At 36.8% G+C, this 288,247-nt stretch overlaps 2 protein-coding genes and 5 long non-coding RNA genes across 17 annotated transcripts; 3 read left to right on the top strand and 4 right to left on the bottom strand.

The window, feature by feature from the left end:
- The first annotated feature begins 22,127 nt into the window (after positions 1 to 22,127).
- LOC308188340 lies at positions 22,128 to 33,446 on the top strand. The gene is made up of 3 exons (XR_013945419.1): positions 22,128 to 22,557; positions 33,266 to 33,333; positions 33,417 to 33,446. It is a non-coding gene; the product is annotated as an uncharacterized lncRNA (long non-coding RNA).
- Positions 33,447 to 41,927: 8,481 nt separating this feature from the next.
- On the top strand, positions 41,928 to 81,489 carry CD36 (CD36 molecule (CD36 blood group)). 11 transcript variants are annotated; one of them, XM_080577225.1, is made up of 15 exons: positions 42,661 to 42,830; positions 43,911 to 43,954; positions 55,678 to 55,938; positions 64,855 to 65,015; positions 67,240 to 67,384; positions 69,544 to 69,723; positions 69,867 to 69,958; positions 70,394 to 70,440; positions 72,898 to 72,967; positions 74,644 to 74,831; positions 75,538 to 75,656; positions 76,950 to 77,023; positions 77,801 to 77,855; positions 78,049 to 78,217; positions 78,938 to 81,489. In XM_080577225.1, exons 3-14 carry the CDS (start codon positions 55,819 to 55,821, stop codon positions 78,211 to 78,213), a joined length of 1,416 nt encoding a protein of 471 aa, XP_080433351.1. In that variant the 5' UTR covers positions 42,661 to 42,830; positions 43,911 to 43,954; positions 55,678 to 55,818; the 3' UTR covers positions 78,214 to 78,217; positions 78,938 to 81,489. The 11 variants fall into 11 exon arrangements, 10 of the variants coding, with proteins under 10 accessions (XP_080433355.1, XP_080433351.1, XP_080433352.1 ...); XM_080577227.1 differs by lacking the exon at positions 42,661 to 42,830 and adding an exon at positions 48,403 to 48,523 and having other exon boundaries at positions 43,913 to 43,954; XM_080577229.1 differs by lacking the exons at positions 42,661 to 42,830; positions 43,911 to 43,954 and adding an exon at positions 41,928 to 42,061.
- On the bottom strand, positions 71,660 to 74,636 carry LOC308188339. The gene is made up of 2 exons (XR_013945418.1): positions 73,519 to 74,636; positions 71,660 to 72,646 (listed from the first exon to the last, which is right to left on the bottom strand). It is a non-coding gene; the product is annotated as an uncharacterized lncRNA (long non-coding RNA).
- A 20,703-nt stretch (positions 81,490 to 102,192) lies between the features above and the next one.
- SEMA3C (semaphorin 3C) lies at positions 102,193 to 225,430 on the bottom strand. Its single transcript, XM_080577219.1, has 18 exons — positions 225,040 to 225,430; positions 221,828 to 221,968; positions 157,790 to 157,950; positions 155,374 to 155,436; positions 150,395 to 150,514; positions 146,450 to 146,540; positions 142,188 to 142,307; positions 140,835 to 140,977; positions 138,700 to 138,814; positions 136,064 to 136,133; positions 133,091 to 133,235; positions 128,018 to 128,240; positions 118,310 to 118,398; positions 116,081 to 116,122; positions 114,692 to 114,849; positions 111,636 to 111,703; positions 108,343 to 108,473; positions 102,193 to 106,396 (listed from the first exon to the last, which is right to left on the bottom strand). The coding sequence occupies exons 2-18, from the start codon at positions 221,928 to 221,930 to the stop codon at positions 105,983 to 105,985; spliced, it is 2,256 nt and encodes a 751-aa protein (XP_080433345.1). The 5' UTR covers positions 221,931 to 221,968; positions 225,040 to 225,430; the 3' UTR covers positions 102,193 to 105,982.
- LOC308188337 lies at positions 106,403 to 110,926 on the top strand. The gene is made up of 2 exons (XR_013945416.1): positions 106,403 to 106,857; positions 110,280 to 110,926. It is a non-coding gene; the product is annotated as an uncharacterized lncRNA (long non-coding RNA).
- A 15,549-nt stretch (positions 225,431 to 240,979) lies between the features above and the next one.
- Positions 240,980 to 254,143, bottom strand: LOC308178811. The gene is made up of 2 exons (XR_013939975.1): positions 253,780 to 254,143; positions 240,980 to 245,823 (listed from the first exon to the last, which is right to left on the bottom strand). It is a non-coding gene; the product is annotated as an uncharacterized lncRNA (long non-coding RNA).
- Positions 254,144 to 255,988: 1,845 nt separating this feature from the next.
- On the bottom strand, positions 255,989 to 257,526 carry LOC308178815. Its single transcript, XR_013939978.1, has 2 exons — positions 257,416 to 257,526; positions 255,989 to 256,754 (listed from the first exon to the last, which is right to left on the bottom strand). It is a non-coding gene; the product is annotated as an uncharacterized lncRNA (long non-coding RNA).
- Between the last annotated feature and the right edge of the window lie 30,721 nt (positions 257,527 to 288,247).

Genomic DNA, 288,247 nt, shown 5'->3' with positions numbered 1-288,247 from the left:
CTGGGCAGAAAATGGATTGAGAGCAGCCCTGATGAGAAGGACCTGAGGGTGTTCGTTGATGAAAAGCTCAGCATGAGCCAGCAATGTGCACTTGCAGCCCAGAAAGCCAGCCATATCCTGGGCTGCATCAAAAGCAGCATGGCCAGAAGGGCAAGGCAGGTGATTTTCCCCCTCTGCTCTGGTCTTGTGAGACCCCACCTGGAGTACTGTGTTCAGCTCTGCCCCTCTGCCACCCCCCCCCCCACCCCCCCCCCCCCAGCATTAGAAGGACATGTATGTATTAGAAGAATACAGAGGAGGGCCATGAAGATGATCAGAGGGCTGGAGCACCTCTCCTATGAAGACGGGCTGAGGGAGTTGGGGTTGTTCAACATGAAGAAGAGAAGGCTCCACAGAGACCTTATAGTACCTAAGAAGGGCCTACAGAAAAGCTGGGGAGGGACTCTTTTTCAGGAATGTAGTGGTAGGACAAGGGTGAATGGCTTTAAACTGAAAGAGGGGGGATTTAGATTACATGTAAGGAAGAAATTCTTTACTCTGAGAATTCTGTTGATTCATTGGAACAGGTTGCCCAGAGAAGCCCCATCCCTGGAAGTCTTCATGGGGCTTTGAGCAACCTCATCTGGTGGGACGTGCCCTTCCAACCCAAACCATTCTATGATTCTATGATTTTAAGTATGTTCTTATTTTTGACATTTCACTGTAACTAATGTTTTCCCTTTCACCTGATAACATTTGGAGGAGTGACATGGATGGAAAAAGAGGAAGTTTTATTAAGAATAGAATTCTCTAAATATAGAAACTTCCAATACATTTCCTCCAGTATACTCTTAAATAAAGGAAGCCTGAAAAATCTTCAATACAATGCCTGTTACAATCACAGGAAGCCTTTCAGCTCTTTCAGTTGTTCTATTACTCTATTGCACATTGACCATTTCGGTAGGGAAGAAAGTTTCCCTTACACCCAAAATGCTGGCAAGTCAATCTGGACTTTCATAACTACTCTTGTGCTGTACTTCATGAGAAACCCTGCTGAATGATAGATATTACAGATATAACAGAGGAAGTACAGAGTCTCTTTATATGCTCCCAGTCAGCACTGCTATTAGTTTAGACCCATGGCAAGCTGCATTAACGTGACACAAAGCTAGATGTTTTGAAAACTGTTTTGAAATCTGTTAAGAATCAAAGTTCATTACCTTTGGCACTTGGCCATGGTCATGTAGCTTAAGTGTTTATGGATCTGAGGTACTTTCTCCACGTAGGACTGTGTTTCACTATGTGATGTTTACAGTTTGGATTGTCGTCTTCACTGTGCAGCATAGACACACCCATATTGCTTGACTGCAACCAGACATCCCAGGGTATCTTTTCATCTCTCAGACTTGCAAGAACAGGAATGTAAGATAGATCTGGAAGCAGTTAGTACTGTTAACTTCAAAACTGCCAATCCAGCCTAGCAGTAACAGGTAATGGGGGAGAACCTTTGGATAGTAGATTGGCTATGAAAGTCTTCTCAAGCTATCTCCCCTTGCCACTCCAATACCCTTCCAAGATATTGTGACTTAGTCATAAAAGTGAAACTGTTGAAGTTCAAGTGTGATGTGAAGCCCACATAAAACATCCAAATAAGTATCTATGTCCTCTTAGGAATCATCTTCATATATCTCAAGACAAGTAGAAAATATATCAATTTCAAAACCAACTGTAGTATTGCAATGAAATATCTGACATAGAACAAGAAAATGTATCATTTAACTGGTGGCACCTGTCAGCTTCATAATCCTGTGTTTATGGAAATAACATTAGGAGACAGGATTACTTTTGTTATTCATCATTCTGTCTCCATGATAGAAGCAGACCTTTCAGAGTCTCTGGCATCATGTTTTCTGATTTTCCCTAAAGCACTGTTGCCATTGATCCTGCCAGTGCACATACATGATGTATTTAATTGAGTTGACTCAAGTGTAGTCAGAGCTCGGACTTCCTCAGTTTTCGACTGAGGAATCCAGAAATGCTTCTTTGGGCACACTGCTGCTATTACACACCCGTACTCAATTTGCTGTCCAGCATCCAGGTCTTTTTTGCAAAGCCACTTTCAGCTTGGATTGCTGCATCGGGTTATTCTGGTCCAGATACAGGAATTGTCATTTTCCCTTGAACTTTGTGAGGTTCACACTGGTCCATTCCTCTAGCTCATTGAAGTCTGTCCAAAAGGCAGCCTTGCCCCGTAACATACCAATCACTAATAAACACTGTTCAGTTAATGTTAAGTAAGTTAACCCAGAGCAGTACGCAGGCACACTTGCAATTCAGTGTTTGGACAACAGAACTACTTCCTACTGGAAAAAGTTAACAAGTTGATCGAGTGTTTTCAAGCATATTTTTCAGAAATTAAAATATCTCTAACACAACTGTTTTAGTAGAATCGCATGTGTAACAGGACGTAACTGAACATAGTGTTCTAGATACTGTCCTGGATGTTTTCATGATGAGCTGTCATCTGTATTTTCCATGCTATTCAAAACAGCTGTAGTAAAGCAAGGTTAATTAATATCCTGATAACTGGTAAGAAATCATGGATCTGATTAATCTCACTTGAGACCATTATATATCTATTTCTCGAAGCTTCTTTGTGTTTGTTTATTTTTTATACTACCTCCACATTTTTTAAAAGTCAAGAATATTTTGCAGATTTAATATCCATGTTTACAGTAGATACTTGGGAAAAGATATGATTAACAGATCTTCAGCTCTGTGGATTCTGGAACTGGAAAAAAAAAAAAGAAAAAATGTAAGTTTTTCATGATTAATAAAATATTGTTTCTGTGAAAAACATTTAAATGCAAAGAATACATTAATAGATTAAGTTCCCAGTTGAAAATTTTGCATTTTTTTTCCCTTCAAAATATATTAAAAAAATACAGAACTTGGGTGCTTTTCTTTTTATTTGTTCTTGTCCTTCCTAATTTTCTGTTTCCTTTTCTTCTGCACTGAAATATATGTAAGACATAAATAAGTGAATGAAGTCTAACATTTATTCGTTTTTTCTTGTTATCACCTCTCTCTAGGAAGCATTATCACATAGAAGGAAAAAAAGAAAAAACTCATCCCTTAGTTCTATAACAGGATTACAGAAATGAACTGTATCACTTACAAAGCCATTTTGTTACATAAAGAAAGAAAAAGTAATGATATAGACATTCATTTTTATTGATTACAGAGGAGAAAATGAAAAGGAAGTAGAAGAGAGAAAGAAAGAATATTAAAAATGTTAAAAAAATGAAAAAAAAAGTTGTTACATTTTTAATGCTGTCAGATTTTTTTTTTTTAATATATTGACATATTCAATAATTCTTTTACTTTTTTTCTGAAAATCTCAGGCTCACTGTGAGATACATGAAGCGTATTGAAGCTAGTTCAGTTTCTCTAAACTGAAAACTGAACTTCAGTACACTCATTATCCTCAGTTCTATATTTGCCACACATACTGATGCAATGGAATACGTAACGTGTGTGTAGAGATTATTGGGAGCTGGGTGGGGGCTAGCTGGCTGAGTACCAGTCCAGATAAGGCTCACATAATTTTGATGTGTTTACAAATACTTTAGCTGAACATAGGCTGTGTTCTTTCTGAACCTATGTCAATTTTGTGACAGCAGACGTGTGGCTAAGCTATTATGTTCAAGTAAAGAACCAGTCATTCCAAAAATTTTAAACTTGCTACATAATTTTGCCTTACTAGTAAAAAAGAAGCATCTAGTGCAAAGTCATTAAAGAACCCCAAACTCTTCAGTTTCTCCTGAACAAATACTCTGACTACAGACAACACTTATGGAATGGATTTCTCTGATGTATTTGACAGAGCTATGAACTGCACTGAGCACTAGTGTTTTTCCCTGATTTCTTACACGAGGACAGCAAATATCTCAGGGTCTGACCCTTCTCCAAATATTAGTAGATGATCTCTCTGTTATGGTACATTTGTATTTTCTCCTGTCTTGTTGATTTACCTGAGAAAATCAAAAGGACAGTCAGAAAGTAATGCACTGTAATGAATCTGTTATTTTAGGTCTTTGAACTGATTCATATGTATTTCCCACTGGAGTGTCTGGCACTCTCCAGCCGGCTTCTTCAAGAGGTGCATCTCTTATTTCAGAAAAATGTTAGGGAATCTTAGCAAAAAAAGTGGGTGATGCCTGCAATTTCTGCAAAAAGGATTTCATTTCTAGTACAGGATGAACGGTCAACATAGTACATTAAAAAAATCTTAAAACAATGGGGAAATATTTTGCCAACATCTCACTCTGAACATTTCTAATTCCCAGAAGAGCCATATATTAAGATCTGCCAAGTCCCACAGTGCCTTGCACAGTCAGAAGTGAAGAAAGAGCAAACACGATTCTAATTTAACTCCTTGAGTAACAAATATTTTAACCTTTCCTTTTGGAGTCAAACTGGCATGAAGGGGAAAATATTGAAAAGATAAAAAAACACTTTTTTTTTTTTTTCCTGACATCATGGTATTCCTCCTTTTTTGTTGTTGTTGGTGGTGTTTTTATTGTTGTTGTTGTTCATGTGTGACTGCAGTCCCTTTGGCAAGCATGGGACTCCACATAGAACATGAGCAGATCTGTACTGTAACATAGCTGAGTAGTCATTGGCAATGTTTAGCTTCTGAATACTGAAGACGGTGTAAGTAGATAGTTTCAGAGCTTGGAAAAACTTTGCAGACTGGAAAATAAATATATAAATAAATAAATAAATAAATAAATAAAAGCAGTTACAGGCTGCTAACTGAATCAAACCTTGCTGCTTGAAGTGTCTCCACACAATTTCTTTTCTGTAAGAACTGTTGTCATATTGTCATAATCCCTATGGGAAAGACTATAGAAGAGGTTGTTCTGCTGCTGAGGTAATGCATCGCATCTGAAGAGAGATGGTTTATTCTACATGGACTCTTATACTGTATTCTCATGGAAGTTGACTTCTGTGTCTTACTAGTTCTCTCATTCTGACTCCAGATCGCTATATTAAATAAATGAGATTTTTATGTTGGTAGGTTTTTAGAGAGGATGGTGGCATAAGGGAACCATTTTTAAAGGTACATTTCACTGTAACTCTGTGTTAGACCTGATGAATTCAAAGAACAGAACATGGCAACAAAATATGGTAAGGCGAGAGAGAGAGAGTGATTTCCTGGGAAAGTCAGTCTACAATATTCATATTATTCTGTGAAAGCCTGTCTCCTGCTTGGTATAACTTCTGTAAGAAAAATTACGTCTCCAGGGCAGAAAAGCTGTTTCTAATTATCTTTGTGGCTTGCAATCATTTTAGCCTCTGATTGAGCCCTATACATTCTCATTTACTTCTGTGGTCAGATCAGTTTAACTTTCAAACATCTTCAACTAAGATGTCTAAAGTAATTTCAGTTTTGATGGTATCCTGAAATAATGTGCAATAGCATCGTGATGTACCTCATGTTGACACATGTAGCACGTAGAGGAAGTACTAGGATTTTTCACTCTGGGGATTGTAAGAATTATGTTTTATGTATTCTTCTATGCTGCTTGTAAAGTAGCATTATAATTAATGCAGCTTGAGGTGACATTTCCCCTAGAAAAATGTGTATTGTCCTGGGAAGAATTCAAGGGAAAATGGAAATTATCTCATTTTTCTCAGCTCCCACTCCCCTTAAAGAGGAACTTAAGAGCTGAGCATTTCTTCCTGAGCTGGGCCTCCACCCCTGAAATGTTCTGTACTTAGAGAGGGAAGGAAAAACAAAAACAAAATATTTTTACTACTCTCCTGAATGGCAGGAGTACAGCTCAACCTCCCTGGATATTTGGGAAAGAAGATCCTAAGCACATATGTTAAGAACTCTACTCACACACAATAAGTTGATGGGAAAAAAATATAAACCTCTGAATCCTCAGGTCTCGTAAGAAATGAAGTCAGAACTTAGTTGCAAAGGAAATGGAAGAGCCTACAAGACTAGCCAGACATTTTATGAATGTCAATAATGTCTAAGTGTTGTTCTATAACAGATCACAGCTGGGAGTGGGTCTCCATCCTCGATGGCATCCAACTTCAAATGCTGAAAAGGAAGTGCAAAAATCATTTGGTAATTATAAAATAACTTGTTAAGATGGGGAACACCTATTTACTTTCAGGCAGCACATTAATTTATGCTTTCAAGAGTGACGGTTTTGTTATTCAAAACCACATGTTCATTTCCAAAATTAAATATCCTTCCACTTTTATTCTGAAAGCTGTAACTTTAAGTAGAATTGCTTCCTACTCTTCAGGGGACTTGTTCTCTTGGCATCTCCAAATGTTTTGTGCAAAAGTCTCTATTCCCAGCATTTACCTTGTCTCAAGTTTGACTGTCTGAGTCTGTCCGTAACTGAACTGCAGAACAGAATCTGCAGGGTCTCTTCTTCCAGAAGTCATTGTAACACCCATACCTTATCTTAAAGTTAGTGTTGTGCAGCTGGCAAACTGTATTACTGATATTTCACACAACTTTTTCAGGCTACTTATTTATCTGCATGCCCTTGCTGCTGTAGAGTCACCCTGACAGAAAGTCATCTCTGGGTTGAAGTGTTGGCTGGATGCCTTGTGCTGCCCTTTGTGATTCTAGCTTCATGGAAGTGTGTGTGTGTGTGTGTGTGTGTGTGGAGTCACAGTCCTGCTGTCTGAGCAGTCACACCTCATGCTTCAGTGTAGTGCTCTGCTTGGGTCTTAGATATCTTAGATTTCATTTGTGCCTGCTCAGTTTTTAAGTCCCTCTGACCTGCAGACACTGCAGGGCTGGATTCCAACATTTGTGATCAGACTCCTCATACATATTCAGCCCCATATTCTGTTCAGATTTATACTTTGTAATTAAACTACTCACCACATATGTAGATTAGCAATGCCACTAGCCTTTCCAGATGACCAGCTCTGCTGGGTTATTTTGTGACACGTGACAGAAAGAAAGAAGTCTTCCTATTCAGTATTTGCCCCCTATGCTCAGTTATGTGTTTAATTTATAGGCAGCGGCTATATTAGTATATTCAGGAATGCCTGGCAATTATCCTGGAATGGAATTGTTAGAACCATCCTGGTGAAGAATGTAGAGTGTTCGTGACTTTCCCTGGGCAATTCTTGGACTTGGCTTGACAATGAAAATTGGCATGACTAAAGAAAGATTATTCACAACCTGTCTGTTTTGAAGCCTTTGACTGTTTATTAACACAGACTTGAGATGGTCTGTGATATTTATTCTCAGTTACTGTAGGTGTAAGGATATGTTCTGAAGCTGATGATGTAATGGACAAGATGTGTCCAAGCTAGCTCATGGTCAGCCTTTCCTGATTTTGGCTCTCAAAGTCTTATTCTGCATTACACCTTCCTGTGCTTCCTAAATTAGAGTGTGAGAACAGGCTGAGATGGTTTCTATGCCCACAATATGCACAAATCTGTAACACCAGCGACAGAAGTTTTGCTTTCAGTGGGAAGAACCACTTAGATAACAGGTGCGATTCAGACTTTGGAGGAAGTCTTTCCAGTACAAGTTATGTGATACTAACATAATATTATTGTATTGCCTAGCTCATTTATTTCATGATGTTGGCTGCCAGGATATTTTAGCTTCCTGGATTTTTTAACCTTTGATATAGTCAAAATCCCTAGAATTAGTACTTTTAGCATAGCAATAAATTCAGAAAACAAAAGGGCAGGAGATACATTATTTGACTTCCGGCTTCATTAACATCTTCAACCATTAGAGCAAATCAGTCAATAAAAGGCAGACAAGATCTTTCAAGAATGCATTTCTCTTTAGATGACTGCAGAATCCTATTTATTTTACATCACAGTCTGCACTGGTCCACGTATGTATGGAAGCCAGTGTCTATGTCCCATAGGAGCAGAAACACTGTTCAGCAATGTGGTCCTTTCTGTGCTGTCTGTGGAACGTACAGACGCTTTCCACCTCTGCAGCTGCCATAAGCACTATAAAGCAAAAAACAGAGTAATCTATTTTCCTAGTTTGCCCACCAGTTTCATTTCATAATATACCATAACATGTGGGGAATGCTAGAGGTTAACTTCTGGAAAGGTAAGATCTGCCTTCAGATGTGAACAAGTGATGATATGCTTGCAGGTCTCTCTTTGTTCCCAGCTACTCTGTCAAAATTATTATTTTTCGTCTGATCATTGTATCAGTATCTATTTTTAATAGATACTTATATATTTAATTTGCTGATCAGCATCTTGCTCAGCATCTTCCTGGAACATATAATCCTATCACACATTTCAGGAAGGGCAATGTTCCAGGAAGGGAATGTTCCTGGAATGTTCCAGGAAGGGCAATCCTGGAAATGTCTTACCCCTTCCAAGACCCGAGGCTGAAGAGAGTTTTTAGAAAAAGAACAAAAACAACAAAAGAAATCAGATGGTGCATCACTGTGAACAGAGACCTACAGTACAACAGTATGGCAGTTCTTTCATTTTCCTCTTTTTTTTTTCTTTTTTGTTATATTAGAGGAATCACAGTGGCCAAAGGTAAAGATGCAATTAGTTGTGTGAGAACTTTAAAAGTAGGAGGAAGAGTTAAAACTTTTAAAAAATTCCCAAGAGGCATACCCAAAGACAGAAAAGGATATTTCTCCGACATGTGTGTACTTTGGGAAATGCTCATCGCATTCTCCAGAGACATTTCTAATTATGCGACACTATGCAAAAAAAGAACTGAAAAATCCTCTTTATTACCATCTGATACCATGAGATGCTATTTTGATCATCACATTTGTACAACTTTGTATCTATGAAAACAAAATATCGTTTTCATATTATATTACGTTGTTTTAAAAGGGCACATTTATGTAGAGGTATTCAACAATATTTTATTGTTCACTTCAATGTTGTGTATTCTTCATTGATAATTCATCAGAATCATGAATGCTAAGTAAAGCTACATGCTTTTACTGCTATTAAAATGTTGAAATGTATTTGTTGATATTAGTTGCATCTGTCCTCAGATGCCTACAGTGTACAAGTCTAAATTTCAATGAATCACCTTCTATCCTTTTTACAGCCAATGAAAATAATAGGCACTTCCAGATTTTAGTTTTCTCTCACACATACAGCAAATAGCATAGAGGCCTCATCTTCTGCTGCTAAAATCATCACCAAGAATGCTAAAATCTTTTTTTTTATTTCTTCAGTACTTTCAGAACTTTAGTTCTTCAGTACTTTCACTGTCATTCTCACAAAGGCTCTTCTGAACATGGTTCTCAACAGAAGCACGTATTTTGCATCAGAAGCAAAATATTTATTATTATTATTTATTAGTATTATTAATTATTATCATTTATTATTATTGTTATTATTATTGTTATTATTATTGTTATTATTATTATTATACACTGCTCCAAATTCAGCAGTTCTCCAGGGAAAATACAGATAGTGTCCCTCTCTCATGCAAGTGTCTGGTGAAGGATTTCTTTACTACATAAGCTGAGGATGAACTGATTTTCTCAAAGTCATTGGACAAATGGTAATGTCATCAATGTCCAGAGAGACTCCAAGAGTTCCAAAGTTCATTTTTTCATTTAAGAAAACACTGTGTAAGATCTTTATATTAGGAGACTTTCCAGTCTCCAATGCATGAATACTTTTCACTTATTACTAGAGATTTGTTGCAGTGATTAGTGGAAATCATTCTGCAGACATCCTGATAAATTCCAAGGTCTGCTGGACCTGCTGGGAAAAAAGTACACATGAATCTCATGAATGAATCAAAAAATTTTGGAAAAGAGACAAAAATCTGGAAAATGGCCAAAGCTATTGCCAATTTCCAATAAATTGGAATGGGAGCAATGAGATGAAAAAGATTTATTGATAGAAACACATTTCATTAAAAAAGTCTAGTCCTTGATATATAACCATAAAATGAGGAAATAGTAATCAAGAGCAATGGGAGACAGGGACTGTCCCTGTGGGGACAGTCACATGCATCTTTGTGCTGAAAAAAGCTCTTTTGCATGTGTCTTTTTCTACTCTGCATTCAAGATAACACATTTATTTTCACTATAGTAGATTAATTGTGTAGTCTTTCAGGACATCCATCCAGGTCTCACTTTTGAAAGAACATTTCTATGTCAGAGTTTATTTCTAATTAATAACTAAGACTGAAATCTGTCTCTGAAATAATTCTACCTGCTTCATTGGCCTGTGGGTTGAACATTTAAATATTAGTTCAGAAGCCATGGTTTTAAAAATGAAAACAAGTAAACAACAACAAAACAAGCAGTCAAAACAACAGAAGCAAAGGAGAACTGTTTTCTCCAGCAGCAAAAGGACTACAAATAAACTTTATATGCAAACAAAACTGGCTACTGTGTGTCTGACTACACAGGCACAGTCTATTATAGAAAAACATCTGTTTTACTATGGGCCAAGCTCTGTATTTTTTCAGTTCATGTGGTTATGCATGGAAATTACATGGAAAAATGAATAGAGACAAATCTCTGGAGGCGAGAAAATTGTATATACTCAGTTCTCCCTATATACTAAAAGAAGGATGAAAGTGGACATACAGGCATCTAAATATGTTGCCGTTCTTAGAACAGATTTGTCATAACCGACATACCTGAAAGGAACTGTAATATCCAAGTCAACACAGTAAAGGGGAGTTCTTCACAGAGATAACATTATACTGCTTAAATACAAGAGGGGCTTTTATATGAGACTACTTAGAGAAGCCTGTTACAGCCAGGTGTAGAAGCTCTTAATGGAGTCAGAAGTGGAGAAATTGCCTTCTTTCTTGCTGTTACACATTTTCTGATGGAAAATGTAAAGGATATTCTAGTCAAAAAAGGTTATATACATTCACCGCACCACTTTATAAGTAAAAAACAAGTGAATATAACAGGCAAGACAGTTCCACTAGGACCCAGTTTTTACAAGAAATGTATCTGATATTGTGACATTATTCTAATGTATGATAAGGTAGATGTGCTTTTCCATTATTAATAAAAAAAAAAAAAAGTTTTTTTTTAAAGTTTAGAAAATCAACTAACAAACAAATGAGATGTGAAAGTCCCAAAACATGCATTATGAGGATGCTCGTGTCAGGAAATAAAAGGCAATCATAATTTATAATGAAGGTTTCCATTAGGTCTTCTGAAAAAAACTAACTATAATGGTAATTAAGCCCCAGGACAAGCTATAAATGAAAGTTATGGAAACCCCAATAAGCTGGATGAATTTCTACCAGGTACTCTGGTAGCATACTAAATCCAGACACATTTAATGCAGAGAGGCAGAATAGAATCCTTTTGATATCCCATGTAATGCTACATTACCTGTAAGAATAAGGTACCTAAAGACAAATCTGAAGATTTTCTATTTGAACAACATGATTTCTCTACTCATTCACTTGGATCCTGCTGTGCCATTAAACATATTTATGTTGCTCAATGACCTCTTGTTCTTCAGATAGTTTTTTAGCTACTTGCAAAGCTCTTCACTTTCCCTTTCCTTCCTGAAAGTTACAATGAAATGTTGTACCATATGCCTTGAAGGATGTATGCCAGATCAAAATATAGTCATCTACTTTGAAGAAAATGAAAAGGGTTTCAAAAACCTTTTTTAGGTTGAGGATTTTTCCTACATCCTCCAATCATGTGGTAATGAATCCCTTTCAGGAGGACTGCAAGGCTCAAAGAAGAGTCTAGACTGAACAAAGAAAGTATGAAAGAAAATTGTGCATGCAATTAATCCAGAAACAAAATAAAACAAAAAAAAAAACATAAAAACAAACAAACAAACAAACAAACAAAAAAACAACCAGAAGAGTGCCTAGTCACTTTAATATACAGTTGTTGATCTAAACCAGATTCAAAATGTAGACTCTGGTCACCTGAATTAGCTACCTTAGTGTTTGCCTGGCCCAGAGAGGGGAGTCTGAGCACTGAAGGTGGCACGCCAAGGTTTCTGGTACAGTAAGAGGTTGTCACCTCTGTTAGAGATGCTGAGCTCTCCAAAGAGATGCTGAACAGAAACATGAGTGTGAAATTTTGCTTAGACTCCTCTACTGGGAGCACAAAACAGGAGGAGATCATAAAGTAAAATGCCTCTGTAAACTACTGTACTCAGTAGTAAATAAGCCCTGAGGAAAATATTTGTTTATTTATTTATTTACTTATTTAATATATATTTATACATTTATCTTTATCCAGCAGTAACCAATTCATAAAAACAGCAGAAGAAGGGCTTCCCCCCATATTTTTGGAATGCAAACTCAAATTTCCAGGGATAACTTGTGATGAGATTCAGAAGAGAACTTTAGTGTCCACTCTGATAAAGATAATTTGAAGGACTTTATGGCATAAATAATATCACAAAGGCACAAATATCTTTGGAATCTTGCTGTGCTCAGGGTTACATCATGCTGGAGAGCAAATATTCAGATTCTCTTTATTCAGCTCAGGCTTCTTAATTGCTCCTCAGGTTTATTAATGGCACAAAAGTAGGTGATCTGAATCTTATCCTGTGTGTTTTTCAAAATAGGAACAAATGAACTTGTGTAAGCCTTATTACCTACAAATGGAATTTTACTTAAAAAAATCCTAGGATATTTTGCTTTTTAAGGATGTCTATAAGATTTCAAAACAGCTATTAAGGTAAGGAAAATGTTTAGCTAGTTTCTGTCCATTTTCTTCTTTTGTTGAGCCTTTTATAAAAAAATTAGAGCATTGCCTAGATGGTGATATGGAACACAGGTGGTGGTAGGAAACCTCCTTCTGTCGTATAGCGATGTAGTCATTTTATAGTTCCTCATCTTCTCTCCCTCTCTTCTTCATTGTTTTATCAATGTACGACAATTTCTACAAGCCTAGAAACTGAGTTATGTGAGAATGGATCTGTTCAAACTGGAAATCATGGAAATCTTATGTTTTCTGTTATGGAGAGAGTCAGGAAAGTTAATCGTAGTGCAACACTGGCTTTGTCACTTATGGTCTGTTTCTTATGGTATTTTTGCTCAGCTGTAAACAGCAAAATACCCAATACTCACCTGATGCCTTTAAGTGCTATGGTAACATCAGGTATATAATCCTCATTAGTGATGAATAATGGGGTCCCTAACAGTTCACAGAAAATAGAATCTGGATCTTTATGTTGATGATATCTAATTGATTAGAAAGCTATTTATATGCATAATTAAATTATATGCTCTGCTTAAAAAAAAAAGAAAAAGCTAGCAAAAATTCTGTTGACACAGTTTATGAATGATATTGCTGTATGTGTATTCTACCCAGTCTCCTGTGCTGGTTTCATGAACCAGAATATTTTGTTGTTCTTGTTTCTTCACAAGTCTATAGATGTAGTATAAATGCACATGCAATCTTGTTGTTTTATATATTGCCTCCTTTCCAACATCTTTTCCTCTTAATTCATACCATTACACCCAGGAAATGAACAGATCCAAGGCTTAGCCAGGACTGGACAAAGGTTTCCTGGAGTGCAGATGCTAGACTTAAAATGAGGGGCATGTTGCTTCTGAGCATCCAGGTGACACTGAGTGTTGCAACTACCTTGCATGTAGTTCTCTTGGAACCTCTGATGTGGCCAAACAGCAGGGAAAAAGGGAAGATGGAGAATGAATCAGGTTGGTCTCTCTGGACTGTGACTCCCTCAACAGCACTGCTTAAGTGGGATTCCTTTATTATGAAGGGTCAACTGGAAGTATAGCAGAGTTTTGGCCTTCAGTACCCTCCTGTGGCTGACAGAGAGTGCTAACATCCTCTTATTTATCTGTTACCCAAACTGCAGCAGTCCTACCTCAAATCTGTTTGGACCATTAGTGGTGCCCATTTAAATGATTTTAATATTGATGTAAGCAGCAAAAACATAACAGATGGAGAATTCTGAATCTTATTCAAACTTAGTCTTGTCCTATGGGTTTTATGTTTGCTTGTGCCCAGCTAGCACAAATTAAAAATATGAGTAAAATAATTATGCGCTGGTCATCTAGAACATCTAGTTTCTATCCCAGCAGAAACATAGCGTTCTTTGAACCTTACTTTTCTGCTGGATTATGCTGTTGAGAGGTTCATTGGAGTTAGGCTAAGTGCACAATAGACATTGAAAAAGAGGGTGTCGTGGCATATGCCAGCTTTTTCTGTGTATCATTTATCTTCACGTACTCAGAATGACAATCAAGCCCAATATTTTGGTGTGTTTTGTTAGATAGTCAAAATAATATATGCTATTTAGGATTAGATGTCATTGATTCTGACATATTTTTTTTTGCCTGCACAAAGGATTGGATAAATAGGTACCTTTTGTTATCTCGCTTCTTCATAAGTGTATAGATGTAGTAGAAATGCATTTCACCTTTGTTATTTTGCGTATTACCTCTTTTCCTCAGCTCCTCTCTTAAGAAACACAATATAATAGTGTTCTCGGCATAAAGTGATTTAGCCCTGGTGCTTGTTCACTCCTTGGGAATGCCAGAATATAATTGTGTTCTGGAAACTGAGGAACTGAGGTAAATGCATGAGCCTTCAGCTAGAAGGAGGTTGCTCTGCAGCATGTATTCCACTAGAGAGCTCCAATGCAACAGCAGAATTTGGAATGCTATTGTCATCTTGGTTTTGGTCTCCCCACATCCTCCTTGGTGGCTTACTCAGATGAACCTAGCATGGGGCCCCTCCCTGTCAGGGAAAATGATGAGGACAATGGCTATATATTACTAAAATTTTGGGAGGATACATTGTGCAGGTCCTCCTAAGACATCCCAGAGCTTATGTTCTAATAATATAAAGAGTATGTATGACTACGCCTGTACTTCAAGCCCTACAAACCCTTTTTCTTTCCCTATTTTGCATCTGAGGCTTTTGCTGAGTATTCCAACGTCTGCCATTCCTTGGTCATTTTTGACTTGATGGATCACTGTTTACCCAGCGCCACTCTTCTTATACTCCTTGAATGCTGATGGCAGTTTCAGCTGCTGAAGGTTAAAAACATGGATGTCTCACATCAAAAACAAAAAGGATTTTTTTTTGTTAAAAATTAAAAGGAAAAATTAAGTATACCATTGATCTGAAATAAAAAATAGTGTTAAACTGAAAATACATACTTCATAGTAAGAAAGAGAGAGATGGGGAAGCAATTTCATTATACAATCTGAGAAGGAGCTTTTGAAGTCCCTAAGTCTAGTTGTTTCACTTGTTTGAAACAGTGGTGAAAACAGTTAGACACACAAGAATATCTATATTAAATACATTCACAAATAAAGTTTACTGTTATGGTGAATTTTAGAAGTGGTGTTGAAAGGAACATAAGAGCTCTAGTAGAAACATGAAATTAAATGAAAAGTCTGAAGTTACCCTTAGACAGATAAGGATAGGGAAGATTTTAGAGAAATGCAGATTGTACTATATCCCCACATTAAGCTATACTGCATCTTCCCTTTTACACATTAGGTATAATAACGTGTCATAGGAAGAGCTCTGACATTAAATCTCAAATCACAGGATTCATCTTTGTTTGTTCTGGACACACAAATATGTTACTTAAGGTTGTCTTACAGTGACCTCCTGGAACCTAGACTTACCTGGTACAGCAATTCCCCACCTTGAATATATGCAACAGAGACAGCTCAGGCTTTGGAGGAAATAATCAATTTGGTACTCTGAGAAGTGGACCTGGGGGGTGGGGGAGGTTGGTTGGAGCTGAGCAACTCCCACTACCAGGAGGGAAGAGGAAGCTGCCGGGAAAATGTTTGGAGCTGAGTTTGCTTTTTCTGCTGCCTCCTAGGAGACGGAAAGAATAGTGCCTGGGAGGAACTTCTCTTCCTCTTCTCCCCAGCACTACTTGCCAGCCCACTCACCACAGAAAGATAAACCACCTTTACCATCTTTACAAGGCTCCTGTGTCATAAGTAAGAGCTGTGGAGGAGGATTTATTTGTTTATTTTTTTCCTATACCTGCTTTCCAGTGTAACTGCCTACATTGCCCAAGACTAAATCAATCATCTATAGGAGCAAATTAATATTACTCTACATCTTGACTGTATTTGCTAAATCTTCAAGTTAGAGAGAAGAACAAGGCAATCTAGTTTCTCAGAACTGCATTGACAGAAATGTCTGTGGGCAGCTACTCAAGCTACCATTTATTTATCTCAAGTACAATCAATTTCTGGCAAGGCACAGCTCTGTGTGAGCTAACTTACCTTGCTCTAAATTGATAACATGTTTATTGGTATTAGTCCAATCTGATGAGAGTTTCCTTTTGGGAAACTCATCAGGTGTTTCTTTAAAAACTGCAAACCATTGTGTTGCTTCAGTTGGTACATTAAGTACTGTGGAGTGCTTGTCTAGAACCTATTCCTGCTACATGTTTTTCAGTGACTGTCTCCAAAAATGTAAAGCCGTCTCTCATTCCATTTTGGCTGTGTGAATGTTTTTCACCTTCTGGCTTTCAGGTTCAAACTCTGAGTTGAGATTTACATATATTATGAGAAAGAGGTGTAAGGGTTCACAGAGATAAAGTGTCCCTGCTGATGAGCAAACTCCAGTAAACAGGAACACACCTCTGACTGGGTAGTTGGTACCCAGAAATAAATGGTCAGAAGATTCATATTCCATTCCAGTACAATGACCATCTTCTTTATACTTCATTTACCTTAGAGTTATCTGGGGACTGATTCAGTCTTTTTCTTTCTTTTTTCTTTTCTTTTCTTTTCTTTTCTTTTCTTTTCTTTTCTTTTCTTTTCTTTTCTTTTCTTTTCTTTTCTTTTCTTTTCTTTTCTTTTCTTTTCTTTTCTTTTCTTTTCTTTTCTTTTCTTTTCTTTTCTTTTCTTTTCTTTTCTTTTCTTTTCTTTTCTTTTCTTTTCTTTTCTTTTCTTTTCTTTTCTTTTCTTTTCTTTTCTTTTCTTTTCTTTTCTTTTCTTTTCTCTTCTTTTCTCTTCTCTTCTTTTCTCTTCTCTTCTCTTCTCTTCTCTTCTCTTCTCTTCTCTTCTCTTCTCTTCTCTTCTCTTCTCTTCTCTTCTCTTCTCTTCTCTTCTCTTTTCTTTTCTTTTCTTTTCTTTTCTTTTCTTTTCTTTTCTTTTCTTTTCTTTTCTTTTCTTTTCTTTTTTTCTTTTCTTTTTTCTCTTCTCTTCTCTTCTCTTCTCTTCTCTTCTCTTCTCTTCTCTTCTCTTCTCTTCTCTTCTCTTCTCTTCTCTTCTCTTCTCTTCCCTTCCCTTCCCTTCCCTTCCCTTCCCTTCCCTTCCCTTCCCTTCCCTTCCCTTCCCTTCCCTTCCCTTCCCTTCCCTTCCCTTCCCTTCCCTTCCCTTCCCTTCCCTTCCCTTCCCTTCCCTTCCCTTCCCTTCCCTTCCCTTCCCTTCCCTTCCCTTCCCTTCCCTTCCCTTCCCTTCCCTTCCCTTCCCTTCCCTTCCCTTCCCTTCCCTTCCCTTCCCTTCCCTTCCCTTCCCTTCCCTTCCCTTCCCTTCCCTTCCCTTCCCTTCCCTTCCCTTCCCTTCCCTTCCCTTCCCTTCCCTTCCCTTCCCTTCCCTTCCCTTCCCTTCCCTTCCCTTCCCTTCCCTTCCCTTCCCTTCCCTTCCCTTCCCTTCCCTTCCCTTCCCTTCCCTTCCCTTCCCTTCCCTTCCCTTCCCTTCCCTTCCCTTCCCTTCCCTTCCCTTCCCTTCCCTTCCCTTCCCTTCCCTTCCCTTCCCTTCCCTTCCCTTCCCTTCCCTTCCCTTCCCTTCCCTTCCCTTCCCTTCCCTTCCCTTCCCTTCCCTTCCCATTTTTTTTCCCATTACACAGAACTGCTGGAGAGAGCTTTCTAAGGATCACGTCTGGGGAGTTTTCTTTACCAGACTGAACATCTCCTCTGACTATTCTTTCTCATTAGAGTTCTCTCTAGTGAGTAATTTTAGATATTTCCTGAGATGCTTTGAGAAAGTAGTAATTTCAGATACGACTTCTCTGACTACTTCATTGTACTGTTTCTCCTGAGCAGTGGCTACATCTTATATCGGCAACATAATTTCATGGCAAGGTCTCAAACTTCTTGAACTTACCTGGTTTCTTTCCGTTATTATGAACAATATAAAAATGACAAAAAAAATCATGAACTTTGCTGAAAAGGTGTATGTGTTTAATTTTTTGTAAGCTTTAATGGTAGGGTTTCTAGCCATATAGAAACTGTCTATAAACCACAACAGGATAACACTTAGTATTTATTTGCCTATGATTTCTTTGTATAGATATGTACCATGAAAACCAGTGAATTAATCTGAAGTTTCTGGAGAAGTCATGCACTGTGTCAAAAAGAATATTAAAATTTTATTGCATAACAATGTGCTTTTAGGAGCTCTCTTGAATGATGCACATAGTTTTGCGCTTGTCTTCAAAATACATTTTGAACTTTGATCTTGTAATTTCTGAATAAATTGTTAAGAATTATTTTCATTTTAATGTTTCAGATAACTATCCATGAAATTACTCTTTTAATAGTAACTGGTCTAGAGTTTTGAAACATTTCTAACATCTCTAACAGATACTGGAGTGTGTAAGGATATGATTTTCTATCCGTTAAGTTGCCAAGTTTAATTGAAAGAATATTAATTTCTGTGGCTTTGAATTTCTCTTCTGTCACATTATACCTGCACTATTGCCACTGTGATTTGACAAAAATGAAACAAACAAGTAATAAGTAATCAAACAAGCAAAAACTTATTTTCAGTTGTTAAGTGTATGCTCTGAAGTTATGCTTTCCAAGCTTTATTTACTGTTACTGCTGCAGGATGTTGACCTTTCAGTTTACAGAATGGTGCTAACAGGAGCTGCTAAGATAACAGTACTCTGTAATGTGGCAAGATACATCTGGATATACCTCCCTACATTCCTTAGGAGCCCTCTGACCAAGTAGCCACTTATCCTTTTACTGCTCAGAAAAAAAAAAAAAAAAAGACTATCTGCCCAACACAACCTGCAACTTTTCAGTTCCCATTGATTTTTGGCTGTTGCTTATTTCCCACAAAAGACCCTGCATAAATGGATCAGACAGACCCAGTAAAAGTTGTTCTCTTTAGAAGTGGACTCTATTGTGTCAGGAAAATCTTAAACTTTTCTGGGGCATCACAAAGTGTGGGGAAGGGGTTATACTATTATTAGTTTTTTTTAGGAGCTTTCTGAAAACTGAGACAGTGACAGCTAGGCACCTCTGATATGATTCTTATCTTTTGGCAGTTCATAGTATTATTTGACAGCACTCCTACACACACACACACACACAAACAAACAAAAAACCAAAATAAAACAAAACAACAACAACAACAAAAAAAAACCAAAAAAAAAACAGTGAACAACATGAAATTTATAGCTTGAAAGAACTTATTCGTGTGACCTCTATCTATAATGCAAGCAAGAAATCCAGGTCAGGAAATCCAAATATGAAACGATCCAGAAGGAAATATTAGCAGCGGTTTGCCAAAGCTGAAAAATAGGAGTCTTGTCCTGACCTTTGAATTCATGTTATAATGTTATTATTTTACCGGCTCTAGCAAATTTATTCCAAATCTGCTCTGTATCAGAGTACCTTCTGTGTACGTTCTGTGTACTAAAGGAATAAGAACACCAATGAGGCTGCCAGAGGCCCACAGGACTGAAGCAGAACAACAGAGTGTATTTAATTATCCTTAACATGCGTATATATATGTAATAAACACAGAGTATTCATTTGCATCTATTTTCTCCCTGGTGCTTTCTAACTGTAAGAGTCAATATGGAATGAAATCCAGCTGGCGACGGGTCATGAGTGGTGCTCCCCAGGGAGTATTGGGGCCCATCCTCTTTAATATCTTTATTGATGAATAGGAGGGAATTGAGTGCACCCTCAGTAAGTTTGCAGATAACAGCAAGTTGGGGGAAGTATCAATCTGCCTGAGGGTAGGAAGGCCTTGCAGAAGGATCTGGACAGGATGGGTCAATGAGCAGAGGCCAATGGGGTGAGGTTCAACGTGGCTAAGTTCTGGATCCTGCATTTTGGTCACAACAACCCCAAGCAACACTACAGGCTTGGGGAAGAGTGGCTGAAAAGCTGTGCAGAGGAAAAGGATCTGGGGGTGCTGATTGATGTTCATCTGAACATGAGCCAGCAGTGTGCCCAGGTGGCCAAGAAGGCCAATGGCATCCTGGCTTGTATCAGGAACAGTGTAGCCAGCAGGACCAGGGAGGTGATAATCCCCCTTTACTCAGCTCTGGTGAGGCCACACCTCGAGTACTGTGTTCAGTTTTAGACCCCTCAGTACAAGAAGGACATCGAGGCCCTAGAGCGTGTCCAGAGAAGAGCTATGAGGGAGGTGATGGAGTCACTATTCCAGGGGGTGTTGTAAGGAGAGGTTGGACATGGTGCTTAGGGACATGGTTTAGTGGGTGATATTGGTGGTCGGGGGATGGTTGGACCAGATGATCTTGGAGATCTTTTCCAACCTTTATGATTCTATGATTCTAATTTGAGAAATGTATTACCCTCTAAATGGATTGAATAAGGGGGCACAAATTCAGATTGTAATTTCTTTACTGCTTAGCATTTCACTCTTTGTAGTAAACTATTGCTATCCCCTGGTCTCACAGATAGTATTTGAGAGGAGCAGTCACTCTGGTATCCCTGTTTTTCCTACAGCTATAGCTCAGACAAAACTCAGGCATGTTACTGGAGCACAGGTCCTTTCCCTGATTGCTCAGTGATTAGTTTCTACTTCATGACTACTTAAAAATGTGATTATCCTTCAAGATGCAGGAAAGCTGTAATTTAGAGGCAGTTCAAAACTGCAGTGAAACAATGGGGACAAAGTGTTTGTACAAATATTGGCACAAATATTGTTCCCAGCAGCACTACACAAAATGTAGCTGGCTGGATGGCAGTTCTGTGCTGCTCTGAGGGGCACAGTTAGAGACTTCTTGAAGAAAACCTGTATCTACCAAATACTGAAAAGAAAACAAGCTGTTTTAATGACTACAACAACCACTTCTGTTTTCTTTAAAGACAGTACCACTTTGTGAGGAGAATTTCAGACAAGAGTTCTTTTAGCATAATTCTTATTTTAGATTAAAGTGTGATCTTGTAATTGCTGAATAACACATTTCAAAACCTCTGACTCAGCAGTAAATTCATGTTTCTTTCTCCACAGTTCTTCCTGCAAACAGTAGTACTTACTGGCTATAACCCACTGCAGCCAGGGGAAAATTTACGGGCAAATCTCAATCTCCATGCCTATGGACAGCCTTTCCTAATTGCAGGAAGTCATAGAAGAAGGTTATCATGCTTGGAGGACTGAAGAACTGTAATTTTTAAATTCGCACATTTGTTACTAAATCAGTCACTCAAGAAAATTTGATTTAGGGTATTTCAGTCCATGTAGCAGCACTGAATACCCGTTTATAATGTAAAGGGTTCTTCCTGGTTGTGTCCCACTACTGCCAACAAAACATCCAAAGACAAACCTCTGAGTACTCTTGTCTATACATGTCACTTTGCAAGGCAAGCAGTGCACTGGATTAATAATTTAGAGGAACTGGTATGTTGTTCATAACAACTGATAATTTTCTGCTGTAATGAAACACTGGGAAAATGCTGATCATATAAAATGAAATGCTCTCCACTTAGCTAGCAAGTAGGTGAGTGGCTGGGCTTGCTGAGCAGGGAGTGTTCAGGCTGTTCAACTTGCTGACTTCCCTTCTCTCAGCCTAGCTTTTATTTGCAGCAGTTCCTGTCCATTTCACCTACAGGAGATTTTATTTTATTTTATTTTATTTTCAGAAATTTACTATATATACATATTAATTTTATGTATGTATATTTGAGCAAAAATTTTAAGCAAAAATCATTTTTTTCAGTATCATGTTAAATAAACCATAAAATTCCATACTATACGTGTGGTTGTTGACAAAAAATAACATACCAGTTTCTTTCCTTTTTGTTCTTGATGAATATAAAACATATTTCACACACATTACTGGGCAGATACACACTATATGACTCTCATAAAATATTCAATAAAAGAATATAAATAATATTTTTCCTCATAAATGATTTCACTTATCTTTCCTTGATCAATAATGAAATGTCATTTATATGATTAAGCAATAAATGTTATGTAAAAATAACAAGCAGTATTCCAAGTGCACCTTATTCTGTGCCAGTTCTGCTATTTATGATAAGCTTAGTTAAATATTAAAAAGGACTTATTTGAAATTCTCATTGCTAGTTTATTTTTTCTGACCTGAGTTAAAACACAGCAACAGCTAACGTTCTCTTTTCCACTGCAGGATTTAAAAATGCCTATTTTGTCTTCATGCAACAGTGTTTAGTGTAACCACAATCAAAACAAAGGCTGATTAAAACTTTTCTTTTTTTTTTTTTTTAATAGACACTTCCCATGTCACCTCTGTGGGGTGTGTAGGGGTGACTGGTTTCACAGCAAAGCATGGAGTTTGAAGATTTGTCATTGATTACGGTACCAACTCTCTGGGCTTTGGACCAAGAGATCGTGGTAGAAGCTGAGGCACCCTGGTAAGACTGAGCTGTGATTAACCAACCAGCTGACCCCTGCCATGTTGCAAGACAATTCAATATGACTGCTCAGCACAGTAATGTGGGCTTCACTAAAATATATTTGGATTTCACTAAAACTTTTGTATCTTTAAATGTAAATTGCTGGATTGGAGTAGAAGTGAAAGTGAGTAGCATGTGGAGTTGGCATTTCTTTGGCTATAAACCAGCACTGAAGCACACTGCTGAAGGTGCATTAATGAATGATAATTGGTGCAGCATCTCACTCAAGAAACTGGAGAGAATCCATCCAACTGTTAAAATGATTAGCGGCCTAGAGAATATGACTTGTGAGGAGAGATTGAGGGCTTTTTTAGTCTAGCAAAGAGGAGGCTAACAGGCAATATAAAAACAGTTTAAAACTACTAGAGTGAATTGTAAAGCAAATGCCAAACTTTTCTTGATGGTAGCAGATGGTATAACGAGAGAAAAGAGTCACCGAGTGAACATTTTCAAACACTAGGAAAAGCTTCTTAGTGGGTGGTGGGATAATGCAGTACTGTGTTGACTCTGTGGAGACTCCCTCCTTGGAGATTTTCAAGGCATGGCTAGTCAAAGCCACAAGTGATGTAAAATAACATTGGTTAAACTCTTGCTTCAAGCAGGAAGTTGGACCTGAGGCCTCCAGACACACCCCTTCCAGCTAACATTCTGTGATTAGCTTTTGTTGTAGATCTAAATTCCATTCAAATTTAGGTGAAAGCATTTTTACTTAGTTTATCTAACAACTTTACCAGTGAAGAAAAGGAGTAGGCAGTATATCCTCTGACTTGCATCTAACATCATCTTGCTACCATCTTACTCATTTTGCAACATGATCTGAAAACACACTATATACTACACTCAAATGCATGCAACAGATAGTAGTGAGAAGGTACTATAAGTTCATAGCTATTTTGAGCTCATCATAAAACAGCATTGGGAACCTCTTCCTATTTCAGTCTATGACAGCCCTACGTGCCTGATGCTTGTGATAAAAAATAAAGTCCAAGATGCACTAGATAGAGTGATATGATTTTTTCTGCTTGTTGCCAGTAAACAGATATTGAGCCATACACTTCATGATCAAGCAACACAATTAAGTATGGTTACGTAGTACCTGTTGCCCAAATCTCTTCTGTGTCTAAGTAACCCTGTATGTTCTGTCAAAGCTATGAATGAAAAATGTTTCTCATCTGGTATCTTGCCACTGTAGTTAAGGAGGTGGACAGTACTGCCAGTAATAATTAAGCTAAAAAGAGCTTACAATATATAAAATTAGCAACTCAACCCTGTTCTCTATGTCAGACTCTTTTTTAAGCTCTATTGTAAATTCTCTAACTTACACTCCCAGTTATTTGACTTCATTTTAAATTTTATTATAAAACCTTGTGCTGTGCAGATAACACAGTTTATTTGGACAACAAAAAAATACAGTTTATTTTTACTATATCAAACTTTGACTCTGGCTCATGTAATTGCATTTCATCTGATTAGTTGTTGCTGAGTCAGTGAAATCCCAAATTCCAACAGATTTAACAGATTATTATTATTATTATTATTTTTTAGCAACCACATGGTGATACCTTGGATATTTTCAGATCCGATACTTAGCTTGGAAAAAAGATGCTGCCCTTAATATGAGCTGTGGTAGATCTACAATTTGATCAAAAATGAGCGATGAAGACATGTTTAAAATGAACTGTCAGAACATGGGTAACCTTCGAGCAGACTTCTAGAAACCCCATAATGGTTCTGCTTGACACTGAAGAAACCCTATAAGTATCTGTGTTATCTTTCAAACCCGCCTAAAAGGATGGAGTTAAATTGCCTGTTCAGCTGCTTGAAGCCATGCTTAGATATTTGGCGTAAACATTAGATACGCATTTACAGTAATTAAGTAGAACCTATATTCTTACCATCCTATGTGCTCCCCCTGTTTCATTTGTACGGCTTCATGGTTCACTGTATTAGGGATCATGTCTAGCTGGAAAATAAAAACAGGAGTAAATGTTTTGTTTTTAATGCCACCACAGAAGGGATAGGTCAAGAGCTGAGACCAGTTACCTGCTAATAGATAAGAAATGTTTAAAATAACACAACCGGTGAAGGAATGAATGTTCAGGTCTTCTTTCTATATGTATGTTCTGCAAGGGATTTCCATTCAAAGAGAGACTTCAAGGCCCTCCTCCCCGTGCAGAAGCCTTTTGCTGCCCAGTTAAAGCTCATTTTTCAGTTCTGAATTGCAACAGTCAGTATGCTGAACAGCTGTTGAAGGGACACTCATCACTCAGGAATGGTGTTCAAGCTGACCATCTGACGTAAACAGTCTTACCACTTAATTAACAAATGTGTGGCCATCACCATCTAAATGATTGTAACATACGACAGGATTTAACCACTTGCCTCTGAGACTGATCCTTCATGCCACGGCCTACTTATGCCTGTCATCCCTTAGACTTTGTATTTAGAAGTAAACAATCTTAATATATTCCCTTCAAATAAACTGTTTGTTTTTAAAAGCTCTTAGAATTTCTCTACTGAACCGTTGGCTGAATATATGACACTAATTAATTAGGCAGGCTCTTTTTAAAGATCTCACAGTAGGTTACAAAAGCTTTTAAGAAATTCATCCTTAGAACATTACTGTGTTTTGGGGGAGAGCTTTTCCTTTTCCTTTTCCTTTTCCTTTTCCTTTTCCTTTTCCTTTTCCTTTTCCTTTTCCTTTTCCTTTTCCTTTTCCTTTTCCTTTTCCTTTTCCTTTCCCTTTCCCTTTTCCTTTTCCTTTTCCTTTTCTTTTCCTTTTCCTTTTCCTTTTCCTTTTCCTTTTCCTTTTCCTTTTCCTTTTCCTTTTCCTTTTCCTTTTCCTTTTCCTTTTCCTTTTCCTTTTCCTTTTCCTTTTCCTTTTCCTTTTCCTCTTTTCCTTTTCTTTTTTCTTTTTTTTTTCTTCTTCTTAAGAATATTAAACTTTCAGAATAAATCCAATATGTGGGTGTAACTTATTCAAAAACTAGATGCTTAAAGACGTGCAGAAATTCATTTAAGTCTTTCTCTGAGGGCTGTAGTCTTGCTTTGTGAATAAAGAAAACTAGAATTATGCAATGCACAAAGCTGTAGGATTACACAAAGAACAACAAAGGTAATCCTTTCTTAGGGTGATTCTTTCATCAAGCCGTGAGTTCAGAAGAGTTTTGAGTGAATACGTAACTGTATATTGGGAGCGTGTTCCTTCTAAAACACAACACTGGCTGCAAGGTGATCTTCTGCAAATGTGTGTTTAGGGATTTAGAAATGTTTAACTTCCTTGTACACTGTCAGCAATGTAGTGTAGGACAAATTTTCTGGATATGCAAACACTTATATATCTCCTGAAATGAGATGCATTTTCTTTGGTTAAACAAGAACACTGACTGGGGTGTGGGGTCTCCTAAAATATTTCTTATATTTTGCTCTGCTCTGTAGCCTATGGCATGACTATCATAGCCAAGGAACGTACCTAGTAGCCACATGTATACGTTATTTGGGAAGCTGTGCTTCTTTTACTGTTATACAAACAAAACTAGTTATGTTTGGTGAGAGCAGTCACCCTGAAATGAACACTATTCCACGTTACTTAGCCCTTATTCAGAACTGAAATATATGAAATGTGGCCTCAACCAGCTATAGGAAGTGAGATGGGATTTATTCCTTCCATGGGAAGAGCTCCCAGACCTAAGACTGAACAACTGAGGAAAGGAGGAAACATTGAGGTAAAGTGAAGGGGTCTTGTAGATCTCTATTTCACCACTATTTCATTCAGCCAAAGCTCAGATATGACAGTGTATAGCTCTAAGTTCTGCTTAGTTTTACTTAGTTCTCATACATGTTTGCTTGAGGGTGGGAAAGAAGCAAGAAAGGAGGAAGAAGTAATAGTGGATAAGTGTTCAGTTCACTGGGGAAATACAGTGAGAACTTTAAACCACAGTAACCAACTATCATAATTTTATCTGAAGGAAACCAAACCAACAGAATAACTACTCTTCACCTTTGAGAGGGTTATAAATACTATAGTAAAAAGAATCAGGGTAAAAAATTCTACTGAACTACAGTAATGATCTGAAATTTTAAAAAGTCAATATAGTGTAACATTGATGAAGGAGAATTTAAATATCACAGTATGACTCCACAATCTGAGTTTTTTGTGACAACAATCTGAGGAAGTTAGAAAATATTCCAGGATGTTTTAAAAATGGGGTTGTATTACAAAGAAAAAAAATATATTATATATACCATTATATACGTATATATATAAAATATATATATATTTAGGTAGTGTTAGAGAAGCTATAAGACTGTAAACAGGATAAGAACAACCAAGAGAAACTGGAGAAAGTCCAGAGGAGAGACTAAGACTGATAAGAGAATGCATGATTACTAAGGAAAGACTGAATGCACTTTGTTCAATCAAACATACTAAGAAAGGCATAAAAGTATGGTATTATGCAACATCATAAAGTGTCTTTTCATCAGGTTTTCTCCATGTCAACTGAATGGAAGAGAAAGGAAAAGGGTCTGGAACACAAGTCTTATGAGGAGCAGCTGAGGAAAATGAGGTTGTTTAGTCTGGAAAAGAGGAGGTTCAGGGGAGACCTTATTGCTCTCTACAACTACCTGAAAGGAAGGTGTGGGGAGCTGGGGGTCGGCCTCTTCTAGCAGCTAACTACTGATAGGACTAGAGGGAATGGCCTCAAGTTGCGCCAGAGGAGGTTTAGGTTGGAAATGAGGAGACATTTCTCCTCAGAAAGAGTTGTCAGGAATTGGAACGGGTTGCCCAGGGAAGTGGTGGAGTCACTCACTGTCCCCGGGGGTGTTTAAGGAAAGGTTGGTGCTTAGGAACATGGTTTAGTGGGTGACATTGGTGGTAGGGGGATGGTTGGATCAAATGATCTTGAAGGTCTTTTCCAACCTTAATGATTCTATGATTCTAACTATTAGAAAAGAAAATTCAGGGTCAATATTCACAGTCAGTGAATATTGTGGAATGTCCTTCCCTGGAGCTTTTTCTGATGCTTCATTTCTGTTTAAAAATGGTAATTTCCAATAAAAAAAGTAACTGATATTTAGAAAATATTTAGGAAAATGGGGATGAAAATTGAAATAAATTACTATTAATTGCTAGTTTACAAATTGCTTTTTAATGAAATCACTACTTATAAATAACAAAATGTATGTACAAGTAAAAGAAGCACCTAAGACTACTATAATTCATTGGTTTTGCAAGATACTGCAAAAATAAAAAATAAAAAATAAAAAATTAACGTTTCTAGGAGACAGATTTTTATTTTTTTATTTTATTTTATTTTATTTTATTTTATTTTCAGTCCTCATAAATGATAAAAGCCTGAGAAAGAAGAACTGAACACAAGAGGGAAATTCATGATAGAGTAGAAGTTATTGATAAAAAGACTTCTGCAAGTCATGGGCTGTTGTCCTAAGACGGATGAGGAAGAACATCAGAGGACAACAATTTCTCAGCAAATGAAGAGAATTTACATTACACGTGTTTAGATTAGAATCATAGAATACCCCAAGTTGGAAGGGACCCACAAGGATCATCGAGTCCAACTCCTGGCACCACACAGGTCTACCCAAAAATTCAGACCATATGACTAAGAGCACAGTCCAAACACTTCTTAAACTCCGACAGGCTTGGTGCCATGACTACGTCCCTGGGGAGCCTGTTCCACTGTGGGACAAAAATTGATTCCAGTGAAAGAAATTGAGCTGGAAGCTGGAAACCACCATTTGCTTTGGAAGTGGCAAAAAATAAATGGAGCTACCAAAGGTGCAGTCTAGTTTTCTCAGCTTATACACTTGCACTGGACCTACTTTAAAGCATCTATTGATAACAGTCAATAACAGGTATGTATGGGGGGTGACCATGACCAGAAAGGGACTGAGTACCTGAGTTTACATCCATTTATTAGATAGACTAGGGCCTGTTCATGCTAAGATCTGAGCTGTTTAGTCTGAAATTGTAGGCCTCTTGGTGGTCTACAGCTTCCCCACGAAGGGAGTGGAGGGGCAGGTGCTGATCTCTGCTCTCTGGGGACAGCAACAGGACTCAAGGGAACAGCATGGAGCTGCAACAAGGGAGGTTCAGGCTGGTTGTTAAGAAAAGATTCTTCTCCAAGAGGGTTGAGAGGCACTGGAACAGGCTCACCAGGGCAGTGGTCATGGCACCAAAAAGCTTCAAAAAGCTTTTGGACAATGCTCCCAGACATATGGTCTGATTTTTGGTTGGTGTTGTGTAGAGCCAGGAGTTGGACTCGATGATCCTTGAGGCTCCCTTCCAACTCAGGATATTCTATATTCTAATTATGAAGGCTCTACAGAATCAGGAGGAAGAAATTTGAGTGCTGAAACTGTGAGTTCTCTGAGGATTTGATTGGAAAAATGGCAAAGCACAAATATTTATATATAAATATAAATATATATATATATATAGCCTTTTTATGTTAATGCAGATTCTTTTCTCTACAGACTGTGTATTCACTGGAAGTGCACTGTATACCCACTTATTTAATGTCCTCCTCCAAGGGTAGAAATTGGGGCAATCTTAAATATCCACATAACTGTTTGAAAATAAAAGACCATGAAATAGCCCAGCAAGTTCTCAGCATGAGTTGGGAACAATTTTTTCTTTCAAATAGCTGAGCAAGTGACTGCTTGGGCAGTACAATTTGCCTCCATTGAAAAGGAGCATACTGCCTGAGAACACAGAGCTAAAAAGCTATCAGCATAACAACTCATCAAAAAACATTGCACTGCTTACTCAGGCGAGGTCACTATCTTATTGCTATTTTATTGCTTTATGAGCTTTAAAATGATAGACAAGACAGCTTAAATCAGTGATTTGTGAAAGAGGCTGGAACAGCAGAGTGTATATGAAGACCGTAAAACAGTTCTCCACCAACTCAGGAAACTGCTGGATTTAGTCTCATGGCATAATAAAATGTTAGAAAAACTATCAATTACCTAACTGACATTCTTAAATGCATAATAACAAACCACTTAAAGGAAGAGAGATAAGAATCAAAATAAAAGAGCACTATAACTGCATTGTGACCTCTTTAAAAACTATGTGGGAGAGCAGTGAGATAAGCATGATCACAATTATGACTTGCTTTCAGACTAATAATTCAGGCTTTCTTTGTGATGGGTATTTAAACTATTCTTACAGAGATAATTAAATCTACAATTACCACATCCACAGTGAGTACTCATATAATTTATACAGACACCTCTACAAGTGTTTATGAGGAAAAGAACTTATGATGGCTTAGTGTTGAGTTTGGTTTAGGTAGTCTGTAAACACACAAATCCAGGACCTTTCAGGATCACTTAGCCTGTAACAAGCAGGTATGTGTTTATCTTGGGCAGGGCACTTGTGTTTCCAAGCAGGTGAAGCAGTATAGCTTCTGACATCCCAACATATTCCAATAGGCCAGTAGTTTGCCACATATCCTTATATATGAGAGTGTAGAAGTGATATTCTTCTTCCCTGTACAGCTGCATAAAGAGTATCTCTAGGTGACACTGGAATGAAAACTGAATAACTCATTTTATTGCCTTTGTCCATTGGTGTTTAATTTGTTGTTGTGCGTAAGTGCCAGCAGGGGTGTGTACCTATCTGTGTCTGTAAGTGTTACATACAGCTACCAGCCACGTGTGTGTGCTTTCTGCCATGGCCCAACTGGCTGAAGGCCAAACACTACGAATATCTCAATCCCTAAAACTAATTTCTGCTTGATTTTAAGCATATATTCCTTTTACAATTGAGCTAGGATATCTAAATGATCAACTCTGTTAAGGATTTCCTTGAATGTGTCTGCAAGTAATTTCGTATTTAAGTGACAGTTGACTAGTGGTTTTCCTGTCACGAGTCTTAGTCATAATGCACAGACTATCTGTGCCTTTTTTGATACTTCCCCTTTCAATGTGTTCTTTGATCATTTACCCTACATTTTTGGTCATTTTTGTAGGCAAATTTACTATTATTTGCTTCTAAAGCTTAATCTCAAATCTGGTTTCTGAGGAACCTCACTCCCCCTTGGTATTGTTGGTGTAGCTTTTCTCTCTTATATATACTTATATTTTGGAAGAAGAGTTCAGTTCCTGCATACTTTAAGAAAAAAAAATGGACCTTGTGTTCCAGCTCTAAGAAGGAACTTTTGTGTGGCAAACAAGCACATTCTAGCACTGGAGTAAATGAAAAATGAAAGAGGAATGATATGTTGATGTCCTTATACAGGCAAAAAGTTCCCAGTGGCTTTTGTGTTTGTTGAAGACACAGAGTAAGACCTCCAAAACTTATTGCCAAACGTTAGTGTTTCATCCTTAAATACACACACAGCCCTCATTGTCTGATCTAGTCCCTTTCACTCTAGGTATACATTCAGCCTCAGCGTTAGCGTGTGGAAGAAAATTACCCCAAGATTTGGGGCCCAAATCCAGAAATTTAGCAGATGCAATGAGATTACATTAGTCTCTTCAGCTCCTCCTGCAGTGTATAGAAAAGAGCAGATATCTGAATTGCTTCTCCAGATTCCTAACTTTCTCCAAGGAGCAGAAAGGGAGATTAATTTATCTAGGCTGGTGATACCTAAATTACTTTAAACAACTATTTAGAGATCATAGGCATCCTAAAAAAAAACAACCAACCAACCAACCAGAAACCTTTTTTCACTTGCCTGAAATGCTAGGACCTCTAGGAGTGTGTGATACTGACACAAAAGGGATCAGAACCAAGTGAAGACTACTGAGGTCAAGTGGCATTAACTGTCCTGTATCCACAATGCTTAGTGCTGGACCTAGTTGGAGCAGTTCAAAACAGACAAGAAGTGAACTAAGTAGTGCTAAACATAGACAGTCAGTGCTCACATTCACTATTCAGAGGAAAGACCATTCATTATTCAGAAGTAAGTGAAGGATATCTGTATTAATTAAAATTTTTATTTGAAATGGGGGTGATCTTGACTACAATCCCTGTTAGGAGGAACCTAAGTGGAGCTCATGGTTAAACTACCTATGTTTAATGAGACATGTTTCTTGTAAGAGACATCAGATTAGATATGTAGGTACACCTACATTCCCTTTTTTGCTGCTTTTCTTCTAACCTGTACTTCCTGCCTTTCTTCTAACCTGTACTTGCTGCTTTTCTTCCTTCTGTAGTTTATGCAGCTGTCCCCTTGTCTCTGCTTTATACCAAGGGGATGCAGATCATGCTATGAACTACATGAGATGTTATAAACATGAATTTGGAACATTCCAACACTTAAATACCTTTGAAGGTATGGAGTCAAGCAACTTGAAAATGTCGCTAAAGAGATCCATGGAAAAGCTGGAATTTAATCGTGTTACTGACGGTATAGGGAAGCCTAATTTTCTGTTCCCTTTCCTCCTCAAACTGAGATAATTCTGTACCTGTTTATGTAACTCACACTGGCACTCTTTTCCCTCTTTAGCTCTTCTTCCAGTGTTTGACCCTTCAGATGTTTGTCTGATATTTCTGGGCTCAGAGTAAGAATCAAAAAACTGGGAACCAGGGAGCTCAAAGGCAGCAACTAGAAGATAGTCTAATGGGAAAAGACCAGAGGATATTTTGCTTACCCATGGCTTCTGGTGCTCTTGTCACCACATTCTATTATTAATGCCCATACTACATTTATAGCATCTCTCCCATCAGGGACTGATACAGCAGGCAGTTATGTTGGCTTGATATCCTGAGATCCTTCTTGGAAGTTAAAAATGACGGAAACATGACTATGTGAACAAGGGAGATTCACTGGGGTCAGTGAAAATAAGTAGCAAAATATCATTCCAGTAAGGAGGCAAAGAGGACAAGTAGATTATTATTGTAATACAAAAGAGAATAAAGAAAATATTAGGACAGTTATGCAGAAAAAAAAAAAAAAGAAAAAAACACTGGAGAAAGCCAGATTCCTGTGAAGACAGAAAACATGAATACCAGATTACGGAAAGAGAAGCTTTCAGTCTTATGGGAGAAGGATGTTTTTAAAATCACATAGAAGCTCTTTTGACTTTAAAAGGTTAAAGAATGGCTAAGAATAGCTAAAAGGGAAACAAAAGAAATAAATGAAATTGATGGGGATTAGTTGTAAATATTAATGGTTCATTTGAAGGTTAATGGAATATTTCCTGAATATTTCAGTTATTTTTTTAGGATTTTTCCCTTTTCCTTTTAAGAGAATCTTCATAGGAAATCAAATTTTGAATTAATCACAAAAGCAACTCTCTTAGAGCCTTGAGATTCTTGACTAATTGCATTTTTAAGTCCTCTGAAAAATACTATGGGAGTGAAAGTCCTCACTCTACTGTTAAGCATCCCAGTGTAGCTGTTCTGCAATTCCAGAATCAAATGAGAAATCCAGACAAGTAACATGCTCAACTTTCATTCAGCCGTGTTCATAGAGAAACTCTTTGTGACTCCTTTAATTAATCCGCTTGTCATTTTGAGGATACTTGTTACAGTCCTTAGAGATAGAGCTTCCTGATCTACTACATACATGAAAAGAGGCACACCTACACACCAAATCAATGCTGGAGTGCCAAACTGCCACCAGCAATCATAACATCTGCCCATAATGCCTACTCTGCCAACTATTTCTATCTCATTTTTTTTTTTTAGTCAAACTACTTCTCAGGCTGTCCTGAAGTGAAATGAGTTGAAATGACAGAAGGATATCTGTAGAAGATGTAAGTTCTGTACAGCTTGAAAAGTGTGCAGAAGAGCCAAAAAACATTTCATAAAGGTAATCTTGTTATCAACTTTCTTCCAGAACTGCTCTTCTGTTCTGCTGAACTGCGACATTTTTTTCAAACTGAAGTAACTGCATACACAGGATTTGCCATGTCTGCTTTTGCTTACTTCTTGAAAGAAGACTCTGAGGTATGACTTCCCTTAACAAAGGGGAAGCTTTTATTAACTCTTCCCTGGTACTTACCTATTTCCTTGAGTTATGCTAGAAGAAAGTTCACATCATCTCTCAGCTTCAATTAAGGACATTTTTTGAGTGCTATGTAAGACTGACATATGACTACTCGGTTAGATGTCAGTCTATTTTGCATATGCACTTGAATATGGATCTAGAAGACTGGATATTCAAAAATATGGTCAGCTTCCTAATCAAATTAAAATAATTTCACAATTGAGATAAAGATCATTTCAACTTAAGCTATTTAAATGTTAGGTAAGAAGCTAAGAAGAAGTGTAAGTAGTTCCAAAGGCAATTCTTCATAGACTGACATAAAACAAGATTATAAGTAATATTTTGAAACAGTCAGGTTGCAGAGCAGGTTGTAGGACTGGGATAGACTCCTAAAGAAACGTGATGAAATTAAGCACAGGTGCCAGGTCATTCTTGTGCTCTTGGCAAATGTCCTTTTTTATTTTATTTTGTGTGTGTGTGTGTGTCTGTGTGTGTCTGTGTAGGAGGCTGATAGCTAAGGATGTAATCTTGGCAACTGGAGATCGAAGTGCATATTCTTTCTCAGCCTGCCCCATTTCACTCCTCTGTGGTCTGAAACACCTTGCTGTTGAACAGCAGGGGAGAAGCTAGGCCTTAACCTTCATATAGCTGAAGTCAAAATGTTCTGAAGGCAAGAATCCAAGATTTTAGAATAGCTGTTAAAATGTTCACCTTGGCAGAAGAAGATATGATTACTAACAGGAGATGACTGCCTACTTTTACCAACTTAACAAACTTTTGCATTGCTGTGGGCTCCCCTTTCATGCAGACTTGTTTCCTCCTCTGTCAAGTGATTTGTGCAGCCCTTCCCTTTAAGATGTCTGCTCATACAGCTGTCTTCTTTGGCTGTAAAACCATTGTGCTTCCTTGTAATGGTTGGAGATTCTTGTATTTTTTAATGGAAGTTTTATGAACGTCCATGCTTGTGTATTTATGTTACTCTAATAGTGGTAAAGTGCAGAATTTTCCAGTTGATTTTGGAAATTCACAATGCTGAGCCTTTCTGCAGTGCCTTCTCTTTCTTACCACCCTTCTACCTGCCTCTCTGGCCTGCTGCCCAATAACACCTCTTACAGTTTGAAACATGCCCTGTATTGCCAGGGGTGCTGGTACAGTTTCTCAGCAAATGGCCCATCTCCACCAGGAAACTGAGAGGCTTTGCAGATATCAGCAAGCAGAAAAGGTCTGCTTTGTGTTTTTAATTTCACCTCTGACGTTGTGATTTTGTTTTTTCTGCATGCTCTCAGCTGTTGGTAGAATTGCTAAAATCATCATATGTCAACAATATTATCTTAATCTACTCCCTGTATAATTTAGTGTAAATTCTAAACAATGGTTTAATCCTCTGATGTTTTGATTTATCTCTAAGACCTGAAGTATAAAATGTAAATGCTCCAGGGTTTTTCTGCATTAAATTTTAACAGCTTCTACCCCACATAAATAAAAATAAGTTAAAAAAACTTTACAATGACATGGAATACTGTAAAGTAGTATCCCCATTTTCTGTCTCAGATAGCATTTTTTTTGGTTAATCATTTGCCATCATGTTTTCCCAGACTCTCTTTCAAGTCTGAAAGACTTTGAACACTTTTTATTGTATTGTTTCTCAGATAAACTCCCTTTGCCAGAAAGGATTTTAGGACTTTGCCTTACAATCGATCTTTTAAATAATTAAGGCACGGATTTATCTAAATGTATTAATTTAACATTCTGACTGAACTGAAGAACTCCTAACACGATACTCACGGCACCAGATACTGGACTTACTGTTGTGAATTGAGGTTTCTGCCCCAGCCAACAAGAAGATATTTTCCTGTGTTTTGGGGACAAAAGGATATATTGGTATATTTGACAAAAAGAGAGTGGGTTTATTACACCAGTTTGGGTCTATACTTAAACATGCTTTATGGACTTAGATTTTGTTTTATGTAATTTAACATAAAAATCATAATCTAGACACTCAAATAACAATTTGAACTTCAACAATGGCTCACAGCTCTCACTGAAGTAAAAAATTCTTTAGCTTCTCTTTATTAATCACTCCTGAATACAGAACAGTTCAACTATAGATCCTGTAACTGAGCTTTCAGCTTTCTTTAAAAGTAAGCAAAATATGGAGAATAGAAAAATAACAGTTCTCACCTCCACCTCCAATCTCTTTAACTCATCGATATTCAGAGGTGGCCCCAGCTATAGGTAATAATAATAAAAAAACCACAACAGAAAAAACTGAGTTGGAGCACCCTATTTAACATTAAGATTTCATGCTGACAATGAGAGAAAAAGTATTAAGTCAGTTCTTGTTCCTATCTGCTGAGCCTTGGTTACTTCAGTGCTTTCTTCATCACAGTTATCAGGAAAGCCATCATTTAAAGAGATGTGTGGAGGAGGGAGGGAAGGAAGGATAGGGTTTGTAGTCAACAGTCAGAACTGCTGTTTTAGTACTACTCTTATGTTTTGTTGAAGGCATAACTTGAGAAATGACGAGAAGTGGTTTACACAATATGGAAAACTTGGAGTGTAGCAACATTTAATGCTGTTGAACAGTTCAGCCTTGCCTTAATTAAACAAACAGAACAGGAAAATTTGAAAAATAATGACGGTAGTACAGGTGTCCCCTGCTGTTCACCGAAAAAAAAAAAATACTTCTAGAAGCTCTCATGGCATGAGAAAACAAATGTATTTTCAAAATTTTGTTTGTTCCTTTACCCCTTAAAAACACGAGGATTTACAATGCAAATGTGCACATATCTATTTATCACACATGGATGTAAGTCAATGTTTTCAAGACAGTTGCAGACATTTTTATGATCATCAAAATTAGTATTAACTGGCTTGTGATAACTAATACAATTGCTTAATTAAGTCATAAGTAAATACTTGAAAACAACTTTATTACTATTTAAGTTTGTTTGATTTTTTTTTTTTTCCCCACATTCAAGCATAGCTTACAATGAAGATGTTTGATTTCAGCTACTGTGTTTATAAGTTTCTTTTTCCATCAGCTGTGATGGAACTATTCTTTTGAAATAGGACTATGTCAAATCACATACATAGTTTGAAGTAATTGCTGATTTAGGCAGCAATTGTGTGTGACAGAATTTATAATTGTTAGATGGGTGACAAGATGCTAGAAATGGGTGATGCATTAAAAAATAAATAAAAAATTGAGAAATCCTCCCTCACATTTAATGACTGAGACAAGGTCAGGCCTGTCTGCTTTGTGATTAAGTGTTGTGTTTCTTGTTTTGTTCACTTACTGACTTCTCTATGCAGAGAAACTGTGCAATATAGCAACAGAATGTTTTTTCTCATAAGTAGTGTTTTTAAATTGGATTTCATTTACTTAGTTCAGAACATTTTAAAAGAATAGCTGTTTCTGTAGATGCTGTTGTAAATAGCTGTAAACTCCAGAACATTTTCTTAAGTTTTCAGCTTGATTAGCAGAAAATCAAGGTTAGAAGAATCAGAAATACCGATCCATCAAAACAAGGCTGTTTATAGAACTGCTATGATAATAATTTCCTGCATTTGTGTGAAGTGAAATCTGCAAGAAAAGGAATTTCTTTTACAAGGACATTCAGAAGGTGTGTCCAAAAGCCTTGTGAGTCAAAAAAAAAGAAAAAAAAAAAAAAGATGAGATAAACACCCCATGGAAATGTAACAGATCTCTAGTGAAAACAGAGGAGGGAATACATCTCCAGGCACTTATGGAAGTAAAATTGTATTTTAAGTAAACATCTGTACATTATTTAAGAATTTCTAAGACAACCCTGATTCATGCCATTTCTCCTTATTACTATTATTTGTTTTTTTTTGAAAGGTGAGTGAATTGAGAATAGCCCTGCAGAGAGGGACTTGGTGGACAAAAAACTGAACATGAGCCAGAAATGTGCACTTGCAGCCCAGAAATCCAACCATATCCTGTGCTGCATCAAAAGCAGCGTGGCAGCAGGTTGAGGGAGTTGATTCTCCCCTTCTGCTGTGTTGTTTTGAGACCCCACCTGGAGCCCGCCGTTCAGCTCTGGGGCCCCCAGCACAAGAAGGACATGGACATATTAGAGTGAGTCCAGAGCAGGGCCAAGAGGATGATCGGAGGGCTGGAGCAACTCTCTTGTGAAGACAGGCTGAGGGATTTGTGATTCTTCAGCCTGGAGAAGAGAAGGCTCCAGGGAGACCTTATAAGTGGCCTTCCAGTACCTAAAGCAGTCCCATAGGAAAGCTGGGGAGGGACTTTTTGTCAGGGAATAAAGTGAGAAGACAAGGGATAACAGCTTTAAACTAAAAGAGGGAAGATTTAGATTAGATATTAGGAAGAAATTCTTTACTCTGAGGATAGTGAGGCACTGGAACATGTTGCCCCATCCCCTGGAAGTGTTAAAGACCAGGCCAGGTGGGGCTGGATGCCCATGACAGGAGGGCAGAAACTAGGTGATCTTTAAGGTCCTTACCATCTCAAACCATTCTATGACTCTATGGAAAAAAAAAAAAAAAGTAAAGTTGGATTCCTTTATGCATATAGTTTTCAAATTATTACAACTCTGTTAGAGTTAGAGAAAAGAGGAGCTCTAGCTTAAAATGATAATTTTCTCTCAATAATTATATAAAAATAATAGGTTTTAATATTTAAAACATACTTTTAGAGTTTCCCCAAATGCTGATAACGTTTTACAAAATTGGAAATTTTCAAAACAAACACCTCCAGGCCCCAGGAATTAGAGTGCTGAAGTTAAGAGACTGCTTTCGCTACAAGAACAAAAATACATTTTTCTCTCTGTTTTTTTTTTTTTTTTCCTATTGCTATAATAACCAGAAACTTACTTTATTTTTCAGAAATGAAATCAGAGATAGTAACAACTCATAGTAACAACTGATTCTATAAATAAGAGTTTAGCCATGCCAAATGTGTAGTAAAACAATGAGCCAATTGGGTAATACTGATTTCATAAAAGTCAATTACCTGAAGTATTTCTGTTGGTTTACTGTTTCATATATTCACAGTGCTCTCTCTCTCTCTCTCTCTGCTTAGTTTTTCATTTTCTTTGTTATTTTTAGTATCTCTTAAATCTTTACTTTTCTCCTAATTTCCTTCCACATCTCAGTCATGCTTGAGGATTGCTGGTCTATTTTCTTTCTCGTCCCTTGAGGCTGTTCAAATACTACTTCTTCAGCCTCATTCTCCCTTATTAACATCAGAATTTCCTTTACCCTTTTACATACTCTTTATAGCTAAAATTTTCCTCCCAGCTTTCCTACAATTAGGTATTGTTTACATGTGCTTGGAACAAAATGATTAAAATGAAAAGAGAAGCCAAGTATCTTTGGGCTACTGGCCTCTGAATAGTCATTTTTGGCACTTACTTAAGTATGACTTGTGCAATGTCAAGCTCTGTCTCAATCCCAATATGTTTCTTGCTCTTGACTTTCCGGCTTCACATCAGCTGCTGTTCTTCCCACAATTTCTGCCAGAGCCATTAGAGACTAAAACGGTAGTTCCAAGTCCTCACAAAGTGCAAGAAGCATTCTTGTGACATTTTATTCAGTATCTTCCCAGTTTAACAAGTATCAGTGTGCATTACCACTGTCCAGTAGAGCAGATAGTCTTTGAGCACAAGATATACAGATTTCCATTCTTCACACTGGTGTCCACATTCTGACAATGATAATCATGCAAATAGCACAGGATTTTGAACAGAAGTTGTTATTTGGGCTTCTCGTTAATTAGAAAGCCTGCATATTCCGTAAAGGAAAAGGTCATTGAGCTGTTTAAACTTTTAAACTTTGAAAAAACAAAACAAATCAAAACAAAAACAACCAATGTTTATTCAAGTTTTAAATAGATACAAATTCTTAATGCTTGTCAATTCACAGGGGAATGCTGCCTCAAGGAAACAAGGACATTACAGACACTTGTGTATTTCCTTAAGGAAAACTTTATTTCAGAAATGTAACAACGAGATCTGTGGTTCTTATAGCTTTTATGTATGTTGTGTTAAAGGGTAAAAAACGTTTGGTAGGAGGTAAACTCGCCTGCATTCCAGCCTGTCCTCAGATATCAGAGGGACTGAGTTGGCTGGGCTTAGACTCTGAATGATGCCCAGTTTGGCCCTGTAAGTCTGGTTGCATTCAACACATTGAACTATCATGGATGCACAAACAGCACAATGCACCTCCAGACTAGTAGATTAATTACTGATGCATTTTACTGAAGCAACACAGGAGTAGAGGTTCTTTTGGATTGCTGGTTATAAATACACTGTCTGCAAAGTATGTGCAAATACCAAGAATATGACTAATACAGCCAAATACAAATTGCTTTTTTTTTTTTTTTTTCCAGTTTTGGGCAATGCTACTCTGTTGTTTTGGGAACCACGTTACTTGCAACTAAAAGAGATCTGACTTTCCAGGGGACTAATAACAATTTTCATAAATCAACTACCTAAATTTGAAGGTATCTAGCATCACTTTTACTTTTGAAAAGAACATTTTTAGGATGTATGTACATTAGTATATTGCAGTGTTTGGTTTACAGAAATAAAGCTGAGATAGTGATTTTAGTCATGCAGAGATTTAATATGAACACAAATGGACTTTATCACAGAAAAATTGAAGAATAGCACAGAACTTCTGGAGCCTGATTTTCTACTTCTGTATATATACTCTTTTAACTGCCTTAATTCACTTATGTAAATTCTTATTAATTCCTATGGCTTGGTGCTTGTTCTGACTCTTTATGGCACCAAATACATCCAGACCCAGCTGGAAAAGAGGACAATTGCTGGTCACCTGTTCTGGGCTCATAGGCAGCAGGTCTAGGCAACCAGCCTAGGGAAAATTAGTACTCTGACATTTTATTTCAATACACGGGAGTTTCCAGTCTCACCACCAAGGCTCCACACTGTTGCCAGCTCTCCCAGCTTCCCTGTGAACTCTATGAGGACTTACTGTGAATGCTCAGTTGTCTGGGTAAATCTTTCAGGGATGAGTTTTAGTTGAACAAGGAACTACATCACCTTGCTGCTTCTAAATTCAGACTACCATGTAACTCTCGAACATGCAAAGAAAATGTCAGAAGTGTAAAAGTTTCTGTTTACATCTTTACCTATGACTTTTGAGACTGTCAAGGACTCTATTAATAAAAATTAATAAATTACAATGTGAATTATACAAGAAGTATCAAAATAGTACTTAGATGAGGCATAGTTCTAAAGTTGGGAATCTGTTCATGAACAAATTTCATCAGAAGAAAAGGCTACGTAGAAATACAGTAGCCACATTAAAGAAGGCTGTAGCACCTGTGAAAAATTGATTTAAGCAATACACTAAGTGTGGCACATGCCAAAGAAATAGGTCTATATTACTGCCCCATTCTTCAAGTGAGAAACCTGAATGGTATGAAAAGTATAGCATGGCAAAGCCTGTGTGGAGACCCATAACACAGTTTCAAAGGCTTCTGTAGGCACAAACCTGACTAGTGACATGTGTTTCAGTGTGAGGCACACACGGCATTTTCCAAGGAGAAGGCAGTACTTTTCAGGGTGTTTGCATGATGGAAAATGGCAATAGGCAAGGTTGCAAGAGGCAAGAGAGCTCAGCTACAGACCAAATCTCTGGAGACATGCTTTGAATTTGAAACAATGCACCTTTATACATGTTCATGTATACATGCAGGAATGCATAATGCTGAAATTTTGTTGGGTTAGGAATTTCTCTGTTGCATTAAGGTGCAATGCTGCTATGGTGATTGCAGCCTTCACACCCAAAACTTCTAAAGGTACTGTAGTGACGTGGTGAACATTGATCCCACAAGAGATGGGCAGGCAGCTTGATAGCAAGGTTTAGGTAAGGGGGATGAAGTGTGTGTTAGAATCTGGCAGCTGAATAAAGGAGTCGTGAAGGAAAGACTGGTGAAAACCTAGTTAGAAAGCCACTAACCAAGCAGAGTGCAGGATGGAAGAAATGGTTGCCAGAAGCTGGAGGGAATGAGCACTTATGTGTCTGTAATCCTGTGGCTGCTATTACCCAGAAAGGCTTGGGAGTGTCAGGCTGAATCCTCTCCAATACCATTTTGGGAATCTGATAAGTGACTATTGTTACTTTTTGCCCCAAACAGAGAAGCCTGAGTATAATTAGACAGAGGGTGTGCACTCCACCACAAACATGCCTGGGGTGCTTCATGTTGTGATGGCATGTTTACAATTCTGTAATCTTTATCCTATGTAATTTTAAGAATTGTTTTTAAATGCCTAACACTAACGAGTGCCCCAACTTCTCAAAGCATAAGACAGAGGGGAAGGATACACTCCCTTTCCTTTTTAGCTGTTGTGGGATGGAAGGACACAGCACTGTTTTTGGTAGTCCAAAATTTCTACTCCTGCACTGAATCTGTTTCCACATTCAGAGAAGTCCAAGCTGTTCCCAGCCTCTTCTTCAATCCTGCCTCGGTTCTGGCGCAGGTAAGTGGAGTGTAAAGTTCCTTTTCCTTACCTGGCACATCTGCATCTTTGTGTATGTGTATCAAGAATCATTTTCTTAGGAGTTGGAGGACTTCAAAAAGAGTGCTGAATGACAGCTGAGCAGGAAAAAAGTTGTGGGCAGGAACATCATGAGTTTTATTATTCTGAAGCCTTAGGAAGGAACACAAACAAGAACACATTACAGGATTAAGACACCAATCACTGATCATTATTTATAATTAACCTTTTATTATAAGATTCATCTGTGTACTAAAGAGCACTGATAAAACTGTCTTTCAGTTGCAATCAGCTTTTGATTAAGTGATAGTGTGGGGAGACATATACCAGGACTTCAGGCAGAGGGAAGGGAAGTAAGAGAAGAGAGGAAAAAAAAGTAACATGAGAGATTTGGTAAAATATCATAGAATATCTCTATAATATAAATGCTAATGACAAGGGACAAGGTCAGAATTGATGCAAAGCTGTAAATTCTGGAAGTGGGGAAAGAAAAACTAGAGGATGATTTGGTGAGGGAGGAGACAGATGAGAGGAGATTCTTGATGGAGGAATGAGTGCCGAGATGATAGGGTGGAAGGTGGGAGAGATAGGCAGGGAGCTGGAGGAGGGAGGAGATTATCTGGGAAGGAAACATAAGTAAAAGGAATCACATATAGAAAGGAAGACAGAGGGGAAGTCTGGCAACAAACTGGAAGCTGCAGCTGTAAAAGCCACACAGGAAGCCACCAACAGGACTCCAAAAAGACCAAAGGTAGAAAAACAGCATTTACATAAGTGAATAGGTCAGAAAATATCCATGAATGGAAATTTCTGGAATATTTTTTTCCCTTCCTTTCTCTTGTTTCTTCATTTTCTGACTAACTAGAGATAGAGCATCATAGAAAACAAGGTAAAGAGAAGAGTTTTATGCCATTGGGTGCCTCTTGAGGTACTACACGTGGCAAGTAGCTTTATAGTTCTTGTCATACTAACTCACCTCAGGGTGCTGTTAACCCTCTGGAACAGCTTTTGTTTTAATTATGAAAGTCCATCGCGGACAGGCTGCCCACTGTTGCTATTTGCTGTAACTGTCTGGAAGGAGGTGCCTCAATCTGTTGTTCAAATCCCAAAATTACTAAAAACCTTAACAATTCATCACTGCTATGATAAAAGGATCTTGCAAGGATCCAAAAAGGAAGGCAGAAGGAAGCAATAACACTGTCACTTGACTTATATGTTCTTTTAGACAACAAAGCTCTGTATCAAAGCCTGCGAAAGTCATTAGAAAATCCCATTAATTCGAACAGCTGCATGCATGGCTGCGATCCCTCATTCTGACCTGTCTCTGTGCTTTATGTAACCAAGTATAATAAGCCCAAATCTGAAGAGTTCTATCTAGTATGAAACTCCTTACCTGGCTTCCACAGTCTTGTGAGGATTAACTAGAATTTAGACTGAGTTTGCAAAGAGTTATTGCAAAGACCAAAGTCAATTAGGCTTGTTCTGGATTGTCAACAGGGACCTGATACATTGCCTCGAAGTGTTGGGTTATTGCAGAGGGTAAGGAGCTCAGAGGCAGAGGCTGATGTTAAAAGGACTTTTTGGAGCTTGTCTTTCTTGCAAAGCAGAAGGGTGAAAGAGTGTTAATTTTGGCTCAGAAATCGTACCACTTTCTTATCACTTGAGACAGTAAGGAGTTTAGAAGGTCTCTGCAACTTTCTTTTTCCCTTTCTGGCTGATCATCAATGTACTCACAGGGCAGCCTAGGTTGCTATCGGGTTGCTACAGCATTTTTTTTTTTTTTTCCTGTGGATAAGGAGCTAACTTAGCTGGCTCTTCTGCAACTCTGCAGCTCCTGGTGGCAAGGGTTGTGAGAGCAGGTCTCCCTCCATACAGGTATGTAAACCTACTCTTGAACTAAATGCAGTTTATCAGCACAGAGCTGGGCATTGTATTAGTATCTTGTGAGCATGCTATTGCATCCTATACTCTTATATATTAGAATTATTAAGATCAAAGACAGATATAATTCAGCCTCTATTTCTTGCTTGTTTAAAATTATATAAAGAGCCTATTTACAAAAATTTAGCAAGAGTAAATATAATATTAATCAAAATATTTAATTGTATATTAATATATTGCTAATTGCAAGTTACAATTAAAAGGAAAATTGTCAAAGATTAAACTTTATTAGAAGTATATATAATATTTGCCTATGAATCATTGCTTTGTACATAAAAGTCTGTGATACAAAGGACTATATGCATTTATTATACAAATATAAAAGAAAAGAAATATCAAGTGTATGGCTGATCTTAAGTGCATACATTTTATATGTGTTATGAATCGACATGAAAATACTGACATAATTATTAAATACAGGAATAGGCAGTAAATTTACATGTCTGTGTAGATTTAAAATTATAATTCATGACCAGTAAAGATGCTGATGTAACATATCTTAAATTCATTTTGACATGAAGTCCTGAGATCAGCTCAATAAATATAGAATAATCATAAAACCTTAGAATCATTTAGGTTGGAAAAACCTTCAAGATAAGGTAAATACTAATAACTTGTGCTATTTTAATGATCTGATTCTTTCATAGATGATGTAATCACTATGATATTAACTTAGGTTTAAAAGAAAATAAATTTGGTAAAAATGCTTTATTTATATAAGAAGTGTAGTCTGTAGTTGTCCAGTATTGGGGATTTTTTTCTGTTCTCAAGTTATACTTCATAAATATTTATATTATGGGCACAGCCATGAAAATGGTCAGAAAAGTAGTTTTTTGGTTTTTTTTTTTTTTTTCCAAGTTAAGTTATTACATTTTGGAACTGCGTTTTGTGTAACTGATAGTTATATGCATATTTCTGTAATGTGGTTTCATCTGAAAGTATAATGTCAGATCTTAGCATTGGAAAAGTATGTAATTGGAGAAGTTCAGGGTATCTGTTAGCTGAGTGTTTCATTCACTGTTAAAGTACAGAAATCACCACTAGAACTTTTTCTACTGATCTGTTCTTCATAGTTGTTAATGTTTCCTAACATGCAATAACTCTTCATATATTTTCCTAATCTCTCTAGATCTTTAACTGCTGCCAAGGTATCTCTTGTAGCAAAGACAATTTTATATTTTCATTTTTTGTGTGTGTGCTTGTGATCTATGTTATATATTTGGATTGTTATAATTAAATATCTTTTCAAGTAAGATATAAAAAAGTTGAAAGATCTTTCATTGCCATGCTCACAAAAGTAGCACATTAATACTTCAAGCAGAAAATAAACAAACAAACAAAAAACCCCACCTCCTTTACTATAAGGAAACATATTAAAAGTTTCTGTTGTATAAAGTTATATAATTGTCCACAGGGAAAGTTTATAAAAGGTAAAAAACTCCTTGACAGTTGGAGAACATTTTCTTGAAAACAGTCTGAGTACTGCTTCTTTACGCAGACTGGTAGGCAAGACCCAGAACTGCTGCTGCCAGCTGAAGTGGAAAATCTGGTTTTCTGAGAGTGTTTCCATTAGTTCTGCACTGCCATTGCTGTAGTCTCTGAGATTTCTCCTTGAGGGACAAAGCTTGATAAGGAAGGGCTTTGTTCTGGACTTTGTCCAAATGACTTTCTGTGTTGCCCTTTCTTTTGGAAGAGTTCCACCTCCCTGGCAGAGGTCTGGATCTCCTGATACTATCCCAATTACTGGTTCTGATTCTCAAAGTGGGACTGGGGAATTGTCCCAGGACATGGGACTGTTTAAATAAAGCTTTCTTCTATTGTTGGCCTGAGGATTAGCAGGCTTGCCTTTTTTTTTTTTTTTTTTTTTTTTTCCCCCTGGATATGGGCTCGTAATACGGCTTTAATGCCTTGTGTTTGTGGCAGAAGTAAAGTCCTGGGAAAGATTTGTGTGGTGCTCAGATCAAGGATATCTCTCCAGGTCTGGAATATGTCAACTGAAAAAAAAGGATGTCAATTTGACAGGTCACCATCACTAGAGAAGTCACCAAAAAAACGACCTTAAAATTACCTCTTCATTCACTGGAAGTAACTTCTAAGTATGTTGTCCTTGACTATTACACAGTCAAAATTATAGTGTAGCTGGAAGGGCAAAAGCTAGTATAAGGACTACCCAGTCATTCATCGGAGTCACTGCCACTGCCTGTTTGGGATGATTCATTATGGTGACTATTTCCCAATCAGGTATTGCAGCAGTGAAGGAGTTTTGAATTACTCCATTATTCTGTGACTTCTAAGCCAAGGAGCAGAGTTTTGAAAAAAGTGGAACATGTCCAATTGGGGACAAGATTTATTAAATTTCTCTTGACTTTCAAAAGATACCTGCTTTCAAAAATTTTCTCCCTTACAATAGAAGCCTCCTCTTGGTGCCCTCCTTAGGTTTCAGAGCGAAAAGTCTCTAGCAATAACAGGATGACATGGTCCTTCGGCTAACAGACCCTGTGCTGCTTCAGACTCACTCAGAAGGTTGAGTTATTATATTACATTTTCTGTATTGGTTCAGTTCTAAAAACTTCCTTCCTGCTTACATTCTGAATGACTCACATGAACCGGTGGGAGTGGAAGAGTAAAAGTTGGCTTTATCATTACCTCTCTTATGCTTTCTTCACCTGATTCTCCTGCTAAAATCACTTAAAGATATTTTTAACTGTAACTTTGAGGACTGAGAAAAGCAGCAGTGTATGCATGCTAAGAAGAGAGCAGAATATGTATTTCTGGGTAAAAATGAACTGAAATAGCTGCTGGGTTTTCTATCACTCATTTTGCCCTTAAAGAACTTAGTTACAGTTTTATAGAGACACACATCATTGGCAGGAGCCAAATATATCACACTGTTTCCACTGTACTGCTGCCAAGCTGGCGTGAGTATTAATACCTTCTTAAAATGTTATTTAACATGCCTTCCATATCATCAGGATACATTGAGAATCACAAGGGACAATATCTTAGGTCCTAACACTTTCCACAGAGCTGGGAAAACTGCAGTTAGGACACACTAGTGTATAGCTACATAGCAGTTTAGAATGTTTTTTCCAAGCTCTTGTGATGGGAGATCAGATATTAATGCATCCTTGGGAGGATCTTTTTTTTCATGTTGAAGCAGGCCAAAGGCTACTTGATATCATAGAATGGCTTGGGTTGGAAGGGACCTTGGAGATCATCTAGTTCCAGCCCCCATGCCATGGGCAGGGATGCCACCCACTAGATCAGGATGGCCAAGGCCCCATCCAACCTAGCCTTGAACACCTGCAGGGATGGGGCAACCACAGCTTCTCTGGCAATGTGTTCCAGTGCCTCACCACCCTCTGAGCAATGAATATCTTCCTAGCCTCTATTCTAAATCTATCCTCTTTAAGACTATTCCTGCTTGTCCTATCATTATCTACCCAAAGAAAGAGTCCCTCTCCATCTTTTTTATAAGACTCCTTTAAGTATTGAAAGGCCACAGTGAGGTCTCCCTGGAACCTTCTCTTCAGGCTGAACAGCCCCAGAGCTCTCAGCCTTTCGTCTTTGAAGAGGTGCTCCAGGCCTCTTTGTGGTCCTCCTCTGGACTTGCTCTAACAGCTTCACAACCTTCTTGTGCTGGGGTCCCCAAACCTGGATGCAGTACTCCAGGTGAGGCCTCACGAGGGCAGAGTAGAGGGGGACAATCCTCCCCCTTTCCCTGCTGGTCATGCCTCTTTTGATGCAGCCCAGGACACGGACGGTCTTCTGAGCTGCAAGTGCACATTGCTGATATGAGGTTGGAGTATGCCTTAGGGCATACACTGGAAAACCTTGAAGGACAACACATCTACAGTAAAAGTTTATGATGTGAGGTGGGCGAAAAGCTACAACAGTCTACTTCAGTCTTTTTCAAAACTGTTCACTAATGTCAGGTGGTAAATATTTTGAACTTTTCTCATTACATTTTCTTCTTGTTTTTCAACTAGAACCTTCTATAGATGGTATAGCACACCGATGAAGGGAGGAACTGAAAACCTTTCTGGGGAGTTTTAAGTGGAATCATTCCAACATTAACCATCTAAAAGTTAGGTGTCTAAGTTAAGTGAGTCATCTAGGTTCTCTGGAGTTAAAGATGAAATATCAGTATGTCCAAAGGATATGATGCCTCTTTGCCTAAGATAAGCATTTAAGGTAGACGTTAAAAATCCACTGAAGTTCCCATGCCTCTCCATAGGGAGGACAGGAAAACAATTCATCTTTGTTAAGCTGGATGCCTCCTTTTCACCTGTATAAAGTCATTGCAACAAGTATTTGTAGATAACTTTAAACAAACAAACAAAAAGAATCATCACTATGAAGCTGTCTTTCTTTTCATTTAGGTCCTAAAGAGAGAAGACACTAAAAGCCAAACTGAAAAATCTGAAATATTTTGATATTTCTTTCCTTCAAAATGAAGTCTTTATGCTGCGTACCTCTGATCTCTGCCATGGCTTTTGGAAAGTAAGATGTTACAAAATACTAGTCACAGAGAGAGCACCTGAGACAAAGACAGTGAACATATCATTTAGGAAAAGAAAATTAAGTTCTAAATATTTTTTTTTTCTATTGTGTTGGTGTTATATATTCAAGTCCTTTTTAGGCAGTACCTGAATATTGGTGATGTTCACTCTAGAAGAGGCTCATAGGCAATAGCAGTGAAGTAAATTGTTGAAGCTGGTCCAGGTGGAAAGCTCACATGCTACTTATGTATTACGTGATTAAGTTATACGCAGAAGGCTTTCATTTCCATAGGAAACCTCATTATCTTTCATAAATACAAAATACTTCATTCTGTTTAAAGGAACATCTCCTAATATCTCCATACATCTACAAGGGTAAAATTCCCATTCAGATGGTGGCATATTGCACATTTTCTTCTTCAGATGATTCATCTTCCTCATTGTCTTACTCAGTCAAATTAAGTGCACATGAGAGAGCACAAGTGTGTTGAATTAGAAAGAGCATATTTGGGGATAGGAGACTTTTTTTTTTTTGTCATATGAATGCTTAAATCTTTCACTACTGAGTAAGATACAACATTTTTTGTAGAACTTCACTTCATGTTAAGGTTAGTTTTTATATTTTTACATGTTTATTATAGATAAATGAAGAAAAGTCCTGTTTTTTTTTTTTTCCTGTAATTGTGGAAGTGCAGAATTCAAAGTCATGCCATATCATGTATCAAAGAATTCCTAAAGGAATGTGAAAACATTTATGTGGATACCCCTCAGAAACATAAAGAAAAGTCATCCCCCAACAGGCACAATCTTTCTTAACTTAAAAAAAAAAAAAAAAGGAAAAAGGGGGTCATTGAGTGTTTAAATTTCATGACATCTATATTTATTCTCATTCACTCTTTCTATATTTAGAAAACAACCCAAAGAGAGTGATTTCCAAAAAGCCTTACTATAAAATCCCTAGAAAAGCCAGGAATTACATTCATCTCATCAGAATTTTCTCATCTGTAGTCTCTTTATTTCTGGAAACAAATATGGATATAGTTCATATGGGGCTGACAAACGCATTTGACCTGTTCTGCTTCCTGTGGTTTTCTGTCTTCATCATGCATGTGACTGTCATTTATATTAGTTCTCTTTCCTGACAATTTCTCTTTGTGTAGGTAGTTTGTCTGTTGTCATATCACTGGGGATTCCAGTGATATACATATTTTTTTCTGTCATTTCTCTGTTTCTCTCTGTCTGTTTTCTCCCCTATAACCTCTGAATTCTGATCTAAAGCCAGAGAAGATAGAAGTATCATTAAGTACTTATGCTTTTTCCTTTTTTTTTTCTGTTTTATAAAACTGAGAAATAACTGACATCTGAAAGTGCACAGCTTCTCCCTTAGCTTCAAATCCCTTTAGCTGTTTCTGCAGTTGAACATGGCTGTCCTCATTTCACCACAGAGCACAGCTTGCCAAAAGTGATTTTGCCTATACATGATGAGTACAGAATATTATGTCACAAAATTAGCTAGTAAAACTCAGCATATATATGTTGCAAACTGAGCCTCATTACATTTGTTTTAGTGCCTTGTAATTTACATTTTAGGTTTCAAAAAAAAAACACAAAACACCGACAAGAAAAAATGAGCAGTAGATGTTCTCCCTTCTTAATAGTGCATACTGAACCCCATAACCTGCAAATGAAGAAAATAGGCATGGTAGGGAATATCTCCATGGACAGGTGTGAGCAACTGGAATTGCCTTTTCTTAGAAGAGACAAATCAGTAATGAAGAAAGCAGTGTAGCTAAAGAGGAAAGCTGGGAGACTCCTAATGAGCATCCTCATGACAGCATCCTATGAAGACACCTCCAATGGAAATAATTAATAATACTCAGAAAACTAGTTCATGGGAGCCACAGGATGGAGGACTGCTTCTATCCACAGTTAAACCTCACTCTCTAATTAGAAACAGAAGACAATTTTACTGCATTTTTAGGGTGTGAAATTGGAATTAGCTAGGCTCACCAAATTTCCCAGGCCATGAACCTTCTTCAAAGACTGTCCTACAGGTTTCTTTCGAAGGACTAAAGTCACTTTCATTCTTGCCTTCACTACTAGGAGAAAAACTCAAATTCACTAATCTTCATCCCTTTTATACTTAACAGAAGTAGATTAAAAGAGGGGAGCTTCTTCCACAACAGCTTAAGTTTCAAATAAGGCAATATCAAAAACAATAAACAATCAGTCAAAATATGTAAAAAATACCGAACACGTGGATCACAAACTACAGTGCTATACCCTAAAAGTCTGGACCTAAGAATCTATTTTATAAGAATATTTTCTTTCTTGTAATTAAGAAAGCTGCTTGAAATCACTTCCTCTTGCTGCTGCCAAAAGAACCTTTCAGAACAATCCATTCATGTAATTCACCCAGGATGAAAAGGTTAAAAAAAAAAATCTGATTTGGGCAAACTGCCCAACTGATAATTTTTAATTTTTAGTAGACACTAAATATGGTAGTAGATATCAATGTAAAACTGATTTTTAGATACACTAAGAAAAAGAAGCATGTGGTATTAACTTCATTGACCTTGCAATATAAGAGGAAGTTAGCACTTCATGACAAAATGTTGTAATCCAAATTGTGAGGAAAAAAAAAAAAACCTTTGAAAATATTCTGACATTTCCTGATTTATGTATGTATTTATTTTACTTGAAAATGCACTATCTTGATGATTAAACTGCAAAGGTGTTTATACTGTATTTTGAAACAGAATGATTGCAATAATAAGCCTTTATACAGCAAGGCATGCTGTATAGCAAAGGGTATTTGAAAATGTTCTGTATCTTAAAGAAGCTGTGAGGAACTGGTTAGTGATAACATGCTAATAGAAGCACTTTTAAAGCAAATGGATATTAGAGAAGTGACCACAAACCAAATAAGTAAGTTACCCTTTTGTCTCCTTGACCTTTGACTCACTTGGATCAAAATTTGACAAAGATTGCAGCTGCTAAGTATATTACCATGAGATGTAGGTAGTGGCATTTAGTCAGACTGCAAAAATAGACAGCCCCCCTCAAGCACCAATACAACTTAACTTTTTCTTCTGGCAGGAAGATAAACAGGGAACTGACATCTCTTGGAATATATAAATGCTCCCTTGGCGTTTAGAGGATTTGTCCTTGGTGGGGAGATTTAGCTGCTTGTTTTCTCTTAACTTAATGCAAGTCGTGTGTTAAGTACTTGTACATTCAGCTGAAAAATCAGTTGCCCTTATTCAAGGTGAGTCATATAATACAACATTTAAAAGTGTGTGGGGGGGAAGTTCCTCAGAAAAAAAGACTTTTGAGTTCACTTGTTGGAAAAATCTTGAAAGTATTTATTTGTAATATAAAATAAAATGATAGGATTTGGCAACACTGAGTTAAATTGTACATATATTGCTGAAACTCTGCAATGTTAGCAATGGTCCTCTATGATCAGTGTGGCTGAATTTCCCAATATAATTCTGTTTTTTGATATTTAATATTCTTGAAATTACAGTTCGTGGAGTCAGGTGAATATTTAGGAATATTTTGGAATCTTTTAAAAGTGATATTTGTAATATTTACTTTTGCAGATAAAAATTCAGGACTGTAATTGTAAAATGCATAAAACCTTAAAGGAAAAAACAAAACAGAAATAACCTCTTCCTTGCAAATTTTTCTCTTAATAATTTCATGTTTTTTAGTCCCACACTCTGACCTTGGACAGAAGAACTGTAATTATGTTAAATCCCCCCACTGTTTTGGGGCTGAAATTCTCATCAGAATTTTCAAAATCCATTTTCATGTTCATTATGCACATTGCTTCTTCCTCATTTAGTTTCTCTCATTTGGGGCAGCAAATCTGGTTCTATGTCACAATTAAAGAGGTGGATGTCAAACTGTTTAAAAATGACTGTTGGAGCTGGAGAAGTCATTAAGAAAATGCAGATAATGTTTTTCAGTTTTGTGAGGACTTGCTTTAAATTCATACGTTTAAAAAAAAAAAAGTAAAAAAAAAAGTATAGGTAAAGCAGGGAAGAAAAAGTTTAAGAGAACTTTGCATTTTTTCCTTCTATTGTTTATAAATTGTCTTTTCAGATGTTTGAATGGATCATTTCCATTGCTAATATTCTATTAGGTATATTTAAAACAATATTAAATATATGTACCCAATGGTCTAGAATGAGTTAAATATTCTCGTTAATCCTATTGTCATGTCTAAGTTTAAATGATATAGTCTATAGACAATATCTAATTTTTATGGTACTTCTGTGTAAGGTAAAATTTTTTTCACTTGAATATGAATTGCCAGATACAACTATATTCTTTCTGGAAATTACTACTTTGGTCTTTATTTTTTTATGTTAAGTTATGATATATAAGAGTAGCTTAATAACATCTGTGTGAAACTGTATAATGTTGTGAGTTCTCTTCTTTGAAATTGTGTAATTGATAATTTGAATTGCATAAATTCAGATATGTCTAGACTGTTATTGCATTGTGTTTGGTGGGAGAAGGGTGAATCTCTTACATTTTACAAAAGCTTGGAAGAGACACAAGTTACTAGCAGCCAGTTGCTTTCTAGCTGTTTATTGCTAGTAATCATGAAGGATACCTAGTCAGTCTAACATAAAAATCCACTGGAACCGCTTATACAAGCTTAGATGGAAACCTATTCCAGTGGAATATGTATTTTTATTGAGTTTGAGAAGTTTCATTACATAAGCCAAAAAAAAAAAAAAAATAGCATGACAATGTCTAAAAGCCCTCTTTAAACAATTATGTAATAAATAACTTCCATTTTTAATTTTAAAATGTGTATTTCCACACTTTCTCATTAAAAAAAAAAGGATGGATAAAAATTCAACCTGAAATATGTATTTTTCAGAATTTTCTTTAATTAAGAATTTCTACTTATGTAGAACAGTCAGATTTTGCCAAACTAAAGACAATGATATGAACATGTCTGCATATGAGAGTTGGTCCTAGTGAAAGTCACTTAAAATTTTTAAGGTCTAACTTGAAATTCTAACTTGAGCATGTTTAGAATTTTGCCATTAACCACATCATCCATCCATCCAGTACATTATAGAGATGTTAATAACTTGCTATTTTTCTATTTTTATAAATCACTCAAGTAATTTTTCAGCTATATTTATGAACAGTGCAACAGGTTGCACAAAAATTTGGGAAAAGGAACTTTTTTCTAAAAAAAAAATAAAAATAAAAAAAATCTTAATGTTACCCCCTTGCAACCACCCAAACCTGTAGTTCAAATAAGGTGCATCTCCTTCTGCAGACAAAAAAAAAAAAAATTACACCTATATAAACATTCTTTTCAGTCTTTAGTGAAATGTAAACACTTTAGCTAAATGTTTTCTTTCCTTGTCCTTTGTAAGTGCTGTAAGTGCTGGTCAGAGTGTAAAGTTTTGATGTGGGAACCCCAGGGAATCACCTGGTAGCAGGTGGATGGACTGGATGACTTTTATAGCCAATGTATTGTCCTGTGATTGCAAGAAGTAGTCACTCAGTCATCCTACCCACAAGTTTCCAAATACAAATGATTAAAATGCCAGCCAAGCTCAAACCTACAGAAATAGTCATTGTTAATGTCAAGGGACCCATGAACTGCTACCCCAAGAGCAGGCAACAGGTAGGTGTCTGGAGCAGATGAAAGGAGCCGACTGGGCACAGGTGCAGACACGATATAATTGTTGTGACAACAGTCACAAGGGGACACAGCCTGCTGACCACATGCATGGTGTCTTCTTTTTCCCCCATAAAAATTGACCTTATAACTGAATATGGGATTCACAAAAATAAAACATGTGGCTGTTCCTACACTTACTTTACTATTAAGAAATCCAGTAAGTTTTTTAGCCTTTTAATCCTCATGAGTAAGCTGGGAATTCAGGTTGAGTCGTTCTTTCACTACATCCTTCTGTTTTCCTTTGCTCTCTGTGTTTGGCCTTGAATGTGTAATTAACCCTGCAAATAACACCTGCTTTAAAAGTGATTTAGAGATGAGCACAATAATTTGACAAACAAATATTGTTAAGAATAAAAAGGACTATGGGTAATGACACCTAAAATAGAAAAGAGCTGAGTTACTGTTATCTGGAGGTCTAAGGCAAATAAACAAAAAAAATCTGTGGCTGTGTTTAATTCCCAAGCAAGCATAAATTGCAAATTATGAAGCTCTTTGTCTCAGTTATTCATAAACAGTAACAAATAGGACAAAATACCACTGGGAGCTTATGTTTTACTATCTCTCAACACTGGTGTCATTTTGATTTTCTTTATACTGTCTTTCAGTAGGGACCAGATGTCAAAATACTTTACCACATATTACAAGCAACTGTTGTTTCCCAAAGAATAATTGCAAACTTGTTTTTTCCGATACTCAATGACATGTAGGGTATTACAGCCTCCAAAGATCAAAATGTAGACAATGTTTTAAAAAGTCTGACTTTCTGTAGGCAACTGGGATTAATGAAACTTGGTGATGGGGTGTACAACTGAGAGTAAGAATTCAACTTCTACATAGAAAATCCAGTCATGGTTTAGCCATGAAGTTGCTGAAATAACATTTATCCTTTCAGTACTAGAATATGGACTGACAGAGGTCAGGAAAGACAAATTTTTCATAGGTGTCTCTCACTAGAGATTGGCATTACTGCCAAGGTAGAATACATTCACATTCTGGGTAGCTCCCACTAGCAGTGTAAACTCCTGATTTTGCCTGAAGTGGGAGCCATGGGCACTGCAGAGTGTGACAAAAGATGAAGGCTATAACCTCGTGCTTTGGCACAAAGAGATTTCTGAAAATGTATTTGCCTGAAGAAGAGTATCAGCTGAGTAATATTGTGACAGTTTTTTCTAATAAAACAGAGGGGGAAACAAACAAACAAAACCACCAACAACAAAACAACACACTTAATGGTATTTTAGAGAATTCAGGAAAAAAGAGATTACAATATGTAACAAGTGACTATCTTGCCAAGTGTGTATATCATTTTTTTTTTTTGGCACTGTTTGCCACTGTCTGTTTTTGACCTGTTATCTCCCTACCTGCTTCACCTAATGCACTTTGTATTTTTGACCTTTGGAATGTGATTTTTGTTCACTCTCTCCTTATATTAGCAGCTTCACTCAGGAAGATCAGTGAGTTTGTTGGGACCAAGAAGCGAGAGAAACAAACAAACAAACAAAAAAAAACAAACATCGAGGCTTGCAGCAAGGATATTTTTACATTGCCTGTCTGCACCCTGAAGAAGGAGAGGAATGGGCTGTAACCGAAACTGTGGGCTCCTCACTGGGGCTGTCATCGGTGCTGTGCTGGCCATCTTTGGAGGAGTTCTGATACCAGTTGGAGACAACCTTATAGGCAAAGCAATAGAAAAGGTATGAAGTATTTCTTCTTTCAATCCAGATGGTTTGTGGATAGTCAGTATTTCTGAATCTTGTGTTCTGTTTCTGCTTTTTTGCTTTTGTTTTTCTTTTATTATTATTATTATTTTAAAAAAAACAAACTAGTCTTTGTAATGTAAACAATCCAAAATTTCCTAAGACTAGTTGCTGCAGAACTCTTAAAACTATATTAATTACATTACTGTATTTACTTACTTCCTCTCTTTCATGATTTACATGAGAATCTAAAATATTTTTTTCAAGATGGGTTTTTATTAATGTAATTTAGAAGTAATACATATTTTTTATTTTATTGCAATTACGATTGTTATTATTTTATTTTTTATTTTTTCATTTTCCCCCCATGATGATCCACCTATTTTTCTGCATTTTTTTCCCTTATTTTGGAACTCACTCAATGCACTTATGCATTACCTACTGCACGTAAGTTAAACAAACTTATGATGCAGAATCTAGTTTTAGATTTGTGTGCATTCAGATCATGATCTGTGACTATATAATTCAAACACATCATGGTTCATGAGACTACATGATCTCATCATACACATCTCCTTGGTTCAAGGAGTGTGAAGAGTAATTGAAGCAGTGTTGTAGACCTGGCAGAAACATATCCCTCCCTCCCTCTCTCTCCCTCTCCCTCTCTCCCCTCCCTCTACCCCTCTCCCCCCTTCCTCTCCCACCCTCTCCCTCCCTCCCTCTTTCTCTCTATCCCCCTCTCTGCCCTCCCTCTTCCTCTCTCTCCCTCCCCCCTTTCCTCCTTCCCTCTCTGTCTCTCTCTGTCTTTATAATCTCATTTTGTCTGTAATTAAAAATGAGAAGTTAACTTGCTAAATCTTCAGTGAAAAGGAGTGTATAACCATGGAGTAACGGAAATACCATGGAAGCCATGGGGTATCCACATAGGAGACACAGAGTCTCCTTGGGGTCATTACATTTGACTGCCCTTAATTCATCATCTACATAATTTAAACGAGGAAGTGGAGACCTAAACAATGTTAAACTGTCTCTTGAAGCCTTGCCTAGATTCTAGCATCAATTTGTATAAAAATAAATAAATAAATAAATAAAACCACAACTTCTGCATTTTAATTAATATCACAGTATCACAGATTTCTAGGTTGGAAGAGACCTCAAGATCATCGAGTCCAACCTCTGACCTAACACTAAGTACTCCACTAAACCATATCGCTAAGCTCTACATCTAAACGTCTTTTAAAGACCTCCAGGGATGGTGACTCCACCACCTCCCTGGGCAGCCCGTTCCAATGCTTAATAACCCTTTCGGTAAAGAAGTACTTCCTAACATCCAACCTAAAAATCCCCTGTCGCAACTTTCGCCCATTCCCCCTCGTCCTGTCACCAGGCACGTGGGAGAACAGACCAACCCTCACCTCTCTACAGCCTCCTTTAAGGTAACTGTAGAGAGCGATAAGGTCACCCCTGAGCCTCCTCTTCTCCAGGCTGAACAAGCCCAGCTCCCTCAGCCGCTCCTCGTAAGACTTGTTCTCCAGACCCCTCACCAGCTTGGTCGCCCTTCTCTGGACTCGCTCGAGCACGTCCATGTCCTTCCTGTAGCGAGGGGCCCAAAACTGAACACAGTACTCAAGGTGCGGCCTCACCAGAGCTGAGTACAGGGGCAATATTTGTATATTTCTATTTATATATTATATTATATTCTGCATAACATTTTAATTTTGACAAAGCAGAAGAATTATTCAATTCTTAGTATTGATTGTATTTTTTCATGATATTTTCAGATTCATAGAAAATAAAAATTATTAAAAGAAACATGGGAATATCTCACTAGCTAACGTATCACTCTCCTTCCAATATTTTGAAAAAAAAAGTCTATATCCACAAATAATTTTAATTGATTGGCATATTGAGGAAATAGCAGTTTTTTTAGAAAACATGTATTTTTTAAATGTGTATCTCTTTATATTTAAAATTTACTTTGAGTTAATCCAGAACATTTTCTAATGCCATTCAGCGTTTTCAAAGCAAATTATACACACTAGCAATGTTATGTATTCGTCTGTTTACTTATAATAATGAACCAGTTATATGGCATGCTTTGCAAATGTCTACACATTAAATTATACCTGCATCAGTTCCTAGTGGTAAAGTTTTAGACTCTTTATAATTTTGTGCATTGTGATCATGTTTCAGATGCTTATATTTCAAGGCAGCTTGTTTGAAGTATATAAAAAGGAGAATTTGTACCAGTATTCATATGAGTAATACAAGAGTAAATTTGTATAGGTTTTATTTATTTAAGTAAAAGAATGTATTTTTTTTTTCCTAACCACAAATCAAACTGGATTATTTATTTTCTATTTATCATGATGATTATTCAGTGAAACCATAAGACTGTAAGACAATTCATTTTCTTAACAGATATGTCAAAGTAAACCAGCTGAAATATGCGATCAGTAGATACACAAGAGGGTCTTGAATCTACCTAATTCTTATTTATTTTTGTTGATGAAATGGCTAGCAAGAAAAACAAATATTTGCTATTCATTGCAGTTATATTTAATAGAAATATATAGCTGACAGCAAAGGAAACAGGTCTGCTGAGCAGTGAATACTAAAAATGCATTTTTTTTCCTGAAATATTTCACTTTTGAAATTGTCATTTTTTAAGGAAATGTTTCATTGAAACAGATCCATTTCAGTGACAGTTTTATCTAGAATTTTTCAAGAACAGAAACTGTAGGATAGAAAGAAAAACAAGCAATAAAACAAACAAAAAATAATAATGAGCAAGACTTTCTTTCAGATATGACCTGTATCATTCATATTTCCATTTTATCTGATACAAGGCAAAGCCTGAAGTTGGGTTTTCATCCACTAGGATGAAAACAAGTGTCAAAATACCAGATTTTTAATAAAAAGGAACAATTATTTGAGACATCACCTTATAAGCCAAATTATGTCTTCACATTCTGCACAATCCAAAGCCTGAAAGAGACTCCACAGTTGTTCTTCTACTTATTCTATTTCAGGGTAAATCCCAGTTCTTTACAGAAGCTGACAGTACAGCAAAACCAAATTTACATTCCTAGCTACAATGAATTTTGCTACAAAAATATTATTGCTAGATTAGAGATAAAAATACTGATTTTTTTTTTTCCTGACAATATATTTAGGACACTTCATTCTATAACAAGTCAAACTGTCGTAAATTAACTTATCGTCATTTAGTCAAATCACATAATCATCAATTTTCTCTTAAGCAAGTCTGGTTGAACTTCATGGCATTTCACAATAAAGAACAGCTGTAGTATCATCAATACAATCAATAGTTCTTGCCATTCTTGTTCTGCTAGCAGCGGAAGCCTGAGCACATTTCCCTCAAGCATACATTGCTACAGGTGGCCAAACCCTATAAGCCCCATTTCATCTTTATTGCCGTCATTGAAGGATTAGCCTGAGTAAACACTGCAGGTCATACTTTCCTGGAAGACTTCATACTGTTGTTGCAGCACAGAGAAAGCATCTGCAAATGTATATGCAATCTCAGTTGCCCTTAGATATTCGTCAGACAGTCTCAGAGTGTAGGCTGTTATCTCCTAGCAGATAGGTGCTGCTCTCCACCCTTCTCTAAAATGAAGTCCGTATAACATATAATACCAAAATGTCACCTTGTCACGTGTTCCAGTTTATTAACATACATCTGTAGTTCGACACAAAACAGATTATTGTATTTTCCAACTTGACTGCTCTTACTCACATCTCAAATAATTTTTTGGATAAGCTGTTTCAATATTCTCTCTTTCTTACTCTCTCTATTTCTGAATATTTTAAGAGGCCCTTTAAAAATCTGTCACTTGAGGAGCGCACTAAAATGACACCAGCAGCAGCAGCATCTTGGCTGGGATCCATTGAACAAGATTAGTGTTAAAATATTTCAGCTCTGGTACTATACTGGCAAAGGAGATATCCCCCTTAAAAGTTGCTTTGATTTCAGTACCAAAGGACAAAAACTGTAGTTTTCCCAAACACTGCATCTATCCACAGAGTAGGATAGATGACCTCCATTCCATGAAGGTCCTAGAGGTTTGGAAAAGTGACCTTGTTACAGTTAGGAGTGAAGCATGAACTTTTCAGAGCTCGTTACAAAAAAATATTTTGTTTGAGGCCATCAAAATGTACATTTTTACCTGACTTTACACAATTCTGTTGCACATTGTCATGTCTTATAAGCTAATATTAAAAAAAAATAATAATAATCAAAAAGAGGAATCAATTCAAAACAACAGATCAGAAAGTTTACATCCAATATTGTTGAAAGGAGATATTTTTTACATGGTCAATTACTGCTATTTGACTTTTTCTCCCTAAGCACAATATTATTACCTTAGACAAAATTCAGTTTATTTTTTCCAGGTCTAACCATTCACAGCCATTGCTAGTTGATTCAATTACCAGAAAAATCTTTATTGCCACTTCTGTGAGAACTTCTGTTGCCTGCCTGAGAGTGTGAACTCAGGAGATTAAGAGAAGACACTTAATATATTAAATTCCCTATTAGTTGATAATAGAGAATATTTTGCCACAATACCTAAGTGCTGCACTATTTCAGTAGAGTCCTCAGGGTTAGTCTCTGTTATTTTTATAAATATAGCTATAAATTTTAGCTATTATTACATTTAGCCATCTCTCTAGATATGTTTTCTATGATTAGCCAGATTATTTCCTCTCAGCTGCTGGAGGCATAGGAAACACTTCTAATTTAAAATTGTTTCTGTGAAAGTCATATGCACCTTCTTTATCTAAACTAATGAACCTAAAGCAACCGCAACTGCTGGCTCCAAGCAGAACATTAGTGATCTGATCATATATATTCCAGCATTATCAGTGATAAGCTTGATTGGCTTCCATAATTTGTTATGACCAAGAAATCTAAAAGGACTAAAAGTTTTGATTCAACAAAGCTTGAATAGCAAGGCTAATACATAAGAGAATCATCATCACTTACAAAGTAATATGTGTCTATTCCTTAACTAACTCAGTTAATTCAGTGGGGGTGGGGGTGAAACTAGATGATATTTAAGGTCCTTTCCAAACCATTCCATGCTTCTATTACTAGGGAGCTGAAAAGTGTTTCACATTATCACTTGCAAATTATTAGTTTCCCAAATTACCCTACCTTTTGTAAAATCATAGTGGACAAAATGTGTCAGTGTTAGTACGGTGACCAGTCACAGAGCAGAGTAGCATTTAGGGATGGCCTCACTAGTGATCAGACAGACAAAGCCCCAGGGCTTGTAAGTGTGAGAACATTAGTTTTATTAAATGAAGACATGATTAAGGAGAGAGCTCTAAATTTTCCTCCACTTAAACTCACTATTTGAACTCTTGAAGTATATGGCAGTGAAATACATGCCACCTCCTTTGTTGAGAAATGTTAGTAACAATAATGGCTGACTGCCAACAAAAATAATGGTCTTACTCCCTTCCTCCCCCTCCCTCTTTTGTCCTTCTGCTTCCCTTATTTTAACTGTAGTTCTCATCTGATCCTTCCCCCTACCCACAGCACTGGCAGAAAGGTAACCTGGAAAAAAAAAAAATCTTCTTAAGTCCAGAAAGCAGAAACAGCTTCCTGAGGAATGAGAGACAGCACAAAGGAAGGGAAAAGAGGTTGGGTCAGGTCAGAGGACAGAGGTAGCTGTCTTTCCCCTTTGGCTGCAAAGCTGCAGAACTGTCAGATCAGACTGGCTGTCCCCTCAAAGCTCACCCCCAGGGAGGAAAAAGCACAGAGTAGATGGTGGGCTGCAAATCTACATGGTAACTCACTGTTACCTGTCTGCCCCAGTACTTCAGTCCCTGGGGACTCTTCATACAATGCCCAAGGTCCTACTTTCCCATTGGCATTTCCCAAGCATATAATAGGGACATAGTAATCATTCTTGCATAAAAAGTAAGGGAGAGTCACCCCACCTTCGTAGGTGGACAGCAAATTAGTTCTTGATTGATAAGAAAGTACATAGTACAGTACAGTAAGGTGCAGTAAGGAACAGGACATGAAAATGATCATCAATTAGCCTACAGTCTCAGTTGTTAAAGAGGGTATTCCCGGTTGTACTAAAAAGATGATATAGACTCCTGCATGCTCTTAGATTTCCCTGCATTTTTCCGTCTCTCTTAAATACGTCTAAGGATTGTGACTCCACCATTTCCCTGGGCAGCCCATTACAATGCCTGAGCATGATTTCCATGAAGAAATTCTTTCTGCTATCCAATCTAAATCTCCCTTGGTGCAACTTGAGGACATTGCCTCACATCCTATCACTTGTCACCTGAGAAAAGAGACAAACACCCTTCTTTCAGGTAGTGGTAGGGTGTGATAAGGTCCCTTCAGCATCCTTTTCTCCAGACTGAGCAGCCCCAGTTCCCTCAGCCATGCCTCGTGTCCAGTTTTCTAGTCTTTTCACCAGCTTCATTGCTCTTCTCTGCACGTGCTTGAGCAACTCAGTATCCTTCTTGTAGTGAGGGGCCCAAAACTGAACACTGTACTCAAGGTGCAGTCTTACAGGTGCTGAATACAGGAACAACCACTTCTCTAGTCCAGCTGGCCACACTATTTGTTATACAAACCAGGATGCCGTTGGTTTTCTTGGCTACCTGGGCACACTGCTGTCTTATGTTCAGCTGGCTGTCAGCCAGAACCGCCAAGTCCTTTTCTGCCAGGCAGCTTTCCAGCCAGTCTTCCACAAGCATACACTACTGCATGGGGTTGTTATGACCCAAGTGCAGCACCCAGCATTTAGCCTTGTTGAAGGTTATGTGATTGGCCTCCACCCATTGATCCAGCCTATCCAGATTCCTCTAGATAGCTCTCCTACTCTCAAGCAGATCAACACTCCTGCCCGGCTTTGTGTCATCAGCAAATTTACTGGGGATGCACTCAATCCCTTCATCCAGATCATTGTTAAGGTATTAAACAAAACTGGCCCCAGTACTGAGCTCTGAGGGACACCACTTGTGACCAGCCATCAAGCAGATTTAACTCCATTCACAACTATTCTTTGGGCCCAGCCATCCAGCCATTTTTTTACCCAGTGAACAGTACATCCATCCAAGCCATGAGCAGCCAGTTTTTCTAGGAGAAAATGCTTTGCTAAAAGAGAAATGCTTGCTAGGAGAAATGCTTTGCTAAAGTCCAAGTAAACAACATCCACAGCCTTTTTCTCATCCACTAAGCAGGTGACCTTGTCATAGAAGAAGATCAGGTTAGTCAGATAGGCCCTGTCTTTCATAAACCCTTACTCACCTGGTTGTGCCGTACGTGCTGTGTGATGGCAATTAAGATGACCTGCTCCATGACCTTCCCTGGCATGGAGGTCAGTCTGACAGGCCTGCAATTCTCCAGATCCTCCTCCCTGCCTTTTTTTTTAGATGGGTATCACATTCACCAACTCCCATTCTTTATATCAGCCTGCTTCTCCAAGGTCCTATGAGTAATTCTCTATGAAAACACAAAAGGCGATTTCCAATTCATGGAATCTCTCTTCACAAAGGAAATGGCCTGCTCTACTTAGGATCACAGCTGGGACAGTCCTTGGCCTCTGAAGGTATGCAAAACAAGACTGAAGAGAATTTTATCTGTCAGGTCTGAGTGCAAGCCCTCAAGCTGATAAAACATTTGCTGTGGAAAATTTCCTTCCCCTCTCACACAAATGCACACAAATTATAGCAGATATTCAGACAGCAAGCTCAGCTCTTTACACCACCAACAGCATTTGCTGCTCTACCTTACAAATAGGCTTTCATCCTGTCTGTGCTAGGAGTTCTCTAACACATTTTATTCATTTTTCATGACAGTAGTTCTTAATTGGTATTATCCTTTCTTGGATGGTGCTTGCTAAACAAACTCTAGAGGCAGAAAATTAAGTTAGAAAGAAAATCTAGCAAATCTTGCAATTTAAAATGCCTTTTCTTGCTACATAACTGTCTGGAAGATTCCAGTCTATTGCTTTCTGCATCTCTGTGAGCTATGGAAATTAACTATAATACTGCACAACTCTGCTAAAAAGCATGGTATATGTTGGACCTGGGCAGCCTAGACTTTTCTTCTTATTAAAAAACCTTTTCTAAATTTTTACCACCAGGGGAAAAAGAAAATCTATTTTCCCAAGGATTTGTGAAAATTGTATAGAAACAGGTCGGATGAAGACCAAACAAAACACACGTTCCCCTGACAATATAGGATATGTACCTTCAGACTATCCTTTTCACTGTGAAGTCCCAAGGTAGACATTTATCATAGTACATCTGAGTGCCACGCACATAAAGCTGTTGGTTAGTCTATAATGATTCCCAATGTCCTGTCTGCTCCTTCTCCCTATTTTGTCCTCATTCTCTGACCTGGGAAACCTTCCTAAATAAATGATATTAAAAGCAGAGAGATTTCATAGAAAGTCTTAGTCTTGGTCACAAGAATTTTCTGACAAAAAACAGTCCTGCAAGAGCACTATTCACTTTCTCTGGTGGTGAAATGACTTAGTGCATAAGTAAAGATCAGAGATAGCTCCCATTTCCTCCCCTGGGATACTAGAAAATGCATGAAAATGTATGAAAATTAGTTTATGGATTCTAAAAACTTCTGGGTATGATTCAGTCATTAACAATTTTTATTCTTAGAAGTAATCCGTAAGTTTAGAGAATGGGAATTACAGTGATGACCAACCACAGCAATAGGAAAGCTTTTCTACTGGCTATGGTAGCAGTTATATCAGCTTTGTGATCACTTCTTTTAAGGGGACTCACATTTGCCGTTGCTGCACAGGAATATCAGGCTGCTTTCAAACGTTGGCCAAAATTATGTGCTGTATACCTCATAAAAGTCATCTTTTGTTGTTAATTTTTTTTTTTTTTTTTTAGGAAGCTGTTATTGCAAATGGTACCATTGCTTTTGATAATTGGCTTGTGCCAGGAAGCTCAGTTTACAGACAGTTTTGGATCTTTCATGTGCAAAATCCAACAGAGGTGTTAGAAAATGGATCACGTCCAAAACTTGAACAAAGAGGACCTTACACGTACAGGTAACCATAGTTCCTGAATATGTGACATGTCATATCAGAATTTTTGTTAAAGCCAGAAAAAGTTCTGCTGAGTTAAAATTGTTTAAACTGATTTTGGAAAGCCCAGAATCCCATTGTAGTCAGAGTTGTCAAAAATGCCTAAATATTTGCAGCTATGCACTGCAATCACAAACATTTCTTACAGGGTTTCACGTTGGGATACCAGAACAGGTAATCAGATGTGAATCTATTTGTTCTTGTGATAAACTATTGCTCATTAGTAAGATGTTTACCGTAAAAACACACAGGCATGTTGCATTTGTTGCTGTTCAGTGTTTACCAGTCTTTTACTTAGAAAAAATTATGCCAGATACCCCCAAAACATGAGATTGTCCCATCTTACATCGCCCATGTAAGTATAACACTCATATTTATTTTAATAATATGTTTTGTTTTATTGCTCCTTTATTTATTTTATTTTGCTCCGTTTGTTTGTTTTTAATCTATAGCTTTTTCTTACTCAGATTTCCCTCTGAAAACCTTTTTTTTTTTTTTTGAAATGTATTATCTAAGGCCTAGATGCAACAGTCCATCCCTGTCCAGGAAAGTACCTAGCTGTTACTAGCAGTCTTGTTATGAAATTGCTTTCCTAAAATGATACGACATTTCTTTCTTAATGTCATTGACATGTATATGATATTTGCCAGGTAGTTTTGTATTGCTGTATCTAAACCACAGGCGCCTTAATGCCTAAAAGGTTATTAATTTATCATTGGAATATCTTGGTTCATACAGTACCTGGGAAGACACAGGAGATGGTTATGCAGGAGTCAGGAAACTCAGCAGTTGAGAAATATTGCAGAAGTTGAACTCCCGCTAAACAAGCATTTTTTACTCTGGTCATGGTGGTGCATATACTCTCAGGGATAAATCTCTGCTGATAGCCTAGATAAGACTGTTCAAGAAATGATGGCTTCATTTCTTGGGGAAAAAACAAACAAACAACAACAACAAACAGGCTCTTCTCACTGCTGCATTCATGCTCATCTAAGAAGCAAAAGATACCTTACATCCCTTGATCAGAGATATTGGGTGTACCTTAATCACTGCAATGCTGAGTCTCTTTCTCGGTTTCCCTTTGAATGTTTCATTGCTTACTACAGAGTAGAACAACTGTCCTTGAAACTGCAGTTATCCCCAAGACTCTGTTGGGAAGTGGGAAACTTTGTTTAAGCCTTTTGTTTCCAGTTAGAAGTAACGTTACTTAGAAAACAAACCTCCCAACTTCTAGATAGGTGCTCTACACATTAGTCCATTAACTAAAATGGCATGCACACAAACCACTCTTGAGAAGCCAAGATCCAGCTGCTTGTGGGGTAGGTCCCACCCTGCACTGGTTACATCTGTACCATGGAGAAAAGTGCTCTGAAATTTCTGGTCCTCCCATGCCCAGGCTGGATGATCTGATGGAGCACGATGATCCCTTCTGGAACAGAACTGGGATAAACTTTTTAGACCTACAGCATAAACTAATACAACGCTTGCTGGATGCCACCTCCGCAGGGGGGTCAGCAAGAGGATGGGTACATAAAGAGTTGAGCCAAAGCCAGAACTGTAACAGCTCAGAGATTTGTTCCTCAGTGATCCCCTAACAGAAATATAGGCACTTACAGGCACGATGGAGAAGGGCTTTTATGTTTCTCAGTGGTGCTGAAAGACTGCTTACAAATCACCGTATTGATGTGAAATATTAATAAAGTAGCTCCCAGTATGGATTTAACCTCTAATCTCTTTTATTAGAACACAGGCCTATCACATCAAATCTTAAGGGCATTTATAAACCATTCCTGAGTCATTCCCTTCTAAGAACATGCAATCATGAAAAAGCTTAGAAAAAATGTGATGAAACATAACTAATTCAGAAGAGAATACAAAAAGATAAAAGGTCCGTTATTGCTATTAAAAATAAAAAATAAAAATAAATCTTTGTATTTTAGTATCAAGCAAAAAAAATGCATTAGGCATTAAGCAAATGTTTGGAAAAGAAAAATATTTTACATAAAATAGATTTTTTACAAATATTCAAATGAAAAGTTTAGAACCATTTCAGTGATTTTAAAATGTAAAATATTCATCTTCAAAAGTGTCCATCAACATTTCAAAAAATTTCAGTCAGATGTGGTTATGTGTTGACTTGAAAATCAGATTTTAAAATATTCTGTGTTTTATTATTTTGTATTTCAAGGGTGCGATATTTAGCCAAAGAAAATATCACAGAAAACTCTGATGGCACAATATCCTACATGTTGCCTAATGCTGCTCGTTTTGAACCTGATATGTCTGTTGGGACAGAAAATGATACCATCACATGCCTGAACCTCGCTGTTGTTGTAAGTCAAGAAAACAAACCATAATATGCACATTTGAATGTTGAGATATTCAAAAAATAAGGGGAGAAGTAAGCATTAATAACACAGATTCTGAAGACATATTGCATTTACATTGAGGTTTCCTTATACTCCCAGGGTAATCTTAACTGTAAACGAAAATTGACTTGTTCTTGTCAATGGAAGCAAAGTCATCAGCTTGGATGGGATGTATCAAAAGCATCCTTCTAGTCAATTTTAGTGTGGGAATGAATCAAAAGGTTGTGGATGGATTCCTGTTCTACCTGAGGTACAGCATGACCAGTATAATGTGGGTTTTCCATACTCTTTTCATAATATCTTCAGTCCTGCTTTGCAGGGGAGACTGTGTTAAATCAGTGTATGCATGGCCTCACTGCTTCCATGGTGCCCCTCTGCCCCAACGCAACGGCATCACCAGAGCTCTCCAGTCCTCCTGAGACTTTAGTTCTCCTGAGGAAATCACAGGAGACTCCACCTGTACTTCACTCCAGATGTTTTCCTGTTGTCATAGGATTTGAGTGTTTGCCCTTGACCTATGTTTACAGATTTCATATTTGTATTCAGGCCTAGCTGCGTTGCTTGGGTGTCTCATACTAATGCTGTGGTGTCTGCATGTGAGCTTTCAGGACTACTGTGAGGGAGAGGGTGGGTGCTAATGGCAGAGTGGAGAGATATTCAGTGTAAAGATGAAAAAAATGTCAATTGCCTCATTCATACCAGACCTATTCTGCCTATGTTCTAATTTAGGCTAGAATTTCCCTTTTAGAAAGATTTTTTTTTTTTTTTTCCTCCTGGACTAAGAGTCCTTCATCTCATGATATTCTTAATATTCTTCTCATGGTATTCACTAACTCTGCTCAGTTGCCACATTTTGGGCCATGTAGCTCTTTACGGATGTAAACATAGGCTCTTGCCTAGAAGCAGCCATGTCAGGGGAAGTAAGAGCAGAGCATCCAAGCCCCATTTTGGTGTTCAGAACAAAACCTGGATAAGTTTAAATACCCAGAGAGGCTCTGCTTATCTCACTTGACAGTATCAGTAGAGCCCATCTTTGGTATCATAACCTTGTGGTCAAAATACTCACAAGGGAATCAAGAGAGATGTTTTTCACACTTTCTTAACCCTGAGGGGATTGAACCCCCATCTCCTCTATCTCATAACCTTTCCATATCCATGCTTGCCCCTTGCTTTATGTTCAAATTCAGACAGGAATGCATGGACTAAGAGAGATTAAAAAAAAATGAGAGCGAGAGAGAACAAACAAGAGAGCAACTTTGTCTTGGTTGTTTCGACTTTCTGGCTAGCTCTGACTCTTCCACTGTCATTACCATTGCACTGAAGACAAGGAGAGACTACAGTAAAAAGCCTAGGGTGAACACTTGCTCTGAGAGGTACTTTTTCGTTACACAGATTTACTTATCAAAATTGTTACCATTCCCTGCTTCACCACATGGGCCAACATAGATCATTTTTGCTCATTTTCCACAAGATGATCGGTGGCTTTAGGGACTTGACTTTGTGTTTTTGCCTCTGGAAAAGTTCATTACAATCATGGCTGGTAAAATACCACATCATTCTTCATTGAAATAGGAAAAGTTCATCTGTTATGTAGAATTAAAACTGTTTGGAAAGAACATGTTAGTTGCAAAAACGTATTCTTTCTGATTAAAGAAATAATGGAGATCCAGCACTCCATTGGTTTTATGCAGGATAGAATCGTACTGCTGTTAGCATAATTTTATCAATATAGCAAGTCTAAACCACAGCCAATAGGTAACAAGGCATGTATCTTTGTACTTGCATGCTTATGATGTGAGTGAGTCTGCAGTAATGAGATATGAAAAAAAGGAAAATGAAAGTTGTACAGTCCATGTTATATGCACAGAGACTTGAAGTATAAAGACATTAGCTAGTGAACTTGTGGAAACAGTAAAGATAAATTGTCTAGTTTTATATAAGTTATGCTCAGCAACTGTTTCAATAATGAGTTGTAGTTTTAATTAGAAATATAACTTACAGTGAGTAAGGTCTGGAAACAACCTTACTTATCAGCTTTGCCAGAGATTTATTGGAGTTGGTCTGTATTTTTGATCTGCTCACGCAGAATTTTATGCTAAACATTAATTTTATTGCTGTTGTAGGCTGCACCTGCCCTGTATACAAATGCTTTCATACAACTACTATTAAACACTTGGATTAAATCTTCTAAGTCATACATGCTGCAGAACAGAACAGTGAAAGAAATACTATGGGGATACAAAGACCCCTTCTTAAACAAGGTCCCCTTCCCCTTGGACCCAGTTTTGGGAGTCTTCTACCCGGTAAGTGAAACCAATCAGAAGGCAATATTTCAGTTATAATTCTGTGAATTAAAATCAAAACTGAAGCTGCAAGGAAGAAAAATCTGACAAAAATACCTTGGGTCAGTACTTCTAACTGTTATTCCTTCTTGTGTTTGTTACAGTATAATGGGACATATGATGGACTTTACAGAGTGTATACTGGAAAAGAAGATATAAGCAAAACAGCAATAATTGAAAGTTATAAAAACAAAAGGTATAATAGCATTGTATATATGAAAAAAAATCATATTTTCAATGTTTGCATATTAAGACCTGGCTCACTGAGAGCTATAGTTAAATGGAAAGTTGTCAACAATTCAAGGAAAGCTAGATCAAGCCCCATGCTGAGCAAAACCACTTCTCTGTTTCAGCTATTTGTGATTCTGTTATGAGCTTGGATTTAAGATAATTTTTTGATTCTTCAATACAAGTAGTTAAATGTCTTCCATACTTAATTAGCTCGATCGCTTTTGCCCTAACCTAATGCATCATATAGTTTATCTGAACATATGAATTAACATCCCTGTCATATGCCTTTGCTAATGAATCATGTTTATACTGGAGCAGTGAGGATTAACACAGGTAGTGAAATGGATTACATAGTACGATATAATTCATGCAGCATGACTTTTTTTTTCTTATGTTAAAGGAATCTTTCTTACTGGGAAGGTTACTGTGATTTGGTTAACGGCACAGGTGAGCCTATTAAAGCTTTTTGAAACTTCAACACATTTCTTGATATTGCAAAGGAATAATGAGGTACAACATGTATGTTAATGTTAACTTTTGGACTTTGAGAGTTCTGTATTCTGCATATTAAATGTCTATATAAATATGAATGTATATATACTGCTGCTACTACACATGCATATATATCTAATATAATATATATTATACACTATTTAAAACACTATTTTTTATACTTATATGCACACTTCAGCTATAGAAGATGCAGAAGACAAGAAAAAAATCTGTCTGTTTCTAATAAATATCCGTATGGCATGGTATAACTAAGATTCTTTTTCTTTGGTACAATGGTTGAAAAATATTATCTTTGCCTTCCAGTAACATATATTCATTTGCACCGTTGAAGAAAAAAAAAAAAACTTTTCTGTCTATTCTCATATATTTATTTTAATTCTTTTTTTTTTTTTTTTCCCTGAGATAGGAAAAGAAATTGAGTTGGCAAGGAAGAAAGCTCTCAGACAAGTGGTAGTAGCAAGTAAAAATGGAAAAAGAAGGGAGGTAGATTGGGTTGAATTTTTGAATTTTATTTTGGAATGCATATGGAAACAGTTGAGTTGTTTAAAGATATATTTATCCACGGGGATATATTTCTTCTTGGTGACTGAAAATGTCTCTGTGAGAACACTGGAATCTGTTGAGTTGAGGCTGGCAGATATCATGGAGGAGACTTGCAGAGAGCTGCAGGCCTCCAGTGAGCAATTATCAAAACAAACATCTTCCTCCCTTCCTCCCTTCTCTATCTCTCTCTCTTTCTCTCTGCCTTTCTTTTTCTGCCTCTTTCCTTCTTCCCCTTTCTTTCTTTCCTTCTGCCTTTCTTTTTGCCTTCCTTTCTTTCTTCCTTCCTTTCTTCTTCCTTTCATTTTCTTTCTTTTTCTTACTGTTTTTTCTTTTTTTTTTTTTCCTCCACATTATGTAGTTTTCCTTAGCATAGATCATTCTCCTTAAAAAAAGCCGTGCACGTGACAAGAAATTTTGAAGCATTTCAAATACTTCCCAAGAGTCTGAGTTTCCAAAAGGTTGTGTATCAGGAAGGATTAGTTATTTTAGTGATTAAGAAGTGATATTTTCTTAGTTTCTGGGACTTACCTTCTTATGGAGCCCCAAATCTTTTTTTTTTCTTCTTTTTTTTTTTTTTTCTTTTTTTCTATCATCAGCTTTTTCTTTGTCTTCTTCCACAGCAGATGGAATGAACACACTCAGGTAACTAGACTAAGTGCTTCAATACAGTGAAAATGGGGAGAATTTCACTGTTAGTAAAGGTCATTACACAGTTTACATGAGCATTCAATGTGACTGCTCAGGAGGGAATGTGTTTAGAGAATGAGCAGGTTTAAAATGTTGTGTAAGTAAATGTGAGAATTCCTTTGTATCTTGTAAACTTTCACAGCAAAGCACGGCATGTTTTCCAAGCAACAGTAAATAACTAGATAGAAAGATTAAACAGTATTCTTGTATGGGGCTTGAAACGAGTCCGTATTTGCAAACACTCCGAGACTGCCAAGATTTACAAATAGAGTGTGTCTCTAGGAAGATCTTGGATTTTCTTTAAGGAAAAGTGCTTCCGTCAGCTGTGGGCAAGTGGCAGTATGTAATTTAGCTTTCTCACTCTTGCCAACTAGATTGAAAGATATCACAGATGTTTTCAATTCCTTGGTTAGGGTTGCTGACTAAGAAACTAAACAGAAATTGTTGCAAGAAGTAACAAATGTACTGGTTAAAGGTTTGTTACAACACCTTGCTTGGAAAAATGGCTGAGACTCCTCTTACTTAACACTAGTTGCATGCAATACAGAAATATGCATCTGAACTGGCAAGCTGCTCTTTTCATAGCAAGTGGGAGAAAAACATCACCAAAGTGCTCTTCCTCTGACCTTCTTTGCTTGTCTACCATAAGCTCCAATTGAGCAGTCTTGGGTGGAAAAAAAAATAAAAATGTTTAGTGCTGTTTATTAAATAAGTTTTGAAGTCTAAAGCTGCATTTCTTATAAGCGCTGGGTGCCATAACTCCAGGTTAACCAAGCATCTCCAGAAAGCTTTAATTTTTTAGACTACATAAACCTTGAAGCAGTGGCAACAGGTATTGGGAATCGTATTAAGCAGGAGTGGTATTTATATCTGCTGTTTTTAATGGGCTTGATGATATGTAGATTCATGTCTGCGGAAAAAATAAAATAAAATAAAATAAAATAAATATCTGCCATCATTTGGCTTGCCTTCAAAATCAATACAAAATCAATCCATGGAGTACCTGTCATTATGCAGTAGCTTATGTAAATATTTTCCCTACAAATGACTCATTGTGTTTACCTTGTTCACAGCTTTATGGGAAAGCACTAAGCACTGAGCTAGAAATTAAAGTACGTCTTCTAAGTGGAATTACTTTAAAGCACTTAATTTTATTCACAGATGGGGCATCATTTCCTCCATTTGTTAAGAAGGATCAGGTATTGCGCTTCTTCTCCTCTGACATTTGCAGGTACGCCGGTCCCTTCCTTTTGTGCATACATGTGCTTCTCAAATGCTCTTTTGTTTCAGTAGGCTGCTGCAGTATCTCTGCTGGGGCTTAGGTTGCTGAGGCAGTTCCTCACAACTGCTTCACCTAAACTCAAGTCAATTTGTGAGCTGTGCTTATGATTCAGAGCTTAATTCTATCACTTTCATTTGTGTCAAGTAGCAAGTTATTTATGGTGTGTTTCATTTAAGCAAGTTACAGGTGTGTAATTTAGGAATACCACTGCTTAATTTCACAGAGAGAAACACTGCTATGAGCAGTTACAGACACTGAGGTCCACAGGGTTCAAAGTCTTGAACAATTTCTAGGATCAGGACTCAGCCTCTAACCTGCTTAATTTGGTCTGAGCAGGCAATTTACCCCTCTGCAGGGGCTGTCTGGACCATCTTGGGAATTTCCGCATAACATCATCTATGCAGAACAGGATTTACTGTCAGCCACTAGATGTTCAAAATTGTTTTCCCACAGGATTTTTTTTACATAGTTTATTTTTATGTATTTACAAACAAACCAACCTGCTTAATTCATCCCATACTGATGGCTTTTCAGCCTGCTTCTTCTGCTGTGGTTATCCAGTGTCCCTGAGTTCTCCAGTGAGATAGCTGAAAGCAACATTAAGAGATTTAAAGGGCATCAGAGTGTATTTACTTTGGGAGGTTCGATCCCAGTATTTATTTTGCTGCCTGGAAACAGCTGCTTCTTTTAACTAGGGTTAAAGTGGACCATTTGCTTTGCAGATTGTTTGTTTTCAAAGATCAGTGTTTTTACATGAAGTTAGAGTTCTTTTTCTTGTGAAGCAATTGTATCCCCAAACTGGACAATGTTTCATAACTTATGGAAAAGGGAACTCTACATAGTGGAGAAAAAATAAATTTGAATCAACTGGACAAAGTTTGAGAGATTCCTCAGGCCATCTAATTCTCACAATTAATGAACAATGAAGGGCAATAACAACCTCCGAAACTTCTCAGATGAAACAAGGTCATAGAAAATGGTTCTGACCATGTTGCAAGACCCAGAACCCTTCTTTTGATCGGCTGCGATACAAATTGTTGCTGCCTTGGTTACATTACTTCATACCAACCTTATTTCTTTATCAGTTGATATTGTATCATCAAAAAAAAAAAAAAGTGGTAAGCTTGAAGTGGTATTCTAAAGCTCGAAGTGGTATTCTGATTCACATGCAATGGAATAAGGTTATAATAAATATGTCATTTGCACCATAAAGCTTAAATCGGTATCATCAAGTCAGTAAAAACTGTAACCGTATCCACTGATTTTGGAAAGTATCTCTACAGTAGTCAAATGAATTGCAAACATTTCATAATAACAGTTGCTGTAGAAGTGTGTAGAAAAGACCTCTTACTAGTTTACACATTTAGTTTATATTGTTTATTGGTATTAGTATTTTTTTCTGCCTTTTTTGTGTTTTGCTGTGCTCACCTCTGAGCTTGTACATCCCTTTGTGAAAGCACAGAATTGCCTGTGTTACAGGGGAAGGCCCATACAAACTGCTGGGCATGGGCTCTCTGAAGTACTTTTCTTTCAAGAGACAGTCAGAGGATCCTTGAGGAATAAGGCCATGAATTCAGATTTTCAACCTAAGTGACTAAAACATATTTCTCCTCTTTTATATTCAGATCGATCTATGGAGTCTTCCAGGGCAAACAGAATGTGAAGGGAATCCCACTTTACCGTTTCACAGTTCCTCGTGAAGCGTTCGCATCACCAGTTGAAGTTGGAGATAACTACTGCTTCTGTACAGAGGAGGTCATATCCCAGAACTGCACACAAGCTGGAGTCCTAGATATTAGTGCCTGCAAAGGAGGTATAGCGGGGGCATGGTACTGCCAAAGAAGCCATCTAACTGGGGAGAAAGCACGTGTCCTGTAGCTGAGGTGTTGCTCTAGGATCCAGGGCATTAGTGTTTGTCTGCAAATTCTTCCACAGACTGCCTGTGAGAGCTTTCCCTTTTCCGTAGCCTCATTTCCCCCAAATGAGAGCTATAATATTTCTGTATTTTGAATGTCATTATGAAGAAGAAAATCACGATGCTATAGATTGTGTACTGAAATTGCAGGAATGCACATGTAGAAAGGAAAGGAGGGGGATTCTATAGGTACTGTTTAAAGCCAGAAATAGTTACAGTCCTTGTATTTGTGATGGTTCACACCCACAATGTATGTGCATGTGTTTGTGTGTGTGTCTACGCAGCTATATACATATACAGAGACTGAGAGACACCAGTTACTTAACATCAGTACAATAAAATGCACTCCCAGCTCCACAGTGTAGACACAAACAAAATTTGTAAATACAACTTATTTCACCAGGCAAATTCTCCTGACAGTAAGATCTCAGAAATTCTCAATTTATTTTAAGTTGGAATGAGGGGAGCTATTGACACTTTTTTTCAAGATTGTTTGTGTTTGTATAAAAAATTATGTTTGCATAGAAAATGGATTTAGAAGGTGAGCACTGAAACAAGGCTTAATGATTCAAATGCTTTTTTTCTTTTTTTCTTTTTCAAATAGGAAGACCCGTGTATATCTCTCTTCCGCATTTTCTTCATGCAAGTGAATCTATACTGAACGATGTTGAAGGCCTGAGCCCAAATGAGAAGGAACATGAGACATTTCTAGATGTAGAGCCTGTAAGTCCAAATATTTAATAAAATTAAATAGTAACTCAGTAAACTTGCGATGTTTAAATTTAATTGCAGTAAAGTAGGTCTTTTACCAGAGGGATGAGCAGAGGACGCAATATTTTTATGCTTGCTTTTTAAGATCTGCTCACAAAGGTGTTAAGCTTTTAGCAGGGGAAATTTAGAGCAGAACTTTGTCTTATTCTGACCTTCAAAGTTGGAAAATAAGCTTTGATTTTTTCCTCATTGGGAATACATCATGAAATAGATTCCACAAAGCTTTGAAGTATGCTATAACTTACCTATGGCTTTCAAGTACTTTCTGAAAATTCTTTTCTACGAGATGTCTTCTGTTCCTTCTATACTTATTTTTCATTTTCCATTGTTAATATTTTGTGTATAATTACTATCTCAATTGAATTAAAATAAATAAATATAGGTTATTTCCAAGAAAATTGTTAAAAGTCTAAAGCCCAATCACTTGCCTGGCTTTAGAACAGAAGTAATATAGTCTTTATGACTCTGTCCAATAGAGCTCCTAAAAGAATGAATTTATGATAGCTCTGATTTTGTTTGCCTTCAATTTTACATTTACTTCTGTTCTAGTGATTCAGATTAAGATAAACATTCTTAAGTGTGTTAACCAGAATCTTCTGAAGTATATAGTGAATTCCAAAGTTTCAAAATTTTATTTTCTCTGAATTTATATAAAGACAAAATTCAGGATTTTTCAGCAAAATATTTTTTCTCATATAATTTAAAAATGAAGCCACATAACTTCAATGAGATCTAAAGTCAAGTCTCATTTGAAATAGAGATATAAACCTAAGTTTCCTAAATCCGAGGTGAAAAGGAGACAAAAAAACAAATAATCTGACCTTTGTTTTGATATTTGTTCTGATAAGAAATGTTTGTTTTCTGCCCTATGCCAATTAAACTTACCCCTCTCATTAAAATAGAACTTTTAGTCAATTTCTGATGAAAGAAAAAAGCTAAAATATACTTTTATATAGAACATATAAATATGACTGGTATAACAATTTTCACTATTATTGTCGCCTTCATTATAAATTTGTAAATTACAAAAGTGACTAAGGTAAAACAATAAAATCATTACTTCTATGAGAACAAAGAGACCCTTAGAAACATTCAAAATTCATAAAAATGTAGCTCTTCAAAACATAAAAAGAAAAATAAACCTGAAGTTCCTTTCCCTTTTTTTTTTTTTTTACACAGACTGTATTCTAAGCTCATGCAATCAATTCAAAATTTAAATTAATGATTTTTTTTTTCATGTTTTAGACCACTGGTTTTACACTACAGTTTGCCAAAAGGCTGCAAGTAAACCTCCTTGTGAAACCTGCAAAAAAAATTGAGTAAGTGTTTCATTGTTTTGTTTTTAAACACTTTTTTTTTTTTTTCCAGAGGTCTTCCTGGTCTAAAAGAGTGTTGGTAAAAAAGGGAAAAGAACAAATGAAAATACTTGACTAAAGTCTCTTCCTCTCTCTTGCAAAAATTTCAGTCGTGACTTTCCAGAGAATATTAATTTCAGTGAAAGAGCAAGCCTTCTTGTGCAAGGCACTGCCCAACAATTTTAGCACACATTTGATTTCCCCACAACAGCTTACAGTGCAACACGTTCTTAAAAATAACATTGTTACAAAACCCAAATGGAGGCCATAAGGATGAAATAGAAGGGATAATATATTTTCTGCAATAAATCCAATGAGAGAGGTAATTTATGTGTTCCCTGTTACTGGATGGAATTTATGAGAAAGGTTAAGGTTTATCTCACTATTTCTCTTCTCTTCATTGGACCAAATTCACATGTACAGCTCCTGTACACTGTGTACGGGTGAACACCACATACATTTTCAGACCCTCTCTTCAACACTTGTCTGCGTCCAGCCCTTCTTTGTTCTGACTACCTCTACATGGAAGACTAGACAGAAAGAGATAATTACCTGATTTGTGAAATGGCTGTTCTTAATTGTAGGCTTTTTTTTTTTTTTTTTTTTTGATCCAAATCTACCAAAAGGTACTTCCAGAAGACAGAACTGTTAGTGCAGATGGAAAATTGTTAAGTAGAGACTGGCTTTATGCACAAAACTGAAGGTAACATGCTGTAATTTTTCTTCTTCTTCTCATTTCAGAGCTTTATCAAAAGTTCAAAAACCTTATATCTTCCCCATTCTTTGGCTAAATGAGGTTAGTATACTTTCTGCCTATTAATCTTCACTGTTAAAAAAATACACACGCACAAAATGACTTAACTTTTTATGTCTTAATACCCCGAAATTGAACAAATAAGCTCATGTTATGATGTGCACATGACAAGCATGTAAGTAAGTGAGGTCTTGTATGCTTAATGTTCACTGACTTTTTTCTTGCACTGTTTCAGTCTGCTGTTATTGGGGATACAAAAGCAGAAATGTTCAGAAAAAAAGTCTCTGGTCGGGTCCAGATGCTGAGTCTGCTGCAGATGGTGTTGATCATTGCAGGTTCTGTGGTGTTCCTCGCATTCCTGGGTTCTTATTTCATATGCAGATCAAAGAAATTAAAATAAGTAAGTAAACATTAATGGCTCAGTCCTCACCAGTAACTTCTTAAGGTTTAAGTTGTTCAGAATCATTACATATTTAGTTATTGTTATTTTTCAAGTGCTAGTAAAGTTCAGCAGTTATTATGTCAGTTCTGTTGAAAATCGTCTAGATAGCTGTTGTTTTCAAATTCTCTTCCCAGCCTTAATCCTTCAGGATACTCTTAACATACCAGGGAGGGTATTGGGATCTATCTCCAGAAGACCAGCAATTTTTTATTTTTTTTTTTCAAATAAACAACGTAATAATTGTGACATAATGAAAACAGACATTTTATCCAAAACTGTTAGAACACTTCAGAAGTGTACTCTAATACTTCTTTGGGACAGAGGCCACTCAGCTGCAGATTTCTGCACTTTTCCAGGACATAGCCCTGTTTTGAGGTTCAGAGAATTCACTGTAAATGACATTTCTTATTAAGAGTGTTGGATAGGCTTTCCCACTTTTTTCTCTCAGTCTTGCATCACTATCACATTAGTCAAAACACATCCTGTACACAGCTAGCCTACTAAGGCAAAATACAGTCCTGTCATGGATAGAATAACCAAGTGGTGAATTAATGACATCTAGGGAAACAAGCAGAGATGTAAATGTTATAGTGAAAATATCATGCTGTAGTAAAAATCTGCTTTTAACAAGATGACTTACCTCATAACATGCTGAATTCTGATTTTATTTCAATACAGGTAGCAAAAGACTTCAGATGTAGACAGTGTTTAACTGATGTTTCAGCCAAGCACCATGTTAAAATTTGGTGACAAAAGGTATGATTCAATGCACAGTCAGCCCACGTGCTATGGAATTCAGTGTGCTTTTCCATTTTGAGAAGACCAATTCACTCACCCAAATAAGTTGATGTTTCCAGAGGCCTACACGTATGACATCACTAGAGTGGCCACTGTGGAAATTATTCTTGCAAATAACTGATTACATGAACCTTGTTACAAATTTTAAAAGACATTCAAACAGACTGAAGTTGACATGTAGCTGGAATTTAGTCCACTTTCTGCTATATATGCAACTTGCTACTTTTTTTTTTTTTTTCTTCTGGGAACCGCAAGACAATTGAAAACCCTTTGCTGATGTTCTAGCTTGGAGCACAGGCTTGGGAATGACAACGTCTATGAGCTCAAGCCATACTCTAGATACTCTCATTGCAAAGTTTCTTTCTGTTCCTTCAAGGAATGGAAACTGCTGCAGTAGAACTGCTCTCTGTCCTCTATTCAGGGATGCGAATTGTGTTGAATGTGAAGTGTATTATGTAAAGTTACTAACTGTAATACATGAAGTTAATAAATAACTTACTAAAATATATGGTTCATACATTTTATGCAGAGATGGCCCATACACACACCACAGTCATTCATATGTTGATGGCACTAATCAACATTTGACTCTACAGTTGTTTAGTAATCTGAGCTACTCGCTAACTCCCAGCCTCCATTGCTCTTTGTATTGCCTCCTGTGTGCTTCCCTTTCTGGCTCTTGCTCAAATATCAGTCTCTGCTCTGCCTTAGCTCCACTTCACCTAAGGCCTCCCTTAGGGCATGTTCTAATATACCATCTTTAAGACTGAGTGAAAATATTTCAGAACATTTTGGACACAGGAAATACTAAGATAATGGTCAAACATCAGAGGGTTCTACCTTCTTGATATGGAAGAACATAAATTAAAACAGGTAGCCCCAATTCTTCTCTGATAAGCCATCTGCCACAAGGAAATATGTGCAATCGTGTGGTTAATGAAGTGCATTAACCTTGCTGATGCCTGTAGACAGGTAGCTAACATTTCCATCTGTGTAAATGGTTTACTTTTTCACTTAATCTGAATGCCATATCTTAGAAATGAGAGTAAATGGGACAGATATCGAATGTCATGGGGTCTCTCCTTTCTCATGGACTCACTGAATTCAGAACAATAGCCAAAGTTCAGCATTTTATAAAACTTCCCCTTGGATCTTTTTTCCCCTCAAGAGCTGAAAAAAAAAAAAAAAATGGAAAATCAAACACAGGTCAGCTTCTCATTGCCTGGTGTTTGGAAAAAGTGTTATAATGGACTTTAAACCAGAAAGGTTTAACTTGCTAGCAAATCTTTGGTCAGGTATCTTTAGCAAGCTGTTTTCACCCTTTGGAAAGAAAGGGAAAAAACGCAAAGACTAAAATGATGTTGTCTTAATCCCTAGTGTTTAATGTTCCTTGTGTAACTATCATTTTACATCAGCGCTGATGAATTACAAAAATCCCCAAAGACTATTCTTGGAGGGAAGTTCTATGTGGTACATTGCTAGTCTTTTTCCAGCCATGGGTTGGAACTCTAAAGTAACAGGGCGGGAGATGTGAAGGAAGCATGACACTCAAGGGAAGTTCTGATCACACTCAGAAAGCTGATTTCTCTTACAATTGAATTTTGCATTGTGCTTGCTAATCAATGGAAAAAAAAAACACACAAACAAACAAACAAAAAACCACTTTTTCTCTTTGCTACATTATTGCTGATGTCATTTTGTAATGCCCTGTTCCCACATTAGCATGGGGACAGTTTGACACAACTGAAGGCATCCCTAGAGTCCTATGGACTGGTCAAAAAAAAAGAGCACAAGTAAATGTATTAAGTCACCTTCTGCTTTGAAGCAAACACAGCTCTGCTGTGCTTCAAGATCTGACACCAAGTTATTATAATAAAACTATTTTGTGTGTGTGTGTGTGTGTGTGTGCTGGAATCTAATGGTGAGATATTTTCACCAAAGGAACAACAACAGCAGTCCTGTTGATTTTGATACAATAGTATTTCAACTTAATTTTCTTTGGCTTGAAGTCCATTGTCAGCACATTGAAGTTTGCTCTATTTGTGTGGTTTAGCGCTATGTGATGCTCTAGCATCAGTGATCCAGCAAGTCAGGCCATGATTTTAAATGTCTCAGGGCCCAATTTTGCATACGTACAAATGTACAATGTTCTTACGTATAATCTCATTGATCTAAATGCAAGTTTGGATTTTTAAACTATGTTCAGCACCTAGGCTACACTTGAATTATAATTTTAGTTATTTTGTCCAGAGCATTGGTTCCAGTTATTCTTAACTGATGTTATTAAGGCTAATGTTAATTATTTGCATTTGTTCAGACACGTGTGGGATAAACATTTATTAGGGTTTTAAAGAACTCAATACAAATAAACTAAAGCTCTACCTGTTCTTTCTGAGTTCCATATGTCTAAGTGTAAATAAATTCTTCTGTGTTGGATAATGGACTCCATTTATTTCTGTCCTTGGTATTTTGTGTGTGTTTTATTTTCTTTGAGATCGATTTTATAAATTGATGAATAAAGGAGCTTATAGCTAGCCTTTATTATATAACTGTTATTTAGCACGTCCCTGCTGCTTAGAAGTGCATATCACCTTCTGTGTTATACCATGATGTATTATAAATGCCAGTGACATTTGTTTATCCTCTGTGTTACAAAAAGAAGGCGGCTTTGGGGGGGAAAGTTTAGCACCAGTATGTCCAAACTGAAGCAATTCTGGGGCCGTACCAGGAAACTAAGCTAAGAGAAACCTGCTTTCACACCCCTTGAGCTGGAGGTCGTGGCAGTGTGTGGTGGCACATCTGAGAGCACTTCACAACATCCTTTGCTGGCTTTGCTGGCCCAGCTGGTCGGATGGGAGAGGAGCCTGGCTATGCTCACATGCCACGTTCACCACCCATCCCAGGTCATTATGGATGAAAATCACAGGTGAAAATCAGATCTGACCCAAGATCTACCAGCCCACATACACCCCAGAGCAGGTGTGCCAGCTCTTGATCTCTAATTGTAATTATGCTTTCAAAGCCTTAAAACCTGTTCTTCCTACCAAACCTACCAGTGTCTGTTAAGGTAATATAAACATGACACAACACCCTGAAAAAGAGAAAGCTGATGTTTTGTTTGTCTTTTTAACTGGGAGTCTAGGCAACCACTTGTTTTATTCATGGATGTGCACAGTGTCAGCATTTAATAAGTAAAAGATGTGATAACTATTGAAGTGTACTTTTTTTTTTTTTTCAGTAATCACAAAAAAAAAGAGGCAAATTACTCACCTTTGTCAAATGCAAACTGCATTTATGAATAGATGTCATATATTTTCTTTTCTCTGTCCCTTCTTTGCATACTGGATTTCCCTGGCACTCCATCGTCACACCCACTCTGAGGTGTACCCAAAGCAGCCAACGACCTAGAGCTCAATCAGCCAGTGCCAGGCTGGGGACTTTCTCAGATGTACTATGCAAGAGAAGAAGCTAAATGCTTTGCACTAGGCGCCACCCAAAGGGCATATATTTTTTTTTCACAAATTCTTGTGCTTCATTTCAGTATAGCCAGTGAAAAATATTACTGGCTAAAACTCATAGTTGCTTTTCCTGCCGGTTGACATCATCCAACATAATTGCATCATTTTAAAAGCAGTGTGAGAAAAATCACATCTTAAGTGTCTACTGAATGCCAGACTATCAGAGGCATCACTAAGACAGAAATTTTAATGCCCATTAATATTCCAGAGTGTTTGTTTAAGTTCATGTTTTCCCCTGAGTTTTGTGAATTTGTGTTTTACAGGATACATGCCTAATGTGACCTGAGCCTTCAGACCTCTATTTCTTGCCCAGCAAGCACTAATGTACCACTAAGGATTTATGGACAAATCAGGATTTACATAGAGCCATCTGCATGCTCTTATACCTGACTCAGGTTTTGGATGCACCTAAAACATATTTGCATATTCATTTGCAATAGAATATTTACATGTTAGACTAGGAAAGTCAAATTTTTGTCCCTTCTTAGTCATTTTTTTCCAAATGCAAAGCCCATGTATAAGAATTCTTTTAAAGGTAAATTTCTCCAGTGACACTTTCTTTCAAGACAGGAGTTAAAGCATGAATGGCACCTCAAACCAGCAATGGAAGGTATAAGTATGCTGGAGGTGCAAGTACGTCTGTGTACTGATACATAAAGCCAGATTTTTTTTCTGTGTTCTTAGAGCAAATATGAAAGTACATTCTTCTCTGTGTATTCACTTTACAGATGTAGTTTTTTGTCTTTGCTCTGGTCACACAGTGGGTCCAGTTTGAAGAAGTTAACAAGAAGATAACAAGAAGTTATCACAACAATTAATGCACACACACACATCCCCACACTGACTGTAATGTTGCAGCAACTTCATTTTATTCTGCAGTCTTGATGACTTCAGCCTGTTTATCCTCAGCAGAATAAACTGAAGAATACTGATTACATTCATGGACTCACATTGACAGAAAAAAATAATCACAAAAGTGGAACCAGGGGCCTATTATTATTAATTATTATTATTATTCCTATTAGCAATGTGAAAAAAATGGCAAAGCATAACCTTTAATTCAATAACAAGTCAGTGCAGTTAATTCAGGAAATCTGCCCTAGTTGCCATCTAATCTAACAGGCAGCACTCAGGAACATCACCCACATCACTGAAAGGATGTAGGTACATGCCTCCTGGGTAAGATCATCTGGGATTCAAGTATAACCATGCACACAATGTTTCTAGCAGTATAAGTAAATTAATGAGTATAGGTATCAGCCATAAAGTCAGATATGTGAGTTATGAAAGCACTGATTTTTATGTGAATTATTTTGATTATATTAGTTCAGATTGCAAGCGTGTATTATATTTCAGGTTATGCCTTCAACTGAAGTTGAAGTTGTACAAGAAGGTGTTAATCCACAAAAAATGAAGGGGATCTTTGATTTCCTTTGGGTACTGGTTGAGAAATACAGGACTACTTTTATGCTGTATTTAATGCTTACTGGATTAAAACCAGAAGTGATCTAAAAATCAAGGACCAGAATCTCTTGATCTCCCTTTCTAGCCAGGTGCAGTAACAGCAACACAAAAACTAAATGCACCTTCTTCTTAAGGAAAGAGAAAGATGTAGAGCTTTTCGGAGTTAAAATTTTCTATTACTTTGGACACACTTTTATGAAAACATATGAAGAGTCAGATTTTACCCTGTGCTTCATATGAATTCCTTCCCAGGGCTGAGCACCTCTTGGGCATTGCAGCACAGGCTATCAGAACTAAGTACTTCTGTTCAATACTGCTTCAATCCTCACAAGGGGCTGCTCTGTCTGGAACACATGCGTGAGGAGGCTGGAGGTCCCTGAAGTCTGGCCAAGTGTCACACAAAATAAGGAAAGGCAAGTCTGCACAGAGAGTTTAGCATGGCAAAGCCTCATACCCGTATGGAAAACTTTCAAAAGTATGCTTAGCTCGGCGTCAGCTAAGAGTGCCAGTCCTGCAATCTGCTTCACAGCATCATGAGTGTAAGAGTGGATAGTGGTCCCAGCTGTAGTGGTGGTGGGCAGACAATGTGGAAGACTCCCATATAGCAGGTAATAGCTGTTATTCTCTGGTATCTAATATAAGTTTATTCATTATTAGCTGAAGATTGAATATTATGAAAATTTTCACATTTGACTAAGATTCAGAACAAGTGGAATAGATGAGTTTAAAACAGCCATGGTTTCACTACCTTAAACTCATAACTGAGTTTGCATTTCAGCCTCTGTGATGCAGCACACACAGCAGACAGTTAGAGCAACTCTCTGATTAATCATCTCTGAGCTGAGACCTGTTAAATGTTGTTATGATTGTTCAAATCTTTGACAAGTGGTTAAACTTGTGTATTTGTTTTCATCTGAAAGAAAATGGAAATTGTCACTGTAGCACAAAGGATGATGAAAGAGGTTTGCAGACAAAAAGATTTATTTGTGTGGTCCATATGTCATGATGTACAGCAACTGCAACAGAACCTCTTGCATTTGATCAACACAGGGAAAGAATGGGAAAAAGAGAAAGGGGGAGTGGGGTGGAGAATTTTCCAAAGTAGCTGGCCTGGATGAGAAGTGACATGTTCCTCCAGATGAGCATCATTCTGGGGACATCCTTTCCAGTGCAACATTACTTGCAAATAGCTAAATAGCTTTTTCAGAGTAACTGCAGTTACATCATGATCTCACCACTGTTTTCTCTCACTCACTGCTCTGATAGAGCTGACTTATGCATGCTTCAGCCAGGAACAGATTTTGCAGTGCTAACTGGCTGTTAATTCTTATGTCTGTGCATTGCTGGGAAATGTTAATTGTCTATCTGAATAACTCTCATTATTCTCTGTTAGTTCATAATATATGTTTTTAAAGTAAAAATTATGAAGTGAGGAATGAATTGTAGAGGGAGGAAAGAAGGAATGTATATGGCAATGGCAATGACTTCTGACAAGACCCAACAGAGCAATTTCTGAGTTCCCCTGTGCAAAGCAATGAAGATAAAGAGTATTCGCTAAGATCAGGACAAGAAGAATGGCTACAGACAAAAGCAGGCATGTTCAGGCAGATGGCTACATGCAAGTGCAGCGCTCCATGAGTGGGACTGCAAGGCTGTACCCAAAAAGCTCTGAGCACTGCACAGGCTGGGGAGCCAGAAGCATCATCCCACTAGTGAGTTTGCTTCCCACCAGTCCCCTGTTCACTGCTGATACCCTAGAAAGTGTGTTGTATGCACATGCAAACAAACCAGGGAAAACAGGAATGCTGTGAACATTCTCAGTTGCCTCACTGTATGAAGACAATATATCTAAGTATACTTTTTTTTTTTTTATTAAATATATATATATATTTAGCATCTAGTTTAGGAAGGCCTGGGTCTCCCATAGAGTCCATGTCATAATTCTCATCCCTCATGAGTGTTTCAAATATCCCAAAGCATGTAATGTGGGAAGTCTTCCTAGATCATTCTATAATCTCTTTCCATAGATGTGCTCTTCACACCTGAGTCCTTATAAGGAACCTTCTCCAAAGTTCTTTGTGGGCAGAAAAGAGAACTGAATGAAAAGATGTCACAACTAAATAGCTCAGAAGCAGATTTATAATAACTCATCTTGCCAACCTCTTCTAAACTTTTTTACAGACACTTTCTGGATGCTCCAAAATGCACTTAAGAATATATAACCTCTTGCAGCCTGAAACCCTGAATAATAAAAATAAATAGATAAATAAATACTAAATAATAATAAAAAAATCCACATTTTACAGTTTTGACTATTGAGTTTTGGGGGGTACATGCACAGAATTACAGAATCACAGAATCACAGAATCAATCACAGAATAGTTGAGGTTGGAAGGGACCTCTGGAGGTCATCTGGTCCAACTCCCCTGCCCAAGTAGGGACACCTTGAGCAGGTCTACTCAGGACCATCTCCAAGTGGCATTTGAAGATCTCTGCCCAGGAAAGTGGTGGAGTCACTGTCCCTGGGAGTGTTCAAGGAAAGGTTTGACCTGGTGCTTAGGGACATGGTTTAGTGGGTGACATTGGTAGTAGGGTGATGGTTGGACCAGATGATCCTGAAGGTCTTTTCCAACCTTAATGATTCTATGATTCTGTGATCTCCAAGGAGAGAGACTCCACAGCCTTTCTGGGCAACCTGTGCCAGTGATCAGTCACCCTCACAACAATGAAATGCTTCTTGATATTCAAATGGAACCTCCTGAGTTTCAGTTTTTGTCCATGACTTCTTGTCCTGTCAGTAGGCACCACTGAAAAGAACCCAGCTGCATTTTCTGTGCCCCCTCCCTTGAGGTATTTGTAGATATTGATGAGATCCCCTGAGCCTCCTCTTTTGAGGCTGAACAGTCCCAGCTCTCTCAGCCTCTCCTCACAGGAGAGGTACTCCTGTCCCTTGGTCACCTTTGTAGTCCTCCATTAGACCCTTTCCAGTATGCCCACGTCTCTCTTGCACTGTGGGGCCCAGGACTGGGCACAACACTCCAGGCATGGCCTCACCAATGCTGAGTTGAGGGGAAGGATCACATCTCTTGACCTGCAGGTGATACTTTTCCCAATGTGATCAAGAATATTCTTAGCCTTCTTAGCAGCAAGGGCACATTGCTGACTCATATTCAACTTGGTGTCCACCAGCACTTCAAGGTTGCTTTCTGTCAAGTGGCTTTCCAACTGGGTGGCCCACAGCATGCCCCGGTGCCTGGAGTTGTTTCTCCCCAAAAGCAGAACTCAGTACTTCTTGTTGAACTTCATGAAATTCTTGTCAGCTCTATCCAGCCTGTTAAGGTCACTATGAATGCCAGTGTGGCCCTCTGGTGAATCAGCCACTCCCCCTGGTTTTGTGTCAACTGTGAATTTACTGAGGGTGCACTCTTACCCCATTGTCCAGATCATTAATGAAGATATTAAGCAGGAGTAGACCTGGTATTGACCCCCGTGGTGCACTGGCCTCCTACTACACTTTGCACCACTGCCCACTAACCTCTAGGCCCAGCTGTTCAGCCAGTTTTCAATCCATCTCACTGTCTGCTTATCCAGTGAGTGCCTCAACAGCTTCTGTGTGAGGATCATAAGGGAGACAGTGCCAAAGGGCTTACTGAAGTTCAGGAAGACAATATCCACTGCTCTCTCCTCATCCATCAGGCTGGTCATTTCATTAAATATGCTTATCGGTTTGGTCAAATGTGACTTTCCTCAGGTGAATCTATGCTGCCTATTCCTGATTATTTTCTTCTCCTACACACGCCTGGAAAAGGTTTCCAGGATTCCATCACCTTCCCAGGGATCAAGGTGAGGCTGACCAGCCTGTAGTTCCCTGAGTCCTCATTCTTGACATTCTTGAAGATTAGAGTGACATTTGCTTTCCTCCGTTCTGTGGGCACTTCTCACACTCGTCATGATCAACCAAAGATTATAGAGAGTGGCCTTACACATCTGCCAGCTCCCTCAGCACTTGTGGATGAATCCTATCAGAGCCCAAGGACTTATTTATGTCCAGTTTTCTTAAGTATTATGTGATGCGATCCTTTTCCACCAAGGGTACATCTTCCTTGCTCCAGCCTTTCCCCCTGGTCTCTCAAGGTTACTGAAGACTGGTTGTGCTGATAAAGACTGAGGCAAAGAAGGCACTCAGTACCTTGACCATTTCATTATCCTGTGTAAATAGGTCTCCTGTTTCATTCAGCAGGGGGGACTATAGAATAAAACTTGGGAACATAACACACATGCTGCAAGCAGCAGAGGTCAGTGCTTTACAACTCAATGAGTTACTGCTCCCAGTGTAGGAATAAAGTGCAAGCCACAGAGTAATCCCAATAATTCTGAATAATTTTGAACGAGTAATGATATATGTATATATGTATTCTGTTTGCAAGCAAATACTGAGGTGAAAGCAGAAACACTGTTCATTGCTTACCTGTTCCTTCTGTATTTACAAAGGGTACACAAGTCTCTTCCCGGTGTTCTTCTACTCCCAGGAAAGGAAAATGGAAGGGGTAAAGGCTTCAAATTTTTTGCTCTCTCACAAAATTTATTATTGTTCCTTTAGAAAAGTAAGGATGAGACGGGAGATTTCTATTACGAATTTTGTGTTTTCATCACAATATCTTAAAAAAAATATATATTATTTAGTTATAAAACTAAAAAAAAAAAAGTACACTAAAACAAACAAACAAACAAACAAACAAAAACTAAAATCACCCTTAGATTTATAGGTAGCACTGTGCATTTCAACCTCCAGGCCTCGGCCTGCAGTTTGTGAGATGGGCACTAGATGGCAATGCAATATCTAGGCTGGCAGTCCGAATTCTCCAAAACGGGTGTCCAGGACAGTCACCCTTGCACTGGGATTAAGGTGGATACACTTGGAGATGGTGAGACTTAAACTGGGGGCCCTTTATGCGCACTAATCCGCAGCATAAAATAAGCATTGCATCACCACCTCACACAGCTTGGTAGTGTTGCAACAATTACCTGACTAGTTCATATATGTTAGCATACAGCTTCTAAGAGAACTAGATAGAGAGAATGCTTGTTTTACAAAGTTGCATTTCAGCTTCTGAAGAAATAATGAAATATTTGAACTAGGGTCATGTTCTCCCAGGCCTGTGAACAACATAAATGATGCTCCACTTACTGCTTGACAGCTGCTGCAGGCAGAGCATGGTCCTGGTACCTGCTCAAAGAGCCAGGCTGGCTCCTTCTGATGAAAGACATAACAAAGTATGAAACACCCAATGCTCAGGAACGTCACTCACCACCCCTTGACATCAAAGAAACAACACCCACTTTTCAAGATTCACCTTTTTTAATATCCCCACTCTCCAGCCTGAAAACTCATATTTTCTTATTCCCTCTGCTTCCTGCGCTTCTGAGGACGTGAACATAACCTGCTCAAGCATTTAAATTCAGTTTTACTTACGCTGATGAAATATTTAGAAATGTATCTGTGTAACTGTGTACTTAAAATATTGGCTTAAATACGGTTACAGCATCTGTCCTGGACTTTCAGTTGTAAATCAAGGTTCTAGCCCTTAACCAGTATTATACCTTTATTGTGGGATATGCTTTGGTTTTAGAGAAAAGAGGTCATGTTTCTATTTTACTTTTGTATCTGGGAAGAACACGAATATTACAATGCATGTGGCTAAACAAACAGATATATGTCTAAATAACCTTTAAATATGTTTAAAAATCCATTTTCAAGGTAGTAGTGCTGGCCCTGATGAGAACCAGTACCTCAGCAAGCTTTTTCTAAAAGTTAGATGACAGGTGTAGCTGAAATTATGGTGGTTATGTCGCTATTCACCTGTGGCCATAATTTATGGAAATAAAGCATTTATCCATGTGTGTGTTAATGAGTCTGTTTATTGTCTCTAACTATATAGGAATACCAGAGTTATGAAGACAGAATAGCAGTCGCTTTTATTTAGAAAATCAAACTTTGCACTTGTTGAGTTGTGGGCTATGATCTCTCATCCCAGTGAGATGATATCTTAATACTCAGGTGGAAGCACTTCTTGTAAGTCTCAAGAGACCCTTTAAAATGATGAATAATCAGTTGATTTTTTTCAAAATCAACTTGAACTATACATACAGATGTTCAGGACTAGACTCTAAGTTACTCTTCAAAGAAATAACAACCAAGACGTTACATCAGAAGTTATCTGTGTTGTAAAACAGACAAAGTGCCAAACGGTGGGCTTGTTCAGGTTTTCCTCTCTGTTTCTATTTGCAAAATACAAGTGTGGATGTCCTGAAGATACAGTTTCTGTTGACCAGAGGAGAATATTTGTTGTCTGTATCTGATCATCACATCAAAATCCATCATGTTATGGAAGTTTCTTATAACAATTTTAGGATTAGGATTTAATCTTAAATGTTACAGTCCTTTGGTATGAAACATTTCTTAAGAACTTTTCATATATATAATTATCAAATTTGTCTTGTCACATGTTTTAAATAAGAAATCTCTACCTTTCACTACTGGATGAATTACTTCCTGGCATACCTGCCTTTTCCTGAAGAACAGAGAGTTTTGAAAAGCTTTACCTGTACAAATTAAACTTGGCATGGAAATGATCCTGTGGGGAGCTGGTACAGTAGTGAAGGCTTTTGTGTTGCTGCATTTTAAATATTGATTTAGAAATTTGTATCCATTATTCAAATTAGCTCTGCAAATATGCTTTGCAGCAAGTCTTGCCTGATTGAAGTTTGGCATGTAGAATCTTGGCTTTCCTTCTGAAGACTAAGCCTTCACGCTGACTGCCTGAAGGGCAGGGAGAGAGTTTACGGGCCTGAGGAGGTAGTGGAGGCGTGTTAAAATGACAGATATGCAACATGTATTAAACCTCCTCCATTACTGGCTTTCCCAAAGTAGATTTCATAGGCAGCTGCTATCACATGATTTCATGTCCAGCTGCTGATTCACCAGGGAGCACATGTAGCTCATATATAAAATACTCTTTTGCTACTTCTGTCCTCGTTGCTCTGCTTCCTCCAGCCCTGAGCAGTGACTGCTGACATTTTCTCCAGACAGGCACTGACAACTAGCAAACAAAACACACAGTACACAAACCTGTAAAAAAACATATTTTGAAGAAGACAGTTGCTGCACACATGGCATGATTACATTATACCCACATAAATAAAAACAAAAAATATAATTGCACCACCTGATAAGGCTGGTGCTCTTCATTACATCATATGCAAACACACTGGATATTGTACACTGCCTCACACCCTCCTCACCCATTTCTTCTGCCTTGATAACCACCCACTGCTTTGTTAATGTCTGCTTTCCATATATGTGCATGACTGTACCTGAAATCCCCAGCTACCTGGAATGGTAAGGTTGGATAACTGGTAGTGATGCAAAAGAAACACATTTGGGAAACAACACGTCCCATGGCACTTCAACTGGGTACTGCCCTGTTCTCTTGATCAACTTTCCCATTGTAAACTCAACAGAATGAAAGTGAGAGCAATAGGGGAAAAACCCTACAAGCATGCATTGGATGCACTCCACCTTTTCCGCCTGTGTGACTCAGCCCTGTATGCAAGATTGGTAATGTCTCTAACTACCCAGCAGGACTTTTGCTTGAAGAACTCCACACTTCATCACAAAAACTTCATGTACAGAGCTTTTCCATTCAGGTTGTTAGTGATTTACTTAATGTGTGCCAACAGTGGTGTTGGAGCACTGGCACGGCATGTTGAAAGGGAGAGCTGAAATGCATGAGAGCAGGTGACCAGGATGCAATTGCAGCCTGATGCACCCTGTGTGAAGGGCACAAGAGTTTTCAGGTGTCATTGGTTTAAGAGCTTTACGGAATTAGGAAAATGATTTGAAAAGATTCACAAATTTCTTGGCAGGATTGAGGCATTTTAATACTTGTGATATCAAAGTATTAAGCCCTTTGACTCATTTTCCAGGCCATGGTCCCTGGTGAAATCAGCTTCTAGTTGTCAAGGTGGGCCTCAGACACACACTTTCCTCAGGCAAAAATCCTGTCTTCCAGAGCTTAAACCTTCACTTACAGGGCTTTCAAAACCCAAATATTCAAAGACATCTGAACTCTGATGTACTGCTTACACGTATGAATCCTAGTCATTTTAAGTGGTGTTAAGTAAGAATTAGTCAGCTGGATCTTGGGCCCAAGGCTCAAGTTGTTCTGGCTGTAAAGAGCACTGAAAATGCAACCCCAGGATGATTGATCATGAGGTCTATCCATACCATCAAACCAAAATGAAAAACTAAAAACTATAACCCAAAGCTAGAATATATTGAATGCCATTTAAATAGTACAAGTTTGGATAGCAGATTATGTGTGAGTTAATACAAATGATTAACCAGTCTGCTTTCAAATAGGTTGCCTGCTCCAGCTCCCACAAATTCATTGGAGATCATTACATTAATACAGTCAATGTTGGTTCAAGACCTTTTTGCCTTAAAGAAAGATTTCTCACAAATAAATAAATAAATAAATAAATAAATAAATAAATAAATAACTTTATCCCATTCTATTTGGAGATTGAATATTGAGAACCAGTAGCTTTTAAGGCGGTAGGCATTAAGTAAAGCTCCAAATAACACCTCTCAATAATTTCTTTTTACTCTTTCTTGTATGCATTTTTCTACTGAAAATAAGTGGTTTGTAGTCAAAGTTAAATAAATGTACCAGCTTTCAACATTTGGAGAAAAAATAAATTGTATGCTTCACATATTGTTTAGCTCTGGTGTGGTCATTTGATTCCTGAAGAATGAACACATTCTCTGTGTGTAGGACAAACTCTTCACCCTAAGAATTCAATATAGCAAACACCAGCTGTTTAAGGTTTTAGCCAATAGAACAGGCAGGAAAAAAAAAAAAAAAAGCTAGAAAGCTGTATTTACAGCTGCATTAGCACTTAATACCATGAATTTCTTTCAGACTCAGAAAAAAAATTGACCTTTAAGAGTAGCAAACTTGGACTTCAAATGCAAAACATGGCTTGATTATGAAAGCTTTGATATAAAACAGGTTTTATTCTTATAATGCTTGTCAAGTCCTTGGCTTGAAACTGCAAAGCTCTTTGGTTACTATTCTTTTCCAAGCAGACGATAAATCTGCCTGCTTTGTGTGGCTTAATGTGACAGCATGGCTCGTGCAATTCTTTTAAGCAATGAAAATATGCCTGAGACCACAAGATTGTGTCACAGATAAAGGAGCTCCTTCCTGCATTCTTTTTTTTTTTCTTTTTTTTTTTTTTCACAGTGATGCTGAGGGGATTGAAATGCTCCTGGCCCATGCACATATGGTCACTTATTGATTGGCTCTACAGATCCAGTTACAGCAAATGACATTATGTGTCCTTCTCCCTAGTTAATTAATGAAATCCCCTTGGGCTGCCACAATTTCCATATTGAAGTGGGTGGTTTGTGCATAAGTATAATGACTAGTGCTGAAGCAATCCTTTTAAAAGCAGAGGCATAAGGCCAAAGGCCATTTCCTACAATTAAATTAGATAATTTAAAATCAAGTTTGATCAACTGGGTTACTGTGGTCATAGAGATATGACCTAGGTTACTCTGTAAGAAAAGACATTAAGATTTTACATCGCTTCTGCCTGTAGAGGCCTGGCATCTGGGAAGGGTGGAAAAGGCAGTTCCTGGTAACATCTCCTCGGCAGCACGTAAAGGCTGATGATCCATGTGTATCCTCCAGAGTCAAGTGACTTGGTTCTGACTGCAGCCTTGCCACGGTCCTGCCCTATTACTCCTTCTGCCTCCTATTTGCCTTGCTGACCTACATGGAGGCTGTCACATGTATCTGAACAGTGCCGAGAACAAAGGACTTCTGCTCTTGCCTAGCACCTGTAAATGCGATTTTAGTGCAAGTATGGAGGTGGTTGATACTCTTCAGTCAGAATCCATTGAATTTCATACAGAACTAAGGAAAGAGGAAAAATGAACCTGGTGAATTGCCTGTGTCCGCCCCAGTGCATACCCCTGCATGAGCTGGGACGTATCAAGTCTTTCAGCTGATCCATGGTGTCTATGTCCTTGCTCTTGCTCTCTTCCAGTGCCTGCCACTTTGGTCATCCCAGGAGGCAGCTATACTGAAGTTTATCTCATCTATTGTCCCTACCTTAGCTATTATATTAGCACATTACACCCTCTTGATAACTAATGAACAAAAAGAGATACTTGTGAGTCATGATTCCTCTAAGACGCTTAGGTCTTATTTTGTGATGAAATACACCTGACAAGGGTTTGATTCTAACCCTTTGGCCAAGGAATTGAAAGACATAGCTTATATGGATGTTGTCCCTCAAAATATTTGCTGGGTTTAAGGCTTCCTAGAACTAGAGAGAAAGTTTGGGTTTTTATTTTGGAATTAGTATTTCAAGCTTCTATGTGTTTCATGGGATCTAACTTCAGAATTGTCTATTCAGTGTGTTGCATCTGGCTTTAGATGCCTGAATCTGAGTGGTCTCCTGACCAAGCTGATGCCTCATGGCCACAATCAGCTAAGATTCATCTATCCGCATCCAAGCACACCAGTCATCTAAGCCCTTGGAAGTTTTGATGATTTCCACAGCAGATGTTATTCCAATTGCAAAGCATGAGCCTGTAATTATTCTCAGACTATGTGCAACCCCAGGTAAACACATCCAGAGAAGGAACTTCTCTTTGCATGGAAAAGAGAAGAAAGGGAAGAGGAAATCTCATGAGCCTTAATAACATAGTGCTCATGATTGTCAATTAGCAGAGAAACCAGCACTCTGCATTCTCTGAGTAGAAGGTGTCCCTGCCCATGGTAGGGGGGTGGAATTTGATGAGCTTTAAGGTCTATTCCAACCCAAACCATTTTATGATTTTATGATTCTATGATTAATACCTTGCTTTTGTACACATACCACTGAAAATTCAATCCAGAGCCTCAGTCTAGTTCTTATAACATGCAGCAGCCCAAAAATGTGGCTTGAGATTTGCTCAACACCTCTCTTGCTAAAGAGGGTGGACTGACAGAAGCAAATACTACATGAATGAATCAAAACATTCTGACAGTTTCTTCTGCAATCGTTTTAAACTTACTCATCCAGAAAGTGTATTAATGTTTATTTGAAAGCCCTTTGACCTTGTGAAGGTATTGTTTTCCTCAATAGACAGGGCAATAAGCAGCTGCAACAATATTTAACTTAACAGAAAAGTGTTTTCTTTGTATCAGTTTCCTTGTGTGTGTGTTTTCTCCAGCCCATGGGCTGCAAAAGACATATATTCATTTCTTTAATTTTCAGATTGGAGTGGAGAGGCATCTTTCTGTTAAACTGCAAACATACAACCACATTCATGGCAATGGCTAAGCTGCAATCGGCTTTCTTGTGGTGCTGAAAGTCATTGTGTGGAGGAAGACATGCTGCTCCTGCAGGATTCTCTGCAGTCAGCTAGCATGTATCAGCAAAGGTCTGGTTTTATCTTCCCCAGACTAGCTATAAAATACCATCAACTGCTTGCTTACAAGCAGACTATGAGGACCGTGTTGGTACACGCTGTCTTCGTTTGCTGTAACTCATTTTTCCAGCAGTTCAAACTCTCTTTTTATCTTTGTGAAAAGGCCAATATGCAATTTGGGGTCAGTGATGATAAGAGAAGTTGAAAATAATTGGAGGTTAAATATCCACTGAGACTTGCATTTTCATTTCAGCTGTTGCTCTGCGTATGTAGCTGTTTGTAGAACAGAGTGGTAGCTCTTTGTAGAATAGAGTGTGAGATCTAGAATGACACATTTATTTTGAATTGCAACCAATTTTCTGACCAGTCAAATGAAAATATAAATTCAGGCTGTACACAAATGTGTCTGCAGCTCTCCCATATTAATTGCATCACATGTTTCTTCAAGTCAATAGACCCAAGTGAGTTGTAAACAAACAAACAGAAAAGTTAGGGAGTTAGGGAGACTAAGATTTGTAGCAGAAAGGAAAATTAAACTACACAACTGATACAAATTCTTATATTAAGAAAGACAAAATAACCTTCAGAGAAACAAACAAACAAACAAAAAAGGCATATTGTCAAGTAGCAGTACCATATGGCAATGGGGATTTTTAAAATGTGTATTAGTTTTATTTTCTGTTCTTAAAAACATCTTAATATTTAGTTATTAGGTCACTGTTAATAGTTTCTGGTCCAGGGATGGACTGTAGAACTAACTCATTTAACAATCTTTAAGCTAAAACTGAGCTTTAAGTACTAACTGATCAACAGTGAGGAGAATATGAGCTATATGCTTGTTAACGTAATACAGAAGTGTATTCTAGCACCATCTAGCCAACTTCAAAGGCAACTTCAAATCAGCAAACAGGTTCCTACTGTCCCATATCATCAAACTGGCAATTAACGTTGTCTGTGTATTGGTGGGTGTGGGTGGACTAAACAGCACAGCTACAGGTCAACCAGGATTGCAGTCATGCACATCTAGTTTGGTTCAGAGCTGTATCCATGCCCGAAAAAATGGGTTCTTTCTATAAGAGAGAACCTTGAATGAAAGAAGCATTTAACCATTTTACCTCATTCAGTATGAAGGGAATAATTCACTTATTTGGGAATGTGAGTGTTTTGGTGTATGGGGATGACTGAGAGCAATAACATTATCACAGTCATGATTAAGATTTGTCAAATAGTATAAACGCTGCTGTATATATTAATTTCTCTTTTACTGTATAATAATGGAATCTGGAAGGAATTTAATTTCTTTAAATTAATTAAAAATAATTAATTTTCAAAATATATCTATTTTTAAAAATCTTCGTATTACTGTGTTATTTTTCTCTCTCTTTTTTTTTCTTTTTTAAAAATATTTTCTGAATATTGTCTTATTGCTTTATGTTTGTGATATCCTGACTTTGTATATGGTTACTATAGCTATAGTAACCTAAAATAAATAAAACAGAAACTAAGTGTTCTTGTTAATGACTTGGAATGAATTTATAGAGAGGATATAGAGCACCCACAATCAGGTGGTGAGAAAGATTTCAAATGCAAAAGACCCCAGACACAGGAAAAAGGAGGCAAAGAACACTTCTCAGAAAGTCAAATCCCACAAGCCTTATTCAGACCTCACTCTTCGAAGATGAATAACTAACGTCAGTAGTAGTTTTCACCAGAAAACTGGCCTAAGAAACTGAGTAGGGAGTACATTGGACTGGGCTGCAGTTTAGTGTGTCATCAAGGAAATACTTGCTGGATCTTTTCTAAGATACAGGGATGGGAATTGGGCATGTGTTAGACAAGCAGTTTGACATTGCACAAGATGCAGGGTATTTTACACTAAACTGTCGTCTTGACTTGAATTCTGGATCTGTCAAGAATTACATGTTTTCTGCTCCTTTCACGTAGCTAAATTTCAAGTGCAATATCTGATATATCTGAAGGACTTTCTTGTTGGTGAAATACAGTTGTGCAGCAAGCAGAAAACATTTACAGAAATTCTTCTCCCATTTTACAGTTGAAAGAGGTCACTACCAAGTAAAATGAGCACTCTCCTGGTTATTGCACCACCTCTTCTCATGCTGAGTCTTTCTTTAGGATGTTGATGAGTCCCAAAACCATGCAGCCTAGTTCTTTGTCCTGGTAAATGGACTTACATAATGGCCTAGACACAATGGTTGCTTTGCACAATTCTGGTGATGAAAAGCAGCTGTGAACTGACTTAATCAACCAGTTAAATGGTGTTTATGACTGTTTCAGCTTTCTGGGACAGCACAAAGTAGCTGGAGTGAACCAAAGGAGAGGCCCAGAGTTGCCAGTTTGAGGCAAAGTAAGCAGACTGTATCATCTCCCTTCTCCCTGTACTGACAAGTGAGGTAAAACCTGGTGTAAATGGGACTAGGGAAATGCAGCATCTGGCACAGTGTGACACTGTCTGCCACACTCAACTCTGCCTTCACCAGTCAGTAACAGCATAGTCAACAGCAGTTACTTTAGAGGTTTCCCTCAGAGTGAGATTTATTCTTGGCATCCAAACCTGAGTGCTCTCAATTCAGGAAATCTTGTACCATTTCCAAGATTTCTGCTGGCTGACTTTACAGTTGGCTGGAGGATACAGGGGAAGTTTCTGTTCAGCTTATATGGTTTTCGCCATCGTGTCGTTAGCTCCTTTCAAAATAACAGCTTGCCTTCTTGACAGGAACGAATAAACTGGCAAGGCAATTCTTTCTTTGTTAGTCTCTAACTGGTCTCCAGCAACACTAGAAAATATACTGTCTCTAACTCCATTTAGGGATCCTTGGACAATTTGTACCACACCACAACAGATCCTATGCCGGGAGACAACTAGGCTGCTCCAGAGGGCCATGTGGTCACCAAATGGCAGTAAATATGACCCTTTACTTCTGGAGCCCTGGGAAATCCATCAGGTATGTTATTCTCTGCTTTAACCACTTCTTGATAGCCCACTCCATACATTGCTAGGTGGAGGACACATCACAAGAGAGATCCATACACAGGATAGATCCATACGTAGGTAAACATCTAATTCTAATCCTTAGAAATCTTATGAGAAGAAAACTTGTGAACTCCTTTTGTCTTGAATATATGAAGGAGGCACCTAGCTTTGTTTCTGTGGTAACAAGGGTGATCTTCAACTTCCATGGCAAAGTCCTTTGATCTTTCCACAAACAAAACAAACAAAAAAATCTTAGGAACATTCTTTGTAATCATTTGGATAGATTGGACTAATTATTTTGATTATAAACCTTTCTGAGTTACAAAATAATTTATCTTCATAGAAATTTGACAGAATCTATTTGTGACTGGCAATCTGTCAAATAGATTAAGTCTGTGCAATACCATGTATTGATATTTCACTTCTCCGTCCTCTGTTACCTCAAGTCCCCTAAAACAAAGTCTTTGGGCCTGGATGCTTGTATTGTCAGACATAAAACAGGGAACAGCCTGCAGTACAAATAGTGTACTGGAAAAAAACAAACAGAACAAAACAAACAAACAAACAAACAAAAACACCCAAGAACAAAACTCAATGCAACTCTCAAACCAGAACAAAATAATACACAAATGTCGAGTGTGAACATATACATTCTACTAAGTGATATGTTTCTGGTGTTTGTTCTTAAGCTCGAAAGTCTACTTACATCTTAGAGATTCTTCTTTTCTGTTGTTGTTGTTGTTGTTGTTGTTGTCATTTTGTTTTATTTTTAGCTGACACCATGAAGCAGAGAAGCTTGATGAAACTAACAATATGTGGCATCTGTTGAAGATTATAATAGGCAATATATTTAAGAGTATTAGAGTGAATAGGGTTTGTAACTAAAACAGCTAAGTTAACGTAGCTCTTCTGAGTTTGAGTTTGGCTGAGGAAAGGTAAGGAAATAAAAAGGAGATGATACAGAAAAGGAAGAGAACAGTAGAGAAAGAAAAGCTTTTAGAAGAGGAAGTAGTTGATTTTTCAACAGAAACTGAGAGGAGCATAAAAGCTCTTGAAAGGGCCTAACCAAATTCTCTTTGTGAGCAGTTAAACGACATTAATTTTGGTGAGCTTTAACTTACTAGAGAATCAGGCCTTCAGAGATGAAAGAATAATATTTTCCCATTATCTAACAACATGCAATAGTAATTCATATTCTATTCACAGCGTTCACTGAAAATGTGTGGCATGTTGCATTGCTGTGTTTCTGGGGTGCTGTTCCTCTCTGTCTGTCATTCTTAGCAAAGTTTAAAAAATGTAAAATTTATTTATTTATTATTTAATATTATATCAACTGCTGAAACTGTTTAGACAAATATCATGGATAGCAGTATATGTAATGTTATTTTTACTGATGTCTTATTAGAGGAAAGGCCTGACAGGATGTCCTGGACATTATGTCCTAAGACGTGAACTTGAAAGGAAGTATAAACCCGATGTCTCCTAGGGATCTTTGAGACAGAGAGAGAGAGAGCAAATATTGGAAACAGAACTACTGTTAAGAGCCAAGGAACAATAACTATCCAAAAGAGTTGTGAACCTAAGGTTAAATAAATGTATTTCTGCTTATTCTTTCCCCATGCTACATGTTGCTGTACAAGTTGCTCAGCTAGAAAACAGTCTTTCTTACCGACTCTCTCATTTCCCACAGATAACAACAGTGACCATTTTTTAATTTGCTCTTTCTAAAATCCTTTAGAAGAGTTTCAGGGCTTTTAAAAATGTTGAATAGTTTGAAACCCCTTGGCCTAAACAGTCTTGAATGTAGAGCTCAGCAAACATTCGGGTTCATTTATAAGGCTGGCATTCAAAACAGCAGTAATGAAGCTGATACAATGCTAAGAATACGTGAATCCTGTTTGCTCTGTACAGCAGTATATAGAATCCAATAATGAGTCCTGGGATACAAGACAGTCTATCACTGTAAAGTAATTATTTGTTGACTGCTGAGCCAGCTGTGTTGAATTTGCATCTTGGAGTGTTCAGAATGCCGAGACATCTTCAAATCTCAGCCTTTAGTTTAGATCAGACATGTTAAATGCCAGCAAGTTTTTATTATTTATGCTATGTTAGTTTCCTGATTGAAAAAAAAAAAAGAAAAAAGAAAAAAGAGAGAGAGTGCAGAAGAAGATAATTTAGAAAATGAGTGATTAGAAGATAGGGCTTTTGTGGACCACTTTGGGGTGCAGGAGAATGGGTTTAGCAAGCTGGCTGCAGCTCAAAGAATAAAGAGATATTGGTCTCCCAAGACCTAGTCTATTGCTTTAGACAAAAGTCACAGTGTCCCAATCTGCTTTTAGTCCCACAGAATTAAAGCCACTGACTTAATTCCAGAGACAACAGTTAATTCCATAGGCATTCTTCAGCATTGGGACCCATCCTGTTGTTAGTGGTGCCTCCTATGCATGCAATATTTTTCACTGGTTCCCTCTGGGCTTTTGTGGATATATAGACGAGGATGTGCCTAGCACTGCTCTTCTGCTCCTCTAGGGATCCTGCACAGTCACACACATCGCAATAGACTGTGTAAGTATAAGTGTGTGGCGTTCGCATTCTGCTTTCAATGAACAGAGCTTGGCATTAGAAGAGAGAAAAGAAAGGCAACTCCCAGATGAAAAAAAAAATATAAATAAAAAAATAAAATAAATTGAACAAATATGAAAGACAAAGAAGAAAGCTTAGGCCTTTTAAAATCTCACATGTGATGTCCTGAGAAGTCATGTGTTTTCCCACTGCCTGGAGCTAAGGAATCAAAGCAATAAGTAGTTGAACCATTATTATACAGAAGGTGGGGAAAAAGAGAAGGGGGAGAGATCATCAAAAGACTGGACAGGGTTTAAAGACAGAGGATTAGATCTGTGAAATGTATATCAGAGTGTTGAACTCTGTAAATGCCTAGCTTTTAAGTCCCTGACTTTTAGAGCCTAATCATTTCCTACAGCACTTGGGAGTGCTCAAAACCTCAGCTTCAGACCCAAACTGGCCTGAGTGCAGGTAACTTATCCAGTGTCAGCATATCTAGGAGCCAGCCTGTACGGAAATCCTGGAGTGAGGTAACCTTATCCTTCTCACACCTCATAAAGCCTTGCAGGAGTCTATCTATTTGGGAAATCAAAATCCAGGTTTAACGATCCAGAACCTCGTTGTGAAGGTCAGTATTTGTGACATTAACTTTTTAATTATTATCCCCGAAAAGCAGGTCCTATGTTTTCTTTTTAAAACCCATCTGGAAAAACTGAAGACAAGAAGACCAATTATAACACTGCTTGGGTGATAGATGCAGGAAAAAGGAGTGTACTGTAGCTGTCAGGCAGGTAATTTTGCTCCAAGGACAAGCCAGGAAACGGGAGAGAACTGCAGCTCCCAAAGGTGCACCCCCACCAGCATACCTCCCCTACAGAGCTGCTTGGCAAATGCCTTGAGTCCCAACTGAAAGAAAGAGCTGAGCAACACAAATTTTCATTTGCAGGATTTCACAAAATGTATTTTGTTGTTGTTGTTTGCTTTATTTTGTTTCCAATTGAAATAAAAGCATAAAGCATTTACATTTCACTCCCCTTTTTGAAAGCCAGACATTTCTTTATGCTTCTTATATGCATTCTTTATAAAGTCATACTTTATACTTCTAGAAGAAAACCATTTTATTTTATTTTATTTTATTTTATTTTATTTTATTTTATTTTATTTTATTTTATTTTATTTTTACAATGAAAAACTGTTGACTTGTTTATGTGCAGGGACTTTACAAAAGGTCTTTTCTGAAAGAATTCAACTTTGACTCCTCATATATGCCTGGAAATCACTGTGGCCTAGAGCAGAGCTCAGAACCTATCAGATGTAATACTTTATGCTGCAAGTATTTTCTTTGACTTGTTTAAGAAAGCCTATGGGGTTGTTCTTCAGATAAAGAAATAAAGTTTCTTATTTTTAAAACATATCTGTAAAGGAGAAAATTAAAAAAAAAAAGTTGTTGCAACACACTTTATTTTGTCAGGCAAATAATATTTTAGATATTCAATTAAATAACACTATGTTAAAACTACATTCTGTTCTTTCTTACACACTATATAATGCATATTCACTGTAATGACAGTTTCATCATGCTAGGAACTTTTACACATACCTACAATTTTTAAAAACAGGATTTTCTTAATAAAACACGCATATCTACAGTAACAACAATTGCAAAGAACACATTGTTAGGTCGAGATTTCAGCAAACTTTACAAACTACACAAAATAATAATAACCAAAAAATATCAGTACATGGTGAAGTTCTTAGCAGAGAACATATCTTTACATTTTGTGAAGTTATGCCTAGACGTCTTTTTGCTTTTGTATTTTTTAAGAAATAAAATTATATACATAATTTAGTAATCCTCAAAATAGGAAGTATTAAATAGCACAAACAATATTACAGTCCTAAATTTTGGTGTTACCTACAGTAGAGGGGCTACTTTAAACAAATAAAAATCGAAGTTTGTCTATCCTGTACATTCAGGGCCAAACCCTCAGCTGGTAGAAACCACAGTAGCTAAATGGACAGCAAGGAAGTTACATTAGTTTATACCAGCTGAGCATCTGGCTCCTGACTACTCTATACACAGGGGAAGGCTGCTAAAGCATGGAAGCTTGGACCAGTTATGCACTGACAGCAACTTATTATATATTTGCTGAAGTTTTCATGCAGCAGGAAAAATGTTAGTTTAAGTATAATCCCTTAAACAGTCATACCATAATAATGGTATATGAAGCAGCTTTAAAAATATTATTTTATAATCATATGAAACTGAGTTATGCTGATTGTTTTAACGGAATCCCTTATTGCCAATATTCTATTAGAAAACAGTGTAACTATAATTTCTGAGGCCTAATGGGGGCCTATTAAAATATCACTGTACCTAACCACTTAAGGAGTAAATTGTACCCTTAAATACTTATTAATCACTGTATTCCATCTGGAAGCAATTATGATCCTCACAATAGACATTAATATCACACTGACTCTGCAGTGAATCTGCTGTGGAAATAAGAGTATGGCAGCCTACAGAGCATATGTACTAATGTCATTCTAGGAGGTAGTTTCATTTTGTGGCACTCAATTTTTGGTTTGTAACTTACACACTCCAGAAGTCGGTTATCCTCAGGAAAAAAAAATACATATATATATATGTATATATATATATAAAATACATATATATACATACATATATATACATATTTTTATATATATATACATATATATATACATATATATACATATATATATATATAATACATATATATATATATGTATTTTTTTTTTCTCCCCTCAGAAAGTATTTTTTTACCAGTTCTCAAGGCTGGTTCCAAGATCACAGAAATCAAAAATAAAATTTACCCATTGGTTTCCATGTGAAGGACCTCACATACCAACATCTACATACTGCAGAAACTTGCATTTAGGCCTTGACAGAGGAAAACACTTAACTACTTGGTATCATACAATCAGTCATTGCCACCCCCTTTGAAGCAAGCACTAAGCATGTATACAGAAGTCCAAGAGCATCAAAGAAGTCCATCAGCATCAAAGGGTCTTAGGAAGAGTGTTCAAGTAGTTTGATAAATCATGACCCATTTCCCAGCTATTCTGCATCAGGTGGTGACGATCTGACATATCAAACTATGGTATCACCTTAATAACAGAGTTAACTCCATTGCACTGGATCCTAATTCACACTGGCTGAGGTGTCTTCCTACATCTTGTAGAGTTATGCCCAGTGTAGAATCAGAATAATGCCCAAGAGTTTCAACAAGCATCCATTAAATTTTTCAAAACTGTGCTTTAAATACAGTATCCATGTTACTGGCTGGAGCTAACTTTTTCTTACCTTCACTGGGCTCAGAAGTTATTTTCACTAAGTGATTTTTTAGAAAGTGTATTTATTTATTTATTATTCATTTATTTATTGAACTGAACATAGTTAATTAGCTTATATTGTTGCATACCATCATAAAAATATCATGTAATAAAACAGCCTTTCTAAGGTAGTCACACACATTTAAACCCTACTGTCTATTTCCTGTAAACAAACCCAGTGGCTTCCAGAACACTCTTAGAGAATAAAATAATGAACATTTGTCCCTATTTTTTGGCATCAGTGTTGCTCAAAAGGACACGATTGTTTTGCCCAGGATAGATGATGTACATGTAACCAGTTTTCAATAGACATACTTCATTAGACCTGACAGCTGCTTCTTAAACAAAAATATTTCTATTTAAACATGCCTCTCAAAATGTTGTAATTTTAGGTTTTTGACCCAAATATTTTTATTTTTATTTTTTATTTTCTATCTTTTTTTCCCCTTGTTCTTCTTTTCAGCAGAAAACCAACCAAAAAAAAAAAAGGTATAAAGACTGAAAAATGGAAATGCTTTAATTCTAGATAACATATTTGCAACTTTGAGAAACTAACTGAAAAAATAATGTTTTGAAAATTTTAATGACGTTTCTGACTTGTTTCTATATTGTAGACCAGCTCCAAATAAATTGTGAAGCAGATTAAAGACAATTTTTGAGTAAACACTGTACAGTATACCCACATTCTGACCTTTGAAAAAAATTGGAGTGTAATTCTTTGAAAATAGCTAAAATACCCAAGACACTTAGGTGTTTTTCAAAATTGTACATATAATGAACATTCTCATCTTAGCTTGTGCCACTTATAAAGCTATGTCATGTCATAGGACATCCTATAAAAATCAATATGAGCAGAGATATTTTAAGTTACATTCCAGACTCATAAATTTATTACAACTCATACTATGCACAATAATCAGTGTTTCCTCCGACAAAGTATAAAAAGCTTTTTTCTCTTTGTCTTCTACTCATTCCTTCATTTGACCTCTGAATGAATGAAACATTTCTACTATGTTTGCTTCCTATATGCATGCATTCACATGATTTGAACAATGAGTGAAAGCTGTAAACCCAGTATAGAACAGTAAACAAGTAGAAACTCATGTTCATAAATGCAGTGCAAGGAAATCTTAGTACCATCTTACTTTGAGCTTGCATCTTAACCCAGATTCTTCCACCACCAATCTGTTTAGTACAGTTCCAAAGTTGCAAGATAATGCATTGATTTTGTAATAATTTCTGTTCAACTAATTAAATACTGAGATGTTGAATGTGAATCTGGTTTAAGAATAACACTCAGTTTTGCTTCTAGGACAGAGCATAATCTAGTGCCAGTAAGCATCTAGGAATGAAAATTCTCCACATCTTTTCTTTAGTTAAGTTACACTGCATTTTATTGGGAGGATGATATTTTCTGAAGCTTGTTGTAATATCATTTAATTTTCATCATATTTGCTCAAATTTGTTCTCAACAGACAAATATAAGCCCCCTACAGTGAGGACAAAGATATCTCCTACTACAAAATAAAATTAAGATCCAGGTAACTGATTTCTTCTATTTCTACTTTTTCTGCTATTGATAAGGGCCTTTAGTTTACTGTAGTCGCCTCTCATCTTCTGAGATTCTTCCCTTTGCTGACCTTGCTGTCTACTGTCTTTGCAGTATTGGTTAATCATCTGCATTTCTGAGTGGCTGAAAGCTCCCACAAAGTCCTTTGGGTGGAACTGCAGTGCTCGCACTGAGCTGGCCCAGGTCCAAGGGGACCACTTGTCAGTCATAAAGGCCACCATCTCTGTATCTAGCACTTTGAAATTGATTTTTGCTAAGGTTTGCTTGAAGTTGTTCTCTGTTGCGATGCAGTGATAAAGCCCTCGGTCACTGTCTTGGACAGAGCGAATGAGGAGTCCTTGCTCAGTAGCTATGATCCTCTCATTCAGCTTGACCTAAAGGGAGGAAAGGCAGAATGAACTTTTTCAAGAATGTTACAGAACAACGCAGTATTGGACCTCCTGGCTAAGGCTTCAAATGCCTCTTTCTTTATTAAGGGTTTCTTAAATGTATTATATTTTGCTTTATCATGCATCGCAGTGACCACTATTCCTGCTAATATTAGGAGAGATCTTACCTCAAAGTAGGTTAGGTGTCACTGTAGAAAATAATTTCAATATTGGTATTCATTATGTTACAGTAGATTTGACTGGGATGAAGACAAAAATGTCAATCTGGAGACTACATGAAAGAAAAGTTTTTATAATGTTCAAGTAGAGAAGCTGAGAAAATGTACTTTTATTTGCCAAGGTTATATCCCTGCAACCATTCCTTCCAACATCAGACACTGCTGTTGAAACTTCATGGAAGACAGGTGCAGGATTAGGCCAAAGGCTGATCTGTCATTGAACTGAAGGTAGCTTCTGGTTAAATGTTTTGACTGGTAGAAGGTTTCTGGGGCTATCACCAAAGAACTCTCTTTGAACTGTGGAGTTTAAAGCCAGATAAAAAAGGTTTCTTCAAAGTAGCATCAGCTGGGACTTGGCTCATTGGAAACCTAGACCAATTTTTCTACTATCCTATTTTCTTTCTGGTTTCAGACTTTGGACAGTCCCAGGAAATAGTAACATCATCTGAATAAAGCAAGTTATGATATTTTGTTGAGTTATATCTGACTATAAATGACACTGCACGTGTCCCTTAGCATATCAGCTGTGAAATAAAAATTAACCCACTGTGAAGAATACCAGTTCTGGCATTTTTATGAATTATTTCTTACTGCACTTCGCATTACCTGACCCTCTTGAAATCCAATGTATTTATTATGCTATTCTGTTATTGTATTTTTTTTTAGATATTGTAGAGGGAAGATTTTCAGCAACCCAAGAGATTCAGTTTAGCTTGAAAAGTAATTAATCTTGTGATTGATTTAGTTTGTTGCTACTTAAAACTGGATTGATTCTAATCCTGTTATTGAACATCACAAAATAAATAAATAAATAAATAGGGAGAGGTTCTTCTGAAGCAACAGGTTAAAGAATTTCACCTAGATTGCCAGGACATGGCTCGAGTCTTTGAAGAGTGCATGAGAGAATCAGCATGAAAGACTCAGCAAGAGGCTTTGTAAGCCTTCTCTGATTTTGGAAAATGGCCTGATATGAGATTAATGCTTTTCAGTATTTATAATCTATCAATAGACACCATATTACTTAATTTTTCCTTACAAAAGACATTCCTTTTTATTCATACAGTAACTGCCTTGGATTTGAAATGATTTTTCCACTTTTATATTACTTAAGGAAGACGCATTCCTCATAAACAATCATACTGTATATTGCAGTGCTGAAACTGGAGAGCCTTACAGAGTGCGGTAATGGAAAATGTGATTGCAGCATGGTGGGGAAATACTTTTGCCAATACGTGTTCTCGCTAAAGAAACCTTTCACATTTCTCCCACTTTTGCCTTTTATCTCTTCAATAACACAGAAAGGCTGCTGCATGCAGACTTCTTCCTGAACTTTATACAGCTTATTGCTTTTATGCCTGTTTCCTCAGATCAATAGTACGTCCCGAGTGCTGCAAACTTTCCATTTGCAATTAGTAAGGTGTGAAGGAAAAGTTCATTAACTGGTTCCCTAACTTTAGGGTATTTTCTGATAACTATTCTGCTTTGATAGAAGTTGGCAGAGCTGAGGAGTTAAGTGCCTTCCAGTAATACTGAAATCTCTGCCTTGACTTATACAAGTAAAGTGCTGGCCAGTGTCCTGCATCCACACACTTTCTCCAAGTTCAGTGTAACTGGGGAGTCTGATGAAGACACAAATACCATTTCGCCTCGGTCTGGGATGTGGATTAGATACTGACTGAGGTCCCTTACAGAGCTATTGCTAACATTACTCACCTCTTTCCTCCTGTCATTATCTTTCTGTAGCAGCCATTTAATAGAAGCCTGAGGAGATTTGGGTGTACATTCAAGAAAGGTGGTGTTGTTTTTCACTCCGTATTGGACTGTTTCTGCTGCATTTCTGTAGGCTAGAAAGGAAAAGAAGGCAGGTCAGGAAAATGTAAATGCTAGTTTTATATAGGAAAAAAAATAACTGTGTTTGCACTATTCGCAAAACAGGTCCAGTGAAGTATATCTGATCCTAAAATTAACAGATAATGAGTATTTTAAGGAACAGAATTTTCTAAGATAATAAATGAAATGTAAAGAATCACAGCTAGTTCCAAATACTGGTGTTTTCACTTGGACATGATCTTTTCTGAGAAAGACAATACCTGTGGGCTGGCAGGCAAATGTATATCTAGATGCTTTCTGTTGAGCTGAGTCCTGCCTGGAAAGCTCTGCTTGCCGATGGGGTAAGTGAGCTCAGGCATATTCTTCCCAGAAATGACCTCATTCTCTACTAAGACAAGACCACCTCTCTGGAACTGTCCAAAGAAAAACAAAGTGTTTTATACACTTCTTCACACTTCACAGTTTACAAATTAGGGTAATGTTGTTGCTGTGACTACAAATACATAATGACCTAAATTAAAGACAGCTCCATCTATTCCAGTGGTCATGCAGTATCACAGAAAGGCAAGAGAGGGCAGACTTGACTGCCAATCATCTACTTCTCTTACAAAGCCTTTCCTTCTAAGAAAGGACCTGGCTCTAAATCTGAAATTCAGTAAATACTTAGGCCAGCAACTGAAAGCAGGTCAAATTTATAGCACTCCAGCAACACCTGGGCAAGTGCTGAGTGTATGTCATCACTTAGACTTGTTGTGGCCCTTTATAATTTTGATAGATGAACAATTGGTAGTCACTGATAGGAACTTTCAGATGTTCATTGTTTGCCCTAAATTATAATATTTGTCCTGAAATCAGTATATTTCCAGATTTAAAAGCTTACATCATATATAAAATAAAGTTCTTATGTATTTATTTATTTAGACAAAGGAGCAATAGTTACAAAATAACGTGAGAAATGCAGATACATAAAATTCTATATGTTTAAAATCAGACTGTGTTTTTGTACAGTCCTAAGACTGATTTTCCTCAGCCTATATCTCCCATTCTTTTCACCTTTTTTTCACGAAATGATATGTGAAATTGTAATGTATGCTACTAAATGAAGGAGGTTTTTTCTGTTTAGTCTTTGCAAGTTCTTAGCACATTTATGAAGTTGTAACAAAATCAGTTGCATTTTTTTTTTATTAGGAGAATAATATAGAAATATTTTGCATTCAAAGACCATAAACTAGCAAAGAGCTTGTCTGTGGGCTGGCTTGTCTGTAGCTGTGGAACATGGTGAGAATCAGAGTTGTAGCACAACTTTATTTTTATATACACTGGGACTAGGTATAACTTATCAATGCATTTTTTAAAATCTATTTAGTTGATCAATGCATATTTAACTTCTTGTTTAGACCATACTCTTACCACTTATACATGCTAAGAAAAAGAGAGAGAGAATACAAATGCATTTCTCTAGTGGCCATAAGGTATAAAACAAGTGTAAAAGTATTACAGTGTTTCACAGAACATTTGAAAAGTGGTATTACAAACCCTGTAGTTTTTGACAATCTCTTAAAAATAGCAATATGCTAAAAATGTTTTTATACAAGCTGAGAGGTCTAAGGCATGCAACCTATCATGTTTAAAGACTTAGTTTCAAGACTTCGTAATCTTCCTTATGAACTTGTAAGATTTCATCTCATTGTCCAACTCTCTGCCCTTTTGTCTTTTAGGTATGTTTCAATTTTATCCCCAGAAAAATAGTTTTTCTATAAATGGCTTGAATTATATTTTGAAAGATTCCAAGTTGCTGTTTCTTTTTCTCTTTTCCACAGGAGAAGATGCTGTCACCTACCTACACTATACTGCTGTCACCAAAACATCCTTTAAAATTGCTAAAACATATAAATCTATAAATATATCCACATTAAAAAAGAAAAAAAAAAGTATGGAAAACAAGACTTCTGTGTCAAAATTTAAATGTTTATTTCCTCTCAGCCCAAAAAGCAGACAGATGACATTCTCACATTTTCCACATGGAAAGAAGAGACACCCATCCTTGGGATAGATAGCAAGTGAGTGGTCACTGCATATGCCCACAAGGTAGGACACACAGATCTAGGTACTTCATGATTCAGAGCCTGAGCTTCAATATAAATATCCCAGAGCTCAGGTGCATACTGAGCAGGTGGGGTCATCTTTTGTAATTAATCTGTTCAAGCAATCAAGCTTCATATAAATGACCTAACACTGAATCATGGGGAAAGATCCAGTGGTGCTGTGGGTTGGCAGCTAGAGCAGAATTAGCCACATTTGGCCTGAAGGTTCTATGCCTGTCTGACTGTTGTGGTCTGTTTTCTTCCAGGAGATTCTTCTGGGACCCAAAAAAAAATATATTTAAGTGGAATTATTATTGACTGAACATTTGACATGTAACTCTTTAAGCATTCTTCTTTTATTCAATTAAAAATGTAATTGAAAATTCAGAGTGAGATCTATTATTTAATCTCCAGCTGGAACAGATGAGAACACACTTACTGAAAACAAGCTCAGAAACAGAGGTGGAAGGAGTATCATTGTCTAATACAGGCCTGTGGTTTGATAGCATAGTTTGCCACTGCCTAGCTCAGACAGGCATGGGATTAAAAAGGATTAAGCTTCTTTTATGTGTGTCTGCTCTGACTATGACTTTGGCCATATTTGGCTGGTGACTAGAAATCTGAAGAAAGTGAGAGCTGGGAGGGCAGATCATTGTCTCCACTGTCTATCCACATTGTGCCAGGCTGACAAAAGAGTTGCACAGCTGGGAATAAGGAACTTTATAAAGAGATTTGAAGCAATTTGTTTTTCCATGTAAAGGAAGAAATGAATAATGATAACTCAAAATGTAGGTCTAGAACCTCCTGTTTGCTGAAAGATGTGCCCCAAAACATAATATGGCCTCAAATTCACTGTACCTGTTTTTAGTCAACACTATCAGCTTCTCATTTCATGTACGCAGAACTTTATATGTCATAGTTCATCATTTTTTATCATATGTGCAGGTTTCATGTAATTGCAAGGAAAAACTTAGACTTGGAAAATAATTATGCTTTACCAGTAAACCACACAGATAATATGAGCTGTAATGAATCATACAAAGGAAAGCCATATGTTCTTTATATAGCACGAGGATCTCTAAATTATAGTACCTTTCAGGTTGAAACCTCGGCACTGAGTCAGAGGGTTTCCATGTCTCACATCTTGCCTGCGACTCCTCCTGAAATATTTTATAAACACAAACTGTTATTCCAAGATAGGTACACAACAAATAAACTTTTTTTTTTTTTTTTAAACAGATTAGGTATCAGGGATAGTTCATTACCTACTCTGAGATTACTTTGCTGCTGCCAGGGATGCTAGAGAGAAGATACTGTTTAAGTGAATAATCATTTTGAAGAATTTCATAAAGCAGTTGTACTTTAGGTTGGTAAAGTAGTTTTGCAATGAAGGCATAGAGATGGAAGAGTTAGAGATAATACATAAAAGGTTTAGTGATGCAAGACCTAACATTTAGAGGCAGAACCCCTGAATGATGCTAGACGTCTTCAAAAAGGCAGGCACGTAAGAATGGGTTGTAGAAGAGTCACAGATCTCATATCTAAAACACCAGCAGAAAATCATAATGTAGGACATGTTCCCTCCTTGATTTTGCTAGGCACCTTATTTTCAGTGCCTTTAGCTACCATGGTAGCAGAGTAACTGAAGTATTCAACCAGAATGGTGGAGAATTAAGATTCAGTTCTGTTCTTTACATGAGGGCACATGACCTCCTTTCTTTCCAAATATATTCAAACTCACCAAGTCTCAAAATACTTTGAAATGGAGCTTTGTTATATTATTTGAATGGTAGATGCAAAAGCATGATTATGTAGTTAAGTAGTTGAGGAGCTTACTAGGATTGGGCATACTGGAATTTTAGACTTCTTTGGCTAGGAGGTCACTGCTCACAGAATTCAATGTGTGAAAACCTAGAACTTGAATTTTTATTCTTAAGATATATTATTTCATTTACTGAAAATTCTGTAAATTAGATCAATATTTATCAAGTTCAGTGAAAAAATATGTTATTGCGAAGGTATGCTGTTGGGGTATGCAACATCCATGCTTTGAACTATCCACTAATGACTCATAAGATAAGAAACCATGAAAAGCCCCTGGAGCTCCAGTATTGCTGGGTGAAGGGTGATGCCTCTTTTGTTACATTATACCATGAACTGCACATACAATGAGAGACAGCCCTTATAATCCTTTGTCACCTGATCTTTCACTGGATTGTTTTAAAAGGAAACATTTGAAAGGTGATCTTTCAAAGGAGTAGTTTCTGACATTCCAAGTATACTTTTGATGGTAAACACCAAAAATATTTCATATTATGCCTTAGGATTTTAACCTGTGTGAACTGCTTATGTGAGTCAGAGGAAACAACGGAAAATTTCTCAGTGAATTTCAGGATTTCTGTGCTACCTTGAGATGCTCCACTCCATCAGAAATTGTATGCTGGTGACATTAAGCAGTTCTGAGAATCTAAACTTTAAGTCTGATATTTATCCAAAAATGGCTGAGATGGTGGTGTTTAGAAAATAACGATACTCTCCGGTGTCTTGAGGTAAATCAATTTGGATGAGAAAACACAGTAAATCATGGGAGACAGAAGTGTCAAAGGAAGCAAATGAGCAAATGTGTCTAGCAGAAAGATAATACTGTCTAGACAATGGGATTTGGCTCTGATTACCAAAGTTTTCTTCTTCATAATCTCTCTTGTTAGATAACAGGACAACTCATTTGCTTCACATAGTAAAAACAGATATATATATTTTTTTCCCCATACAATTTTAGGTGTTTATTTTCATTTGATATAAAAAGCAAACTGAAGACAAAATGTCATCATGGAAGCAAGCCACAGTGGAAATAACCATGCTGTATACATAGAAATGGCAAGAAATCCACTGGAAACTGTACAGGCTGGGTATACCTGACTGCTCATTATCTTTCAGTGACTATGTCAGTGTAGGAGTTCGGTGACCTGAGACTTGGAGATTTTCCTTTTCTTTCCACCCTTGTCTTCTGACCTTTACTCCATGGAAGAAAACAGTCAGTTCTCAGACTGGAAGCTGAATATAATATGTGAAAGCAGTAAAAACCCAGATATTGTACCATATCTTTTACTGCTGTATGACCATGTTGAGCTTTACATTTTTTATGTGAAATGAGGAATGATTCAAGAAAAGTTTGTAATGATAAAAGTAATCGTGTTTAATCCCAAGGGATCCCATTGTCATCAACTGGTTGTGTCACTGGAGCAGAGCCAAGCTTTGCCTGTTTCTGTCTACCAGCTTTCCCCATGTAGGTAACAGTAAAGTATGTCCGCAGCATCTGGGCTTCTGCATCTGCAGCCCAAGTGCAGCGAGTGAGCACAGGAACACAAACTAGGCAAAACTCTGACATGTAACTGAAAGGTCTCTCTCCTCTGCGGTAGTACTTCATTGAATATTCTGTAGCTTTGTACATGAAGTGAAATCTTAGGAATACAAAAGCTTAATACAACCCCCTGCTATTAAATATTTCCCTAGGGAGGAGGAAAGAGGCTCCTGTTTTGCATAAGAATTACGAGATGGACTATTAGCTGTGTTGTAAATTAAAGAGAAATTGCTTTCCCTGTCTGCTTTAATAAATCTCATGTCAAAAAAAAAAAAAAAAGTCTCCAAGATTGCAGGCATTACATGGAAATCACATTTGCCTGAAATTTCCCTGGAAATATTTCATCTCACTTATGCACAAGTGAGGAACAAAAAGAAAAAAAAAAAACAACAAAAAAAAACACTATCTCTTTGACAACCTCAGAGATACCTTATCTTAATTACATCCATAGTAAGCAACTGAATTTAAATAAAGGGAACAAATATTTCACTGATTTTGTGTGTGTGAGATGTAAAGATTAATATTTATAATTAGGAATAGCTTTTTTTTTTTCTTTTTTTTTATTTTTTTTCCATCCATTACTTTAAATATGAAAAGACAAACAAGGCAAGCTCCTAGGTAATAAACAATGCCAAGCACAATAGCTACAGATGTTTTGTTTGTATATGCTTCTGAAAGGAATGACATCTCACTTCTCTATCATATTGCAAGGCTCCAAGCTACACAGCAGCACAAAAAACTTACTCCTACAGAATAGGAACCTTGCAGATTTCACAGGACTGCTCACCTTTTCCCTGTGGGATAAAATCTGGAGCAAGAGTTGCCATCCCAGGCACAGTACGGATCTCGGGCTAGGCAGCAGTCAGCACAGGCAGTCCCATAGATGTGGCAGCGGTGCAAGGATACCTGGGTGACCCCTTCGTCTGAGCTCACATACAGCTGTTGCTGTAGAAGGAAATGGAACGATTTATTTCAGATGTGGAGGAGCTTCACCCAAGACCCAACTCGTATACCAAAAAGCCTTTGAATTAATTTTGGAATAAACTCAAGACCACAAGAGGAGCCACTAATATATATAAAGCCTAAATAAATAGAAATTTCCCAGGTGAGCAGGACTGTTTCCACCTTCCTGTTACAAAACACTTAGAAACACCAGAGAATGTTAATGTTTTTGGACTTTGTTGTTGTTCTGTTCTGGGGCAGGCAGGCTGAATTAATACTGTTCAGACTTTAGAACTTGGTTCTTAATGAGGGAGGGCTATTGGTCTTTTACCTAATTATTTTCTCTGCATATAGTCACATTAATAAATATTATGCAGAGTTACTAACTGGGTTCTCCAGTTCATACAGTTCCAAGGCATAAGTCATAGAAATTATGTTGAGGTTTTGGATCAAATTCTCATAGCCTTAGATACCTGGAAAAATAAGCCAATAGAACTTTTATATTAAATGAGAACTTTTGCAAAGAATGTTCAAAGTTGAATAGGTCATAACTGGAATCTGGACCAAAGTATCTCTTTTATTCAGAACCAATTCATCAATTATTCTTAAAATAAACATTAATATTAAAAACAAGAAACAAACAAAAACTAGGAACTCTTGGTCATAAAACTATCAAATTGCACTGAATTTAATTCAGTGAATTGTGGATAGTGTTTAATTCTTAGTTTTGTGAAATATTGAGCAACATGTTGTTTGCAAAATCTTGAAATATTTATTTTAAGTTTGGGTGTTTAACATTTCATTAGAAATCTTCTCAACTATTTTTACCATTCCTATTGCAAAATAGATAGATATGTACAATTTCTCTATAGATCTAACACTGCATTTTTCACGTAAGCCAGACTTTCGAAGGAAAAGTTTTATTTAGGACCTATGTAAAACAATGGAGGACAAATTTCATCTTTTAGTACTTTTTTTTTTCCTTACTTGCTTTTTTTTTTTTTTTTTGACACTGTCAATGAATTAGAAATGGTAAATTATTAATATATATTATTTTATCCTAGTGGCTCTGGGGCAGATAAACAGCTCATGAAAGTTTTGGTCATATTTCTCCATATTAATTAGGGAAAATCTTCTGTCTATATTTATTATGATACATTACAACTGATCTTTTAACATCTTTAAGTCAATTTGTTTCTCTATTAAGCATTAAGTAAGCATCCCACTTCTCTACCTTTTTAGATGAGATCTTCATTGTTGTTATAGGAGAATTACTCTGAAAGAAAAAATTACAAACCACTTTTACGAAGATTAACTTGTTAATACTCTCCCAACATTTATATTTAAAGTTCAATAAAGACGAAGTTGTATCTAATAAAATTATAACTTTCCACATTTTGGAAAACAAAGAAACAAACAAACAAAAAACCACAAACACTCATACAATTTTTTTGCTATTTCAAAACTACAAAAAAAATATTACATAAATACAATGAATGTATCAGTAAAGGTACTAGTTGAAATAAACAGCATTATTATTCATCATGTGTATAGGCGATTTTTTGTACAAGTCTAATTCAACTGCATTTGTGTTACCTCAACAATATAGAAGTAATGTGCTCTGAAGTCATTACTCTCACTTTGCAATAAATAAATAAATAAATAAATAAATAAATAAATTGTCCTTTGAAAATGATGATATGGAAAAATCAAACAATAGCTCATGCATATTTACCATGATTCAGATGAATGTCACATTGCTCCTAAACATTATCTACAGTGCATAGAGTTTGGTTGCCAGCCAACACATTCTTTCAGAATATTGACTAGAATATTAAAAATGGCAGGTGTGTTATTCAGTGTTTTGTTCACAGAGACAGTGCTGTATACTACTGTGTGTCATCACTGGAGTCATTTATTGTCTGTGTCCAAACCAAACCTTAAAGAGCTGGAAAAGGAATTATCACATTCATTGCCTTAAGCAAGTGAAGCAATTCATTATTATCATCCAAACAAATGATAAAAATGATGGTAATAAAAATGTTCAGCATTTTTTTAAGATTTAGCAATTGCTCAGTCAGAAAGGAAAGCCATAATGGTGGGCCTGGATTAACTGTAGATTAAAAGCATAGAGGGGAGGCAGGACAAAAAAAAAATGGCTGTGAATCATGTGAATTGGCAAAGGTTTTTTAGAGCTGCTATAGCATTTTATGACTGCAGTGTCTGGAGACTCAAGTTCCAATGCAACATTGGATCTGATGCCACATTCTCCTTTTCTTGCTTATACTCTGGAAAGGAATCTGTGCTTTGCTTAGTCTCGATATTTACTAGCACATATCTGGTGATCTCATTCCCTCTCTTCTTGTAAGACTCATCAAAAGACTCAACACTGCCCCAGTGCCCACACAGACTGCAACAGCAGAAATTATGATTTTGTGATTTTGTAGGCTCAGGATAAAAACGTCTGTGCTCAGAGCCTCATAAATGAGGCTTAGGGTCAGGATTCCTCCCACCCCAACAATCTGCTTGCTGTAAATGGAATAAATAATACTTGGGTAAATGGTGCTCTAAGTAATGCTACTCGCACGTATATTTATCAAAGGGAAGTATTCAGCAAAAGGCTAGGAGAGCTAATTATACCTTTTGGGGGGATTGATACAGAAAGCATTTCATTTTTTAAGATAAATTATTATTACTGTCTGTCTAAATAAAAGTCTCACATTTTCCTTTTTGTATCCCCTCAAAGAAACAGAGAAACGCAATGACAAAACCCTTAACTAAGTTTGTAGCTGCATAATTACCATTTGCCCTAAGACTACTTATTTTAAAGAACAGCCCATTCAAAAATTTGATTCTGATCCAATTCTTCAAATTGGTGGTGAACATTTTCTTTAGGTTATTACAAGCTGCTACATACCAGACTGATTGATATTATTCCCTTATTTTTCCCTGTAGTTGTTTGTGTTTCTTTTTGGTTATGTTGTGTTAAGCTTGTTACTCTAGAGGATGTGAAGAATGGGAGCAAAACCAACACTAGTTTGCTTTAATTCTGCAGCCTGGAATCAGGAAGATTAACAGATAATCAAAGTATAAAAATCTTAGATTCCATCTGCAAGTAGTGACAGTCTCAGTATGTGATACCAATGATAAAAGTTGCCTTCAGGCAGCCACTACCATATTATTACAATATACAATGTTATTATAAAAAATCCTTCTATCTAGTATGACAACTTAAAAAAAAAAAAAGAGAGAGAGAAACAACAGTGAAAAAAAAAAAGGAAAAGATTTAAGCCTAACTACAGTCTTCATAACAGTTGACATTTTATATTGTACTTTGGGTGGGTATCAAGTTGACAGTATGCACATTTGTTTGATCTTTTATCAAGTCATAGTTGCCCTTGCCAAAGCCTATTAGAACAAAGAGTTTGTGCTTGGAAAATATGTATGCAAGAGAAAGACAAACCTGAAAAACCTCCAGCTCTTCTAAAATGAGTTCTCCACTTGCAGAGAAGTTGGTGGGTAAGACAACAACCTTTTGCACGGTTCCTTGGTCTGGAAAAGATAAGACAAAGTCAAACCATGTGACAGAGAGAGAAAGAAAACATTAAACATTATCAGGTATGAAAAGAAACCATCAAAGTAAGCACTATAACATAGAGTAAGATATGAAAAGATGTTCATTAATTTCTTGTGTTTGGGCTGAGAAAACACGAGATGAAACTATGAGATGATTCCTACAGAAGTCACAGATTGTGGATAACTTGGACATGACTGTATATAGTAATGTTCTCATAGAAGAATTTGAAGTCATAGTAAGATTGGAGAAATTGCCATTATTGTTACCATTCTACCCCAAAAGATCAATCAAAATTAATAACTAATAACTATTGTACCAACAGCTGTACAGACACACAGATAGAGGCAGTATCTATCCTAATGACCTTGCAGTAAAAACACGGCACTATCAATAGCTACTGTGTAATTGAAGTACATTCATACTCAGTAATAATATGTAATGACAACTGATGTCAAGAGAGGTAAATATTCCAAAGAATAACTCAATCTCTTTCTAAAATTTTTTTTTCCCAAGAAAGTCAAACAGTACTTAAATTCTTTATATATTAGTAGTCTTTATATATTAGTTGTTTTGGTCCATGTGGAAAAAAAAAAAAAAAAAAAAGAAAATTCAAGGTGATAATATTGTAGCTACTCTTTTATAGTACCTTGTCAAAACACAGTTTCAAACCCCCAAATCCATTCATGTTGAAGGAGTAAGTAAGAAGCAAGATGGACGGGGCAATTATGATGCTTCTACAAGTAGATGTTATGAGTGAGACAATCAATGATTTAGTGGATTTATGTGGAAAGAACATATGGAATTGAGGGGTCATTCTGTGGAGGCTGTTAGAGGCTGAGACATACACTAAAGGATTTCTGATATGGCAGAAAAGGCAGACTGAAGAATCATAAGAACAGGCATGTGGTATTTTTACTGGGAAGAAGTACAACAGAAAAAATTCGTCTTGTCTGAAAGGTCTGGAAATTAGTCTGAGTGCAATAAATTTATTTGCTCAATATTGATTCTGAGGAATGAGAACACATGGTATAAATTCTGTTTGGCCTTCAAAAATTTTACGAGTAGTATAGACTTGTGTGGTTAGTAAAACACTAGCACAGCACAATATAGTTAAGTATCTATGTGTATTTTTATGAATTTGTGAAAGGAAATCTCAGCTTCCTGTTTGACAATCCACGATATAGACTACATAAACTGAAAAAGCGTAATTTTGCTTTTGTTTTTAAGGTCATTGACTAAATTCCATAGCTGGAGCTGTGGGGCAAGTTGGTTGCAGTAAATAATTTACATCTTCTTATTTCCCTGGAGGAAGCTAGAAAATAACATGCATTGTATTTTAAAAATTAAGGTTTATGGCCAGAATATTGACTTGTAATAACCTGACCCCACTTGCAGAAAACATCGCAGTATTCTGTCATTTATAAAAATGGAAAAGAGAAATTGAAAGCCAAGAAGATTTAAATACGTGTAGCTATCAATTGTGCATGCACAGGGCACGTTAGGCATGAATTTTTCATGAGAATTTTCTATGGCAAACATTTATTTTCATTAGACAATGGCATGATAAACCAGTTCCTTCCAAAGAAACTACCGAAACTAAATCTTGTGATAGCACAGCTGTGGTCTAGACTGGGTGCCAGTATTAGCAAAGCTATGAGAACCTGATAGAGATTTACTAACTGCCAAGACACACCAAAGTTTTAAACTGCTGCAGATGCATCTCTTGTTGCAGCTAAGGAGAAGCACGTGCATGCATAAATGTGTGTATTTCTCTTCCTGCTGAAGGGAATAATCCCCACTCAAATTTACAAGCTTTAAGTGCACCTCTACCTCTTTACATCCCTTTATCAATGTCCTCTGTCTAACATTAGATCACACCATCTAAAATATTGCATCAGAATGCAGGAAAAAATAGCAGCCTTTTCTGATTTTTTTTTTTTTCCCCAGCTGCCTGCAAAGTATCAACTACCTGTGACCCTGACTTACAGGGTATGCAGTGTGTTGACAATGACCCTACCTGCAAAGGAATGTGAGGCTGAGCCTCCAAAGAACAGAAGAACCGGTTTATTCCAATGATCCATTAGTGCATGCCACACATTTAAAATTCCTAAATTGTCCTTAGTCCTCAAACATTGCCCCAAACTGAAATCAGAACCTGCGGGGAGATTTTATCCACGGTATCGTCACAGAAAGTACTGATAATGCCTGACGCCAAGCCCTTGTGTCCTAATAACCTTTCTCATTTGAAAACTAGGTTCATATCTACCCTTTTGTCACAGCCCAGCAAAATACACAGTTGACTGTTTACCTTAGAATTCATTCCCTTTGACTCACTATTTTACCATTCCTTCTGACTCAGTGTTGTACCATTAGAGACAGATCCTTGCAGAAAGGAATGCACTGTTGTTTTAAAACAATTAGTAAACTTAATACATTTAGAATAAATGGTAATGTGAGGGAAAGTAGGCAACAAAAAGCTATTCATTAAATAAAACCATTTAGAGTTAGGAATTCCAATAGTCTGTACATATATATACACATAATTCTAACAATACATGGCTTGTAGGCCATGTAGTTATAATTCTCCACCCCTTCTGAAAATGGTTTTGCTGCTGTTGCTCAGTATTTTCTTAAATAAATGAAAAGCAAATATTTGTACCTAGAAACCTTTTCTTATTCCTTTTTCAGTAGAACTGAGGTCTCCATTAATACCACAGTAGCTGATATCAAGTCATTTCTATGTGTTTATGTCAGAAAGCTTATGGTACATCTCAATGTTGTTAAAAATCTTATTTGCTTATTTCATTTAATGGCAAGGCTGCAAACTAAATTCCTGGGTCAGAAGGAAGATTGGAAGGGATGAGGTACTGTGCACTGCAGGAGATGTATGCAAAATAGCACTGCCTGAGCTGTTTTCCAGTGTATTTCATGGCAGATAATCTGTATTGTGAGCCAGACACAAGAGGTTACTAAACAACTGTCTTTTTTTTTTTCTTTTTTTTTTCTTCCACATTTAAGTCACAATACGAAATTATAAGTAAATTCTGTAAAAATCATAAAAGCGAATGTGATAATTTCCTTCTCTATTTGCTTTTTATTTCCAGAAATCTGCTTGAAAGCAGTTCTACATCGCTGTGATTTCACGCAGTCGTGAAAAAAAACTATTGTGTATCCAGAATATCAACTCACAACTAGAATATTCCAGGTGTAGTGACAGTCACTGCTGCCCTGACTTTTCACCAGGAACTGCTTGCGGCCTCGCTTCATCCCAGCAGCTGGGAGCGGAGAGAAGACTGGCAGCTGAGAAGGAATCCCCTTTGAGCTGACAGCAAGCTGACAAGGGCAACTCATCATGACTGTTTTTCTGTTTCAAACCTGCTTGAACAACTACAGTCTCCCAACTCAACATGGAAGACTATGTCACTGAGGTCACATTCCCTCTGAGAGGACTGAGAAAGTGGGAACGTTAACGCAGGGAAATGTTGATATCCCATAGGCTAAAAGATGGAGTACAGAGTATGCAGAATGGGAAATAAATGGAGAAGGAAGCAACATCCAACAAAGGAAGGAGAGACAAAAAAATATTAATAACAACCACAATAATAGTAATAAGAAGAACAATAATAATAAAAGAACAAAAAAAACTCCCTTGAAACACAGGACATAATTCTGGGCTGGTATTAATCAGTTATGCTTCACTGATACTAGTGAAACTTGGTTATACCACCAATTACTGGTCTGACTGACCATGGGCAACAGAAAAGCAAAGCTTAATGATCAGTGATGAAAAATATGCATGTGTTTGGATGGAATCTGCATTCCAGAAGCTGAATCTGTAGGTCTGAGTTTAAATCTCATTCTCTGAATTCCTACTAGCTTTTCTTTCCATAGATCTAGGTAAACATTACAGTTGTCAGTATTGTGATTATCAAAGAGAGACAGGACCTATCCACCTCTGAGCCACATTACATGCACAAAATGAGCAGCAAATCAAAAAACCTGACTTTTCCACATCATGAAATAATGACTGCAATGGACATTAACTGCTACTCTGCCAGGAGTTTCATGGAGAGACCTCCTGTGGAAACTCACCTCCCCGGTGTGTCAGACACTGTGGGAGGCCCTTTGTAAACTTTTCTCCGTGTTGTACTTGTCAGCCTGCTGGTAGATTAATAATTTTTGGTCTCTAATCTGAGTTGAACCTGATGCAGACAAATGCAATTTTAAAAAAAAAAAAAAAAGTAAGAAAAGAATTTGCAGAATGCTTGAAATCTCTCTGAGAGAATGTTCAGGCTCAGCAAAGCACCTGAGATGGTGGTAGGTTAGCAGTGAGGCCTGAGAGCCAGGTCTCCACGGTCTCTGCTGTCCTTTGGTGTTTTAGATAAATCTGGGCTCCCAGCACAGCCACATAACCTCCACCTTAGTTCACCCATCTGTTGTATGGCTGTAATATTTTCGCAGCTCTGAGTATTGCTGTGAAACTTGATAAAGTCATTTCAAGCTGCATCAAAGAACAAAAAGACAGGTACAAGCCACACTCAAGGGCAAAATTTCCACATAGGCCCACGTTGGTCAAACTTCTGGAAACACTGTGAACTTGTTTGAACAAAAAATAGCCAAGGAAACCAAACAGGTGTAGGAAAACCTTCTCTACATATCTTCTTAAGAGGCTGTGAGAAAGCTTTGGATGAGTTGGTTTCTAAAAGGTTTTGAATGACTCATCCAGTGTGAGCAAGAGGAGGAAGGAAACTGTCTGCTGCCTGTTGTGTCACTCTTGTGCAACACCATCTTCCCAAGCTCACAGACATGAAGCTGTAGCCACCACATTTGTGGGAGGCAAGTTTGCCCTTCTTACCACACTATCTCTCTCCGTTAGAATCTGTGGCTCATTATACGATTTTGTCTCTTGTGTTACTGGAGGCTACTCTTGTCAGCAAGGGTGGGTTTTCCAAAAAGACATCCATAGTGTGACACCACAGAAACAAGTATTGCCGGGATTAATTCACATCTTTAAGACTATATTACAACCTTATGCTCTGAAAACACTTACTGTTCCAGACTGAAAACAAGTGTTGCATCAGAGAAGAAAAGATAATAAGAAACATTGATCAATCTCATGCCACATCAGATGCATTACATTAATCATTTAAATAAGCCACAGTGAAATCTGAAGTTCCTTTTCATGGCAGTCACTTAGATCTCTTTATACAAAAACATATCCTATCTTGATAGTAAGGAGATGAAAAAAATCCTATTGTTGCCTGTAGCTGTTTAATGTACTCAAGTCTGACCCAGACATTTAAATATTTTCATAACACCATGAGCAATAAAAAGAAAAAAAAAAAAAAAAAAAAAGCACAATCTTTTGGTTGTGTAATCTGCGTGTACTTTGACCGAAGGCTTTCGTACTGCAAGCAGTAGGTGGCATGCTTAAAAAATAAATATTAATCTCAGGAAAATGTCCTCATGCTGGTTTATGGCTATTCTTAAAACTCAAATGGAAAACAATCTACCAAAGGATAAACTAGGAAAATACTGTATTGTATTGGGTTCTTTACAAATAAGTGAACTGGCTAAAGTACTGACAGTGAAATGCTAGGGTGAATCAAAAACTTCAAGACTGAATCCTGGACTACCACAGAAAAGGGATAACTGAAGCAGAACTCTAACTGAATATGTTATTACTTATCCCGTAGGGAAAAAGCATTATCAGCATTACCCTTGTCAAATATGTAAATAAGTGATTATATTATATCCAAGTAAATTATCCCACTGGTTTCTGTTTGTGAAGACAAGGTACACAGCACTCTTCTCTTGTAGCACTGCCATCTACTTTAAGGACTTGCTCTTTCTTACTCTAAATCAACTCAGAGGACAGTGTAGAGACCGTTTTGGGTGGCAAGTTTTGTTAAGTGCTTTGGGAGTCTTCAGGTTGAAAAGCACAAGAAAAATAGGAGATTGCTATCATTTGAAAAGCGTGTGGAATGCTGCGAGAACAATATCTGTCTGTAGGATTTACTTTTTAGCTACATAAGAGAGAGAGAGAGGGAGAAAAGCAATGTATTAAGTCTCAGCATGGACCAGCCTCCGTAAGCTCAACACTTCTGTCTGGGGACACAAAGGAAACACTACATTTAGTGCATATTAATGTGAAAAAGTAATACAGCTGCCTGTACCCTCCCAAGCCATGGCTACATGATGAAAACCACTGGGGTTCTTTCGGCTTTCTGTTCTGTTATTTCTCACTTGCATTCAGGAACTGATTTATTACTGAGGCTATAGAGGAGGAAGAGAGGAAAAGCTAAACATTTTGTGTGCTCTGCATCTGGCAAGACATAAAACACTCCGATTTCAAGCATGAGACAGGTCACTGACAGTGACAGACATGGCTCGCAACATCTCAGTTCAGCAGCAGTAACTCATCATCCAAGCTGAGTGTAATTGTCACCAGGTGTCAAATCTCATTGTCTCTGGCTGTGGGTCTCCAGTCTCCCAAGGAAATTATCACATGAAATTCTCCTATACAACGTGGTTTTTGCATTTTGCTGGGATGAACTGACACCAAAGCAAATCCCCTCTGCATTCCTTTTGACAGTTAATATCTCTATTGAATCCTCCTGAGTATCATAGAAAGCAGAGAATAAAGAAAACTCCTCTCAGTGGCTGGAACTTGATCACTTTTATTTAAGTGCTGAGAAACCCAGTAACTTTTATTGCACCAGTTTCTTTTGAGGAAGATCTTGGAAGCTATTAGTGTCTCAGGGAGTCAGTGTGTCCTGCTCAGGAAGACTAATATCTACCCCGGCAACTCATTAGAAAGCAGACAATGATCCTTGTCTCCAGTGTACTGCAGAAGTTAAAAACAATGCATATAAAATATCAAGAGCTGCAGGTTGCCTATTTTTTCAAAGTGGACTCTGTGCTGATACACAGAAGAGGTTTAACAAAACATAACTACAATTTGAGGTATGTTAATATTTTAAATGAGTCACAGGTACATGTGTGAGGCCACACTGGTCACTTAAGAATGGTCAACAGCTCATTGAAATATAAATTGAAATGGCTTGTATTTATCTCTTGCAGAATTACTGAGATGCTAAATGTGTATTTTCATTGACATTTAGTATTTTCTATGCATTTCCAGTATTAACTAACACTACTACATTAAGAATCCCGCATTGGCTGGAAACTTGTATGTTTTATCTTTTCCTCTAATCTTTAGTGGGATTTTACTCCAATTACAATCAGTTGTTTATAGAACATTTTAAAACAATGGCACAACTATATAAAAAATACTGAAAATGTACATTTGAAAGACCTGTTTTAGCCTGCCAAGCTATTTCTATGGTTAAATACAGTGCTTTGGCAAGGAATAAAGCTAAGAGACAGCCAAACCTCTTCTACTAGAACACAGTTTTTGTGGAGTTGTATAACAATATCTATAGTGACAATATCTATTAATGCTCCTGATATTTCTACTGCAGTGTACAAAAATTGTTTTTCTTTGTTCTGAAGGAAAGGAGGAATATGACCCTAAGGGTCCCAAAAGTTGAGAACTGTAGCTGCATTAATTACACAAAAAGAAAATATGGCTACATGTTAGGGAGAGGGAAATATAACAAGAAGAAAGTCCTGACCTAATTACTTAATTTGGTAGTTTCCAATGACTTTGCAAGTGGGATCAAATAGATTTTTAGGGATGCCTTAAAACTCATTTAGCAACTACCTACCAAGAAAACTAAAATGCCCAGAACAAAATCTGATGCAATTTCTACTGTAATTCACTACTTAGACCTTTTTCTATCCTAACCATGCCTTACAATATTCTAAGCGTTCACAGTACATTAAATGATAAAGGCATGACATAAGAATGTGAGCCAACTGTTTTTGTTTTCTTATTTCTTTTCATTGAATGATAGAACCCTACAGGCTTGAAGGGGCCTTTAGAAGTCATCCAGTCTAATACCCCACTTGAAACAGGTCCAATTAGAGTAGGTTACTTGGAGCCATGTCCAGTTGGGTTGTGAATCCTTTGAATCTCTGAAGACAGATAATTCACAGCCTCTCTAGACCCATATTATGTTTGACCACCCCGATGCTGAAAAAATTTTCTTCTATATCTAATTACAATGCCCCATGTTCCAGCTCGTGTCCATTGCCTCTCATCCTGACACTGGGGACTTTGAGAAGAGGCTCTGTGTCTCTGTCTTTTCCCATGAGTTATCTGTACCCTTCCATTAAATAATTGCACATAGCAATAAGGTTTCCCCTTAGCTTTCTCTGAATAAATCCAGTTCTCTCGATGTATCACAGTCCATCTCAATCCATTTCGTGTAAATATTTTCTTTGTACCAGAGAGCCCACATGGTACTTCTGATAGGAGCCAAATAGAGGGGAAGAATCCCTTTGAGCAACCTGCTGGCTGGATATGCTTTTGCTAATACAGTGCAGTATACATTTGTCCTCTTTTGACCCAAGGGCACCCTGCTGATAGCTGGGGACGTTTTTCTAAGAAGAGTGAAGAGACTTCATTTTAATCCTACACAGTCTTCCTACAGAAGCCTGAAATTCCTGAAAGTTTTTTTTTTTCTTTCCCTTTTTTTTTTTTTTTTTCAGCACAAGTTTCCTAAATCTATTACATCAGGTTGGTTATTTCAGCCCCATGTGAGTTTGCTGGCAGACATAGTTATTCTACAAGGAGAAAACAACCAGGATCCCAACAATATGTGAACCATAAAAGCAATGCAAGCCACCTCCGTAATTATTTTCTGATGCTCAGAGATATATTTGTTCTCCCGGAGTTCTTTTCCTTCTTTGTTCTACTTGAAACCATCTGTAGTAAAAAAGAGCCTTTGTGAATATCAGCCTATAATGCCCTGTTAAGCCAGTAAGCCAGTGGGAGTTTCACATGTGAACGAATCCTAGGGTCTAGACAGACTACCACTCCGCTTGTCTGCTTCAATCAGGGGAACGTGATTCAGATCTGAATATTTTTTAAAAAATCAAATTTGATCAGTACAAGAATCACTCGACCTGCTCCCAGTAGAGTTCAGCAGCATAGCATCAGATTCAAATTTAATGTAACTATTTCTTTTTTTACTTTTTGTTTTGTTTTGTTTTGAAAGCTGTTATTTCTGCATTTGTAACACCCTGTTTACATTGTCTTTTTCTTCAGAAGTAGGTTACACGGCATATATTAAGTTATGGTGATGGTAAAAATCAACAAAACAATTCAAGGCCAGATTTTGGTATTTTTACATGTTAGAGAGCATCACATTCTAATATGGAATCACATTGATGACAAAAGATATTCAAGACAAGTATTATAATTTAGATCAAACACAAAATACACTAATGTTGATTTGTATCTCCAATAAAATTCATGTTGATACATTCTATCTCTTGCACATAATTAAGATCCATAGAAAACACAAAAATGAAAAGAAAGTAAAGAAAAAAAAATGTGGATTTCTGTAGACATTTTAGTAATTAGTAAATACATTTAAGCAAACATTTCTGGAAGCTATCAGTTGTACAGATTGGAGTTGACTGCAAATTAGAATGCAATGGAGGAAATTGTTAATTTTGTCTTACCTGTGCCAAGAAACAAGACATGGTATCTTCCATCTGCTGCATTCACTCGGTCCACAGCAATCTTTGTATACTTGTAGTCCGTTCCTATACGGATGATTAATGGCCTCTTGTGTATTGGGTAAATGGGATTAAACATCAAAGGGTGATTCCTGATGAAGGTCACAACATCATCTGGAAACTCTTTAGTTGTCCGCATATTGGGTGTGAAGGCTCCTCCTGGACACTGCAAGAAACATGCACAGTAATGCTTAAAAATGCTTACCATCTTTTCTACTTAGAGATTTCCTCTCTAAGTTGTTTACCAATATTGACAGATAGTTGACAAAGTTCCCGAAAGAGCACTTCAGACTCTGACTGAAAGTAATTATGTTCCAGCAACAGGAATTAAATACTTTAATGATTTGAACTCCCATGAGTTCAGATAAGGCAAACACAAACATAAGTTTGCAGTATTAAAATCCAGGTTGATGGCAAAGATCCATATTTCTGGACCTATTATTTCCACATTCCTTATGCTGCGAACACCCTGCTGAAAAAAAATCCAAGCGATTTGTATGGGAATATGCATTTGTTTTTTGTTTGTTTGGTTGTTTGTTTTTAATAGAATTAGTAGTACAAAGGTAAAAGGTAAAGTTTGATACCTAACTGTAATTTGATCAGTACCCTCTAGACATTATTTTGGTTATGAGATGGTGAAAGGGCCTGTGACTCATCTTCATTTGAAAAGGCGATAGCATGGGTTTGAAGCGGGATATCTGATATCTGAGAAAGCTGATCATTCACAGGATCTTGTCTACCCTTTCCTCTACACCCAAGAAATAACAGAGATCCACTGGTGTTCCAGATGCTCCTTTAAATGCAATGAATAACCACCCAAATAATCAGCCCTGAGGCATTCTGGACTTTGTGAGGAAATAAAAGGTCTTAGAAATCTCAAGCGTTTACTGAGAGTGAAGCTAAAATCAGACAGCGTGGGAAGAAGTGAGGAGCTATGTCAGTAACTGGTACTATGTGCCGGATGTACCCCTGATAATTTACACAGCTTCTTCAGCCACTGTTACCTCACTTTTCACTGCTGCTCCCGAGCTTTCATTTTCCCTCTTACAGATTTTTAAGCTGTAAACCATTCCTTGGAGCACTGGAGCTATTCAGAAATGTTTCAATATAATATTTTCCAGTTGTAAAATGTTGATTTGTTCAATACAAAGTATTTTATGGAAACTTGCTTATTTTGATGAGGACAATTCTTAGGTCTAGGATGGAACTTCTGGTCAAAACCACAGACATTAAAATAATTAGTAGTTTAGGGAGACATTCACCTCACCTGACTTCTGCTGTCTCAAAGTCAGGCATTTATTCTTAGTTAGCCATCTAGCTTTCCTCTGTAGTCAGTAATTCAGACTAGATGCCCTGCTTTTATATGGCTAAAATTACATAAGATGAATCATACTTTGAGAGACCAGGAAACTCACCAGGGGTACATGACTCATGTGCCCAGCCTACCTGATGCAGGCAAGCATTAAAATCTGGGTCTTCACATCCCAGGGGATCCCTCTAACCACCACAGAGGAGTTTCAGTTCTACCCTCTGCCAAAAGTTGCTCCATTTTATTCACCTAATTAACTATTCATTGGGTAATACCAGGAATCAAGTACAAAAGGGACTGAAGCCTAATCCCAAGTTTTAGAATCAGCTGCTGGCTCAATTAGGATTTAATTATTTATACACTGTGGAATTCTCTCTGGTAGGATTTGTTAAAAAGAAACCGCTCTGGCATCATTTACCTTCAGCAGGAAGAATTGGAACTCAGCTCAAATATGGGTCTTTTTTCCCATCTGGAGTCCTTAACAATTTATTCTTCTGAACCCTTATTTAACCTTAGGGTTCTCGTTTGGTTCTTACTCCAAATGACACTACATGCTACCCCTCTAAGACTGCTTATTCTTATTATCTTCTTTGCCCTTCTCCTTCCTTCTGTGGTACTTCCATCCACAGTCTTCCAGGAAATGCATTGTGCTATCTGCTATGATTAGCAGCAAATGGTGAAAACAGAAGTGTCTTCATAAACCTGAGGGCCATTAGCACAATTATTCTTCTTGGCAGTGATCTACCAGTCCCCAGTTCATCTCCAAAGGATTTCTATTTCACCTGCAGTTCAAATTAAACTTTGTCGTCCCATACAGCTCAGTTAAAAGAAGACTTTCTCTAATACTTTCCATCCTTCTTCAGTTCTTGAATTGGAGATCATAAGACTCTCGTCTATGACTTCCTGAAAAAAATGTCTACACTATAGTTCACCCCAGTATGACCCTAAAAACTTAGATTAAATAGTTGTTCTGAGCAAGTCCTTAAAAACATCTTTAATCAATTCATTCTTTTGCTATTCCTCATATAAACCTATACCAAGCAAAAGATGTTACTGAAGAACGCTATAAACTCTCCTTTTCCTTGAGGGATTGAATCTCTATTCTTCACACATCATTCAAGGACTCAGCTACACAATAATTATGTTCACAGTTGATCACTGTGCAGTTAGGTTACAGAGAGAAACATAATTCTTTAATTTACAGTATATTCTTCAACATTCTGTAGGTAAAAAAACTATTTCTGTAAACTGAAAAATGGAAACTATCCTCAAACATGACTGAATTTAGTAGGAAGCTGCCAATTATGTAGTTTCTTTTTTCCATAAGTAGGTTTTGCTTGTGGAGAAATAAGAAACCATTGGTATTTAGTGAACAGCAGCCAAACTCTGCGGAATTGATTATGACCAAATGAATGTATTGCTTTATTTAATCCTGCTGAAGCTATATTGAAGACTTTTCATTGTTTATTCAATGTACTGAAACACAAAAAAAAATGTTCAGTTCTGTCCAAAGTTTTAGTATGAATATCTCTTTAGGCAACTATAAAGTAGGATTTTCTGAATTATATATATATGTATAAATCATCCATGTCTAGTTCAGCATCCTAGAAGTAGCATATAACTTATGTTCCAGAGGAAAGATGTTCAAGCCCCTTAATCTGCAAGCTTGCAAGCTTGGATATTCAAAGCTAACCCTTTGAATACAATTTCTGAACAGAAAACAAAAACAAAAACCTGATTTTTACAGATGTTTTGACATAATTTAAAAAAGAGTTTGTAGTACACATGTTAAAAAAAAAAAAAGTGTTTTGGCAGTATAGAAAACAAAAGCAGAGTAGTCCCAGCTTAGAAAATACAACTCTAGGATACTGTGTTATGGCTGAATTGTGAGGAAACACAGAAAATTCAGTTATCAGAAGAACAGTGGTGATCATCTTAAAAGCTCGTTCATCTTTATTTTCAGTGTGAGCTATGATCTAAGAATTTATCTTCAAATTAAAAGCTCACCAGCATGTCTGAAAAAGGAAGATAACTGCTGAGGGTTAAATCCAAATATGATTTTTTCCCTCTCCATTGTGCTACTCAATTCCTTCAGGCCCATCTGGAATGCCTCCTAATTCTCCATGATGTGAACCATGGCAGTGGTTGAGGAGTTGAGGAAATACATACAAATACAATACTTTGAAGCAGCAAGAAATTCTAAAATGTGACTATTTGCAAAAGCATGTAACTTCCCATTTAAATGGACCGTTTATTTTGTGGTTTTTAAAGTTTAAGCTTAAAGCCTCAGTGAACTCATGAGATTAGAGCTGTATGAATTAATTGCAAAGAAATACTACTGTTAGCATTAGAACTTAGTGGAACATCACGTACCGATTAGTTAATTTTAGAGATCTGGGGACATGAAATCCTAAATCTTACAACCACTAAAAACTGCAGTAAAATATGAAGAATTGTTCAAACAAAGTTATTCCATATATCTGAGCACCAGTGTACGAGAGAAACAAATAGAGAGAACAAGATATGCAGCACAAAGAAGAAAATGAATGAAATGGCAATATGGTTAAATGTTCTTGTAGCTATTTGCAAAATTAAAACAAAACTTAATATCCTGTGACAAATGGAAAAGCAAAAAAAAAAATCATCTAAAAATAATAATAACTACAAATTTGAGAATAGATTTATGATTCTGTGCATTCTTATTAAATTCTGATACTTTATTAAAAATTCTTCATGAGAATCAATGGAAGCCCACATTACCATACTTCTTTTAACAAATACGGATTTAGGGAAGATCCTGGAGAAACTTTATATATTCTTCATTAAATCTGAAAATATTAGATTTCATAGCTCTGCTAAATCTAAATTAAAAAAAAAAAAAGATAAGTAAATAAAGGCAAAGCTGCATCAACAGGATTTTTTATACACCATTTGGTGTATAAAAATGTATTTTTATATGAATATATTGGATTTATTGGATTATTACCACTAATCCACTAACTGGATTATTGAATTATTACCATTCATGGTGGTATTTATTGGATTATTGGATTGGATTATATTACCACTCATGGTGGTATTTATTAGATTATTACCACTCATGATGAAAGAAGTTACTGAAAAAATTTCAAGGCATACAAAAAGTGTTCTTGCTGAGGAAGACTACTGTGAACTGACTAGCATGAAAACCCAGTACCTGACAGGGTATTAGATCTTGTCAAAGAGCAAGTCCCAGAAGCCCTGTTTTCCCTTACACTTTCCAAGAATCATGGTGGAGCTGCAGAACTTTAGAGAATTATGGAAAAGTCACACTGGCTGAAACCAAAAGTTTGGATCCAGACTGCCAAACACACTCATAATGTTGTCTTTTTACAGTTGCTTATGTAAATATCTTTTGCTAAAACCTACGCACAAAATGAAAATGTACAAGTAAAAAAATTGACTGCCATCTAATGAAATAACTCTTATCACCTTTTGAGCAGAAAGAGCAAGAAAGATAAATATTTTGCATGACTTAATTCCTTCTAGAAGATTTCCAGATACTACCTGATTCAAATGGTAAGCTGAGAAACAAATAAAATTGTTCTGAACTGTAACTAAATGCCATAGTCAGATACAGTCCATTCTCCTGGAATAAATAAGATCTTTTTATGTATTAAACAAAGACAAGTAATTGGCAAGCTTGCATAAACATATCTTGTACTTACGGTGCCAGGCCGCGGGTATGGTATTCTGCCCTGATATGGAATCAGCTGGTGGTTTGGTCCCTCCTTGTGTGCAAATGGCCCGTTAAACACAGTCTGGATGTCAGATAAATGATACACACACACAGCTGAGCCTTTAAATATTGAGCTAGAAGACAGAAGGAAAAAGTTAATATCTTAAGCTACCATCTTTTCTATAGATTTTCCATCTTTTTGCATGTTCCAGTGATGAAAGATACCTCTAAAAATTAATACAGTTTAATACTTCTATAGTGTGCATTTACTGGTATTTTAAATCAACTAAACTAGTTTCCCAAAATACACCATTACACCTTAAGCTGGAGAAACTTGTTGAACAGTGAACCGAAAAAAAGAGGGAAGGAGGTAGAACCCCAGCGGTAGTATAAGAAAATTTCCAAATTTTGAGTATAAAAAATATATATATATAACCTGGTCCCAGTGAAATCAGTGGCAAAAATATTGCTGACTTCAGTGAGACAAAAGTTCTATAAACTTTGTGCTGCCAAGCTCAGCACAGGTTTCCAGAACTCCCTACCAATATATTAACCACAAAACTTCCATAAGCCTCTTAAAATCCATGGCTAAAATGTTAATCAAAACATCCAGAATGATTGCTATTGGTTAAAATACTACAATAAGTTGCCAACTTTTCTAAGCAAAATGAGGGCAGGTTGTGGCTGTAAGAGAATTTCTTCTATACAGGCCTTAAAATGTCCCACAAAACTAGTTTTAGAGAACTCCTTCAAGGAACTCGAAGTTTGATGTGTCCCAAAGAGAAACAGGGGGCTCGCCTGTTTTTTTCTACTACTCTGGGTCCATGAATGGTCTCACATATCTCCTCTAACAGTGCAAGCCCTGAATGGCCTGTAGCAGCCAGTGACATTGGAAGGCACCAGAGGAGTAACTCTCAGTGTGATGCTAAGTCTGACTGCCGTTAATTAATTTATTTTTTTTTTTAAGGTTTGGGATATTTATCCTAACAAACTTGAAACTCCAGACAGTCTAAAATACATCCGATGTCAATTGAAGAATGGAGACAATCCAAGTAACTCTCTGTTTTTAATTGACAAAGAAAAAAAATCAATCTAGAAGAAAACTGAAAAAAAAAAGAGTTCAAATCTGCAGTTATGAGACATAGTGTCTAAACAAAGTGCTGTAGATTACCCAGCAATCCACATGGCCCTCAGCTATATACGTATTAGCAAGAGGAACCTTTTAGATGGATTATGATATTTGCAGAAATTTTAGTAGGTATTAATAGGTTTATAAAAAAAATGTACTTAATCTGTCCAGATGTTTTATGGTAGATTTACAGCAGATTATGTCACCAAAATAATTTGCTTCAGTATTGCTTGGTTTCCCTCAGTATGGTTTAGATAAAAGTACTAATAGTTATTATTTGGTGGGATTTTTCTCTCTTGCTACTCTTAAAAGTTGGAGGTGTACAAAGGTGAAGATAAAGGAAAATCCAAGGGATAAAAATCATTATCATCACTGTTTTTAACTATGTAACACATTCAATCAAACAAAAAGAAAGAATCCATAAACTACTGGATCATAAAAACAGAAATGCACAAGTGTAAGAGCTTCAGTAGAGTAAAAACAGTTTAAGAGCCAGGAATAAGTGAACTTTTCTCTTTGTTGTCACCCTATATGGTCTTGCAACTCCAAACCTCATTTCCACTGCAGGAATACCAGGAGAATTAGGTATAAGTGTTTCCAATTCAGGCATGTTGCATCCACAGCCTAATCATAAGTGTGGTTTTACTGCTAAACATAACCTCAGCATTTTTTCTTTTTGTGCAGTAAGAATCATAAAATGTAGACTGCACCAGATGTTTACAAGTTATGGAATTCTGTTTTCCCAGCTTAGCATTATAAAATCATATTTTCCTGGCCAGTTCACACATTTGAAAGTGCAGATCTTTGGATCCACATGAAAAAAATAAATAAAATAAAATAAAATAAAATAAAATAAAATATATATTTTTTTTTAATGCAAGGGTTATTTTATTGGAAATTGCCTTTAAAGGAATTAATAGGAATAACTTAAAAATCATGCTGATTCAATCAAATAAATGAAATTAAATTAAAAAGATTAAAAAGACATTTCTCCCCCCGCTCCCCCTCACCCCTTTTTGAACGTACATAATAACAGCTAAAATGACAGGATAGCATATCAGAAATTAATAGGCAGTAACTATTTCTACTCTGTATGCTACCTGTATTTGCTGAAAGAGAGAGAAAAGGGGAAAAAATGTAGAAATGGCAATAGCAGTAGGTACATCTATAGGTCTGCCTTTGTTGGGGATTTCAGCATAGTAAGCTATAACTGGTACTTCCAGTGCCTTTGGGAGTTCACTGAGTACTTTCTAAACCAGGCAGTATGTGAACACTACTGACTAATAATGGTAGCTTGAGGCTGTGAGGATTTCATCAAACATCATATAGGCTTGCCTTTTCACAGCTCGTTGAAGTCAACACTGGTTATTTGCCATCTGTGCAATCATCCACCAGCTGAGAGACTGGAAATGATTTATATGCATTCCTGTAAGAATTCCAGGTTTGATCCTTCAGGGTGCTGGCTGGCCTACAGGAGGTGTTAAGCACTCTTAACACCACACAAGTCCACTGCTTTGAAGTCCTTTAGATTTCTGCTGCTGATCAGCAACAAGTGGCCCTCCACAGAAATGTTTTCCCAGTGCCAACTGCCAGTATGTTTGGGAGCAGCTTGGTTCAAGCAGCACAGGATGTCTACTATTGGTATCCTAATAAGGATACCAAAGATACCAACAGTAATGCTATTAACCGAGACTGTTACTCCTGCATACAAATCCTGGTCACAGGACACATGCACCGTTGCACAGGACAGCTTTGACCACAAACCATTACTTTTGGTCTTCCTACAGAAAACTGGGAAGTTCAGAAAAGTAATTTTTTCAATTTCCCTGTTACCTTGATGTTGTAAAAATTCCATACACAAGCGTTGTTCTGGGGTTATCTGTCTCCAAAAGAAACACATCCTCTGTAAAAAAAAAAAAAAAAAAGAAAAAAAAAGAAAAGAAAGAGAATCCCTTTTTTTGAGTACTAATAATTTTTTCATTTTCCAGTTTAAATTATGACTTTATTCCTGCTACTCAATGAGTTTTACCGTAGATTTGAATGGAAAAAAGCATATTTATCACATGAATGGACCACGCACATTGCATTTAAACATTCAGAAACAGAGTTAGAAGTTAACTCCACACCATCTAGCCTTATGAAGACAGAAGGCAAAGATTTTCAAATATGTACACCATCCATGTCTCACATTTCTCTCAGCTGGATCTCATTTCAGCAGGTTGTTTAGCAGTAGGCAAATATTTAAGTGGCAGTAGGTCAAAGACAAAGAGTTCACTTAGATATAATCCAAAGCAGGGTAATGAGGAGTTTTTTTTTTTTTTTTTCCCCATCCTGTACACGCCCTAGATGCCCTCCCATTAGCTCATTTTCAACATGATAGGAATGACATACAGTTCTGCAGTAAAGACAATGAGAGATGCGAGCCTTCACTGTGTAGGGATTTAATAACTGCACTATGGAAAACTGTACCTACTTGCTGAATTGAATTTGCTCAACTTTACCTCTGATCTGATGACTTTTAAATAAAAAGTCATTTAAAATAAAAATGCTTACATTTAAATGAAAAATGCTTTAGTCTCTGACATTTTCTCCTTACATATGTTCTTAACTAACTGACTGTAATCAAGTCACTTCTTAAACTTCTCTTACATCGCACAAAAAATGAGCTTTTTAAAAGAAAATACATTCTTTAGCTTGCCATTTAGCTTGTCTCCTTCATTAGCCATCTGAAATTTTTAAAAATTCTTTCAAATATATCAAAAGCAAGACTTCACCATGCAGGACGGGCAATGTTATACTCTTCTGCATTATACATGAAAACAGAAGAATGCACTTCATTGCTCCCAGAGTTTTCTGCATTTCCAGCTGTGGTTGTATTCTTCCTCTCTGCCACAGGATTGTGCTGGAAACTCACACCGAGAATGTTATCTCGTATTCTATATGATCCTGCATTTTGTCATGCAAAAAAATGAAAGCAGTTCTCCTGCTGCTTTGTTGAAGAGAATTAAGCTAATAAATTACATCTCTGAAAGATTAGTGGTTAGGTGTTAAGCACTGAGAAATTCTGAAAGCTAGCCCTCAAAGCACCTTGCACAGAGTTATGGAAATTTAGGATCTGCTCCTAGGTATACCACGCTCCATTGTAACCTTGAATCAGAAAAGTACACCAAGCATTTGTAAAGATACCAAGCAAAAAAGACTCTGTACCCTGTTTGTTATTATGAAAATGAGGAATAATGCCAAAGGAGACAGATTACAATGGAAAGAAGGTAAAATTCACATGCAACATGCGTGGAAGGGGGAGTGGGGGTTGGGGACGAAGAGAGATTAGCTATTTATATTATTTTTACACTAATACAGACAGCAAATCTCACAACACCTGAATTTAGAACTATGTCTTTGTAGATCACAGTTATGGACAACATCAAATTTGAATTTTTCCAATATTGTTGTTAGGTACTTAAGTATCAAAATATGCATCTATTAATTCCTCATTGAAAGGAAAGCTCTTGTAACTACTGTATAGATTGTTCACTGAATATTTACAGTGTTTTACATGCTGAACTGAAAATCTAAGTTCTTGAATTATATTTATTCATAGTGTTATTGCTGGTGCCAGTAAAAGCACTTGCTAGCATCATCTGGAACTATCAAATTGAGACCTCTGCCCAATGATCAAAAAAGAGAAACTATTATGAAAAGGCAGTATGCTACACATATGAATAGTTTCAGAGATACATGTTTTAAAACCTCTGTCATAATCCCAGCTAGAAGCAAAATAATGATGAACTTCACTTACATGTTCCTTTCCAAATATTCTTTTCTTATGTGATTCCTTTACATAATCAAGATCAATTACCTTTATTTCAAAGATAATCATAATTACCCAGACAGTTTTAACGAGAAATTTTTCATTTCCCAGCATAAAATTGTCAGGGGAATTTTGCTGTGGCTTTCTACATGGCCAACATTTCAATGTCAATGACTTCACAGAATCACAACGTCATAGAATCACAGAAAGGCTGAGGCGGGTTGGACCCTCTGGAATCCAACTGGTCCAACCCTCTGCTCAAGCAGGGACACTTAGAGCAGGCTGCCCAGATGGCTTTTGAAGATCTCCAAGGAGGGAGACCCCACAACCTCTCTGGACAACCTGTGCCAGTGCCCTGGCTCCCACAGAGTAAAGTGCTTCCTTATGTTTAGACAGAGCCTTTTGTGCTCCAGTTTGTGCCCATTGCTCTTGTCCTGACACTGGGCATCACTGAAAAGAGCCTGGCTATGTTTTCGTTGCATCCTCCCTCCAAGTATTTTTACATATTGATGAGATCCTACCTTAGCTTCCTCTTCTCCAGGTGAACACTCCTAACTCTCTCCTCACTAAGGAGCCATAGGAAATTCTATAATATGTTCAATAATATGCACAGGGTGCAGGATTTAGATGAAACCTTTTAGGAATTTTCTTGCCATACCTAATTCATCAAAGTACGTTTCTGTTCCATCTTCATCCATTACTGAGCACACGAGTCTTGCTTTCAAGAAGGTTGTCCACTTGTTCACAAGACTACGCTGACCACCTGTATCATTCTGGAAAGGAATATCATTTTTAGAAAAACAAAATATAAGACAGCTAACATTTTATTGTGTCTTCCCTCATTTTCCTCACATTAAATTGATCCCATCATCTAGACATTTATACTGTTATATCCAATATAATTTATAGTTAAAACTAACCTTCCCCCCAAAAAAAACAAACACTCAAAAAAACAACAGATAGTTTTCTGAGCAGATTTTCTGTGCTGGGCTAGAAAGCTTGGGATGGTTGGGCAGTAAATTTTGTGCAGAAGTCATGTATGCAGAAGTAAGATTGGAAAAGACTGTAAATGTCTGTATCACTCACTGACACTTAGTGAGGAGAGACATCCATGTTACCTCTAAAAGATCTGATAGGCTTATGGAGGGACATTTCTTCTAGTTCTGAGAGCAATATAGCTCTATATGATCTAATAAACTATGCTAACCCATGAGGTGGTTGCTCTATAATCAGAATTGATGCTAGCTAGATTTGCACTGTTGCAAGTCCTTCTAACTTTGTCCAGAGCTAGCTTGGTTACATCTCACTCAAGGATGTCTCCATCTCTCTCCAAAACACAGTGGAAATGATAATTGCTGAACCAGATTGTGCAGTGCAGAGGTGACAGCTCCTGCCTCATTCTGCTGATGAACACCTTAGACAAGAGCAGCATCTTCCAAACGGCATAATACAATGTCACCCAAGAAAAGTGATAAAAAGGTAATGTAGAAGCTAGCCAAATGTGATTTTGAAATGCTGTGCTTTTTTCTCTTCCTTGTTTCTTATTCCTATAGCTGGTAATCAGACTTTTTGGGTGACCTATAAGAGATCTTTTGCTGGGTTTCCTTTGGCACTATTTTACTAACATATGTGGCCTGTCTCAAATGTGTTGATATATGAATATGATGGTATACAAGTATACAAGTATGATTGGCTCAGACTTGTTTTCATTGTCTTTGGGATTCTGCCACTGACTTCAGTGTAAGTCTAAACAGGCTGAGGCCTCTCAAAAATCATCTGGGCTTCATTACAACAGTAACAATAACAAATACAGTTATAATAGTGTGAAATGTCTTCTTGCAAAATACCCAAAAAGGCCTCTGGGCACCCTCACAAAAATATAGAAAATGGAGATTATAAAACAGATCACATGCCTCATCAAACTGCCAGAGCTACATTAACTCAACCTTGACCACACCCTCGTGCCCATGCACAACATTACAAAGCATCAAATTTTAAAGAAGATCCATATTAAAGACAGGGAATAAACAAACACAATTATCTTCCCGAACCTTTCCAAATGGAGGAATGAAAAGGCTAGTAGTAACTGTTCATTTTTAATTTTTCTTTCATTAAAAAATCAGTTTCACCAAAGATATTAATAACTGCTTCAATCATTTTTCATACACAGTTGATTACAGATATGAAAAAGGAAATAGGACAATGAAGAGTGCTGTGGTTGAAAATTAATTACGGCACATGAGTAGCCTTACCTCCTGAATTTAATTTTCTTATGCACATTTTTAAAGTTAGACTCACACATACATCAATAAAAGAACTCAGAAAGGATGGACATTGTAAAAGTGAAAGCAATATCTGAAAGTTAAATCAACACATTTGAAAGCTTGATTCTGGTATTTCCAACATGTTTCGAAGATTTTGTGTGTGCGTGTATGAAAGACTGCTGTTTTATAATTCAGTTTTTCTAAGCAATGGGTGTATCTGATTGTTGCCAAGGATAGCATGTTTAGAAATTCAACACTGGTAACCAATTCTGAGCCAGTAAGAGGAATACACAAATTCCCGAGTCTCTATTTTTGCCTATCATTCTATATTTGACCAGATATATATAACAAGTTCAGACCTTAGCTGCATGTTTAATAACATCACTTATGAATGTGGAAGCTAAAACAAGGAATTACTTTAGAATATAAATCAGACGTTTTTCAATCATGTTAACGAACTATAGTCATTTAACTTGTCATGTCTCACTAGCAGCTTGTCCCACAACATGGTGATTAAAATAGTTCTTACTGGGCATATTCTTGCAATCATTGAGTGAATTTGCTTGGTGCTGCCACTGTTGTCTGTCAGTCTCTCTTTGAAGAAGAAGTAGATTTTGGCATCATTGGGGTCAGTGCCATCTGGGATAACATGAGCATCCACAAAAATAGGCTCTGAAATGAAAGTGTGCCAAAACGATGAAACCAAAAGGTGTATCAGTATAAGCAGTATAAGTTAATGATTTGACAGTTAATGGCTGTTTCAAGGAAACACTATATATAGAGGTACTGCTGTGGCAGGTTAAGGGATATGCTCTAAACCTGTGTCTGTACGTATCATATATCACTAGGTAAATTGTTTCAAGCTGGCAGCCTTAAGTTTCTGCTGCCTCACATTTTATCCCACAGTGAATTTCTGAAAAAGCAGTTCAGATACAGAATCAGGAGTGTTAGCTTTCTACAGCAATTCAAAGGCTTGGAGGACAAAGAGGGAAGAATCAGTGTGCTATCACAGGTACTTCAGGAAAGACTCGTTGAGGTGAAAAAAAAAAAAGAAAGCTAAAACAAACAATCAAACAAAAAAAACTAATTAGGAAAGGAATAAATAAGGTAATTTAAAAATACATAAATAATAGGAAAACAGCTCTTGTAACACTGAGAAGGAGAGTAGGATATGCAAATGCTTTAACGGCATTTGAGCTCATATCAGAGGCTGATAAACAGTCAAGTGTACATGGAAAACACTGCAAAGGAGAGCTAGTGAGAAAACAAAATAATAGAAAACTGTAATAGCAAGCATATGATTTCTGAAATACATATATACCTAAGAATACAAAGCACACTAGTGCTACTACCAGTATTCTCCTTTAAAATGTATATTATGACATGCATGGCTGTGCACTAGTTTATTGCAATGCTTTATTTGTCAAACAGTTCTATTGGTGTTAGTACCTGCAGAACACTTTTCTTTGGGGGAATTTCCTATGTTAAAATACAATGGAAAGTGAAGGGAGACCTCAGGAGACTTTCTAATATAAGTCAGAGTCTTATGTATTTAGAAGTGAAGAAGGCACATCCCTAGAAGTCAGATTTTCTAACAACTTGCTGTTTGAAGGTTTTCACACTTTTCCTTGAAGAGTTTGTTTATCCATAATGCAAAATAGGGCATCAGGTAGGGTGGCCCATGAGGTTGGCTCCTGCAGAGGGTCATCTAGAGCTGTGCATTGCCTACAGTACGTACTTACACATATTTCTTCATGGTCCAACTTCAGAAGTTAAATTCAGAGAGGAGCTCTTTAAAAGACAAACTCTTTATTTTTAAATAAAACAAAGCAAAATCTCTGTGAAATACATGAAAAGCCCTAGTAAAACAAAGGCTTCTTACCACTCAGCCACTTGGAGTTGTGTTGGTCTGTTCGCACTGCATTCCGCCTGGTCAGGCTCCGAAAAATGGCTGCATCCGTCCCCATGAAATCAATATACATTCCTGAAAAAAGCTCTTCATCTGCAAAGAATTGAAATGGAGAGGAAGCATTGTTGTGGCTTTGGGAAAATACGTATTTACTAACCTATTTTTATTTTAACCTTATCAGCTTTTTATTTACACAGGAGTCTACACTCATAAATATTAGGTCATGAGAGTGGTGTTTCCCTTGATTTATGAAGAAACAATCTAAAATGAGAGAGAATCATCAGTTTTTGATCAAGGACTTTAGGGAACTGCATAGTTTATGCCACAGCTGAACCACGTATGTGGTGAACCTTTCTTTGATAGAAAATTTAGTTACTAAATATTCATTACTAAGGATCACTGGAAAATCAGGCTAATGTTACCAGAAAGCATCACATTCATGTTTTTAAATAAGTACTTAAAAAAGTTTTTTGTTACGGGAGTAGACAAAATGACTGGGCTGGACTTATTGGTGGTGTAAACTGGCACATCGTCTACTGCAGTTAATGGATTGGTGTCAATACTGACCCACACTATTGTCGAGGCTGCCATAGGCACCCTCAAGCTGACCAGTATTGCAGAGACTAGACAATCATAGTCTTGAAATTTATGCAGAGCAATATGGAGCAACAGTTGTCCCCTTTTATGTGCTCGGTTCTAAAAATAGGATCACTATGCATGAAGAGAATTAGGCATGCAACTTCCTATATTACCAGAGCTATGAACTTCTGCTCCCTGTGAATAGCAGAAAACTGTCCATCAGTCAGAATGTATATCTGTTTGTGTGTGTGTGCATAAATATATATATATATGTATAATTATACTTATAATTACATATACTATCATTTTCCACTCTGTGAATAACCAAGTAATTTCCACTGACTAATGACAACGAAACCCCAGAGTAGAAAACAGTAGCTAAAATAAACCCTACTGTCAGAGTGGGAGTGGTGGCTGAATACATTCCAGTACAACTGGGTCCTTTGACTGATGTTTTTGTCTGAATTCTTGGACTACCCTGAGAGTGTGGTCAAACTGGCAAGAGTCACAGGTTCAGAAGCGCTTGAAGCTATTTTATGCTTCTGTGTGTGTGTGTGTGTGTGTGTGTGTGTGCATGTGTGCATCAATATGGAAGAATATTGGCTCATGAGAGAATTAAAACTCTGGAGATTTCATTTTTATATTGCTGGCTAGAGCCTAAACTGCTTCCCTGCAGAGCAGCCAGCGGATATTGCAGCCACTCTTCTGCTCTCCTCTCTCCCAGTGAAGACAGGAGTTATACACATGGGATTTAAAAAAATGCATTTGCTGCATGTTTGTGAAGCATTTAGCTCCTTACCATATACTGATAGAATGATCTTAGAACTATAGTGGTTTATAGCTGATTTGTATATTGGCCTCATGGCCTCAAACCATCAACGCTTTATTTTTATTATGAAATAAATTGTCTGAAGGAGATTGGGCTTATGGTACTCACTAACTGTTAAATCCAGGCCTATGAATTTCCACATACACACATTAATAACAGTACTACACAATGAAAATTTAATCCTATTACAAATCAACACTATTAGTTATGTCTTAAACATTCCTAGCATCTACTTGCTAATCACGTATCAGATATCGGCCAGCTCCACTTCCTTTTGGTTCAACTCTTAAATTCCACACAGCACTAGGTCTGCACAGTAGTTCACACTACTTCTCTTTGTTATTGTGGGAATAACTGAATTGATGAGGTATGTCTGCTTTTATGAATATCAGAACCTTGGTGTGGAGAGAGACCTGCATCATGTACATTAGTTTTGCCAGGCTTCTTCAAAGTGCTTTTTCCACTGCTTTGATGCAAAAGTGTCTTTGTAAAATGGCAAACTGTAGCAAGTTCACATTTGTTGTTATAGTATCACTTTCCTCTGAAGGGTGAATCAGTTTTCCTGCTGTATTCTAGGGTCATACTTTGTGTTATGGCAGCAGGCTGGTAATACCCAAAATTGTAAAGAAATTGCAGCTATATTTAAAAATGGTTCTTTTGTTGTGGAAAATTTAACCAGTCTGGCAGCATTTACTATCTTTTGCAGCAAGGGGAAGGAATTCCTCCTTCAGAAGAATGCTTAAAGAAGAGTCCAGTACACAGGCTCAGTTCCACATAATAACTCAAACTGTGCCTTCCAAAATCTTCCCTTTTCCAGCATGGACATTGAGGCAAAATTCATTCAAGCTTGAAGCTTCAGAAGTAACTGAGCTTTGCAGTAACAGGGATTTCCAAGAGCAAGAATAAAACAGTCTGTGGGACAGTTTTGAAAAAGAATGTGACCTTTGCAGAATAATTTAAACTTTGCAAATGAATTATGTCATGAAAGATAACTAAAACCCTAGGGAAGGTCTCTTCAGTCACATAACTGAGAGATCAAGTAAGAAACTGTAAATTCTACTTCGATGAGCAAAGCTGCCACAGATCTATTGTAAACAAGCAAACAAGCAAACCAAACCAAACTAAACCAAACAGAACCAAACCAGACCAAACCAAACCAACAACCAAAAAAAACCAGCATACTGTATATACAGTAATTCAGAAATTCAGAAACAATGTACTTTAATAGGGTTTCATAAAATATAGTAGGAATTTATAAATTATATTTATTCTTTAATGACACTAAAAATTCACTTGACAATACCAAATCAGCAATAAAATGCAGCAGATTAATCCATCACTGGCTTTGAACATATATTTTCTTTACACAGCAAGTGCCTGTAAACAGTGAACATAGATCACTGGGGATAGAAAAAGTGCAGCCAAGGTTCAGGGAGGTACCTAAGGTACCTAGGTAGCATTTTTCTGTCTTTTAAAGGTTCTTAATTCATAGCTCAGTAAAGGAAATTATTTGTCTTTTGTATTAAATATATTTGTAATGAGGAATAAAAAAATCATCAATTTATACTTTGAACATACTATGTAGGATAAACTATATGATATTTTCTTTAAGGTTTAGGAGACCCAATATATCCCAAAAGGAAATATCTGCCTCAATATGTTTATATTAGCCTTTAATTTCAGTGGAAGCCAAATGGTACAAACATCATTTGTTGTTCCTTCCTAAACCTTGGGTGAAACATCCAGTATTGTGTGCACAAAGTTGTCTTTTCTAAAAAATGCCTGAAAAATCTGTGTAACTTCCATTCATAGCCAAAAACGTAGCAAGGATCAGGCACATATTGAAAAATGAAGGTTTTGGAACATGTTGCAAATGTGAAAGGTGGCATGCCAAGTAGAAAGTACCAATGGCAGGGCCAGGGCTCCCCTGCAACAGCAGTAAAATGGGACCAAGGGGACCTGATCCTTTGTTAATTACTGTTTTATCTCCTGACTCCTTTTACAGGTGCTTCACAGTGCCTGAATAGAGCAAAGCACCCAGTATAAACTGAAGGATGGGCTGTACTCTTTAATACACACTTGTCCTTCCATACACAGTGAGCCTTGACCTGAGTTGCACAAAGTCTTTTCTCCCTTGAGGTTTCATTTAGGTGGTCATTAGGCAATGCAGTGATTATTTCTGTGTAGGATATCTCACAGTTGCTGAGCACACCCATGACCAATTCACAAGAATATTTGAGGTGTGTCAGTTGTATCACTTTCTGGCTTCTCATATGGGAGAAAATTGCAAAATTTTGAGGGTAGAGAGCCAACTGAAGAATGAAGAGCCTCGCAATAGCTGGTGGGCTCTACAGCAGAGATGACAGCAAAAATGAAAATCAAACTAACTAAAAAGCCTTCAGACTTTTTTATTTTATTTTTTTCCCTGGCTGTTCTGAGAGTTACAAATGATTAAATGAGACACAAGTGTTGTCTAGGATGAACAAGGTCAGAAATTGTTCAAACATAAAATGTTAGGGTAATAGAAAGTTGAAACTGACCCTGGGAAAATATGTGCAAGCTGGAAAAGAGACAATCTTTTGTTTTCTGTTTTTCTCTCTCTCCCACTCAACAACTTATTTCTGCATTTCATTTTTACATCCATCCTTATTTCATGTAAACCTTGTAATGAGAATGGGCACAACTTTTCTGCTCATCAGCATACATACAAGGGACTCATCTTTGGAGGCTGAATTCTGTGCCCTGGTCATCTCAGTCATCCCACCATTCCACACCATCCACGATCATACAGATTTAGACCTCATCACCTTGGAGTACTTTTACTTACTGATCATAACAGACACCGTGTTCACATTTGGGTTGAAAGAACAGCGTCCCTTCCCTGATTCACACTTGGAGTCGATCTTGAAGATTTGTTCCTGCAATGTAAATTTGTATGTCACTTCTCATTTTAGAAACCATCAGATGTAAAGAGATTTTTCCAGCATTAACAATGCTCAAGGTTGCTGGGCACTTTTTTTGTACTATCAGCAATTCATATTTCCTATGCAGATTCACATCATCTTTTTAGATATTTTTTTTCATTGACACCAAGCTATTTTCAAGTTATAAGCTCAAGACACTTATTTAAACAAAGAATTTTTTCCTTAGCTCAATTACGCTTTTCAAAGGTTAACTGATGCCTACAATAATAGCTGTGAAGATTACATCTGAATTTATTTATTATTTATTCGCCAAATCTGTGGTGATAATTGTAGTAGGCTAGAACATTTTAATAAAAGTACTAGAACAATGGTATATATTAAATACAAATATCTTACGATAACTGCCATTCTGTCATTTGGTAATAGTATAAATTTTTTTACTGAGTTATCAGACCTCCAAAAACACAAAAACACAGCAACAACAAACATAAAAAAATAAAAAAATCACACATTTTCTTCAATGACATCTCTTGGATTATGTACACAGCTCCAGTTCCATAGTGACAGATGATTTATTAATATCTATTGCTATAGCCTGAAATCTCTGATTCTTCTGTTCTTTAAGAATCTTGGTAATGAATCTTGTTTATATTTTAGGTGATTCATAAATGGGAAATACATTTGGCAAAGTCAAAGAAACCTGAACTACAGCCTGAAATATGAACAGTCTTTAGAAGATTCTCCCATCTCAGTGCACTTCTTCCCTTCCCAGGTCCCAGTAACCTGGGAATGTTGTATGCTAAGCAAGAAAGGACTTTTGGGCCTGACTCCATTCCTTAAAAACTGCAGTCAGTAATAGCAGAGATACAGACACACAGCACATCTTCTTGTGTTACCGCTATTGTATACTACAACAAACAACTTGTTCCTAGCATCCTATAACAATCTTACAATCTTTAATAAAATGCTTAAAGTTAAAATTTCAAAAAAAAAAACGACAACGACAACAACAACCAAACTCAAAATATATCGGTTAGCTGAAGAAAAAACCTCCAAAGAAAGGTTTCTATGATATAGAGGCCAATGTATTAAGTATTTGACTGAGGGCAGAAACTCCTTATATTCTATTTAACAATTAATGTAAATTGCAGTGGAATGGGGAAACTGCACAGATACAGCCATCTGGCAACAGCAAATTGAAGACTACCAACCTGATATGCTAACCTACAGCAGGAAGTTTTCATATCCTTTATCCCCTATCTGCTTTTTCCCTCTTCTGTTTTCCTAATTTAATTACAGAGATCTTATCTATAACTTCTGTAATAAGCCCTCTAAAACAATGTTAAAAATGTAAGTATGAAGTTTCTAATATAATCTTGGGTGGATGTTTTCTGTTGCTGGTTTACTTCTAGATTAATATGCAGCTTGACGTTAATCTCTATTTACTACATTATAACACTACTTACCAATTCAAAATGTACATTACTGCACTATTAAGCTAGCTCCAGGATTGCACTTGATTTTCATATATATTAAACTACTTTTTAGTATATAATTAATTCACATAGTGATTACAGTTACTTCTGTTTGCATTTACTTTGACATTAAAATATATTTTGGTGACTAACAGAGTCATTATGAAAGACCAAATATCAAGTGTGCCAAGCAAGAAAATGAATTATTTTTTAAGCTCTGTTTCAGGGAAAAGGGCAACATTCTGCATCATCAATGAAACTGCTTTTTCCTTATGTGGAGACAAAAGAGGAAAACAGGCCTAGCTCTTATGATTGTTGGATATTTCTCTTAGTGTCAGTCTTCGTAGCTTCTAGAGAAAAACAGATGTGCATTCTAAAACAGCAGTTTTACACCTGCAAAAACAGCCTTCCGTGCATTTAAAACTGTACTAAATTCAAGGTGAAATGATAAAAGCAGAGAAAAAAAAAAAGAATTCTCTCTAGTCCCATCAGCATTACATAGCTTCTTATTCTGCTGTATTAACTAGGCATGTACTTATGTATACAATTGGTTCAGAAGGAAATGCTTGATTTTAAACCGTTATGCTATTGTTGGCCTGTATAAGTAAGGGCTTTGAGCATGCGATGACTACAGTCAAGTGTCTGACAGATTCCAGACGTCTGAAACAGCAGTTTATTTAATCAATTGATCATAGGCATGTAGCTATACAGACAGGGTAAATTAAGCCAATTCTGCTCTTCCAAGACATGTATCTTTATTTTTAACTTACAAAATTTAACATCTTGTAGTATGGAGAGCTCATGCATATGAAGAACTCGTCTTTGTTTTTTGGTGTTGGTGTTGGTGTTTTTCGTTGTTGTTGTTTGTTTGCATTTTTCTTTTTTTCTTTTTTTCCCAGTAGAAATCTCGTTTACAAAATTCCTCACATAAAGAGATTCAAAGTTCTCTGCAGCACTACTACTTAAGCTGATAAATAAGTTTGCATTAATTAATAAAAGATTATTTTCCATGTTTTAAATAATTTTTCAAGAAATAAATTGGGTTAGTGCTGTTACCTGAGGAAAGCAGACCTCAGTTTCAAAACAAAGCTATTGCAGACTATTAGCTAGGAGGATGGATTTATTCACCCCATTCTGCTTGCTTGTACTTTTAAATCCAGGCCTATGAACCTCTACTCTCAGATAATCCATTAGGAATGAAGGTGCAGTGATTCAGACTACATCATCTGCCAAGGAGGTTGGAGCCAGGTGATCTACCAAAACTCACTGAGATAATTCCACGCAAACCTACCTGGAAAAACAATGATTTATCACCCACCAGCAACCTCTGTATTAGACCTGGGTCCTGGCCAGAATTCCCATCCTACTCCCAGTGAAATCAGTGATGAATTTCCCAGTGTCTTCCCTAAGAGCAAGCCCAGATTTTAAAGCTGCCCTTACATGGCAAAACCCCAGGTAGGACTCTCTGATCTGTCTTCCCAACACATCTGCTTCCCATTCTACTGGAAAATATACTGCACACCCTTGTGCCTGCAGACATGAATCTGACCCAAAAGCTGCAGAGGTGCTGGGTCTTGGTTAAGTACTTTTTTTTTTTTTTAACTATTTCTGGTTGTTTAATTTATTACCTATTACATTTGCACATAAACAATCATTTCACTTGCAAACGATGAAACCTGGACAATATATTTATGAAACTTCTGGTACTTCATATACTTAAGTGTATTAATAGTGAAACTGAATACAGAAAAAAAAATGGAGAGCTACCTACAGAAAATGAGATTTGTACCCTGAAAGATCTCTCAGTGAGGAGTAAACTTACTGGTTTCATCCTGACAGGATCTACTGGGACAAAAATTGTGTGTTAGATGAAAGTTATCTACACTTCGATTGCATCTAATGGATATTAAACTGAAATTCAGTGAACCCTCACATACCTGCTAACTTAGTCCACAAAAGTGCTTCTCACAGGGATCAGTATCACCCGGGAATTATAAAAAGCTGTTGGACTGCAAGATTTACTTTTTATCTAAACAACTATTTCCTTTCAAGTATTTCTTGACAATTCCAACTACAAGTAGGAATGAATTCACCAGAAAACAACAAATAAAAAGTAACATCAGATTTAGCCCAACATTTGATACAACTAGAATTTTAGACGAATGTCATATTTGTGTGTAGTTTTTGACCATGGCTTTGCTGTTTGATGGTAACAGGACTGTCAGAAAACCATGGATATTTGTTCTTTTTCTGTATTACACAGGTGAAGAAACCTACTTGGTTCATTAATCTTTCTTTCCATATTTAAATTTGTAAGGTTTGCATAATACTAGTAAGATGCAGCACAAAATGAGTAGATAGAAAGAGATTTACCTCAGACCTGCGTCCCCTGTTGACATACACACACACCGGGCTGAAGGCTCCACTGCCACAAACGTATAGGTGTGTGCGATTGTATGACTGTATCACACGCACAAAATTTCCACAGCCATGCTGGAGGGATTACAGAAACAGAAACAAAACCAAATCACATTGGCAACTGTTATTAGGCATTGGGAACTCTACGGAATAGACACAAATCATATTTTTAGTAGTGTCATGAGAACAGCTACTGAGTTTGGTAGTCTCTGGATTTGAACAGCCATAGACTTCTGCTTTATTTTCTTGTCATTTTCTCTCAGTTGGGAATCAGACATAGATAGGGTACAATAGAGGCATAATTAGAGGATTGTGTGCAATTCGCCCATCTCTACACAGTAATCTTATTTTCATCTATAGACTTCACTGTATCTTTCATGGGAAGGTGCAGAGGCCTCCACAGAAAAGCAAGAAGTAACCTTACGAAGCTTCCTCAAGGAAACCTCTAAAACAGTCCCTCCCTTCTCTCTCTCTCCGCCCCCCCCCCCTTTTTCTTTTTTACCCAATACAGCTGGAGATAATTAAAAAACAAAGAAAGCCCAAATCTCAGATCCCATTTCTTGTGTAAACAGTTTCTTTCCAAATAATTAAAACTCTGAATAACACATTACATAACAAAGTTTGCAGCAAATCGTTGCTTCATATTGAAAATCAATGGTAACATCTTCAAATCAGGATCAAAATTGAAACAGAATGTTAAGTAGCACAGAGTTTCACACCATCGGTTCTACAGTTTTCTCCTTCCAACATACTCTTTTCTTCTCTTGCTCTTCCCTTTTCACTATCATCAACTGTTAATGCACTTTAGGTTAAAAATAGACTTTTTTCTTGAACATTTTTCTTACTGAGATCCCAGATCTACTTTCGTATTCACTCATCCAAACCTTCACCAAAGACATGAGAGTGAGAATTGCATGTGTTTTTTGAGCACAGGATGGGAAACTGTCATCAGTCATCTTCATGAAAATCTGTACAGTTAATTCTTGTTCACTAGACTACACAGTTCATTTATATTTAAAGTATTTCACATTTTTTAGTTCAGTGGGAGCTGGTACTCTAGTACAACATCTGAAAACTGGTGCATAATTGTAGGTAGTTCAGTGTTCATAAAGTTTCTCTGCAGGGAACACTGCATGTCCTCTGTGAAGTGTTAGCTCAATCTATACCAGAAAAATCTTTTAAATCAGTCAAAATCTTTTAAATCAGTCAAAATATATTGGACTAAGGACTGTTCCTAAAAGTTTCTATTTTCTCTTATCTGGTCATCTTAGTTTGGCTCAAAAGTGGTTTTAGCAATATCTTGCTATAGAAAACAGTTTTTTTCTCAGCAGTACCACCAATTTCCATATTACAGCTGTGGAAAAGGAAAAAGGAGAGGTGAAGGTATAGCACTAGCTTACGTAAGCCAGTGTGTAAACTGATGCTTTCTTGCCTTTTGCAGAAAGCTTTTCCAGAAGAACCCTAGATAAAACACTACATTCTGATAAATTTCAGAAGAAAAAGTCCTCAAGGATAAAGGCAATGAGCCAATGGCTAGATGAACGGTACACTTACTATTCTGCTTCAATACTATGTCATGCACTTTCTAAAGTGTTTATAGCAAGAATGCAAGGGTGGTTAGATGAATGATTCTTTTCTTTAGGGACAGCCCTCTGAGGTTATTATCTGACACATACTGTATCTTCATGTCGCTTCTCTGATAATTTATGGACAAGTAACACAAGTTGGCTCAACACCAACATTATCATATTTTAATGCTCACTGTCAGGAAAAACCATTTTATATTCTCTGAGCTTTTGCCCATCTCTCCAGTGCTGAACCACTGAATGTCATTTTCAGTTTGCTATCTGATTAATCTGGGTACTGCACTGTGACTCCACAATCTAACAAGAAATTGTTATTTATTTTTCAAAATATTCTAGAGGACTGCTTTTTAAAAGCTTCTGTTTATTTCTCTTTGTATTGTAGTATTTCTGCTTCTAAATCCGGGAGGACTCAGGTAACGTGAAATTGTCTTTAGGATGGCTGTTTGTCAGAGCTGATGGTTAAGCTCTAGATAGTTGTGTATTACTGATGCTCCTCTTGGAGCTGATACCAACATGCACTCTATAAGAGTCTCGGGAACTGCCTTACTGTCATTACGTCCTAGAATCTCATCACAGTACATTGAAAGAAATAGATGTCAGCCTAATGTAAGCATCCAAGTTATCTTGGTGAACTCACTATCTGGAGGTGACAATTTCTTTTCAGTAATGAAAAAGGTAGCCAAAAATGACAAATGCAGGCACCAATGTTTGTCTGACGATTGGGCAAATGAACCCTTCCCTAATCACCTTTGAAAATAACTTCCTGGTTGTGTCCTTTGCTGCCTGTTTTTCTTTTGTCTTGTGATAATCACTATTCTCTGATAGGCCAAATGTTATCATACATCTACTCTATTATTATTATTATTATTATTATTATTATTAATATTAATATTAATATAGATGTGACAAATTCTATTTGAAACAATTCCTCTGAATTCATTCTCTGCTTATCCTGTTCTTATCAGGAATGAAACTCACAAGAACTATTCAATTGCTCTTCAAATTGGTCTATAAATTTCAGGTTGCAAACACTGATTTATCTCTGGGTTCTCTTTTTCTCATTATTTCAGTGAATTTTCAATAAGGTACAACACTGATTTGAGAGCAACAGCTGTTTATCAGGATCATATATATGTATATCTTCTGAACTTTTGAGGACAAACATTAAGAAACTTCACGTAAATGTCTTTTTTGGAACTTCATTTTATTTCTGTTTGCACAGCCAGGATTCAAAAGAAAAAAGAAATTAAAAAAAAAAAAAAAAGAAAAAATAAAGAAAAAGCAAGCAAGCAGCCAAAAAAAAATAAAAAAATAAAGTTGGTGCATATGATAGGCTGGACATTCTTAATTAACTACATTACAGGGCATCAGCAGTACCCACAACTAAACTGTTATTGTAAAAACAGAGGTTTTATCCAGAAACCCGTTAACTAAAGCATCAACATTTAACTACTTCAATATGATTAAAAGTTAGGAAAGTCTCACCACTAAATACCCAAGATTAAAAGTTCTCTGGAGCACCCAGGACTTAATAGTGTCCTAAGTATTTTCCCATGGATCCCATTTTGTATACTGCTTTCTGCATGTACCTTTTTTCTGTTCTTGCCTTAGAAAAGTGTTACGTTGGAAACACGAATAAGACTAGTGAACATTTGTATTTCATATATAAGAAAGTTTCTTAACCAGTCTATCGGGAGCTGTTGCAGTCACTAACCAGGGTAAACATTAATTATCATGAAAAAAGCTATATGCTTTATTCTCACACTTTGTATGACTTAACAAGTTATTAGCTATAGAGTTTACTGCACACTTCAGTAACCAGAATGATGCAAAGATGTATAGAAATGTGGTATTCAATAGGAGAATACTCTTTTTTTTTTTTTTTTCCACTACCATAGCTATCAGGAAAGAAAGTAGGTAAGCTGCCATACCAAACATAGAATAATTATTCATAAGCACTCCTTTTGTTGCTTTGGAGACCTGTAATGAATTACCCTCCACAGTTTTGGAAAAGGTGTATTGCAGCTAAGCTCCAAGAGGCCAACCTTCTGGTGTCTTTACATCAGCAGTTGCAATAGATTTAAAACCAAACCAAACCAACAAACAGAAAAACCACCATATTTTTGTTACAAAGTTGGCTCAGCAGAATTATTGAAACATTGCAAGTCATTTGTAGGCTTAGTTAACAATATAAAATATGTAGCTAATATAAATAGAAATATTAGGCCTCACTTTTGTTCCTAGATTTATGCAGAGGAGGATGTTCCAAAGACCTATCTAATATGAGGGTTTCTGATTTCCATAGTTTCTTGCTCAAGTCAAAGTATAAGTAAAATCAAATTATTTTCTTTATAAATTTAACATTGAGAAATTGAATTTTCTAGCTCAGAATAGATTATGAATTCTAATACTTAAATGGAAATCAGATAAAAAAAAAAAGCTAAAAAGCTAAAAAGAAAACCACATACCTAGGTGCTGCTGAAGAGAGAAACAGACAAAAAGATAACAATAGAATAGAAATGTGACTTTCTGTATTTTTCTTACACTTTAACATTCTTTCATGAATAAAATCTGGGCATATACAGACTGTAAGATCAAATCACTTCAGGAAGATAACTATGTTCATACACAACTCTGCCAAAGACAGGATCTGCTGTATTGTATTCTGCATCTTTCAAAATAGCTAATTTCTACCTATTTTCTATAAAGACAGCATTGGGAAATTATCATCTGATTTAGGTCCTTAGGTAGCTGCATTTAGATGGGAGAATAATCAATTGGGGTGCAAAATGACTCAGTGTGACCTCTTTGTGGTCTGGGTTTCACAGGACTCCAGAAACCATCTTTACCTTGCCTAGTAAAGTGTACTAGTTTCCAGATACTCATTAGGGCATTGCTTTACGTAACCTAAAGAGATGGTCAGGATTTTTGTGAGTCTAGGATTTTCAGGCTGTAGACTGTGGGTACCCCCCTCCTGGGGGCCACCAGAGTGCATCCATACACTGAACAAGAGCTTAGTAGACTGTTTGCCATGATTTCCAGGACATATCTGGAAAATTACTATTACCTAATTCACCAGTAACAAGAAAGAGTGAGGCAAGGAATTGGGTAATTCTTCCTTTTTTTTTTTTTTTCCCAATTTGTCGGTCTGAAGGTGCACTCTGTTTACAGTCTTTTTTTTTTTTATATATATATATATAATTTCACTTTATCATTTGGCCTGCAGAGCATTTAAAAAGGAAAACACTTCTTTCATTTTGTTTTTGGCTGCACTCAAGGTGTTCTGACTTTACTGCCAAGTATGTAATTTGTGTATGCGTATGGATGTGCATGTGGAGTACTACTTACTGTAGGATCTTTGCCAGCCATTTTGCACTCCTCTACCTTGTTTGCAGATGCTGGCCAGAAAATCTGTGAGGAAAGAAACATCTTTTCACTAACAAATTTATCACATAATTTATTTTTAAATATCATTATATTGTATAACTTACACTAATAAGTTAATATTTTGATAAATTTTATACCTTTATTATAAGGCCCAAAAGGATTTTCATTGATAAATGAGAACAATTTTTGTCTTAGAGAGCAATAAATTAAATAAAGGACAACACTTGTGGTTGATATAAATGATCATATATTTTGAAGATAAGTTAATCAATTTATGTAATATTGTTTCTTCCAAATGAGAGAGATTTTCATCTTTGTATAAATTACCATCCACCTTTATTTATTTATTTTAACCTTTACCAAACTCCTAGAAATTGTTCACACTGGAAACTTGAAGACTAAAATATAGCAAGAAGAACTCTTGTAACAAATTTTCATTTTTAAGGTTTGAATGTCCTATGATAAAACCTGCTCAAACCTTAAAATTTCAGGCTGATTTCTTCATTTATTTCCAAGACTTCTTGCACTAAAGACAGCTTTACCTGAACTATACTTAAACTATGATTTATCTTGATTTTGAAATAGAAAAAAATTAGAAATCTCTTACTGGAAATTTAATAAGTGACATAAATTGATCATATTTAGCCTCAAGATAACATAAATAATAGTGTTAAAAGATCTTTATGTATATATGCATATACATGCAGAGAGTTGTAGGTTCATATGAATATAGCACAAAATTAGCAAAGTAGATCTGTTATAAAAATAAATAAACTAAAGAAAGAACACATGGAATTGCAGAAAGTAATTCTGAGCATAATATTGGGTGATTACAATAGCTGCCAGAAAACTTTGGGTAATTTGATTACTGTTGATTTTGTTTAATTTTATTTTGGGCTTTCCATGCCTAAATGGACTGCTGAAACACCTCACAGCTTTGTACTGCAGAAAGTATTGCCACAGACGTTGTTGTACCTAGCTAACTCTGCAGAGAGCTAGAAAAAAATCTGTTAAGTAAAGGTGTGCAGTGCAGGGACACCACTACTTCCAGACCAGGTTAGCAGAATCACTGTGAGATCTCAATTAGCAAGAAGGTCACACCAGCCCTTTCAGATCAAAGAAGGCAGCCCCATTACAGATCATGATTCCCATACCATTAGGAGGAGGAAGGAGGTGTTCATGCTGTCACACAAGAAACATTTCATTTAAATGTGTAAGTTAGAGAGTTAGTCTGCCCACACTCCCCACACGATCAATTCAGGTAGACAGACATGTCCAGAGGGTGATTCAGAGCAAAGCTTAATTTAAGTACTCTTAATCACCCTCCAGTGGGATCTCTCTCTCTCTGTTGACACATTAAAAGCATTGACTCTTAAGTAAAGCATTGAACTTCGCTGCCACACGCTGGATCTCCCTGCCCCTTGACATGCCTGAGGTACAGTAATAAAGCCCATAGATTAAAGGGTCAGATGAATTTGGTATAATAAGGCATATAGGATACATTTTAAGGTGTTGGTGTAGGTGTAATAATCTAAATTTAGGCAATGCAAGGTCCACACAGGTAACATCTTAATAGTTGAGCTTCTGGGCACAGTATTTCTGCAGGCCACTTATTTTAAAATCAGAGAATCTGGATTTCAATTGGCCCTGGAAAAAAAAAAAAAAGAGGAATCTAAAAATGTTTAAATATTCACTAATTTGATTATTTTCATATACAGGGTGCCTGCTACAAGCTGGGGAGTTGGAACATAGAGAGACCTTGGAAAATGACATCTCAGTATCTTCAGAGGAGCAGCCACAAAACGAGTGAGATGAGGGTCACAGTGTCCAAAAAAAACCCACGCTGGTTGTGTCTCAGCTATCTAACTGAAGGGCAAGGGCTGATGCAGCCATAACAAAGCTTGACAAACAGATCAGAGACTAGGATTCAGAGTACAAAACAAAAATAAATATAGTCAAAGGTTAAAGTCAGATTTGTCCCTGTTGCTTTTTCTTTTATTTTTCCCCTTTGGTCTGAAAATGATAGCACATATCATATTCTTCCTTATAATCTCTTTTTCAAAGTGCATCTCTGAATTATCTTAAATCTTCAAGAGAATCATCTATATAACTTTTTTTTTTTTTCATATGAATTCTCACTATGAGGCCAAGCCATGCTGTATGTCACTTCAAAACAAGTAAACAGCTCAAACTGAATGTCTGAATCACAGTCATGCTAATAGTTTGTTCATCTTGCATTACACATAAAACAAGTACTAACAGTTCAGTAAGGTGTGGACCTGCAAAATAATGAAATACATATATATATATTTTTCTCTTAAAAAGAAATGCATTTAGTAAAGTAACCTTCGATTCTCAAAATAAATCCCAAACTTACACTGAGAGGGTCTTGGCTTATATTATTAATATTCAAAGACAGAATATGATCTTTGCTGCCCACATAGATCCGATCCTGATCTTCATCCATTAATAATATCCTGTAATCCAGAGGACTGTGTGATATTCTGTGATATTCAGAGGTCTTAGTTTCTTGCAGCTCTGAAATAGTAAATACAAGAAATTAGTAAACTGCTTCTCTTTTTAAATAAATGAATCTTTAAACATAACTGGGACCAATAAGAGATGAAGAACCCCTATTAGACACTTGCAATAGCTGAGTTGAAACAACCTTTTGTTTCCCAGTTTGAATGCAAACTTTTTATACCCTAAGTAACTATACATAGCCCATAAAAATCTGGCATTGCTTTTATTCAGTCATGTAATGAATTGTTATTTTAATGGATGTGATTATTTACAGCTTTGGCTTTTAAGGAAATTAAATTAGTCAATATGTTCAATATATTTTGAAGTTTATGACAGCACAAAATCCACAAGATCAATACAAATTAGATAAGAACAGTTCACTTGCTTTTCTTGACAGGGGGCTTCACCAACAATAGGATTTTATTGTTTCCAAAGTAAATTTTTTTCAGTCCTTCATGACTATACATGGCTTATTAAAAAAAAAAAAAAAAAAAGGTAATAGAAAATGTGTTCAATCAAGCCTTATTGCCTTATTGCGTGTCTATTTATTCAGTTACCTGTTTATGGGATTTGGAACAAACAATCAGAAGTCTATAACTGTTTTTTTTGTTTTTGTTTTTTTTTTCACACTTAAAACTTTATTCAATGAAATGAACTGAAAAACATCCTTTGATCTCAGTAGTGCAGGATCAGGCCTGTTACAGGGACAGCACAAACATTTTTAATCTAAGTATTACTTGCTGCCCTTGAGAAAGATCAGCCTTCCTGTCTTTGCTTGGCCAATATATTTTGGCCTCAAAACAGATTATTTTTCCTTTCAGTAATAACAGAAGGGATATTTCTTAAGATTTGAGAATGGAAAAACAAAACAAAACAAAACAAAACTTTAATAATCAATTTCTCCACATTCAAGTATTTAACAAAATAGTTTTCTTAACTCATGAGCATTATTATTGGATTGTGTTTCCTGTGATTCAAACAGGGTTGAAAATACAGAGTAAATATGAAAATGAAGCCCTCTTAAAGTCACAGATATAAGAACTGAGTCCATATTTCTTTTCCAAATTGGGTGTCTGGGACAATATGGCTTGTCACTGTTGCTAAAGCCTGTTTTTCTGCTAAAAGCAAGGTCTTTGCTCAATATTCTTCTATAGAAAATGGTAGATATCTTAGCCAAGATAGTCACCTAATATTTTGGGACTTAGATTTCTGTCTACTACAGATCTATTGATTCAAAGAACGCTTGACATAACTTGATTTGCATTGATAAATATGATACACAACCACTTATTTTTTTTATATTGATTTTCAAACAGCTTAATAGAAAGATGAAAAATACCTCTGATTAATGAAAGATATGACATTTTGATTAACTTAGGCATGTGACAGCTTTCAGGAGCAAAGTGTTTTCTATATGCCTTTATTAATGTTAATATTAAAAAGATCAACAAATAATATTTCTATATCATTTTTTTCAAGAAAATTTACACATACAAGCTGTGCTTAAGAGCTTAAACTGAAACAGTACTCCTTGAATATATATGAAAATTGTCCACATCATTTTCAGAAGTCTTTCTTCAGTCCTTGAAAAATCAATTGCTTTACTTCATTTAAAAATTATCCCTGTAAGCTTTCAGCTGGGAGTTGCAAAGACATCTGGGAGACTCATCAGCACAGTGCCATTAAAATTCAGTCCCTTTGCTCTCGTTGAAATTCTCAGATTGACCTTTCATAACAAGCCTGAGAAGCTAGTGCTCATCCCCTTTCCTGGTGGCCTTATTAACTTTACTGTAATATTTTGCAGCTGTAAGATGAAACTGAACCATCTCATAACTGTATATTTGATATGCTAGAAAAGCACAGATAAATTGGGAGAGGCAGCAGTTTCCCGCACAAGATTGGGTAAAGGTGAGCTTATTGATTTTGCATTATATAATATCCCTCCTTATAGCTTCAGTGTTTTTAGAATAAACATGATAATAAATAAACCATGATGGACATAAAAGATTATAGAGATGCTAATGATTATTTTTAAGGAAGAGACAAAAATAACTACATATCTTTGATTTCCATAACCATTAGTCATAGAAATACATTATTTTCCTGGATTTTTAACCTTTGCAATGGTATTTTTTCTTCCTAAGGCACCTGAAGGGTAATCCGTCTCCATCAAGCTGCTGATTAGGAGAATCAGGACCTTATCACATGCCACTAGCCTACAGAAACTCAGTGACATTCATATGAGGGAAGGAAAGCCCTTGAATACAGAAGAACACTGCCCTAAAACAAGGACTCTTATATAGATTTATTACCTTTATTTGTTTCAGGGCTGAAGCACGCAGTCTATTAGCTTAACAGGGGCACTCAAGCGAGTGGGGAGAGAATTTATAATTGATCAAATTTTCTTTTCATTTAACAAAATTTATCACAAAATCAGGAAAAATTAATTTTCTTAAAGATTCACTAGCTGGATGCTGTTACTTAAAAAGATCAGTGTGTGGAAAGATGCTGTAAGGTCTTCCACATTCTCTTTCATCTCTAAAAGTTTTGGAAAAAGTAAGGCAAATATTTACTGATTTTTAAAGCACATTTTATTCCATGCTTTCAGAATTTAACCAAACTTTCAAGGCAGTAAAGCCTGTGTGGAGAATAATGTCGTGGACAGCTCTCCATGAATATGTTTATTTTTCTTGGGTAATCAAAATAAAGACTAGAATATATTCCATATGCAAATAATTGTTATCACTAATAATACAAGAATAACCTTTGTCCAGCATTCTTTATAGGTCGGTGAACTTAGTTTTGGCTTTCTTAGAGTGATAAAGGCAATACCAATTTAATTTCTAGTGCTAGAAATCTGTCAGGTCAAACAGCTCTCTTCTCTTTTAATGAAAAACAAAAACTTCAAAGAACTCTCTTGCCACAACTATTATTATTATTGACCTGCATGTTTTGGGGATCCCAGTGACTAGGAGTTTTCTGTGAACACCATGTAGAGCTTACTGAAAATTAATTTAACACTTACTCTTTAATTATCTTTATAATCCACCACATAAAAGTTAATACAAGTATTACGGAGAAAATATTGTGCTCTCACAGGAGAAAAAAAAATATATTTGTATAATATCTATTCTTAACATCACAAAAGCCTTTGTAATGCTAAAAAAATAAATAAATAAATAAAATTCTTTTGGCCAGAACAAAGCAAACTACCGTTATCATAATCTGGAAATTGAAGAATGTGGAGATATCTCCCCTGCTGACAGACACAGTCTGTTATACCCGAACTGTCCAAGCCACTGGTGCATGTATGTATGAGCTACATCCACTCATCAGGTAGTTCTCTGAATATCTTATTTCATCACTTGACATGATGACACTTCCTTATTTTACATTCACTGATGTTTGAAAACACAACCTGACTTTCTCAATATAAGGGATATAATAATCCCCAATATGTAAGATGAAACCTTAATGTAAGTGACTTTCTCAGTATAAATATTATGCTAATATGGATGCTTGATACATAAATACTGAAACTACTGCAATAATTAGTGGTAACTTCCTAAAAAGAAAAGAAAAAAAAATATTACACCCTATTTGCAAACCCACCTAGCCACTTGTTAGTAAAAACTTCAGTATAATCTGTAGATATCTTTACATTGCAGAGTTTGGTAAGCTACAATTATGGGGTGCAAGCATCCCCAGCCCAAGTTCAATGCACTGAACTTATCTACAGATAAGATGTGGATAAACTGTGATATGTCATATGAGTGCACGCAGACATCTCTGCACTAAATCGTCTTTGGGTTTCCAGCCTGGCAGGGCTTCTTTGAGCAAATCTAGGATGATCTGTCAAGCTTTTAATTTAGGATCCCCTGTGGTAAAGTACAAGAAATAATATGTTTTCCTCCTCTTTCCTCCTGGCATAAGGATTCAGCTTCAGAAGGTTTGTTTATGGGGAAGCTCAGAGCAGAAGCACAGATTTGGAGATCAAAAAAAAAAAAAAAAAAGGAACAAATAAAGTTTTATGCACATAACGACAGTGGAGGGGAGAAAACTAGCTTTCTGGAAAGAGGTTCTCCACAGGGAACCTCTGCTGCCCAAATTGGCACAGATTTTATGTAGCCTTAGTGACTTGGAAGTCAGCAAAAATACTCTCACAAGCTATGGGATTCACCATTAACTGGCCTTGTGTGCATCCCGCAGTAGGCTTGACAATATTAGCCCCTTGTTAATGAAACTGTAAGAGTCTCTTAAGCCTCATTAAACTGTCAGCTTGTGCCAACAAATATGCCAGCCCATGCCAAATGTGAAATTGCAATGTAAAATCTCAGCTTCTAGGAACAGAAATAAAACAAATCCTCTCTCTCTCTCTCTCTCTCTTTCTCTCTCTCAATATTTAAGTAGAATGATGGTTTTGCTTATAATAACTAATGGAAATAGGACAATTTTATTGCTAGCACTGAAAGGAATTGCTAAGTATTTTAAAAATGCAAGTGAAATCAGAAGTATTTGTAAAGTTACAAGAAGATTGTTTTAAAAAGATTAAAGCCACAAGAAAAGCTCTTATTTTATTTTCAATATTTTCATTTGTACTGTTTAGTGAGTAACTTATCTGTTTTGTACCTTACTAAAATAAATGACTGGAAAAGATCTGGTTAAAAGATATCAGATTTCATAAAAATCTAATCATTTTAACTATTGTTTTCTTGGCCTTATTTCTCATTCTTTAAATGTAAAGACTTAGAAGAGACGTATTATTTTTACAGTTCACGTAGCAACTGTGGAAAAGTACCTTATTTATATTCCTCATTTATATTATTGCTTTTCAACTATGAGAGATACATTGTAACTGTTTATATTTGCAAAGAGAACAAGGTGAGTCTGCATATTTCCTTTCAAAATCTTCAGAACATGTCACCTTTGCTCCGTTGATATTCCTCTTCCTTAAAAAAAAAAAAAAAAAGGTATTGATTCCTTCTACTTAAGGTGGTGAGGTAAGAGAGCTGTTAAAGCATTTTTGCTACTGTTCCTGCAGTTTTCAAACTATGAACCAACTCTCAGCCAGCTCCCAAGTGAAGCTGATTATAAATGGGTACATAGTAATTTGGCCAAAGAGCCATAAGCAGCCAGATGTGCTACTTGTCAGTCCCTTGTGTGTCTTAACCACTCAGGGCCCAAAAAGCTCAGGTGGACCTTTGACCTTTTCTTTATCTCTTTATCTTTTCTTCATGCATGAGAAATCTTGACTTTTTTTTTTTTTTCTAATGTTGTTAGAATGAAATTTGTCCTTTTCTATGAAGAGCCAATAGGCTTAGAAGAACTGTTAGCTTGTGAATCTGTCTGAAAGGGTTTTAATTACATTTTTTTCTAAAAAAAAAAAAAAAGTTAATGTGAGGGGAGAAAATAGATTTACAAGTGCTCATAAAATCACAGGCTAACTAATTAACAAGATCACCTAGAGGATAGGGAGGAAGGGAGTTCATACAGTACAGGCTGAAACAGAAGCCCTCATCGCCCAGAGCTAAAACGTGTCATTTGCTAGAAGGAAACTTAATTGCTGTATTTGGAATGAGGGTAAATAACATGAAAATGTCAACAGTATCTAAATGTGATCTGGTTTCACTATACACCTTGAATACTTGTTGGTATATTTGCTAAATGAGTTGAAAATGGAATATACATATTACTGGTTTAAGATAGGGAAGTCTTTTATAAATAGAAATAAAAGTGCCAAAGTGAAATCTTTGAAGAATCAGACCTAGAGGTAGCTATATCACATTTGAAGAGCAATCTGTCACCCTGGACAGCTTTACATACACATTAGGAGCAGTAAAATGCTCAATAGGTCTTTGTGAAGGCAGACCATGTGTTGATAGGAAAAGACATACCAGTTAATAGTTAACCTTAAGCAGAGCATTCACGTATGTCAGTATATGATTCCTCTTTTACAATTAACAAGACACACAGAAGTCCTAAAATCCCAGTAACTTGTAGGATTAAAAAAAAAATCACAATGGATTATTAACCAGCTTTTGTTGGGGATCTTTGAATGCTGTTCTAAAAGACACTCCTAACAGAGTTTTATTGTTTTTCTTAATAGTGCTTCAACAACTATCAGAATTTTTTCACCTTCGATTTACTGCTTTGAAGAATGAAGAAGCACAGGCAGACCCTCTGAGGTGTGGGCAGCTGCCAGTTTTGTGCAGGAGGAATGTGCTCTCTAAGCAAAGATACAATGAGAGAAAGTCATTTGTTTGTGTGTGGTAAACTGTAGTAGCATGGCGGTGTGGCACATTCGACCTAGCATACTCCATCAGGTTAAGTGCAGTTTTATTGCAGCTTTACATTATGAAGAACAGACACTATTAAAATACTGATTTTTTTTTTTTTGATTTACAGAGATATTGTCATGATGAAATCACACCACATTCCATCATAGAAGCTGTACTCTGAAACAAAGAGGAAAAATATGTCAACATTTTCCAAACTGCAGTTGAATAGCCATTCCAAGACCTTCCAAAGATTCCAGTATTGAGATTCCTTCACTAAGAATTACGCAAGACCACCCACACCTTTCGGCCACACAGTCTTATTTGGCTATAGACACTTCCAGGCATAATTTTCAGATTATTCCTCCATTTACCTTGCAGTAAACCTGGAATAACCCCTCTGAAATCTCTATAGATATTTCAACAAAAATGCTGAAAAGTGGCCTTCTTATTTTTTAATAAGTTGAGTACAGTTATAATTTTATTGGTCATCAACTTCATCCCTCAATATAATTGTAATTTGTGTGTGTGAGAAAGAGAAAGCAAGAGAGAAGATGTCACTAATACTGCCACAATATAGAACTTTCCAGAAGAAGTTATCTAACTTTTCAAGTATTACCTCATCCATTTCTGCCTACTATTAATCTGTCCAGGACTTATTCTCATTTTTGGTCTCCAAACCAAAGAGACAATTTTGACAAGCGTGGAGATCTGTATAAACAAACAAACTGTTTTTAAGATTACTGCAGCTGAGTTAGGCATGTGAGATGGAAGCCAGTTTTCTCCATGTCTCATGTACAAAGTTAACCGCTGTCCAAGAGCTGCATACTCCAGAGTCTGCACATAGTCATGCCTTCTTTACTTCTTTTTGAAAGAAACGGAGGAGAGGCTTTGCCACATTGCCTAGGGCTCCACTAGCTGAACCAGTCTCACCCACTAGCCTGTGTGCACATAGCGGTTTTGCCACTGGCACTTGAGATGTTTTTGTTTTCCAGATTCAGAAGTGAGAAGCTGTTGGTTGCCAAATATAACATTATTTTTGACATGAATTGAGGAAATAAAAACAACACATCCATGGGGAAGTCAGACAAATTCCACATTATTTTACTTCTACTGGGAGCAGTATATCTTTTCATTGTAACCTCTTGTGTTTTCTTGCTCTCTCTCTCTTTTTTTTTTTTTTTTTTTTTTTCTCTATTGGACCAGCAATCACATCATTGGAGGAATGGCTGCACTTCCCCCTGTGATGCTCATTCACATAGAGAAATGTTCCAAGTAGCCATCACACTAACTGGCCAGCTGAAGCCCTTGCTGCATGCAGACACCGAAACTCTTTGATCCATATTTAAAAAAGATGTGGGAAAATGAAGAAAATGAATTATTGCAATTGTCTCTCTGAAAAAAAATGAGTTAAAAACTTAAGCTATTCTCCAACTCAGAACTGGCAGCAACATGAGATGCATGTGAGCTGTTCTCCCAATTCATTCATCTTCATCCCTTTTACTGCCAGTAGGTTGAACTCTGGGAGGAGAATGAGGTCTGAATGGACTTACTAGTTTTGCATCTCATTCAGGCTGCTGGTTTTGTGAAAAAAGCAAACTTTTTTAGGCGTAGGTTTGAGTGCTTATTTACTCTCCGTAAACTCAAGATAGCTGATGTCAGCTGGGATATTTTTGAATAGAGGAGCAGGGAGAGTGTATGTGAGGTTGAATGACAGGTAGGACATTTTACTGGTAGAACTGTCTTTTCTTGCAAGTTTATATTTTTGCTTCACTTTAATATTGTACTTTGCAGTTTTACTAAGGTATCTTGTGTATAATGAAGACATGTTTTGTCCTTTACAGAATTGACAATGGCAGCTACTCCCCATATGTACAATTTTGAGGTGTTAATACATTTTCATTGACATGTGAGCTCTATGTACAGAGAATTGGAATGGAGAATTATCAAATATTACAAAATATCCAATACCTTAAGTGATGATAGTGGTCTGTTAACCTCTTTTCAGACTGAGAAAATTTTCCACTTCAACTCACATGCACAGTCTTTCCTTTTCTTTATGAGTATATTGCTGCTAAGCTGCAGAATTACTCTCGCGGCCAGAGCTAAGGAAAATTTGTTGAGAAAGAACAGCTAAATCACTGAAATATTTAATTATGGGTTCTAATACAGTATGAACCCCCTTCACTGTGAGATAGAGGAAGTTTTTTCATTATATACATTTTTCTCCTCCAAAGAGCAACCTCTCCAGAGATTCAGACAATCTCTCCATATCTAGGATTGGCATTACTGCCCATGCTGCAGTAATCCCTGTCTTTATTGATCCAACCAATTTTAGCTGTGTTTTTATCCATGCCACTTTACCCACAAATCTCCTTAAAATATACTTCTCTTTTCTTCAGCAGTCACCCCTTGCCCTTACTCTAAAAATTAAAAAAAAAAAAAGAAAAAAGAAAAAAGAAAAAAAAAAGAGCTTATTTTATGCAGGCTTGGTTACAGTTTCATTAGTTTTATAATAATTTTAATCAAATTAGGATTAGCTATCAGGCAAACATCAGATCCAGCTAAATCCCAAGTACTTTGCTTTTTTTCACTCTTCAATAAAATAATGTAAAATTTACTCAGGCATGAGCTGAAGAAGATTTGGAGGACAGTATTTCATGTTTTCATGATTTCATCATTTCACAATTTCATTAATAAATTAATTTCAATGGACTAGTGAATTAAAGGGTGGTATTTTAGTCTTTAACAATTCTGAATATAGAGGGATGCTTTGTAAAAGAAGCTAAAGTTGTCTATAGCAAAAATACAGAAACAGATATGTGGAATGGTGGATGTCACATACAACTATGTAAATTACTGCTTCCTAATTGTTTTCTTATTTCCTATAAACATTGGTATGTCAGTAGATGGTGTGTATTTATCTGGTGTCTGTGTCAGACAATTGTCTCTATATACTAAGAAAGTTATCAAGCTACACTTTACATCTGAGAAGGATGAAAGAAGCACATATTCTCTCTCCACTATGTGAGAAAACAAAGCAGCTGGAGGTCAACAAATGGCATTCCCCCACCAGTGAACCTTCAATGAACCCCAATTCCAACATTATGCCAGAATGATCATTATACTGAAGACAACAAACTTTACCAAGACAAAGCCACACTCAATTCCACAGTCTTTTTTCACAACCGTATTTATCCCAATCTCCTCTTGATATTTCAATCTCTTGAACAGAAATATTAGAATAGTAGAAGATTTCTGCATGATATTCTTCATTATATTTTCTACTGTGTTCTGCATAGTTAAAATATCTTTTGTTGTCTAATTTGGGCTGTTTGATTAGACTTGATTTTGCAGCCAAGAGGCCACCCACCATTCTATATTGACAGGAAGCAAGCTGGATGTGGGCGTTCGAGATGTTTCCTGAAGTCAAGAAAAGTTTAGTTTGCGAGAAGTGCAAAGATCAAGCCTATCCTTAAATATTTTCCTTTTTTTTTTTTTCCCCGCCTTGAAATATGTATATATATATTTGTATATTAATATCCATCTACTAGCATCAGAGGAAGATCCAGGTAGTTATATGAGATTGCACATTAAGATTTCTTTTTTCAAAATGACTATGATGCCACAACCTGCTTCACTGGACACAGGACTTGGTCATGTCTCTCAGAGGCTGGACACAACTGGAAGTTATTAATTTTATCATCAATGTCCATTGTGTTGCTGAAGACCTTCAGATTGTTTATGAGTATTTTCAATTGTAAATTAATCAGGACTTATTATTTTTTTCTTAATGTTATCTTTAAAAACAAAATGCTTCCAAACATGCAATTAATATTATTTTATTTATGCTTATGTATACATATGTCTGTATGGATTTGGAAGCTGGAGGTGGGTCTGTAACTGTTAGGTGACTTTTACAAGACGTGGCAGTCCCTACTGGTGGCTGTGTGGGAGTAAAAGAGTTCTGCGCCCAAACCCTGCAGAGAGATGTGTTCAGTAGGTAGTATGCTTCCTGTTTAAACACACAGAACATAACCATATTTCACTCTTTTTTTTTTGCACCATGAAGACTGACACAAAGAGTGAATTTAGGAGCACATTCCAGAGCTGCATGCTACCATCAATCTTCAAGTGATCACCAGCTGGTATTTGGGTGGACAATAAAAGTCATGTTTAGTGGGCTGAACATAGCCTGGTGGATTAGAGTCCACTCAACTCTAAATCCTATTCTGATGGTATTTTGCTTTTGACTTAAGACATGTCACATAAACTCTCTGAGTTACATATGTAAAATGGAGGTAATAATTTGTAATATACTTGACTGAGTTGTTTTGGGGTTGCATTTGGTAATGTACAAAAGAGCCTTTGAAATTAAAATGAGATAGCTGCAGGAAGTTATTTCAAGTGTATTTCATATGCAAAAAGAGATTTTTTGTTTGTTTGTTTTAAGTCCAGACTCTTAAGACTTAATAAGCTCAGCCAAAACTCTGGTTTGGATTTAAGAGATAACTTTTATACTTTTCTGTTTAGACTTCATCTGAACGGGGAGCCATTTAAATAAATAAACGTTCTACAGTCACTCACTCTGTGTTTAAACTAGATCTGCCATATTTATTCAGCAGGATGACCATCCAGTATTTGGCCAAAAGTAGAAAAAATTATGCGAATCCCCCCTCTTGCTTGTCCATATATATATATTTAAATAAAAGTTATATATATATATATTTATATATATAAATAGTTAATTAAATAAAAGCTATATGTTTATATTCAGCTCTGAGTTATGAAGTCTCATAAATACAACTCTATCAGTTTTAGACAGTTATTTTTAGCCTCCAATGGGAGCAAGCTATTAATTCATTTGGATATGCTGAACATCAACAAAGTGTAAAAGGAATATAAATGGTTGCTTCAGGTAAAAGAATAAAAGAGTCAAGAAGAGTAACATACTCTGCTAAAGTGCTGCATGGATCACTCGCAGGTTCAGCACCAAAAGAGCAAGTTCAAGGAAGGAAGTTCTCTGTCAGAAATCCAAAAATGAAGGGTATTTAGATTCCTAGAAGGCTAAAATAGGCATGCTGCAGGTATAGGATAAGAGGCAGAGGATAGTATGGAATAGAAGTCAACCATGGTCAGCCACTTAGGTCTGTAGCAAACTATTACTTGTACTAAAAGTTGACTGTACTAAAAGTTGACTACTAAATTGTACTCATATTTTGGGAGCATAAGTAACAAAATACAACTATTCATTTAAAGCAGAGTATACAGATATCTAGAACAAAGGAGATTTGTTTCATGATCAGAACAGGGAACTATAAGTCAGAACTCCTGGGCATTTGCTCTCTGACCTTGAACAAATCTCTCACCCTCCATTTATGTCAGTTTAACCATCTGTTGTATGTTTATAACTACACTTACCTGTTTTTCGGAATCACTATCAAGTTCAGCTAATGCATGTTAAAAAAAATAAAAGTGAAAGGCATTTTTATGTTCAAAGTGCTATTCTAACTCATGTTCCTACTAACCGTTTAAGATTAGTGCATAATATATTTAAATCACTCCATTTTATAGGTACACATGCTTTAGTGTTTACATGTCATATAAAGTAATGCTGCTTAATGCACAATCCATTTCAGCTCCATTAAACATATAATGTCATGAATTCTATTGCAGTAGAAAGGAAATCTCCACAAGAGAGAATCATGTGATTATGATAGAGTAAATAGAGAGAGTTCTGAATAGCTTTTAATCAGAATTTATTTAGTAGGCATGTTAACTCCACTAGATTGGCCCATAAGGAAGAATACTAGCCATTCTTTTGAAACCTTTTGAACCCTTAGCTTGAATGAAAAATATTTTTAACAGGTTAAATCTTTTAGTTGGTGTTTTGGGCTTTCACTACTGTATCTATATAGCTTCACCTTCATGGCATTTTACTATATACCTCAACTGTTCATCAGTTAAACAAACAAACAAACAAACAAACAAACAAAAAGCAGCAATTCTAAAAACTTTTACTTTCCTTAAACTACTCCTAACTAATTCTTCATAGCTGTTTCTTTTCCTTGCCTTTTATTTAGTATTCAATGCTGGATTTTTTGGGGGTTTACTAGCAATGAAACTTTCAAGAAGCAGGATTTTTTTGCATCAGTTACCTATAGAGAGTAGAATAATTTTTTTTCAGCTTGTTTTTACATATTTTTGGCAGTATTATATGCTAAAGACTAAATATTAACAGCTAAAGACACTGCAGTTTAAAGATATCTGTCTTTCTGATTTGTGGTACAGAAGTTATCAAATCTATTCCTTCTTTGGGAATATCATCATCCTGAGAATTACAGCTCTTTACGCAACCCTGGGTTTTATTGTAACTGGTCAGTAGTCTGTTGACCTCATTTTCCACTACATTGCTCCAAATTTCCAGTCTTGACTGCACTAAAATTAACAGAGATCCACTGGAATAAAATATGATTAAAGCATTAGGAATTAATTCTTAAGTCTCCGAGCAAACTAACTATCAGAAGTGCAGTCTCAAAAATTAGCAAATTTACAAGTTGGCTGCAAGCAAAAATTCAAAAAATTGTTGAATTAAAGCTCATGGTGAGAAACGGCCTAGAAGTACAGACCAGTGGCCTCTGCTCAGGATATTGCGACCAAGCAGGAAAGGGGACAATCCTAGAAATGTGATTCTCAGCTTTGCAAGACTCTTACTTGGGGTACTGCAGCCCCAGGGCAGAACTGAAGAGAGTGCAAGTGTTCAGCTTCTTAGGGGAATTTTTCAGGCATTAGCCTTCTGCCTTTTTTTTTTTTTTTTTCTTTCTCTCTTTTTCTGGCTATCACAGACCCTTCAGAGCATGTTGGTAAGGCCTGACCATGCATACTAGTATCACCAAAGGATTTAGGCAAAGAAACGCTTTTGTTCTGCCTGCTAATATGCCACCTTCTTAGCTAACCCAGTCCAAAGACACTGCTAAGCACACCCAGTTGTACAGCTTTCATCCATGAAAATTTCTGTTTACGAGCTAGGATGGATTTTCCTTAATTAATATCATAAATTTAGTCTCTTAATTCCCACCTAGATGTCAGTTTAGGTGCAAAACTGATGTATTGAATACATTCCATATTATACCTCCTTCCTATACTACACTTTCTTTACTCTAAATTTGGGAATGTCTCAGCTATTGTAATCTCTTCTATCATTAAACTTAGTAGAGCAATGCCAGATTATCTACAAAAAGATTCACCAATAGTTGTAGATTTCATAACAAAGAAAATACCCCAGGGTCTGTTGAAATATGTTTTCCCTTTTGTACTTTATCTACTTTTACATGTTCCATACTCAAACAGTCATACAGATATGGTATGGCTACATTCAGAAGTCCAGTGCCTGATCCAAATCACAAGACACAAAGTGGGCTATCCCAGACTTCTCACTGCCTATCAGATGCCCTGTCTGTAGATCATGTCAAATCAATGCATGACATTCCAGAAACTGAATAACATAAAACAAATCATTAATGATTTACAACTCCTAAGATAAAGCACACACAAAGAAGTTCATCCATTAGTGTTCCAGTATTGAATATAATAGTCACAAGTTCTGCATTGCTAGAAAATCCATCACCTTCTGCAGGCTGAAGAAATAATAAGAAAATTAAGGCAGTGTATTTTAGGCTTCAATTTGAGAAAAAGAAAACCTTAAGAATAAGTGAATATTTGGGAGAGAAATATTTTACTGAGTGAGGAAGAAGTAAACTCATTATTTTCAGGTGTTTTCTGAAATGAAGAACAGTGACACAAGAACCTAACACATTAGTCCACACTGACATCAGTTTGTCCTTGGTCATTTATTTCAGTCTTCTTCAGTAGGCTCCTGTTTCCTCCTCTCTTTCTTTTTCTGTCTAACAATTAGAAAACTGGATGATTAACTCAGACTAGATATCTAACATTAGATGACAACACTAGAAGTATGTGAATCCCCAGACAAGTGTGATGGTAAAAAAAGTAAAATAAAATTTTAAAAAAAAAGAAAACAGGTAACTAGGGATTTTGTTTGATCATTTAATGGTTGAGTTTGGTAATCAAAATTAAAAAGATTTAATCATTTATAAATATATTGAATACAACATTTCACCAAAAACCTCTGAACAGGAAACAAACAAACAAACAAAAAAAACCACATACCTGCACAGACAGGAGTGTGACTACCATGATACATTAACTTGCTGGATTTATAAACTTTGAAGCAAGTGACACATGAGGATAGAAAGGAAGTGAAGACAATAAAATATCTTCAGTTTGAATACATTTGCATTTATTTCCTGATAACATTATATGCTGTCTAACATCCCTCTGCCTTACACACTAAGCCAATGCAAACCAAATGTCCTAGAAGCCCTATTTATAGAAGCAATCAGAACGGGTCTTTTCATAGAGGCAAAAAATAGTCACGTGAATAAATACTTGTAAGTTCAGTCAGACCATGTGTCACTTATATTTACAAGCTGTTCACAAAGAGCACTGTGCAGATCTTATGTTTAATATTTTCTCTCCATTTCTTTCTCCAGCTCTCTAATAAGGCAAAGGTGATTCTTTTAGCTAGTATGAATTTGTGGGTATCAATTGAGATGACAGACAGTCCAGGTACAAGCATGAACTACAGTATGCTTCCAAAATTGGGGTAGGAATTCTTCTGTGAAATTATACGATGCATTTGTTAAAAGATCATTTTTGTGCTGTGCATCATCCCATAGATTGTTTATATCCTGCAAAAATTCTGTTTAAAGTGGCTGACTTTATCTGTTCAGTTGTTAAAATATGATATTTAAAATATCCAGCAAGGTTATTTATAGCTCTTGTATTGCTCTAATTAAAATAAGCCCTATCAATTACATTAATTAATAACAGTATTGTGTGTGTGTATGCCTATAGTGAATATAGAGTAATTTGTTTGAACTGTTTTTTTTCTGAGGGAATGATATTGTTACTTGGGAGACATTCGTAGTTGGCTAGATTTAACTGAACAAAGGAAACTATGTCAATAGCCTTGGGAAGAAAAGCCTTCTAATCAGAAATAAGCAAGCATTTAAACAAGCTTGTCTATGTACTGAGAGGAAAAAAAAAAAAAGGAGAAAAGGCATAAAATAACTGTTGATGTCAGATGAAGACAAAAAAAATAAAATACATTATCATTCTGGAATACTGAAAGTATTACAATATTCTGAAAATCCCATCTCTTCTGTTATATGTCAAGCTAAAAAGCACTTAATTATCATGGGTCTGTATGTCAGAATACCATACTGTGACAAGGGACGGGATATTTCTGATTCCATTTCATGACATGAGAGACAATGTTCTTACATCTTTTCTGTTGGTGAATTTATTAAGACGTCATATTTTTTTCCCTGTGTCTTCCCACTAAAGTGATAACATGTAGTTTTTCAAAGCCCGGCTTTTAGGTGATCTTCCTTGTTTTTTCTTACTGAAAAAAAACACACATTTCTGGCAACAGGATCTTTTAGATTAATATGAGCTCAACTACTAATTGGTTGTGTAACTGTATGTGTATCACTCTACTTCTCTATTTTTCCTTCTGACTTTGATCTCTTCTTTTGATTTAGATTATAACCTCCTCAAGACAGGACCACAGACAGCTTTTGAACTTCTGTGCAGAATGGCAGGGACAACATAGTACATCATTTCAGTTTATTACAATACCAATGCAAAAGGGTTTTACAGTAAAAAAAAGCTTTTACTTTTAAAAGTGTTCATACAAATGTTGTTCTTTTTAAATTAGTTTCTAAACAGTGCTTTTGGCTGAAAGATTTTATGTTCCCAATATGTGTTTCAAACAGTGTCAGAGCAATATTCTCATTAAGAACTTCCCTTCAGGTTGCCTTCATTCTGCTTCACTCTGTTGGGAGATCCAACATAAATACTTTATCATTGCTGTTGAGTCACTCAGCCACATTAATGACTCAAGCCAAAGCCAAATCTTCTGTGGTAGTTAGGATTACAAACAATCTAAGCATCATCTTCTGGAGCAACTAAACAGGCAAGGAATACACAGGAAAGTGATACGTAACAATTGTCTGAATATTAAACAAGGCAGGTCAGTAGAAGGTCAAAAATATTTTCCATGGAAGCAAAAACCACAGACTCAAAATCAGGATTGCCATTAAGTTAAAGGAGGCCTGCAAAGATTACAGTAGGAGGAAAAGCAAGTGCATTCTTTCAAAAACTGGTAGTTCTATCATCCTTTCTGACTCAGACAACACATAAGCAATTAAGAGAGGGTTCAGCAGGTCCATTTTAAGATTTCTAGGTTATCTAAAGGCAGGAATATGGCTTGCACTAGTTTTTTGTTTTCTGTCAACAAACTTGAATCCCAAGAAGATATGAATTTGTCCTTACACAGATGAAGTAGTCCGCAGGAAGTCATATAGTCTACTGCAGGCATCTGGTTTGAAGTACTGAATTTGGGGACCAGACTCTATAAGCTTTTTATATTTTAAATGAGAGAGGAAAAGTAAAAAGTTAAAGAGAGCAAGGAGGGAGCTTTGATTCTCTGAAGCTCTCTCTGAAGGAATCTGCCTTGATCTATTGAGTTGAAAAAAGGTCTAAACACATGAAGTTCCAACTCCAATTTACAAATAATTTTCACAGTTTACTTGATCTGCATAAGGGCGCATATAATGGTGTCAATTCTCCATTAGATATCAGAGCAGGTGGAAAGTACAAAAGATCATGGGCATTTTTTAAAAACACCAGTCTCCATAGGGAAGTGGTTCTAAGTTTTTTTCCCTCGTAAGTGTGTTAAAAAGCTGCAATGGCATGCCTATCTCTTGTTTCATGAAGTTTTACAACTTGACTTTTTAACAACTTTCAAGAGCCATTAGCAACACGAGAGTAACAAACTGTAGCCTTAATTAATAAAACTTCCACCTTCCTTTTATGTCCTTGCAAACTGATTATACATTTTCAGAGTTTGTCCAGCCATTGTAGATTTTTACACCTGTGCTCCCTCGTGTTACAATCAATGGGACTCACAAGATTCCACCATAAGACTGGTCACTGTATTTTCAGCAAGACAAGGTTAAAAGGTTGAAATAAAACAAGAATTCAAGCAGGACACACAAAGAAAATAGGGACAGATTTTCATTTGCTATAGTTGTAATATGGTCTACTCCACGAAAGTATTTAACCTACAGTTTAACTTAGAAGTTCAGCTGGGACTTTGCAGGAATGCAAGTTAAACATCTTTAAATGCGCTGTTTGACCAACCTTCAATTTCAGGTAAAAAGGAAGGTGAAGAAAGACAATCACATAGAAGGAAAACAAGCAAGGAAATAAAAATATTGGGTTAATTACTGCAAGTGGAAATAGTGATATCAGTGATTAAAAATGCACAGCAGTGTCTTACAGAAAGATAGGAAGCTAAATTTTAGCTGAATATTGTAAATAAATCCTGGGCTGCCACTATTATGTATTACTATCCCAGCAGAGGAAACAATCAACAAGAAACATGAGGGTCATGGGAAAGGAGAGGGAGAAGGGAAAAATACCATTTTAGAAATAAGATTGTCAATACAGCAGAAAATTGGTTTGCATACTTTTTCCTCCTCCTGTCTCTATGAAATCTTGTCTGCAGGCATTTAAGGACAGATTTTCAAGATTCCTTCTGCGTGAAAGAAACGTATAATGATGGTGGAAGGATACTCTTCATACACTCAAGATGCTTATATATCTATCTGATAGTATATTTTTTCTGCCATTATTAATTTACTTGAGGCTCAAAGAAAAATCATAGCTCTGTGCAACATGCTCTACACAAATATAAAGCAATCTCTGTCTGAAATAGTTGCACCTTTGTAAGTAAGTCAAAGAAGAGAAATCTGAAATATAAGGAGGGAAAGTGACCTGCCAGAATTCATCCAAGACCATGAGTTTCTGCCAAGCCCACTGACACATCCTGTGAGATCAAGGATAGAATCTTGGTCTTTCCTTAAGCAAAGGGAAAAATCATTTTGGGAATAGTTACCCCCAAGGAGGCTGCATGCAGCAGAGACAGGACCCCTTCTCAAAGCCCCAGTGAAAGCCTCTGAATCCTTTCCGATGTCCTTGGAGGAACCAAGTACTCTGGCTGCCTACTTGCATGGGTAACAAATAAACAGCACATGTATGAGGAGAAAAATGTGGAAACCTCTTCTTTATACAGCCATTAATGGTTTGTGGCTTAACTAAAAATAATGGCTGGAAAGACAATGTGAATTTGTTTTTCTTTATGGATTCAAATTACGTTGTTCAGTGACCAAGACATTTCATGAGATTCAGTCCAAAGAGGTTCAAATTTCACTGTCTGGGGAGGATAGGTTGGTTATATATCCTGGGGAAACCTGTTAGAAGGAAGTTGGCTTTTATAAAGCCCATGTCAATACACTTTACTCCCAGACTCCCACATCACAGAAAAATGAATTAAAACATCACTCAGCCCATCTGCCTTCCTCTACCTCTACCACTTCTCTTATGTTTTAACAGTACATATGTCATTTGATTAACAGCTAATGATATTTAATGAACAAGGAAAAAAAGGGGAGAAAAGAAAAAAAGAGGATTTGTTTTTGTAAAATTTAAAGAATACAAAAACCAAAAACAAAGAACAAAAAAAAACCACCACAGATATTCTATAAAGAAAGAAGCATGCATTCTAGCAATACAATCTGCAGCACTCAACACCCTCTAAGAACAGCATGTGACATGGCAAAGGTTTATTACTTCAGCACCTCGTCACTGAAATATATACCTGGTTTCAGCCACACAGAAGTCCACTGACCACTCTTTGGTTTTCTGATTTGTCTTATCTAACATTCGTTACTCTTGCTACACTTAATATGCTGTGCAGTGGATGTATACAAAGTCCTTTGTTATCTCTGTTTCCTATTAGTGGAGGATTTATGTCACTGCATTAGAATGCTATTGCAATGAATAAACTCATCGCCACCCTAAAAACAAAACAACAGGAAGAATAGGAAGAAAAGGAAAAGAAAATCCAGATGCATATTCAGAGAGAGAAAAGTTCTAAAGGTTCCTAAAAAAAAAAAAAAAAAAAAAGAGTATATTTTGGCCACGTATGTATTTCTTGGCTAGTCAATGTTCCACGTGCAAAATGTAAGGACTTTGGCCCAAAAGAGAAGAATTATTGAAAGAGCCACTGACATTTCCAATAGCAGAGATGTGCTTCAAAGAAAATTCAGAGTGAAGAAAAATGAACATTTGCCCCTGTGTGCTCAGCAGAAAGTAGCAGAACATACTGATATCCAGTTAAATCTGCCATCTTCTTTAATGTAATCCAAGTACAGTGCAAAATTTTCATTACCCTTATAAATATCACTTCCTATGTGGAATATAACATAAGTCAAAAGTTCAGAGATTTTTTTTTATTATTTATTTTTTTTTAAATCTCCTTAAAACAAACACTTGGCAGAGAATAAGGTTCATAGGTTCATAGCAATCTGAATAGAGACAAATACAGTCACTTTTGTGAAACATTGGCTTACACCAACAGGAATGAGCAGAAGAATGACGAAACCTAATTCAAGACTATTTCTGCTAAAGAAGATCAAGAGTTGAACATTTAAGAAAACAGTTTCTGGTACTAGAAAAAAAACATAAAGCAGTCATGGAAAATAGCAAATCAGAACTGTCTCATAATAAGAATAGAAGATGACTCAATCTCTATGAAATAAAACAATAAAACTTTCTCTATCCCTCTAAAATGAGGCCAAAATCAAAGAAATTTGTTAATTTATTCCTTGAAATCTTACTGTGAATGTTGATTCCCACTATTCTTCTAAGGCTCAGCTGGCCTGGAAGAAGAGCTAAAATATCACGGGACATATGGCAGTAGCTCCAGTTTGTTCATAAGTAGTGGTTTGATATTTCCTAAAGTCCTGTAACTTTCAGAGTTATTCCTCTGACACAATCTGAAACATGATTTCAAACAAAGATAGTCAATTAGCAATGCTGAGACACACAGGGCTCAGTCCAAGCCCATTAGAGACCTCCCAAGTTTTTTGTTACTTAACACACCAGGCTCCACACACGGGGTCATGTGAACGGTTACATCCCCACACCAGGGCATTTGCAAAGGGCGTGCTAGGCATGCTGGTACAACTCTGAAGCCAAGGACTTCTGCGAGGGAGCATGCCTTCCAGAATGTACTCCTTACTTACTTCTTCCTGTGGTGCAAAGCCCTGGCCGCTGATGTCTGCAAGTTCATATCCCAGCGCAACAGGCCATTCAGCTGGGTATGGCATGCACTGCTTCAGAGGCAACAAAAAGCCACGACACGGAAAGGCTGGATGTAAGGGTGGCCGTATGAGTGAGTCTTCTGTATAAAGCATGTGACTGATCAGGTACAGTATTAGTGGCAATAGGAAACCTTACCAAAAAGCTTAATAGAAATGTGATAGAAAAAATAGAAAGTTTTTAATAGGGCAGGGAGATAGTGCATTGATGCACACTTTGTCAAACAAGGCAACCCTAAAGCCACACAGAAGTCTGAGAAAGGTCTTAGTACAGAAGGAATGAAAGTTGGCATGTTTACCAGCAGCAAACAAAATCTTGACTTTATTGAGGCTCTCCCTATTGGTATAATAACTGACTGAGCTGTAAAAATAGGCCACATAATAATGAGGTTTTTGATAATGTTTTTGAGCACAAATGTTTCACAGTAGCTTCATTTTCTGCCTAACACTGCAAGGGAAGTCATAAATACTAGTTAGAAATATATAGGTCTTTATGGACTCATAATGTATTTGTTACTATCACAACTAGGATTAAGCTGTATAGAGTTAGACCTGCAGGCTAAATAATAGTAGGTTTAATTAATTTGTTAAAGCCATATAAAGTACTCAGCCTTTCTAAGCACAACAATTCTATTCATCTATGCTGACTGAATAGCAATAATTGCCTAACAGCAAATTTAACTGTGAGACAATGAAAGCATTCAAATAGCAAAAATTAGGTGTAGCAATTAGTTCATATGGTAAAGCTAATAAAGCAAGTTTTCACAGCACTAAAAGAAAATGGAAAAGTGATAGAAAACAGTATATTAAAATAATAAAAGGTACTTATAATTCCACTTGATAAATAAACATTTTGTCTCTCAAAACAACTTCCTTCTCCCTCCAGAAGAACACATGGCCTAATAGCTGGTATCCAGGAAGAGCTCTAATCCTGCTCTCTACGCACTTCCAGGAAACTAACAGTGGAATTGACTTATTTAATTTTTGGAGGTTTTCATCTTAAGTAGGAGAAATGGCCTACTTGACCAGACTGCACTCCACATCTGTGACCAGACCAGCTGTTTTGGCATGAACTTTAACATCTTTTCTTTTGTATTTCACTTATAAGGAGTATAGAAAGAGCACTATGCATATGTATATTGTTTATTTATTGTTTAGTAGGTTCCACAAAGAAATTTGTTGGAAGGGAAGAAACTGGACTATTTTCTTCAAAGAGTCAGGTTAGTGCTCTTTACTGTCTTATATGTCAATTTGAATATTAGATGTAAAAGTTTAGATCATGTATACAAAGCATTATTTTAAATAGTAAACAGCAGTTATGAATGCAGTGGGTAATAAAATTATAACATACAGTAACAATGACACAAGATCCCAGACCTCTTACAAAACTTGAATTGCATCTTAGTACATGGCCTGCAGACGAACAAACATAGCACAGAGAACACATCATTCAGTAAGCATCTCCAGGTTAAAAGGGAATAGCTGTTTCACACCACACAGCAAATAACACTCAGTCTTGGGGATAAGAATAAAAGTGAATACTCAAACCAAACAAAGGTGCAGATGGTAGGTCAAGCACCAAAGTTATAGGTTTAGGTTTTACACCCCTATGTACAGGCTCAAAAGCTATGTCTGAATCTTCAAACTCTACTGACCTGACCTCTGTTTAACTTTTCACCTAAAAGATAATACCTCCAACAGCACAAAACAATAAGACTTTATTCTGGCTGTACTGACTTAGGAGAAGTCGCCCTCTGAATCATCAGCCAAACTGCAGCAGCAGCTGGGTGTGCCTGGGTGATGATCCAGCTCCAATTAACTCCACAGCCCCGAGATTTGGCAGGATCTTGTGCAAACCAGAGCAGCTGCAAAACCTAGGTGGAGTGGTGTCTCATGCTGCCTGTAATGAACATTAATTTGTTAAGTGTGGAAAAATATACTGTGCAATATTTACAGTTAAAAATATAACAAACCTATGTCTTTGTGATGAACACTAATTAGATGGCAAAATGTTTAGGAAATCATGTATGCTACAAATAAGCAAAATCAACTTTTAAAAACAACATGTTAAAAGGAAAATTCTTTCTATGTTAATGGATCAATTTTAGCTAATGTTTTGGACATCTAGAAATTTCCTTATTTGTTCTCTTTTATTGCCTGGCATTGTAAGAGTTTTAATGAGTGTGTGACATGAAGGCCAAAATGTTTATCTGTATGCTGACAATGCAAAAGATTATCAACAAGCATAACTGCAGACAGATGAGTTTTAAATGTTTTAACCTAAGCATGTGAACACGGACTTCTATTTCACTGTCATGATCCGTCCCCATTAAAGAATATCTCATGGTTCTAAAACTCAAATGAAAAGTGGAATCCCCAGAAAGTTAGAGCTCTTGTTATTTGGAAAGGGTCTTCTAATCTTTTGATATTGTATTCTAGTAAAGCAAAGCCCATTCATCGCCCCTGAAAAATGTCATACCATTGAGAACCCTTTTTAACCATCCTATGGAAACAATAATGTCAGAGACATAGAATATTTGTTATTACTCACTGCTCCTTTGTAAGTGAGAATTAGACCAAAAATAGCATGGTAAATCTCCATAACTACTAAGCAATGAGAACCTACAAAAATCTTGAGGTATGTTTGTAATTTTTCCATGTCAGGGTAGGAAAAAGAAAAAGAAAAAAAAAAAGACAAACAAACAAAGATAAAACTCCAAAAGAATCTAGAAAGTCTATAGTTGCACTCTTGACTGCGTTGCAAATATGTTCTGTATCTATGTGAGGAACTTGCTTAAATCTTAACCAACACTGAATGATTTAATGGCCATGTGAGTTTGCTCTGTCATGCACATATTACTGACCCAAGCTGTGTTGCCTGGTGATATAATCAATATAATATCCCCCATTGAAAGACAGAATCTAATCATCACCTGCCAATTCTCACTGATAGTCACAATACTTGCTAATTAGCTATACAGAAAAGGTCAAGGAAGGAGGCACCGGAAATGAGATTCCTGTGGTGAGGTCCTACGTACAACTCAGTTTGACCAAAACAACTTACATCTGGACAAAATTAGCACTCATACTGCAGATTCTTTGAACACTGAGATAGTGGCCAAAGTGGCTTGGATGCAAATACATGTATGTGTATATATAAACACACACACACGACTCAAAAATACTTCCAACTAAGTTTTCCATAGGGCTGGGCACCAAGATATATGAGAATCTGTGTCACATCTGTTAATGTTACACTCAGTACTTCAACCATAAGCAGAGAAAAAATAAATAAGATTAAGTGGAAGATACATACACGGAAAAGAAGAAAAAAGATGCTACCTTTGAGGGCACATTAAATGGTGAAGAGTACTGAGCTCTTTGATGTAAAACACACAGCTAAGGCTTGTAATGTACAGTACAAGAGTCTAAAAATGTAAAGAATCTCATTATACCAGCCAGGTTAAACATTTAAATTCCAACACAGAAAATGATTCTGTTTCTAGTTTTCCTCAGTGTTTGGAGTTCTGTTAACTCTTCTATCACCATTCTGACTCCGTAGAAATTGCCATGATAGCATACATCAAGTGAGAAAAGATTTTTGGAAGTCTTCAAAGCAGATTTCCACTGTTTCCAGTAATATTCTCTCAATGATATTAAAAAATTCTGTTTGACAAGGCCTAGAACTTTAAATCCTAAATATAAAAGACTCTGTCTTCAATATTAGTGGAATAAAACCAGAAAAAAATAACAGTAAAACTAGTACAGTAAAACTGGTATAGTTTCATAGTAACTTTATACAGTTTCTTAAATTCAAAATTTAGGTTTGCAACCAGCAAAAGACTTACTGTTAAAATGCTTGAACACATTTGTCACTCCCCATAAAAGTGTGTGGAGGAAGGACATATGTGACACATGCTCAAATTTCTTGTTTCCATACCCTTTCTTCAAAATATTCTTGCAAAATATGCCACCAACAGCATGATGCCAAGTGTCTTAAGGGTCACACTGGGCTTGCTTCACAGGACTGCAGTGATTATATCATGGTGGCGTTGACATGCAGCCATGTCCAAACAGCTGCTAAAGAGATGACAGGATACCATCTGTCAGGAAAACCATGCCCAGCTGCTTTCTAATCTGAAGATTACTTTGCTGACATGATGCAGATGGCACAAAAAGCTTCATTACCAGGTTAGTTAACCAAGTAAAAAAAATAAATAAAAAAATCCAATGTTACAATTAGCAGAATCCTTTCTACAGATATAACAATGAAGCCTGGGGAAAATAGTATTCACACTATGGCACAGCAGAAGGCAGTACAATCCACCATACAGAATATGAAAGCTAACTAAATGCTAAAAGATCTGACAGCGTCTGCTGTGAGGCTGCTAGCATTCTCTGCCAGGATAATTTGTTCTTATAAACAAATCAGGTCTGGCCTCTAAGCTTTATCATCCTGTTCCCCTGTTATGCAGGAGCCTATCTTGGACCTCTGAGTAAGGAGACTGGACAGCACCTCTGCCAGCCAAGACCTCTGGATTTGGCCCATGGGGCAAAGTTAATTCTAAAGGAGAACAGATCTCCCCCCAGAATACAAGAGAAAATATTCCTACAGCTACCTTCTTCACCCAAGTAAGCAAGGAAAAGTTTTTGTTGGTTTCTGAAACATCAGCCTTTTCAGTCTTATTATTGAACGGGCTTTGAATTTCTTCATCACTGCCTATTAAGGAAAGTGGTAACACCTCCAAGGACTTCAAAGAGCACAGTTAGCTAACGTTAAGAAGCCCACTGCTTTTCCTTCTGTTACTTCCAAGAAAAAAAAAATAATAAAAAAAAATTGTTGTTGTAAGCAAAAAGATGCTGAAGTATACCTTTTAATATGTTTATGGGCTTACATTACCACAATTTTGTTTTCTTTGTGATTCACATCAGATGTCTGCTGATTGGGATAAATTATATAGATGTCATTGGTGTAACATGAAAAGTATGAGTGGAATCTTCCATCTAAAATGTTTAGCAATACAACTCATTTTGAGTAAGATTTGTTCTGTCAAGCCACAAGTGTTTGAGAGCCTCACCCTCTATTAACTTTCAGGAAAAAAGATAATGTCATTTCATAATATAGGCATATGGTATACTGTATTTCATAGATATGTATGTTTTGCAGTCTCTGCCAAAATTCATAAGAAAAAAAAACACATAGGCAGCAATGCTGAATGCTGAAAAGGAACTTTGTTTTAATCATGTAGTTAGTTTATAATTAGCAAACGCAGTAATTCCATTTAAGGTTACAAAATGAAGATACAGAACTCATAAAGAGTGCAGCTAGTAAAGAAGCTGGATGAGTAATGAGTAATGTCTTCCTTTCATGCATTTTCTTTTTTTTAAAGAAAAGATTATAAATAATGGAATACAGGGACAGTATCAAAAGACTTGTTCTGCAATCATTCATTTTTTAGAATGCTTTCTCTACAAGTTATTTTTGGTAGAATTATACGAAATTTAATTGAGTAAATTGTAATCTCTCTCCACAAATACTCTGTTTAAACAACTTGTATTTAAACAACATTTATAGTTACCATAATACTTGGCAAATTTATAAGCGTCTTTATTTTCTTAGTATATCTGTGATGTAGCTCCCTTGATGGAAAATGACAGACAGAGGACTAAGGTACTTTCTCAAAGCATCACAGAAACTGTTAAGCAGTAGGGGTGAACCTCCATCTGCAGGAGGCATCATAACTGCTCGGTGAGCCTTCTGCCAAAACATATCCTGGCAGAACTGGCAGAAATATAATTTTGCTTCCTTAATCATTAAAACCTGGATCAGGGTGTGTAATAAATTCAGAAAAGCAGAGAGAGTACTGTATCATGTTTATGAGGGTGTCCAATGGAATAATGTAGGCTCTCTTGAACTTGGACAACTGGGATGACTTCTCTGTGCTTCAGTTTACCTACCTGATAATATCCCCTGCAAAGTTTTTGATGCTTCTTTCTCTACAAATATTACTAAAATGCTAAGTATTGTTGTTACTATCTAAGCTTTGGAGTCAGCAGAAAATCTGAATATCTTACAAACAACAACTATGTTGAAATTCTTTATGTACTTTTGTAGTGCAGCTTGGGTAAATCACATTAAATACAATGACTTGGATCAACCTTCTTTCAAGAAAATGGAAAAAAAAAAGTTTCTTGGGGGAAAATACATTTTACATTTTCCATAACAGTGTTTTCCTTTTGAGGGTAACTATGAAATTGTTAAACATGTAATAAACTCTTCACTATGTTTTTCACAAAAGCTAGAACTATTGCTTCATTCAAATATTAAAAGCATGTTGTTAGTGTTCCCCTCAGTGAAAGCCCTCCTTTCTTTTCTAATACTGCTGTACTACCAACAGAATCTACCAAGAGTGAGAAACCACACTGCCCACCCAGCACTCACTTCAGCAAAGTCCAGACAGCACTGGTTGTTGTCTCTACAATATGACAAACACAGGAGTGAAAAGCTGCCAGTAGCCATTCCATTTTTATTTTATTTTTTTCCTCTGCATTTTACAAAGAAGCAGCAGCAGTTCCAAGAACAACTCTCTGGCAGGGTGCTGTACATGCTGACTTGGAAACTCATATCTGATTCTAATCCAAACCAGCAGGCTGTGAAGAAAACCATAGTTTCTCAAGTGCAGCAAACATTTCTCCCTCACCAGTAGTCTAGAGACATAGTGTCGTCAAAGATTTTATTGTCGCAGCAGGTGGGGGGTTAGGTACCTCCTAGATACCAGCATTTTCACTTACAATCCAGACGTGACATATATATATATATTTTTAAAGGGTCAATTTTCTGTTAAATGGTCTGAAAAGCATTCTGTACAGTTTAAGAACTATATCAAGGCATTTAAACAGCAGGGGGATCAGTATGACAGACCAGAAGCACATCTACAGTCATAGCTATATCTATTGAAAATTTCCTCCTAGAGAACAGAACATTATGCAAACAAGTGCTGAAGCTGTATTTGACTCAAATCCACTGTAATTAAAGCAACTATGAATCCTTCAGACTACTGCTGCTATCCACTAAATCAACTTCAAATACATGCACAACCAGATTAGCTCTGTCAGTAGGTGCCTGCTTGTACCATCTTCTCCTTCCACGCTTTGCATTACTGTTGAGTAGTTTATCCTTACAAAAGGTTATGTTGATATTCTAAATATTATGTTGATAAAATTTTCTGTATATCTCTGCACTTACCAGTCAACAAGATAGAAGATATCTCCTGTCATATCCCTAAGAGTATAGTTTTATGTCATTATGATTCGATGCTTATGCTATTTTTAAAAGCATTAACCCATCTGAAAATGCAACACCTGTACCTTGTTGCATTTCTGGTGTAATGACCCTTCTTGTTATTACCTAGAAGTGTTTGATTATTGGAAGGAAAACTTGGTGTTTTTCTGGAGCACAAGAGAAGATTGAGTTAACAAAAATGATGCTGCTTAAATGTCTGAACACTCTCCACATGGAAGCCCTGGGTAATAGTCTCTCCTTTTTCCTACCTTCCTATGGGTAACTTCAAGTCTAACAATGACATTCAGAATTGCAGGCCTAATTTGGCGTTTCCTCATGTTTCAGTGATTTTTAGAGGTGCACTTGATTCTGGGTTCTGGGGACCTGTCCATTTCTAAAGAACTAAACTGTATAGAAGACACACAATGTTATCTGAACTAAGGCTTTTAGAGTAACTATGGTGGTTTCGGACAGCCAGATAAATATGTTTCTCCTAGGTTCCTAATATTTTAATCATGGAAATATTAAGTGATTTTACAGCTGGAATCCCACCAGAACGCAAATACTATATACACTCAACGCATTAAGTATTCATCATTCCTTAGGGGAGTAACTGATAAGAAATGCTAACAGGCAAGTCGATTTGGCATATGTGTGAGGGAAAGGCTGACCTTCACAAAAAAATGTGATTGATGGAAAAAAAGCTAGTGCGTTTACAACCTGCACTGGGAATGCAGATCCTGCGGCCTTTCTCCATCACTAATGTTTTAACCAGACTCACTACTTTACACCTCTACTAGCCAAACTCACCTCATTATTATTAGTTCTCTGCGGCCTTTATTGTTCCTTATCAGCATAAGAAATCCCACCAATTCAGCATGACAAATGCATCCAGCTTCTGGTTCTGCTGTGCTTACCCCAGGACTGACAGCATGGAGGGGTCAGTCCAAGTAAAACGTAAATGTTGAATCTCAAATAAAAACATAAAACCCAACTACAAACTGCCGAAAGACCAAGTCCTTGCCTTAGCCAGAATCTCTCACATCCTTCCTGTCCTTCTGCCAAAGAACTATCACTGCTTAATAGGTGATGAGGCTCATACTGGCTTTTTCTTTCAAAACCCTTCATCATCATCAGTTGTTTATTCATTCCTCTGCATCTCTGTGGTGATACCATTAATTCAGAACAATGCTTGCCTAAAATGTTACTTACAGGTGCAGTAACATTTACTTTCACATAAATATATTTTGTGTATATGTGAATTAGGTTGGCTAAATGCACCTTGTAGTATTTATCTTCAAAACCTGGCAGATCTGAGTTGGCTCAGTTCTTGGTGAGGAGGCAACCAATGTGTTATTTTCAGAGGCGAAGAAGCCATATTCAAGTAGTCGGTAAATACAAGCCCTTTTAAGACAAATTCACCTAACCAAGTGATTCATTTCTTGTTATATGTCCATAAGTTTTATGCAAATGTGTAATCTAATTTCAGAAATGATAAATATTAGAGATATAGCTTATTCCAGAATCTTGTTGCATGTAAGCATTACTTACAGTTATTAGTGGCTTTTTGTAAAAATGAAGGCCTTTGAGATAATACCAAAGTACCACAACTACAGCTGTTATAATCAGAAATAATTATTTTCATGAATTCTGTTGTTCATAATTCTTTTTTTCTTGTTGACCTGGTAAATGGAGGAAGTAACTTTCTTTTGTATGTATAGACCACGCTGGCAGTAGGAGTTTTCTGATGTAGTTCTAGCCAAATTATTTTTGATAACCATGTTTATGGTTGATAAGAACAAATAACACAAAATCATGTTATTTCTATTTACATTTCTCAAGCTGAAAATGTGATAGATTTTCTTAATTTATTGTACACGGTACAGAAGAGTTTAATCAATATGAAGCAAAGTGAGCCTATTTATTAAATGAATAATGTAAATACACTGGGTAGGACTTAAAAAAAAAAAAAGATAATCCTTCTCATTTTAGGAAAGATTATGAAATCCATAGAATTTAATGAACTGCAGCTTAAGCTAGGGTGCAAAATTTCTATTTCTTCCTTTAGCACTTTTGTTTCTTAACCTATTAGCAGCTGTTCTTAAAATATGCTGCCCTCTCCTGCCTCGTGTCACTGTCTTCACCCTCAAAGCCCTGCTGCTGCATCCTCACCAGCCTCTGCTTTCTTCCCTTTCCCTCGAGGTGCTGCTGTTAGCTGCAGCTGCACTCAAAGCCCTTGCCTAATGCTCCCAGAGAGCTTACAAGTCTGGACTCTGCTTCACAGTATGCCCCACTTCCAATATTGAAAGTGAACTGGCACACTTTTACAAATGTCTGTGCAGGAGTTCAATTTTCATGTTCATTTAATATTAATGACCACAACAGCTCAAGCTACGGCAAGCAGAGATTAAAGGTGACCAGACACTGGAGTTCACAAAGAATGTCCTAATGCACAAAATCAAGTTATAAAACCATGAAACCAATAGAATTATCCTGGCAAAACTTATTGGAAGTAACAATGAAGTTATATTTCAATTTGCATTTTTCCTTTCTGGTTTATAGGGTTCATTCCAATGGCTCAAGTTGTATTTTCTTTGGGCATACCGTATTGCTCTGTTTAAATTTCTGGCTCAGCTAAAGTCAGGGTAAGAACACGGGACATCCCTAGAGGGATTCCAGAAATGTAAGTAGACATCTGCAGTACAGGAAACTGAACTCAGCACAGTAGGAGATATGGGAAAAAAAAAAAAAAAAGTGGGAAATGCCAGGCTTGTAATACTATGCACCACAACACAAAATGATGGCATCATTCATAGATGGCGCACATCCCAGACCTGTATCAGGAAATATGCAATTTTGTACAAGCAACTAAAAAGTGAATTTTGGAGCCACAGTTTGCTCATTAAATATCTCTGTCATATTTCCACTTAAGTTGGTAGCAAAACACTTCTGATTTTTCTGATTTTATGGATCTAAGATGGCAATTTTTAGATTTGTTCATTTTCACTTTGAAAAAAGGATTCATATTAGAGTCAAAAATTATGACTGTGTGTACATTTCATAGGAAAGGTTTCATTTGTAAGGTTGTAAAGATGCTTACCTAAACTTTTCATTTTTGAATGACCATTCCACACAGACCTAGCATAGACTGTGGATGGAGATACCATAAAAATGGGATAACTTTTATAGCACATATAATATAGAAATATATGCAATACATGGCATATGCAGAAATTTATGGAATATATTTATATTATTTGTTTCTAATCTATGGAAAATATATAATTCATCAGCATCAAACAACAACACCCTGTCCTCCAACAGAACTAGTGGAGATAGAACAGTTTTCATAATAAAAGGTTACAGGTTATAGATTGCTGCCAAAAGGCAAGAAATGCATGTTTTATTTATTATATCATTCACACAGAAGCTAACGTAATGGACCAAATCAAAGTGGAGAAGTAGAATTGGGAAGGATCTGAATGTCATTATGCCATCCTGCTGAGGTGAAAAAGGATCAATATATGCTTTCAATGCTTTTTTTTTTTTTTTTTTTCCGATAAATGTGTAATTATCTGGGGACCATAACTTCCATTCTTCCAACACAATCTGTTTCAGTCATCAACTGCTTGCCCAGTAAAAGTTTCTCCTGTGTATCCCCATTGCAAATTATGTCAGTAACTTCCAGCCTTGTCCTTAGAGGATGTGGGGAACAACTGATAATTACTATGGAAGTAACAGTTTGAAGACTATTATCAAGTTCTCTTCTCTCACACTGAGTTCTTCTCCTTTCCAGACTAAACAAACCATGTTATTTCTAGCTTTCCTTGCAGGTCATACCTCTTATTTCCTTTCATACCTCTTATCACTCCTGTTGCTGTCCTCCTGACTTCCTTCACTTTGCTTACGTCTTTGCTAAGTGTGTTGACCAAAACTGCACACGTCAGTCTGGAGTAAAATTGCCTCCTGCCATGAAATGGACATTTCCATGAATTTATCTGACACATTTATGTTGTTACTGATTCTGTTTGCAAATTATTATGCCTACCTCCAGTTCTGCAATGCTGCTGCCCAATTATCTTCCATTTTTCATTTGACCATTTCATTTCATCTCCCTAATTGCACACAGAGACTTTGTAGTTCTCCTTATTGAATTTCATTTTATTGATTTCAGATCACTTGTCAATTCAGTGAGATTATTTTGAGCTCTGACCTTGTAAAAATCTTGTAAGTCCTCATAGCTTGGTGTCATGTTCAAATGTGGAAATTTTCTGACATCCAATTTGCTGCTGAAAATATTCAATAAAAAGAGATTCCAGGCAGACAATTTGCAATCACTCTAAAGAAGTCTTTCCTCAGTTTGACAGCAAAACAACTATTTTAAAATTATTTTCTACCCACTTAACATATATTAATCTAGGGCTTTAGTTCCATATTTTACTTTTATAAATTTGAAAAGGGGTAGTGTTAAGTGAAAATTTAACAGATGCACTTCTGCACATTCAGGAAGTGCACTTCTTCCCTTCTTCACTGACTCTTCAATTAACAAGAAGAGTTTCTAGGCAAAAGTTAAGCTTTAGTGGGTTTATTATTAAAAACACACATTTTGAAATGGTTTCGCATGAATATAAAAGTTTCTATTTCAGTTCGCTTAAAAGCACTGCAACATACACACACAAAAGATGCAAGGATCTCTGAACTAGCATTTATTTGCACTCTTGGTCAATTTATTTGTAGACCTTTCCTAAATTAAGTAGATAATCAAATTTTTCTAGTAGTTTAATGCCAAAAATGACTACTCTATCAGTCTCATGTGGTCTGTAGATTTTACAAAGGTTACCCAATACTTTTGTTTTCAATTGCTTGAATGAAATTGTTTGGGCTAAAATTTTCCATTCTGGCTGTCTGCCTTGGGCTGAAACTCTGGAAATTTTCAGCTACACATTTTTATTATTCTAAAAAAAGAGTCTAGGAAAAATATATTATTTTGACCATGTTAATGTCAATGAATTTTCGTAACAAAGGCTTGAGCCTCCCTTAAATGATAGACTCAAAATTTTATAAGTGTCCTTTTCTGTCCTGTGGGAAAAAAAAAAAAAAACACATCAATTTATGCACAAAACGAGCACCTTTGAGAAATGACTGCCTTTGTCCAGCAAACACAGAGTGGGCATATTCCAGCCTGGAACGAATGCTGTATATCAGGCCAAGACACCAGACTAAAAAGAAAGAAACTCTTTTGAGATGAACCCTTCCCACAACCTCAGTCTTATATCTTTTCTGCCCTTCTGATATGAGGCTACGCAGGATATGGAGGACACCCCTTCAATACAATTGGGAACACCAGGAAAGAGGTTGGCCTATGGTCACAAGTGCCTTCTTCTCCTCCAGGTTTAATCAACAAGGGTCATCTTACTGCTTTTATTCTTGAATGGAAGATGAGTCAAAGACCTCAAAAACTGAATATAACATGATTTTTATGAGTATTAAGATGATGGCAGAGAAGGGAGGCACTCAGAGTGCTTCACTGTTGTGAGGTTTGTCATTCATTCATTCAGCTTTACTTTGAAAGCTTTACTAACATTGCAAATGTAAGCACTCAGAAAATGGAAACTACCTGAATAAAATGTAATTTGACCTCTATGTTATTGTGAATTTTAATATTATGAATTATAACACTTTTCTTAATTACATCAGCATATTTTTCCAAAGAACTCCAATTAACTCATTCAGTACATAAAATATTGAATAACCTTGAAGTAATTCAATATTTTTTCATCTTCATTCCTTGAGGATAGGAATTATTCAACCCCATCTGAACACAATATTTTAAATTCCTCTGGGGGCTTTCAGTGCTGCTAGGTGTAGTATCTGAGTGCCTTTAGAAATGTTAATTGAGTATTATAACATGTATGAATTAATGGACAGAGAGTAAAAACTGGGGTAAGCAGTTGAAGAAAAAAAAGAAAAATATTTTTAGACTAATATTGCATAGCACTTTGTATGCACATTTACATTTTGCTTATTATCAAGCCTCAAGTTTAAAGATTTGGCACCTCTACAATCAAACTGAGGCATCTCATATCTGATGAAAGAACTTTGTGACCAGCTGAAAATACTACTTAATTGGCTGGTTGAGCATTGTCAAAGAAAACTGTAACACAGAAAAGGAGAGACTCAGTTCCCTCAGAAACATTGAGTTGAAATTTTACTGCCTTCCTCTTTTACCTTAAAAAAAAAAAAAAAAAAAAAAAAAAAAGACAGTAGTGATCCACAGCCAAGAACCATATTTCAATTCCTGGTTAATTTCAAAGATGGAGGTAAGCCTGCAAAGAAATGACATGATAATTTCACAATACGTGATCACAAAGAAGCAGAGTTAAATTTAGGATGGATATTATCTAGCTTTTCAGTGATTGACTTGATCCTTCAACAATGTTCTCTTCACATGGCTGAGTTTTGGAAGAGTTTTGTAATGTGTATAATCCTCACCCATGCTCACTCAACAGTTCTATTTCCAGGCTGATGTGAAGGGGGAGCTCTGTGAATAGCTGACCTGATATACTAAAAGGCTTCACATTTCACAAGCTCTTATGCTTCCTGATCTTTAATAATATAGTTTGTCAGTCTTTCACTTTTTATCCAACCTGGAGTCCTATCAGAAAATGCTGGCAAGCTCCCTCCGAGACCAGACCTTCCACAGCAACATTTAGGTCATGGGAATCTTTTCACTGACTTCAACAGACTGTGGAGCAGATTTTAAAACAATGCCAAAACCTGGTGTTTCTCTGAATTTCACAGGGCTACAAATGCTTCAGATCACTGTTCAGACAGCATGCAACACACTGGTGTGTACGCTGACTTGTGACAACAAGTCTTCTGTGACTTCACCTACAAGGCTGATGTTTATATATAGGACCTATTCACACTTCGCAAGAGAGATTCCACGGCTCAGAGCTAAGGTAACTGAGACCTTTGAAGTAGACTATAAATGTACGTAGTGCACAAATAACATAGTGGTTTTGTTTCTTGCTAGAGGAAATTTTCAGTGTATTTATAATGTCCTTTGATGCTCCCTGTAAATTTGCAAACAAGAGGCCACAGGTCCTCTCAATGAAACTTCAGTTTTAAATATATGTAAAACAATCTGCTGGAAGAGTTTGGAAGAGTTTGAAATAAACAGAAAGAGTTACACATACATTACCAAAACATGGCTTAGCTGCATTTTAAAAGATCAACAATGCAAGTTTTGGCTCCCACATGTTACAAAGGGTTGTTTAAATAGCTCTTCTTAACTAGTTATTTAAACTGAGAACACCATGTCTGAACAGGAGATTAAGATATACGCTGGCTGTGTGTTTCAGCACTTTTTAAACAAACCCCTACAAGCTATCCACATTAGAATTAAACAGACACAATTAGGAATGATTGCCCTTTCTCCTGTATACAATTTCTCTCATTTCTAGAGCAGAACTCAAACAGACTTTAACATGTGGATCTGAAATGTTCAGATTATTTTATCCTAAACGATGAGAAAGGAGTGTCTCAAGACATCTTTTTGTATTATATGCTCTATACGGAAACAAATCTAGAGAGGAATCATCTTGACATGGTATTTATTGAAAATAAGAGTTAGTTTTGTAGAACGGGCTATGTGCTACATGTTAAGTGAGAATTGAAATAGATTCCAGCTTAACTGGGAAGTCTGGATATCTTGTTGGTAACCATTCATAATTAGAGGGCAGAAAGCGTGCTTGACATGATAAGCATGTAATCTCCAGCCAATCTCATCCTTGCTAACTTGAACAGATACTTTAGGTGAAAAATATTTTATGGTTGTCCCAAGCAACGGAAACAATGAGATTCTGAGCATTACCATATAGCATATGAAAAGAAAGGAAAACTGTATGGTCTTCAAACCATGTGCATATCTACAGCTTTTGTACTTGGCACTGAAGACCGCTTTCCACTCCACGCTATAATAGAAGAGTTTTTTTAATTCCTCTGAGAGACACTAGGGTATGATGTGTTAGCAGCAGTGATTGAAATAATCCTTCTGTGGAAGTAAGCAAGATGTCACCAGCATCACTGAGAATGGCACAATGTGTCAATGGCACACAGAATAGAAATAGTTTGTTTCTGCAGACTTTGATCTATATATATCATAATTGAGGCAACAAACCACACCAAATATATATATGAAGGTAGGATTCTTTTAAAAAAAACCTTTATTTAAGGCCTATCACTTAAACGTTCTCTTTTCAAAGTCTACTCAAATTCAGGTCTTGATTATTGCTGGGCATTTTTGTGAAAGCTATCTTAATTTCACATGCATAGTAAAAACTTTGTTTTTCTGCAGATTTATTTCAGCTCATCCAGAAGGGTTGGTGTTCATGCATGTAAAAGCTCCACTTTAAATTATGCTTTTACACTGATTAGTAAGGGTGTGTCATTTTGCATTCCATAAATATGAAACTATCTTTTAGAAAAAAGAAAGCTCAAACTAGTGCACACTGAAAGTATTCCTTGGTAGGATCTCCAGCGTAGCAACTGTAGACAGCTTGCTCATCAATGAACAAATTACCATTTTGATTAGCTTTTACAAACATTCATCTTTTACTGTCCAAAACATTTGAATGAGACTAGGCAACCCTTTCATCTAAATGAGTTGCTGTTGCACAGTGTCCCATTAGTTTTTATAAACCTGATGCTGTAAGCATCCATTACCACAGACTGGTTGTGACATATTGATTTTCAAGCTGGAACTACTTCCCTTGAGACTGGAAAGCATATGGCAGTTTGTTAGACCTGCTGGGTAAAACATGTTGATGGTTAAAAAGGCAAAAGATGGAAAAAGTAGGTGTGAGTGATTATTATTAGTAGTAGTAGTATTACAGTTCTGAAAACAATAATAATTCAGTCTTAGTAACTGCCTTTTTAGACCAAATGATCTTCAGACTGGGTTTATTACACAGCTAGTAATAAACACTGGAGCTATAATCAATAGTGATACCATGTTAAAACTATTAGATTTTGAGCTACTAGAAAGTACTGAAGGACAGTACCAGGGACTTCTGGTGTTTGTGACTAAGATCATAATTAAACACCTGTTGTGCAGAGCCTGGCCAGACAGCTGGACACCCATGCAAGCTGTAGGAGTCCTGTGAAATATTTAATGAGCTTTATGTTAGAACATAAAGAAAGCTGTTTTAGCTCACACCAGAAGTCTACACAGTGTCTACTCCCAAAATAGCTGTAAGGGAAGAATATGATGGAAATGATTTTTCAAATGAGATTCCATCTTTTCCCCATAAAATGTTTCCACACATGTACAGATCATTATTTGGTGTATCTCAATTGCTATCTTTAGCAGTATAAGAAGACAGACACTGAAACATTTCTGGCTGAACATGTAAAATGAATTATATTAAGTGGAAAATTTAAACACTTTGAAGAGATTTCAACTGAGGCACTTAGAAGGGGTGTGCCAAACTCTTTTTACCTCCCAGCTTCTTAACACATTGATGAGACACAAATGCCTCACTGAACACACTCATAAACTTTTCTCTGTGCTGAACAGTAAGCAGCGTTCTGTTCATGGCAGAAACACAAGATATATAAAGGAAATAAAAATCTAAAAGAATTAGGTGAATGCTCAGAAAACAGTATTTAAAAATTGTAGCCTAAAGGCAAAGGTAACATAATTCAAACTGACAACCCTTTCATTGGCTCCATGAATGCAAGCTCCAGTCCTTCCAGATATAAGTGTATTGGATCTTTATTACTTACTGAAAACAGTGTTTTTCTACAGGTTTTCAAAACAGTTTAGACAACTATAAAATCAATACAAAGAAAGGAAGCAGATATATAGTTTCAAGCAGAAAATATGAAGGACCTGTTCCTTTATTGTACACATCCATGGGCTGGCTGTATTCTGCAGTGGCTAAGTGCCACATAGTCCTAGCTCAGAAGACCACGTGATCAGATAAACATTTAGAAAATATTCAGAAGTTTTGTTTCAGTAATGACTAATGACAGCTAAATGGGTAAAGTGATTCCTGAAAGGAGCAGTAGCTTACATATGACCACTATAAGGAATTGTTCCTTTTTCCAACCCTTCATTTAGATCTACAGCACAGAAGATTCTTACACTCAACTGCTTTTCTTCCATACTCATCTTTCTTCACAAATCTGCCTGGATCACATGCAACCCAATCTGTTCCCACTAATACTAATAAAAAACTAATACTAATAATCAATATTTAGACAGAAGTCCATTTTTTACTCAAAGACTCATCCAAATCTTTTTACTTGTCTGGTCTGGACAAAGACTTGCTTATACTGGAAAATGGAATAAACTAACAGAAGAAAAACTGTGGTCATTTATGTCTTATGGAGCTAAATACTTGATACAAACTAAAAATACATCTATTGGATGTATATATGTACAAGTAGACCAGTGACAAATCATTGTTTCAAGATGCTTTAGGAAGTTCTGCTCCAGGCAGAGTTCATTGCAAGTGTTCAGCTGAGAGACTCAACAGTAGCAGAAATGAAATACTGCATTACATTGTTTTAGTGATTTAATGATTTCTGAGCTTCCACCCCACAGGCACAGAGAACTGCAGTCAGTGAAAGCAATACCCAACACTGGAGGGTGTGCACAAACGTTAGAGGCAAAGCAGGAACAGGTACAGTGAAAGAGCAGTGCACATTCAGGGTTTTGTCAGTACCAAAACACACAGAAGAGGGAAAGACCTCCTGAAACCCACTGCAAGGGGACAGCAGGGACTAATTCAAGTTGCCTCATTTTCCTCAGCTCTTATTAGGACCAGAGAATGAGGAACAGAGTTAGAGGCAATGATTTTCTTCCCCCTAACCCCACACATACATCCCAAGTAACCTTTTTGTGATCCCAGCCTTCAAACATTGAAGTCACCATGTTGGCAGCCAGCCCAGGTACCAACAGCCTCAATGTACCTTGGGGGAGAGAGAAACCTGCCAAGCATACTCCAGCTAGCTATGGAGTAAGTTTCCTACTGAAGGTGTTCCTCACAACTTGTTCCCCCAATAAATCTCTTTCTTAGGAGCATTACAGAAATAAAAGGTAGAACACTTGAAGCAGCAGGAAATTTTTATTCATCTTAAACATGATTTAATGGAAACACAGTTCTTCATTCCTTGGAATCCAGTAAGTGGTCCACTGAGGTTAACTAAATTAGACTCCATGACAGACTAAGCAAAGCTTTTCCTTACTCCTTACTCTGAAACAAACATTTATTTCGCAGTTTAATTCACTTCAGCATTTTCCTGGCTGGTCTGCTCATTCAGCAGCACAGTCCACTTCTTTCTTTCTTCCACTGTCATTCCTCACTCTTCCTCTCATCTTCTCTCAACGCTTGCCACTGCAGCATGCTCATCAGTGGTGTTAAATACTTGCTCAGCCCAAACTACTCTGGAATATATTACAAGTCTCTAATCCCTGGAAAAAATATCTTGTTCTTAAAAAGCTCTCCTGTATGAGGAAGTTAAAAATATACTTTAATCACTTTTAACAAATGGTGAGATTTTCCATTGAGCAGAATTCATTTCTGGATGGAGACAAGAAAACCGAATCAGACTGACCTGCACTTGTAAGTTTGATCCACTTAAATTTGGTTAAAGACAGTCATGATAGTTTTATTAACACTGCCAGACCAGCAGGTTAGACAGCAAGCACTCAAATGCTCAGTGCTGCCTGAACTTTTCCTGACTGCTTCTGGCACATCTTGAACTGTAAAGTTCAGAGACTTCTAAAAATACCCCGGGGAAGCTGCAGCGGCCGGCTGGCAGCAGATCCTCTGCCCAGGGCAGCTGCACCGTGCCACGCCTTGGCTGTGGGGACGGCCATGAGCCTGTACCTGCAATGCCATCTGGGTGAGAAGTCGTGAGATTGACAGCAGCATCGGCAGTGACAGCGGGGAACACTGCTGGGATCTCTGCCCTGCTGCAGAGGGTGAGAAGGGGCAGCTAGATTTACCCACACGTTCACTGCCCCCTGAAATCAAATCCCCTGTTGGGATGTTGGGATGTGTAAGGTGTGTGTAAGCACAGGATCAAACCAGCCTGGAGGAGAAAGGTCATTATTGTAGCTGTAGCATTCTTACAAAAAACTATATGTATTTTTGTAAGTCAATAATGGAAAGAGATAGGAGAAAAAATGACATAAAATGCAACTGAAGATTAGAAGGATTGATTTCCCCTGTCTTATTTTCAGTTCTGGCGTCTAATCCACATTTCAATGTGATAGCAAAGAAAGCTTTCTGCTACTCTTTTCCTACAAGTCTTACAGATCCTGATGACATTTGTGCAGATGACTCCATGTCTCTTTTCTGTACAGCCTCCTGATATGCTTAATATTGCGCAATGTTCTCATCCTGCTTTTTTGGCTTTTATGCAAAAAAACTCTTCACAGCAGGTAGTGAAAAACTGCTTTACAATCCAAGGACAAATTCTAATGATTAAAATGAAAATATAAGCATTTTGGGTTTATTTAATACTTATTCCAAAGTGTCTTCCAAAATGTTTTTCATACCTTCAAGGGAATGATGAAGTTAATGGGCTCTAAAGGTACAACCTACATTAATTTACTCTACTTAAAAAACAGCAACATCAAATTAATTAAACACCATTAATTAAACACCATTCCCTATTGCATACCTAAACACTACCGCACTTTAAACCTGCCAGGTGCATTGCACACAAACATTTAACCATAAAGAAAGCAAAAGAACAAACCAGAAATTCTTCTTATTTTGCATACACTATATAACTGATTTTACAATCCTTTGAAAACTCTGCAAACTAAAACTGCCTTCAGGCATCTTATGCACCTAAAATGAATATATATATATATATATATGTTGTTACCTGGATCATGTTTTGCAAGTATACATTTGCTAGAAATGTATCTAAAACATTAGCAAATACACAAGTTTTTCTTGAGCCTCATGGAGAGAGGCTTTCTTGGTTTCTATTGTTCTTTAACAAAGGCCTATTCACTCCCACCAAGTGCTTGTTTCTCTTTGCCCCTTTTAACTCCAGCTCAAAGAACCGAAGGATCAGCTGAACTTTTTCTTCATAAGACTGCAAATTCCTCTGCAGTGCAACTTTTTTTTTTTTTTTTTAACATGGTAAACAACAGGAATAAGGAGATAAATTTACACACATATTTGCACAACAGTAGTAAAGACTCCATTGCTGAACTACGTTTTCATTTCCTTTTCACTGTTATCTTCTTCTGGCATTTGTGAAGGAGATGAATAAATGCTGAGACTGGTTATCCTGTATTCTTGCCTTCTTTCTGCAGAATGTGCCTTCATGCCATAAGAGGGGCCAAAGAAGCAGCAGATTTCTAAGTTGTAGAGTAAGGAGTGTCAGCACAGGTGACAATTATCTGAGTAAACAATATTACATGAAGCCCAAGGCTCACACCAAAGTTTAGACCTAAATATCTACTATGTTGGTTAAGTATGAGGCTGCTCAGATCTCTAGACTACAGGGCCAAGTTAAAACCGTGCTTTTGAAGGAAGCCCTCAGCAGAGGAGACAGATTCATACACTTGAGAAATGCATGAAGATGGGATTCAGAGTAGGCAGCAAGTCTGTTATGAGAAAATCTGATGAAATCTGCTTTCACTGGACTATTCCAACACTGGTAACAATATTGACAATATCATTCATGGAGTAAGAAACATATAACTGGTTCCTACACTATGAGGCCCCTATCCCTGTATAGTAATGTTGGGAATATTCCTGTATTCCATATTGGGAACTCTCTGCTGTTTGCCTCCATTCACCAAACATATCCTTGGTGCCTAAGAATGGAGTCACAAAGTGCTGCAAGGAGAAGTGGGGAGATGAGACCCTGAGATGAGAGCAGCCCAGTGCAACTCTTACCAGCAACCCAACATAGCGTGGCTCTGCTGCATTACACTTGCTAAAGTAATTTTGTCTCACACATCAGGAAGGAAATTGCTTGAATGACCTTTAGGTACATAATAAGGTATTGTTTCCCTTTGTAGGCTAAACTTGAAATTTTTTCTTCAGTCTAACGGAATGGCAAAACCCAGGATGAAGTAGTCTGAAAACCTCTGGAACTACATACTCTCTAATTCACGCTTCTGTCCTACTGCATATGTGGTCTTTAGAGGGCAAGAATAGACATGTGCCTGAATATATTAAAAAGCTGAGAGAGCAGCCCTATGTATTTGTACAGCTGGTGAGTCAATGTTAAAATGACAGGCTTCAGAAAACAGCATGCGGGCATGTAAAGAGAGTGGTCTGAAGTCTTGGTTCTATTACCTCATTATCACTTGGATCATACTGTGTCGCTGATAATACGTTAGGATGCCTAAGAACTTGCCTAACTGTATCTTTATTATTTCAAATCTAATACCTTAATACACAATTAGGAGGGTGGTGCATATTCACTGACTTCAAAGGAGTTAGTCTGGATTTGCACACATTAAATTAGCATTAGAACAATGCATGCATATACACCTGCAAGAAATAACTTTAACATGCACTAAATTGTATTTAGCATTACTTTGAACCCTACCTGGAGGAAACCCATCATGTTATAGAGTTTTACCACCCCAAGATTATCCATGGAATAATGAACTGAGCTTGCTGAGCTCTTCAGTATTAGTAATGTGAAAGAAAACTGGCACAAGTTGGAACACTGAATTATTCAAGAGACTGAAGAGATTGAATTATGAAGGAAGATCAAGAAAACATGAACAAACAAACAAGCCAAAGCATGGTCAGCAAGGCCAAAAAATGACTGTAAAGAAACATAACAACAGTTCTGTGTATGAGTGCACTATGTTCAGACGGGAGAGGATTAGGATAGTGCACAGAAGTATAATTCACTGTTACAGAGTTACAAAATAGAAAACAAAGGCTCATAGTTAGAAAATAATTCTTCTTCCTGAAATAACAGCTCAGAAAAAGTTTCTGTGCTTAGGACATTCATTACTGAACAAGAGAAAGCACTACAAAAATGTGCTGGAGCAAACACTTTTAAACTAAAATGAGGTGGATTAGAGGAGTTAAAAATTTCTAATATTTCTGATTTCATTATTGCTACACTCATAGGACACATTTTTTTATTAGGACTGAATTTAACTACTGACTGTGTCTATTTCTTAAGACAAAGGTCTCATGATATTTTACACATTTGTCTATGTGTGTGAACATGTAGACAAGAGGACAGAGAAGTGTGCGTACATGTATACATATCAGGAAAAAGAGATATTTTGATACCTTTCTTACCTGGGGCAAAAATTATAAAGTGTTCTGAATTCACATGTATCTTGAATAGATATTTATCCTGTTGCTTGAGGGAATGATACATAAAAGCTCCAAGAAACAAGCAAAGTTAATGAAGGAGAGCCAAATTCTCTACTGCCATAACTTCATTAGAGGTAATCGCAGCTGCCCCCACATACATAGCTGAGAAGGCTATTTGAATGACGAAGAGAGGAGAGGGAGTCAGCCTAAATGTGTGGTTTCAAATTGTATTTTTCATTGTCAGCACAAATTGTAATTGCAACATACGTCAATTTTTATTAATTAGACATTTCAGAATTAGCTTATATGTATGTATATTTTCCTGCATTTTGCAGTTTAGAATGAATATCTTCAGAATTGTTGATATCCATATTCACTGCAAAGTATGCCTTAAATTGAAGAAATGTACTATTTTCTCCCTTACTCATCCCCCCCCTTTATTTTTTTTTTTGTGTGTGTGTGTAAAAATAATGTATAAAACAACAAAATTCACAGTCTTCAACATTTTATAGTTGCTTTGGGGGGTAGTAGTTTCCGCCAAGTCAAAAAGTAGATTGTTCTTACAAAGCACCAAACAGTAACTTAATTAACCTTACCAAAGTTTTAAAGGAGATATGCACTAGGCGTTAAATCCATTACAGAACATAGACATCTCTGTATGTCTGTATGCATTTGGGGATGACTAGAATATAGAAATTACAAGATCTCTTCATTCATAACTGCCAGAACTTAAAACATCCAAGCATGGGAGAACTTTTTAGGGAGATACACAAAATTCACTAAATTTTGCCATGAGTTAACTGTCCTAAAGTCAGGAGGAAATGCTAGTAACCTTCCCAGATTAGATGTTTCCCCACATCCAACTGTGGGGATACCAACCAACAACAAAACTCTGAGGCTTAATCTGTACAGACGACAGTGAAAAAGATTTTGGGGCCAGGTGGTTAATGTTCCTCCATCTTCAGTGGACTACAAAAACCATCTGGTAGATGTGCAGAGAAGAGCTGTGGCTGGCCCACAGCTCTGGTCTTCCACCACCCAAAAGGCTGCTCCTCATGGACAGTTTAGCTACTAGTAAGTATATAATAAAGTTGCAAGTATGAAAACAAGAAACTGCAGCCAGGACTCAGGTCTCACCCACTGCTCCTCAGCCTAGCTGAATTTATTCTGATTTTGTCTTCTGTTTGTCTTTGTGTGTGTATTGTAGAGACAGAGCTTAAAAAAAGGAATGAAAAGTTCTCTTCTCTGATTACCTCTTATCTCCAACTTAATGACAGTTACTTAGGAAACATGGTCTGAACATGGTCTGGAACTGTAACTTCTGCCTCTTTGCTACAAAATTAAGATGAAATTAAACCTTTTATTATTTTTTTTTTCCATCACTTTTTACTATATACAATACAGAAAGTAAAGTAACATCTGCTCAGTTCTTTATATGTAAACTATGCAAACATTTCACTTCAGGCTATAACCCTTCATCTGGATTCCAGGCTGATGGAGGTACCTGCAGACCTGAATAAAACTACTAAATACCAAGACTTGTGTCATATTCATGTCCTCAACAATTCTCCACTGGCTAATTCCATGTAATGTTTAAAGAAGTATGATGGGTTTTGGCAGAATTTGTTTATTTGACAGGGTTGCTTCAGCTCCCAGTCTGAGGTTCTTAACTCTCCCCAGGGTCTCAAGTGCAAACAACAGACACTTAACACTGGGTTTGAATCCCACTATAGGAGCCAGGCATATAAGAACTGTTGTTGTTATACAATTTGACACAGCATTCCTTTGTTGTATTAGCCCTCGTTTTGAAATATTATTCGCACAGTCACTATCTAGTATGTTGTGCATTCTACTATGCTGTGCGTTCTAGTATGTTGTGCATATAACACAGCAAACAGCAACATTCACTAGTAAATTGTTTTTTGAACACCATCCACTATAACTTCATAAAAAGTTTTCAGGTATTGCTATTACAGACCTTTGTACTGGACTGGACCACAGTATTTGAACCATTTTACAGTTCACCAGGGAGTGAAAACATATCTTAAGTCCTCAAATCACAGGTCATTAGTTACCACAGGTATCTATCACTCCGCTGAAATGGTCCCTCCTTTATCCTAGCTAGCAAGGCTCGGAAAAGTAAGCAGCTATAAGGATGGTTTGGTGAGAATTTTATTGTTGCTACAGAAAGCTAATGCCATCTATCCAGACATTAAATGCATTTCTTCTTGTTCTTTTCTGCTGAGCTACTAGTGCATTTACTATTGTACTTAGAATAGTCTAAGTACACATTCTTGTTCTCATTCTTGTTCTTATTTCTTGCTCTAAGGTAAATACTTTATGGACATATTTTTGATTATTTAATGAGAGGTATGTGAGCTTCCACTGGGTGCTTAAGTACATTAAAAAAAAAACATGGTATGTGGCTACCAGGCTTATAAGGTATATAAACCACACAGTGAACAGTGACTGTATTCCTACTCAATGGTTAAAGGCACAAAAGAACCATGGGAACCTTGTTTCAGCCTTTATTTCTGGCTTTAGTAAAACAAACCCTAATTCTTTATTTGTCAAATTGCTATCTGTTACAGTTTGAACTTTCCTTAAGCTTTACTCTCCTAATGAAGTTTAATCTGCCTCAGGTTTAAAGCAAAAGAGCACTGTGTGTTCATGTGTATGCAATGTGAATGTGGTTTTGCAGAAAAGGAAGTCTTCTGAATGTTAGGGGCTAAAATCAATGGAAAATGGAAGCCAGCCTACTGCCCTTGTTTTTCCAGCTGTCAAATTTTACTCTAATAAAGTCGATAGTATTTCTTTACAACCCCATTAGTTTTTCCTAAGCAAACTGACAATACCATTCACTGTTCTGTGAATGCAGCCTCCACAATTTATGCTATTCTTCTGTGAGAAATACCCTGAACACTTGTGTGTAGAAAAAGGAACCTCTCAGCAATGTGTTCAGAGGCCCAAACATCTCGTCTACTTTATTTTACCTTTTTTGGGGGGAGTGGGGTGAGGAGTGGGGCAGGGAACTAGACATAGAAGGGAATAACTATGAATCAATGAATCAAATTGGAGGAGACGGTGTGAAGAATTGTCAAGGCAATGCACATTTTAGCTTGGCAAAATAGTATGCAGTCTCTTAAAGAGCTTAGAAATAAATAACAATAGATTTTATATAAAGAGAAGGACATTAAAGAGACCAGCACTACAAAATACTTTTATAATTATATTATTCAAAAGACAGCCAAAATGGAAGTGGAAAGGGTGCAGAAAATAGGAACTCCACTAGGTGAGATGATCTATGATTTCACATAGGATCTTCTATTAAAGTTGTACCTGCAGAGCAGACCATCAGGTTTCTTATCCATAGGTCTATAAAGTGCGAACATTTCTTCAACACGCTGCTGAAGAAATTCAATAGGTCTAGCTATTAACAGGAGTCAAAATCAAAGTAGGAAGAAAAACTTCAGAAAAATTTCTGCAGCTGTAGAAATTCTAATTCATATTTGTAGAGGATACAGTCAACCCCTTCTGTACTTCTATGGTCCTCATTACTCAGGTATTTGCAAGCTTCGATCACTAGTAAATTTTATTGTTCCAACACCTCCATAAATAAGGAAGCACCATGAGCACAAACGGCCACATATATACTAACAGTATTAAAAAGTTTATAAAAAATTCTAGGTATCTAATGTTTCTTCTGAAATACTGAAGTATTGAGTTTCTTTTCTTTAAATATCTCTGTAGCTGAGTTTTCTTACTCTTTTTTATTTTGAAAAATTGTTATTTGATTTTGACTTTGCGTAATTAAACTCAAACCAGTAAGGCTGGAATTTGGCTTTTACTTGTTCCTTTCTACTAAAGATTCAAAATGCTGGGAGAAATGGTCTTACTCTTAGTCCATTTCAGAAGAATCTTATTATTCTTACCATAATGGAAAAAAGGGCAGGTTTAATCAGCTAGGTATGAGACATATTTAACTGAGTGCAGGAGAGACAGTAATGAATTATTGCTTCCCATCCACCCCCATATTCTTCCCACTGACTAACAAAAGCATTAGCACTGCTCTGCTGAAAGAGATAGTATTCTGCTTTTAATTTCACCCTGTCTTCTGAACTGTAGTGTAACGTTCTCTCAATTAGGAAAATTAAATATTCTCAAACATGAAGATATTAACAAACTATGAGACAATACAATTACAGAGAAGTGCTGTTTCTTTAACCTTTGTCTGAACTTGTAAATTACTGATTTCTTTTTGTGGTAGCTGCTTGACATGCCTCATTGTAGTTACTGCCAGTTGTCATAAGATAGCAAAGTACACAAAAATCTTTAATTCTGCCTCCACCAGACAAACCTCAACAAAAAGCTTGGGTGAAGTTGTGTGGGGTAGTGGCTAAATAGGAAAAGGAGAAAACAAACCTACAAACCAACTCTGTCTCTATAAATAATACATGGCAATTACTGGCAGTGAAGAAAGGACAGCAGGAAACGTGTACCCTTTCCGTCATTCCCAAGGGAACAGACAGGGCTGTTCTCAGATCTACAAGTGCCACCCTGTTAATGCAGCCCCACTTCCACAGGCTTGGAAATCTCTGAACAGGATGAATTCTTCATGATGAAGTTGGGGTGTAAGAAAAAAAATATATACAGAAACTCGTATTTTTTTATTTTCATTCTGACTTTCACTAGAAAGTTGAATACTCTCTTACAACAACAACAAAAAAAAACACACTGAAAAGCGTCATGCATCACTGTGCTCATAACAACACACCTTCTGTTAGACTAGAGAGTGATTAAATGTAGATCACTGTAGTTGAAATACTGAAACCATTGGAAAATATGATCATGATCCAAAGCTTATTAACATCAATGGACTTCAGAAGAATTTATAGTTTGCTTCTTTTTGCTAAATTAAATGTCTTTTTAGTTGTTGTTCCCTTGTGTTTTGCCAAAATCCAATGGAAACATATAAGGCAGAGAAAGACTGCAGCGGTTCACACTGTATGCTGTGGATAAACCTCTGTGGACCATTTTAAAATTAAAATGCATCAGTTCAAAGTGTATGGAGGCACAGACATGAATACTGTGTTTGTTTGTTTGTTTTTCACATTTTGTACCATAAGATTTTGTAACACAAAGTTCTGTAAGACAACCTTAGTTTCATTTGTGTGCAATATCCATAAAATTGAACTGAGAATGAAAGCTAGAAGAAGCAGCCTTTCTCTGTCTTTTTTCTTCTCAAGAATTTCCTTGGTTTTGACATTTTTGGCTTGCCTGTTTCTGGAGTCCTGTTGTATCAAGACTGCTCAGGTTGCACTGGAGCAGCAGTTTTCAGGTTTTGCAGCCCTGAATTAACTGTGAAAATAACAATAATAATAATGGAAACTTGCAAGACTTACTCTTGCACTCTGGATCACTATTACATGTCACTGTCTATCTATGACCACACCAGGGGACTGTGCCCTCTTTTCCATGCTGAATACTGATGCACCGTAAATAGGTTAGAATTACTGTCTGGGTGGGATATGTATGTGGAAGCACAAAGTCTTAATCCTATAAAACTGTTTACATTAATTATGGTCTACAAGTAGAGCAGCACTAAGACTGTTATTTCTTCTACCTTTCTTTCAGTCTCTTTATTCATGTGCAGGAGACAAGGCAGAGAAGGTGCAGCAGCTGGGTAAACAGAGGTAGCATATTTTGCTACGAACTGTGACCCCTAGATCCCAAGCATTATCTGAGGAAAAAATCAATTATTTTATCCAAGAGCAATCTTACTGGTATTTTATATCAGTAAGGAAATCATCAAAAGATTTTCTTTTTCTAACAATTTTGAAAGAAAATTGTTTTGTTTGTTCTTCAACATATCTTCATTGTTTCTTCTCTTCTATATCATCAATATTTATTACATAGTAGACAACAGCTGCCGAGAGATTTAAATCACAGAGCTTTTGAAGGCTGATGGAAGCATCTAGCTAATATTTTGAAAAGGCTCTGGGATCTGAACAGATATCTTCCAGATTAAGGAAGATCAAATGAAAATGAATACCTATTTTCAGAGACAATCCACCTGTCTTTTACCACACAGTGAACAAATTTGTTTGCACAAAGTGGAGTGTAAACTAGTGAATTGAAACGTTTTCTAGTTTATTATTCATATAAAACCTCTTTTGATCTTATTTTGATATTACCAAAATGATGTACTGCTGTGGGTCCTCCAATGACAAGACTTAATGCCCAACATTATAAATTAATAGGGAGTGGTAATGGATACCTAGGCTTTTCATATTTAATTGCTTATATGGATTGAGTATTGGGCAGGGTTTGAAAAGTATGCTCAGAAATTTACAGGAAAACTTCTGTAAAAATGGCTGGCAGGCAACTTCTTCATGATAGTCTCAAGAAATACTCAGAAACTACCACAGGACTCAACACCCACATATATCCACACTCTCCAAAAAAAATCCTCAATAGTTCCCTCAATAGTTCAGTCTAACACACTGAAGCCAATGAAAGCCTCCTTTTTCTTCCCCAGCTGAACATTGAACAACTTAATAGTCATTACATACGTACACAGACATATATATAGTCCTGACTCTGATCCTACTCAATTTGAAAGTTCCTGAGTGAAGTTGAAATAATATGAATGAAGTCAGACTCTGTTCATATGATATGTGGAGATCCACCTGGAGAGAAGTGAAGAGATGGTGAGCAGCTCTTGAAAGGAGCAGGTTAACATTAGAATTGAAGAATCATTTTCTAAGACTAAAATCAAATGAAAGAGTAAATAAAGTTCCTAGGGCACATCACATGCAAGGAGAGATTAGAGAACTGGGTTTGTTCAGATTTAAGAAGTGAAGAAAAAGGCATCTTAATACCAGAAAAATGCTATCAAAGTGGGTAAGCACGGATTGTTCCAACAGGCTGTGGGATCTACATCCTTGAATTTATTCAAAACTGAAGTGGAAACATCTCAGAACATCCTGATCTAATCACACCTACTTTGAGAAGAAGGTTGGCCGGAGGCCCCTTTCAGCCCACATAATTCTGTGATTCTATGAAAGACATGGAAAATGTATTTTGTTGTTGTTGCTGTTTGGTTTTGTTTTTGTTAAATAATTCTTAGTAAAAGACCATTACAGCTTTTCTGAGAAGTTAAGGCAGGCTTCCCTGAGCAAGTCTGTACAACCTAACAATCGATACACTTTTTATACCTTTTTCAAATATTCAAAATAATTCGGCAGCATTTACATGACTGAAAAGAATAAGCTCAGAAACACATCATATTACCATATTTTTATATGTGGATGCTGTGTGTGTGTAGTTGTTGTTAAACAACAAAGCTTAAGCTCGTAAGCCACCAAAAAGAAAGAAAATACCACAGCTTGAGCAAATTTAGGATGATATGCATACAAAATGGGATGTGGCCAGGTAGTTTAGAATTTTTTTACTCTGGACTTCGCAGTTTTAGTATTATTTTTCCATATTTTTTGCTACATACCTCTGCCATACATCAGGTAATATAAAACTTGCCCAGTAGCAGACACATTTACCTCCACAAACACAGTATGGACTGTAGAATCTGCTTTACCTGCTATACGTAACATTATACACACGTACACATGCAAAGTCTGAGAATAAACGGGGACCAGATGTCATGGTAAGAAAAGATCTAATACCTTTTCTGAGACCAAAGGTATGCTGTGAAATTTTGTCATAAATGTCACTTATTTAATTTAGCATTAGTTTCAACTTGGTATTAAAGGATTTCAATATAATTTTGAAAAAAATAAAAATAAAATTATGTATCTGCAAATTTACCTACATTCTGCACATTCATATGTAGTGATTTACTCATGAGCTCAATTTAACAATAAGGCAATCTTTTTTGTTGTTAGTTAAAAAGGACAGCAAAGAAGATTGCATGCAGAAAATACAAGCAGAATCATCTGACAGATTGCTTTCATATTATTTCATACAATACAGCATATCTATGATTTCTACTACTCATTAGAAGGGGTATTTTTATATTCTGCTGTGCAGCCAGAAACGGATACACGTTCTTTCATTCTAGGCCAGGGAACTGTAATGTATTTAACTGTAAGAAATCAATTCATATGACACACGAGATTTCAGACTTGGAAAACCACACTTCAGGCACAATAATGTGCAGTAGACATAAAATAAATAAATAAATAGATAAAAATTCCTGATGTAGAGTGCTTATAGCTTCCATTGTGGGCACACAGGCTGCTAGGTCGTTTGGGTCAGATTTGTGAACTTACTGAGGAGAGTTAACTTTCTTCTTCTGAATTTCCTGATAAGCTGTCCTGGGAAACACTGCCAAAGTTGATACCAATGTCTTAATACTCACACCTGCTGAACAGTGATAAAATCTCAGAACCACAAAGCATGCAGGTTAGAAAGGACGTCTGAAGGTTATGTTGCCCAAACATTTTCTCAAAACAGGACTAACTACTGTGGTGAGATGGGGTTGCATAGGAAATAATCTAGCTGAATTTGGAATATCTGGGGAGTCCATAGCCTGCCTGGACATCCTCTTTCAATGTCTAACTACCCCATGGTTTAAAAATATATATATAATAATAATAATAATAATAATATGTTATTATCTAATCAGAATTTATTTTTCTAAAACTTGTGACTTTTGTGCCTTGTGCTGTCACTGTGCACCTCTGAGAACTGCCTGGCTCTATCCTCTTGATAATATCCCATCAGATGGTTGAAGACAGCACTGAAATGCTCCTTAGCCTTCTCTTCTCCAGGCTGAAGAAATATAGCTGCCTCAACCTCTCCTTGTCCATCACATGCTCTAGCACCTGTAACAGATTAGTGGCCGCTCATTGGGCTTCTTACATGTTGTCAGTCTCTCTCATGCTGGGGACTGGAAAACAAAACTGTCTCTTTCTGTGATCTCTCCTCTACACAAATTAAAACAAACAAATTGGAATGACTGCAGAAAAATTTAATATAAGAATGTAATAGTAGGTCAAAATGATGCTCTACTTCTGTGTAGAAAATTAATAGTTTGCCTTCTAACTGAGAATGGAGAGATACACATCTGTGCTTTCCCCAGCATGGGAAGATCAAGTATCTATAGATAGCTGAAGTCATCTTCTAAGGAGCTGGAGACTACCTCTGCAGCAGACGTTATGGGTGGATACTCTTGTACAACATGGGCTAAGGTGGAGTAAATTCATCGCAACCCCTTGTGTTTGTGAGTAATCTCTATAAGGTCCCTAACCTCTTGGTGACGGCTACATCAGTCCTTCATTCTCCACAGAGAAATAGTTGCTTTCTCAAAAAGAACCTTTTAAAGCAAAACTATCTCCCAGTCTGCTGTTTCTGTCTCACCCATTTCCACATAGGAATCATACCTATCAGCCAAGAATTAGATCCACTTTGAACAAAACTCACTTTCAGCTGCTCAGCAAACTGGTTGGGGCTATCAGAGACATAGAGCAGTAAAAATAAGCAAAAGGAATGGTAAACAGTGAATGGCCACCTTGTTTATTCAGAGTGCTGAAGTTTGTTGATGTTACAAACAGTCTCAAGTTTAGTTGAACTTAGATGTTAGATGTTTTTTCTCATATGCACCCTGATTTGAAAAGGGAGTTTTCTCCTAATGGTTGGGGAAGCTTTCAACAGCCACAAGCAAGGCATGAAGAAAGAGAATAACCTTAAAGCAAAAGCTTACCATGCAGATTCTGAATTAAAATAAATAAATAAATAAATAAATAAATAAACACCTTGTCTGTTTGCCTTTTGGGTAAGTACAGGTAGACATTTTTTCACTTCTATAGGGACAAGATAAGTGAGAAACTGAGTATACAAATGAATCTATTACTGGAGAAAAATATTAGGTGGTAACTTATTTCCAACAAGTCAGAGTTTTACATTTTGTTTTCTATAACTTTGTGGTCTGCGAGCAGAGCAACCACAGAGAAAAATCAGGTGAACATCTCCTTAAGTGTTGCTTTGGTGGCCTGGAGGGAATATATGTTGTGAGAAGGACAGACTGCCTCATAATCAGTATTCAGTGTCTGGCTCCAACACCAATACCATTTAAACACCACTCAGTAGAAGCATGAATATAATAATTTATAATGGAGGGGAATCTCATCACTGTACAGCAGTGCTGGAGTGCTCTTAAAAGAGAGAGTACTTTGGCAATGACACCCTTAGAATCTGGAATGAAATGTATCTCCTCCCCTGTCCCCCCCCCCCCTTTTTTTTTTAAAGAAGCAAATAATAATTTAAGTCATCATCTATATCTGTGGCACAGTCCTTTATCTGCAAACAAATCCAACTTGAAAAAAGGTGGGTTTTTTTTCTCATTTTTTTTATTATTTAATTCCATTAGAAGACCCCCAAACACACCTAAGTAAATTACTACTCTAGCTATGAATCCTGCCTCGGTATTGATTCAGCTGGCACAACCTTCTTCTATAAAACTCTCTTCAGAGCCCCTGCATCAGGGTGGTCTGTTCTCTCCAGCTGCTGGGGAAGATGCTGAATTCCTGCGCTTGCCCCTCTCCCCCATCATCTGCTGTTATTGAAGTGGACACAGCAACAGCATTTTCCAGTTGCATACATATATACAATAAAGTTAGACTTATGCCCTTTCCCTTCAATAGGCACCCATGCTAGTGCTTCGTAAACTGGCCATTGTCAGGATGTCGAGGCGGGAGGAAGAATTCATCTGCAAAGAAAGCACATGGTGTCCTCCTAAGTCTTAGAGCAAAAGATGGGTCCAGATAAAAGCCCATTGTTTGTTGGACCTGCCTGGTGGGCCAAACCATGGTGGCCAAATTTGTAAGTCTTCTCTTTGTTTCATATCATTCATGAACAATGTCAGTGCAGATAGTGACATACCCTACCACATCTGAAAGTTTCAAATGACTTTTGCAATTTTATGCAGTTTTACCACTTCAGGAACAGCCTTTTTCATCTGCCTTTGTGAGATTAAGAACACATTTGGAGACCTAAGCTCAGGAAATGGTAGCATGGAGTCTGAAAAATATCCAGTGAAATAAAACTCACTGACATTTGATTCTTCTCCTACTGTGCTTGTAAAAATTATGTTGGAAAAAGTCTCAAGTTTGCAAGTATCCATAAGGAAAACAAGGTTGCTACAGGAGAAAAGAATAGCTGGCACCCTTCTCATTGTTAAGGGAATTACTAATACTATAAAGATGATAAGATATTTAATCTGAAGTAATGGCTTTATAGGTATATTCCTTTTCGTGTTTTATTGCTATGAATGCACAGCTTTATTTCCTTAACACAAAACACCTCATAAGGACTTCAAGTTCTTTTGTCTTTGCTATAAGAGTATCTGCTTTAGGGAAGAAAACAAAACAAAACAAAACGAAAGGGATAGTGCTTTATTTTTAACAGTGGCAGAAAGTGGGTTTTTAACAGAATAAACTTAAAATATTCCAGCTGTGTTCACGTTGAATCCATCAAAAAGTTTAAGCTCAGAATCAGCAACACATGCCAACTAAATACTTTTCAGGCCTCAAAAAGTACATTTTTGAAAAAATGCCAGGCCTCTCCCTGAAAATAACATCTTAATTGGTTGATATTTAAAAAATGGAAAGTGCCATTCTGAAGATATAAGCGTTCACTTTTTTGTATACTAGTTTGATCTCTTGGTTTGTAAGAACACTCAACATATTAACACAGAGACTATCAACAAACTGCAATGGCAGGTATGCAAGCTGATTATTTCAGAAGAGGAGGAATTTCTAAGAACTGTAGAAACCAAATGTATTATGAACTACCTTGTGCCACTGAAATGCACCGGAATAGTCAGTGTGCGACTGTCTGCCCCAAAGAAAACACCATGTTTCATTCCAAAATGGCTGTGGTTCAGTAGAGTACAAGGAAACTCCAGTCTTGTTCTCTTCTGAGACCAACAGTTGTTTTCAAGGAGTTTTCATATCAGCTTTAGGATCACAGCTTGTAAAATGTTTGAGGTCAAAAATCAGAAAACACCATTGTATGTACTAAGGTATGTATATATATACTGCTTTGAATACACATGCCTTTTTGCTTTAAAAACAAATACCTTCAGGATTATGAGTACATCTATCCTACTGCTTTTCCCCCTTTGTTTTCTGTTGCACTAATAATCTTTGTGTGTGTATATATCGTGAAATTTATCTTCTACTGCTGTTCAAAACTTTACATTCTTGATCTGTTACAAGAGAAGGAAAGAAAATGAACCTCATCATTCCCACCCATTGAAGCGAAGGAGCAATCAGACACTTGCCTCACATATTTCCTTTATCCCTGTAAATCTAATGCTGCAGCTCCTTCAAACTGGGTGTCCAAGATGCATAGGCTGATTTACACAGATGTTAAAAGAGGGAAAATATTTGCTCAATTGAAGTGATTCTAAGCTGACAGAAACTGATTTATTCTGCATAACTTGAAGCTTCTAAGAGCAAAGGTATTTATGTTTTTCATTAAGAAATGTAAAGGAAAATTGTATCATTAAGCAAAATAAAATATATGTATATATGTATGACAACAACAAATGATCGGAAAAACAGGTGACAGAGAAAGTCCATAGAAAGATATACCAGACCTCTTTTTTGTTTTTGTTGTTGTTTTCCCAGTTGCATTTGTAAAGCAATGATGTCACATAAAGGAACTATGAAATTGCAAAGGAAATACTAAAAAGGACATGATAGGAAATATAGCTGAAAGTTAGTTTTAATACATTTAATAGTTTTAATATGTTTACAGTGTGACTCTAAAGAAAAGTCCTTTTTCTTCATTGCAGTATGCCAGCCTGACCCTATTAATGGCTGAAAATGATGCCTTCAATTACAAAAAAAAAAAAAAAAAAGCCTTTTAAAAATGCCTTTGACTTTTTATTTTATTTATTTTTTAATAATTGTCAAAACACATTTTGATTTTACATTAGGCAACCTGGCAACCCAGGATGACTGTGATGTCTCCTCATCCAAATGCTAGAAGATAATTTTTGTGAAGCAATCATTTATCCCAGAGTAGTATGCAAGAATAAGGAGACAGTTCAAAAGTCTGGTTATTTATTCCAGACTATTTCTACATGTTGCAATTCATGAAATCATATTTGCACTTGAAATTTGTACTAAAACTAAAAGCTTCTCATAAAGATAGGGTGTGTTTTTATATGAAGTATCTACTTACAGCCCACAAATAATAATAATAGTAAATAAAAAGTTAGCTTCCTCAAGCTAACTGAGCTCATTAAAAATGTTATATCATGCTCCAGAAGAGCAAAGAAGTGTTATATCCTTAGATGGTTCTATTTTGGAGAGAATTAAGAGATCAGCCCTGAAGGACTCTCACAGACAAACTCTTAGCTTACAGTGATTTGAGGGCTTGTTGGAGTTATGTACTGATGAAATGCTGCTCCTGAGATTTTTCTATCAAGTTGGCTGGGTGAAGGAGGGGTGTGCAACAGAAAAAATATTTGTTTCAGATAACAATGAAATACCACAGATTACAGTTTCTTGTGGACAAGATACATGATGGTAGAAGGAAACTTTTTTTTTTTCCAAAATGTTGTCTCTCTTTGTATCACTGTCTTGGAACATATAATTATTTTAAGGTCTGTAATTAAAAATATTTATACTGTAATTCTGAAAATAATCTAAACATAATCTGGGGTATTACTTGTGGTAATGGAGGAACCTTTGTAACACACTTGTATGTATAACTGATTTGCTGAGTGAGAGCAGTAGTTCGCAATATCCAAGATACTATATGCTGTTCAAATGGAGAGGAAATGACCTCCACCAACCTTATCCACACAAGCAGCAAGGTACTTTCCTCAACAAGAAAAAAAAAATAGCCTTATATTCATATGAGCAAGGAGAAAAATTAATTTCTCTGAATGGTATGATGGTCCTACCTCAAGACAAAGGGTGGTTTCATGGTAGAGACAGAGCTATCACTCTGTATCTTCCTTCTGCTGTGGTACTAGAGCCTTAGCTCCAGGATACCATTAAGCAGGATTTTGCTTCCAGGAAGAAGCCACATCACTGGTGGATAAAATTCCAATGCAAGTGTAACATGTTTACTCAAACTCTAACTGTACCAAGTCTGAACTGAATAAGGATGGAGGTATGAAGGGAACAGGGGAATAACAGAGAGGTGTAAGCCCTCCATTAATCTCTATCTTCTATTTCATTTACTGGAAATGCACGCTTCAAAGTAAGAGAGATCTGACATCTCACTGATTCATGCAAGTAATGGAAAACTATGCATCCTGAGACCCCAACTCTTTAATTGCATGAAGAAGGAAAAACACATAGCCTTCTTCTAAATCTATGGCTGATGCAACCACAGCAGTCTGAATGTAAGACGAGATGTCACACCATGAATCAGAAAATTATGTCCTTATCAAAGGCCTCTCCCCTGACAAAGAGTGCCTAGGCTTTTTATTAAGGAGTGTTATTGAGAACGCTGAAAGGGCAGCACCAAAAGGAACAAAATACACATGTTGAAGAAACATCCAGTTCAAGTGACAGAATAAGGTCTTGGTCTATGTATTTATTCATGACAGGATCTCAGTCAATGCACTTCAATAAAACGAGTAATTATTGTGAGTCACATCAATAATTATATCTGATACACAAAAAGGCTTGTGCAGCACCACATATCGAAGTGTACTGTGAACTCATCCAGTATGGAAATGGCTCACAGAGGAGCTCTTGTTACTGATATGCTGATAATTCTGAAAAAGATAGGGTATTACAAATGTCTATGACACTCTTCTCATTGCATTTTTTTTTTTAAACATAAAAGAACTGATGTCTGGTATAATAATCAGTACATAATTGTCTGTGTAGGAACTTCAGGAAACACAAGGAAGGATTGTAACAAGAGAGCAGTGTAATTGGCCAAGATAAGCTCATTTCTTCTACGACAATTGAGACAACCTAAGATGTGTTGAATCTGTAAAAGTGTTCTAAGATAAAGTTTGATTTTTTCCACACTAAAATCAAAGATATGGTTCATATACAGGTCAAACTGACTGAGTTGGGGAACAGAAAGAGACCGAAGTAAGTAATTTCTTAGACAATATATCTACTTTCTAGCATGAAAGTCTTCTCAATCTTTGTGAAATTTGGATGACTACTTCATCCAACAATAGGATTACATTCATAATTTTTTGTCCTAAATCTGGGGCCTGATAATTAACCACCTTGAAGACTATGTATTTATTTATGTTCTCTTGTGCTGACTTCAGAGAACCTACAATCAACTGGGCCAAGTGTTGCCTGTGACTTCAGCTTCATCACATGATAGTTTTCATAACTGAAGTCACAGTACTTACAATCTAACTTTGGATACAGAAACAATACAATCAATTCTTTCACACTCTTTTAACAGTGACAGAGAAGCCAAGTCAGAGACACTGCCACTGGAAAAAGAGTTTGTGTGAAAATAATCAGGCTCAATATCATTTAGCAGTAGTATCTCTACCCGCAAAACTCTAGAAAGAACACTGAGCTTTTTACATTGTGCTTCCTTTAATATCTCTTAGAAAATATTTTGTTACATTTAACTCATAGCTTAGTCAAGTAATTCAATTTATATAAGAGTAAGATTTATTGCATTATGTCTTTATCTGTTGATTTTCAGCAACAGAAATAAAGGCAAAACAAGAAAAAACACTATACAGAGAAGACAAAAATCTAAAAGCTACCCCCAGACTATAATTTGTATATTAGGTATTTGTCTTTAATAACAACCAAAGATTTAGTTATCTAAATGTAACTCCAAGTGTAACAATATCAATTTCACTACTAAAGATAATATATTATTTGTAGTTGACAGTAGTCAAGAATGAGTTAACTTTAGATCTCCATTGTGAGACAATTGCGGGAAAGAAATTACACATGGTTGCTGCTCAGAGCTTTATAAATCAGCATCATTTAAGGTCTATGAAGCTGTGAAAGCCACAAGTCAGTCACTTTTGAGAAAAAGTGACCCATGATTTGGTAAATATTATGCCACTACAAAAATGCTCAAGAGATTTCTGGAATAGTTCTGCATTAAAAATAAATAAATAAATAACGTTTCCCTTCCCCCCACCCCCCAGTACTCCTTTACTTCATTTTGAAAGTAGTTTTCATTGCATGGACACCACCAAGGATTCAATCAACTATTTGAGCATAAACCATTGCCTACTAGATTGTCGTCAGCACAATGTCCCCCAAATAATAAATGAACTTCTTATTAACTGTGGTAACATTAACATTACAATGAGGGATTGTTTAAAAACAAGTTGTACTGCTGTTGCTCAAGAGCTCAAAGAAAATGGTTCTTAGTTCCTTTCTTTCTCCTTGAGGGTAACCACAGGGGTTGCATTAAATCTTTTAAAATATGTTGACAGTTGAATGTGTGCTGCTGTTGCTCTGGTGACATTTTATGCTATTTAATTGTCATTAATGAAGCTGACTGATACTTTCTTAAAAGTGCTTTACGTGTTCTAGTAATTTTATGACAAAGAGAGAAACAAAACTGTCTGCAAATTAGCCTTGATCCACTTCTCATATGGAATTTTCACTGGAGACAATGGGAGAATCTGCATGGGAAATATCTGCTTGGCCAGACTTTTTAGGTAGGAATGCATGAAATGCTCCTGGTAAATTGTGAAATTATCACTTGTTTTTGTGTTTCCATATAAATTCAAAATTCAAAGAAGATGTGTTTGTATATATATTTTCAAAAATAAGAATTGGAACTGCTTTGACCAATTCCGAACCTGGTGTTAAAAAGACATGGTTCAGCTCATTTTAGGATTGTAGTAAAACCCGAAATGTAAATGAAAGCTGGAAAAATATGAAAGTTTGACACTATCCTGGAGTCTCATAACTCCTCTCTTATTATGATAATACTCCCACTGGCTTTGAACAAGGCTTTGCCCCTATAGAGACTGAAAGATACAGCACCCAGTTATCTGTTCAGGAACATGCAGTAACAAGGAGGAATGCATGCACTCTGAGAAAGAACAGGCACTATGCTTAATAGTTCATAAACAGATAAGGTAAGTCTTATGCTATGAGGCGAAAATAAACTATGGGGCTTTAAATTATGATGGGTGATTTAAGTAGATTAAGGAAGATCTATTAAAGGTCAAGGAACCAGAAGAGGTAAGAGGAAGGGGAATGGTGTAGGGAGATGTGTCAAGTCCTTCTTCCACCCCAGGTTACTCAGCTCCCACATGCTCAATGTTAATCATGGTAGACAATTCCACATCTCCTGCATGACAGACTTCACATCTTTGCAATTTTAGAATCAGAAAAAGCTAGTCACCTTTCTTCAACTGCAGCAGCTCTTCAAGTGCAGATGTTGTGCAAAGTTGACAACCTGAGCCATTACACTTAAGCAAGACAATTAGATTACAATAAATCACTCCAAGCAAATTGAGAACCCCCTCACCTCATTCTCTGTAGGCCTGATGTCATTTATAACCATCTATACCTGTGCAAAGTAAGCAGCTCACCTCCAGGCTGACCTTTTTCTTTTATGAATGGCTATGCAAGGTGGAAAGCAAACAAAAATCAGGCCTAGGAGCTGTGTGTGACACGGGAATTGTCAAGATACTCAGGGTGCAGACAGCAATAAGTTCCACACTCACGTCAGATGCACATTTAACAATCTCAGTTAAGTCATGAACTACATTTTAATTAGACAAGAGGCCAGGCTTTTAATTTCAAAAATAGAAATTAGGGTTGCAGTCCTTCACCCATTGAAGTTAATTGCAAAATCCCTATTATCAAGCTCTTGAGGTATTACACAGGCTTACTTTTTAATTACATTTGATTCTTAATGAAGTAGATGGCAAAGAGAAAAGCAGCTCATGATTCAAACGATTCACATTTTTATCTTTACTGATGAACAACAGAATAGGTCAAGATACTTGCTGGATTTTCCCATGAGAAATGCTGTGATGTGAATAAGCTCAATTGACTTGATCCTGAAGGAGCAGGTTAGCTTTGAAAAGCATCACTCATTTTCTCCTCCTGTACACATTCCACCCCCAAAACGTAGGCAATGTAATTACAGATACTAAGCCAAATCCAATTCAGAACTTGAAAAATATCATTTAAGTATCCTAAGCTTGAATGAGTTGTCTTTATTGTCTAATGTCATTTAAAACATAAGGAGTCCTAATTATAGTTTTATTTTCAAATGATGCACTTTAAGAGTGACAATTCTCTAACTGACAACTTCTCAGGACATGAAGACAGCAAATTACTTGATATTTCTACATGGTTTAAAAACAACAAACTACGAGACAGCTTATGCAGGAAGACTATGTTATCATACTTGGCAAGAGAACAATACAAAATTTCACCTTTTTCCTCTTATTTCAGTACCCATGTAAATAAGTGAAGATTTATAGAACAGAAGTTAGTTTTATTGGTAGGACCATTATCTTGCTATACACAACAACCTGCAAACTCTCTTCTCACATAATGAAAACTCTTTCTTACCATCTGGAAATCCGGAGTAAAAAAAGTAAGTTTATTTTTAAATTGTATGAAAGGTTCAGCCCTGTATTTCAAACATTACTTGACATGTTATAAAATGCATATTTAGTTTCTTACTTTTACACCTTTGAAAGACCCATTAAAATCAAATATATATATATACACACACACTTTTAGAAAGGCTGAACGTTGAGAAATATTAAGGAAATTAAAATGTCCTTTTTAAGGTAACCAGATATCATCACGCAGCATAGGTAACACTTACTTTCCACTAACTTTTAGTGAAAAAGAGGCTCTCAGTTTTACTTATGCAAACCATTACTTTAAAAATAAAGAACATGGTACAGAACAAGCACCTCCTATATCCTGGCAAGATCAAGCTGTAATCGATGACATCTCTGTGTCACAGTGAGCTGCACAGTTCCTTTCAAAGGAAGGGGAAATAAGCTCTTTTTGAAGCCTTAGTTTCTCTGACCTTCTTTAATTCACCCAGATTTTTTTTTTTCCTCCACTAAATCCCTAAGCTTTTTTTTTCCCCCCCCTCTTTTGGGTGGCACTATGTTTTGGACTCGCAGGATGATCATTGTGACAAACCAAAGAATGAAAGACAACTCTCTTGAGTCCAAGTTAGAACCACTTGCCCTTATTACGATTCTCTCCCATTAACAACGTTGAATACTGTAAAACCTGAGCTCTTCCTACCTCATGCTCATACAGTAGATCAGGGGAAACCTAAGTTACGGTCAAGGCCTCTGGGGACACAATGTGCAAATCTGAACCAGCCTGTTTTGTGTAACTGTGGCATGCCTGCAAGTGTAACACACAACCATGGCCAAATTTGCTTCTATGTTGAGTTCTGTAGAATCAGTACCATCTATGTTATATCAGCATTACTTACACAAGTAAAAGAAATTCCCACCCACTTCTTCATTTGGCAGCTCCCACTTGGAACACCATTTTTGCCATTGCTTTTACTGGAACTATGCCAATTTGTACCTGAACTTGTAAGTTTAGGGCCATAAACTGTACAATATACAATACCTTGCAGTTGTTCAGTCTGCTCTTTGATATTTTCAGAAGATCTAACTTGGCAGGCCTCCTTCTGAATGTCTCTCAGACTCAAGAGTACAAAGTTATAATCATTGCTGTGAATAGCAGTTTGAGTTACTTCCTAGCTATAGTTATTCTTAAAAATGATGCTTTAAAGACTGATCAGAGCATGCAGCCTATCCCCATGGCAGGACATGGCAAAGTCAAGAAAACCTTGCACTCAAACCATACAAACCATCCTAACACAGACACTATTGATACAGGGTGCAGGAAGCCTTCATGCCTCAAAGACAATCCCAGAAAAATGAGGGGGTTGAAAAAAGCAAATGCCCTTGTATTTAGTGACAGACAATTTCTGCTCAAATTTAAGAGAATTTAAGGTAAGCCCAAAGAATGGGCTTCTCACATGTTCTCAAGTGGTGGTTAAAATACTACATGATGACTAAAATCTGCATTTAAGATGGGGATTAATACTAGAAGAATAAGCTACCTTGCTATTAAAGTAATATTGAAGTAATTGGATTAATACAGTATTGCTCATCACTTCAGAAGTGTGCCTTTCTCTTGAAAACAATTATTTTGATTGCTTGTTTACAGTACGTAGGCATCAGTGATTATAAAATGCTAAGTACACCTGACCCATTGTATGAAACACACAAGGACTGCTATGTTGCCAAAGGACTCTGTATCTTCTTATCTACCTTGGTAAAACCTTCAAGCACCCTGATTTTCAAAGTATAAAGTTCTCAGCTGGTTATCAAGTAAAAGCAACTAGACCTACCAATAACTTTCACTACATGACATGTACCTCACATGCTATTATCTTTCCAATGAAAAAATCAAGAATAAAAGAAATAAAACCTTTTTGTTGTTATTAAGTCATAATAACTTTCTAAATGAAGAGAAGGGATTATTACTTATGTACCCATAGCTATAGTAGCAATGAACTTCAGGCGATAATCAAATTTAAACAGGTACCTCAGCAACATAAACCAAAAATAACAGTTGTGAACACAAAATAAAAAGATAATTTCTACTCAGTTATTGAATGGAAGGCAGAGATGAAAGTGTTCAGTCATAACATTTGCTTAAGAATGTTTATCTTCTGTCTTACCGTTGAAAGATAAAAACACCCTTGCTTGAGGCTGGGAAGATCCTTTTACACTGTTAAAGTAAATAAATATCCCAATCACCAGGTGCAGTGCAAGAAATGCCATCTCTTCAGATTTGCAGCTTAATATCCAAGAAATAAAACCTGAAAGAAAGAGATAACATTACTGTTACACAGTTTGGTGGAGGAAAAACAACAGAACAATCTGTGCTAGAAGGCTCTTCCATCTGAAGCCATAATACATGATAATGTGAAGGAGACACAGCACTTCTGTTTTTTTTTCTTTATAGATCTGAAAATGGTTTTCTCTAGCTGTGTTCCATGCTGGAACAAAGAGAGCTCTCTGCCTGTTAGTATGAACCTACAAAACCTTAGTTTTGGCTACAGAAGACTATGACATGAGATTCAGTTTATTTGAATAAGGACAATTCCACCTGCTGGAAAAATAATTATACCAAATGTCAAAGCAGAGCAAAGCAAGGACAGGAGATAAAGTTTCACGAATAAAAAAGCTGGCTGATATTTTTAGACCTCTCTCCTTAGTTTACATCATACTTGATCTCCCCCTCTTTTTTTTTTTTTAAAAAAAAAACATTTGATATCAGCGGTGCTTGGAAATGAGCTATGAGGTTTTGTAAGTTGAGTGCTCTAACAGCCATCTACATCCTCTTTTAAGATGAAATCCTGAATATGCACGTCACTAATTTCAAAAGCATTGAAATCAAAAGTATTTCAACATGCTTGAAACTATTAATTGGCATCTGCTTTTTGGGCTAGCTACTTTCAGTCTGCTTACCTGCTCTCTTAGACTTCTACAGAGCACTGCAGTTACCCTGCATGGGACAGTGTGTAAACTGTTGAGAAGACTGAGCTCTTGAGAGAACCAGAAGATACATCAAAATAAATCTGCATCACTTCTTAGCTCAGGAAGACTTGCAGTGGACTTGAGCTCACTGAAGTCAGGGTCACTTTTCTATCAATGCCAATGGACTTTGGACCAGACCCATAAAATCCAGCAGGCATTAGAAACTGAATACTGCATATCTTTGATGTTCCTGAACTGCATCTCTCCAAAAACTGTGAAGTCTAGATTTCATTTTACCTATAACAGCAGCTTTGGTCTTAATAGTGTCAGTGGTATTCCTCAGTTCAGCTGCTAAAGTGAAAATAAAACAGTCTAACTTCAGCCACATATGTATATATTTTCCATTTTGACATCAACAGCCTTTGTACTAGACACCACTTATTGGTTGAACAGGTGGAATACTGGATTCTGTGGTAAATGACATCACTTTGAAGGACACAGTTCCTAAGGCCAGAAGATAGCATTAAAAATAGCATTTATGTATTACACAAAAATGTGTATTTTTTCATGAAGAGTTCTCTTGCCTGTGCAATCAGTTTACACTTCTTTACCTCAGATCTGCTCTAGCACTTCAGTCCCTCCAGTGGAGGACAGTATTTCTACATCCTTGTTCATTTGGTCCCTCTGAGATTCACACCTGCCCTAAAAGAACTGGCTGCAACTACTCCATCATGGCAGGAACCAGCTGTTAGACAGGGATGACTTTAGGTCAGCACCAATTTGGGCTGTATCCACTTCAGTGACTAAGAGGTAAAAGCTCCCTATCTCATTACTAGCTCTGTCACTTCCCTATCCACTCACTGTAAATTGTTTTTAAAGGCTTCTCTCTGCATTAGACTTTCATACTAAGTCGGGGGTGGGATGGAAAGCATGCAAGAGAGCACACGGCTCTGAAGCCCAAACTGTAAACTACCCTGCCCAGTGTGCTCTGGAGTACTGAGAAGTGCATGCGGATCAAGTAATGCTACCACCCTGCTAATTGACAAAAACACTGGTGTCAGAGATTTTCCAGATACAGATCTGGTCTACAGAAGAAACATATCCATTCTGTCCCAGTTCCAAATTATTTTTAAGAGTCTGTTAACTAATAAAATGATAGTTGAAGAGTTTTTGCCAAGAATAATTTTTAAACAAGCTGCGTGAACTTCAATATTAATACTGCTTTGTGGGCTTTAAATTCAAAACCTTGAGACTAGCCCATGGGATATCCTTTAACTTAGCCCTCTTCTAAGACAGAAGTGCCATTAAATCCTGATAAGATTGCTTTGTCAGGCCAAAACAAATAGCCAATCATACTGAACATGTGATTTAACAGATGCAATGGGATTAGTACTTTACAGTAGTAGCACTATGCTTTCTTTGCAATAGAGATGAAAAGTCAGACGAACAAGCATGTGGCTTTCTCTCTCCACTTAAATGACACTGTAAGAAATAATAATTAAAACAACAGAAAAGAACCAAATAAGAAAAGAAAAATAAAGAAAACCAACCCTTTCAGCACTCTTTCCCTCCCACTCTCATGCCTCCTGCCAATTCTAGTGCAATCAGCTACAGGAGTGAAACATTGCTACATTTCATTGCTCAAATTGCATATCTTCACCATTAACAGAGAAGTGACAGGCAAATGTAAGATTCAAATTGTAAACTGCATGGTTCCTACCCAGCTGTTAGACACATAAATAATACATGCATACGGTGCCACAAAGGTATCACAGGGTGTCTGACATGTGAGTTACCTAATGGAAATAAGTTTAATTTCAGAGATTTACATACCTGGTAACTGAACACAAACTCATTGGAGGTTTGAATCTCTGTTTGGGCTTATATCCCAGTTCCGAATTTATCTCAGTAAGTCATGATACTATATTCAGCATGTCCTGTGCACATGATCTGTGCTGACAACCCACAGACCTAAAATCTTTTCTAGTCCTCTTAAAGAATCCTTTAGGACAGACAAAAAGCAATGTCTAATTCCATTTCTGCTCTTAGACCCTATCCTAGCTGTAAACAAGGTGGCAAACCACTACTGAATTAAAGCGCTGAAGTTTTCTTGCCACGGAGGTCACTTCCAGCATAATGCATTGCTTTGGAAAGTATCATACAGCTTTGCTGTGAAGCGCTGTGCAGGTGTCATCTGCTCCAGGCTCAGTCCTACCCTTAAATCCTGTAAAGAAAATTGTTCAGCAGAAGAAAATAAAGAAAGAAGTGAAAGAAAAGAAAACCCCCAAACCCAGACTATGCTAATCTGGAAAATATTGCTTTAGCTATCTGTGAACAGAAGGAAAATTCAATCATCAAACACATTTCACATCTATCACGGCAGAGAAAGATAACTTTCAATTATGCTTACCCAGCTATTGGAGGAACCAGTAATACAGCTTTCTATCTGCTTTCTATCAGTTTATGGACTCTTCTGCTGTTAACCAGAACGTTTTAATTCCGAACCTGGCTCATTGTGTGGGGGAAAAATAAAGTAATAATAAAAAGAATAAAAATAAAGGAAAACTCTCTCTTCGTGGTGGTTGCAAAGGTACTCCCGGTTCCTTTATAAAACAATCCTTCCAGCTGGACTCCTAAGGCACCGGGAGCGCTTCTCCCCAGCCCTCAATTAAGCACCTAGGAGTGAATGGAAAGTGACCGGGCGCTGAGGGTGAAGCCTTTGGTTTCCAGTTACCGGCGCTGCCCTGCCCTCGCCGCCGCCGCGCTAGCGAGGCGAGGCACGGCGGCCTCCGGTGCATCATTAGCTGAGCAAATAGGGGCTGGAGCTCATAAATAACGCCGAGGCCACACCCCGCCGGGCTCCGCGGCCGCCGGCCCGGCCCGCCCCAGGCACCGCGGGGCCGCCGGCTCTGCTCAGCTGTGCGGAGCGCCCGCGGGCGCGCAGGCTGCTTGCGCGGCGCTTCGTTCCCCCAGGAGGGGGAGGTTCACAATGTAATAAGAGGGTCTGGGGGGAAGGGGATCTAAAGGGGGGACAGCGGTAGGTTGCTCTCCAAGCCTCACCCGCGCTCCTTGCGCGGGCCCGGAGGGAGAGTCGCGGCCAAAGTTGCCGGCCCGGGGCTCCCGTAGCGCCCCGACGGCAGCGCCGCGGATGCCGCTGCGCGATCCAGGCCGGGGACGGGGGCCAGGAGCCGGGGGGGGTGGAGCGGCGAGGACCCGGGGGGAGCGGGGCACCGGCGGGGAGAGGCCCCGAGGGGAGCCGGACCCCGAGCTGGGAGCCGACCGGGGCGGGGAGGTGCCGGGGGAGCTTTCGGGGGAGGCCGGTAGATGTCACTATGATGAGAGGGAAAGAGGCAGGGTTGTGGTGAAGGAGGAAAGCAGGTCATATCCAGCCCCGGACACAGGGATTTCTTTCTTTTCCTTTTTTTTTTTTCTTTCCTTTTTTTTTTTTTTTTCCTGAATTATTTCCCTTATTTGAAACTTAAAAGAAAGCTAGCGAAGAAAGCAGCATTATATCAATAGTTAGATTTGTAGCTTAGTCTCTTGACTGCTCCAGGAGTTTTTTCCACACGCTTTCGGACTCTCTTTTGTGGGTCAGGAGACCTGGAGCAGCATTTGTTCAAGCTCAGCTTTGACCGAGTTACTGAGCTATTAGTTGCTCAAAAGTTTTTCATTGTTTCTTTGTTCTTCATGAGATTAGTGCTCTCATGGCAGTCAGACAACTTTGAAAATTTTACCCAAAACATCTTGAAAATGTGAAGTGCATCACCGCCCTATTAAAGCCACTAGGATGTTCCAAACAATGGTATTTGGGTTCTGGGCCATTTCGTAGACAAGGCCTGTGGAAAGGTTTTCCTAAGTTGTTTTCTGAGTACGTTCTGTTCTGGTTTGACCTGCTGGATGAGCACTTCTTCTGAATCAAGATTTCCACTGTTGCAGGGGAAGATGGTCTGTGAGCCAGCCGACGGTTGCACAGCTGGGTACTGTTGCAGCACTCCTTCGACGGAGCACATCTCTCAGTACTTTTGCAGCCGTGTCCCACAGGCAGAAGTACATTAACATGTAAACAAGTACCCACAATGAATCAGTGCACACGCTCAAGTTACAGTTTTGTTTCCAGGTATTACATGCTCTGGCCATACTAACCAAAACAATCAATAACACTAATGCATTATAGCAAGAGAGCAGGGAGTAGCCTGAAAACACTGCCCTTACTGAATAGATTTTGTCCATGCATGTGGATGTCTTTATGGCTGGTCTACAGGCCAGTTTGCAAAAGTTCACCTGCATGAATTAGGGTCACGTATTTCAAAGACAGTTTCTTACCCAGGCCTCAGTGTCAGCATAGCAAAGTAAATGTTTTCTTCAAGCAAGAAATTACTGTATTATAAAACACCTATAATCCCAGAGAACACAAAAGTAAGGGGTAAAGTCCTTCTCTGAAGTGAAGCATCAGGTCTTCAGCTGATGCCAGAAAAGAAAGAAGTCCAGAATTTTGAAAAGCTTTACTCACTTCAGAGCATAGTTTAAGGACAGAAAAATTGCTGCCACCAGATGAACTGAACACTCCAGATCATGAGTCCTTAAAAGTACTGATGCTGTTCCAGTTCTGCTCAACACAAATAAACTACGCAGAAATGCACGAACATTTACTGTCATAGCAGTAAAACTAAGCCATCAGAGAGCTTGTTCATTCAATGGCCAGGCAGTGTGACTGTGAACATGATGCTGCTCATCCTTGAAATGTGGTTATGTCCAAATGCCACTGAGTCTGACAGCAGCACTCTGACAAGAGGAGAAGTCACTTGTCTGCTTTGGAAAATCCCCACAACTAAGTGCAATTAGAGATCACCACACCAAGCAACAGAAGTGAATCAGCTAACTCAATATTCTCTCTCTTACTGTGGTCTGTGCAGGCTGATTCAGAGGAGAACACAGAAAACCACAAAGCAAGTATGAAATAACCTCTCATTTAGGAGATTTCTGGGAGAAGTGTAATAGGTGGCAATGCCAGTCAAAGAGAAAGAACAATAGTATCACAAAACAACTAACAGTGAAAATGATGTTGATTCTAACTGACCTTCTCAAATATTTTTTGCCTTGGAAAAAGAAAAAAAAAAAAAGATGGTTCTGCTTTTTCAAGTTCAGAAGAAAATCTAGTTAAGATCACAAACACATGCTCCTAATAATGCACCATTAGGAAAAGACAACAAAAGAAATATACTCAAGCATGAATCAACTTCAGTATGAATTCTAGTCACTTGTGTTTGTCTGTGATTTGGTATGTATTTGGTATATATGGACACTAGGGAGCCATCTGGCTATCTGCATTTCTTTTTCATATGTGCTAGCTACATCAGAGATAAAAAGGTAAAATGAAATACTGAAGAAAATTATGGGGATTTCCAACACTCCCTCAAGGACTTGGGGTTTATAAAATAGTAAATGAACTACAAAGAGACAAACACAAAACTTTAATCTGTGAGATACCATCATACTTGTATATCTGTTAAGCAAATCAAGAGTATGCTAATTTTAAAAACAAAAAGCAAATTGAGACATGAATAAGCATGCCATATTGATTTATTTGTTTTTAACATGTGCATATGTGCAGGTCAGAGCAAGATAATTAACTTTAAAAAGCAGTTTGAACTTCACAGCTGGGCTGAGTGAAATGGTTAAAGTTTTACTTTAGATGTTTTGTAATAGCATGTATTAGCTTCAAGCAAAACTCATGGAATGGAAATTACTTTTCCAAACTAGGAGGTGGGGTTTCAGTATTTACTGGCATGAATCAGCCCTATGAGTGAAATGAAAAATATGCAAGACACTTGCTTTCCAGGCTGTGTATTTTACAGACTAACACAGGGATGAGGACAAATAAGTTTGACTCAGCTTTGCTGCTGATTTTTAATTATTTGTGTATTACACAAAGCATACGAGGTGCTGTACGATTTGCTTCTAGCAACTTGGTGTGTGTGTGATTTATAACTATGTACAGTTATGCCAGGTGGCATCACATGCGACAGGAGAGTCAGGCCCTTGCTCTCAGCTTCAGAGTCAGAGCAGTTCTGACCCCACAATGTGATTTGAGCAGGCAAAACCCTCATGGCCAAAACAAACAGATGTTGATTTTGTCGTATCTGTGCATGGTGTTTGCATCTTACCCAAACAAATCATCCTAATGGACCCAGGCCTAAACACTAACTGAAGCCAGGAAGGAAAAAGACAAGGGTGGATCTGAGCTTCTACTTAACATTTTGGTTTGGGATTTGGCTTTTGGGTTTTGTTTTCTTTTGTGTTTTTCTTCCCCACTTAGATTTTAAGCTCCTGAAAAAGTGAAAAGATTATTGGAGACAGTGGTGAAATAGAATCAGGCAAATTCCTCTGGATTGGCAACAACTGGTCATTAAAAAGATCAACAGTTTCTGCTTTGAATACAAGCTCAAACTTACTATTCAAGCAAGGTCAGATGCTAGCTATTATAAAGAAAAACGTAGTAAAGATGTTAAAGTGACCATCAAATGTAATCCAGTCCTTGCTTAAATATCAAAGGAATTGCATATACAGTGATGCACAGATTCTAAATGATAATACAGAATGGTATTAACTTCTCTTTCCTCTCTCCTGATGTATGAGTGTCAAATCCCCTTACAGAAATTACAAGGTTATTAGGTAATCCAATCAGTCCCCCTTTGTTTCTTCCACAGTTACGAGAACTGGAGAAACTGTGAAACATATTGGGAGCTTGTTGTGGGAAAGCAATTGGTTTTGTTGTTGCTGCTGTTGTTTTGAGCTAATATGAATAACAATTTATATTCTTATTCACAATAAATAGAACAAAGATTGCAAGAGACAGGCAAGACAGCTGGCGATATCTCTGTATGATCAGAGATGGCGGAGGGTCCTTGGGCATAGTGTGTCCTAACTGGTCAATGGGCTTATTCACATGGGTCAAACAAGGACTTCTCATGAAGAGTGAGGCTTCATCATAAAGGTCAAAGCCTTAGAAAACCACTGGAATGTAACTAATAATAAGCCATTAAACTGAATTCACCAAACAGTTTTCTTTTTACTACTTTATGTTCATGAAAGTCAATTTGCAGGAGATAAGTTGTCTTTTCATAGCTTAGGAAAAATGTGGTACTTATGAACAGGATCAGCGAAGCCACATTAATGAAGTACTATTATGTGTATGGGGAAGGAGGAAAACATGCTCTTAGTTTGATAAAACTCCAGTTGTCTCCAGTCAAATAGACCCAGCACTGAATGGCTTCCCTGGAAGTCAGTGTGCCAGTACTTCACAGTAAGCTCTGTCATTAAACAGATTGTGATTTCTGTAAGGTCATCATCAAATAAGTACTTCAGTGTCTGTACATAAGATGTAAGCTGATTCTGGTATGCTACCAGGCCCTCATGCCATTCCATCCCCACCCCCACCCCCCCTTCAGTGAGGCAACCACATTACTGCTGTTCCGAGGAGAAGCACAGTATTTTGGTCAGTTTTTCCACCTTTTAGCCAGTATGACTAAATGAGGTCAGTGATATAACCAGAGCCACTGTGCTTAGACAAAGCTGGGTTTGAGCTTTTAATAAATAAAACAAGTCATCATTATTTTGCAAGTGGATTAATAAGAATATGTATTAGGAAGTCTTGAATGGAAAGGGATAGGTCCTTGACGCATCAAGAATGGCTTCAGGCCAAAGAAGCTATAAATACAAAAAGTGCAAGTGCATAGAGGATGCAATAATGTGTTATCTGTGTTCTGGAAGTATTTAATTAAAATCCTGTGGTGCAAGGAGCTGTACAAATAGATAGGGAAGTAAAAGAGGAGCTGTTATGGCGAACTTTTTAATCCAAACAGGCAAATAGGAAAGATGGGGAGAAGAGAAGATTACTTCAGGATAGATGGGGACAGTGACACAACCCTGGGCATCATAGTAGCTTCCAGCATGAGATGCCACTTTCCAGCTTGGTGCTTGATCTGTTGCTACATACTAAAGGGATCACATCACTTCCACTCACTTTGTTGGAAGGAGGTTTTGGAAAGGTAACTTTCTGCCTATTATTCAGCTATCTCACTGTTTATAATGCATTATGTGAATCACTAGTTGGCCAAAAACTAGTGTGTGTGATTTTCTATTCATCTTAGGTTAGAAACACAAAGCCCAGTTATATAAACGGTATCTTAGAAGCCTGGTTATATAAAACTACCCACTGCCAGTCTGGTCCCAGATAATAAGATAATATAACAGTGCAGTCTTATTTCTCACTATCCTTCATCTTCAAATGAAAAGTAATGACTGCATACCTTGCAGTCTTCACTTTATTTTATTCTCTGTAAGTACAGCCTAAGCCGTATGGATGGTATTTGTTAGCTAATTACTCGCTGAATCTTGTCTGGATACTGCAAGCTATTACTTTTGAAGAGGAGCCTGCAGGGTACTCTGCATATGCCTTGTCCTGCCCCAAACATGTCCTGTTGACCATTGTCCCTGTTATCTTCCCTAATGAAATTTTTCTCATGCAAAAAATAAAAAATAAATTATAATAATAAAAGTTAAAGACCATGTCTTCAGATGAAAGAAAAACAAAGCTATTGAAAAAAGTCATAATTGAAACTATGCATGCCAAACTGGATTGATTGGAGCTACCTGAGTATTACCTACTGTTCCGTGGAGATGTCATGGATATGTGTGTATGGATCAGAGGACACAGAGGAACAGAACAGGCCCCAGAGATGTTCCTTCTCATGCTCATCAAGGCTGATCCTTTTGCATTACATCCTAGCTATTAATAGAGTCAGGAGTTTACTCTTAAGTGGCCCACTATGACAGTTCTTACCTTTCCTTTAAAAAAACAAAACAAAACAAAACAACAACAACAACAACAACCAGAAGTAAACAGTGGTAATTTTCATGCAAATCCAAAGTTCCCCGTAATGAAAAATGTGGAAAAGATTGAGATGCCATAGGATTTGAGTTCTGCTTCTTTACCGTAGGATTATCTCAGTGTTAAGGAAGACATTCATACTTCCAGCAAAGTGTTCTCCATTCTTGAAGAGGCTGTCGTATTGTCTGCTATGAATGAAGGTTTGTCTCGGGAATCAGCATGAAGCTGTCGGTGTTGTATTGATATTTTAGCTGTAATACTGATTAATTTGTTGCTTTGTTATAGAGATACTACTGCATTCTCCTAAAGTACTAAAGAAGATGAAATGGAAGCTCTGGTCTTTGCTGTGTTTTGTGCTGTATTCTTGATAGTATGAACTCTCTTCTTCCTTTGTCATGAGTATTCATACCATACCTCCAGATGCTAGTGATTCATGGGAACAGGAGTCTATTTTCCTTTTTTTTCACTGTCAATGCAGTTTTGAAAGGCACTACAAAAATGCCTTTTTTTTTTTTTTTCAGTATAATGAGCTATCATGTTTCAGTCATCAAATCCTTTCTTGAAGGCCAACCCATTGTATTCATTAGAATATGCGGCATAAGAAGTGTGAGCAAACTCTTGGCTTGGATAGTGAAATTCTAGGAGGGCAATGCATGTTCAGTGGAATTTAAGAGAGTCTGTTGACATTTTTGTACGTTTTTAGACCCCAGAACAATCAGGATATGGGCTAATTTAAAACAACATTAAGTCATCAAGTTAAAATCAAATTTTATTAGCTAAAAAAAAAAAAAAGACTGAGAAGAATCATAGAAAGTCAGAGAATCTGACCTACCTGTTTACTGGTCTTTATGGATTAAAATATGCTTTCTGCTCATTATTTTATTAACCGCCCACTCAAAGTTAGCACAGGCTTTATAGAATCTCCTAATGTAGAATAAAAACAGCATCAGATAATTTAATGTGAATTAGATCTCAGGATTTTCTATTATACTAAAGTTTCTGTTGCTTTAATTTAGTTCTTGGCTCCTCATTGAAAAAATCACAATTTAAAGTGAGTCTGCATTTATTTTTTTTCTCTCACAACATAAACATTCCATTAAATATTTATCTTTTTTTTTTCCTTTTAATTTGGCTCCCTCCAGAACAGCTGTTAATTGAATCTTTTTTTGAATCTATTAGCAGTAGTTTGTTTTAAGCCAAGAAGACAAAAAACAACAAAAAAAAAATCTATAGCTTGGGTGGCAGCCAGAACACAATATCTTCTCCACAATTATACCTTTATGACTTGAAATCAATTTCTTCATTGTCAATTATTCAAAGTCAATTAGACAGTAAAAGAAAAAAAAAAAGGCAAAAGAAAAACAGAGAATAGATACAAAATGTTTCTGAAGAGCTTTTCTATTTGCTATTGCTGACATTTAAAACACTTAACTTGTATTACTTCACAGAAATTTATGTTAATGTACTTCCAAAGAATTGGGAAATTGGAGATAAACATTTTCAGTAATGTTTCACCACAATGTTGCCTGTTTATTCTTTACAGTTTACTTATATTACAAACATTTCCAGAAATCATTTAAATCCTTTCTTGTCAATATCAATAAATATATACATAATATATATGCATTCTTTTTGCTTTATATACACCCATTTTAATGTAGCAACTGGCTAAAAACATTCATCCAAATATACTAAAAATGTTTCTTATACTAATTATTCAAAAAATGCTTCTAAGGGTGGAAATTTTTTTCAAATGCCAGTGAAATTAAGTGAAAGAATTATAAGGAAAAACAGAAAGTACGTTGGTTTTGATCATAATATCATGCACAGCATATTTTCCTTATTTTTTCATTCCATGATTTTTTTTTTTTAATATATATATATGTAACATAAATTCATAATGCAAATGACCTTAGATAAGATAAATTTGAGGGAATCTCTAAATTTTGCCATAAGAGGGCATTATTTATGCACTTAGAACAGAAAATGTATTTCAACATAAACGCATATGTTTTAAGAAATGGTAATTCTTTACACTCATGTAGCAAAGGAGGAAAAAACTATGAATACCTCTGTAATTAGGAATACATTAAATGAGTTACTGGGACTGGCATTGTTCTCTATCTTGTGTTTTCTTTCTGAATAGTCTGAAAATACAAGACCAAAGAAGAGGCAAAGTACTATTTTTGCAGTTTAGAAATTACCACAGAAGACACAGCCAAAAGCTGGTGGTTTGACCCATGGACGCAATTGAGAAAGTATGCCTAGGCAGAGTTGATGTTAAGCACTTGTTTATGTTCTCCATGTGAATGGAAGTTAAAGATGCATTCAAATGCTTTCCTTGAAACAAGCAGCAAGAGAGCAAAACCAAGACTTTTATAACTTTATTATGAAAAAAAAAAAAAGGACTAATTAAAAGGGAGAGGATGTGTGGGACAGAGGGTATTAATTCTTGAACTTCTGATATGAATTAAAAAACAACAAAAAAAAGCGCTTAAACCTAAGCTTCTAATATTTTGGATGAGTGATATAGGTTGTGAGAATGGGAGGAATACAGAGATACGCTGTATCAAAATGCAGACATGAGAAAAATTTGGGATGGAAAAGACTTGTCACTTCTCCCCTCCCCACTAAAAAAAATTGAGTAGAAGTTAGATCCCAAAACATGCTGTAATGACTTCTGCTAGTGTTGGTGAATGCTGGAATGTTTCCCAGAAAGATAGAAATTCTTCAGTCTGGAACAACAAAAGTTCTTAATAAACAAATGTGCACTATGTAGGGTTTTCAGAGCCCTGAAAGACTCTAAGCCTCAGTTCTGCATTTCATGAAGAGAGACAGATTCATGACCACCTTTTGGGTGTCTCAGGCAGTGACTGTCTATGTTTTAGCCTGTTCTGTCGGGTATTACAAATGTTTAGTATTATAAATGTCTCTAAACAGAATATTTGATTAAATTATCCTTGTTTTATGGATTCGTTCAATTCTGAGTGTCTAAGAACATTGTTTTTTTGACTTCATACTGTTTACTATATAACAAGGATGCATTTCATTTCCCTGTTTCCCAGAATTATGTAATTTATCACATGAAATCTACCTCTAAATCACTTTCACTAAAAATGTAGAGAAAAAAACAATTTGACAAGCAGAATACAAATCACTTTTGGATAAGTTTTGGATATTCTCCAACTTGTCAGATTTTTTTTTCTTTTTTTTTTTTTTCCTATTGGCAAATGATGGAAAAGCACTAAAATCCAAAAGTAATCTGTTCTTTGCAAAAATTGGTAGCTGAACTTAAATGTTAAGTTTGGTCTTTTTGTCATCTAGTTAGTTTATGAGGAATGTTAATTATTTTTAATGAATTATGTAGGGGAAAGTTTTAGGGTCTTTGAATTTCAAGCCACTTCAGTGCAGGCCCATTGCATTAAGAACTGAAAAGGCAATGCTGCAGTTGACACTATATATATATATATATATATATATATATATATATATTATGGTGAATCAGTAATTCCACTGAGTTATGAGCTGACAAATAATTTATGTTAATACTTGCATGTATTTAGAAGAACTAGATACGTTCCCCAAGACAATGATACATCATTGTCTGTTCTGGAAACCCTGCCAGTAGAAATTAAAATAATGGAAAACATATCAATGAAATTCTGCATCTGCAACCTCACATTTTTCACCTTTCTTCTGCTTTAGAAAGAATACCAAGATTTTTGTTAAATTAATCAAGTTTCAAATATTTGAAATGATACAGCTGAACTAAACTCCAGTGCACAGACTGAGTCATGAGCAATGTATTTGGCATACTTACTGGGAATAGGTGGGAAGCAGAAATCTCCATGACTGGTATCTTTCATGAGCGCTACATTTGCTCCACTTATGGAATGACCTGTAGTCCTGCTTGAATGGATTCAGTTATGTGCCTCTGTGCCTGAATAAAATCAGAAAATGTTCATTTGTCAAACATAACAGCTAATGGACCTCCAAAATTCTTCCTTCCCCCCTTCCCCCCTCCCCCGCTCCCCCTCTCTCCCCTCCCCCCCCGTCATTATTGCTGTGATTATGATTATTAACTACCTACTTGGAGATCTCAAGCAATAGATGGCAAATGAAAATTTTCAGTTACAAGTAAATAATTAGATAATAATAGTCACTATTACGGGGAAATACGCTGATGACTGCTGGGACTTTCTAGTGCAGCAAAGTCTGATGGCTGGTTTGAAAGGCAGGCACTTCCATCCAGAGCATCTAACACAAATTTAAGATTCAATTGAATGTGAGTATGAAATGGTGTCTATATCTACTTGTGAGCAAGGAGCCTTCTGGCATGTTATTTTCTCCTTTGTATTAGGAGCAGGCTCACATTATCTTTTAATAATAGTGGTAATAGTAAAAAGACAATGTCTCCCTTCTATTGTTTTAGTTCTTTCTTTAGCACACATATTACACATCCTGAGAACACATGAACAGATGTTAGGTACAGGTTTTCAGGTTTTCCAGGAGTGTGCCAGTACCTTTAAACACAGAACTGCTTCATCATTTATTCTTTTTTAATTATTTTTCTTCTCTTAGAAGAAATATCAGTTATTACTTCAAGAGTCGTTGGTTTCAATAGGCCAACAGATACACTTTCCTTTAGGCTCTTTTGGGGAATTGCTCTGAAGGAAATATACAGCCTTCTATATGCTTCATACTTGTACTCAGGTGACCCATTCTCCTATTTCTGCTTGTCCTTAGGACAATAGCTTTATTCAGGTGGAAGCAAGTCAAAAAACAAATGAGATTAGATGGAAGTATTTTATATTTGAAAAGAGAAGAAAAGAGAAGAAAAGAGAAGAAAAGAGAAGAAAAGAGAAGAAAAGAGAAGAAAAGAGAAGAAAAGAGAAAAGAAAAGAGAAAAGAAAAAAGAGAAAGAGGAGAGGAGAGGAGAGGAGAGGAGAGGAGAGGAGAGGAGAGGAGAGGAGAGGAGAGGAGAGGAGAGGAGAGGAGAGGAGAGGAGAGGAGAGGAGAGGAGAGGAGAGGAGAGGAGAGGAGAGGAGAGGAGAGGAGAGGAGAGGAGAGGAGAGGAGAGGAGAGGAGAGGAGAGGAGAGGAGAGGAGAGGAGAGGAGAGGAGAGGAGAGGAGAGGAGAGGAGAGGAGAGGAGAGGAGAGGAGAGGAGAGGAGAGGAGAGGAGAGGAGAGGATTTTTTTTTTTTTTATCTAAAACCTAAAACGAATATCAAACTCTACTTCAAGTTTCTTCTGTGACTTTGATGATTAATTCCTGTGTGTCACAATTTAACCTTCATTCCTATGTGCCCTTACCTCCCACAGAAAATGAGACAAGAATACTCCCTCAGCACATTCTTTTTCCAGCTTTTCCACACGAAAATAAATAGGAAAAGGAAACTTTTCACAGAGAATTTTTTTCTCAATATGTACTTCACCTAATGCTACATTGCCTTTACGTAAATTCTTAAAACTAATCCATTATGACTCAAGCAAACACTGAAGAGTTTTTAAGAAGCCTTCAACAAATTCCAATAACATCAGAACATAACTGTGTTTTTATGTTGTACAAATCTACTTTGTGTGAGATAGTGTCACACATTTACTGCATATCTGTGAGACATCCTTTCAAATGAAGAAAAGACTTGAATTTAACAACCCGGTTACATTTGAAAGGAGTTACCACAGAAAAAGAACTTTCACCAACAGTATTTTCTATCATATTTCAAACTCTTTCTCTGTGCATTCAAAGAACAATTCTGATACGCCAAAAAAAAAAAAAAAATCTTTTAAAGTGCAAATGAATATTTGTGAGCCACCTTAAACAACCTCAGGATTCGCTCCTACTTATCTTCTTATTTGGGTAATGACTGGTTAAAATACTTTTGAATAATGAGGACATTATCAAAATCAAGTCTATTCACATAAGATGCATAAGAAGAAAAAGGGGCTCAAGTTGTTGAATAGATCTTCCATTCTGAATAGTCTGTCAGGCTGTATTTACATCTTAGAGAGGATGTTGATTTCCTAGTTGGTTTTAAAATACATATTCACTTTGTAAATATTTAAAGATGTTAATTTTCTTCTTCTGTGGTAGAAACTAATTTTGGGCAATAATCTTTTGAAAGCATCTTTCTTAGTGAAGAGGTATTCTGGTCCTATCTGCTGACTACTTCACACCTTGTTTTGTGGTTTGCACAGGTGCAAGGTGATGTAAATTGCAATCAAAAGAGAATGATTTATTTTTTAATTTTATTTTTATGTTCTCTTTGCATAATTGCAATAAGTGAAAAACATTATTTCCTTATATCGGGTGAGTAGATTCTTATGACAGAGGAGCACAGAATTTGTGCACAGATCAGCAGCTGTACACAGTGAGCAGATGTCCCTGTGCACACAGTCCAAATAGAAGTAATTTTTATATGGGATGTGCAAACCTGAGGGAAACAAAAGAACAAAAATTTTGATTTGTTTTTACTACATAAGTTCCTCCTGGAGCAATATATCTTCTTCACTAATAATATTTAAAATAAACAGCCAGAAATAACATTGAAGGGTATTCAGATTAAAAAGGTTTACTTTCTGCAAAAAAAAATTACAGACAAAATGTCTTGTTATCATCACACATGCTAAAGAAGTAATAAATAAAGTATGTTTCACTAGCACTTACAGACATAAAAAGTGCATCAAGAAAAATAAACATATATATATTATTAACTTTTATTTTCAAAAGAAATTCAAATCCTTTGGTATTTAATGCTTACAAAAACAAACAAACAAAAAAATGTTCCATTCTTACAATACTGTTTCAGGTCCCTGTTATTTAGAATCTACATTTGCTTTAGAAATTTCTCTCTGAGGAGGAAAAAAAATCTTCCAACCTATTAAAATTAGTACACTAGATCAGAAAAGCTGTATTCCATAGCAAATATATGAAAGTGTTTTCTCATTCCTCGTATCTGCCTAAACTATAGATTATATCAGAGCATCAGAAAAATTAAGTTGTTATCTGCTGGGGAGTGGGGAGTTTCGATGAAATAAATTATACTATATATTATAACATAGCATCATATCATAGCGTCATATCATATTAAAATATATAATATATAATTCATATCATAAAGGAGTGCAATGGTTATGTTGCAAATTACATTCATGTTAGTGCAGTGTTACTCATTTGCAGTCACTAGAACTATCTCTTGTCAACACTTTTGGCACCTGAGAAGTGAATTGAACTAGATCCCAGAATCACAGCATGACTTAGGTTTGCAGGGATTTCATCTTATTCAACCCTCTCTCAAAGCAGGACCAACTCTGAAATCAAATCCAACCTCCAAGTGAGGCGACATCACTCCATATTCTGTCAAGTCTTGAAAATCTCTGAAGTCTGTGACTGCCATTTCTGAGCAGCCTGCTCCTGGGCATTGTCTCTTGTGTTTTAACTCATGTCTAAGTGGAGTTTCCTGACATCATCATTGGCCTGTCCTTTCCTTGATCACCTCCTGTCCTTTCACTGTGCTCTTGAGAGGCAAATTTGCCTGTCTTCAAAACTCCCATCTATGTACTAAGGTCTGCTGCTTTATCCTTCTTCTTCTCTTCCATTTTCTAGTTCTGTTTGCTGTCCCTCAGTGGGCATGTAGCAGGGGAGGAGGAGCGAACATAGTTGCTCAATTTGTGCACAAGAGGATTGTTGCAGCAGGGTTAAACTTTCCAAAAATCATTTTTAAATGGAAAATTTAAGAATCAGTTTTGGTTTCAAGAACTGTTTGTACCAGATGAAACTGTTTCAGCACATCCCTGATCTGAGCAATGATATGTATTTGAATTTGTAATTGAGGGCTGTGATTTATAGAGAAAGTATGTATGAGTAGTCTATGAATGAATACCTCACTGGCAGCCTGACCAACTTTGTGTAAGGGAAGTGAGCTAATGAATATGTACCATGTGTTTAGCTTGTGTAAGTGGAGGCAATCCTCACTGACTTCAGAGAAGCCATCCTTGTTTACACCACCTAGGAGCTAGCCTTGTGCATATAATCTGCAGCTGAATAAATGCAGATGTTAGCATTATACAAAGCTTACAGAGTTTCAGGTTACTTTTGTTAAACGAGGCATCTAGCCCACAAGTTCAGATTTGGCATCATTGAACTGCACTGCTGTCTGAGAAGAGACGTAGGTTTGGAAGTGAACATAGCATTCTAAGCCTTTGGAAAACATAAAATAAAAATGCTCATATATCTTAACTGTACAAAAAGTCTTGCAAAGCAGAGAAAATCAGAAAATGAAAAGAAAAAAAAAAAAGGAAATCTGGAAATCTGGAATCTGAAACACTGGAGTGAAATATGACAGGATAATTTTAATACCTGCAACTTCACACCCTGCCTATCTATCTGCCTTTTCCAAAACACACACAAATAAATGTATGTGCCTATGATATGTCTATGTATCTACAGCATAGGCATCTTTAGGATGCACTAGTCTACCAAAACCATTTTTTTTTTCTTCAGGTTTCTTCAGTATATTTACACCCATCACAGAAAATACTGGGCTTCCTGCAAATATTGACATTATCTAATGAGAGAAGCCCGTGATAAAATCATGATTTTTGATCAGGATCTCCAGCAGTTTCCCTGAAGTCCATGGGCGGGCTCACATAATGAAGTGTTACCCAGCAAGGAAAGAGTTGCAAGAACCAAACTTTTAGTTACTTAACAGCACTGGTAAGATTTTAAAGCCCAGGAGGGTGTGCTAATTAGGCATGAGGGAAATAGCTGTCGTGATGATGTATTTCAGTTCATTAGGCGAATATACAGTGTATTAAACTTGGCTGACTTTTTCAGCAGTGTTTGCAAACAAATCTTCTGGGATAAACTGAAAATGCATGATACTGCTGACAACAATCTTACCAGTCAAATGTATTTTGATTCAAACTAACACATACAAAAGTTGCTGTAGCTACCTCTGTATTGTAGCACCCACCAATGGTTTCTCATTTCCATGCCAAGGAAGGCTGGGCACTTGACACAGAAGGCAGACCGCGTCTGCCTGCCTATGTGCCAGCTGGAATGACTGATGTATCCAGATCCCAGGACTTGCTGTAACATCAGGAGACATGTAGGTGAAGATGCAGCCAGTATCTTTACCATCACATATATGCTGATCAGTATAGTATCATTTCTGAAAGATTGTATGACTCATTCTCTGCCATTTATTTGCCATTTCTCATGTTTATTTATCAGGAATATCTCTATATACAATCAACTCAATCATAAAGCTCATATAGAATCAAAAACCAGTTTTTTTTTAATGAACTGGAAGATTGAAATTGTAGTCATGGCTTTATTTCTGCATATAGTGATTAAATAAAGGTCAGTTCAGAGAAATCTTAAGGCCTGTGTCCTGCAGTCAGTTAGAGTTGCTTGGCAAAGTGAATCCTTCTGAACTTATATGAATGTACCGACATATTATTTTTCTTTTCTCTTTTTTTTTTCCTTCCTTCCTTCCTTTCTTTCTTTCTTTCTTTCTTTCTTTCTTTCTTTCTTTCTTTCTTTCTTTCTTTCTTTCTTTCTTTTTGAGAGAGAGAGAGAGAAAATAATTATTTTGCATTACAAGAGACCTTGACAGTGACATTTTAACACAAATGGGGTGGTGGTGGTGGTGGGGAATATGTCTTAAGCAGTCAGCAATTTTTTCCACAATGTCATGTGCTTCTCTTCCTGCCTTCTCCTCCATTTCCTGTATGGTTTGCTGAAGCATTTTCACACTGGAATGGATTCACTGGGTTGGCTGGGTTTACTAATGAAGATAAAGACAACCAGATCTGCAAAGAATTTTATGGTTTCTCCCTCTACTTTTCCCGCTAATAGGAGTTCATTTCCAGCCTAAGTTACAGAGTTACAGACAGATCTGAATGCCAAGCAGGGACATGCTGTATTAATTCCTATTCTTAAATAATTGCTCTGTGTCTTTGACTTGGTTGCCTTGACTGTAGCTTCCTGTGCTGGTAGCCAGAACACCACACAATTGCTGTAAATCCCTCTCTTTGATCTTCGGCTCACACTACACCTTATTCTGGCTTTTCATCTAAAGGCAGCTGTCCAACCTGGCATCCTTGCTCTTTCTTACAACATTTTAAAAGCAGTCACTCACAACTTACATGCTGGCTTTTACAGGGAACATGTCAATTACTCTTTGCAGCAAATTTATTTTAATAGTGCTGTGAACCTTTTCCTCCTTCATCTACATTTTGCCTGTTCACATTTCATATTCTCAGGACTACATTCTCTGTCCCTGAATAAAAGTCTTTACACTGTGTATTATAATAGTTATACAATTATTTCTAAAAGTAGAAAGCGTGTCACTGATCTTCCTTTAAACTCTCAGGTGTCCGTCCTGAGTTCCTTTAAAAGCAAAGTGAATCAATACAATCTAATGAAGAGTGATAACATTGCATACACTATACACAGGAACAGGAATCCCTGCCAAATGCTCTTGTTGGGGCTTTGGAGGAGCAATGTCAAGAGGAGCTAAAAGCAAGCTGGTGAAATATTCAGATATTCATTTGGGGTGTTATCTTCATTCTCTCTTACAGCAAGACCAAGCATTGAGCAAGCGTTTACCCTTTCTCCTCAATTCTGATTCATAAGAAAGAACAAGACCAATGTCTCTGGAAAACAGCATAAAATTATGCATCCGTTATCTAAAAAATAAGTGAATACCAAATGGAAGGCACTGTCACTGTGGCTGTTATTTGGTGCAATGTAATGTTGAATTCAGATATAGTGTTTCAGTGGTGGGTGAGATAGTTTCTGGAATAAGAACATTTTTTAACTAACACAGAAACCAGCATGTGTAGTGCATACAAAGCCATTGATATTACCAGAGTGGTTCTGCAACACCCAGAAAATTAGTCATAGCAAAACATCCTGTGCCTCCTTAATGTAGCAGTATGGCTGTTTTACTGCAGTTTTTAGCACAAATTTGAAACTTTTAGATTAAATTCCTAAGCCTTTGTCACATTTTTTGACTAAGCTTTTGATTCAACAGACAGTGAACCTGCAATAATTTCAGAATACTGAAGGTAATGTTGTTTATCTCAGATGTCTCAAAACAAAGAGGTAGAAATTAACCCTTGAGACTTTTTATAGAAAATACAGCTATATCAGTTTCAATTGAGGATGCCACATAGTTGTAGAGATGCACCATATGCCATTTATAGAAAAGCCTAATGCTGTCTTATCCTCTTCATAATACTACACCTGAAAATATCTAGGCATGGTTACTACAGTATCAGAGCTGCTGTAAATGGTAACTTCTTTTTCAACTGAATGTCTGTCTGACATCACTGAAATCACAGAATCAGAGAATCACAGGATCACAGAATTGTAGGGTTGGAAGGGACCTCCAAAGATCATCGGGTCCAACCCCCCTGCCAAAGCAGGTTCCTTAGAGCAGGCTGCCTAGATAGGCGTCCAGACGGGCCTTGAATATCTCCAGAGAAGGAGACTCCACAACCACCCTGGGCAGCCTGTCCCAGCGCTCCGTCACCTTCACCGTGAAGAAGTTCTTTCGCATGTTGGTGCGGAACTTCTTGTGCTCAGTTTTGTGGCCATTACCCCTTGTCCTGTACCCACAAACCACCGAAAAGAGGTTGGCCATATCCCTCTGTCTCCCACACTTCAGGTATTTATAAACATAAATACCTGAAATATGACAGCTCAGTTCAACAGTGAAAGCTCTACTGTGTAGCCATATAGTTATTATCGGAAATTCTTAGCACATCACTACTTTGAGTAAATTCCCACAGGTTTAAAGGATGCTGAACTGCACCTTTTAGAGTGAGTCCAGAGGAGGGCCGTGAGGATGATCAAAGGGATGGAGCACCCTCCTGTGTAGACAGGCTGAAGGAGTTGTAGTTGTTCAGCCTGGAGAAGAGAAAACTCCAGGTACACCTTTTAGAGGCCTTCCAGTACTTAAAGGGGACTTACAGGAAAGCTGGGGAGGGACTCTTTGTCAGGAAGTATAGTGACAGGACAAGGGGGAATGGCTTTAAACTAAAAGAAGGTAGGTTTAGATGAAACATTAGGAAGTTCTTTATTCTGATGGTGATGAGGCACTGGACCAGGTTGTCTAGAGAAGTTGTAGATGTCCCATCCCTGGAAGTGTTCAAGGCCAGGCTGGATGGAGCTCTGAGCAACCTGGTCTAATGGGAGGTGTCCCTTCCCATGGCAGGGGGATTGCAATTAAATGGTCCCTTCCAAACCAATCCATTCCATGATTCTGTGATTCTGTGAACTAATTATTTTCTTCCACAGATACAATAGTTTCATGGAAACATAAGCAGGGTAGAAAAAAAAAAAAAAAAGGCAAATATATCGTGAGAAATTGGTAGGAAAGGGGTAAAAAGAGAGAAAAAAACACACTATAATTCAGTTACTGTATGATTCTATATTTCATAATCTCTGTATTCATAGGCATTAAGGTTTAACAAAGGTATAGAGCAGCTTTCACACAGAAACAACTACTGAGTAGGTTGGACCTCCTCAACCTACAAAAGAGAAAGTTTGGAAAGTGTATGATAAAGACCTGGAAAAAAAAAAAAAAAGAAAAAAGAAAATAAAAAAGCCATAGAAAGAGGAGAGAGGGATCTACTCCTGTTTTTTTTCCAGTACAAGACAGACCCATCAGATGGTCTCCCTCTACTATCGTATAGTAGTAGAGAATTTCAAAACAAACAAAAAGTGGACCTCATGGAAAAGGTTTTATGACTGTGGAGTTCTTTGCCAAAGGACGTTGTTTGCAAAGTATTTATATGGGTTTACAGACAGTTTGGACAAGCACTTAGAAAATAAATTTGAAAGTAGCTGGAGACAGACAGAGTATTATGGGTGAAATATCATACATGTTTTCCCTGATCCTCTTTTTCCTTATATGTTCACGTGTGGCCACTTTTGGAGACATTACTGGGTTATACGGACTCTTGAACAAGTATGGTTTTTTTAATATGTGATGAAAACTATCAAAAAAGGTGCATCTTGGATTTACTTACCTGCTGTGATGCTTCCATCAGAGAATATGGGTTTTCCAGTTATATGGAGTTTAGAAAAAAAGAAGAGTTGCAAACTGGGAATACAATTATTTGTTTCAACACATCTGACCAGGGAGTGTTCCACACAGAATGTCTGTAAGAGTATCCCTTTTCTTGCATTTTATTCTGTTGTCTTAAGAGAATCAACATAATACAGAAGTCTAGTGTAATGTGCCTGGGGATATTGACTCATACAGCAGACAGACATATAGGAGTTCTGAAAATGAAGAATAATAAGTAAGTCTTCTTCAAACTTTGTAATTAAATTGATCTTACTCTCCTCTGGTAGTTTGATGATGACCCATAAAGCTAGATGACACATAAAGATGATCATTTGCCATTATTAAGTACCCCATAATTTATTTAAGGTCTGATCTTGAGAAGTGAAAACACTCCTTTTAACATACGAAGACTTGCAGAATTGCAGGGCTTAGCACTTATCCAAATTGGTGATTAGCAAGCACAGAGGTGTTAGCTCTATGGTGCTTGGCAAATTCCAACTAAATGAAAATACCGTTTATAGTGGTGCCTACATTTTCCCTCTGGTTTTATACAGATACACTATTTTTCAAGTCTCCTCCCAGAAAAGTAATGTGCTGACTAAGAATGATTCATGCTTCACACCCTTTATGTGGATGCATTCCAATAAAACAGAAATCCAGAGAATGACTGCAATTCTGCAGAAATGAGCTATACCAGATAACTATCAAGTGTAATGCACTAGCTTTGTATAAGGGATCCAGACATAAAGTAATTTTTTCTCATGTATCTAATATACAGACAGATAAACAGACTCCACTGAATGGCTAAAATCATAGCCTATGACAAGATACTGGATATTTTGAGTATAGAAGAGTAAGAACAATGTTTTCTTAGAGCTCATAAAATTCTTTATGAGTTTCAGGGAGGAAATGTTGGAAAGAAGAGCACTTCTGAAGGAGAAGGGATCCTCACAGGAAAAAGGAAGATTGCTCATTGAACTTTCTAACATTTCAAGGAGAAAATAAATTAAATCACATTTTTCCCCCCCTGAGTACTGGCAGATTTTTCCTATATGCTGATAAAAGGATATATAAATTTTGCAGATGATGGGATGTATCTCCTATGTTGGCAGCTCTTAGCATCTTGACTGTAGACAGTGCAGTCAGCAAATTCAATAGGATGATGTCATTTTACCCCTGATGAGGTCTGGGTATGACTTTTGGAGTCTTCGTAATCTGTCTGGCCCATAGACACAACCATATAGTTCACATGACATCTGGATAACTTAAAAAGCTCTTCTGGATAAAACCTGCCTTGATACACTAAAATGTTAGGAGATGGAGGGAGTTCTTAAAAAAAAGAGTACCCTTGTTTAGAAGCCATCCCAGGAACCCTTTGGCTACTGTAATATGATTTAAGAACTCTTAGCAAACCCAGATATGGGCCTCATCATTGCATCAAAGACAGTGGGATGGATGTGGATTTCTGCTGGTGCAGGACAAGAGGGCTTGCCCAATGTGGGCCATGAGAGCAGCCTGCTCTCCATCTTTCCTGTCTGACTGACTCAGCGCTTGTTTCCATAGCAGTTCGAGATTGAATGCAAGGAATGCTGGGGTGTGAACAAAAAGGAGCGGTTTTGCGTTACCCTTTTACTCCACTGCTGTGACTAGCACTTGCATTCCTCACTTCTGTGAATTGACAGCCAGTATTGATATAGATTTGGACTTTCAAGCTTGAGTTGTTTCTATTAACAAAGACATTTGTTAATAAAACCAGGCAGCTTTTAGGGGGAAAAAAAGAGAGAGAGGAGGGAAGATAATAATTCCATGCAGTCAATTTCCATCTGTCTGGCAAAGAAACAAAAGATTTCAAGGTGCTTTTTCATAAACCTGTGCGCATGACCATATGAATTCTCCAAAATGTTAGGCAGAAAGATGTGGATTGTGTAAATTTTGTGTCTGTTTGGCAGTTGTGTTTGGTTCACTGTGACAAATTGCAGCGATACCTTGAATATATAAGTTATTGATACTTCTTGAGTTTTATCTTACTAAGACTTTAACTCCCACTGAATCACTTTCTGTTCCAGGCATCAGGTAGTAATTCCTGTGAAACCCACCTAAGTAACCTGTTCTTATCTCTGATTGATAGGGATCAAAAGGTTATCTCTTTATACTGTGCTTCTGAAACATTTTATGGTTGTGAACATAGTTTGACTGTGCTAGGTTGATATGAATAAAGTATGTAATAGTTGACATTCTTTTGTTGACATCAGATTTTTATGTTCTTATGTCTGAAATTTTTTATGGTGATTTCAGTATTGACCAACGAGAGTGACTTTTTCTTTTCTTTCTTTTATTTTTATTTTCTTTTTTTTTTAAAAAAAAAAAAAAAGCTTTTTAATCTTATTTGGCATAGGTATTATCCTCGGTGACACTGTACAGGTGTAGCTGAGGATATAACATGAAGTTGTACAGGTGTGAGGAGAGGAAGGCTGTAAGGGTAATAGAGGGAGGAAAATGTTCTTGCAGAATATTTATTAATATTTGTAATGCAAAAAAGATGAAGAGCACTAGTTTGGTGTGGGGATTAGAGAAAGAGAAATAGCTGGAGAATTTGATTTGGCAAAATTGGAGACCTTCAAAAGTTAAAATAAAATAGAATTTTTAAGTAAAAGTAGTATTTAAAAATTTATCTGAATCATTAGTATTTTCTCAGATTAAAAAGAGTACTTATTGCTATGTCTGCACTGAATTCTTGTTTCCTCCCTGTACTTTTGACAGCACATTTATTTGTAGTCAGCAACACAGTTTCCAAGATACAGGAGTGAATTTTTTTAACTGTCTTAGCTATGAGACCTATTATTTGTATAAAGGTTGTTAGGGTTTTCTCCCCTCTTTTCCTAGTACAAGACTTGCATGTTTAAAAGCTAAACAGAAATTCAAAAACTCATATGCCGAACAAAATGTAAATTGTTCCATGACCCTATTAACCTTCTTCAGCTGACGTTTGTTATTACCAGCTCTGCTTACGCTTAAGGGAAATTGCAGCTTTTTTTCCCTCTGCAAACAGTTGTTACATCTTGGGTCAAGCCAGTTGTTCAAGGTCCAAATAAAGAGGAAGCCTGATTTTATGGTATGAGTCATCAAGTTTATGATGCAATTTGTGTCTTTTTGGTTGGGATGGGAATTTTGAAGGGTAAATGAATGAGCACAACGTCAAACTGTGTAACCAGTAAACATATGATGTCTCTGGCCATGGCACAAAGGGGAAAGACCAATGACATATATGCTGAAACTTTCCACAGATAATCCAAATTTGAAAAATGTCATGCTCTTTTTTTCTGATAGGATCCCAATATTTTTTTTGTTACCGTGTTGGGCTTTATCATGTCATCTAAGTTTAATGAATTTTAATCTGAGTGGTAAAAAAAATAAAATAAAAAGTACTTTGATTCTTAGGTATGCCTATTTTGGATTTTAACATTACATAATACATAAAATTGTATCCAAAATACAAATGTGAAATTCTTAAAATTGTATTTTTTAATATGTCTTTCTGTTTTCTCATTTTTTTCTTGGGTCAGCTGTGATGAGAACTGTAATCCTTTGTCTGGTGCTGTCTTCATTTTTGTTTTGGTGATTTAAGTGGCAGATAGATTTTCAGAAAATATGTAGACATGCAGAGCTGCTTTCAAGGCACATGGTGAAATTTTTAGATGTTTATAGTCTATCCTGATTTCACTGGGAGACAACCATCCTACTAGGCACCTGTAGGCCACTAGGAACTGATTTGCTTCTGCATATCCCTGCTAAAAACGTATCATAAACCTAGACTTTGATCCTTACTACTGTAAATATTTCATCTCATTATATTTATACACTATTGTGCAGGATGCATGGATCAGCTGCCTCTCTTGGGGACCTATTTCATGTATTTTGCATGCGTCTATATTTTTCTTCCGCACGAATTTCTTGGGTCACTAGTGAATACTGCGTCTGTTAACAAGTCAAATCCTGTAAAAATACCTCTTCCTTTCTCTGATTTTACTTGACCTTTTCTCTTAGCCTTCTCACAGATATGATAAGGGAGGGTGATAAGTGTGATCCACCTGGGCCCTTCCCAGAAAAGAAGTCCAAAAGCTAAGTCACCTTAGCCTCATCAAAGAGAAAACAGATCACTGAGGAGCATGTGGGCATTCTTCAGAGGACCAAGTCAAGAAACGTTCTGTCATCCAAGGAACTGCCTCAGATCATATCTGGTGATCCGTGCACTCACTCCATAGCAGAATCCAAGACTGGGCCTTCCTGCCTGCCTCCCCACAGACTCCCTCCACCTATACCACTTGTACTTAGTGTATCCATCTCTGAGCGGATTGCAAAAGGGAAGGAATCTTCTTTAAAAGAGAGGCATGGACTTCTAGCTCTTCTCTCCCCACAGTTGTATCCAGGGGTGTGCTTGTAAACTCTTGTTGCTCCCCAGAAGACTATGCAATGCCTCATTCTCACATTGAGGTATGCTGTGCTTTCCATCCAGTATCTGCAGCTTTACTGGGAAAGTGTTACCATTAATGTACAATAGCTTTGTGTGCGTGTGTGTGTGTGTGTGTGTTGGAGAAGTTTTCTTTATGTTTTCATTTGGATTTAGGCTTATGCAACCATACTGATTGCTCCAATCAAAGCTAATCCATAATCTTTGCAATGCTGAATTCATCATGAGCAAATGTGTGCCAAAATGTACAAAATTTACTTGGACTATGTCACCTCCTTCACAGATGTTGGTAGGGTGATGTGAGGACAAGGAAAGGGTGCTGATATGGAATTTTCTATCTTATTCTACAGCAGCTGACAAGATAGAAGAGGTTCTTCTGTCTCTTTTGAAATACCAGGCAGTTCAGATTTTCTCAGCAGTGTTCCGGGCATATTTTCTTTCTCATGGCCACGTCTCAGAAATCATAAGAACTGGAATGTGGCATATCTGTCACACATGCAATGTGTACTATCTGCTGCTAGCCTACTCTGAGCTACTTAGTGGCTCGAATGTACTATGGAAAGCAAAAAAAGCATAAACAACAACAAAACACTACAATTCATGTTTTGTTACAGGAAGTATTTCATAGTATAACCTTAGGATTAAATCCTGAAGATTCTAAGTACTTTCATTAAGATGTTAAAGACCCAATATTTTCATTGGAATTCAAAATCTGAAGTCCTCTCTCAGCTCATTTTTAATAAATACCAGAAAAGGTCTCTTTGCCTTTCATCATCTTCAGTAGTGAGCTCAGTACCTCATTGGATTAAGACGTAATTCAAACTGTCTTGCTTTGTGCATTATTATTTAAGTGGAGGAAGCTACAACAAAAAATAATAGAAACAGCACTGAGACGTCTGTAAGTTATAACGACGACAGAAAAGAAAATCCCTCACAATGTAATATAAAAAATCATCTTTTCTTTTTGACCCAATAGCTTTCTAAACCTCATTCCTAGTTGGCTTTTACATTTTTGCAGCAGTGGAAATACTTTCCAGCTCTCTTTTGTTCTCAATATTTGTTAATGATATGCTCATTTTCCTTAGCATTAAGTCTAAGTACAAGATGGCCTAATTTTGATAACCAAAGCCTGTGAATGTTAACATGCAGAATTGTTGTTAGACCATATTACAGAGGATAACTAATGCTGAAGTACAGTAGTGCCCAAAGAAGAATTCTTAATTATGAAGAATAGATGGTAGAAAATAAATTAGTTGCTCTCCATCTAGGTTAAAGACAACTCACAGTATTTCAGTAGAGTAGCTAGGTCTAAATGATTCCAGACTTACTGAGTGTCTGCAATGGTGATTTGTTTGTGGTGTTTAGAAAACTATTGCCAAGTCAGAGATCTGGAGCTTATTATAATTATGTGCATGATATATACAATAAAAATAAAATAAAATAAGCTGATTGAAATCTTTACCAAAAACTAGAAGTAAAAAAAATGTCCTCTTGATCACAGTCATAACAAGAAATAACAAGCAACTCTTTGTGTAAGCAGTGTCTTTGAAAAATGACTTTTTATATTTATCATTACCATCGTACTAATGGCTGTGAGTTGTTAATTTTTTTCTTAAGAAATTGCCTTTAAAAACAGTCACTGTTTTGAAAATGTTTTTCAGATATACCCTGTGCTTTCAAAGGATATTTTAGCTTTTTCCTTCAGGAGTGGCAAAAAAAAGAAATAGTGTTGCTTCCACTTCTTATAGACGTTTCTTTATACAATATGTAGTATAAACAGTTCTAGTACAGATGCATACTTGGTAAGACAACTAAAGTAACACATTTATAAAACATAGCCCAAAGTCACAGGTTTATCTAATAAATAAATAAATAAAGTAAAAATGAGATTTAACAGAAATTGAGAGAGAACAATTTAAGAAGAAAGTGTGGGAAAATAAATTTGATTAAGCTTTTTAAAAACCCCGTAATTGTTCTTGATTTGACCTTATTCCTCGTAATTCCTGAGGTTGAAAAATTCTATTTTTTAAGATTTTTCTTTAATGTTTGCAGATCTCTGTGGATAATGAATTATGTCCAATAGTAGACTAAGCTAAGTTAATCCTTAATCTTTGCAATGCTGAATTCATCATGGACAAATAAGTGCCAAAATGTACAAAATGGAATCCCATTTTGCTTGAAACTATCATTGATAAATCTTGATATATTTTCTAGAAAATTTGGAAAGTTTATTTGTACGTTACCCCTTCAACTTGATGAGAAAATTGCTCTGTCATTATTAGACATCAAATTGTTATATCAAACAACTTTTATCATCTTATGAACCAGTCCAATCACTAACTATTGAACCCATAATTCTCTTTTTAATTAATGCAAAGATGTGGATAATAAAATAAATGATCAATGCCTGCAGTAAAACTCTTGTATCCAGCTATTGCACTGATTTTAATTGCCAGTTCCTGAAACCAAAAGCTGCACTGATGATAATTACTTTGTTGAGTTAGGCCCCCAAGTAACATAAAGTTACATCTGCCTCTGAGATAAATAAGAGAATCTTTTCTAAATGATTTCCAAACTTCATAGCTCAATGTTAAGATGAGTCTTTTTCAATCATCTCAGGTAGCATTTTTTGTCCAGTGGCACTTCCAATAAAGGAAATGGAAAGCCAGCTACTTAGGGGATCTTTTAGTTCCTGAATTTTAGGTAAGAATAAATTTTCATTTTACCATTCAGAGTGAAAGAGAAACTATTCTCTATTTATCCACTCTGCCTTTGAAAACAAGTGCTTTCTCTTATCATCTGCAGGTGACTTTTGACTCTGCCAATCCTGATATTTCCGTACAGATCTCTTTAGGGCTGAACTTAAAAAAAGGTGATATGGTTTTCATTACAATTTTGTAGGCTATACAACTTTCCTCAGCTGCAGGATTTTGTTGGTGGTGGTGTTTTTTTTTTTTTTTTTTTTTTTTTTTTTAATTTTTGTGAAACTTTAGTCAGAGAGAGATGGAATGACACATTAGTTGTAAGAGCATTTTTTTCCCAATAGTATTTTACTTATAAACAAACAAATAAATAAATAAATAAATAGAGTTTGACTATGGTCACATTTTTGTTTTAAATGAATACTCTGACAAAGAAAGAATTACTGAATTGGTAATTTTAAAATTGACCAATTTAAATCCAGCTGACAAATACAAATCTAATTTGTATTACTGAGAAATTATAAATACTCATGCAGGAGAAATTAGCCCTTAGTTCTGTTGCTAAGTACAATTTTTGTTTTCTAAAATACTAATTTTGGTGTTGTAAAATAACATGATAAGTAATGCAAGGGACAACAAATAACAGTATGTGCATTTTAACACATTTGCCTTAATGATTCAAAGTTTTTCTTGCTTACTAACACTTTAAAATATCTCTTTGGCTCTTGAGAATTGGGATATCCTTGTTCCTCTTGGACCCTGCTCTTGGCAATTTATTATTATTATTATTATTATTATTATTATTATTATTATTATTATTATATTTGGCTGTGTGTCAGACTGCCTTTGCTCTCCTCTTGCCCACATCCACAAGGATGCTCATAGGCATCTCTCTCTTAGAGTTGAAAGACTTTCGGGAATGTCTTGCAGTATTTTTGTGATCACTGTGCTTACCCTTTTCCCTCTCTTCTTATAGTTTAAAATTTTGCCTTGACCTGAGAGATACTGGGGGAGATCATTGTCTACCACTAGGAGGAAAAAAATACTTTGTTGAAACAAAGGAAATTTCAGAGATGAGGATTAAGTTTGAGCAACCATTTGTTGAAGCAAAGAAGAAAGATAGTTGGAAATTAAAAGAAATTTGACCAAGTAATTTGCACTTCATATAATACATAGTTAAAGAATTAAGTGTTCTTAAGGCTAATTTAGTTAAGACTAAATATGCAGAGTCTAATGAAAAGACGATAATACTAAGAAAAAGATGATAAAGGGTTTGCTTTAATCCTTCCACTCACAAATGTCATGTAAGGTAAGTCTTATTTCCATTCTCCTGCATGTGTATCATATATCTCATCTGCTTTTAGGAGAATTACTACACCTTTAGAAAAGCAAGTGATACCTAGCACGGGTTTGGCATTTCACTCAGGCAGGTTCTAGAAGGGATTACTGTTCATGTGCGCTGCTGTTATAAGAACATAAGAAATGCAAAATATAAAATCAGACTGAAAACACAAAGACCGAAAACACTCCATATCATCTGTCTAAAATTCAAATAGAATCCAATACAATTCAAATTCTATCTTCCTGTGCATTTTTTTTTTTTAATTCAGAATGATGTTTGACAATCTTTTGGACTCTGATAAAAAATAGGCTCTTCAAGTTACTTTCTGTCTTTCAGAAGCTGATCTTAATAAAATTTCTATACATTCACACTTACAAAAGTTAGCATAGCTTTTACACAAGCCAAGCAATAATGAATTAGTATGTTTTTCTTCCAAAGGTATGGTTTTTTTTGTCTTTCCCTTGGTTATAGAGATAACACTTTCTCTTTGAACTTTGTTTAAATTGGGTGGAAAATTTAATTAAAAATCAAGAAGTTAACCTGAAATTCTTATAGATTTATATATAATCTGATTATTATAAATCCTGCCATTACTAGGAATAAAAATGAATTTGCAAAGACAAGACACACAAAGCTAAATTGTTAAGAGATTTTCCTTCCTACCTGAAAGAAATAAAATTGTACTGTTCATCTGGGAGAAAGACGGAGCCAAATACATATGCACATTGCCTTGCTTTCCTTTCTTTCCTGCCAAGTATTTCTCCTTCCTACAGCTGGCTGATCTAATGGAGGCTCAAGGCTGACACAGGAATCATACCCTGAAGGATTAACTGTAACATTTAGCACTAGCCCTGTGCTGGGGAAAGTACAGCTCTGTACCTCTCTTAAAGGCAAAATACTTACACAACTCTCTGTGTACTGTGTCATCAAACAAGGCAAATTTCACCCCCACGCCCTGAGAATATTCAGTTTCCTTTCCTTTTTTAGGCAGTGAATGTGTAAGAAGTAGGGTGAGTTTCTGGCCTGAGCCACTCCCTTCCTCTTTTAGGCTGTGCAGCTGTGTGTTTGCTTTTATGAACACGTGCAGATAGACTTGAACTTATTTTGTCTGTACTCCAGGGTATGTGGATGTGTGCCAGCTCCAATCTGTCAGTGAGTTGGCTATATTAGCATAGCACTGTACCAAACCTGCTGAGCTCTGCTGAGACTCTGCAGTTATCGCTGAAGTGCAATGACACATTCATGCATCTTCATAGCTTAGAGATTGGACAAGGGTTGGGTCTGGCCAGATCAAAATCTTCACAGAGTGTGTATGGATGTACTGCCAGTCTTTTTCTACTACTTCATCACACAGTGGATAATATATGAAAAAATAATGGAAATAAGGGAAGGCCTCTTAAGCATACCTTCACTTCCTTCATGTTTAAACTTCAAGCATTAGGGGGTCAAGCTAACCGCAAAATGACTATAAGAGAAATTAAGGACCATTTGTGCTCATTTAATAGATTATATATATATATATATATATGTTTGAGTTCATTTGACATTACTTTAGTCTTTAATTGATAATAATTTACAATATACAAATATAATCAAGTTCCTTTGGATTATTCTGGGTGTGTCTCATGGATATAAAGGGGAAAATATACAAGAAATGCAAGTTATAGATGCCTAGAATTAAGATTTAAATAGAATACTTGGTTAATAGTTTTGTCATAAGATGATCAAATCAGATGATACGGGTTATTCAAGTATGCAACAGTTAACAAGAAGAATCTTTAATAGGAAAAATAAAAGTAACCAGATTCAAACAGGGGAAGAAAAAAAAGATGCTCAAAAGTTTGCTTTCCAATAATTAAAAATACCTATGCAAAACTCAGGGATTTTTATGTAATGAAGTCTGAACTACTGTCTGAAGGACAGTGCGATTGAGAGAAATATCAAAACAAAATGATTTTGTTTTTATTATGTAGATAGAGGGTGTCTTGAGTGAGCTTAACGTTTAGATTTAGAAGCTTGAATTTAGGTGTTGAATTTCTGTGACTTACACATCCAAGCTCTTTGTATTCAATGTTCACTCAACATTGTCACCAAAGTCTAAAGATTCAGAAGACTGGGTATGGGTATGCATGTTATGGAGAACTAGATCACTTCCTAGACTTTACTGATCATATTGTTGGAGCCTCCATAAGCTCCATAATGGCAGTTTAGCTATTTAGTGCATATGTCAACAGCTATACTGGTAGTTGTCTACACTGTGGTATCTAATGCTGGAATTAAGCCTCTGACTTCTGAGATTAACAGAGCTCTAAAGAATGGATGTCAGACAAAAGCATACTGTTAGAAAGGGGGACTAATTGTACTGCAATTATATCAATAGCACTTGGGAGTGCCAGATAACAGTCAGATGATATCTTATTTAAAGATGTGGGTTAATATAGGGAAGAATGTATATTTGTATAAGATTCATGAAGTCATGCAGTTCTATACACTAAAATGTTAAGAAAAAAAAATAAAAATGCATCCTCTATGTATCATCCTAAATAAATTTGAGAGAATGATCTATTTTGATCCACAGTGCCAGCCAAAACCTAAGTAATTCCCCCAAATTATGGTTTGGGACAGGAGAATAAGGCAAGTCTGTAAGGCTGCCAGTTAATTTTCCTCCTTCATTCTGAACAGGACATGCTCCAGAACTACTCCAGTAGACAGCATAGATGAAACTGGACTAGAGCCCCCTTTATGCTATGTTTTTTCTATACTATCCCAGCAAGCTTCCATCCCTACATGTTTCAAGCAATCCATCTCTAAGGTCATTTCATGCACTTTTCACTGAAGAAATCACATATATCATAATTATGTATCGAGAGAACAGGAGCTCTCTCTTGAGAACATATGGAGACAGAGATGAGTATCTCTCCAGTGCTGCATAGTGTGGTTTCACCAATGTGCTTTAAAGCAAAGTGCTAGTATGTTCACAAGCCGCTCTGCCTGAGTTAGCTTGGAGAATCAGGGACCACTGCCTGACAGACACACTTAGCACAGTAAGTACAGCAGTAATATATTTAAGATGGAGTTAAAAAAAATACTTTTCATTCAGGTTACTCTTTTCTGGCTACCGGTACTTAGAAAGGGAACTCTGAACTTCAGAAGAACTGAATCCCTGAAATATCATTTGGCCCAGCCAAGAAGTGATGTACTATGAAATATAGGTCCCAAGAGAATCTTTGGATGTCAAACATCTGTCTAAGAAGTAGCACATTTCAGCAACTGAATGTCAAATGAAGGCTGGAAACAGCATGTAGAAGTGTGAACACACGTGTAGATCTGTAAATACTATACTCCTTGAAAAATGTAATGCCATTAGTCCCAAAGCTCTTCAGTTCCCAAGTTTACAAACTGTTTTCTTCTGAGAAAAGTCAAGGCCAGATTTAGAAGTAAGGTGATGGAGTTAATGCTTTGCATGCTTTCTCTTTTATAGTCTGGATATATCCAGCCATTCATCCACAACTCCTAGGTACTGATACTCCCCTACAAAAAATTTGAACAGGGATTTTCAGTCTTTCAGAAAAAAATCTCTTATCCTTTATGTTGTTGGCTTTCTTGAGCTGGTTCTTCTTATGCCTCTTATGTTCCACCTGTTTCAGTTTTAATAAAATACAAAACCAAGGAGAATTATTTGTTGATTTAAACATCTCTATGGTCCCTGAGAATGGTTTCTCTTTCTTATTATTTCATAATTTGTACAGGATAAAACGTGTCAGAAGAATACATTAATAACACTGAATGACAGAATACCCATGATCTGGCAGTTATAACACTTTCCTGGAAGGTAGGAAATGTAGCTCAACACACAAAGGAAAAAATTAATCTGAGTCATCCTCATAGATGTAATGGAGATCCAAGTGAAATATTTATTTTAGCCCAAGCTTTTTCCTCCCCCCTCCATTTCAAGCACACAAAAGTAATCCTATTTCAGACTGAATTGTAAGGAAAGGAAAGTACTGCCTTTTCAGTTAAAAAAAAAAAAAAACAAAAACCAACAACAATGGTTGCACTAGACATCTGAAGTCATAACCCTTACTGAGAGAAGATGGAAACATAAACATTGGTCAGTTTAGAATTAACACACCTAATAATTGGAATGGTTCATTTTGATACTTGCTCACAGTCTGCTGCAACTTCATGATCCCGCCCGCCCCCCCCCCCCCCCCATTACATAAGAAAGCTATTGTTCAATTGGAATAGTTTGAAAATTCCCCCAGGAGAGCAATGGGTGTCATCCTCTGTCATCCTCACCTCAATAAGGTCAATGAAAATGTATCACTGGGGTCAGGTTTTATCCAGTTAAGACAGAATATTCAAAGTTAAGCTGTTTGAAACTATAGAGCTTGGCTGGAAGTTGTTTATATATACACACATTCCAGAAAAAAGTAGAGGTTTCAAAACTGTCAATAAGTTAGTAGGCTCAGGTGTGCTTCAGCAACACAGAGACCAATGGTCTGGTGTCTGAGAGAGTAATGTAAATAACCTGAACAGGATTTATCTTAACAGCTGTTCCTTCCTATCATACACCTGAGCTAGTGACCTAAGGTTTGTTGGTAATCCTTAAAGAAGAATAGGAAACTATTAATTACCCCATAAAGTAAAAAACTAATGTAAGACAGATGGTCTGTCCCCTTCCTATTTATTACTATTGACTACATATAAAGAGTAACTAGAGATGTAGAAAATGATTACATACCTGCAAAGACACACAGGATGAAGGTCACTGTCCTCGACCTTGTCCCTGACTTTGCCCTTGTGTCTCATAGATATGTGAGGTTTTTAGAACTCTGTTGCTTATAGCTGAGTCAAAACTGTCTCATGCATGTCTTTCTTCAGTCTGTTTTGCCAATTCTTTTCTTAGGGATTTTTCAGAAGCAGAGTTAAGCAAAATTATACATACATATATGCATACATATATGTATACAAACACACACACATTTAAAGGAAATTAAGGACATTCCAGGCTTTTGTAAAGTTTCCCTGGTTTGGTTAGGAAATGCAAAAGGAAGGGGCATAGTTAGTACATGATTCTTGTCTGTTTCTTTTCCAAATTCCTTACCATTCCTAATGAACTGGCATGCAGAATAGGAATGTCAGTTCAACACAGTATAGAGAGGCAGTGACATATTTCTCTGTGAGAAAACCCTAAGCTTCATACCTTCATCAATTTTAATAAATGTGAGACTACAAGAAAGTCAATGCAACAGCAAAATGGAATGTTTCCTTAACAGGAAAAAAAAAAAAAAAAAAGGAAAAAAAATGTTTCTTTGTAGTTAGTACAATTCTTTCCATTATGATTGGTAGGAAACCAAACTTTGAAGTTTTTCAATTTTCAGAAAAAGAATCTTGAAGTTCAGATAGCTTTTAGTGCTTTATAAAAACTCCAAGGACCTTTTGTGTCTCCAAAAGCCTTTTAGAAATTTCCCAAGAGAGGACAGGACTGTGTCATGCAGTTTCTAAGACTTAGAAAGGATAACTATAATATACCTTCTGGCTAGCAATGAAGCAGATGAAAATCAAAACTAGAAATGACATGATTTTTTCAAAATGTAGTTTGGGTTTAGATTGGGCAAGTAATAAGCTAAATATCATTTTAAATTATTAAATTTCCATTACTCTATTTATGCTGTTGGATTTCTAGTGACTATTTTTATTTTCAATTCATTGAGGATATTTATTGTATTTTTTTTTTTTTAATAATAACAGGTAAGTTATCTTGCATCAATAGTTCCCATGCAATTCAAGTTTAGGTCCTGATTTGAATCCAGACTTGAGGAGATACCACATTGCAGAATTCTGAAATTCTCCAGTAATTTCCTCTGTTTTGATCCCTGTGTTCATTTTGAACTTGATCAATAACATACAACAGCAACAAATCTCATAATAAGTTTTGCAAAACCGTATGTTGTAGAATCTAAAAGTGAGATCTAACCAGGAGCCCAGCTGGCTCTCACGGGCCCAACCCAGACTTTGGGGACTCCCTTACTACAAAAATTAGGGACTATAGCTGTGATGTTGTCTGCTGAAAACTATGATAAGTGATGAGCATGATGACAGTACTACTTGGTATAGTAAATCCAAGCTAGGCTGTGTCTCATAATCCAGTCTGAAAATGTTAATGTAAAATAATTTACTCCTGGGGATTTCTAAATCTCAGAAGCAGTTAATTAGGAACACCATTTGTGGCTTATATCTCCACGGTCTCCTGGACTATGAGTTTTATGTTAAATCACAGAATCATAATAGCAAATGCCTTAGGGGTGGAACAAAGAATCAAACCTTGAAGTCTGGGTTCAAGATTTTCAGTTTCTTTGTTGACTGCATAATTTCAGAAAATCTGCTTTACTCAAAGAGTTCAAGAATCAAGAACGATTTTTCCTTTTTCCATCAAATATAAGAATTTACTTGAATGGATATAATAAATTTACTAATATAAATAAAAGCTGCGGCAGATCCTCATTTTCAATGTAGATTCAAATACCGAACCATTAACGAACCAAACTCCTTTTTTTTTTCTTTTTAAAGAAAATTATCTTGATTCCAAATTCTTAGATTTTTGACTTCCAATAAAATTAATGAAAGACATATGAAAATACAGTAAAGGAGGAGAGGATTCATGCTGAGCTGAATATAAAAGCAGTTGGGAAACCTAGAGGCTCAATGCCAGACAACAGATCTTCCAAATTCTGTCTGAGCAACCAGAGTTTGAGACAGATATGGGATTTCCAGACCTCAAAATCTGTATGTGTGCACCAGGGGATGATAGAATTAAGAAGGTGAAGAGAAGTAAAAGAATCTGTTGCTAAAGGGAAAAATATAGATAATTTTATACTACTCAGTCTTTATTCAGAGGTTCATACAGTACTGCAGGAACTACCTATAGATTTGGCAGTGGAGGAAACTAACACAAGTTCTGTGTTATGCTTATATGAGACAAAACAACAGGGGCCTTAAATAAATAAATAAGTATTCATAATATCCAAAAGCCAGGATGTGCAGCAATAAATATTTGGCACAGCTCAGGAGGAGTAATAGGGTTTTCATTCATGTCTGTGTAATATAGAAACCCTATTTGAAACTTTGCTCAGTCATGACCTCAGGCCGGAGGACCTCATCATGAGCAGAGTTCAATGGTTCAATGTTCTCAAGATTATATGGGATGTTGTAGTAAAACAGCAGCTTTCTTCCAGCTTCCTGTATACAGACGCTGATGTTTCACAGTGAGAATGATTTAGCAGAAGATTTTCATTCACATCCACAGCAGATTATTGTAAACCATGCAAGCACCTTTTGTCCATTTGAGAAACAAAAATGGGATACCAATACAAACTACACATCTCATGTTTTTTCCCTGTACAGAAAAGTGTGAAAGTAATACACTAATGGATTCTGTGTAAGCGAGAAGAGAGGAAAAGCAAATACTATCCACAGCATCAGAGCTGTAAAAGTCCATTGCCTAGAAAGGTGGATGGTTCACACAGCCAGAATATAGGCAAGCTGTGCTAGAGGCTCCTTTTCATGGTGTTAGGGAGTGGACATGCATACTATGCCTTTAAGAATGTAAGGGAAAAATAAAGTGATGCCAATATGGTTGAAATAGTTTTGTACCCTGGAGTGTTTGAATTCAGAATTTCAAATGAGTTACTGGAATTTCTATGTCTAATTCATACTGCATAACTAAAACATGCAGTTTCATGGGTCAGAGTACAGATAAGAGTGTTAAGCAATGAAAAGGAGAAATAAAATAAATACTAAAATTGAGATAATTTGTTTTTGTATAAGTTTGCTTAGGAAAAATAAATTCCATCTCTAGTCTGTGGTTTGACTTGTTTGTCAAACCTTCAATGACATTCTGAGTTCAAGCTACAAAATTGTATTTGCAAACAGATGCACTTGTAATATAATATACGCTAAAGAAAGAAAGACAATATACCCAGGTCTTTTTCTCCTTTGCAAAAAGCATGTTTTCCTGATCAGCAGAAGAGTATTTATATCTTGTATATTGTTCTGTACAACAGTAATGGCACTTTCCCACATAAGCATATATATTCATATATATATATATGTATATATTTTGAATATGTATGTGTATATATACATATGCATATATATGCACACACATATATATTTGTATATATGTGTATATATGTATATATATATGTATGTGAATATACACATGTATACATGCAGACATACATTTTATATATGTATATGTGCACACATATTTAAATTATATTTTGCCTTTTTTTTTTTTTTTTTTTTTTGCATTTCCATAATGACAAATCTACTTCACAGTTTACACAGTTACTATATTTGGAAAAAACAGATTGCTGTAACTAACTGAATTAATTAGCTTTATTTATTATTTATTTCTAAATCAAATCCTGTTTCCATTAATTTACTTGAATTTATGTGCGGCAGGAGTGGACTCGAAGCTGTCATTGAAGGTCTAATGACACTGATGAAAAACAATTGCCACATTTATTATACAGTACCTTTTTTCAAATAAGAAAGAGAAACAGCTATAAATTTAGCATTACTAGTTATGGCTTTGGTTTAAATATTACTAACATGGTGTCAAATTTTCTGGATAATCTAAATGTTGGTAATATTTTTCAATATTTTGTGTTTGTTTACAGATTCAGAACTCTCCAAAATGGAAGGCAACTGGAGATAATGTGGTCCAGTTCCATACCTAAATCAAAGTCAATGCAGATTAGGTTGCTCAGGCCCATGTCCAGTTGAGTTTTGAATCTCCTCAAGGATGGGAAAATCACAACCCTTCTGAGAAGGCTTTGACTACCCTCACAGCCCCAAAGATTTTATTTAATACAAAAAGTGCACTTCCTGTATTTCAATCTGTAGGACTTGCTAGGGGAGCAAGGATTTCAGTTAAATTGTGACAGAGAAAGATGCCACCTTATAGAAAAGCAGCTAATGCTCTATGTAGTTTAAGAAAAGGAAATACATTATATTTATTCAAGATTAAAAAAAAAATATATCTTTACTCTCAATGTTTGTTTGTTTGTTTGCTTTTAAACAACAGGCAATGGGAGAATGCAATATACCTTCAAAAAACATAGATCAACCTGATATTATTTGACATTTTCTTAACTAACTGTTTTTCTAAGTTCAGCAAATGCAGCAGGCATGATCTGTCTGGACTTCTGTAAAATATTTTGTGTGGTTCTGCATGAAAATTTTGGGGCAAAACGAGATAAAGTGGGAATTTATGCAAAATCTTTTCATGAAGTGAAGTGACCAATAACAATGTGATGAAATGACCTATACATGCATCTATAATTTTAAATGATTTGTCCTGAGACTGATCTAACAATATTTTCATTAGTAACATTGGCATGAGATCAAGCATATGTTTAAAGAAATCTGATGACAACTTTGTTAGATGTCATCACAGAGAAAGGTCATGATATCCAGAAAGAACCAAAACTGAATTTGGGGGATTGATGATAAGTGGGATAATAATAAATTGAAATTCAAATTAGAATGTTAAGAATTAGATAAGAGTGTGATCCCAACATATATCTGATCAGGTATTCCTAGTAGAAAGAAGGTAACTTTAAGGCAATATGATCATGGCTTCTGTGACCTCATTTGCAATCTATGAAAAGGCAATTACCTATATCCAAGAACAACTGAAGAAAGAGCAGCTAAGATAATTTGCAGAATGGATATCTCATTCCATGAGGTGAATAAAAGAGCCTAGTTTGTTTAGCAATAAAAAGTGAAGATGGACATGAATCGACATGTCATTACTAAGCAAATTGGATTACTTGAATTAACTAAAAGTTATTAAATACTAGGCCAATCAATGCAAATAGGTAAATAACAAAAAAAATAAAAATAGATTACTATAATCTATAAATGAGTTCAAATAACCTGGAAAGCAAAAAGTTTCTATCTAATTAAAAAGATGCTATGGAATATCCAGTCAATAGAAAAATTAGGATTATAAATGATTTTGGTATGGGGCTGGACAAAACTATTAAGGGAATTATTTGATATGGTTAAAAGTAGTAACAGTAGACTGAATGTTTACTGAATGCTGTCTTTGGTCTGTTTCTTGAAATTTATGTCTAACAGTTGTCTATGCTGTAATTGTTGGAGATGGGTGTGGTGGTTTTACTCAACTGGGCAGCTGAGCTCCACCACAACCGCTCTCTCACTCCCCCTACTGAAAGGGAAAGGGGGAGAAAATACAATGAAAAGGGCTCAAGGCTTGAGATAAGGACAGGGAAATCACACAACAGTTATCATCACGGGTAAAACAGAGTAGCATAGGGGGATTAAATTAATTTATTGCCTAGTACTAACAGATCAGAGCAATGAGAAACTAAAAGCAAACAAAAAACATCTTCCCCTCATCCACCCTCTTTGACGTTCTTCCCCTGAGAGGCTCAGGCTCACAGGGAATGGAGGCTGTGGTCAGTCCCTAACACTTTGTCTCTGCCACACCTTCACGGTCATTCTCTGCTGCTGCTACACATGGGGTCCCTCCCACGGGATGCCGTCCTTCCCAAACTGATGCTGCGGGGGCTGCCCACAGGCAGCAGCTCTTCAAGAACTGCTCCAGCATGGGTCCTTGCTACGGGGTCCATCTGTCAGGAGCAAACTGCTCCAGCATGGCAGCCCCATGGTCAGCAGCTCCCCCCGGACCCCGTGCTCCTGCATGGGCTCCTCTCCACGGGCTGCAGCTCCAGCCCAGGGCCTGCTCCTGCAGGGGTTCCTCCATGGGCTGCAGCATGGAGATCTGCTCCATATGGGAACAATGGGCTACAGGGGGACAGCCTGCTCCACCAGGGGCCTCTCCACAGGCCTCAGGGGAACTTCTGCTACATACCTGGAGCATCTCTTGCCCTTCTTCTGCACTGACCTTGGTGTCTGCAGGGCTGGTTCTCACTCTTCTCTCTCCCAGCTGCTGTTGTGAAGCAGGTTTTTGTTTTTTTTTTTTTTTTTTCTCCTTAAATATGCACTCACAAAGATGTAAACAACATTGCTTATTGGCTTTGCTCTGAGCAGCAGCAGGTCCCTTTGGAGCCAGCTGAAACTGGCCCTTATCTAACATGGGGCAGCTTCTCAACTCTTTCTCACAGAGGCCACCCTGGCAGCCACCCACTACCAAAACCTTGCCACGTAAACCAATAGAATACAATGGGTAAGTCTTGAAAAGTCTTGGTTAGCTATACCTGTTGGATCGTCACAAAGGATGGATTGTTTCAAACTTCTTGAACTTCTGCCTTCTGACTGAGGTGGAAGTAAAGCAAGAGCAGCCGTTCGAAACAGTTATTCTACTTAGAACAGAATGAGCAGAATAAATCAATGAGAGCGGATCCAGTAAAAAATACTTTTTGTGACAGTTATTTTTCAGATTTGTTCTTATATACATCAAAACAAACTTCCATTTTAAAATAAGCTAATAAGTACATTTTAAAAAAAATGTTTGTTCTGTGGCTTTACTTATTTTATAAACAGATCCATCCATGTTGTTAAAAACTTGTCATAGTTCAGCAGCATAATTGACTTAGGAATTACATCCTAAGGTAATGTACTGATGTTATTAAATTCTTATGTGCTTACTGTTTGCCAGAATGTATTAGAAATAAAATACATTGATATCATTCTTCTGGCTTCACTGAAATGATTTTTTTTTTTTTTTTAAGTTCAAGTGTTGTAGCTATATGATTTGGATTAGCCCCACTGCTGTTTTTCAGCACCAGGAAGCATTCAATAATTAACTTTGCAGAACCAATACATTCATGATTTAACTGTTATTCTCCACCTGAGAAATCACAAAACAGAAGGTTTTGGTGGCTTGTTTTTATTTTTATTCAAATCCCTTTTATCTAAAAGTTGAAGTTCAAATCTTGTGAGAACAGGAGATTTCTAAGAGTGTTCCTCAATCCTGTTTGGAAATGATTCACAAATATCATTTTTGTTTTTTTGTTATTTCACAACTTTCAGTTCTCTTCCTGCGTCAGAACTTGATAATGCATACCAAAGGCAGAAATGATAAGAACTCAGAGACTTTTATGGAAGTGAAATTCCTGTTTTAGACAGCTGAGGTTTTTTGTCTGAGTTTGAGGCAATAGTTTTAACACTGTATTAGGTGGAAATTAATGTGAGAGTCCGATGGCTCTATTCAGACTTTGTTGAAGGATGTTGGGCATGCAGATATGCTCTGCTTCAGTTTCACTTCATTTAAATGGAACAAAGTGGTACCTTCCTTGTAAAAAAAATTAAAAAATAAAAAAATCTACATCTATTGGTCAACAAGACTACAGATGAAAGGAATATTTGATGAATTATTTTTCTTATGATTATAATTATTGTAAACATTACCGCACTTTCAGTTACACTGGAGAATAGTCTTAGGAATCATCGAATAAACTTAATTACTGCTAAAATTTTATCCTAGTGCATATTCAGTTCTATTAGATTCCTCTGAAATTTTCCATCAGTGGTAATGTGTTTTAGCATATGTTTTCCCAAAGAGATTTTTCATAAACTGTGTTCATTTTTATATTGCTGATTAATGTGTTTGGTATGTTTGCATTAATTACTAGTTAAACTGCAATTTGTATCAGAACCACAATTGTTTACACTATAATTCATTCCCATGCTGTTTATTTCCTTATATCATAATTATAAAATCTAATGAGTATTTTATTAAGGGAAGGTGTTCCCTCCCAAAGACCGAGGCCAAACACCTCAGCTTATTTCTGAACAAGGCTCTACTGTTTGACTAATAGCTTTATATCTGATATAATGGGCTATAACTATGGTACCTGACATACATCATGTTAACTGGTACGTGTAGCTTTTTTAATTAAATATATGCAGCTTGACAAACCTAGAGGCCTTCCCACATAAAGTAGTTTCAAAACAAGAAATCATTATTGTCTGTCTTCCATCCGTAGCTGTACAAAACTCTCAAGCCACAAAGGTTTCAATGCCACCATTTACTACAAGTCACTGAGATATAAAAAAATTATTAAAGTGAGTGAACATGTCATTTAACAGAGCAACAGAAAGGCAGTCTGTCTCCATCCTCAGACAAGAAGAAAAGACTTTTATTTTAAAAGAAATGCAATGCATTAGACATCAGTTCCTACTTACTATAGCTGTAGCTCTAAAATATCACTTAGGGTTCACACAGTGTTGAAAGGTAGGCTTTCTAAATAATTTCAGTGGCAAACTCTGAGGTCAAGGCCTAGAGTAATTGCTCAAGCAGCACAACTAGTACATGCAGATATTGAAACTAGCACCTATTCCCAGCAAGGAAATTCAAAATAACAAATTTGGTTAAGAGGAAAGCATCTCTGAAGGTTACTTACTGAGCTAGTCGTACTTTACCACACATGACACAGAATTGTTTCTGGACTTCCTCTTCCACTTTTTGTTAAACATCTTTTCTCCTGCACAGTTTCATGTGTGAAGTCTATTTCACTTTAAAAAGTTATAAGGAAAAATAGAAACAGTTTGACGATCAGGTAGTGGTCCATAGATGTCTTTCCCTGCAAGTAAATTGCCAGGATGCAAAGGCTGTTTTGGCTTTCTTCTGTATCCCTAAGTTCCACATCACTTTTTCTTTAGTGGCCCAGCTTCAACAAATCAGAAAAGAGTCCTTCACAAAATTTCTATCTACCTTCATTGTCTATAATCACTAAAGCTCAAATATTCTCAATATTAGAACATTTTTGCTGGCTTATTCCAGCATGACAAGAAGAAGACACTGCAAAGGTAATCTTGATGTTTCAATGGTTTGATGAACACTGCTTTCACAATAGTTGAAATACACCTATGGTATAAAATATTTTTAATTATACCACTTTTTTTTTGGAGAGAAGAGAGCAAAACCACAGTACTGAATCTAAGAGAAATAATTGCACCACAAATCTTTAAACACTTACTAAACACAAAATCAGTCAAGTGCTGACATTTGTATGAAAGGAGTTGCCTTTGAATACAACTATAAATGTTATTAAGCAGAACAAGGTCAAATATAAGTTTGTACTAGGAAAGCTGTCATCACTGAAAACAAACAAACGAACAAACAGACAAAATAATGATTATCAAAACATTGTTATGTTTAAGGTTTTAGGAGGTTCTTTTTTTTTTCTTTTTTTTTTCTTTTTTTTTTTTTTCTTCAGACATGAAACAGAAGCAACAAATTTCAAGTTGAGGATGATTTCTCTGGGTTTTATTTAATTGTTTTATTCCATGGAGTGGCAAGACAAAAGATGACAAAATCATTGACTTGTCTCATGGTACAGAAAGAGAGAGGAATCATAGAATCATAGGTTGGAAAAGACCTAAGATCATCAAGCCCAGCTGTTAACGTAGCTCTGCTGAGAGAAAGGGTGATGGAGGAAAAAGTATTTTACTTTTCATTACTTTTAACTTCAATGTAATTTTATCTTACATTTGATCCTCTAATATTTGTTCTTGGTCATAAACCACCATTCACAGCAGTGTGTGCTAGAACCTGTGGGAATGAGCTGAAATCTTTAAAATCACAGCCACCAATTTAAGTGGCCTTTTTTAGCAAAATGATATAATTTTGTTATCCACATCATGGTAATTTATTTCAGGAAGAAAGAAATGCACAGAAAACATAAGGAATATTGGAGATACTTAACAAACAAACAAACAAACAAAATAACAATGGCCACCTTGAGATGGTCCTGGGCAACTAGCCATTTGTTCTAAGTGGCCCTACTTGAGCAAGGACTTGGACCATGTGGCTTTCAGAGGTCTCTTCCAATCCATTGCAGCGAAATATAAAGGGGGGAGGGGGGAGTTGGGGGGGAAGGTCCTCCACATCACTTTGTTTTGGGAGCTGAGAACTCCATGAATGATGAGTGCCATTCCTCGTTCTGGTTGAGATGTGAGTAAAATTAAATGAAATAAAACACTCTAGACTGATATGACTATTTCTGTACATAATGCCTTTCATTCCTTTCTGATAGTTGCAGTATCTTTTTCCAGCTGAATAGTAAGCGTGCCTAAAGAAAGAGGTCTGATATAACTTATTATTATAATTCTTGTTTAGAAAGTCATTTATTTTCTCTAAATCTTAGTGAACTCAGCCATGTAAGGGACTGAAGGTGCTGCTCTCCCTGTTTTCAAAGGCTGGACTTAATCCAGATCAAATTTTGGGTCCATGAAGTCAGTGAGAAAACTCCCACTGACTCTGCTGCGGTCAGGAAAGGTAACATTAGATAACTGTCACTATACTCTCTTCCCTATTGTCTTAATAAAAAAGTCAAAAGATAGTTCTAAATCAGATTTACAGATGTATAGTTTTCAAGCACATTTTTTTTTTTTGAATGAAAGCCGACACACATGTTCTCTAAGTGACTTGTAACTTGTTTGGGATATAGTTAAATTACAGGGTGTGTACAACTGGGGAAAACAGTGTATACACTAAGAATTGTTTACCCTGCAAATCCTAGGCAACAGTTCTAGTTTTTAGAGCTAGATGTAAGTGATACAGGATTTCTCAGAACTAACAAAATGAAACTCAAATGAGATCAGCATGAGATGTTTCTATGTAAATGTACCTGTAAACTGTAAGGTTTATTTTTTCATTTATTTGGAAGATTATACTTAATGTATCATTTACTCTAAAGTAGAATGGAGACTGTAAGTACTGACTGCTGAACCAGATATGGAGCAGAGGAGGGAAGAGAGACAAAGAAATGTGCCTAAAAGTCACAAAGTGACCTAGAACATGCTCAGGTGTTAACATTCAGTAACTTGAAGTCTTATACAACAGTAATCTATGCATTACTTGTGAAGTGGTGCTATTTTTCCAAAGCAAAACGATTAGATTTTTAATTCAAATCAGATAGACTAGCTGAAGTTAAAATATGTGGGATTTTTAATGTACATACAGTATTTAGTTGTCAGTTTTCTGACCACATAAATATGAAATAATCACAAAAAAATACCTAATTTGAGATTAAATTTAGGATACCTGTTCCTGTTCATGCTGATGAATAATGGTTTCCAGTTACTCAGAGGCTTAGTATCATGAGAAGGGAGAGCTTTGGTGGAAAAAAGAAAACAAACAACAAACAAAACAAACAAACAAAAACAAACAAAAGAAAAACAACAATAACAAAAACCACACCACCACAACAACGAAAAGCCTTAATGTAAATTTGCATTATATTAAATAGCTTTTAAGGAAAACAAAAGTGAAAGAAAGATCTTTTTCTGTAGAAGTTTGGACTAAGAATATCTCCCTAGAAAAAAAAACAGTTTTCATAGAAAAAAATGGCTTAGCTGATTATAATAATATAAGTAAATAATTAAATGATATTATAATTATTATACTTATTATAAATAATACGTTAAATAGAAGATGCAAAAATCAAATTTCTTTAAGAAATGGCTACAAGAAATGGGTGTACTGTCTGGGCACTAGACAAGCAATTTGTGTGTGGTCATCTGAATGCAAAAATGATATACAACTGTAAATGAAGGAAGGGGAATTTGGCCCACAAAGTCATTGTTTACCAGTCAGAATAGAGATTTAAGAAAATGCAGCCTTGTCTTTATTCTAATTTGTAGATTTGGACTAAATCAAGGAGTGCTCTGTTTAGATTAGGTTTTGCTGAAAGTCCCTGTTTACTTGTACTAAGTGCTGCTCAAGAAATAGAAGAAGACATAGACCAGACATTCTATAACTTAAACAGACTGATAACAGAAAACATACTGCATGCTAAGGGGAAGTGTCTGTTGATTTTGCCTTCGTTTTCATTCATTTACTAAATTAAATAGATTTTAAGCCACCTGCATCAGTTTGGCCATATTTGACCAAGAGTTGGCCAAAGACCAGGATAGCAGCAGAAGCAGCTCATGAGAGCGCAAGTCCTGTTGCAGAGTGAGAAATATAAAGAAGTTTCACAGTACAAAGAAACCCATGAAAACCTGCAAAGTAAGAAAAACAAAGTTCATATTAGCAACTGTTTAATGAAATATTATACGTGAGTGCTGTGTGAAATTAGAGATAAAGTCTTAGAGTACAGACACAGGCATTTATGAGTTAGGCAGCATGATATTTTAAGAAGTGTCAACCTGGGCCCCAAATTAAAGCCAAAATCATGGAATCATCATAGATCTATAGAATGCTTAGGGTTTAAAGGGACCTTAAAGATCATCTAATTCCAACCCTCCCTGCCATGAGCAGGGACACCTTCCTCTAGACCAGGTTGCTCCAAGCCACATCCAACCTGACCTTGAACACTTACAGGGATGGGGAATCTATAGCTTCCTTGGGAAACTTGGTCCAGTGCCTCACCACCCTCAGAGTAAAGAATTTCTCCCTTGTATCTAATCTAAATCTACCCTCTTTTAGTTTAAAACCATTACTCCTTGCCCTGTCACTACTCTCCCTGACTAAAAGTCCCTCCCCAGCTTTCCTGTAGGCCCCCTTTAGATACTGAAAGTCCATTATAAGGTCTCCCCAAAGCCTTCTCTTCTCCAGGCTGAACATCCCTAACTCCCTCAGCCTGTCTTCATAAGAGAGGTGCTACAGCCCCTTGATCATGGCCCTCCTCTAGACTCATTCTAATATGTCCACGCCTTCTTGTGCTGGTGGACCCAGAGCTGAACACAGTGCTCCAGGTGGTATCTCATTAGAGCAGAGTAGAGGGGGAGAATCACCTCCTGCAATCTGCTGGTCACGCTTCTAAAATCCTGAATGAAGCTTACTGGCTCTCCAGTTACTGCATGGATTGAATTAGAAATCTCAGGAAGATGACTTAGAACTTGCACTTTAGCAGAAATTTATCACAGAGCTGCATCTGGGCGCTTGGTTCATCTCTTGAATGTCCCAGGTACAGACTTCTCCATCTGCTCAGCACAGAGGCCCAACTCCTCTCACAGTTTATGTGGTAAAAGCCATGTTTAGAACAGACTTCATCCCACCTGCTGAAAGAAATGAAATATCAGAACATCGCCAAATCCAGACAGCCTAGGAGAGAGAAAGTGTGACTCCATATTTAGTATTTAAGGTGTTAAACTTGGTAGTTTAACTCAGTGCAAAACTTCGGTAGTTATGGCGCTGAACTTATGGCCATGATCCCAGATGTTGGGACTGCAGCCTGGAAGGAGATGTGCATTCCATCCACACTGTGATAGTGCAAGCATTACCAGAGGGACTATGCTTCTCTGAGGTTAATGCTTTACCACTGGAACACAATCTGTTTCCCATCTGCCTCCCTGACCTCTTCTGCCTCCACCAGTGAATCCTGGAGCAATTTCAGCAGTAGGCATGTGAAGTGTGCTTTCTTCCTGGAGTGATTAGGGCACTCTGCTGAGAGATATGGGTTTGAATCCCTATAAGCAGGTTAGAATATTATTACAGTCCTTTTCCATCCTGGTCCTAGGCTTGAAAGCCAAAAATAACATCAAAGCAGTATCATTTCCTTCCTGTGCTTAGCAAAACTTTTAGTAACATGACAGGTATAAAACGCTGTATAGCATTCAGTTTGATCTTGTTGCCAGTGGAAGATGTATGCTAATTGTAATTAATTCAGTTACCTGTCACTAAAAATACCTTATTCCCAGTATGATGGAAAAAAAAAAAGTAGTTGTCTCTCAGGAATTTTTTGCCTTGCTTCTTTTCTGAATGGATTGTATAGGAAATAATTTTACTCAGGGTTGTTCCAGATTAGAAGAAATAATCATTCCTTCTTTTCTGAACACACAGCACCCTCCAGGCTTCCTTTCTGCCTAACATCCTTCATTTTGAAAGATTTTTCTACTTGTACTGAACTCCCTGTGTTAATACTTGCCCTCTTGCAGCACACTGGTGGAACGTACAGTCCTGTCCCAGATACAAATGTTTGGCACAGTGCTTCCAGCCTGGAATCAACTGTTTATGACTTTCCTCAGCAGCATGACAGTGCAGTGTGATTAAATACTTTCATATTTCTCTCTGTCTTACTATAGTTTATGTTGAACAAAAACACGACATTCAAATTCACCTACTTGGAACCTCACCAAAATGAATCATCATTGTTTTATTTGAAGTCGTGGCTCTGTGAACATGCCAATAAAATGGCTAAGAAAACAAAGATGCAATGAGCTATAAATAATAAGTAAGGATATTTCTACATGCAAAATAAAGGTAGAATCTAAGAGCAGTACAATACTGTGATTATATTGGGTACACACGCTAGAACAGAATTTTCATTTTTTACCAACTGACTTAAGTGTAACGAGATTATTCTCAAGAGTTGAGTAAATTTTGTCACCCTGAAGGTAATTTGCTGTAAAATATGTTTTAAGTCAGTTAAGTGATATTTACAACATCTCCAAATAGTTTTGTATAGAAAAAGATGAAAGGAAGGAAGAAAGAGAAAGGAAGGGCTAGGAAAGAAAGAAAATCCCCTTCATTGTATAGGACAGACTTCAAGATGGTGACTGTATTCCTAAATATTTCTGAAAGTATTTCTACAGATAGTTTATGTTTTATTGAACAGATCTCTCTTCACCAAGTCACAGTGCGTACAGCAGTAGAGCTGACAGAGCTTTTCCTTTTTTTTGTACTAAGAATTTAAATACTTAGTAAAATAAAGAAATACATAACATTGATTTTTACTTGACAGTGTTTTATTCAGGGATTTACCTTCCTTTCTTTAATTTAGGAAAAAATGTATGTTTGTACAGAGCATAAGTGTAGCAAAGGTAAACCTTTTCAGTCAAACAATTTTTTCATAAAAATCAAACAAACAAAAACAACAACAAAAAACACCTACAATCTTTCTGTGGAGCTTACTTTAGCAGAACAGTACAGTGACTGTTTCTCAGGTATGTAGCTACCTGAAGAACAGGCTGCCTTGTAAACAAGCACTTTTACATTCTTTCCCCTTCATTATAAACTTCCATAGCCTGCACTTTGTGATGACAAGCTACGATATCAACAGGTCCAAAGTTCTTGTTATGTCACATCACAGTTTTGTGCTGGTGTCAGGTCAAGTTCTGGTTTATTTGGATGCAGTTCATTTAACTGTGTGCTTAAAATTACTCTTTTTTTTTTTTTTTTCTTTTCTAAAGCATTTGAAACTTGTCATTGAGAGGCAAAAGTAATAACATAATAATAATGCAGAAGCATAAACATCTATCAGGAGAGAGACTGCAAAAACAGAACCACAGCAGCATGGGTCTAGGATTTAAAAAATACTCATCTGCCTCTATCTTTTACAATTACTTAAGCAAGTGTAAGACAGAGTAAAGTTGGAAATCTGAGTACTCACTGTTTTGATCCTCACTGTCTGACACCACAGGCCTCATACCCAGGACAGAGGGATTCTGGGCATCTAATATAAAGTTTGTTACTCCATTTGAGGGTGTCTGGGCTTGATCTGTTTTTGTTTGTTTGTTTGTTTGTTTCTATGTTTTCCCACTAATACAGTTTATGAGTAGAAATTTTGACCTGTGGGGAAATAGATTCTGCAGAGCAAAATAGCCTGATATAGCCATCAACTTCTTAACAAACATCAGTGCTTAGACCTTACCAAGACATCTGTGAGTAATTATGGCATGACAGGTGCACAGAAGGCAGGGGCAAGTAATGCAGTTCAGTAGGGAAAAGACCTGTAACAGTCTCTCCGTAGGGACTTCCAAGGTTAATTGATTAGGGAAAGGAAAAAACATAGAGATTGTAATGATAATTGTGTTTTTGTTTGTTCGTTTTAATGTCAAGAAATAATTTGGAAGGAAGGAAGGAGGGAGGGAGGGAGGGAGGGAGGGAGGCATCTTTCTCAGTGATGCTTCAATGGTCCATTTTTCAAAAGGGTGTTCTGCTCCATTATTTTTCTCTGGGATGTCTGAAAAATAGTTCTAATGCAAATTGTCTTGTGAAAACATGTTTGCATACAAAATTTCCAGATTCTATACCAAGAGTCCAGAGGAAAAATTGTGAAAATCAATACAAATTCCTAGGGTCACAGCATGAATTCTGGACCAGCATAGCAAAAATAAAGAAAAAAGATACATTTAAAACACATTATGTGGCTTCTTCCCCTTCAAATCTTAAAGATACAGAGGTAAGGTAAAGAGAGGGCAGGCAATAACCATTAAGAAGTCAAAAATAACTTAATACCCAACAAAAATGAAGGACAGAAAGTCTGAAATTAATGTTGGGTCACTTCTCCATTTTGGTCAATTTTGCCCTGGTGGTGGTTATTCCTATTCCTGCCAAACCTGATGTAGCATTTGGGCATTAAGGTAAGTTCTATACGCTCTACACTAAATTTATATAGGCCACAAATTTGAAAACTAACTGCTCAAACTGGAACATTTTAAATTTGGCTATCAAAACAAAAATGAGTTTTAGGCAAGCTACAGAGTTTTCTCCTATCCTCTAAGACCAATAAGGGTTTTATCAGACCACGTACGATACAAAGCAATTATCAGCTGCTGAGACTGATTTATTATTATTATTATTATTACTGGATCATATGATTCCATGGATCAGGTCTAATACTTTGCGTAGTTCTCTTCCCTTTTGCTGACCATCATAAACACAGCAGAAAGTGTTTGCAAATTATAAATCAGATCAGGGCTAGTTATTCTAGTTGTGTGGAGCAACCGCTTGGGGGTTATTCCTCATTGTCCAAATTATGGATGAAAGATATCAAACAGGTGAAGTGTCTTTGTACAATGGCTCAGGTAGAACATGACAAATAAATTAGTATTTTGTATTTAATATATTTAATAACTTCACCTTAAAAAAAAAAAAGAGGAAAGAGGATGAAAGGATGCAGGTAGAAGAAAGGAATGTAGCTTTGGTATTTAGGGAGGTGGAAATCAATGTTCATAGCAAGCTGGTAACTGAGCAATTAAAACAACTCCTTTATAGATGTTTAATTAACAATATAACATATTACTTCTCTTCAGTTTAAGAAAAAAGTAAAACACACACATAAGTTTGCCTGTGTTTATAGATCTATATTCAAATAGAAAGATATAGCCAGGGCAGCCAGGAAAACGGGCAGTTCCTGAGAAAGGCAGAGGTGAGAAGACTGTATGTTTCTGGTCTTTGGGAGAAGAGGCTCTCTGGGACTATCCCAGACATAAGGGAAAAGCTATGAGTAAAGTGAAAGCATCCTGTTTTCTTCTCAGAACCTCTTTTCTGAGTACTAAGGCCAGAGCTATGCTAGCATAGCTATAGCTATGTTATCACAACAGGTTTGGTTGCTTCCATTCAGATCTGGCAAAAAGGGAAGAGACAAAGAAGCACTGAAATGAGCCAGGCACACAGGCAGCATGGCCTCAGCCACCTGTTGCTACAGCTATCCATTAAGTTCTCTTAATCATCTCACCAATGCCAATGCCACTTAATTGAATGTTAATGCCTTGAGGATTAAAACAAAATCCTGTTGGGCAGCAGTACAATTTTACTGCTGTTGGTGAGAGAAACACTGAGTCAGGACTGTATCTAACAGTTAAAATTTTATGTTACTGCTGTCAGTGGAAACAATAATGAAAATGTCACTGCTGAAGCTTCATTGTGGGAAGTGGTTAAATTTTGTTTCTTCTCCTCCAAAGTCTAATAATAAAAAAATGTCACAATACAGTTGCCAAATGTGTATCTTTTAAAAAGCCAGCAGGAAGTGGGCTCAGAAATAAATTGTTATATGGCTACCAAAAAAAAAATAAAAATAAAAAAATCCTGGTGCAGAAAAGAGGAAAAATATATGTTAAGTTCTGTGTAAGTATCTTGGCAAAAGAGGAAATGTTCTGGATTCATTTTCCCCTAAACAGATAAAGAAGGGTTCAATTTCAAAGACCCACCCTTTTGAGATTTTCAGCAATTTTCTGAACTTTTCTGCTATACATAAAATAGTGAAATTAGATAAAGGAGGCATTTACTTTCACTTCTTATTGACTCTACCTCCAGAAGACAATTACATGAGTTTTAAGAAGTAAAGAAGACTTTTCTGTGAGATCCTCTTTCCTGTGGTTCTATTGTGGGTTCTTTATTATGTCTGACTTATTTTCTTCATCCAAGATAAAAGAGGGGACAGTTTATATGTGGAAGCAGAGTTTATATGGAACATTGCAGGGAACAAAGACAGTAAAAATCCTAATTAACCAAGTAAAACTGAAAGGATTTATTTCCTCTGAGTATAAAAGTCTTGAGAGATCTGTTTTACTAAAATATAGGTATCAATAATACTATTAAAAGGATAATATTCTAGTATTTTTGTATAATTGAATGTTTGCTATTATTGCAAAAATATAATAATATGGAAGAACTAAGACATTAGAAGAAATAAAATAGAAAGAAAAAATCTAACACAAAGACACTTCATATGGCCAGAAAGTATTACTAAGGGTGGTGATGTCATATCATTTTTAATCAAAAATAGGAATGTTGGGTCATCTCCCACTAACCAAATATGCACACATACACCTGTACTATGTGCATTCCCATAGACACATTTACATCTCTAAAAAGCTTTGTCATCCCAGTAAGGGCTGAAGCTCATTCTCTACTTGCTGCTGGACCTGCATCCAGAAGAGTTTGGATCTTCAATTTTATTTTCAGAATTTTTGGTGGGCATCAGCAGTGTCTGAGATGCCCCTTTTGCATTAGCTACAGCCTTCTTTAAGGTACCTATAGAGAGCGATAAGGTCGCCCTCGTGGATAGTGAGGGCCACATCCTGCTCCCCATCCCCTTCCACCAGCTCAAGGTACTGGGTATCCAGAGAACAACTGGTTTTGCCACTAAAGACTGAGGCAAAGAAAGCATTGAGCACCTCAGCCTTTTCCTCATCTTTTGTAACTAAGTTTCCCGCTGCATCCAGTAAAGGATGGAGATTCTCCTTAGTCCTCCTTTTTGTGTTGATGTATTTGTAAAAACATTTTTTGTTATCTTTAACGGCAGTAGCCAGATTGAGCTCCAGATGAGCTTTGGCCTTTCTAATTTTGTCCCTGCACAGCCTCGCAACATCCTTATAGTCCTCCTGAGTGGCCCGCCCTCTTCTCCAAAGATTATAAATCCTCTTTTTTCTCCTAAGCTCGAGCCACAACTCTCTGTTCAGCCAGGCCGGTCTTCTTCCACGTCGGCTTGTCTTTGGGCACGTGGGGACAGACCGCTCCTGAGCCATTAAGATTTCCTTCTTGAAGAGTGCCCAGCCTTCCTGGACTCCTCTGCCCTTCAGAACCACCTCCCAAGGGACTCTGCCAACCAGTGTCCTGAACAGCTCAAAGTCAGCCCTCCGGAAGTCCAATACAGCAGTTTTACTGGTCCCCTTCCTGACTTAGCCAAGAATAGAGAACTCTACCATTTCGTGGTCACTCTGCCCAAGACAGCTCTCGACCACCACGTCTCCCACCAGTCCGTCACTGTTTGTGAACAGAAGGTCTAGCGGGGCACCTCCCCTGGTAGGCTCACTAACCAGCTGCATCAGGAAGCTATCTTCCACGCTCTCCAGAAACCTCCTAGACTGCTTTCTCTGGGCTGTGTTGTGCTTCCAGGATATGTCTGGGAAGTTGAAGTCCCCCACGAGAACGAGCGCTGACAATTTCGCGGCTTCTGCCAGCTGCCTGTAGAACTCCTCATCAGTCTCCTCATCCTGGTTCGGTGGTCTATAACAGACCCCGACCAGGATGCTTGCCTTGTTGGCCTTCCCGCTGATCCTAACCCACAGGGACTCAACCTTATCATTCCCAGCCTCAAGTTCCACAATATCAAAACGCTCTCTAATATAGAGAGCCACACCACCACCCCTTCTGTGCTGCCTGTCCTTTCTGAAGAGTCTATAGCCAGACACTGCAGCACTCCAGTCAAGAGAGTGGTCCCACAATGTTTCTGTGATGGCAACCAAGTCATAGCCTGCCTGCCTTCCAGCTCCTCTTGTTTGTTACCCATGCTGCGTGCATTAGTGTAGATGCACTTCAGTTGGGCCATTGTCTTCTCCTCCAGCCTTGCCATTGTTCCCCCTGGCACAGCTCCAAAAAGCCTTATTTCAGCCCCGTCCCCCTTCTTACCTAGTTTAAAGCCCTCTCAATGAGCCCTGCCAGCTCCTGGGCTAGGATCCATTTTCCCCTTAGAGATAGGGACCTGTCTGCGGCCATCAGGCCGGGTGCCGAGTAAAGCGCCCCATGGTCAAAAAAAACAAAATTTCTGTGTTGGCACCAGCCTCTGAGCCACTTGTTAATCAGATGGGCTTTCCGTGTCCTCTCTGTAACCCTCCCTGCCACTATAGGAGTAGACGAAAACACCACCTGTACTCCCGCTCCATCCACTAACCGTCCCAGTCCCCTAAAGACCCGTTTGACAGCCTTCAGGCTTCTCTCTTCAATATTATCACTGCCAGCCTGGACTATCAAGAGAGGATAGTAGTCAGAGGGGCGAACCAGGTTGGGAAGCTTTCTGGCAACATCCCTGACCCTGGCCCCAGGGAGGCAGCAGACTTCCCTACGGGTAGGGTCAGGCCGACAAATAGGGCCCTCTGTTCCCCTGAGAAGGGAGTCACCTACAGCAATTACCCTTCTGTCTTTCTTGGTGGAGGCAGTCTTGAGGCGTGGAGTCAACTTCCTCGCCCTAGGCATCCTCCTGGTTGGACTTTCTACCTCATCCTCACCCACCAGTCGCTCAAGCTCCAGGGCCTCAAATCTGTTGTGTAAGGGCACCTGGGAAGGTGGGGCCGGTAGGGGGGGGGCGTCGCCTGCGAGGTCAAGCGGGGACCTGTCTCCAGGTCCCTAAATGCTCTTACTCCCAAAGCCATGCTGGCTTCATCTAGCTTACCTTTTGGTCAAAAATCGTTGTCACAAATTAATCTCTGACACTTGCCAATGCAGTGTAAGTCTTTATGCTAGCTTTTCCAGGCCAAAAGCAAGTCAGGGAAAATGCTAACATGTCAACTGATCTGTGCTTTCACACTAAATTAATTCTACTAACTGAAGCCAAAATGCCCTTTATTTTCATGAAGGTTAGTGATAAGGTTAGTGATAAGAATCACCAACAAGGATACTAAGTGAGCAATGTAAATAAAATGTCTTTTCTGACAGCTAAAGGTCATCTTGCTTACAAGGACTTGGGAATGGGGAAGGAAGTGTTTAAGGGTCAGTTACCTTTAATTTTTTAACTTTTAACTTTTATTTTTTTTTACTTTTAACGGTTAATTTTCTGACATAGCTCCACCTTTCTTACTCAATCTAAACAATTTGTTATGCCCTGTGTCTCAGCTCCTCTGGAGAATATTGCTTTTCAAAGCATCAGTTAGTGGGGGATAATTAACTTCTGTTTTTAAAAGACTGATCACTACATTGAATATAGCTAATGAGGAGCTGGATGTATTAGAGAGAGAAAAAAAAAAAAAGGAAAGGGAAAAGGAAAAAGAAAAGGGAAAAGAAGAAAAAAAAAGAAAATAGAAAAAAAAAAAGAAAAAGAAAAAAAGAAGGGAAAAAATGCTTTTTCCCTTTCCATCAGTCTTTTATTTACTTTTGTGTCTTTTGTCAACCAAGGTTATGGTGATGACTGAACCTATAAAGACATGTACTGTGGCCTCAGCTAGGGTGAGAATGTAAGTGTCCTGGCACTTATCTGAGTTTTAAAAACCTTTTTGAAGAACAACTGAATGGGGAGAACATTTTGAAAATATTTTTAGTACTACCTCATTTTTGGTTGAACTAGACCTGTTTTGTTAGTATACCAAAGCAATGAAAAGTGGAAAGAATACCACAAAAACATTCAAGGCAGTACTCAATGAAGCAGAAAGTGTGTGTTCCCCAATTCCATAAAAAGCCCCTGGAGAACTCTGTGAAATGGGTATAGCGTGTCAAGGAAAAAGATGCAGATATGGTTCTGGATGCTCCATTTGCAAAAGTTTTTTTTATGCTGTGCTTCTATTGCATGTAATACAACACAAATTGCTTTCCCTGAAAATGCTGCCTCAGTCATAATAATATTGCACTGAATTTTGCAAAGGATTTTTTTGAGGGGAACGGAACAGTAAGTTACTTTTTGCTTGAACTCAGTGCAAATAATCCAGATTCATATGACAGCAGTTTGGAACAGAATTCTGGCCAGAGGTTCTCAGAAACTCTAAGGAAGACATTATTCCATTTTAACAAAAATAATAATAATAATAAAAATAATAAACAACACTTGCTTCCCGCTGTAAGGAAATGAACAAGGAAGAATTATCACCCCAGGAAGGTAATGTTGGTTAGTACCATCCCACACAAGTGGCCTAAGGACTGCATAGCTGCTTCTCCGTATCATATGGTGTTCAATAACCTGAGCCTTTCTTGGGTGAACTAATGGAGCAGTTGTGCAAGCACCAAAGACAGAAAGATTTTGAAAAAAAGAAAAAAGAAAAAAGAAAGAAAAAAAGAAAAAAAAAGCAAACTCAAGACACCAAAGACACTTGACATTTGACCCAGCCTGGAGAGCCAGCACACTGTGGAAGAAAGGGAAGATACAATGACATATAAGTAATGCAGAAACTTGAAAATAGACTTGGCACTAAAGGAATAGCTGAATTTGATGACCAGATGATGGATGGGTAATATAAAGTGACACTGAACAGACAAAATTATTTCCCTGGAGAGCAGGCCTTTTTGGGTAAACTATCAGTTTATCTGCCTGTAATCTCTTTTTGCATTATTCTGCAATGAATCAGATCATCTTGGCACATCTTCACCAATTTGTGAGGCCTTTTCATGCAAATGTAGAGCTTTCTATGTAGACTTGTAGGGTTTTGTTTTGTTTTGTTTTTTCTTTCTCCTGATGTTGACGCTACATTAAAGGTTCAGTCTCACTTATAGAGGTGGAAAAACAATGTCTTGCAGGTTTCAGCTTCCGCGGCTTTAAACTCATCTACTCTGACAAATCAAAACAATAGTTTATATATATTTCTTAGAAAAGTTGTTTTCTTGTTAATGTGGACTGTATAACCAGAAGAGGACAGGAAAGTCTGGAAAGGAAAGATTTTCCGATAAATATAATTATGTTGTTTCCTTAAATATTTTGAAATCCAAATCTGTTGTTAAAATTCAGAAACTTTTGGAAACTGAACATGCATGTAAGATCTGAATTTCCAACATATTAATAGAGTCTTTCAGAAGACGTACTTTGAATGTAGTTTCAGATGTGATTATGACCTCCAAAGCATTTCTCATATGAGTGAAACTATCTTTTAAAAAGTGAAATTGCCTAGGCATAAAACTATGTGGAGAAACCCATGTGAATCAAATATTCATGTTGAAGGCACAAAGAATCTGCATTATAGTTAGTTCAGTATGGAGCAACTTTCTAAAGGAATGTGCTGTGTATCTATATGCACAGAAACACATTTTTGTCTACAGTCATCTGTTTCCATTGAAGGGTATTTTGGAACAAACATTGTCATTTAGAAAACAAATTAAGATATTTTATTAGCCTCTTGGATGCAATACTTCATTTATATCTTCTATGAATTAGAGTTATTATTAACTCAATAAATTAAAAAATATATTGACCACATAAAGTAGCTGTCTGTACTAGACCTTTTAAACCACATCAAGGACAGAGATCATATCATGGTAGCTGCCATTAAAAAAACAACAACAAAAAAAAAAACTTTCAGAGTCCCTACTCTAATTCAGCAATTATCCTACTCAGAGACACAGAGACGATCTATCAGATACTCTAGGGTGGCATTGCTGAGAAATGCTGACTTCATAATGATAACATGCTTGCAGAGGCATAGTGGAGTACAATGCTGCTCTTACACTTAGTACACCTACTAATTTGAACCTGTAGTGAACTGATGGTTAACCATCTGTCTTTCTCCTTCATCATATTCATATGCTCATTTAAAACACAGTATCTTCAAAACTTGAGATCATGTATATAAAACTATACATTCACAGCTACAAAGATCAGAAGGAGAAGCTGTATGCTCAGGCCAGCAAGGAAGAGTAAGGAAACAAAATCTTTTTTCTCTTTATCCAGAAGACCATAGCAGCTTAGCCTTATGATGATTTATTTAACCTCTTTCGATGAAAACTAGTTGTTATACGTGTATAACAAGAATGGCAACAAATAACACTCCACACAAGCTTCACGAATCCAAGAAGATTTTTTTTTTTTTCCTCTGATGGAGCTTTTATGCATGCTGATCTAGGGCCTTACAATTTGTATATCACTGTTTTTCTAATGTGACTGCAAAGATGCTGATGAGACGTTTCTGATTGCAAACAGTATTAGGCTTGCCTTAGAAATTCAAGATAATAAAACTGTGATGTTCTTTCTTGTCTGTATAACAAAGGCATGATTTATTGCTTTATCTACTTCCTGTTATTATCAATTCTTATTGGTATAAACAAAATAAAAAATAAAGAGAATTATTATCTAGAAAACACTCAGAGACTGTCAAAATGTTTTCTGTTATGAGGAGTTATGTCCAGCCACTATCTCTAGCTCCTACCATAAGTGCTGAGCAATACATAGTGAAAAGAAAAGAAAAGAAAAGAAAAGAAAAGAAAAGAAAAGAAAAGAAAAGAAAAGAAAAGAAAAGAAAAGAAAAGAAAAGAAAAGAAAAGAAAAGAAAAGAAAAGAAAAGAAAAGAAAAGAAAAGAAAAGAAAAGAAAAGAAAAGAAAAGAAAAGAAAAGAAAAGAAAAGAAAAGAAGAAAAAAGAAAAAAGAAAAAAGAAAAAAGAAAAAAGAAAAAAGAAAAAAGAAAAAAGAAAAAAGAAAAAAGAAAAAAGAAAAAAGAAAAAAGAAAAAAGAAAAAAGAAAAGAAAGACCCATACATTAATGTAGCAACTTTGGTATACTGCAAACAGAGGATTTTCTTCAGGATTCTGTGCAAAAGAACAGATTAGGAGACATTTGGAGCCCAGGTTTCCAGCTCAAACTTTTGTCCCCCCCTTGAGAGAGGGAGAGGTCCTTACTCAGGAGCAATTCTTGTAAAAACATGAAGTTCTGTATGTCACAGGCTTTTAGTGAGCATGAAGTCATTAGGAAAAAATGTGTATTCAGATTGCCTGGCTTTCTCCACGTTACTACAGAGAGCAGCAGGTGCTGCATATAACACGCACAAAATCAGTCATTTGGCTGAATTCAAGCAGCAGATTGCAAACTCGAGGAACACAGTGATCAAGAGCCGTTGCTTTCCATTTGTTAGTCAGTGTAGAAGTTCATAAATGTTTCTGACACTGATTTTTCAACTCTAACCTTTTAAACAGCCAGAAAAACAGCATGCCATCCCTAAGGATGTTTCTAACATCCTAAGTGCTGGGTCTCTGGCCTCCTTGTAAGGATCTTCTGCTTGGCCTGTGCAGTCTCAATTATGCCAGCCAAGATGTTGGTTACCATCCTCACAGTACCACATGCAGTGACTGAAGCTTCATCACTATGTCCCAAAGGGCATGTTCACTCTGGCATATATCTGGCGTGATCTCACTGATTGGCATGTGGTTTACACTGGTATCAATACAAGCCAAATTATTTCTCTCCTTTTTTTCTTTTAATTATTATTATTATTTTTTAATTTTTGTTTCAAGACTGAGGACATTAACGTTCAGAGACCTGAAAAAAAAAGAGTTATTAATGGATTTCTTTAACAATAGAAAATCACTCAGGAATATGTTGGACTTCATGTGGCCTCTGTCAAAAGCATAGAGGTCAGTCTATTGCTCACAAAAGACGTACGTTCATAGTGGACTGTCTTCAGCAAAGGGAGTTTAAAATAGTTTTTTATTTGTTTGTTTGTTCTCAGATTGGAGTTATTATTACCCTTGATCATTTAAGTTATCCAAATTAAAGCACAGCCATAAGAACAGTTCATAAGAACAGCTGGATCAAATAGAAGCATGTAATATGAAAAGAAGTGGGTTTTAGATTGATTTTATCTCCAAAACTATCATGAAACAATAACCAGAGATTATTAAATGGATCTCTATTTAAAATGAAATAGACAGGATTGCTGCACATACAGACATGTTTGAACTTACTACACAAGTGCTCCTATAGTCTGTTCAGAGAATGTGCCTGGTTCCCAAATTTAAAGCAGTTATAATTTAAGCTTATTAAGATATAAAAGATAAGATATATTTATATAATATATATATATTATATATATATATATTATTAAGATATAAAATTATTCTTGAGCGGATTTGACCAGACTGGTTGATTTCATTACAGGACTAATCTGCAACTCCTATTGATGCACAGCAACTTCCACAAACAGATTGGTGCTTGTTTCCTAAAGATCAAGGTTCAAGTGCAAAATATTCAGAGAGGAGAAACATGACAATAAAATAAAATGCTTTGCAAGGAGAGTGGTGTTACACTGATCTTCTTTGCCCTTCAAGTGTTGAACAGAGTACAGGCTTCTGCATTACTAGTACACCTGTGAAGGCATGACTTGGAATCTTCCAACTTTCAAGAATTTCCTTTGAGAAGAACACAAAGGAATTGGTAAGGACAAAACTGTAACAGAGCATGAAAACAGAAAATAGGAACTTGTGTGATTAACACAGGAAAAGAAAAAAAAAGTGGAAAATATTTTTTTCTCTTAAAAGAGAATAAGAATCTAGGGAAATTGTTTACATAGGGCTCTGTGTAACGAGTTATTTCTTTCTGGATAAAACATTTAAATAAAAACGCAGTTTGCTTTCTGATATAACTTCATTTCTGCTGTGGGCACATGTAGTGTGGTCCAGAAACATCCAAGCAAATCAAGTCAGTAGGGCAAAGGACACAGAGCACTACACTCTGCATGCCAGGACAGTATCAGCTTAGTTCCAAAACAGTAGTACCACATGAGAGCAATGTTGTTGCTAAATGAATAAACTATGACTGTTATCATAGATACAGTGCCACAATATTACTCCTTGTTTGAGAGTTGACGTAGTCATTTCTGGATGGCTTTTTCTGTAACACATGATTCAATGTTGTAAATACACATATGAATTGTAAGAATCACAAAACTATGGAACCACTGAATGGCTGAGGTTGGAAGGGACCTCTGAAGATCATCTAGCCCAACCCCGCTGCTGAGCAGGATCACCAAGAGCACGTTGCATAGGATGGCATCCAGGCAGGTTTTGAATATCTCCAGAGAAGGAGAGTCCACAACCTCTCTGGACAACCTGTCCCAGTGCTCTGTCACCCTCACAGTAATGAACTGCCCCCTCATATTCAGCAGGAATCTCCTGTGCTTCAGTTTGTGCCCATTGCGCTGGGCACAACTGAAAAGAGACCGGCTCCATCCTCTCGACACCCTCCCCAAAGATATTTCACAGAATAATAGAATGGCTGGTTAAAAAGGCCCAGTTTTCTTAGCCTGTCCTCATATGACAGGTGCTCCAGTCCTCTAATCATCTTCAAAGCCCTCCTCTGGACTCAGTCCAGTGGTTCTATGTCCCTCTTGTACTGGGAATACAACAATAAGGATATCCAGCAAAATCCCAAGACCTGAGCACTGAACTAAAATTTTGGCATGTTAAACTGTCCATATTATTTTTAATCCATCAGTTCTATACTATGTTGCTTCAGAATTGCTCAGTTTTCCTCCAAAGCAGTCTTCTTTTCAGAACAGGCAGAATTTATAAATAAATAAATAAATACTACAATTTTGCCAGAGAAAAGACAGAGATGAGCACTGAGAAGGAAAAAATCACTTGAAATTTTTCACCTTCTGAAGTACTAAATCTTTCATTCAGGTGAATAAGTAATAATTATAAAATCTTCTTTTTCCAGCTTTAAGAATACAAGGGAATAGTACAAAAAATCTCTGGAGATCTGATAAAGGAGAAGTGAGAGAAATATAAATGAAAAAATAAATGAAACAGATCATTTTATAGAGTTAATGATCTGTAGCTATGAAATCCTAGGTTGAATCACCAGAACTACAATATCATTTTCCTGCTTAGCCCCTGGTGAAATATTTAAAAACATTTTACTCGTATAAATGTGAGTCAGTAGTTTCCGTGAAGTCTTGGGTATACTGTTACAAAACTAGGTGAATGTTGTTTCTGGGCTCCCAAGAAGGAGTTTCAAGCAATCCCTTTTGATCCTGAAGAGTTTCAAAGAAAAAACAAATGTTCAGAAGAACAAACAAACCTCATGCAATCAAATTAGTTTCTCCTAGTACAGCAGTTTCACAGGAACAGTTGTTAGAGGTTACATTTACTATCAGTCACACTTATTGAGATCTGTATGCACAAGGCACTGGGTATTCAGCTCAGTTCACTAGTTGCTTAAATCTATAGGCTCACTGACATAAGTAGTAAGATGTACTATAATTTAAGTGAGTTTTGAAAAGCACCCTTTATTTATGGTCTTCTTAATATAGAAGAAAATTGTACCTCTACATTCAAGCCAGAGATAACAGGAGGGTAGTAAATGATTTGACTAAATCTTTTAATATGGAACAGTAAGCATTATTACTTCAAATATTTACAGTTTTGTTCTTAGGATTGAGTGATAGACAGTTTTAAAGCTGAACATAAGCAAATTTATCAAGTCACAAATCTCAGAAGACTCAAGGCTATCTTTTGCTTTAACATATCTCTTTAGGGAGCATTCTGGGGAGGGTTTGGTCAAATGCTATTGTTAACTGTCTGTCCTACTTCTGGCACACTTTTTCTGCTTGGATATTTACTGGGGAGGGAATAAAGGATGTAACTTGGAGGTGGTGATGCAAAAGCAAAGCTGTTCAGAGATAACTTTGCAGTAACAGTGAGCAGCCTATTCACTGCTACAGTTCCATTAGCCCTGATTCCAATGTTGGACAATAGTAGATCACTCAGCAACACAGATATAATCCAGAACATGTGCAAACCAAACTCATTAGAACTGTATTAACTGGCTTTTGTGATTTTATGGCAGATTTTTACTGGCTGTGTGAGAATAGGTGCTCCCTGGTCAGCACATAGGCCACTGGTTAATCCTTCAAAATGTTTTGAATAAATCTGAACCAGCAAGAGTGGGTTTACACTGGATCGGTGCTTTGTGGCATGTGGCCATGGAGTTTTGGATTTGATAGGAAGAGCCCCAGAGCCAAGTTTTCTGTCTTGTTGAACCATAGCCCAGGTAAACATAAAAATAATTTTTGTTCCATAGTAACAGATACTGCCATGTTGAATGGTTTACAAAAGGGACATATGTGGTCCCTGTAATAGAGAAACACAGCATTTTTATTTAAAATGGGGACAAATTATTGTGCAAGAAAAGTGGTATTTTTCTGTTTATTTCTAGATGGGTAACAGGGAATATTGCTGACCCCATGCTCTTTGTCCTGTGTTTGTATTCTTTCAGGGCCTATATCTGTTCTTCATGGGCAGAATTCCAGAGGGATGACAGCACTTTCTCTCTCTCTTTACCTTAACTCTGAATAGTGGTTCTAGGAAAAGAAACTACCCAGAAACCCAACCAAATCTGAATCCTTATCCACGGTGGGCTGCTGTTCCTACTACTTTACATGTTCTTAAAAGCAAACTATTTTTTATTTGTAAAAATGTCATTATGACAGAGGAGCAAATGGAAATTGTACTCCACCCTCTCCAGCTCTTACTCTTCTGAGTGAAAATAACTGACTCAGGTTCAATCTAAATGTATTGTGCATTCATAAGGTGTTATTACAGTCATGTTCTATCACCGCTAGCATCAATAAACATTTTTTTTTTTTCTTCAAGAAACTCATTTTAATTAACTATGATGAGACTCAGGAGTCTTTTAAAGAAGAACATGGTGATAAGATAAATCTGTATTTGAGACAAATAAGTTAAATATGGAATGACACATAATAAAAGCATAAACTCTTGTTAATTTCCTAAATAAATCATATTTTAACATCTCAGTACAGTGAGATAGTTTAATGAATACCAAGGGACAAATGAAGATTTCTCTGATACAGAATTTGTACTAGTTGCTTCAAGTAAAGAATCCCTGATTTCTTACCAACACAAGACAGAACAGATTTTTTCCTCAAAACTTTTCTTAATCTCTAGTGCACCAGAGAGAGCAATTCAGTGGGGGCCCCATCCAGTTCCACTGTAGTCAGTAGAAAAGACTCCAACTGGGATTTGGATCAACTC

Source organism: Anser brachyrhynchus, assembly GCF_964034855.1.
Source record: "Anser brachyrhynchus genome assembly, chromosome: 1".
NCBI lineage: Eukaryota > Metazoa > Chordata > Aves > Anseriformes > Anatidae > Anser > Anser brachyrhynchus.
This window is presented reverse-complemented; position numbering and strand designations above follow the sequence as displayed.

Excerpts from the sequence above, each read along its gene's own strand:
- CD36 (XM_080577229.1), top strand. The coding sequence starts at position 55,819 with ATGGGCTGTAACCGAAACTGTGGGCTCCTCACTGGGGCTGTCATCGGT. Across the intron at positions 55,939-64,854 it reads TAGGCAAAGCAATAGAAAAG|GAAGCTGTTATTGCAAATGG; the intron begins GTATGAAGTATT and ends TTTTTTTTTTAG. Across the intron at positions 74,832-75,537 it reads TATTAGTGCCTGCAAAGGAG|GAAGACCCGTGTATATCTCT; the intron begins GTATAGCGGGGG and ends TTTTTCAAATAG.
- SEMA3C (XM_080577219.1), bottom strand. The coding sequence starts at position 221,930 with ATGGCATTTCTTGCACTGCACCTGGTGATTGGGATATTTATTTACTTT. Across the intron at positions 138,815-140,834 it reads TGATTGCAAGAATATGCCCA|AATGATACAGGTGGTCAGCG; the intron begins GTAAGAACTATT and ends ATTCCTTTCCAG. Across the intron at positions 106,397-108,342 it reads ATAATGACAGGAGGAAAGAG|GTCAAGCTGAATGAGAGGAT; the intron begins GTGAGTAATGTT and ends TCCTCCCTTTAG.